General features: G+C 50.1%; 1 protein-coding gene across 1 annotated transcript; it reads left to right on the top strand.

Annotated features, from left to right (window-relative positions):
* Positions 1-47,401: 47,401 nt before the first annotated feature.
* On the top strand, positions 47,402-252,686 carry PREX1 (phosphatidylinositol-3,4,5-trisphosphate dependent Rac exchange factor 1). Its single transcript, XM_033186674.1, has 40 exons — positions 47,402-47,773; positions 128,381-128,452; positions 131,044-131,166; positions 141,404-141,508; positions 150,611-150,712; positions 168,326-168,487; positions 175,937-176,070; positions 184,075-184,193; positions 185,925-186,074; positions 188,212-188,359; positions 196,012-196,112; positions 197,645-197,748; positions 197,996-198,045; positions 201,398-201,473; positions 211,312-211,384; positions 216,806-216,948; positions 218,722-218,814; positions 219,757-219,905; positions 221,572-221,657; positions 223,750-223,886; positions 224,519-224,639; positions 225,652-225,839; positions 226,236-226,397; positions 227,084-227,294; positions 227,714-227,990; positions 231,373-231,579; positions 232,941-233,029; positions 235,109-235,191; positions 235,340-235,430; positions 237,740-237,868; positions 239,815-239,856; positions 240,872-241,092; positions 242,782-242,881; positions 245,069-245,212; positions 245,317-245,431; positions 246,918-246,984; positions 248,081-248,253; positions 249,730-249,832; positions 250,088-250,155; positions 251,775-252,686. Exons 1-40 carry the CDS (start codon positions 47,555-47,557, stop codon positions 251,815-251,817), a joined length of 4,980 nt encoding a protein of 1,659 aa, XP_033042565.1. The 5' UTR covers positions 47,402-47,554; the 3' UTR covers positions 251,818-252,686.
* Positions 252,687-285,601: the final 32,915 nt, after the last annotated feature.

The raw sequence follows: 285,601 nt of genomic DNA, 5'->3' as shown, positions 1-285,601 counted from the left end.
CGCCTACCTTGGCCTCCCAAAGTGCTGGGATTATAGGCGTGAGCCACCATGCCTGGCCACATCCTGCCGTCTTATTAAACTGTTTCAAGAGAGGCTCCTGGTTTCTTTGGCTTGAGGACTTGAGGGTGAGGGTCTTTCCTCCTCTTCATCGTGTCTCCCAAACTCCCGCCACAACACTGGTCGTAGTGAATACTCTCCTAAATCACACGCCACCATCCACCCCCTAGACACACACACACACACGCACACACACCCTCCTTCTCTGTGGTCCCAAAGGATAAATGTAGGAGGCTGATAACAGCTTTCGTGGTGCAACCTCTTGTGCTTTTATAGAGGTAGTTCATTGTAAATCAAAAGAATTTTTGGAAAGTTGTGGGTTCGAATTCTGGTTCAGCTACGTAAGAGGTGGGTGATCTTGGATAAGCATTTTAACCCCAGATTCCTCATTTATACAATGGTGACCCCAAACGCCTAATTGTAGAGTCTATATAATAATTAAATGACTAGGTGCTTATAATTGTCAGGTGCAAATACATGTAGAATGATCTCATTGTATAAAGTAAAAGTTTCTGAGCTGGGCTGGTGGCATGCCTGTAGTCCCAGCTACTCGGGAGGCTAAGATGGGAGGATTGCTTGAGCCCGGGAGGTAGAGGCTGCATGGGCTGTCATTGCCTCACTGTAATCCAGCCTGGGTGATAGAGCAAGACTGTCTTGGCACCAAGGGGGCAAAAAAAGCTTTCTCTGTCTGTGTGTAAACACCTGGGAAAAGTGTTTACCTCTAGGGAGTGGGGGGAAGATGGTGGGATGAGAAGCATGGTGAAGTATTTTCTGCTGTTGTTGTGCTTTTATATTTTCTTGCTTGAATTTTTTTTTTTTTTTTTTTTGAGACAGAGTGTCGCTTTTTTCATCCAGGCTGGAGTGCAGTGGCACGATCTTGGCTCACTGCAACGTCCACCTCCAATGTTCAAGCAATTCTCCTGCCTCAGCCTCCCAAGTAACTGGGATTATATGCACCTGCCACCACGCTGGCTTTTTTTTTTTTTTTTTTTGTATTTTTAGTAGAAACGGGGTTTCACCATGTTGGCCAGGCCAGTCTTGAACTCCTGACCTCAGGTGACCTGCCCGTCTTGGCCTCCCAACGTGCTGGGATTACAGGAGTGAGCCACTGCGCCCAGCCTCTTGCTTGAATTTTTAATAAGACCACAGTCCTGTATTACGTTTGCTGTAGATTAGACTGCCGTAGAGCAAACATTTCCCTTTTCCCCTTCCATTTCCCTGGAATGAACGGACTTCTCCATCTCTTGTCTTTGGTCTTGGCCATGTGACTTGTTTTGGCCACTGAGATAGTAGTGGACATGAACTAAACAAAGCCTTGAAATGTACAGTGGAGCTGAACTTCTCCCTTGTGTGTCTGGCTTTCATGATACTGAGAACATGCTGACTAGCCCACAAGTCCCAAAGGATGAGTGACACATAGGGCAGATCAGAGCCGAGTCCAGTGGGGCCAGAGGCCCTCCTGAGCTCATGAGACCAACAGCATCTCCTCAGAAAATCCACAGATCCATGAGCAAGAAATAAGTGAGAGTTTGTTATGTAGCCGTAGCTGATTGGTACACGGTGTTATTTTGAAAAGAGAAAAAAAATTAAACAGAAAAAAAATAAAATTAGGAAACAGAGTGCCCAGCAAATCGCTGTTGAGTAAATGTTGCTTCCTCTTTCATCCTCTTACCCTCCTAAAAGGGCTGACTCAGGAGCCTCCGGAAACATACTGCTGGGGCTCCATTTGAACAGGTTGTCCTTCCTCATGGTACTTTGTACCCTTTGCTTATTTTGTTATTTATTTATTTATTTATTTATTTTTATTTACTGAGACAGAGTCTCTCTCTGTTGTCCAGGCTGAAGTACAATGACGCGATCTTGGCTCACTGCAACCTCTGCCTCCCAGGTTCAAGTGATTCTCCTGCCTCAGCCTCCTGAATAGTTGGAATTACAGGGCAGGGACCATGCCCAGCTAATTTTTATATTTTTTAGTAGAGACGGGATTTCACCATGTTAGCCAGGCTGGTCTTGAACTCCTGACCTCTAGTGATCCCCCTGCCTCGGCCTCCCCAAGTGCTGAGATTACAGGCATGAGCCACCGATCCCAGCCACTTATTTTGTTCTATCTTGTAAAATACTTAGTTGATCTCAAGCCTGTCTTGCCAACTGGAAGACAATCCCTTCCTTCAAGGAGCATACAATCTAGTTACATGAACATAGCAAATATAGAAAGGAATTGCTTTACATGTGTATTCAACTTACACATATCCAACTCCATGTGCTCCGTGAAAAAAAACCACACCATGGTGTAACGCGTATGGATGATTCTGCCTGCTGCTCTTGTCTCAGTGAAGGTATGTCATGGAGGAGAACAAGTGAGAGAGGCGTCCTGCCTCTTGTCGGCCTTTCACAGCCTGAGTATTTTGGTGAGCTGGACCTGACTCTAATGTTTAAAGGTATATATTTTGTGTCTGCTGTGATTACAAGCACAATTCACAGAAGAGACTGTTATTATCTCCATATTATAGTTAAGAAAACTGAAGCTTAAGAGGGACAAGTAAATTACCCCAAATCATACAGCTTGCAGGAGGTTGAGCCAGGACAGGCTCCAAGTCTGTCTGAATCCTAAGCTTCCTCAAGCACTTGGATGAAAGAACAGAAGTAAATATGATTTTTTTTTTGAGACGGACTCTCGCTCTGTCGCCCAGGCTAGAGTGCAGTGGCACAATCTCGGCTTGTTGCAACCTCTGCCTCCTGGGTTCAAGCGATTATCATGCTTCAGTCTCCTGAGTAGCTGGGATTATAGGCACCCGCCACTGTACCCAGCTAATTTTTGTATTTTTCATAGTAGAGACAGGGTTTTGTCATGTTGCCCAGGCAGGTCTTGAATTCCTGACCTCAAGTGACCTGCCCGCCTTGGCCTCCCAAAGTACTGGGATCACAGGCGTGAGCCACCGTGCCCTGCCTAAATAGGATTTTTATGGTTAGTTGTTACACAACACAAGCTGACATCTGAGAGCAGGGCACCTGTTGGATACAGGGTGGCACCATCCACAGGCACCACCCTCAAGTAAGATTGGAACTTTTTCAACCTTTTGAACTGACAAAGCCTCCACGTGACTTTGCAGAAGCCACAGTTTCTCACTGCCAAAGTTGACGGATCCCAGAAGTTAGTAGTCAGCTGGGAAGTGGATCAGGTGCAGCCATAGAAATCAGACAGTGCAGATTCAAGTGCTGGGTAACTTGAGGCGAGTCACTCAACATTCTGGGCTTTGAAGGGTTGGACTTGGGAAAGCTGGGACCTACTGGCTTGATGTGGCCCACACTGGCATGTTTGTTTGTATTGCACATTATTTTCATTTTGTTTAGTTTTAGTTTTTTTTAAATCAATATTAAGACAATAAGGTGTTTAATTGTGAAAAAAACAGTCCCTCATACATGGCTGTGGGAACGGATCTAGGTACAACCACTATGAGGGACAAGTAGGCAAATTCCTTACGTAATAGAAATCCACATACAGAAATTCTAATTTGGAGAATTTAGTTACAGATACATTTGCATATGTGAAAAATATATATGTAGGAGGTTATTCAGGCAGTATTGTTTATTTTATTCAACTTTTTAATTTTACGTTAAGTTCTGGGATACATGTGCAGAGTGTGCGGGTTTGTTACACAGGTATACGTGTTCCATCGTGGTTTGCTGCACCTATCAACCTGTCATCTAGGTTTTAAGCCCAGCATGCATTAGGTATTTGTCCTAATGCTCTCCCTCCCCTTACCCCACAACTCCCAAAAGGCCCTGGTGTGTGTTGTTCGCCTCCTGTATCCATGTGTTCTCGTTGTTCAGCTCCCACTTATGAGTGAGAACATGCAGTGTTTGGTTTTCTGCCTTAGTTTGCTGTTTTCAGCAAACTAACTAGTTTTCAGTTTTCCTGTGTTAGTTTGCTGAGGATGATGGCTTCTAGCTTCAACCATGTCCCTGCAAAGGACATGATCTCATTCTTTTTTATGGCTGCGTAGTATTCCATGGTGTATATGTGCCACCTTTTCTTTATCCTGTCTATCATTGATGGGCATTTGGGTTGGTTCCATGCCTTTGCTATTGTAAATAGTGCTCAACACTATCAATACCTATGCAGCATTGTTTAAAATGCAACAGTCTAGAAAAACAATCGAAATGGGGGTGGGTTAAATCAAATATGGGTCATCCAACCAGGCAAGGTAGCTCATGCCTGTAATCCCAGCACTTTGGGAAGCTAAAGTAGGAGGACAGCTTGAGCCCAGGAGTTTAAGACTGCATTGAGCCATAATCACACCACTGCACTCCAGCCTGGGCAACAGAGTGAGACACTGTCTAAAAACAAAAAACAAAAAAAAAAACTGCAAAAAAATAGATCATCCGTATGGTGGAATACAATTGTGCAACTGTAAAAATAATGAGGATAGGCCAGGCGCGGTGGCTCAAGCCTGTAATCCCAGCACTTTGGGAGGCCGAGATGGGCGGATCACGAGGTCAGGAGATCGAGACCATCCTGGCTAACACGGTGAAACCCCGTCTCTACTAAAAAATACAAGAAACTAGCCGGGCAAGGTGGCGGGCGCCTGTAGTCCCAGCTACTTGGGAGGCTGAGGCAGGAGAATGGCGTGAACCCAGGAGGCGGAGCTTGCAGTGAGCTGAGATCCGGCCACTGCACTCCAGCCTGGGCGACAGAGCGAGACTCCGTCTCAAAAAAAAAACAAAAAACAAAAAACAATGTGTTTGTTATGCTCTATTTTATGTAAAATGGAATAAAACGCAGAAAAAAAGGTATGTTTATGTTACTATTTGTATAATTATAAACACACTTTATCCACAATAAATCAGTAATTGTGGTTACCTGTGGAGTGGGAAACTGTAGTAGGAGGGAGACATTTTCTGTACCTTTTCAACTGTTTTGAATTTTGAGTATTGAAAAGTTAAGTTTAAAAAATCAGGTTTTTCTTACTTTGGGAGGCTGAGGCGGGTGGATCACTTGAGGTCAGGAGTTTGAGACCAGCCTGACCAACATATTGAAACCCCATCTCTACTAAAAATACACACACACAAAAATTAGCCAGATATGGTGACACACACCTGTAATCCCAGCTACTTTGGATTTGGAGGCTGAGGCAGGACAATCACTTGAACCCGGGAGGCGGAGGTTGCAGTGAGCCAAGATCACATCCATTGCACTCCAGCCTGGGTAACAAGAGTGAAACTCTGTCTCAAAAAAAAAAAAAAAAAAAAATGGAGTGTTTTCATATATAGATGATGTAGCACTCCTGCAGGCAAAAGCAGATCGGAGCTGATTAGTGACTGTCTCCTAGAAGGGGTTTGGGCTTTCCTGTTTGCCATAGTTTCCACCACTCCCTCTTGTCTTCCTGGCCCCAAGAACCAGTGTCTGTTACCATTTATCACTTTGTTCACTGTTGTTTTTCTTAGACAGGAGTATAAGACTTGTTTCAGGAAACTTATGTTCATGTATGTCAAAGGCAGCAGACTTGTTGCATGACGTGTGAATGTACTTAACGCTATTAAACTGTACCCTTCAAACGGGTTAATGAATGGCAGAGTGGCTCACGCCTGCAATCCCAGCACTTTGGGAGGCCAAGGTGGGAGGATCACTTGAGGCAAGGACTTCCAGACCAGCCTGGGCAACATGGTGAGACTCCGTCTGTACAGGAAAAAAAAAAAAAAAAAAAAGGTTAAGATGGTAAATTTTAGGTTATATGTATTGTACACAATTGTTTTTATTTATTTATTTGTTTGTTTGTTTGAAACAGAGTCTCACTCTGTCACCCAGGCAGGAGTGCAGTGGCACAATCTTGGCTTACTGCAACCTCCACCTCCCCGGTCAAGCGATTCTCCTGCCTCAGCCTCTCAAGCGATTCTCCTGCCTCAGCCTCTCAAGTAACTGGGATTACAGGCACACGCCAACACGCCTAGCTAATTTTGTATACAATTATTTTTAAAAAGTGGCAGACTCTACACCTGTGGAGAGATGCAAAGATGGATGGCTCCCTTGACCAACAGAAGTTCTAAAATGGCTTCTCATTTGCCCAGCTTGGCTCAGGTGCCTGGCCTGTGGTCAGTGGAGAGGGAATAGCTGATCTGTGCCTCTTCTAGACATTCCCTGGGGGGCTCTTGAGGGTGTAACTCTGAGGTAGGTGCTTTCAAGGTCTCTCCTGCCTCTATGATTCTGGCCCTGCTTCTGCCCCTAACTTGCTGGGTGGCTTTGGACAAACCATGTCCCCTCTCCAAGCCTCTATTTTCTCACCTGTTATATGAGAAACTTGAAGTGGATTGTCTTGCAGGCTCTTCAGCTCCAAGAGCTTCCCACTTGATTTTTCCTTGAACAATTCCTCTGTTACTGTCTCCAAAGAGAGAATTAAGTAGGCTTGAGCCTGGGCTGGGGAGCAGGAGGCCTCCTTTTCTTGTTGGGGTTTTGTGGGTTGCAGTGGGAGGTTCCCTTTTCTTCCTTACTTTCTTTTTTTAAAATTTCAACCAGAAAGTTATTTTAAACCCTAAGTGGGGAGCTGCTAAAAGTCACACTCCTAGCTCTCATGTGCCCCAACCTCTTATGGAGGAAGAGCAAGTGATTCTTTTTTTTTTTTTTAAGACAGGATCTCCCTGTTTCCCAGGCTGGAGTACAGTGGGGTGATCTTGGCTAACTGCAACCTCCACATCCCAGGCTCAAGTGATCCTCCCACCTTCGCTTCCTGAGTAGCTAGGACCATAGGCATGTGCCACCATACCCAGCTAATTTTGTATTTTGGGGGGTAGAGATGGGTTTTGCCATGTTGCCCAGGCTAGTCTCTAGCGCCCAGACTCAAGCGACCTGCCCACCTCTGCCTTCCAAAGTGCTGGGATTCCAGGTGTGAGCCACTGTGCCTGGCCAAGCAGTTCTTAATTCTTGCTGTTCTCTCTTCTCCCTGTCCCCCGCCCCATGGGAGGGGCAACCCATCCCATTCATCCTCTGCTGAGCTGAGTCAAAAAAACTGAAAAACACTTTGGTGGCCTCTATGACTGCTGTCCTCAGACCAGTACCTCTCCAACTTGCGCCTGCTTGTGGCTCACCTGGACAGCGCGTTAATACAGATTCTGCTCCAGGGGCCCTGGGCTGGGGTCCTGCACTTCTAACCGTCTCCCAGACAATGTCTGGGAGCAGCCAGGCCTTGAGCCACAGGGCCCAGGTTGCTGTTAGCTCAGAAAATCCATCTGGAAAATGGCCTGAAAATCGCTTACCTGTTCTTTCTCATTTTGATTTGGCCCTGCTACCCTATTTTAAATAATATTAAAAAAAAAATTAAAACATGCACAAAGTAAAAAATTAAAAGTTTAGCCAGAGGATCCCTTGAGGCCAGAAGTTTGAGATCAGCTTGGGCAACACAAGGAGAAGACTTTGTCTCTAAAAAAACTTTAATAATTAGCCAGGTAGGGTGGCACACACTTGTAGTCCCAGCTTCTCAGGAGGCTGAGGTGGGAGGATTGCTTGAGCCCCAGAAGTTGGGGCTTTAGTGAGTTACGATCTCACCATTGCACCCCAGAGGGGCAACGGAGTGAGATCCTGTCTCAAAAAAAAAAGTTTAACACTTGGAAAAGGGCGTACACTGAAAAATTGGTCACCCCTTGTCCTATCTCCCAGTCTTCCCAGTGCCCAGATGTAGTGGCCCATTATCCATGTTTTTGTGCCTTCTTCCAGGGAGAGTTTGTGCAGAATGATAATTATTTTACAGCTATTCCTTATTGACCATTTCCTACATCCTATGCACTGAGAAATGCCTCTTGTGTAGATGACTTTATTTAATTTTTCCATCAAGCCCAATTTTACAGTTGAGGAAACTGGAGCACAGAGAGGCTGAATACTTTGACCTTCATTGCACAGCAAGGGAGGGCCAGTACTGGGATGCCAGGTCTCAGGATGCTACACGCTCTTACGGAGGAACTCCCAGTTCAACACCTCTATAGACAGAGCCCCTGCCCACCTCTTTTTGTTTAATTTTGTTACAATCAGGACAGCATATAATGTTCTGGACCTTTCTTTTTCCCCCTTAACAGTTTATCTTGAAGAGGGCTCAATTGCAGTACATGGAGACCCGTCTTCCTTTGAAGAGCTGCTGAAGATTGCAAGCATGGACCTGGTTTCTTTAACCAGGGACCTGTGGGGGGCGGGGGAGGGTAGAAGAAAGGGGTCATTCCAATTCTTTCTACAAATTGATGTCAAGTGTAGCATTGCACATACCTCATTTTACACATGTGTGAAGTTATCTGTAGGATGAACCCCCTAGGCCTGAAACTGCTGGTCAAAGGCTGTGTTTCTTTAAAACTAGGTAGCTGACGACAATTGTTTTCTAAAACTGCTCTGGCAGCTTCCACTCCCCAGGGGTGTATGGGAGTACCTACTTCCTCAGAGACTCCCCAGTACCATTTTATAAGCTTATGGCTTCTTCTGCTGCTGATTAGAATGATCCCATAGGAAGCAGGGTTGGGTAAGACCCCCCACCCCACCTCCTTGCCTGATTGTCAAAAACTTTGCCTGAGGTGTGTGGCTTCTCTCTGCCCAGTGACTCTGTTCCCCTGGTCAGGTCAGCCTGCTCCTCTGAAGAGTAGCATGTGTCATCAGGGATTTCATGGCTTAAAAATAAAGGTGATCTGATTGCACACAGGGTCCTGGCCAGCCATGAGCTCCAAGCCCTTCCCCCTGGTCCCCAGGGACCACAGCTAAGTAACTGGAAGAAGCCACAAAGAACAATGAAGTTTGGCTTCTCAGAACCCTGAAAAACAAGTGTCTGACACAAAGGCGTAAGAAGGTGAAGGTCAGGGTTTTCCTGGGCTCTGTCCCCAACCCTCCATCTGAAATGATCTTCCCATATTTTAGAGCAGTGGTTAAGTGTATAGATGGGAGCGCCACAACCTGGGTTCAAATCTTGCTCCCCTGACTTCAATGAGCGATGTGACCTTAGGTTCATGATTTCATCTCTCTGAAGTGTACGTTTCTTTCTGATCTGCAAAACTGAGATAACAGGCTTACTTCCCAGTGTGTTTGTGAAGACCAAATATCATAAAGTACACAAAGTTTTTCGAACAACGTTTGGCACAAAGAAAGCACACAATAAATATTAGCTGTGATTTCATTACAAACATGATTCATTTATTTACTTGGTTGTTGTCTGCCTGGAATACCAATCCCAGTAACAGACGTCTCTCTTGTTCCCAGTGGTGTCTCCTGTCCCAGCATAGTGCCTGAAGGTAATAGATTCTCTGTAAATATTCACTGGAGGAAGAAGTGAATGCATGAATGAATGAACAAGGGGAACCTATCATTTCCTCTCCCTTAGCCTCAGTTTCTTTCTTTGTGAAATGGGAGATTGAAATTTCATTCTCTGTGTCCTCTTGTATTTTCCTAATCTGCAGTGATCTCATGTCATTGCTTTTTCCAATGGCAAGAAAAATTATGAAAAATGTATAAGCTTTCGTTCATAATTGCCAAAACGTGGAAGCAATCAAGATATCCTTCAACAGACGAATGAAAAAGCAAACTGGTATGTCCAGACAAAGGAATACCATTCATTGATTAGAAAAAAAAGAGCTATCAAGCCATGAAAAGACGTGGAAGAATTTTAAATGCATATTGCTAAGTGAAATAAGACAGTATGGGCTGGGCGCAGTGGCTCACGCCTGTAATCTCGGCACTTTGGGAAGCCAAGGCAGGCAGATCCCCTGAGGTCAGGAGTTCGAGACCAGCCTGGCCAATAAAACCCCGTCTCTACTAAAAATACAAAAATTAGCTGAGCTTGGTGGTGTGCACCTGTAGTCCCAGCTACTCAGGAGGCTGAGGCAGGAGAATGGCTTGAACCCGAGAGGTGGAGGTTGCAGTGAGCCAAGATCATGCCACTGCACCCCAACCTGAGCGACAGAGCGAGACTGTCTCAAAAAAAAAAAAAAAAAAAGACAATATGAAAAGGCTGCACACCATATGGCTCCAACTATATGATATTCTGGGCCGGGCGCGGTGGCTCAAGCCTGTAATCCCAGCACTTTGGGAGGCCGAGACGGGCGGATCACGAGGTCAGGAGATCGAGACCATCCTGGCTAACACGGTGAAACCCCGTCTCTACTAAAAATACAAAAACTAGCCGGGCGAGGTGGCGGGCGCCTGTAGTCCCAGCTACTCGGGAGGCTGAGGCAGGAGAATGGCATAAACTTGGGAGGCGGAGCTTGCAGTGAGCTGAGATCCGGCCACTGCACTCCAGTCCGGTCGACAGAGCGAGACTCCGCCTCAAAAAAAAAAAAAAAAAAAAACTATATGATATTCTGGATAAACCAAAACTATAGAGAAAGTAAACAAAACAAAACAAAAAACAAACAAGAAAACTGTGGTTGCCAGGGGTTTGTGGAGAGCGAGCAGGGAGGGATGAAAAGGTGAAGCACAGGAGAATTTTAGGGAAGTGAAACTGTTCTGCATAATAAGGTAATGGTGGATGCATGTCATACATTTGCCAAGACCTGCACACTACATAACACAGAGTCAACTCTAATATAAACTATGGGCCTTAGTTAATAATAATGTACCCATATCAGCTCATCAATTGTAACAAATGTACTGCACTAATACAAGATGTTAATAATGGGGAAAAGTAGGGGAGGGAGAGAGGGAGTATAAGGGAACTCTCTGTACTTTCCTCTCAATTTTTCTGTAAACCTAAAATGCTCTGAAAAAATAAAGTTTAGCCAAGCACAGTGGCTTACGCCTGTAATCCTAGCACTTTGGGAGGCTGAGGTGGGAGGATTACTTGAGGTCAGCAGTTTGAGATCAGCCCAGGCAACATGGTGAGACCCCATCTCTACAAAGAAAAAATAAAAAATGTGTTGGGTGTGATGGTGTGTGCCTGTAGTCCCAGCTGTTACTCAGGACGCTGAGGTGGGAGGATCATTTGAGCCTAGAAGATTGAGGCTGCAGTGCACTGTGCTCCAGCCTAGGCAACACACTGAGGCCCTGTCTCAAAAAAAATAATAATAACGTTTATTAGTTTATAGATATATTTAGCCTTGGCTTTTAAAGTTTCACTAGTTGGCTTTTCAACCACACACACATACCCCCTATACAGGCAGTGTTGTTTCCAATTTTTCATTCTTTTTTTTTTTTGAGACGGAGTCTCACTCTATCGCCCAGGTTGGAGAGCAGTGGCGCGATCTCAGGAGCCTGCTGCCACGCCCGGCTAATTTTTTGTATTTTTAGTAGTGACGGGGTTTCACCGTGTTAGCCAGGATGGTCTCGATCTCCTGACCTTGTGATCCCCCCACCTCGGCCTCCCAAAGTGCTAAGATTACAGGCGTGAGCCACTGCACCCGAACTTCTTTTTTTTTTTTTTTTTTTTTTTTTTTTTTTTTTTAGTGTATGCTTTGATTTTTAGGAAAAGAGTTCAAGGAATAACAAACTATTTAGACCAGAATGATGACCTTGTACAACTTAGAGATTGAAGCCTGGAGAGAGGAAGTGGCTTGTCCAAGGTCACGTGATGAGAGATGAGAAAGCTAAAGTCTATCTCAGGCCTTCTCACTACCAATGTGCAGGTTCTGCCTCAGTTTTCTTCTCTGTAAAATGGGTTATAATAGTGCCTATCTCCTTGGATTGCTATGAAGATTCAATGAAATAATATGCATGGTGCTTAGAAGAAGGCATGGTACACAGTAAATGCTCAATAAAAGCTATCTTTTATTAGTATCAAATTATGGTGAGGAGTTGGAAGGGATGATAATGTCAGTTCCCGTCTTTCCTGTCTGGGTTGTCATGAAGAATCACAAGGTTTTAATAAGGGCCTTTTTGGTTTTTGCTTTTTTATTTTGTTTTATTTTTTCTTTTGTTGAGACAGAGTCTTGCTCCGTTGCCCAAGCCAGACTGCAGTGGGGCAATCTCGGCTCACTGCAACCTCCACCTCCTGGGTTCAAGCAATTCTACTGCCTCAGCCTCCAGAGTAGCTGGAGCTACAGGAGTGTGCCACCACGCTTGGCTAACTTTTGTATTTTTAGTAGAGACAGGGTTTTGCCATGTTAGTCAGGCTGGTCTCAAACTCCTGACCTCAGGTAATCTGCCTGCCTCAGCCTCTCACAGTGCTGGGATTACAGGCGTGAGCCATCGTGCCCGGCCTGCTTTTTCATTTTCTCTATTTTTCGAGGGGAGGCAAGGGGGACATGATTGTATGGAAGCCCCGCAAGCAGGCCTGGAGACTTCCTTTCCTGCTGGGAATCTCAACAAATTGAGAGGAAGTCATGGTGTGGGGTGCCGGTGGGGTTTACAGAGCCTCTTGTGGGGTCTCTCTATTTGGGAAACTGGTCTGAGGAATCCAGGGTTGGAGTTAAATAAGGAGAGGTCTCAGAGATGGTATGTCCCGTGATTGAAAACCTCAAAATTGTGTTTTAGAAGAAATCTTCACCCACAAAACTCTGACCCAGCCGTCACTGAAGTTTGAGGCCCCTCCACTGTCATTTTGTCCAGGCTTTGCAAACTCAGCCGCCTGCAGAGTCCTGGCAGGGAAGTTTTGCGCCTGTGGCAGGGGGTGGAACTGAGGAGCATTGGCCCCATCCAAGGGGGAACCCCTCCAGACAGTGCATTTCCAGACTATGGTGACCTCGGAAAAACATAGCCCCCAGGTGGCCGGACCTTCTAATGGGATATCTCTCAGCTTTTAAATCTTGTGATGGCCAAACACGTCTGGGGTCAGATATAATTCCTGGACAACCTCCGAAGTCCAACCTCCTCACTTGGAAAGATTGGGGAAACTGAGGTCTGGGGAGGTGGAGTGAACGTTTAGGGTTCCCCAAAGTCAATGTCAGAACTCCAGCTCCATCTCGCTGGACCTCCTTTCACTGTGATGATGTTCTGGGGCTAAAGAGTGTCACTAAAAGTCTGAGATGGCTTGTTTTGGGGTCACAAAGATCTGCTCCAGGCCGTTAACATCTATAAAAGGAGCTGGGTGTGACTGCAATGCTGCTGGAGGCCCAACCAAACCCTTTCCTTCTCATCAGAAAGTGAGATCTCTTTCTGGGCCCCAGGAAGGAGGCAGCGGCATCTTATTTTTTCCTATTAAATTTTTTTTTCCTTTCTTTTGTAGAGACATGGTTTGACTATGTTGACCAGAATGGTTTCAAACTCCTGGCCTCAAGCAATTCCAAAGTGCTGGGATTGCAGGCATGAGCCACTGCTGCACCTGGCCTTGTATCTTTTTTTTTTTTTTGAGACGGAATCTCACTTTGTCGCCCAGGCCAGAGTGCAGTGGTGAGATCTCGGCTCACTGCAACCTCTGCCTCCCAGGTTCAAGCTATTCTCCTGCTTCAGCCTCCCAAGTAGCTGGGACTACAGGCGTGTGCCACCACACCTGGCTAATATTTTGTGTTTTTATTAGAGACGGGGTTTCACCATGTCAGCCAGGATGGTCTCCTTCTCCTGGCCTCATGATCCACCTGCCTCGGCCTCCCAAAGTGCTAGGATTACAGGTGTGGCGCCTGGCCTTTTAAGGAATTTTTAATTGTGGTAAAATATACATAACATAAAATGTAACATCTTAACTGTTTCTGAATGTATGGTTCAGTGGCATTAAGTACATCCACATTGTTGTGCAACCTTCACCACCATCCAGCTCCAGAATTCTTTTCATCTTGCAAAGCTGAACTCCATGCCCATTAAACAACTCCCCATTCTGCCCTCCAGCCCCTGGCAGCTGCCATTTTACCTTCTGTCTCTATGATTTTGACTACTCTAGGGACCTCATCTCAGTGTAATTGTACAGTATTTGTCTTTTGGTGACTGGCTTGTTTCATTAGCATAATATCCTCAAGGTTCACCCATGTTGTAGCATGTATCAGAATATCCTTCATTTTTAAGGCTGAAATCTATTTCGCTGTATGTAGATGCCACACTTGGTTAATCTATTCATCTGTGGTTGGACACTTGCGTTGCTTCCAGCTTTTGGCTATTGTGAATAATGCTGCTATGAACGCTGGTACACAAATATCTGTTCAAGACCTTGGCTTCTTCTTTCTTTTCTTTCTTTTCTTTCCTTCTTTCCTTCTTTCCTTCTTTCCTTCTTTCCTTCTTTCCTTCTTCCTTCCTTCCTTCCTTCCTTCCTTCCTTCCTTCCTTCCTTCCTTCTTTTCTTTCTTTCTTTCTTTCTTTCTTTCTTTCTTTCTGACAGAGTAATGCTGCTACGAACACTGGTACACAATATCTGTCAAGACCTTGCTTCTTTCCTTCCTTCCTTCCTTCCTTCCTTCCTTCCTTCTTTCCTTCTTTCTTTCTTTCTCTTTCTTTTCTCCTCCTCTCTCTCTCTTTCTTTCTTTCTTTCTCTCTCTCTCTTTCTCTCTCTCTTTCTTTCTTTTTGACAGAGTAATGCTGCTATGAACACTGGTACACAAATACCTGGTCAAGACCTTGGCTTCTTTCTTTCCTTCCTTCCTTCCTTCCTTCCTTCCTTCCTTCCTCCCTCCCTCCCTCCGTCTCTCCCTCCTTCCCTCCCTCCTTCTTCCTTCCTTCCTTCCTTCCTTCCTCCCTCCCTCCCTTTCTTTCTTTTTCTTTCTTCTTTCTTTCTTTCTTCTTTCTTTCTTTCTTTCTTTCTTCTTTCTTTCTTTCTTTCTTTCTTTCCTTCTTTCTTTTTTTCTCTCTCTCTCTCTCTCTCTCTCTCTCTCTGTCTCTCTTTCTCTCTTTCTTTCTTTCTTGACAGAGTCTCACTCTGTTGCCCAGGCTGGAGTGCAGTGGCGCGATCTCAGCTCACTGCAACCTCTATCTCCCGGGTTCAAGCCATTCTCCTGCCTCAGCCTCTTGAGTAGCTGGGATTACAAGCGTGCGCCACCATGCCCAGCCAATTTTTTGTATTTTTAGTAGAGACAGGGTTTCACCACATTAGCCAGGCTGGTCTCAAACTCCTGACCTCAGGTGATCCATCCACCTCGGCCTCCCAAAGTGCTGGGATTACAGCCGTGAGCCACCGCTCCCGATCAAGACCTTGCTTTCCATTCTTTTGGTTACACACCCAGAAGTGGAATGACTGGGTCATATGGTAACCCTATTTTTAATTTTTTGAGGAACTGCCGTTCTGTTGTCCACAGCAGCTGTACCATTTTACATTCCCACCAGTAATGCGTACAGGTTTCAATTTTTCCCACATCCTCACCAGCACTTGTTATTGTCTGTGTATTTTTGTTTTGTTTTACTTTTTGATAGTAGTCATCCTGATGGGTGTGAGGTGAGGCAGGAGCTTCCTGATTCGCATCTGGAAGTTCTTCCTCAAGGGTGGCTCCAGAAGAGTCACATGGGAGAATCTTCACGGGGCATTTCGTGGGACTTGACTGAGTTTGTGTTAAAGCAGCCTTGGCAGACAAACTCACTAGTTCTGTTTCTGGTATTGTTACAAGGTAGCCAGCCTGTTAACATTCACAGGAATCACCAAGTTTTCTAAGAACTTTTTAATTTCCATTTGACGTAGATGCATAAATGAATTAAAATTCTAAAGTACTGTCCAAGTGCTGTGGCTCCCACCTGTAATCCTAGCACTTTGGGAGTTTGAGACAGGAGGTTCGCTTGAGGTCAGGAGTTCAAAATCAGCCTGGGCAACATGACAAGACCTTGCTTCTACAAAAAAATAAAAAAATAATTAGCTGGGTAGGGTGGCACAAGCCTGTAGTCCTGGCTACTCAGGAGGCTGAGATGGCAGGATCGATTGAGCCAAAGAGTTGGAGGTTGCAGCGAGCTATGATTCCACCACCCCACTCCAGCCTCGGTGACAAAGCTAGACCCTATCTCTAAAAATAAATAAATAAATAAAATAAAATAGTACAGTGAGTAGCACACAGTAAGTGCTCAATAAAAGTGAATTATTATTGTTAATCTCAGGACTTCAGCTGCCTACAATAAAGAAAGATAACACCAAGGAGGGTGGTCTGATGGTGATTTGATGGTAGAGTTAGAACCTGCAAAGGACCACTAGAGGCTGCCCCTGCTGCCTATTTTCAGCCAGAGTGACCCTGGGATCCTGTCTGTCACCTCTTAACACAGGAGTGAGGCCAGAGGAGACAGCTCAGACCTCTGGGAGCCTGCACCCCAGGACAGAACTGATAAGCTCCTCAGGTTATATCTGGCCTGTGTTCTCTCTGCCTTCCTATCCAGTTTGCAGACTGATTTGCTCCTGAAAGTCCTCTCTGTTCTCTCTTTTCCCCATCCCCAATTTCTGCTGCGGTTGGAGATGGTGGGGGGAGATGCAAATTCATTTGCTGGGGCAAGGCTCCCAGAGAGTGTGACCTGGAGAGGCCGAGGAGAAGATGGGCCTGTGTGTGAGATGAGATTGATGCTGAGTGAGTTTGTGGGAAATAAGGGCTGTGGGAGTCACTTGACAGCCCAAGGCGTACATGACAGAGTCACATGTCCGGAGTATAACCAGGAACTTCCAGGGTTGACAGAGGAAGTCCTGGGACGCATAGAAGGCCAAGGGGAGTTGCAGGCGTGTGAGCCTTGGCTCTGAAGAATGAGATCTGGGTTTTAAGGCCCAGCTTTCCCACCAACCATGGAGGCCTCGACTGGCAGCCACTGCCCTTAGGATTAAATCCACATTTCTTACAGTGGCCGGGAAGGCCTGCAACGTAGCCCCTGATGCTGCCATCAGCCCGTACCCTCCCCAGGTCGGCTCTGCTCTGCTCCAGCCCCACTAGCCTTTCCTTTTTGCTGCTCCAAGGTCAAGCTTGCCCCTGCCACAGGGCCTTTGCATTTGCCACCCCTTGGCCCAGACCCCTCTTTTATCTGGCTCTGCGCATGGCTGCTTGTTTCTCAAGCTACAGGACCCGCTCGTATGTCAACTCCCCCAGGACCGTTCACTGATCACCCCTAAAGTAGTCCTGCCAGTCCTACTTTTGTTTTGTTTTGTTTTGACACAGGGTCTTACTCTGTCACCCAGGCTGGAGTACAGTGGCGAAATCACAGCTCACTGCAACCTCTACCTTCTAGGTTCAAGTGATCCTGCCACCTCAGCCTCCTGAGAAGTTGGGACCACAGGCATGCACCACCACGCTTCGCTAATTTTTGAATTTTTGAATTTTTGTAGAGACGAGGCGAGGGTTTTGCTATGTTGCCCAGGCTGGTCTCAAACTCCTGAGCTCAAGGCTTTTTCTAATTAATTAATTAATTTATTATTATTATTATTATTTTAGACAGGGTCTCACGCTGTCTCCCAGGCTGGAGTGCAGTGGTGTGATCATAGCTCATTGCAGCTTCAAACTCCTGGGCTCAAGTGATTCTCCTGCCATGGCATCTCAAAGGGCTGGGATTACAGGCACGAGCCACTGTGCCCGGCCAAGCTCTCTGGTTTATTTCATCCATAGCTGTTGGTGTCCTCTGAAATTGCCTTTCTCATTATGTTATCTTATACGGTTTATAGTCATTTCTTTCACAGAGAAGGTCAGCTCCTCACCGTGGAGCCTGTATGTCTCAGATGAGGTGTGTTTCACTACTCTGGGCCTCAGTTTCCTCATCTGTGGAAAGGGGCCAAAGAGCCCAATACCTCCTCTGACTCTTATGCACCATGGGCGGCAAGGACCTAAGAAATTTAGGGGTAGGCCGGGCGCGGTGGCTCAAGCCTGTAATCCCAGCACTTTGGGAGGCTGAGACGGGCGGATCACAAGGTCAGGAGATCGAGACCATCCTGGCTAACACAGTGAAACCCTGTCTCTACTAAAAAATACAAAAAACTAGCCGGACGAGGTGGCGGGCGCCTGTAGTCCCAGCTACTCGGGAGGCTGAGGCAGGAGAATGGCGTGAACCTGGGAGGCGGAGTTTGCAGTGAGCTGAGATCCAACCACTGCAGTCCAGCCTGGGGGACAGAGCGAGACTCCGTCTCAAAAAAAAAAAAAAAAAAAAGAAATTTAGGGGTAGGCTGGGCACCATGGCTCATGCCTATAATCTCAGCCCTTGGGGAGGCCAAGGTGGGTGGATCACCTGAGGTTGAGAGTTCCAGACCAGCCTGGCCAACACGGTGAAACCCCATCTCTACCAAAATACCAAAATTAGCCAGGCATGGTGGCGGGTGCCTGCAATCCCAGCTACTCGGGAGGCTGAGACAGGAGAATTGCTTGAACCTGGGAGGTGGGGGTTGCAGTGAACCGAGATCATGCTACTGCATTCCCACCTGGGTGATAAAGCAAGACTCCATCACGAAACAAAACAAAAAAAGAAATTTAGGGGAATGTTTTGAAAACCACAAAGGAGAAGTTGAGAAGTCACTTGCTGAGGGCAAAGAGACCCAACTGTGGGAGAAACTGGCCATGTAACGCATTTAATTTGCTTTGCAAACTGTTGTTCTTCCCAGCCCAACCACCCAGCAGAGTCTCCTCCCCCTCTTGCCCTGGGGAAGTAACAACCTCTTAGGAAGAAAAGAAAAGTGATTTTACTTACTCTCATGTCACCTGGGAATGGGATGGTTCAGTATTTGCTCAGTCTTGGGCCTGATCCTGACCTTGAGGCTCTGGCAGGAACTTGCAAGGTGACCTTGGATGGTTCTCCTGCCCTCTCTAGGCCCTTCTTTTTCCATTCCTTGAAGGAGAGGATGGTAATGTTTGAAGCTTGGGCTCTCTCAGTGCTAGTATTTAGGATAACAGGGACTCACCAGGAGGGAGGAGAAACCCCTTTGTGCTATAGTGCCCCTGGCATGGGCCTCGTTCAGTGCCTCCATTAATAACACTCCTACCGGACCCTGTGCAGCCTCTCAGAGCAATTTCCCATCCATTACCTCCCAGCAGCTCTGGGATGGATGTGGGCCAGCAGGCCGCTGTCCTCACCCTAGTTTGGCAGATAAGAAAAGAGGAGACAGCAAGGCCTTTTCTGCCGCTCTAGACTCATGCCCTACCACTGTCTCCCTTGGTTCTGCCTCAAAACCTCTGCGCCTGCCACTCCGTGTCTCCAGCTGCAATACTCTTTCCCCAGTTACATGCATTTCATTAGCTCTCCTCTCTCATGTCTCCAAGAGGCCTTCTCTGATCACCTTGGTTAAAACAACAGCCGCTCCCTCGGCATTCTCCATCCCTTTATTCTGTTTTATTTTTCTTCATGGCATTTTTTGAAACTTAACATTAGATTATTTATTTATTTATTTATTTATTTATTTAGAGACAGAGTCTCTCACTCTGTCGCCCAGGCTGGAGTGCAGTGGCATGATCTTGGCTCACTGCAACAACCTCCGCCTCCTGGGTTCAAGTGATTCTCCTGCTTCAGCCTCCCGAGTAACTGGGATTACAGGTGCGTGCCACCACAACTGGCTAATTTTGTAGTTTTAGTAGAGATGGGGTTATGCCATGTTGGCCAGGCTGGTCTCGAACTCCTGATCTCAAGTGATCCACCCTCCTCGGCCTCCCAAAGTGCTGGGACTACAGGCGTGAACCACCGTGCCTGGCCTCTTTACTTACTTATTTTCTGTCTCCTCTGCCAGAGTGTCAGCTCCATGAGATGAAGAATGTTGTCTGCTTTGTTCGGTGCTATGTCCCCAGTGCCTAATGGATGACTGGAACAGAGTGTGTGTCCACTAAATAATTGTGGGATTGAATGAGTCTCCCAGGGATGTGGAAATGGAAGTAACCTTCAAAGAGAAATTTCATCTGTCCCCTGCCACCAGGATGGACTTGGTGCCCGGGTGGGTCTCTCTTCTGTGAGCGTCTCTCAGCAGAAATCAAGATTACTAAAACCAAAACCAAAAAATAAAGTGGTTGAAATTATGACCAAGATATACGCATTTTCTTTTCTAGCCCTATCTTGCTTTCTTAGAAGGGTTGACAGAAACAGGAAGAAAAGGCAAGATATGTTGGTTACATGTTACTGATGAATGATATGGACAAACTGCTTAAGAAAGAGATTTTGATTCCTTCTTGCCCAGGATTAGGGGTTTTCTAGCTGTTTTTTTATACCTTGCTCACTAGTACTGGATAATAATCGGTATGATAATCATATTAACAAGGTCTTGTGTGGAGGACGTTAAGTACCTTATTACTAACCCCTAAAACAGCCCTGAGAGGTGGATATGGTTGTGATGATCCTCATTTTAGGGGAGGAAAGTGAGGCTCTAAAATGTGAAGCACAGGAGGGAGTCAATTTCCCCAGGGTCACACAGCCAGGTGCAAACACGGTTGACTGTTTCCATCATTTCACTCACTGCACTGGGCCAAATGACCTCTGGACACCCCCTTCAAGGAATGAAATTCCCTGTAGCTGAGAGGTTAAGAGCGGAGGCTCTGGAATCAGACTGTCTCTGAACCTGGGCTATATGACTGACCTTCATTACCTGTTTTGGGCCTTGGCCTCTTCATCTGGAAAGTGAGGATGATGATGATGGTGATGGTGATACTAGTATCAATGGAGATTCAATGAATTTAATCTTCGAGGTGCTCAGGATAGAGGTTGGCACATGGTAAGTGCTTAGTACATGTGGTTTTTTTAGTTTTTATTTTTTAGAGAGGGTGTCTCACTCTGTTGCCCAGGCTGGAGTGCAGTGGTGTAATCATAGCTCACTACAGTCTCAAACTCCTGGGCTCAAGTGATCCTCCCACCTCAGCCTCCCAAGTAGCAGGGATTATAGGCATGAGCCACAGGTGCCTGGCTAGTTATTTTTAGTATCATTCTTTTGTACACTCTCTGCCCCTCCCTCTGTCAGACACGCACACACATACACACATCCAGTGGACTTCCCAGAGGAAGAATTCTTCCAGACAGGCCAGGCAGCCACTTGAGTTCCGACCTAGAGTCAGGCTTAGATCTCCTCCCCGGAACGGAAATTTCCTACTAAGTGGGGAGTAGTCACCTCTTGTGGTCTTTACTACCCTCCCCCAACCATTACACTCACACCAGCTCCACACACAAGTCATGTGCCTGTCCCTCGGCCTGCGGCCTGCATGTGACTCAGCCCAGCAGCTGGACCCGATGGTGGGAGGAGAGTTGGAGATTAGCACTGCCAGGGGTTGTTCGGAGCAGCTGCCTGGCTGCAAAGGTCAAGGGATTGGGTTTCCACCTTGCAGTGACATCCTGAAAGGTGTGCCCGGGACCCCATGGAGACAAGGCTAGGGGTTGCCCCATCCAGCTCACCCATCCAGGTTCATATTATAATGAGTTTTTTCACGTGTATGCTTGACAGTTTATGAAGTGTTTTCTCACCACCCAAGGTCTGCAGGGCAGCCAGGACTATTTTGATCATCCCCATCGAGGCTGAGTGTCTTGCTTGATATTACTCAGCTGGTGGAGCTGGGATCCAACTGAGGTTTGCAGAGTTTAAGCTCAGCAGGCTTTCAACACACTGTATTGACTGTCCTTAAAGGTGTATGCAAGTGTGTGTGTGCTTGTACATGTGCATGTGTATGGGATGTATGTGTGCATGGTGTACCAAGGCAGAAGGTAACCTACTGATACGGTTTTGCTCTGTGTCCGCACCCAAATCTCACCTTGAATTGTAATCTCCATAATCCCCACATGTCAAGGGCAGGACCAGGTGAAGGTAATTGAATCATGGGGGTGGCTCTCCCCAGGCTATCTCATGATAATGAGTGAGTCTCCTGAAATCTGATGGTTGTATAAGCCTCTGGCATTTCCCCTGCTTGCACTCACTCTCTCTCCTAATGTCCTATGAAGAGGTGCCTTCTGCCATGATTGTAAGTTTCCTGAGGCTTCCTCAGCCACAGAGAACTGTGAGTCAATTAAATCTCTTTTCTTTATAAATTACCCAGTCTCGGGTATTTCTTCATAGCAGCATGAGAATGGAATAATACACCTACCATGTTACCTGCAGCTCAGCTTTTCTGATGGTCTAAATTCATGTCTGAGCATTAGAAGTATGTGGTGAGTCTTTCTATTTATGTATAATTATAGTTTAAAATTTTTGCTTATTTTTAAACAGGTATCATATTCACGTAGTTCAAAATTCAAATGGGTGCAGTAAAATGTCACCCTCCCTTCCCTGTCAGCCATCCACTCAGTTTCCCTTTCCAGTTACTAGTGTCTTCTATCAGGCAATTCTGTACATTTACAAGTGAATATAAACATAGATATCCCCCACGTACCCACTCAGCCAACACTCTTTATATAAGTGGTTACCCACTCCACTCACTGTTCTCCTCCTTGCTTTTTAAATAATATGCCCTGGAGATCATGCCATACCAGTACCTAAAGCACTGCCTTGATACTTTTCAAGGCTGTATGATGCTCCTCCTTTCTGGGATGCACCGTAATTTATTTGGCTAGTCTCCTATTGATGGACAATTGGGTTATTTCCCATACTTGCAATTACATACTATGATACAATGCATCAACTTGTACATACGTCACTGGGCATGTGTGTGGGAGATCTAGGGCCTTGCTACTCAGAATGTTCCAGGACCATCAGCTAGGCATCAAATGGGAGCTTTGTTAGAACTGCAGCATTACAGGCTCTATCCCAGATCTGCTGCATCGAGATCTACATTTTAAAAAGATGACCGGAGGTGTGTATGCCCATTAAAGTTTAAAAAGCACTGGTTTAGAAGACAGATTCCCAGAAATGGAATTGCTAGGTCAAGAGATAGGTGCATTTACAATTTTGACAGGTCCAGCCAAATTGATATCTGCAGATATTGATTCAATATATATTCCCATAATGGATAAGCATTTCAGGAGGATCTTGAAAAAAATTCCACCTCCAGCACCATGACCTATGGGAGAGTAGGTTTTGGTGGGTCTAGGTGGGTCTAGGGATCTGTGTTTTATATATTGCTTGAGTCATTTGATTTCACCAGGTTTTGGAACAACTGACCTAAATATATCCTTAACCTTTGACTGTAGAACCATTTTGGGGGTTCCTGGGTGACATGGTTGTAATGGTCTTTAACTCTCCATCCAGGAGTGGCAAACTCAAATGCCTGAAAGGGGCAGATAGATAGCACCGGTGACTAAAGTGGGCTGGGTTAGGTTTACATTGACATCTAAGTTAAAAAAAAAAAAAAATAGGTGCAGACCCAGCAAAACACATTTGGGCTAAAACTTGGTCCATAGTCTGTGAATTTGTGGCTCATGGAATTCTCGAAAAGTCCTTTTAAATATTTTTGGCAAATAATCCCATACTGCCTGGTGAGGTCTTGGATGTCCTTCCTCCACACACTATTAGAGATCATAGGGACCAAGTTCAAGGCTCTCACAGATGAGAAAACTAGACTCAGAGTGATGAATGGGTGGCCTTCAATATTTAAATATTTAAAATATTTAAATCAATATTTACTGCCAATCAGGCAATGTGCCCCAGGCTGGGGGACTGAAGCCTACAGGGCAAGGTTCAGGTCCTTCAGGAAGGCGGGGATAAATGCATAACAAACAAGCGACAGCCAACCGGCATGCACCACGCCATACTCTGACTTGGTTCTCAGTGCTAAAGGGGCTCGCAGGACCAAGGGACAGTCATAAAGACAGAGGTAGTTTTTGTTCCTCTCAAGTAGAAATGTATTTATTTATTTATTTATTTTTATTTATTTTGAGACGGAGTCTTGCTCTCTCACCCATGCTGGAATGCAATAGCGTGATCTCGTCTCACTGCAACCTCCACCTCCCAGGTTCAAGCAGTTATCCTGCCTCAGCCTCCCACATAGCTGGGATTACAGGCACTTGCCACCATGCCCAGGTAATTTTTGTCTTTTTAGTAGAGATGGGGTTTCACCATGTTGGCCAGGCTGGTCTCGAACTCGTAACCTCAAGAGATCCGCCCACCTCAGCCTCCCAAAGTGCTGGGATTACAGGTGTGAACCAACACGCCCAGCCTCAAGTAGCGATTTAGACCAGGGATCAGCAAATGTTTCCTGTAAAAGGCCAGATAGGGAATTTTTCAGACTTTGCAGGATCCATGGCCTGTCACAACTGTTCCACTTTGCCACTGTAGCAAGAAAGCAGCCACAGACAATAGGTAAACAAAGGGGTGTGGCTGTGTGCCAATAAAACTTTATTTAAGGAAGCTGAAATTTGAATTTCATATAATGTTCATGTGTCACGAAATAGTCTTCTTTTGATTCCCCCCGCCCTAGCCATTTAAAAATGTGAAAACCATTCTTAGCTCACAAGCTGTACAAAAGCAGGCGGGGGGCGGGGGGCCGGATTTTGTCGACCCCTGATTTAGAAGATGAAGAGGAGGTTGCCAGGCAGACAGGGGAAGGGTGCTCCTGGCAGGGAGGTTGGCAGGTGCAGAGGCACGGAGGTGGCGGGCAAGAAAAGATTCAACAGAGACGTCGGGATCAAAATGCCGGGCTCTTGGCTCCCATTCCAGCCCCAGCTCCCCTCCTCTCAGATCCTGTAGTCATGGCTCTTGAAATAAGTTTCCCCTCTTAAACCTGCTCAGAGCTTCTCATCCTTAAAAAATCAAAATATTTTCTCTCTCCTTCAACATACGGTCCAATCTGGCCAGGTTTCTCAGAAGAGCAGTTGGCGGCTCCTGAATGACTCCCTGGCCCCGGCTCAGGCCCTGTCCCTGTCCCCGTCCCTCTGAAGCTGGCTTCTGCCCCAGCGTTTCTCCCAAAGGTCACCAGTGACTTCCCCGCTGCCAAACTGCAGCCGCCTAATCTGGGTCCCCACAGTTACTCCTCTGCTGGAGCTTCCATTACTGTTTACCAGCCCTGGCTTCTGGAAACTCCTTTCTCTCTTGGTTCCTATAAAGCTGCTCCTCCCTGGATTTCCTCCTCTTGGCCCTCCGCTTGCCCCGGGTCACCCTCTACTCTGCAATAAAGGTTCTAGCTCAGTGGATGGGAAAGAACCTACCCGGGCCAGAAAGGTACAGAAAATGACTGAAGGGAGCTGGATGTGTTCCTTAGACGCCAACACCCTTTGGTTGTTGAATAATAACGGTAGATAACACTTAAAGAGTATTTAACAAGTGCCCATTGATGCTCAATAGACTTTTAATTCTCATCACAACCCTTGGAGGTTACTGTTATTATTCCCATCTTTCAGATGGAAAACTGATGCACAGAGAAGTTGAGTAACTTGCCCAAGGTCACACAGCATGACAGTGGTGGTCATGATTTGAACCCAGAACATCTGGCTCCAGAGTGAGCATAACCACCCCACTACAACTGTGATGCTACCTTTCTCCCCACAACCACCCCCACTTGCCAAATCATAAAGATTCTACCCACTTACTATGATTCCCCACCCGACTCCGCCCCTGCCCCCGCCCCAAGTGGACAATGTGTTGACCTCCTTGCAGTATGTGGTGGTAGAAATCCTGACCCTTTGGCTGATTTTACTAAAACCCACAGACAAAGGGATGTAAAAGACATTTTTCACATTCATATCACAGAATATGCTATGCGGCAGTTTACAGAGGGAAATAGAGCTGTTAAGTGCTGATGTGGAAAGTTCTATGAGTTATATTTATAGAGTGAAGCCAGCAAGTTGCAGAACAATACGTCCACTATCCTTTCATTCCACAGATATTGATGCAGCAGCCACCCTATGCTGGACACCGGGAATCTAGCAGTGAACAAAACAAACTCCCTGCCCCAGCTGAGCTAACATCCTAGGCAGGGAATCAAACAACACGGCCTGGGTGGTAAGTACCATGAAGAAATAGATAATGCAAGATTTTTGTAAACAGAGTCACCACAAAACAATACTATATGTATATCCATAGAAGACATCTAGTATTGTTTTGTTTCTGGTATTGTATTTGTTTCTAGTATTGTTTTGTTTATTTCTATGGGGATACATACATACATAATCACACACACACATATATATATATATACATCCATAGAAAACAGAGGAATACTCTCACACGTTAAGGGTGTTTAACTCTACATGGTGGAAATGGAGGTGATTTTCATTTTCTTCTATATGCTCCTCTGGGTTTCCAAGGTTTCAGCAATGCACAAACATTCCTTTTTTTTTTTTTTTGAGACAGAGTCTTCCTCTGTTTCCCAGGCTGGAGTGCAGTGGCACAGTCAATATATCAGGCCAGGCACAGTGGCTCACGCCTGTAATCCCAGCATTTGCGGGAGGCCGAGGTGGGCGGATCACCTGAAATCAGGAGTTCGAGACCAGCCTGACCAATATGGTGAAACCCCGTCTCTACTAAAAATACAAAAATTAGCTGGGCATAGTGGTGTGTGCCTGTAGTCCCAGCTACCCAGGAGGGTGAGGCAGGAGAACTCCTTGAACCCTGGAGGTGGAGGTTGCAGTGAGCCAAGATCCTGCCACTGCACTCCAGCCTGAGCGACAGAGTGAGACTCCAACTCAAAAAAAAAAGTTATATATCTATACATATAAATGCACAAGAAAAGGTCTGCAAAGATCTGTGAAGCAGCATCCCAAACTGCTGATGGTAGTTATTCTGGGGGGGATTGGTGGGTCCCAGGTGGTTATCCAAAGGTATTTTAGCCTTGCAGGAGACTACTCATGTATTACTTGTGTAATTAATAAGTAATAATAGGCCGGGTGTGGTGGCCCACACCTGTAATCCTAGAACTTTGGGAGGCTGAGGTGGGCAGATTGCTTCAGGCCAGGAGTTCAAGACCAGCCTGGGCAACATGGCAAAAATGCCGTCTCTACAAAAAAAATATATATAAATTAGCTGGGCATAGTAGTGTGTGCCTGTGGTCTCAGCTACTCGGGAGGCTGAGGTGGAAGAATCAATTGAACCTGGAAGGTTGAGGGTGCAGTGAGCCACAATTTTGCCACTGCACTCCAGCCTAGATGACAGAACGAGAGCTTGTCTCAAAAAGAAACAAAAAAGAAGAAGAGGAGGAAGAGGAGGAGGAGGAGGAGGAGGAGAAGAAGAAGAAGAAGAAGAAGAAGAAGAAGGAGGAGGAGGAGAGGAGGAGGAGGAGGAGGAGGAGGAGGAGAAGAAGAGGAGTAATGATATCAAGAAATTGGAACCCTCATACAGTACTGGTGGAAATATAAAATGGTACAACCACCTTGGAAAACTGTTGACAATTTCTCATAAAAGTTAATCATATGAGTCAGTTATCCCACTCTTAAGTATTTGCTCAGGAAAAATGAAAACCTACATCCACGCACAGACTTGACTAATATTTATAAGTGGCTCTTTCATAATAGCCCCAAAGTGCAGACAACCCAAAAGATTCTTGCAGGATGAACACATTGTGATTTACCCACACAATGGGACACTACTCAACAATGAAAAAGAACATGCTACTGATACATGGAGAAATCTAAAACCATTATTTATGTTGAGTGAAAGAAACCAGACACAAAAAAGCACATAGCACATGATTCCAATTACCTGGCAGGCAAAACTAATTTATAGAAATCAGAAGGATGGGGGCTGACTGGAAGGGGACCCGAGGGAAATTTCTGGGGTGATGGGAATGTTCTAGATCTCGATTGGAAGGGTGTATACATTGGTGTAGACATTTGTCAAAATGCATTGAGTCATATATTCCAGACATGTGCATTTCACTGCAAGTAAATTTCACCTTAATAATAACATGAAAAAACACCACCAAAGCCTGGAAAGGAATACTCTGATATGTTAAGAGTGTTTTATCTCTACATGGTGGAAACAGAGGCAATTTTCATTTTCTTCTATATGCTCCTCTGGGTTTTCCAAAGTTTCCGTGATGTACACACATTCCTTTAGAGAGCAGAAAAGAGTTTCAAAAACAACACGGCCAATACATTCATAGATAAAGAACATGTATCTCTTTTGTGTGTCTTTTATTTATTATTAGTCATTTGGGGAGGGTTTTTTGGTTTTTTTTTTTTTTTAGAAGAAAAGGAAGAGGGAGGGCAGGGCAAAAAAAGGAATCCTCTCAGTTCTTTCAGAGCACTCTAAAAGGCCCCCTCCTCCATGAAGTATTCCTTGATCTCTCCCTCAAACCTCTGCCTCTGCATAACTCATCTTAACTCCGCTTTGACCCAGAAGGACAGGGTGCTTTCCTATTCTCTGAGAGCCTAGAGCACAGAGCTTTGCACAAGGTGTCTTCTTGGTCTGGGATCCTAGCACTGGCTTCTTAAGAAAGCCCCAAAGCAGGCCCCGGGCCTGGGTAGGTCCCTTACTGGTCATATTTTCCACCCACCGCTGAACCTATCCCAGGCTGATGAGGAACTGAGAGGGTGACCTCCTAGCCCCTGGAGGGTGGGAACACATACTTAGGGGACTCCCAGAGGCTTTGTAGAAACTCCTGCCTCCCCTTGAAAGGTCAAGCAGCCATCTCTGGCCTGTCCTCTCCTACTTTTGGGTTTTCTTCGCCTGGAGTGAGGCACGTGGGTGGGTGGGGGCTGCAGCCGGCTGCAGACAGGAGTGTCCTGCGGGCACACGTTGCTTCTCTCCTGGCCCTCTGGTCCCCGAGGGAGCTCTGTTAACACCCCCAGGCGCCCCATCCATGGGGCTGGGAGACTGTGTTTACTGGGGCCACATTTGGCCGGGAGCAACGGGGCCACTGGCATTGTTTCTGTCTCCAGCAACACAATAGAAGTTTTACTGGGGTCCAGGGAGCGTCTACAAAGTGCTCTCCTTTGACCACCAGGAGCGGCTGCCTGGCTTTAATCTCTGGTGTGGAGTGGGCAGGGCAAGACCAAGGTGGAGACTGTTGTACTGTAGCAGGGTCGGGCTGTTCTCAAGGAAAGGTGGTTGTGTGAGATGAACGAGGTGCCAGACAGCAGGATGGTGAGGGAGGGGACAGCAAGGACATCCCCATCTATTAATGTAAGGTGGGCTGGGAGACCGCCAAGTCAGAAGTTAAGTTCAAAGACCTGCTGGAGAAAGGAGTGAGAATGGACAGAGGATACAGACCACCTGCAAGTTCTTTCCTCTCCACCGTGAAATTATATGCGGAATCCTCCCTTGTACTTCTCCCCTGGGCCAATGCAAGCCTCGCTGCCTGCAGCCCCCTTTCTGGACATGCACCATAGCCTGTAGCTAGTCTCCCTGTTTCCTTTAGGCCAGGCTCTGATTTATTGGCTATGTGACCCTAGGCAAGTTTCTATAATTCTCTGTGCCTCAGTTTCTTCATCAATAAAATGGGAATGATGATGGTGCTGACCTCATGGGGTTGTTGGGAGCACTTAATGAGTTAATAAATATGGAATATGCTTAGAACAATGCCTGGCACACAATATCTACCATCAAAGTTTAACTGTGATCATTTTTATTATGATGGGCCATCATACACCCAATAGCCTGGGAGACCATTTAAAAACCTAAGTCACATGTTACATCCTTGTTTAAATTCCTCCCCTGGCTGCCCAGTGCACTTAGCATAAAATCCACACATCACTTTTGAGACCCCACTGGATCTGCCTGTCTCCACATTACCACCTCACTGGCCTTCTTGTGGCTTCTGGAAAGTTCAAGTTTGGTCCAGCCTTGGGGCCTTTGCACTTGCTATTTCCTCTGCCTAGAAAGCTCTTTTTTTTTTTTTTTTTTTTTTTTTAAACAAGGTCTTGCTCTGTCACCCAGGCTGGAGTGCAGTGGCACAATCATGGCTCATTACAACCTCTGCCTCCTGGGCTCAAGTGATCCTTCCACCTCAGCCTCCAGAGTAGCTGGGACTAAAGGCATGGACCATCACACCTGGCTAATTTTTTGTATTTTGTAGAGACAGTTTTTGTCATGTTGCCCAGGCTGGTCACAAACTCCTGGCCCCAAGCAATCTTCCTGCCTTGGCCTCCCAAATTGCTGAGATTATAGCGTGAGCCACTGTGCCCAACTAGAAAACTCTTCTTATGCTTTGCAGAGTTGGTTTTGGCTGTGCATTTAGATCTCAGCTTATTACCTCCCTATGGGCGCCTCCCCTGATCACCTTATTTAGGTGTGTGCCTCCCTGTATTTCTCTATGAGAACACCCTGTTTATTTCTTAGCTACTGTCAGTTATGTGTTGTTTAATACCTCCCTCTAACCAGAATATAAGCTTCATGAGGGATGGAACTTTGTCTTAGTCATCCCCTATATCTTGCATAATGCCCAGTGTATAGAGGAGCTTAGTAAATGAGAGTTCGTTACATGAATGAATAAAGGAATGGAAAAAAGACTTGAAGATCACTCATGACAGAAATCACATAGATGGCGATGCCCTTTATCTGGTGAATAAAAGTATTTTGGGGAATGTGGCAGATAATTGATTCAAGTTGGGACACATTTTTAAGATGCTTGTAGGACTGCTTGGGAAGATGTCCATTAAACATCCCACGTAGGTCTGGAGTGATGTGAGAAGGAAGGTTATGGCTGGAGTCATGTTTCTGGACGTTTTACCATACAAGTGGTATATCCATCAAGATGACTTTTGCTATAAGTAAATGAAGACTAAACTCAAGGTGGTTTATGCAATGTGTCCTGAGATAGGACAGTCCCAGGGTTGGGTAATTCAGCTTAAGAGCAGCATTGAAGATCCAGGTTCCTTGCATCTTTCCATCTACCATGATGGCACAGTCTCCCCTCATGGGTCCAAGTTGGCTGCCATAGCCCTAGATGTTGTGCTGTCACAACAACATCCACAAGCCAGAAGGGCAGAACAGGTCACTTTCCATTCCTGTATCTTGTTTTGAGAAGGAAGAAGACCTTCCCTGAAGCCTCCAACAGACTTCCATCAAATCTTATTGGTGAGAAATGAGTCACAGGCCTCTTCATGATTGACTGAGTTTCATTATGATTTGCCTGCTGGGGGTGAGGAGGGGTTCATTCTCTCCAGAAGCATATGGTGGCCAAACTTGGGGGTTCGACTGGGAGAAGGGGCAAATATTGCTGGTTTGCAACCAATGGTGTCTTCTATGGGTGTAGAAGATAGAGTCTGAGCACATATCTGCTGCCAGAGAAGGCCAGTAGAAAGTGGCTGTGCAAGGGAATGGGGGGGACAGGGTATCCCAAATATTTCCTGCAAAAAGCATGTTTTAAGAAGGAGAGAAATATCACTGTGCTGAGTGCTACTGAATAATTGAATGTGATAAGGATGGAGACACAGCTACTAGATTTTTTTTTGAGACAGGGTCTTGCTGTGTTGCCCAGGCTGGAGTGCAGTGGTGCAATCACAGTTCACTGCAGCCTCGACCGCCCAGGCTCAAGTGATCCTTCTACCTCAGCCTCTCAAGTAGCTGGGACTAGAGTTGCATGCCACCATGCCTGGCTAACTTTTTTTAAATTAATTTTTTAGATAATATGTTGCCCAGGCTGATCTTGAACTCCTAGTCTCAAGCAATCCTCCTGCCATGGCCTCCCAAAGTGCTGGGATTACAGGTATGAGCCACCATGCCAGGTCACAGTTACTAGATTTGGACATGGCAGTCCAAATTTTTGACCTCAATGAAGGCAGTTTCAGTTAAATTATGGATTTCTCTGAAATCCACACCTGCATCCCCACTCTTGCTGTCCAAACTCCATGCCTCACCATTGCTTGTCCGGATCCTTAGAACAGCTTTCTCACTGATCCCTCAGCTTGGAGAAGACAGGTATGTTGCAAAGCACTTTTCATGCCACACTGGGCAAACTATAATTACTTTAGTCAGCAGCAGGGAGCCAGTGAAGGTGCTTGAGCACAGGGATAAGTAACTTGATCATGTTTGCCCTTTATAGCATTAACCTGGCAGAGTGTGCAGGAGGGAATGTAGACTGGTGAGTCTGGAGGAGCCTCTCTCAATTCTTTGTTATTGCCTAGCCAGCATCTATTTCTCTTCTTGTAGTACTAGGGCTCCAGTTAACCTTTGGGGACCATTCCTCCCTTCCTTTCTAGTAGAAATACATGACTCAGGCCCGGTCATTCAGAGTCATAGTGATTGAACACATAACCCAATCCTGACCAATCAGAGACAGCCTTCTGAGTTAGACTCTTGGGAAAGAAGCAGTCTTTGAGCACCTGGATGGAGCCATGCCCCAAGTTAGATAGGCTTAGATGACCCAATATATTCCCTGTTTTCCCTGAACTGGTCTGAGTTGGATTTCTGTCACTTGCATCTTTAGGATCATTTAGTAATATGGAAACTAAGCAATTTGAGGAATTAGAATTCTAGAAACAGATAATACGAGAGTCAAGGTTGACCTTGGAGTCTCTTCCTGGGAGGATGGTGAGGTATCTTAAGATTAGGCAAGTATGGGAAAAATCCATTAATTCATTTATTCAAAAAATGTTTGCTGATTATCTACATGGTGCCAGGCTCTGTGCTAGCCCCGACCATACCGTAATGAGCAAAGTAGATGAAAAACCCTTGTTTATATTGAGCATATATTATGACTAGTGGCTCGGGAAACATTACCTACCTTTATTCTGTTATTATGATGATCATCATTTTCATCCTCATTTATAGATGCAAACACTGAGGCCCCCAAGAAGTGAAGTCACATAGCCAGTGAGGGGCCAAGTGGAGGTTTGACTTCATCTCTTCATAATTCCCAAATCAACTCTGTCTGATTTGGTGCAAAAAGCATATTTCAAGAAGGAGAGAGAGATCACTATGCTGAGAACTACCGAATAATTGAATATGATAAGTATGGAGACACGGCTACTAGATTTTTATTTTGAGACAGTGTCTTGCTGTGTTGCCCAGGCTGGAGTGCAGTGGCGCAATCACGGTTCACAGCACTGCGCTAGACAGAGAGAACATACCCACGTGGAAATGACTTCACACTCCAGAAAGAAAGCTACAAATTTATCGAAAGGAGTAGAATAGGAAATTTTTTTTTTTTTTTTTTTTTGAGACGGAGTCTTGCTCTGCCACCCAGGCTGGAGTGCAGTGGCTGGATCTCAGCTCACTGCAAGCTCCACCTCCTGGGTTTACACCATTCTCCTGCCTCAGCCTCCCGAGTAGCTGGGACTACAGGCAACCGCCACTCCGCCCGGCTAGTTTTTTGTATTTTTTTTAGTAGAGACGGGGTTTCACCATGTTAGCCAGGATGGTCTCGATCTCCTGACCTCGTGATCTGCCCGTCTCGGCCTCCCAAAGTGCTGGGATTACAGGCTTGAGCCACCGCGCCCGGCCAGAATAGGAATTTTCTACACAAAGGCTGCAGGAATACAGTGCAAGACAGAAATGAGATCAGAAGAGGGTGAGAATTAATTTGCAAATCATAGTGGTTTTAGAACTGCTCCGAGAGCTGGTCTTTGAGATTAATCAAGCTTTTCCGAAAGAAGAGGTGTGGCAGGGTCTTAAAAAATGGAAACGGTATTTGGTAGGAGAATATAGAAGTGTGTGGCCGCCTTAATCACTCTGTGTGCCACATTCTTAATCAGACACTAAATCCATTGTTTTTCTTTCCTTTTTCTTTCTTTCATGCTGACAGGCATGGGGGAAAGAAGTCCTGGTTAGCATGACTTGGCAGCTTTTGCTGTTGCTACTGAAATCATTAGCTCCCTGTCAACAGCACCCAGACCTTGCAGGTCTGCAGGCCAGAGATATACACACAACGATGCATTAAAAAAAATTCTCCAACAGGAGCTGTGACTCACACACATTTCTGCTGGGACAAATAAAAATACTGGGAATGAAAGACGGATTAGTCACTGGAACAGTTTACTGTTAAGAACTGAACCCCCCACTGTTGCCCTTGTTCCTCATTAACTTCTGAAATTAAATGGATGCCCACTAGGGATGTGGGATAAAGCCAGGTAGGGTGGGCGGGGGGTTAGTTGTGAAGAAGGTAGTCTCCTTGCAACAGCTGAAGGACAAAGAATGATATTCTGTACTCCGCTGGTTCTGTGACACAGGTTGTCTACAGCTGACTGCTGTTCTGATTGTTCTCTGCCTGGGTTGTTCATTGAGACTACCTCTGAATTAAGGCCATTCATTCATTCACTCATTCATTTATTCATTCAATAAGTCTATTGCAGGCAAAGTAATGTGTGGGGACCCCTCTGTGTGGATAAGAACAAGAGTTTACCAAGGAACTAAGATGAGGAAACATGGCATAAATGTCTACATAGAGATTTAGAGAAAGGAGATGTTTCATTTTTATCTAGCTCAGGGATTAACAAGTTATGTCTTGTGGGCCATTGTTTTTATAAATAAAGTTTTATTGGAACACAGTCACACCCATTCATTTATATTGTCTTTGGCTGCTTTACCGCTACAACAGCAGAATTGAGAAGTTGAGAGGATACTGTATGACTTGCAAAGCCAAAAATATTTACTATTTGGCTCTTTACAGAAGAAGTTTGCCTTCCCCTGAATCTAGCATATAAAAAGGGATTTACAGGCCTGGCGAGGTGGCTCCCATCTGTAATCCAAGTCCTTGGGGAGGCTGAGGCATGGAAGATCCCTTGAGGCCAGGAGTTTGGGACCAGCCTGGGCAATATAGTGAAATCCCATATCTACAAAAAATAAAATTAGCTGGATGTGGTGGCATGTGCCTGTAGTCCTAGCTACTCAGGAGGCTAAGGCTTGAGCCTAGGAGTTCAAGACCAGTCTGGGCAACACAGTGAGACCTCCCTCTGCACAAATTTTTTTTTTGTTAATCAGCTACTAGCTACTTGGGAGGCTGAGGTGTGAGGATCATTTGAGCACAGGAGTTTGAGGTCTCAGTGAGCCATGATCATGCCACTGCACTCCAGCTTGGGCTACAGTGTGAGACCCTGTCTTTAAATAAATACATACATAAAGGGAGTTGCAATTGTAAGCCACAGAACTTGCTCTAATTTTATTAACAGCTATGGGAGCTCACAGAATCTCAAGGATGCTTAGAAGGCCAGCTTTAAAGGCTGTGCCAAAAACAATGCCCAAAACACTCGGTGGGGTTCACCTAGCAATGAACCCTTGGTAGCCCCATTAAGCCTGCCCACCCCAACCAGCCATGCTGACTCTGGGTAGCTCAATATGAACATCTCTGCTGTCACTGCCCCACAAATCTGAATGTCTCTGCCATTGCTTTAGTCAGGTAAACAAAATATGTACAAACCCCATGGCGCAGGCATTCTATTTCTGTTAGCTAACCTGAAAATGCTGGCTCACAGATGCATATGGAAATGTGTATGAGGAGGTTCATCATGGCATTGCTTCAAGGAGTTTGGACCAACAGTGTCTAGCACTAGGAAATGGATAAATAGAATATGCTTTTTTTTTTTTTTTGATTAAGGTTAATACTTGCCATTGTGGTCAGGCACAGTGGCTCACACCTGTAATCCTAGCACTTTGGGAGACCAAGGCAAGAAGATCACCTGAGCCCAGGAAATTGAGACCAGCATAGGGAACATAAGTGAAACTCTGTCTTTACAAAAAATACAAAAATTAGCCTGATGTGGTGGCAAACACCTGTAGTCTCAGTTACTCGAGAGGCTGAGGTAGGAGGATGGCTTGAGTCCCGGAGGTCAATGCTGCAGTGAGCCATGATTGTGCCACTGTACTCCAGCCTGGGCAACAGAGTGAGACTCTGTCTCAAACACTAACAAATAAAAATAATTGCAATTGTAATAAAAAGGCTTTAAAGCATATAAAGGGTCAAATGTAATGGAAGTTTTATGGCTCATAATAATCCAAGGTGACTGTTAGTGATCAGTAGTCTGGCTCTCCTCCTGGCAGACATTCAGATCCAGACTGAGAGTTGCTCTGCCACCTTCAACCGTGGCTTCCAAGGTCACTGTGGGGGACGTCATCCCTATCAGCTATAAGGGAAAGGAACAAGGAGAGGCAGGTGTGGGAGAAGTTTCATGGGTCAGCACTGGAGGTGATGATGCACATCTCACCTAACAGCATCCATGAGTTAAAACTCAGTTACGGGGCTCTACCCACCTGCAAGAGGCCTGGAAAATGTAGTTCGCAGCCTCGACCAGGTAGCGCAAGCATGCGATGGAACACTGAGCATGAAGTTATATCTATAAAGAGCAATAAGGCACAATCTCAGAAACAGGATATTGAGTGAAAAAGGTAACATAGTATGAGATGCGTAGCTCTGTACCATTTACGTAAACATTTGAAAACACACATAAAACACTACGTCTTTATCTCTGTATATATTTTCTACTATGCCTGTTTGAATACCCATAGATCCAAACAAAGGTATGGCAGATGGATCGAAAGAACAAGCTTTAAATATATCCTAGTGGGTGTCTGTGGAGGAGAGGGAAATGGGAGGAGTAGAAGATGGGTGACAGAGGCAAAAATAAGAAGTGAAAATAAAACAAAACCTAGGCCATAGTCTAATGCAGTTGACGGTCAAATGGCCCAAGGGGTGTGATCAACTGATTCTGTGCATCTGGGGTTCAAATCAAAAGGGGGGAAAAGCAGTGTAGTAAGGAATTAAAGCCATATACATCCATGGCAGAAAATGGGGGAAATGTGAAAAAAGTATAAAGAAAACAAACACTCATAATTCCACTCCCCAGATGTAACTACTCTTGTTATTTTAAAATATATTTCCTTGCTATCTTTTTTTTTTTTGAGACAGAGTCTTGCTCTGTCACTCATGCTGGAGTGCTGTGACGCGATCTTGGCTCACTGCAACCTCCACCTCCTGGTTTCGAGCAATTCTCATGCCTCAGCCTCCCAAGCAGCTGGGATTACAGGCACCTGCCACCACACCCAGCTAATTTTTGTATTTTTAGTAGAGATGGGGTTTCACCATGTTGGCCAGGATGGTTGATGGTTTTGAACTCGACTTCAAGTGATCTGCCAGCCTCCACCTCCCAAAGTTCTGGGATTACAGGCGTGAGGCACTGTGCCTGGCCCCTTGCTGTCATTTTCCTATGAATATGTAATACATGTTGACAATATTGGGATCCAGTCTGCATATAATTTATTTATTTATTGGAGGTACATGTTTAACTATCACATATAATTTATTTTCTACTCTTTTCCTCCCCATTTATCTATCATGAGCATTTGTTTCTATTCCATTAAATATTCTTTGACATCAGACTTTTCAATGACTGAATAATTTTCCAAATTGTGGACATACTATATTTAACTATTTACTTACTTGTGAGAATTTAGGTTCTTTCAAATATAGGGCTATTATAAATGGTGCTCCAATGCACATCTTTGTGCATCAAAGTTTGAATGTGTGATTCTTCTCTGTAGTTTAGATGAACAGAATGGGAATAACTTGGTTAAAGGCTGTGAATGTAGGTGTATATATATATATATATTTATTTATTTATTTATTTTGAGACGGAGTCTTGCTCTGCCACCCAGGCTGGAGTGCAGTGGCCGGATCTCAGCTCACTGCAAGCTCCGCCTCCCGGGTTTACGCCATTCTCCTGCCTCAGCCTCCCGAGTAGCTGGGACTACAGGCGCCTGCCACCTCGCCCGGCTAGTTTTTTGTATTTTTTAGTAGAGACGGGGTTTCACCGTGTTAGCCAGGATGGTCTCGATCTCCTGACCTCGTGATCCACCCGTCTCGGCCTCCCAAAGTGCTGGGATTACAGGCTTGAGCCACCGCGCCCGGCCTATATATTTATTTTTAAGGTTTTTGATGCATCTTTAAATTGGGAAACAGAGAACACATAGGGAAAGGTGCATAAGACATCAGTGTAAAAAACAAATGATTACAGAGTGAATCCCTGTGAAGTCACCATGTAGGTTAAGAAATAGAACGTTTCCAGCCCCGCTCAAGCTTTTGTGTGGCTCATCTGAATCCCAGACCTCTCCCAACCGGAGAGGAAACCGCTGCCTCACTTCTTTTCTTTGTAGCTTTGCCATCCAGTGCTATATTCACACTGCATCCTCTGAACACTGTAGTTCAATACTGCTTGCTTTTGAGCTCTGTATAAATGGAATCATACATACATCATGTATAATACTTTTTTGTATCTGTCTTCGTTGGCTCAATATCAGGTTTCTAAAATTCATCCATGTTATTGCATGGAGTTGTAAGTAGTTCTTTCTCTGCCACCACTCTTTTCTTTGTTTTTTCAATTTTTAAATTTCTTTCTCTCTCTCTGTCATTAAACTTTTATTTTAAGTTCAGCGGTACCTCTGCAGGTTTGTTATATAGGTCAACTTGTGTCACAGGGGTTTGTTGTGCAGACAATTTTATCACCCATATACTAAGCCTAGTACCCAATAGTTAATTTTTCTACTCTTCTCCCTCCTCCCAATCTTCACCTTCAAGTAGGCCCTAGTGTCTGACGTTCCCCTCTTTGTGTCTAAGTGTTCTCATCATTTAGCTCCCATTTATAAGTGAGAACATGAGGTATTTGGTTTTCTCTTCCTGCTTTAGATTGCTAAGGATAACGGCCTACAGCTCCGTTCATGTTCCTGCCAAGGACATGGTCTTGTTATTTTTTATGGCTTCATGGTATTCATGGCAAATATGTGCCACATTGTCTTTATCCAGTATGCCACTGATGGACATTCAGGTTGATTCCATGTCCTTGCTATTGTGAACAGTGCTGCAATGAACATGCATGTGCATGCGTCTTTATGGTAGAATGACTTATATTCCTTTGGGTAGTACCCAGTAATGGCATTGCTGGGTCTAATGGCAGTTCTGTTTTTAGGTCTTTGAGGAATCGCCACACTGCTTCCCACAGTAGTTGAACTAATTTACGCTCTCACCAGCAGTGTACACGCATTCCCTTTTCTTCGCAACCTCACAGCATCTGTGATTTTTTTTGGCTTTTTAGTAACAGTCATTCTGATCAGTATGAGATGATATCTCATCGGCCACTACTTCTCTTTGGGTTTCTCTGAATCTATGTAAGTTTTTTCCTCTGCTTCAGTTTCACATTTCTGAGAGATTAAGGTTAGATGGTAGGAGAAGGAACTCCTTTTCACTTTTTCTAGCATTTTTGGGTCTGTAAGGTCTTTTTATGTCGCTGTGTCCCTCAGAGAGCTGGCAGAGCGAGATTCTCGTTTATTTTTATTTTTTTTTTATTTTTTGAGACAGAGTCTCACTCTGTCGCCCAGGTAGAATGCAGTGGTGCGCTCTCGCTCCGCCTCCTGGGTTCAAGCGATTCTCCTGCCTTAGCCTCCAGAGTAGTTGGAATTACAAGCGTGTGCCACCACGACCTACTAATTTTTGTATTTATAGTAGAGATGGAGTTTCACCACGTTGACCAGGCTGGTCTTGAACTCCTGACCTCAAGTGATCTGCCCGCCTTGGCTTCCCAAAGTGCTGGGATTACAGGCGTGAGCCACTGAGCCCAGCCAGAGTGGGGTTCTTAATGTCCTCATTTAACAAAATAAGAAACCGAGGCTCAGGGCTCTGGAGGAAATGACAGAGCCATGGTCATGCCGCTGCACTCCAGACTTTGCCCTCTGCCTATCTCACAGGGGAACATGAGATCACAGGAGAGTCCATTGCCACGTCTAGTCTTAAAGGAGTCAGGGAACACCTGTGGACAATTGGAACTGGGCTGTCCCTCACCTCTGTTCCAGCCTCCGTTCACTGGCTGCCCCACTCTGAATGCTGGTGTGACCCAGAGCTCTGTCCTTGTCCTGTTCTTCATCCAGGGTGATCATCCAGGGTGATCTCGCCCGATCCCAAGGCTTTAACTATCACTTATATCCTGACAATGGCTACATTTCTATCTCCAGCCTGACCTCTCCCTGGAACCTCAGGATTGTGGATGTGACTGCCCACTCAACCTCTGACCTGGGTATTTAGTTTGACATTGAACATGGCCAAAACCAAACGCTCCATCTTCTCCACCAAAGCAGCCCCACCAACCCCGCCATCTTTCCCATCGTGGTTAATGCCAACTCCAAAAATCGTAGATTATAGGCGTGAGCCACTAATAGAGTAGTCATGTTTAACGCTCTATTTCACCCCTAGTTCATCTGCAAATCCTGCTGGCTCCATCTTTACAGCATATCCAGAATCAACTGTTTCTCTCCATCTCCTCTGGTATCACCCTGGCCCAAGTCATCAATGTCTCTTGCCTGGACTAGTGCAGTATCCTCTTCATAGGTCTTACTGCTTCTGACCTCACCCCCCTGTTCGTTTACTTCCCATAGAGCTGTCAGAGGGATCCTATTAGAACCTAAGTTAGGTCATAGCTCTTCTCTGTTTAGAACCTTCCATGGCTCCCAGTTCATTCAAAGAAGAAGCCAAAGTCCTATGGCCAACTATATGGCTCATACATCTGGTTTTCCTCTCCTTTCTAACTGCATCTCAACTACCCTACCCCCTTGCTGTTCCTTGAACAAGCGGACACACTCCTACCTCCAAGCCTTTGCACTTGCTGTTCCTGCTGCCTGGAACATAGGTGGGGCCCACTCCCTCACTTCTTTCAGTTCTTTGCTAAAATGTCATCTTCTCAGGGAGGCCTTCACCCGCTCCAGGCATGTGCTGGCCCCAGTGCTCCCTGTTGTTTAACCCATTTTGATTTTCTCCGTAACTCTTACCACAATCTGGCAGACTCTGTTTTCAACTTATTGGGGTTCTTTATTTATTGTCTCTTCTGTCCCTAGAACATAAGCAACAGGAGGACACAGAGTTTCTCTTTGTTCACTATTCTAGTCCCAGTACCTAGAACAGTCCCAGGCATTCACCGTGAGGTTTCTCTCAACCTGGAGTCCAAAACATACTGGAGATATTCATTCATTCAACGATTATTTACATGTGCCTGGTGCTGTTTCAGCACAAGGAAACAAGATTCCCACAGCCCACCTGCAACATGTGGGCGGTGGCTTGGCATGACTTGGCAAAGAATCACAGAGCCATCTGGGTGGCAAGATCGGGCCAGTAGGGTGGGAGCAGAAGTGATGTATAAAATTTCCATCTCAGGGCCAGGCAGTGGCTCACGCCTGTAATCCCAGCACTTTGGGAGGGCAAGGCTGGTGGATCACCTAAGGTCAGGAGTTCGAGACCAGCCTGGCCAACATGGTGAAACCCCCATCTCTACTAAAAAGACAAAAATTATCCGGGTGTGGTGGCAGGTGCCTATAATCCAACAGTGCCTGTCACAGAGTGAGCACTCAAAAAATGGGTGTAGTGCCTCACACCTGTAATCCCAGCACTTTGGGAGGCCGAGGTGGGAGGACTGCTTGAGGCCAGGAGTTCAAGACCAGCCTGGCCAACATAATGGGATCCCCATTTCTACAAAAAAATAATAATAAAATTAATCAGTTATGGTGGCGTATTCTTGGGGTCCCAGCTACTTGGGAGGCGGAGATGGGAGGAGTGTTTGAGCTTGGAAGGCTGAGGCTGCAGTGAGCTGTGATTGCACCACTGCACTGTAGCGTGGGTGACAGAGTGAGACCCCGTCTCAAAAAAAAAAAAATAAAGCCCAAGCTTTCTCCCTTCTCAACAAAGCCTCCAGGAATGGAATTTGCCCTGGAAATTTGGAAGGCAGGCAGCGGCTTAAATGGCATTTGGAGAGGGTGTGGCTGTTTGTGTTTCTGCCGGCTACAGAGGAAACCGACAGCTTTCAGTAAAAGTTACCACTGGGGTTGCCAGGTGTCTGGATTTGGACTGGGCAGCTTTATTTTCGAGCCTTCAGTTCTGGGGGAAAAAAAATAACCCAGACATATAAATGTGTGTCCAGTATGTCTGTTGAAACCATCTGGCATTCCTGGCTGCAAAATTTCAAGATATTTCATCCAGGTCGATCTCCGGCCTTGACGAAACTGCAGAATTTACCTTCTATGTACCAATCTCTTTCTGAATGCTTTTCTCAAGTTTTACTCCAATCCAGCCTTCAGGTTATAAACCTTAAGTCTCTGCTCCATTAGGAAAGCAACAGGGTGAAGCCCAGTACCCTTCCGAGGCATTTGCATTTTAAAAGTAGCAAGAAGTGAGGTCAATGCTTATTTGAAAGGATAGGGTCGACCAGGCCCAGGGGCGGTGCTCATGCCTGTAATCCCAGAACTTTGGGAGGCCGAGGCGGGTGGATCATCTGAGATCAGGAATTTGAGACCAGCCTGGCCAACATGGTGAAATCTGGTCTCTACTAAAAACACAAAAATTAGCTGGGTGTGGTGGCAGGCGCCTGTAATCCCAGCTACTTGGGAGGCTGAGGCAGGAGAATCACTTGAACCCAGGAGGCAGAGCTTGCAGTGAGCTGAGATCGTGGCATTGCATTCCAGCCTGGAATTCCAACTCAAAAAAAAGAAAAAGAAAGAAAAGATAGGGTGATCAATGGTCCAAAATGGGATGTTATACATTTTATTATCTTTTAATACAAGAAGTCTAGAGGAAGGGTGGTTCCGTGGTTGGTTAATTCAGGATCTCAATGACATCAAAGATCCAGATTCTTTCCATTTGTCATTCTGCACCTTCAGTTAGTCAGAAGTGTCCTCTCTCAGGGTCTCAAGATGGCTGCCATAGCTCCAGGCATCATGGCTTCATCCACTTACAACAGCAAACACCCGTCCAAGGATCAGACAGCATACCATGCACTTCGGATCTATTAAATATTTTAATCTGCACAACAACTCTGTGAGGTAGAAGCTCTTACTGACCCCATTTTACAGACACAGATATTGAAGCCTAGAGAGGTTAAGTCACTTCACAAAGTGACACAACTAGGAAGCAACAGGACTGGGATTTGAAGCCGAGAAGCTGGTCTCTGGTGCTACAGCAATGTCCAAAGGCTGGAGAAGAAGTCCTGCATGTTGGTGGCAGAGTGGGACTGGAACTGAGGGTCCTAGATGTTTTCCTCTGCTTCCTCAAAGCAGCGTCTCCAATGCCTCCTGGCACAAGTATGATTTGGCAAAGCTGTGGAGCCCTGACTTAATCTGATACCTATGATGCTTGAATCATACCTTGAACCAGAGCCCTCTGGAGAATGTTTCCAGCAGCAAGGCTTCCCTTGGAGATGTTTTGACTTGGGCAGCTGGGGGTAGCTCCACTATTAGGAAGACAATTATATTTTGGTCGGAAGAAGGGAACCCTGGGCCGTGTGTCCAGCGTTGGTTTGGGTTGTCCAGCTGCTCTAATTCCAAGGGTGGAGAGGCCTCCCTCTTCTTCTCAGACAGCTGCTCTTGGTTCTCAGAATGAGGAACAGCCCGGCTCTGGGCTGCTGGTCTGACTTTTGAGAACTCATTTGCATTTGGGAAATGATGGCACCCCCGGACGGTGCAGTAACTCACTTCTCAACTGGCTCATTCAACTTGGGACGGGGAAAAAAACCACTTGTTGTTTTTCCTTGCTTTATCTTAATTAGTTTTCCTTTTAAACAGAGCTTGGGAAGGGGCCTTCAAATCCTCAGCCTGCAGAAGCTGACAGGGGCTTGTCAGGGAATAAGAAACTCTGATGTTTCCAAGCAGCGGAATCTTCTCCCCCGCAACTGTGAAACTTATGCAACAGAAACGAAATGGTATTTCCCACTATTTGCGAAGTACATGGCAACGGAAACTCTAAAATTGTCCCTGCAAAAGAGAATTTCCCTATCATTATCATCACTTTTTTTTTTCTTCCCCCTGAACTGCAAGTTTTTTTTTTCTTCTTCCTCCCCGTTCTTTCTGAGAACGTTACCCAGCTACCAGCTGCTTTAGGCCCTGCCCTGGCATATACGTGGGACAGATGGGCTCCCCACTAGATATCCTGGATGGATGATGGGGAAGAAGGGAGCAGAGGTCAAAGTTGAAATGGGGATAGGAAGAGATCCTCTCCAGCCTGACTGCTTAGTCATGTTTGGTTCAGGGAGTTGTCTGTGCCAGGATTAGCTGGGAGCCAGCCAGGTTTTGAAGAGAGGGAGTCCCCACTGATCCCGCCAAGGCAGAGGCCCCTGGCTGAATCCTGACACCGGGGTAGTGACCTGAGGCAGAGTCCTGGAGGTGCCACCAACCAATGGTGCTTCCCCAGGCCCATCCCTTGCAGGCCTTAAAGAAGCTGAAAGGATCTTGTTTATTCATTGTCCTTTTCTCCCCGCTCTTGACTGGACACACCAGGAGGCCAGGGACCTTATCGTTCTGTTCACTGCTGTAGCCCTGCCTAGAGCATAGGAGGCCCTCAGTATATACTTGTTGAATGAATGAGGGGTGGAACTTGTTGCCTTTATCATCGTCCGTCCCCCTTGCTGAAATAATGCTGTCCCTCTTGCTGGAATAATGCTGGCACCACAAGGGCCTAAATTGTTGGGGTGCTCAGTGCTGCAATCTCAGGACCTTGCCCAATGCCCAGTGTGTAGCAGATGCTTGTGGCCGACACTTTCAGATGCCCACCTGTGCTAGCTCCTCTTCTCTCGACAACAGATCCCCAAGTTGTCCGGGCAGCCTTGTGCCACGGGACGAAGCAGGTCTTTTCTAAGTTGATGGTGACAATCTATGCCCTTGGTCAGGGACTTCTCAAGGGTGACCAATGGTTTCAGTGTTGACCTGCTGGGAGCTTAAGTTTATTCCCCCAAAGAGAGAAGCACAGAGGAGACAGAGTCTTCTTCATACTTGTCTTTCCTGCATTGGAGGTGTGTGAGGAGGCAATGTTGCTGTTTCAGCAGCCACTTTGTGCCTTTGAGGCCCTAAAACTTGGGAGAAAAAGCTACCATGCTGAGGATAGGAGGGTCAAAGGTGCCATGATCCTTGACGGCATCATGAAGTCCTACACCAGCCTCAGGAACCAATTGCCTCTGGACCTCTTGCTAAATAAATAATGTCCTTATGCTTTAAGCCATCAATAGCCCAGTTTTCTTCTCCTTGCAGCCAAATGCATCCTATTAGGTTCAGCACTCAATCCACACATTGTAAAAGACTTTACTTATTGAGCACTTACTGTGTGCTCTAAGCACTCTCCATGTATGCACTCAGGAACCTTGCTATGACTTTATGATGTAGGTACTGGTATTATTCTTAGTTCACAGATGAGGAAAGCAAGGCACAGAAAGCTTAGTATGTTACTAAAAGCTCTATCATCTTTTAGTGTCATAATCACCACTGGGGATGGCGATGGAAGGGGAAAAAGATCCCAGTAGAATCTGAGGAAGCAATGAAGTATAAAACATTGGGGTGGGCCAGGGATGGGACTGATCCACAATGTGGAAATGTTTTTTGGCAGTGTGGGCCAATTCTTGGGTGAAGTGTGGGATTTGTGTGTGAACTTGAGGCTAACCTTCCTTGGTCATGGGCTGAGAAGGGAACTAACATTTGTTGAGCACCCACTGTGTGCCAGCTTATCTGTGTCAGGTACTTCACATGAATGGTTCTCAACAAGGGGCAATTCTGTCCCCAGGGATATCTGGCAATGTCTGGAGACACTGTTTCTGTTTGTTCATTTTTGAGGCAAGCGTTATTCTGTTGTCCAGGTTGGAGTGCAGTGGTGCGATCAGAGCTCACGTGCAGCCTCCACCTCCTGGGCTCAAGCAAGCTTCCCACCTCAGCCACCCCAGTAGCTGGTACTACAGGTGTGCGCCACCATGCCCAGCTAATTTAAAAAAATTTTTTGTAGAGACAGGGTCTTGCTATGTTGCCCAGGCTGGTCTTGAACTTCTGGGATCAAACAATCCTCCCACTTGGGCTTCCTAAAATGCTGGGATTAGAGGCCTGAGCCACTGTGCCCAGCCTGGAGACATTTTCTGTTCTCAGATTGGGGAGGGAGAGGTACTGGCATCTAGTGGGCAGGGATGCTGCTAAACGTCCTGAAATGCACAGGACACGCGCCTCCCCCAACAAAGAGTTATCTGACTCCAAATGTCAATAGTCCTAAGGTTGAGAAAGTCTGTATTGCATAGATTTTGCTCTCACAAAGACTCCTCTTTTACAGATTAGACAACTGAAATGACGTGTCTTGGCCAAGGTTACCCTGCCAGTTGGATTTGGACCGGGATACAAATGCAAGCCCGCTTCATTCCATGGTCCATTATGTTCCCACTATGTTCTCCCCTCGTGGTAGACAGAATTAATTTAAAGATGAGGAAACAGAGGCTGAGAGAGGTACTGTGACCAGTTTAAGGTCACAAAGCAGAGCTACTCCAGAGGCCTTTATTAGGAATAAAAATATAAATAAAAAACCAGCTACCTTTGGAGACAAATGACTCTACTACCCAAGTGTGACAGGCTCACCTACCTCATGTCCTTTACTCCTTGCCCAGGGGAACTTCACTCAGCCCAAGGCCCAGATCAAATGCTACCTTGCCCATGATCCCAAAGAAAGAAGTCAGAGAGGGCAGAAGCCACCTCATTCTCTCCCTGTGTCCTTAGGCACTTACAGTATTGAGAGGCCAATATCCTAGGCTTTTGGAACAGCGATAAATAAGCAATAATGTTTCTGTCCATAAAATGACTATAGAAGCTGATACTGTGTGAATCACTTCCTGCAGAGACAATACAATCTCTGCTCCGGAAGGTTGATTAGGAATTGTATGGGCCATTCGAGAGCGGGGCCAGGCCTAGAGGGCCGTTCACACATGCAATAATATTAAGAACAAACATTTACAGAGAACTTTCCAGGTGTTGGCCGTGTGCTAAGTACTTCCCATGGAACCCCAGGAAGGACCTTGGAGCTAGGTACCATGATCATTCCCATTATACTGATGAAAACACTGAGAATCTTGAGGCAAGGAAACCAGCCTAAGGCCACCCGGCCAGCAAGTGGGGAGCTAGGATTTGAACCTGAGCAGCTGACTCTAGGCCCCAGAGCTTCCTCCCTTCTCCATACCTCCCGATAAGGCGGGTGAGGACATTTGCCAAGCGGTTTGATGATGATCCACATCACCCAGAGCAACCTGACAAGAAGCTGGGTTTCCCAAGGCCTTATCCCAGAGGGTGGGTGGATGGAAGTGGGAGCAGGCAGGGTACCTGCCACTTGATCAATAACTCGAGAGCAGGTAATAATTTCTTCTGGGAAAGGTGGAAAGGGCAGGGTCGGGGGCAAAGAAGTTCAGAAAGAAAAGGAAGGAGGGAAAGAGATGGGAAAGGGAACGGAAAAGAGAAAAGCGAGAGCGAGCGCGCGCCACGCATATTCCTTCCCAAGGTCGTGGCAGCGCCGAGGGCACCGCGAGGGCCCGGCGCTCCCGGGAAGGGCCTTCACTGCCCAGGCAGCGGCCGCCCCTCTCTTCCCGGGGCCGCGGGGGCGCGCGTGGCGGGGCTGGCTTGCCCCCGAGCGGCTCCGCCGCGAGCTTTCCCAGCCCGGTGTTTACTCCGAGCGGCGGCCGGACCTGCAAGCGGGAGCCTGCGCGCGGCGGGTGTCGCGTGTGCCGGGTGGGAGTGGCGTAGCCCGCGGTGGCGGCGGGCTGGGGGGCGCCACGCGTCCGGGTGCGGAGTTGGTGAGCTTGGCTCGGCGTGCGCGCGACCTGGGACTCCCGGCTCCGCGGGGCCCTTCCGGAGGTTCCCGCCCGACTCCGGAGCTTGCGACGGAGGCGCCAAGCGCTGCGCCGCGTCCCCAGGGGCCCCGTGCACGCGCAGAGCGCCTCTGCGGCCGAGCGCGGCGTGGCACTTGGCAGACGCTCCCTGGCGCGGGGGCGGGGGGCCCGCCGTCTGGGAGCCCCGAGGGCCGCCTCCTCCCGCCCCTCGCCCGGCCCCCGCGCGCTGCCTCCGCCCCCGGCCCAGCCCCCGGCCCCCACTCCCGCCCGCCTCTCCGGGAGCCCGGCCCGCCGCTGAGCCCGGCCCGCCGGCGCGCCCCGTCCGGGATGGGGCGCCTGGACGCCTGAGTTGCCGCTCGGCGCGACCTCCGCGCGGGGAAAGGAGCCGGCGCCGCGCGGCCGCGCAAGAATGGAGGCGCCCAGCGGCAGCGAGCCCGGCGGCGACGGGGCCGGGGACTGCGCCCACCCGGACCCCCGGACCCCTGGCGCCGCGGCGCCCAGCTCCGGCCCCGGCCCGTGCTCTGCCGCCCGGGAGTCGGAGCGCCAGCTGCGCCTCCGCCTCTGCGTCCTCAACGAGATTTTGGGCACCGAGAGGGACTACGTGGGCACCTTGCGCTTCTTGCAGTCGGTTAGTATCGCCCGGGAGCGCGGGGACAGCTTTCCCTCCAGCCGCTCGTCCCGCTGCGTTCCCCACAACCTGTGGCCGTGGTCCCCGTGGGTGGAGAGAGTCGCCTCGGGAGCGCCCCGCGGGGCGCGCGGAAAGCGAGGGGGATCCAAGCTCCTCCAGAGCTGTCCCGTCGCCTCCTTCCCTGGGCGGCGCACGGTCCTGCTCCGACCGGGGCTCTCCCGCACCCCACTTCCCCGCGGCGCGCGCTGCTCTTTTGTCTTTTCTTCCCCCTCCTCGCCTTTCAAATCGTTTTAAAATTAGTTACATCCGCGATGCAGGGGCTTGGGGACCCCGGCGCCGGGAGCTCGCGCTCCTGCGTCTTTTTCCCAGGAATAACTTCGCGCCCGGTGCACCACTCGTCTAGGACAGACCGTAGGAGCCCCAGAGCCCAGCGTCCCTGCGCGTTGGTGGAGTAGGATAAAACCTGAAGTTCAGAGGAGGGACGGGGATTGACAGAACCCCAGGGTAGAACCCACCATGCACAGGTTTTTGCTGGAGTTCGGGGAGAGTGAGTTTCGAACTCACGACTCGGCAGTCCAGGCTCCCTAACTGCATCCACCCCCCAACTCCCCACCTCCAAGTGCAAAACCACGACCTCAGACTTTGTAAAATAACAACCGAGCACTTACTATTTGCCAGGCACCTTAAATGTGTCATTAATTAGCAGGTTTAACCTTCACAGGCGTCCTATGAAGTAGGGACGAATATTTCCCCTATTTTTAATTAAAAAAATTTTTTTTTTGAGACGGAGTCTCCCTCAGTCCCCCAGGCCGGAGTGCAGTGGCGCAATCTCGGTTCACTGCAATCTCCTCCTCCTCCCAGGTTCAAGCAATTCTTGTGCCTCAGCTTCCGAGTAGCTGGGATTACAGGCACGCGCCAGCTACCACGGCCGGCTAATTTTTGTATTTTTAGCAGAGAGGGGGTTTCACCATGTTGGCCATGCTGGTGTCGGACGCCTGGCCTCAAGTGATCCGCCGACCTCGGCCCCCAAAGTGCTGGGATTACAGGCGTGAGCTACTGGGCCCTGCCTCCTTCCGTTTTTAGGATTGGGAACGTTTAGCTCCAGAGAGGCCGAGTAGCTTGCCTGGGATCGCACAGCTGATTAAGTGGTAGTACTGGGCTTTGAACTAGGACGATCCCAGCTAGTGTTTTAAACCCCTATTCTATGCTGCATTTTGCTTTTGCTTTTTTTTCTGTGAGAGGGAGGAAGGGGCCACTTCCCTACTCTCCTAGGAAGTGAGAAAAGTGGCCCGGGGGTGGAGGGGGTGGGACAGGGCAGGGCCTTGGATGGAAGTTAGGAGACTATAAAAGCTTTAATCTCCGTGCCTCCTGCTGGGTCCTCATTTACTCCCCTTCTCTGCTCTAGGAAGCCTTTTAATCCTGGTTCAGGAAGGGCTGGTGTGGGGGTGGCTCTTTCAAAGACCCTAGAGCCCGGCTCTGTAGCTTCCAGTCTTTGGGAGAAAGAGGGAGACTCTGGAGTCCTCTGGGGCTCCCCATGGCTTAGGGGTGCAGCGGAGGCTGTGTGAGATCAGAGTTCCAACTCAGGGAGAAGAGAGCCCTAGACTAGAGCCCTTCTGCCTGTGAAAGGAGATGTACTGGGGGAAGGGGGGTGTGGGAGAGGGGCTTGTGCAGAAGCATTGAAAACCATTTGGCCGAAGGACGCTTCTAGAAAGGGCTGTAAGAATAAGGCAAGATGGGCTTTCTTTTCCAAACCTTCTTCTCTCATAGTTTCGGGGGGTGGGGCGGGGTGAAGAATTTGTTCAGTTAGAAGCTGGCAGTTTCTGAATTAAACGTGTAGATAACCCTGGTGTCTATGAGCAATGTCAAATTCTAGGGAACTCCTGACTTCTCTTTCTGAGCCACTCCCTGCTCCTCTGCTTGGAAGAGAAACAGGAAATACAAACCAATTTTTATATTAATGGGAAAGAAAATATACCTCCCCCCCCACCACGCCCCGCACTAGCTGGTTTGTTTCATTTTAGAACAGATCTAGATTGTGTTTGAGTTAACTGTGGTTTTAAATCGTCCACGTGTAGAGTCGGAGGAAGCTGGAATAATGGAAATTGATTGGAGCCAGCCGTTCTTATTATTCAAGAAACAGGAAAAAAAAAGATTTCTCTGCTTTCACATGATCTCTTTGACACTTTATATTTGCTGACTTCATCACATTTTTCTTTTTGTATCTGATGTGTTAGTTCTGAGATGAATTGATTCTGACTTGGATGTGTGTCTTGGACCAGTCATGCTGCCTGTCCTGACCTCAGTTTCCACACCTGTGAAACAAGGAGGGGGAATCCGGACTTCCTTTCTGCCTTGTCCTTCTGTGTGTCCCCAAGCTGGTGCCAGAAACAGACAGATTGTGTAACCTGACCAGCCATACGTTGTTTGTGAGCCACCAGGAGTCCTTTCTCATCTTGGCCCGTCAGGAATGGCCCCTAAACATCCCAAGGCATTTTCGTTTTCAAAACTAACCTGGGGCTTAGAGCTTCTGGAACTGCTAATTACCAAGGCTTTCCATGGCTACAAGGCTGGCAGCCTCAGGTTGTGATTCTCTTCTGTCTTCCCACTCTCTCTTCTCAGCCTTTATATTTGCTGAGGGATTTTCTCCGCTGTCTCCTGGCTTGGAAGAATGCACGGTAATCCCTCCCTGCTTTTATTTCCATGTGGTTAGAGGCAGGCCTTAAAGGACCACCCTGGCCTCCGTGTGCCCCTGGTGTGAAGGCCCCATCAGCCCATGGAAACCGTGGAAACTAACCCCCGTGATAGGGGCCATGTGTGACTTCTGTCCTCAAGGAGAGGACAGTGTAGTGGAGGGTGGCCAAATGGGTGTTTTTAAAAAAACAATCCAAGTACAAGGCTCTGGAGCCAGACTGTTTGAGGTTAAGTCCTTGGACTTGTGACCTTGGGCAAACACCTTAACCTGTTTGAGCCTTATTTGTAAAAAGAGGGATGGTAATAGGTCCTATTTTATAGGTTTTTTAAAGAAGATAAATGAGTTATAGAAATTGATGTAAAGCACTTAGAACAGTGTCTGGCAGTAGGGTATATAAATATTTGTTATTATTGTTGTTATAGGAAAATTAAATAGTACAGATAATTAGGGTTATGGAACTTCAGCATCCAGAGAGCAGAGGTGATCAGGGAGGGCTTCCTGGAGGAAGTGAGGTCTGAGTTAAGTCAGCACTGAGAGGAGGATGGGAGCTCTGGGTGAGTTTCCGTTTGACCCACTAAACTCCGGCCACAGGAACCAGTGGTTTTGTTTGGTTCCAGGCCGAGGGCTTTGTGGTTCCTCCAGAATCTCTCCATCTTTCCCCATCTCCTTCAGGAACTGGGTTGCACTCCCTCCCTCCTCTCCAGGGGGTCCTCTGAGTTTGGTGTTTTGTGTGTGTTTATTAAAGAATCTTGAAGCGGCAAGGACAGCCCTTTCATAGAGATGCTGGATCAGTCTTGGGGGAAACAGTGCCGGGGTTTTGACTCAGAACCTTGGCTCGAATGGTTTCGAAGCCCTGGCTATGTGGGGGTCCTCCCCGTGTGCTTTGGGCAACGTTAGTCATGATGACAACAATGACAGTCATTGCTGTGCAGGAACCACTTTGATTCATCACTTGCCATTCTAAGCACTTTGCGTGTGTCAGCTCATTTCATTTTCTCTACGAAGGGGATGCTGTTTTTATCCCCATTGAGAGGTGAGGAAACCGAGGCAAAGTAAATCTAAGTGAGCTGCCCTGGGTTAGGTGGACACCATTGCCAGGATTTGATCCTAGGCTGCCTGCCCCAGAACTCATGTGCCCAGCCACTTCATAGACTGCCTTTGGCTCATCCAAGAAGGGCTTGGCACATGATTTATTAAGGTGGCAGAACAGGGATTTGAACCCAGGTCTGTGTGATGTTTCACCTCTGCCTGCGCTTCCTCCTGTTATTACCCCTCTGTGACTCCCGTTCTTTTCTCCACTGAATGGGCAGAACTGTGGACGGATAGAAATGGCAGGCTGCCTAGTTCTTGCTCTGGGCTTCGGGGCTGTTCATGGCATGAGGGTTGAGTGAAGCTCTGGAGTCAGGCTGCTGATGTTCAAATGCAGGCTTTCCCCCACTGGGACTGTAGGTGACCTTGGGCTGATCACTGACTTGCTCTGTGTCTCAGTTTCCTCATCTGTCCAGCGGGCACAGTGTAGCACCTGCGTCACAAGGATGTGGTGAAGCTTGGATGAGCCTGAGGTCAAAGCTGTTAGAACAGTGCCAGGCGCACTGGGTGTTTGGAATGCTGTGCGGGTATTTTGGGGGATATGCAGCTCTTTGAAGCTCAAAGGACCCCCCATTCCCCTAGAAGAGGCTGAGTAGGCCTTGGGCCCACCTGCCAAGGGGAGGCACCTCAGGGGCAGGTGCCAGTCACTTCCATGATGGGTGTGTCAGCTGGGCAGTGGTCAGAAGAGAAGAGAGGGCCTGGGTGGGTGGGCAGAGGCCTGTGGGTGGGAGTCAGTCAGCAGCTCCTCAAAGGTCTCCCCGTGGCTGAGGACAGAGGGCTATAGAGACATAGAGGGCCTGCCCGGAACCGACTGGGATGGGGTCTCTGAGGAACAGGGATTGTGGGCAGAAAGCTCCCAGAACGCTTTCTGTGGTTCCGCTTTTTGGAGGGAGGAGACCAAAGTTTTTCTTCTCATTGGAGCTCCGCTTGCCAAACAAGAAACTGTGGTTTTTTGTTGTCACTATTTTTTTCTGTTTTAAAAGACTCTGTACTCCTAGCCTCACACTAGGGAGAAATGCCATGGCTGGTGGGGGTGGAGGCAGGTCTTTGATTCCACAGTCATTGAGGCAGAGGGATCTCCCCAGTGACTTGGGGGGATTTCCACGTGGTCTTCATATGAAAAGTAGGATGCTGAGAGGTATATGTAACACAGTTCTTTTGGAAAATAAACAATAACCATAATATATACATGTGTGTTGTATGTATAAGGTGACAGCAGGTTGGAGAAAAGGATGGAAGGATACGTATCTTAGGGAGAAAGGCAACCAGGAAGATAAGGAAGTAAAATCCTGTTTATAATACCCTTTTCATATAAAATTATACATATGTATGTGAATATATTTTTTAAGAAGCTGACAGGAAGAATTGTATTTTCAACATGGTTTTTAGATTAATGCAATAGTAATAGTGGTAACAATTTGCTAATATTTGTATACTTGCAAGCCCTGCTCATAGTTCCTTACGCATTAACTCAAAAGTTGCAGGTATTCTTACGCTTCCTGTTTTACAAATGAAACAGAGACACAGAGAGGCCGAGTCAGTTTCCCAGGGTCACACAGCCTGACAGAGCTGGCAGTTGGACCCAGGTAATGAGGCTGCCTGGCCCACATTCTTCACCACTATCCTAAATTGTGCCAACATGAGGCTGTGTTCATGAGCAAAGTTACCGGCCCTGTGAGACCTCCGGGCTGCCCAGGTGGGCAAGAATTAAGTCAAAAAGTCCACCTTATTTCAGTTTTCAGATGCCAGAGAGCCTGGGACAGGCCACCTTGTGTTGGACTCATCATCGTCAGGAAGTCAGTGAAAATCTTTTGATGATAAAAACCTGAGTGTCGGCCGGGCGCGGTGGCTCAAGCCTGTAATCCCAGCACTTTGGGAGGCCGAGACGGGCGGATCACGAGGTCAGGAGATCGAGACCATCCTGGCTAACACAGTGAAACCCCGTCTCTACTAAAAAATACAAAAAACTAGCCGGGCGAGGTGGCGGGCATCTGTAGTCCCAGCTACTCGGGAGGCTGAGGCAGGAGAATGGCGTGAACCCGGGAGGCGGAGCTTGCAGTGAGCTGAGATCCGGCCACTGCACTCCAGCCCCGGCGACAGAGCAAGACTCCGTCTCAAAAAAAAAAAAAAAACCTGAGTGTCAGCAGGATTTAGATGGGTGACATTTTTTTTTTAATGTATGGCAGACAGAGAGCTCTGTACAGGTAAAACCATGAAGATATGAGACTGCTTTTCTCTGTGTGCAGGTATGTATGGAGCATCTGCTGTATATCCTGGGCAGTGTTCTGGGCCACGAGAATGAAGTCATCAACAGGTCCTTGTCCTTATAAGAAGGACAACCCCATGGGGATTCTGTGACTCATTCTTCAGACGAGCCTTCTGGAAGCCTGCCTACTTTTATTCTGGTGTTTGCCCTGGTAGCAATTTAACTGTCCCTTTTAAGAAGAGGTGAATGGGGTTGGTGTCTCTGGCTTTTGAGACTTCAGGGCACCCCCTTCTTGGAGAGAAAGATACTCCTTTATCAGTTCAGAGAGCTGAAGACCTGTTGGGCTTGGGGCCACTCCCTTTGACAAAGAAACCCACATCCTATTTGCTTCACAGCCACTCTCCCTTAAAGGTTTTGCAAGAGTTAAGTGTTTGAAGCAGGTCATGCCTGGCTGCAGGAGAACCTGACCTCTCAGATTTTTGGGGCGTCTTTTCTTTTCTTCCAGCAGACGCAGGCGTGCTGGCTGGAATACTGGAGGGAGGTGGGCGACAGGGCGGGCTGCCCCTCAAACCGGTGTGCTGTGTCCCACAGCATCATTCCCCAGACATGGGGCCAGGTCAGAGCTGATTCCTGCCCTGCATTTCGGAGATCTTGAACAGAAGCCAGGTGGGTCATTGGGTCTGAATCTCCTTGTTTTGCAGGTGACACGAGTTGCATCCCCGGAGGGGAGGTGACCTCCAGTTTAGGGCAGTAGCCACTCAGTTTGTTAGAGTTCCATCCCCAGAGACCTGGGAAGAGAGCTTGGTGGCCCACATCCTTTTCAGGGGTTTGTGTTTTAGCCAGGATCAAAAATCCCTCTTTTTTTTTTTTTTGATGGAGTCTTGTACTGTTGCCCAGACTGGAGTGCAGTGGCGTGATCTTGGCTCACTTCAGCCTCTGCCTCCCGGGTTCAAGCTGTTCTCTTGCCTCATCCTCCCGAGTAGCTGGGACTACAGGCACGTGCCACCACGCCCGGCTAATTTTTGTATTTTTTAGTAGAGACAGGATTTCACCATGTTGGCCAGGCTGGTATCGAACTCCTGACCTCAAGTGTTCTGCCCGCCTTGGCCTCCCAAAGTGCTGGGATTATGGGCATGAGCCACTGTGCCTGGCCAGAAGTCCCCCTTGAAGAGGCTTCACAGGGGTCATTTGTGGCCCTAGCAGTTGGTCTGGAGTAAATCCCACTAGTCTCTAAGCCTTCAGCACTATTGACATACGGGGCTGGATCATTCTTTGCTGTGGAGGGGGGCGGGGGCGCTGTCCTGTGCATTGTAATGATGCTTAGCAGCATCCTTGGCCTCTACGTACCAGATGCCAGTAGGACCCCTCTTCCCCAGCTATGACAACCACAGATGTCTCCAGATATTCCAAGTATCCATTAGAGGTGGTTGGGCGTGAAGAATAGCCTCCAGTTGAGAACCACGGGGCTAAAAGCTCCTTTGACTACCACCTCTGCTCTCAGACTGTATAGGGGCATTAGCCTGCCTGCGTGGAAATACGTGAGATGTGTTTACGTAAGTAGCATAATACGGTTTGCCCTTTTCACCCAGCAGAGTGTCTGGGAGGCTCCCTCTCTTGTGGTTCATGGTTTAGAGCACAGACTCTCGAGCCACCTGGCCTGGGTTCAGTTCCTGGCTCTTCCCCTGTGTGACCTTGGGGATGTTGCTTTGCCTCTCTGAGCCCCGGTTTCCCCATCTGCAAAATGGGGATGACCCCAGACCTCCTAGGGTTACTCTAGGGAGCGAGTGCAGTGATTGTGTGTGGGCTCACCCTCCTCCCGGAGGAAGTCCCAAGGAAGAAGCAGAGCCCTCCAGCCTCCCAGCCCTATGTGGATTTTTAAGCTTATTTTTATTTTCTTGGCTCCTTGAGGACCAGAAGGGTCTGTCTGCTCTTCTTTTGTCTTGTGGTTGGACACTCAATCTGTGTTTACCCGCCTGGTTCCTTCCCCAGGGTGCAACTGACAGACGATCCCTTGATTTTGGGCCAGGGGAGGCGAGGCTATTTCAGGCTGGTGGAACTGGGGCCGCTGAAAGCTGGTGCAGGCAGGTGGCCATCGGCCGTCAGGACCCAGGGTCTTGTGCTTCCCCGCTTGCTGGGAAGGTGGGTGGCTTCTGTAAGGAGCATCTCTCAGGAAGAGTGAGGCCAGGGTTGGGGTGTGGGCAGTTGATGCTTTCATCCACTAATCGACTTATTCATTCAATAAATGGCTACTCAGCACCCACTGTGTGCTAGGCACTGTGCTAGGTGCTGGCATGTGGCTGGAACAAGACAAAGTCTCTGCCCTCAGGGAATCTGCAGACATCGCAAAAAGAAATCCCTTGAGAAAAGTACCAGAGTTGTCATAATAAGGACACCCACTGAGGCCTTGCTGTGTTCCAGGTACTGTGCCACATGCTTTTTGAGCCCTTGCAACAACTCCCTGAGGTCAGTTTTGCAGATGGGGAAACTAAAGCTGGGAGAGGTTGAGTAACTTGCTCAAGTCCACACAGCTGGGGAGTGGATGCAGACAGAAGGAAATAAAATGAGGTTATGTTTGTGACAGGGATGGTTGCATCTACTTTAGACGGGATGGACAAGGAAGGCTTTTCTAGGGAGATGACATTTGACCAAGTCCTGAAGGAAGAGAAAGAGTCCCTGGTGGAAAGAGTGGAGAAAAGTATGTTCCAGGCAGCAGAGGCAGCAGATGCAAAGGCCCTGAGGCAGGACTGTGCCAGGCTTGTTTGAGGAACAGTAAGAGGCCAGGGTGGCTGGAGGGAAGAGTAGGGGAGATGAGATTGGCATGTTACAGGGTCCAGGTTACATGGGCCTCAGTTGCATGGTGAGCAGTTTGGGTTTTATTCCTGGTGGTGTGAGGAGCCACCAGACTGCTTTCAGTTGGATATGGCATAGGTCATTTGGTGACGTGGAAACCAAGACTGTACAATGGTCTTACTAAGGTCTCAGAGGGGAATGGGTGTACCTTCCCCTCCCACAGCAGATCCCCTGCCTGCTTCCAGGCTGTTCTGTGACTTACGACTGGTTCTGTCCTCTCTTTGGATGTCAGCTTTCCTGTGGCTACTGTGTCACCAAGTAACCAGGGCAGGCTTCCTGGAGGAGGCCAGTGCAGCCAACCACACCCAGAGAGGAGTTTGCGCTCCCATCTGTGGCCAGAATGTGGATGAGATGTGAAGGCAGCTGCCTCTAGGCTGGGAGGGCTGTTGATGCGAGATGAACCTCTGCTTCCTGAGACAGAGGAAGGTGCCCCTTGTTTTCTGTTCAGGAAACTCATTTGCATAATTAAAAACTGTTTGGCGGGATCGGTACTCCACCCTCTGGGCATAGGCATCATAACAGCACTTCATCATCTGTTAGCTCTCACCTCTGCCCTGTGGGGGAGGGATTTTTCAGGCCCACTTCTTGGGTGAGGAAAACAGCTGCATAGAGGGGAAGTGGCGTACCTGAGGACACGCAGCCGGGAATGGCCAGGACCATTGCAGTTGACTGTTTTGATCTCTCCCTGGCCTCCCACATTCTGTTCTCCTTACGCAGTCAGAGGGATCCAGTGAGACCCTAATCAGTTACATCTCACTCAGAGTAAAAGTAGCCCTTAGTCTGGCCTGGAATGTCGCACAAGACCTGCCTCTCTTGGCTCTCCCAGCTCTTCTTTCATTACTCCTTTTTCCCCCATACAGTTTCAAAAACAGATATGATTCACACATCATAAACCTCACCCTTTCAAAGTGTACAGTTCAGTGGTTGTGAGTATATTCACCAAGTTGCGCAGTCATCCCCACTATCCAATCCCAGAATCTTCTGGGTAGCTCTTACCCCCACATCCACTTCCTCCAAGCGCATTTGCCTTTTCTCAAATGCACCAAGCATGCACCTGCCTCAGGGCCCTCGCACCTGTGCTATCTGGAATGTGCTCCCCTCCACCCCCCAGTGTCCCTGTGGCTCGACCCTCCCCCTCCTTCAGGCCTTTGCTGAAAATCCTGTTCTTGACGGGGACTTTTCTGACACCGCACATCCCCACCTCACCATTTCTTCCTTTTCTTGCATTGCTTTTTTCCTGCTAGCTAACACACTAGATATTTTACTTATTTATTGCTTATCGTCTGCCTCCCTCACCAGCGTGTCATGTCATGGGCATGCCAAGAGGATAGAGAGTTTGATCTCCAGCACCAACAACAATGCCTGCCACATAGTAGATGCTCATTAAATATTTTTTGAATGAAAAAATTGCTTCTATATGTGCCTGTGTTTTGTTACATGATGTGATTGTTTTGAATTATTTAACTGCTAAGCATTTTTGTGCAGACTTCTGGGGACTAAGATGGCCTGGTGTCTTTTGACCATGTGGGTATGTGTGAGCTGGAGGATTTGGCACAGGAGAATTTTTTACTGTGTGGTATTGTGCTCAAGTGCCAGGGGCCTAGCCAGATTGTCTGGGTCTGAATCTTATCTCTGCCCCTCAGCAGCTGTGTGACCCTGGGCAAGAAACTTTCCCTCTCTGAACCTTGATTTCCTCATCTATAAAATATATTGAAACACTTGGCTCACTGCCTGGCACCTGAGTAGGCCCCAGTAATTAGTAGAGGTTATTTTTAAGCATTCTGTTTTAGAATCTTAGTATTTCCCTACTTTTTGCACAGGGACAGTTATAGCATCTCATCTTGAGCACACTGTCTGAGATCCTTCCTGGGACTTGAAATAAGTAACTGAATTTATTTTGACCAAGTGGTCCCTTGCCCTGGACATTGGTCTCTGCACTCTGAAGGCAGTTGGGAGTAACTGGGATGGCTGTAAGTTGGAGCTAGAAGATGCTGTTCACTCTCTTCTCCAAACAACCCATCCGAAGATTGAAAAAACAGATTCGTGTCTCAAAAACACACGACGCCACCTTCCATTGCCCTGCTGTGAAATCCCTCCATGAAGCTGAAAGGGCACAGAACATACTGCTCCCCACTTTCTGGGTGAGGCTGTTACACATCCTGTGTCGTTTACAGCCTTGCAGTTTTGCAGATGAGGAAACTGAGGCCCAGAGAGGGTGAGGTCACTTGCCTGGGATCACACAGAGATGGCATATTAGTTATCTGTTGCTTCCGAACAAGTTACCACACATTTAGTGGCTTAAAATAACGCCAGAAGTCTGGGTGCAGTGTAACTGGGTTTTCTGCTCAAGGTCTCATGAGGCTGCCATCAGGGTGTTGACCCTGGCTGTGATCTCATCTGATGCTTGGAGGGAGCGGGGGTGGGGGCATGGGAGGGATCTGCATGGGGTTGTTGGCAGAATTTAGTTCCATGTGTTATGGAGCCGGGGTCACCATTTTTTTCAGGGTATTGGCTGGTTATCACCCTCACTTCCTAGAGGTGCCCTTGAGTCTTAGGGGTGTGATCCTCCCACAGCATAGCCACATCATGGCCAGCAGGTGAATCACTTGCTTTGAATCTCTTCCTTTAGGAAGGGCCTAGAAGTGTGCTTGTGCTCTACTCCCTGCTGTATCCCCCACAGGCGTCTTTTAAGGCTTTACCTGATTAGGTCAGGCCCACTCAGTCAGCTGATTTTGGACCCTAATTATATCTGCAAAATCCCTTCGCCTCTTCCTTTACCAAACAGTCAACACTAACAGTCCCACTTACATGAAATGGGAAAGGATCCTCCAGGGCGCGGACACAGGGGACAGTAATCCTGGGGCCATCTCAGGGTTCCACACACCAGTGATGGTCAGGGGTGGGTTTGAACTCAGGATTGTTCTACTCCAAAGCCCATATTCGTGACCACTGTGCTTTACTTTATTGACTCCTTCTCTGGCCCTGCCCAGAGTGACCCCTGAGTAAGGTGAACTGATTGGCTGTTGGCCTCATTCTGGCTCATTCTGAGTGAGGCAGGGCAGGTGGGCTGTATTATGGGGTATGGTTTCCTCTTTGGTAAGACCTGGTCTCTCCAACACAATACACAGACCCCCACCATCTCTCTTTTTTCTTTTTCTTGTTTTCTTTTTTTTGAGACAGAGTCTTACTCTTGCCAAGGCTGGAGTGCAATGGTACAATCTTGGCTCACTGCAACCTCCACCTCCCAGGTTCAAGCCATTCTCCTGCCTCAGCCTCCCGAGTAGCTGGGATTACAGGCGCATGCCAATATGTCTGGCTAATTTCTGTAATTTTAGTAGAGACAGTGTTTTGCCACATTGGCCAGGCTGGTCTCAAACCCCTGACCTCAGGTGATTTTGTCCGCTCGACCGACTCCCAAAGTGCTGAGATTACAGGCATGAGCCACTGTGCCTGGCCACCCCAGCATCTCTTGAAATGATTTGCCAATTGGGTTGTTGAGGTTGAAGCCAGAGCATCTACCCCAGCCTGGTACCCCCTTTACCTAGGAGTGTGGGCTTAGACCTGGCCATGAGACAGATGCCTAACTGCTTTCTCCCAGGGGACTTTTGCGCCAGATGTTGTGTGTGCTGTTTACTCTGAGGGTGGGGTGGGGAGTGAGGAAGCCATCTGATTGCATTGATCTCCACATTTTAGGGCTTTTCCAGATAACTCATTGTTTAGTGATTTCCAATTTAATTCTCTTGTGCTCAGAGAATATAATCTGTGGGTTTTCAATCCTTTGAAATTGATTGAGACTTGGTTTATGACCCAGCAGGTAGTCTACCTTAGGGACCATTTCATGCACATTTGAAAAGAATGTGTCTTCTGCTATTTTGGGGTGCAGTGTTCTACACATGTCATTTGGATCAAGGTGGTTGGTAGTGTTGTTGGGATCTGTGTATCCTTACTGATGCTTGGTCTCCTTGTTCTGGTAGTTATTGAGAGAAGGCTCTGGAAGTCTCCATCTGTGACTGTAGATTTATGTTTTTCTCCTTTGAGTTCTGTCAGTTATTACTTTTTGCATTTTAAAGTTCTGTTGCTGGAAATACGTGTTTATGGTTATGTCTTCCTGACGAATTGACCCGTTTATCATTATGAAATATTCCTTTTTATATCTGATAAGGCTCCTTGTCTTAAAGTCTATTTTGTCTGATATTGCTATAGCCATGTCACCTTTCTTCTGCTTACCGTTTTCCGTTTTTTTCCTTTCTGCCTCTGTCTTTATATTCCAAGTGCATCTCTTACAGGCATCATATAGTTCAGTCTTGCTTTTCTAAATCCATTCTGACAGTCCCAGCCTTTTAATTAGACGGTTTAGCTTATGTATATTTAATGTAATTACTGACAGGGTTGGGTTTAGCTCCAACACCCTGCCATTTCATTCTGGTTTGTTTGCTGGGGACATGAACAAGCACAAGGAGTCCTCTTCCTCCCCCATCCTCGCTCTGCTGGAGGTGGAACATGGAGGTTCATCGAATCCCAGCTCCTTATGATGGCTTAGAAGGTATCATGTGATCCAACTTCGGTTCACTGTGTAGACCTTGTCTCCCTGCCTAGTTCGTTCTGTCCTGCCCCGACCAGATTTTTTTCTGCTCTTGCACTATGTTCAGCTGGTTCTAGCCTCTAAGACTTTTTCTTTGCTGTTCCTATTACCTGGAGCTCTTGGAACCCTGATTTGTACCAAGGGCCCCCCTTTCTCTTTCAGCTCTCAGCTCAAGTGCCACCTCCTCAGAGAGCCTTCTAGTCCCTTTCTCTACACCACTGCACTGATTTTCTTCTTGACCCATCACTGCCTGGAATTATCTTGTTGATTTATTTGTTTAGTATCTCTCTCCCATTAGAATATAAGTCGCATGGGGTCACAGCCCTTTTCTGCTGTGTTCATGGCCAAGTCCCTGACGATTTTAATGGGGACTTTGTTAGCGTTTGTGGAAGAAATGAATGCATGAGCAAAAGGGGCTGAATGGGGCCCACTCTGTGGCAGAGGCCTTCCTGGCCATGACTCTGTCTTGGGAGCGTGAACCCCCGTGTGGGGGCAGCCGCAGCCTGGGCTCCTTGGCCTGCTGCCCTTACCACACCGGGGAGGGCAGAGGGATTGGAAAGTTTTATTTGCCACGTCAGGGAGCTCTGGGTGGTCTCAGGCACCAGCCAGTGGCCCACCAGGATGTTGATTGGGTGGTTTTAAAGATTTATTTCCCCTTGAACACAAAGGTAGTAAATACAGTGGAGGTGTGAGTGTCAAAAGCACATTCTCTTATGTCTGTTCAGCTACAGGCGCTCTTATGAAACTCAGTATGGTGAAATGATATTTTGTGTATATACCTGGCTGCATATATTATTCATTTCTGCATACCTATGGTGCTCTAGGCACAAAACCAAACATGTTGTATTTCTGGGCAATTTAATACTTTTTTTGGAGTTAAATTTTTGGTAACTTTTTATTTGATCACTCCCCCTCTCCCTTTCCTTTCTTTTCCCCCTCCCCCTCATGTACACATGCATTATTATTATTTTGATCCATTTGAGAGTCATTGCAGACAGGATGCCCCTACAGACTTTAGCATGCATCACTTAGGAAGACAGACATTCTCTTGTGTAACAACAGTGCCTTGAACAAAATCAGGGAAGTCAACGTTTATACTAAATGATACAATGCACAGTCTATATTCAGATTTCACCAGTTTCTCCCCAAGTGTTCCCTCTCCCCATCTCCTCACCCATCCCCACCACCAGTCCAGGATCTAGTCCTGGATCACGCATTGTATTTGGCAGTCCAGCTCTGGTGATTTCGATTGTCCTTGGTAGAAAGTCTCCACTGAGATGTGCTCATGCTTGTCCCAGATCCAAGCTCTGTGACCAGCTCTGTGACCTCGGGAAGCTGATTCTTGGACATCGGTTTCTTCAGCTATAAAATGGGGAAATCTCTGTTCCTACCTCATAGACTTGTTCCCTTGTTCCAACACATTGTATTAAGCACCTACTGTGTACCTGGCCCAGATGCTGGGATACAGCAGGATGCAGGGCAGGCCGACATCTGGGCCCTTGGGGGTGGAGTAGAGTAGGTGAGTGCTGGGTGCGGAGCCAGCTCCCTGGGACGCCTGCCACGTCTGGCTGTGTTCGTAGTTACTGCGCTCATTTTAGAAAATTTGGGAAATAAAGATGAGTAAAAAGATCTTACCCTTCCAAATAACTGTTTCACCTTTGGGTGTATTTCCTCTTTGTTCCTTGCATTTGGTTTGAGCCTGGTACACGACAGCAGATACTGCTTGTGCGTACTTCCTCGTGTCACTGCTAAACGCTCTCCATCAGCAAGCCTTTGATGGCTTCGGAATGAAATGTGGGGGCTGTGTGATGGCCACTGTCCAGTTCAAATCCTGACTGCCTACCTGCTGTGTGGTGAGTGGCCAGCTGCTCCATCTGTGTGTGCCTCAGTTTCTTCATCTCCTAAAATAGTGCTCCCATCTTAGATTGATGGGGAAATTAGGTGAATTAGGACCTGCAAAGCTATCAGAACAATGCGAGGTACATATTAAGCATTCCATATGTATTAGCTATACTTATAAGAATGATTATACTAATACATAATTTAATAATAGCATTCTAGTAAAATTATCATTACTTACCCATTCCTCTTGTATTGGGGCATTTAGGTAGTTTGCAGTTTTTCACAATGACAGTCCATGTGCATCTTTGTTGATTGCTGCTGGTTCTTGGGTCAGTTTAGTAACTGAGGGCTGAAGAAACCTGGGTTTAGGACCCTTTGGTCCTTTCTAGCCCAAAGAAATTATTGGCACTAGAATCCTGGAAACAGGCTGTTAGAGCTGGAAGACACTGAGACATCATCTCATCCAATCATCTCACTTTTTAGAAAGGGGACATTGAGGCACAGAGCCGTTCAGTCACTTGGCCTGGGGTTCCCAAGTGAGTTTGTGGTTGAGATGGAACTGAAGCCCAGGTTTTCTGACCCCTATCCCATGATAGTCTGCTTTTATCCAACAGCTGAGACTCCTTGGGGGACAGGGAGGGAGGTTTAAGTTGTATCCAAATGAGTTGGATGAATCTTTTGTCCCAGGGGATTCCCTTGTCTCTGGGAAACTTCGCTTTCAGATTCTTTGACTTCAGTGATCAGTAGTGTGAGGGGTGTGTGTGTGTATCCAGGTCTGGTCGGTAGTGTGATAGACACGTGTGTGTGTGTGTGTGTGTGTATCCGGCTCTGGTCAGAAGTCATTGATTGCACCCTTGCTGTGGGCCAGGCCTTGTACAAGCTACTGAGGCCACAGATGTGATGAAAGCAGAACCCGTCACTTTACTTACGATCAGAACCACTGGTTCAAAACCCAGGGGTCCTAAGGCCAGGTTAGGCCCATACGTGGATTTTGTCAGCCTGCACAGGATTGTTTTAAAATTTTTTGTTTAGGGTGGGTACAGTGGCTCAGGTCTGTAATCCCAGCACTTTGGGAAGCCAAGGTGGGTGGATCACCTGAGGTCAGGAGTTCGTGACCAGCCTGGCAAACACGGTGAAATCCCATGTTTGATAAAAGACTAAAAATTGTTATTTAGCTGCCAACAATGAAAAATGAAGACATTTCATACAAAAATCTATTATTTCTGGCTTCTTAGTAATCAGAAGATGTGTCACTTGCACTTTTCCAGGCAACGTTTGGTTTGGCTGGACCTGAAGAGCAGCTGCCCCTTCTGCAGGGCAGGGCACAGGGCTTCAGTCTTCATTTAGCCACAGTCTCCACCCCTCCACAACATGTTCCTAACACTGAGACCAAACATTGGTTGCCATTTATTATGGCACTTGCCCTATTGGTTTTCAATTTTTTTCTTTTTCTTTTTTTTTGAGGAGTCTGGCTCTGTTGTCCAGGCTGGAGTGCAGTGGTGCGATCTTGGCTCACTGCAGCCTCCGGCCTCCTGGGTTCAAGTGATTCTCCTCCCTCAGCCTCCTGAGTAACTGGGACTACAGGTGTGCACCAGTACGCCTGGCTAATTTTTGTATTTTTAGTAGAGACGGCGTTTTGCCATGTTGGCTGGGCTGGTCGCAAACTCTTGACCTCAGGTGATCCATCCACTTTGGCCTCCCAAAGTGCTGGGATTACAAGAGTGAACACCACCGCCCCTGCCTTTTTTTTTTTTTTTTTTTAATTGAGGTGAGATCTTGCCTTGCTGCCTAGGCTGGAGTGCAGTGGTGTGATCATAGCTCACTACAGTCTCCAACCCCTGGGCTCACGTGACCTTCCCACCTCAGCCTCCTGAGTAGCTGTAACTACAATTGTGTGTCACCATGCCCAGCTAATTTAAAAAAAGGTTTTGTTTAGAGATGGGGTCTCACTATGTTGCCCAGGCTGGTCTCGAACTCCTGGGCTTAAGTGATCCTCCTGCCTGAACCCCCCAAAGTATTGGAATTATAGGCATGAGCCACTGTGCTAGGCCTGGTTTTTAATTTTTTTTAATTGTAGAGTTAAGAGGACAGAGGAATATTTCTTCTAACTCTTGCATATATCAGATGGAAAACTGAAAGACCAAGAGAATTACATGTTTTAAGGTGAGTGGAGGGTAGCAGGTTTCTCTTTGGAAGAGAGGAGTATTCCTGTGTGTTTATTAGACAAAGACACTCTCTTCTGTTAAAAGGATACAATAGTCATTGCTTTTACTAAGGAGACACACATAGCATCCCCTGTCGCCTGCCCAGCTCCTATAGGGGTTTTAAGTTGGAGACTTGTTTTACAGTTTGTGGGTGGTCCTTCTTGTTCTTTGAGATGAAAAGGGGAGAAGGTGGGTCTCTCTTAGAGGGTGTGATTCTGTTACCCAGACTTCCACTTCCTGTGGCCTGTGGACAATGGCTCCCTTCTCTTTTCTGCAACATCAGCTATTAAACAGGAGGTTCCCACATGGTCCGTCCTACTTCCTGCACTCATGCCCCTTTGGGAGACCCTGGGAGGAAGTAGTGGGTTCCTCCAGGGGCGTTAGAGGGTCCCTGCCTGGGCCTCTTCTTGGGTTGCAGGACCCTGATACCATCCCGCTCAGGCTTGGTGTCTTCCGGCTGTTGGACAGCCTGTTGGTGGCCTCTCCCCTGGCCTCGTTTGTCCCTCGTCTTGAAGATTTTGAAATAACAAGAACAATAATAAAGACAATGGCGTTGCTGCCGCTGCTGAGATCGGCAAGAGCCGGCTGGTTGTCAGGATCCTTTGGTTGCAAGTGACAGAAAACCCATCTCAAACCACCTTCAGTAAGAATGGGAATTTCTCTCTGTTTTCCTGGGGTGGCTGCCTCCTGGGTGAGGGACCTAGCTCTGCCACATGGTAGTCAGGGGAGGAGTGCTTCCCAGAAGGAAGCCCCCAGAGTGTTGGGGCCAGAAGACAGGGAGGGATGCCGCCAGGTGGGAGCATCTCTTCTCCCCTCTGCTGGTGCGTCGATCCCAGATTGGAAGGCTTTGCCTTCCCCCAAGTCTTGGGCTCCCTCCCAGGGGAGCCCTGTTGGCCCATGGCCTGCTTGCAGTGGCTCTTGGCCTTTCCACGTCTGACCTCAGAATCCTTGCTCCTATCCTACCTACCTCCTTGGGAGGCCTTCCTTGACTATTCTGGCTCTCCCTGTGGATGTCATTATAACACTGGTGCCCACATGTGTGAGGAACTGTGCCCAGTGGACACTTTCCAAGCACCATAGCCCCCCAGGAACCTGGTGGGGAAGGTGTTCCTGCATTGCCTGTTCATTGTGTCGGTGCGGAAATAGAGGCTCCGAAAGGTTCCCTGACCTGCCCAGAGTCACACAGCATCCTTCTCTCTTATTGAAGACTCAGCTGTGTGCATTCTGTCTTCTCTGAATCCAGGCTCTGCCTCTTCTAGGGGTGTCACATCAGGAAAAGGACTTTGCCTCTGTCTTTATGGGGAGAGAATTCCAAGCATGGGAAATAGCAAGTGCCCTGAGGCAGGAGCCTGTTTCAGGATGCACAGGGAGGCCGGAGTGGCCAGGGGCAGAGCAATAGGAGATCAAGTCAGAGAGGTGGCAGTAGGAGTAGGGAGGCTGGTGGGCAGATCGCACAGGGTCTTGAGGGCCATTATAAGGGCTTTGCTTTCTATGCTGAGTGAGGTGGTCGCCCTTGGAGCGTTTCAGCAGAGGAGGGGCAGATCTGACTCAGTTTTCGCAGGATCCCTCTGGCTACTTGTGGGGAGTAGATGACAGGAGATGGGGTGGAGGCTGAGGACGAGGCCGCCACAGCAGCCTGGGCAGGAGAGCCTGTTCTGCAGGTGGCTAGATGGCAGTCTGCCGCCCCTGCTTTGTGCTCCTGTGCTGCTCACGAGCTGTGTGACCTCGAGTCCTGGCTGCTTTTCTTGGAGCCTCTGTTTTCTCATCTGCACAGTGGTGTTAACGATGTGACCTCGCTGATGGGGCTGTGGGGATGAACTGTGTGAGCTGATAACTGTAAAGTGCTCCCGGAGCGCCTGGCACAGCCCAAGCTCTCAGCAAATGTTTACGGAGTGTGCCAGTGAGGGGATGGCAGGGAATTTGGGGCCGCTCCAGCTCTGCCCACGGTGCCTGTGCCTGAGGTCAGCCCTGGAGCAGGAAGCACCCCGTTGTTCCCCAACTCTGCCCTCCCCATCCCCACACACAGAGCTTTGAATGAACAGGATCCAGAATGTTCCAGCAACAGTGCCCCCTCCCCTTTCCTACTGACAAAGCCATCTTTGTTACGCCCGGGTGTGAAATCCGTTTCAGAAATGAGGATGGTGCAGGCTCAGGGGTTGGCTTGCAAGGATGGGGAGGAGCTTGGGAAGAAGGTGTCCCCATCTTGCTCAGGGCCCCCTAGGTGGACAGCCTGCTCCCCCACACCCCTCTAGCCTCATTTGGGTCCAGAATGCCCTGGAATTGGCAGTGTTTTTTGGAACCGTGTGGAGCTGCATTTCTGCTGAGAAACCATGTCAGTCAACATCACCTTCCATCCCTTACCATCGTCACACGTACACAAGAGGCATAATGCCCAGCGCTGGCATGGCTGCAGGCAAGCGAGCAGTCCCAGAGGACGCTGGTGGGAATGTTCATGATGGCTGCCTTGGGGGAAAAATACGTTGGCAATGTCTTTAGAAATAAAAACCCACGATACCCTTTGATTCAGTTCCTTTAGGAACTTCTCCTATAGAAACAAGAAAAAAAAAGTAGGTAAAGATGTTAGTTACAAAGATATTTATTCCAGTTTTGTTTCTAATAGCAAAATAAATTGGCAACCCTGTGAGTGGCGATTAACAGAGGAAAGTCTCACTAGGATGGTTGTTGAGCCACATGTTGGGGTATCGGACAGCTGTTGGAGAGAATGAGGTTGGTCTCTATGGATGTGAGGGGCTGTACGTGCTGTACCTTTAAGAAAGGCTAAGTTGATGAGTAAAATGTAGAGCGGGACCCCAATTTTGTAGGGAAAGAAACACAAAAAAGGCTCTGTCAGTGGGTATTTATGAGCTTGGAGAAAGATACTGCAGGATGCACACCAGATGTTAGCCTTGGTAGCCTCAGGCTGAGAATGGGGAGGAGTGTAGAGAAAGATTTTTCACTTTATCTTGGTATACTTTTTTTGCATTGCTTCACGAGTTCTAATTAACACACTATTTTTTGAATTAATATAGACTAACAATAATTTAAAAAAGACAGTTCCCTGCCAGTTGTCTTTTCCCTCGTGTCAGCATGTCTCACTTTCATCTTCAGCCATGCTCTGTTGAGATGTTGCCTTGTTTAAGAGGCCTTCCCTGACTGTTCCATGAATGAATGGATATTGAATTCCTTTGAGCTGTCCCTATACCTCCTCTGAGAAGCCATTCCTGCTACTGTCATGCATCTCTGACTTCCTTTCCCCCAGCCCCAGCCCTCCATACTGGCACTGAGCCTGCTCTACCTTCTGCTTGCTGTTAGAGCTGCTTGGGGGCCACCTTGACCTTGGTATCCCTGATGCTGAGCCCAGTGCCTGGCACACAGTCAGTGCTCATTAAATGCTTGTTGCTTCCTTGTCAGGGAACTTACCAATCTGAAAGCCCAAAGTCTGAGAGGCCCTGGTATATTACCTTTTAGTCCCGGCTCCTCCTCTTATTGGGAGTGTGATCTGGGGCAAGTCATTTAACATGTTTGAACCTTAGTTTTGCCCTCAATAAAGTGGGAGTAATAGTAATCCCTTCCTTCTAGGATCATTGTACATCTGAAATGAAATTGTACATCCATGGTGTGCAAAAGACGTTTCATTTGGTACCTGGCACATAATAAATGTTTAATTAATGTTAGCTGTTATTAATAATAATGAACCAAGCCTGGAGTTTAGAACACACAAACAAAAACGACCATTTAGAGACACCTACTGTGGGCCAGACTTGTATGTAATATTGGGTCACATAAACCCTCCCGTAGGCCTTTGAGAATCAGGATAGCAGGTGTCTGAGCAAATCGTGAAACCAGGTCCCTTAAGTTCAAATCCAGGCCCTAGATTTGATGAACGGACAAAGATTTTTGTCCTCCTGGAGCTGACGTTCTGGTGGGCGTAGAACAGTGGTTCTCAAACAAGGGCAGTTTGCCCCTCCCCCAAAGGGGACATATGGCAATGTCTCGAGATATTTTTGATTGTCACAACTGGGGCGGAAGAATGTCTGGACTCTTACCTGCTACTGTCATGTAGGGAGAAATCCTGGTCTAGAGCAGTGTCTGACACATCCTGAGAGTTCAGCGCATGTTCACTGCTTTGACGACAGTGATGATGAAAGTGTTTCTGTATTTGCCACCTGTGTTGCAGGTGAGGACATCGAAGCTTGGAGAGGCGTCACAGCTGGTTTTAAGTCTCGTTGTCAGTTGGCACTGGAGCTGGGATTTGAACCTGGGTCTTGATCCCTGAGGCTGAGCCCTGTGGCCGAGGTGGGAGAAGGATGCCCCCATCCCTGGTGTCTCTCTCAAGAGTTGGTGGCTGCTGGAGGGCACAGAGGGGTGAGGTGGGATTCTGGGCTTGGGACTGGCCTGTAAGTCCAGGAAGAAGGGAGTCCCCGGTGCTGAGGGGACCCTGGAGACTCAGCCCTGTGTGTGGTGCTGGCTGCCCCTCTTGGCTCCCTAGCTCGCTGCCAGCTCTTGTTGTCTGCCAGTCACTGCAACACTTTGGGCCAAGACATGTTCTCAGCCCCTCCCCATGTGTGAGGTCTTTGGCAGCCGCAGAAGGCAAGGTGGAGGGGCGTCTCTCTGTTTCTGCTCCTGAAGAGCTGCACTTGGCAGAGAGCACATGGTGTCTGCAGCCTGGCCCTGGCCGGGTGGCTCAGCCAGCTGAGTTAGCCTGGATCACCTTGCACCCGCCTGCTCTTCTCTGACTGCGCCTCAGTTTCTTATCTGGGTGACGGGGTGGGGTGAGGAATGCTCATTCCTGCCCTACGTACCTCTTTGGAGCAGGCTAGACGGTGGATGTGAAACTCCATTGTCCACAGCAAGCTGTTCTAGAACAAGGAACTGATGTTCTGTTGCTGTTCATCACCCTTTCTTCTCCCCGGCGCATAGCTAGGAGGCTGGTGGGCACTGGCAGCCCAGTGGTAAGGAGATGGGGACCATTTCTTCCCTCTCTTTCTCTGTCACTTCATTGTCATTCTGTGGTTGAGCTCATCTTGCTCAATCATTTAAAATGCCCTCTCTTTTTTTTTTTTTTTTTGAGACGGAGTCTCGCTCTGTCGCCCAGGCTGGAGTGCGGTGGCCGGATCTCAGCTCACTGCAAGCTCTGCCTCCGGGGTTCACGCCATTCTCCTGCCTCAGCCTCCCGAGTAGCTGGGACTACAGGCGCCCGCCACCTCGCCCGGCTAGTTTTTTTTTTGTATTTTTTAGTAGAGACGGGGTTTCACCGTGTTAGCCAGGATGGTCTCGATCTCCTGACCTCGTGATCTGCCCGTCTCGGCCTCCCAAAGTGCTGGGATTACAGGCTTGAGCTACCGCGCCCGGCCTAAAATGCCCTCTCTTTAACAACATTTCTCACATTTATATTCCTTGCCCTGACCTCTATCCTGACCTCTAGATCATGGCCTGACATCTCCATGAGGGCATTCAGCAGGCATCACAAACTTGCTGTCTCCTCCCCGCCACTCCTCTTGCAGCCCCCTCCTTCCAGTCACTCTGGCACCTCCTTGGACCATCTCGACGCCACTCTTCCTCTTACATCCCACATCCAACCCATCAGGAAATCCTGTCCGCTCCAACTTGGACAAGCAGCCAGGATCTGGCCACTTCTCACCTCCCATGGGTAGCCCTGGGTCTCAGCCACCATGGCCTTCTGCTGGGACTCTTGCAGTCGCCTCCTCCCTGGTCCCATGCTTCCACCCTTGCCCCGATGGTTGGTTCTCCACACGTACCCTACATAAGTCAGGTCACATTCCTCCTATCGGAGCCCCCAGTGGCTCCCACCTCACTCAGAGGAAATCCCAAGGCCCTGTAGTCTGCAGTCTTCTGACTCCATCGTCAAATAAGCCCGGCAGACTCTTGCCTCAGGGCCTTTGCACATGCTGTCCTGTTGGTCGGGCACATTCTCCAGGTATTCATGTGCTCATGACCTCTTCAGGTCTCTGGCCTCTCCCTCTCAGCCTAGCCTTCCCTGGCCTTCCATTGAAAGTTACCCTTCCTCCCATGCTCCCCCTTTCTCTGCCTCTTCTCCATGGCACTTGTATTTGATTCACTCCTCTGCTTATTGCCTGTTCTTCCCTTTCTAGAATTTAAGCTCCCAGAGGGCAGGGGATTTTGTCTCTCTTGTTCCCTGTTGTGTCCCAACACCTAGAACAGTGCCTGGCACATAATGGGTGCCCTGTAGATATTTGTGGAGTGAAAGAAGGATGAGCTATCCAGTCATTGTTGCATATTCCCTGAAGATTATATTATATCCCAGGCTTTCTTCTGGGCATCAGAAATGCGGGTGACTCAAACAATGGTGTGTCCTCAAGGGCTCCAGTGCAGGGGAGAAAATGGGCACATAAGTGAAACATTATAGGGTGATAGGTGCTGTGACAGATGTATCACTCAGGACTGTTTGGGTTGTAAGTGACAGAAACCCTAACTTGAAGAGTCTGAAACAAACAGACAAACAAAAAAAGACTTTCTGGGCTTACTTGACTCCGGAGTAATGGCCTCAGGCACAGTTGGATCCAGGTGCTCCCTGGCCTGACCCTGAGGTCATGGACCCACCCATGAACCGAGTATCACCCATGGAGAGGGCCCCAGAGCTCTGATTGCCCACACCTGGGTCACAGGTTCGTCAGTGTAGGTGGGGTGAGATGCCGGCTACTCCACAACCACATGTACCCAGAGCAGGACTCAGAGCGTGACTTCCCGGAGATCAGACCTCGGGAAGCCGCAGAAGGGGTGATGCTGTGTGGATCACAAGCTGTTTTTGGGGTGTGGACCTGTGTGTTGCAGGTGGTGGGGAGGTGGAATTGGGGAGCTGCCGGTCTTGGTGACAGGTGGCCCTCCCTCTCCCTATACACATCTCTTTTGCCCCCTTACCCCACTCCTTGAAATTACTCCTGGCTCTCTCTCTGTTCCCCTTCCCTTTATCACAGAGGGGCTCCAGATGGCGTGGCTCTCGGGGAGTCTGCCACGCAAATCTGTTGGGTTCGTCTCCCCGTTCTCCCTCCCCTACCCGCATATGCTGGCTCTGAGCTTCTTGGATCCTATTTTGGGTCTGAAGGAGGAAGGATGCTTGGGATCCCTGGATGGGCCTCGATGGTCTGGCCTGTGCTGCTGGGAAGCCACGTTTTGCATGAGATTGGCCTCGTGGGCCTGCCATGAGCCTTTTGGTTCCCAGGGATGCCCTGAACCAGCCATGCCTGCTATTACCTACTTATCTGGGGGTTTGAACCAGGATATCGCAAATCTGACTATACCTCTGAACTACCCGTGGATCTAGTTCCAATGCAGATTTTGGATCAGCAGGTCTGGAGTGGGGCCTGAGATGCTGCGTTTCTAAGCAAGCTCCCAGGAGATGAGATGCTGATGCCGTTGGTCCAGGGAGCACGCTGGGTGGTGGGGGTCTAAGGCACCTTCTCAGGAAAGCCCCCCTTGGCTTGCCCACTCCTCACTCCCCAGCTTGGGCCAGAGGCCCTGTTACAAGCTCGCAAAATGGCCTGGCTTCTCTCAGAGCCCTTGTTGCAAAGGGAATGTGGGATTCCCACACCGTGGTCAGACATGCTTAGAGCTCCAGGAATCTTGTTTTCTGCTGTCTTCATGCTGTCAGCAGATACTGACTAAGGTCCTACTGTGTGCCAGATGTGGGGGAAACAGCAGTGATCAAAACAGACACAATCCCTGCTGTCATATCTCTGACGTTTGGGTCGGGGGAGATGAATGATGAACAAATAACAAATGAGAAAAATCTTGCAAGTGACAGGTACTACGCAGACAGTAACGCAGAGATATGAATTAGAGTTGGGGGGTGTTTTTTATCTGATGATCAGGGAAGGCCTGCCTGTCTGATGAGGTGGCCTTTGAGCTGGGATGTGGATGCTGAGAAGACAGCCATGGGAATTAAGGCAGGAAGAGTAGCCTGTGCAAAGGCCCCGAGGCAGGGATAAGCTTGGCCAGTTTCAGGATCATCAAGGAGGCTGGTGTGTCTGGGTAGAGTGAGTGAGGGGCGAATGGGTGGGAGAAGAGGTCTGAGCACCATGTAGGGGCTGCCTTGGGCAGGGTCTTGGAGGCCACGGCAAGAGGTCGGGCTTTTATTGTAAGAGATAGAGAAGCTGCAGGAGCTTAGGCCAGTGACAGTGAATGACCTACCTTTTACAAGAACCCCTCTGGCTACTGTGAAGAAAGTAGATGGGTTTGCCGGGGGCGTGGGGGTGGGCTTAGTTTGTTTTCTGCTGCTTATAACAGAACACCTGAAGTTGGGTAATTTACAAAGAAAAAAGATTGATTTAGCTCACAGTTGCATAGGCTGGGAAGTTCAAGGGCATGGCCGTGGTGTCTGATGAGGGCCTTCCCGCTGCATCATGGCACGCCAGAGAAGGTCAAGGAGAAAGCAGACATGAGTGAAGAGACAAAACCCGAGAGGCATCCCGGCCTTTTAACAACCCACTCTCGGGGAACTAATCCAGACTTCCCAGAGTGAGAGCTCACTACTGTGAGGACGGCACCAGCCCATTCATGAGGGGTCCGCCTCCATGACTCAGACACCTCCCACTCGACCCCGTCTCTCAACACCCCCTCACTGGGAACCAGATTTCAACATGAGTTTTGGTGGGGACAAATAAGCCATAGCTAAACCATAGCAGGGAACAAAGATAAGTGGGGAGACTAGTGAGGAGGTGACTGCAACAGCCCTGGGGAGAGACGCGGGTGGCCTGGCCCAGGGTGGTGGTGGGAGGAGAGGAGTGGCTGGATGCAGGATGCAGGCTGGTTTCTCAACAAAAAGCCTGTTTCCACGGAGGTGAAACTGTGCCTTGGCCCTTACCTACTGAAGGATGGTGCTCTGGCCAGAAGGGACTCCATTACAGGATGGTTTTGGGAGGCTCCTTGGGTGTCTCCGCGTGGTAGGGCTGGGCTTGCTTCAAGATGACTTAGGGCAGGCAGGTGTGTGGGTGTCAGGCCTGGTGTGGTCTCATTTTTTCAGCAAGAGGGAGAGCCCGGCTGGCCAACTTCTCAGAATTAGACCTTCAAGTGTCGCCGATGCCTGAGGCATGGAGAGTTGCGGAAAGAGAAGATGTTCCTTGGTGCTTACCCAGCTTCCTTGGTTTCCACAAAAGACCATGTTGCATAGATGCTAATGCCAGCGTGAATACTGCTGCTAGTAGCTGGTTTTTCATATAAGCTAGACCATGTCTTAAGCTCTTCAGTTGCACAGTGGAAGGATTCTTTTTTTTTTTTTTTTTTTTGAGACGGAGTCTTGCTCTGCCGCCCAGGCTGGAGTACAGTGGCCGGATCTCAGCTCACTGCAAGCTCCGCCTCCCGGGTTCACGCCATTCTCCTGCCTCAGCCTCCCGAGTAGCTGGGACTATAGGCGCCCGCCACCTCGCCCGGCTAGTTTTTTTTATTTTTTATTTTTTAGTAGAGACGGAGTTTCACCGGGTTAGCCAGGATGGTCTCGATCTCCTGACCTCGTGATCTGCCCATCTCGGCCTCCCAAAGTGCTGGGATTACAGGCTTGAGCCACCGCGCCCGGCCAGGGTTCTTAGTATCCCCATTTTATCCTGGTGACAGGCAGGAACTGTCCAAAGATTACCCAGCTAGTAGCTGGCAGATTTTAAGCTAACATATTTTTAGAAACCCGTAATTATTTGCCTCCACAGGCTGAGTGCAGTGGCCCACACCTGTGATCCCTGCACTTTGGGAGGCCGAGGCGGGAGGATTGCTTGAGGTTAAGAGTTCAAGACCAGCCTGGGCAACACAGTGAGATCCTGTCACTACAAAAAAAAAAATTAGATATTTGCATCCAGAGTGGTTTGATCATGCGTCATGTATGTTAAAGGCATCGGTCTCATTATAAAGGCCCATGTTCAGTATGTACCGTGGTTCTTGGGGCCTTGTTTTAGCCCTGCCCGAGAGCCTCAGAACATGGACAGCTGGCTGCTCTTGCCATCTGAGAGGCTGTGCTCCCTTTTACGCTGTGTAGGTAAGTTCTGCAGCTTACGAGGAAACTGGTCCTCAGTTTCCTCGTCTGTGACATGAGGGAGGGAAAGAGGGAACAAAAACTCCTACCTCACAGGACCACTGTGTGGTGAGGCTTTGGGGTTTGCATGGAGCCGGGCACACATTGTAAGTGCTCAGGGATTGTTGCCCCCTGTCACTGTTACTATTATCATCTTTATTCTCACTAATAAGTCAAGTGGTAAATAGAGTGACCAAGTGCCCCAGTTTGCCTAGGACTGTCCTGGTTTTAAAACTAAAAGTCCCACATCTCAGGAAACCCCTCAGACTTCAGTAAACTGGGGCTGTTGGTTGTCCTGCTGATAACGGGCTTATCAATAAATCCAGGCCCTTAATGTCAGCTCAGCCTGCGTTTGAATTAGCGCTGCCACTTCCCAGTGGTGTGACCATGAGCAGGCTACTTAGGCTCTCTGTGCCTCAGTTTCCCACTTGTAAAACATGGGGTAATTATAGTACCTACCTTAAAGGTTGTTGTGAAGTTTGAATGAGTATAAAGTTTGCTGAAATAGCTTTATTCAAATTGTCCAGAGTCCCACATGGACGGGAGAGAAGCTTAGACTCTCCCCTCGGGCTCTCCCCTCCCCCACAGCTGGCCCACAAGTCAGGCTGGCTCCATCCTCTACCACATCAAAGCTCCCCAGGCCCCCCTTTATGGCAGGGGTCTGCTGGCCCCTGGCTCGGAGGCAGATTACAGTGAGATCCTATCTGGATGGGTGGAGATGCCCAGCTGGGGAGAGGCGCTGGTGGCCACTGATAAGCCCGGCCCTTGTGCCCACAGCCCCTGCCCCCTCACCCAGGAGAACACTGCTCTCTTCTTGGGTTTCAGCCCAGCTGGCCCCTCTCTGGCCCTGTTGTGGGGGGACAGAAGCCTGCTTGCCTGCAGGACAACCTCTCTGTCTCCCATTTTCTACCTATCTAAAATGGGGCTGGAAAACCCTCACCCATGGGGTGCACAGGAGGCCGAGGGCCCTCCAGTCTTGGGCTGTATTATTAACAAAATGCATGTAGGATAAGACTGGGGTCCCGGAGGGTGGCTTTTGAAATATTTAACTTTGAACCAGCTAACGCTTTTAGCACATGCAATCTCCAGGGTGATAGACGGTACTGCTCGGGGTAGGGCCACAGGGTTTATAGGAGTCGCTCTTCATTTTAGGATGCTACTGACAGTGTGCTTGGGTGGACACAGGCTCAGAGTGACAGCGTGCTTGGGTGGACACAAGCTCAGAGGGACGGCGTGCTTGAGTGGACACAGGCTCAGAGGGACGGCATGCTTGAGTGGACACAGGCTCAGAGTGACAGCGTGCTTGGGTGGACACAGGCTCAGAGGGACATCTTGAACGTTTTCCTCTTCCAGGCCTGTCTGTGTGTCCTTGTGGTGGGCAGCGGGGATCTCACTTGGGGACTGTGAGGGGCTTCCATGCAGCAAGCCCCTGCCACCCTCAACCAAGTATACAGGAGAGTCTTGAGAATTAAATGAAAGAAAACATGTGGGCACTCAAGAAATGATAGCTGTTATATTTTAAATTAAAATGCTATTTATTCAGGGCCAGGTGGGGTGGCTTATGCCTGTAATTTCAGTGCTCTGGGAGGCTGAGGTGGGTGGATCACTTGATCAGGAGTTCAAGACCAGCCTGGCCAACATGGTGAAACTCCATCTTTACTAAAACTGTAAAAATTAGCTGTGGGTGGTGGCGCATGCCTGTAATCTCAGCTACTCAGGAGAATTGCTTGAACTCGGGAGGTAGAGGTTTCAGTGAGCCGAGATCTCGCCATTGCACTCCAGCCTGGGTGACAGAGCAAGACTCTGTTTCAAAAAAAAAGGTTATTTAATTCATATTTACAGATTTAAGTCAGGGTCTTGCACGGATCTGAAGCGATTCCAATTTAATCCCAACAGGAGGGTCAGATATACAGTTCCTTATAAATTAGCAGATGACTGTAACACCAGGAGATGAATTTTACTGAGCACCTGCTGCATGCCAAAGCTCCTCCAAGTGTGCTCCAGGGACTTGGCAGTATCACCGTGGGAGCTTGGGCTCACCCCACATCCACTGCAGCAGAATCTGCTTTTGACAAGGCCCCCAGGTGATTGACAGGTACACTTCAGTTTGCAAGTGCACAGGCTGGGAGGTGGGAAAGGACTTGGCAGAGTTTAAGTGCAGCGGGGAGGCTGGTGTGGAGGGAGGGAAGGCTGTGGGGTAAGGAGGGTAATGGGACACAGCATGCAGGGCCTTGCAGGAAGAGGTGAGGAGCAGGGACTTCCTCCTGGTGTGGCAGGGTGCCGGGGAGGGCTTTAAGCAGGGCAGAAGAGTGGTCTGATGGATGCTTTAAAGGGACCCCCAGGTGCAGGTATGGAGGCTGGACCATAGGAGGAGCAAGATTGGTTAGGTGGCTGCCTCAGTGTCCAGTGAGGGATGGTGGTGGCTTGAACCAGGAGGTGGATGGAGATAGAGCTGGGTTGGACTTGAATTGGTAGTGGAGGAATGTGGGTGATGAGGTTTTTCAGTGGAGGAGGGGAAACTAGACCTTGACCCATATAACCTGGAAGGCTTCCTGGAGGAGGTGGAGACTTTCAGGATAGATGCAGCAGACTTGAGGACATTCCAGAGGTAGGCACCCCATGGGCAAGGGCAAAAGTGAGTTCATGCGAAAGGCGGGAGATTGACTTATGTGACTTCTTCCCAACCCTTCAAGGTTACAGATGAGCTCAGCGTCATCCCTGGAATTGCAAAGTTAGAGAAGAGATTAAGGGTCAAAGGCTTTGGGCACCCCCTTGAATGGGGACAAGAAGGCAGCTTAGGGAAAGTCACAGAATCCAGGCTGAGGGGTTTTTAGGGTCTGAGCACTGGCTCTGTCAGGACTGCAGGCCTGTCATCGACTCTCCCGGGCCTCAGTGTTCTCAGGCATCCGTGGGGTTACAGCAGGGTGCAAAGTGGGTGTGCCGCTGGCCTGGAAAGTCGGAACAGAGCTGCCATTGCAGGCCTGGCACCCTGTGCCAGGGCCACGAGCAGCTTGCTTTGCCAGACTGTGCTTTCTGGGTGAGAACAGGGTTGTTTGAGGAAGGCGACAAGCGGGGACCGAGCGGGGTGTCGTTCTCTTTCTCTCTGGGGAAGATCATTGAGAAAGAGTGGGCACACAGAGGGGCAGTGAACAGAGACAGCGCTGTGGGCCTCTTTTTTGGGGGGGATGGGGTGGGGAGAGAGAGCTAGGTCAGCTGTATGAGCCACTTAATACCCATGAACTTGCAATTAAATGCGGAAGTGAGAGACAAGAGGGGTGGTCAAAGGGGATATTGTTCCCAGCTCCTGAGGGGAGGGGGCTAGAGCCCTGGGGAAATGGCCAGCCTCCAACATGAATGGGCTTCAGTGTCCTGGGGGGGTTTGGGGGGAGCAGGGGGCCGGCATTTGGCCCTTTGTCCTGCTCTGCTGGACTCAACCACAAAGGCCAGCCTGATTCCCATTTGGCTTTTTTCTGGGGAAGAAGTTGAGAGAGGGGCTGGACCCTAGCTTGGCCACCTCTTGGGGACCCAGGCAAAGAGCTCCCTCTGGGAAAGGGGGATGATATCATTTAAAGAATTTCTGGAAATGCTTTCCACCATGATCAGTCCTTTTTCTTCCATTGAAAATTTTAAATTGTAATTATTTTAGGTATATCTTGTATGCAAAATGTACGATACACCAAGTATACGACTTGGTGAGCTTATAATAAGATATATCTGAGTAACTGGCACTCAGACCAGATATTGCCAGCACCCTAGAGGGTGTCTTCTCCCAGTCAGTATGCCAAAAAGTCACCACTGTTCTGATTTCTGTCTGCGAAGATTAGTTTTGCCTGTTTTTGAACTTTATGTAAAATGGAATTATATAGTATATGATCTTTTGTGTCTTTTAAATTAATTTAAAATGTTACAACTATGCATGTGTATATAACTATATATGTGTATGTAACTATGTATAACTATGTATATATAACTAGGCATATACATAAACTGTTTTATATACATTTTATATCACGTCTGTTATATATACCATATATGACATATGATACCTATAACTGGATATGTATATACTGTATATGTGTGTCTGTGCATGTATAGATATATAAATACATAAACGTGTAATCATTTTCGTGGTTCAAATTAAAAAGCATACAGTGATGTAGAATGAAATGTCGGCCTCCAGGTTACCTCTCCAGAGGCAGCCACTGGCCCTGGTTTCCTACAGGCCCCTTCAGATAGTCTGGGTGTACCCCTTTTGTTGTAGTGGGGCCCACTGTGCACATGTTTCTGCATTTTGCTTTGTACCTATATCATGGCGGTTGTTCCATGATAGTACATGGAATTGCCTCATTTCAAAAATGATAGCTGCATAGAGTTCTGTTGAATGGAGGTACTGTTGTTTGTTTTTTTTTTTTTTAAATAAATTAGTCCTCTGTTGATGGACACTGAGGTTGTGCCCATCTTTTGTCATTACAAATCGTGGTGGGACAGACTCAGGCCACCTCATACCTGTAAATTTATTTATTTCTGGGAATGGAATTTCTGGGTTAAAGAGTGTATATGTTTGTAATTTTTCGTTAATGTTTCATAACATGACAAATACAAATGCATTCTTCTTGTAGAAAATTAAAGCGTTGTGGATGAGGTAACCTACCCCTTGGTGTTCCTGGTTGCCTCCAGCCCCAGTTGCTCTTGTTACTAGGCTGGTATACAGCTTTCCAGATCTTTCCCTGTGTGTTGCTCATGTCGTTGCCATACATCGATGTGAACCGGCAGCAATGACATAGCTCGCTTTCGAGCGTGTGCTTTTGTTTTGGTAAAAGATGCAGAGCAGAGGCCGCTGGAGCAAGTGGTTACATCTGTAGGCTTGGGGCTGAGCCCCTGGGTTTGAATTCTAGGTCCTTGAGGGTCAAAGTAGGATCACCTAGCATTCTGAGCTGGCTTTGCTCCTGGAATGTGCACGTCTGGATAATCTTGTTATGTTGTTTTACATAGTTTCAGGCCCTTCTTTCTCACTTCTGCCTACCATTTTGCAGGGCGATTCTGCTGGGGTTTATGCATTCATTCCCTTCTTGCTGGGCATCTCGGTGGTTCCTGCCTTTTTCTTTTTCTTCTGGATTTCTCAGCCTCAGCTCTAGTGACATTTGGGACTTTTTTGTGGGGGACCATCCTATCCTGTGCATTGTAGGATGTTTAGGAGCGTCCCTGGCTCTACCCACCAGCCCAAAACACCCTCCTCCTCAGTTGTGGCAAGCAAAAATGTCTCCAGACAATGCCATATGTCCTCAGGGGTGGGGGGTGGGAAAGCAAAATTGCCCTCATTTGAAAGTCACTGGTCTGTACTAAGCAGTGCTGCAGGGAGCATCCTTCTCTGAGCCTCTCTGTATGTGGGCAGGGTCACCATCGTTGTATTCCACAGATAAGGACATGGAGGCTTGGAAAGGTTGAGTCATTTGCCTTGGGTCACACAGCAAATATGTGGCAGAACCAGCATCCCAGCTCACACTTCTTCCCATTTGTTGAGTACCCACCAACTGCCAGGTACAGTTCTAGGCTGAGCTGAGTGTTTAGTGGGAGATGGAACAGACTCGAGCCCCTGTCCTTATGGATCTAACCCTCTCTGGTAAGGGGCAGACAGTAAGCCAGTCGTCAAATACATACATGACACATCAGGTGTCATGTTAGTGGGTGAGGAAAAGGACACAAGAGAATTACATTAACAGTGTCACCTGACATTGTTACATTTTGCGGTATGTACAATACCTGACATTGTTACATTTGGCGATATGTTATATTTGCGATATTATCAAATGTAATGTCACCATTTTGCGATAATAGTTGACACGTGAGGGTTTCAGTACATTGGGAACTGTACTAAAGAGTTGCACTTGATCAACTTATAGACTAGTCACAAAAGCTTCTGTGAGATACTGCAGGGGCTCGCTTCTGTGCCTCAGTTTCTTCATCTGTAAAACAGCTTCCCCACAGGACTGGTGTCTGGCACCCAGCAAGCGCTCGATAAATGTTAAATAGCACTGCTGTCTCCCCAGCATCCACGGCTCAGTCCCCGGGGACTGTAGGCAGCCGGGGCCCCTCTTGGGGACCCTGTCCCTGGGCCTCTCATCAGCCCCTCTCTTTGTCTCCGTGGCCATGGCAACCTGGCTCGGTGCTTGGCACTTCCCGGCCCAGCCCCCAGCCTGACCAGCCGGCTTCCTCCTCTGCGGAGGCTGCCCTGGCAGGCTCCGGCCTGGCTGAGCAGCCACCCTTCCATCCACTGATGGGGGCTCCTGGGCAGTGCTGGGGCTGCCCTGCAGTGTGGGAAGGACCTCTAGCAAAGGCCCCTGCTGGGCCTCCTCTCTGCCTCCTGGCCTCTTTCCTTCTGGAGTGGAGAGAGAGCTCTTGTTTTTATTGTCCTGGTTAGCTCTCTCTTCCCGGCTCTGCCTCCAGCTTCCTTTGGGACTCTCCGTCTGCCCTTCCCTCTCTCTGTTTTTCTGTCTCGGTCTCATTCTCTGTGCTCCTCTCTTCCTCTGTTTCTCCCTCTCACTGTCTGCCTTCTGATACTTCATGCACAGGCTGGTTCCTGCATCTGAGAATGAGGTGCAGGGCACCTTGAGGTCCCTTCCATGCTCAGAGACAAGGCCTTGGTTTAGAGGGGCTCGTTTGCAGCTCCCGGTAGCTCAGTGAGAGCCTGCTGCTCCAAGTTATGGGGGTGTTCATAAGGGTTCCTCCCACTCTGTGAGGTGGGGGTCCTCTTGTCCCATGGGGGCTCCTAGTGAGTGAGGGGATCCTTTAGCCTGGTGATATCATCTTCTGCCTGGTGAGTAAGGGGTCCTCCTGACCAGACACTTGGGAGGAGATGGGCTACTGAATCCCTTGCTCTGACATCTGAGCCAGCCGTGTGAAGGGCTTGGGCCTAGAAAACCCAGAATGGTTTCTTCCCATTCCCCTGGGAGTGGACCACTGTGAGTCGTTAAAATCATCATTTATTAATGGCCAGAACTGACCCTATACGTATGAATAAGTAATGCTTCCATGTAATGCTCCAGACTTGTAGGGTCCTTGGGGACCTGAGAGGATCTAGATTAAGAAAAAAGCCATTCCTGTCTGGCCTTTGCCTCGGGCTCAGAGAGAGTAAATGATTTGCCCCGATAAGGACTGCAATTCCAGATCCCTATGGCTGTGACCAGTAAAGCAGCCAGGTGCAAGAAAAATCACTTAACCCTCTCCCCCTGCTTTTGTCTCTCTACATAGACATGGATATAGAAGAACATCTCTTTACCCTTAATCTCTCTGTGCCTTGGTTTTCTCATCTGTAAAATGGGGATGACAAGTATACCTATCTCATAGGTGTTTCTCTTTTTAATTTTTTAATCGAGGTATAATTCACATGTCATAGATAATTCCCCAAAAGTGTCCACTCCAGTAGCTTTTAGTATATTCACAAGGTTGTGTAACTGTCACTATCTTCTAATTTCAGAACGTTTTAGTCATGCCTGAAAAACAACCCAAACCCACTTGTAGTCACTCCCCATTATTCCACTCCCTCAACCCCTGGAACCATTAGTCTATTTATTTATTTATTTATTTATTTGGAGACAGTGTCTTGCTCTGTTACTCAGGATGGAGTGCAGTGGCACATTAGCAGCTCACTGTATCCTCTGCCTCCTGGTTCAAGCAATTCTCGCCCCTCAGCCTTCCAAGTAGCTGAAACTCCAGGTGCATACTACCATGCCTGGCTAATTTTTGTATTTTTAGTAGATACGGAGTTTTGCCATGTTGGCCAGGCTGGCCTTGAACTCCTGACCTCAAGGGATCCACCCACCTTGGCCTGTCAAAGTGCTGGGATTACAGGCGTGAGCTACCATGCCCGGCCCACTAATGTACTTGCTATCTCTATGATTTGGACATTTCATATAAATGGAATCATACTATATATATATATTTTGTATCTGGCTTCTTCCACTTAGCATGACGTTTTCAGGGCTTATCCACATTGTAGCGTGTATCAGAATTTCATTCCTTTTTTATGGCTCTATCATATTCCATTATATGGATATACCACATTTTGTTTATCCATTCATTAGCTGGTGGACATTTGGGTTTCGACTGTTTGGCTACTATGAATAATACTGCTATGCACATATTATTGTGTACAAGTTTTTGTATGGAGGTAGGTTTTTATTTCTCCTGGGCATTTACCTAGCAATGGTCTCACAGGTTTCTTGGGAAGATTGAGTGAGATCATGAGGTACAACTCTCAGAACACAGCCTGGCACAGTGCGGGCGCTAGATGTGTGTTAGCTCTTGTTTTTTTGAGATGGAGTTTCGCTTTTGTTGCCCAGGCTGGAGTACAATGGTGCGATCTCGGCTCACAGCAACCTCTGCCTCCTGGGTTCAGGCGATTCTCCTGCCTCAGCCTCCTGAGTAGCTGGGATTACAGGCATGCGCCACCACGCCTGGCTAATTTTGTATATTTAGTAGAGACTGGGTTTCTCCATATTGGTCAGGCTGGTCTTGAACTCCCAACCTCAGGTGATCCACCCACCTTGGCCTCCCAAAGTGCTAGGATTACAGGCACGAGCCACTGCGCCCAGACTTAGCTCTTAGTTTTACAAAACGATGTCTCGAGCCCTGGGCCTTGGATGCTGGGGAGACAGCAGTGCTATTTAACATTTATTGAGTGCTTGCTGGGTGCCAGACACCAGTCCTGTGGGGAAGCTGTTTTATAGATGAAGAAACTGAGGCACAGAAGTGAGCCCCTGCAGTGAGTCCCCTGACCCCAGTGCCTTCTGGAGCATATGTCCCATGTCAAGCTAGCAGCCGCCTCTCAGCCCCAGGCAGCAGTCCCTGTGCGGGAACTTGAGCCCTGTATTGCCAGATCTCTTGACTTCTTAAAGACATTTTCCAACAGCCGGAAATGTGGAGTTTTCTGTATGAAATCACTCGATTTTTAAAAGTTGGCAACTCAATCACATTTTTAACAAACACTTCATGGGCCAAACCAAACATGACTGTGGGCCAAACCTGTGGGTTGCCAGTTTGCATCCTCTGCCCCCGGGTTGACTTGTTGCTGGTGGCGAGGGCTTTGCTGGACACTGAACTTGATTTCAGACATTTCTGAACCTTGGGCACCCCTCTTCCCTGGGGAGTTCTGGCTCATGTTCATTTCAGTCATGCTGAAACCTGACCCATCATTGGGACAGTGGGCTTGTTGAGGACCCCCATGGCAGCTGGTCATCTTGGTATTCCTCCCTGTCACCCCCCAGGGTCATAAAATGTGACTTGCTCAGGTTGGGTGCTTACTCTGTAGTCCTTGACTTTACCCCTCACCAACAGTATGACCTTGGGGCAGATGAGCTCTGTGCCTTGGTTTCCCCAGCTATGAAACAGGGGTGATAATAACACCTCCTCTGGGTTTGATGCAGCACTTAGGACAGCGTCCAGCACATGGTAGGAGCTCAGTAATGTCAGCCACCGTTATTATTACACACAAATGCACAGATGTGCAGACACGGCAATTGCCAGGCTCTGCCATCTGGCAGCAACAGCGCTAAGGTAACAATTTATTTCTGTGTGCTTTGTCTCTCTGTGTTTACTGAAGGGAGTGGTATTAATGTGTGTGTGTGCATGAATCTGAACAGTTCCAAGCCAGCTAGCTGGGTTGCTGTTTTCTGCATGCATACCTCCCTTCATAGAGTGTATGCATTATTCGTGCACATGTGCACACTCTCACCCTCTCACACATTCCCAGGAATAAATACACGTTGGAGTTCTCGGGTGGTGACAGCAGCCACCTGAGCAGCCAGTAATGTTTCAACTGACTGGGGAGGGTGGGAGCTGATGGGGACAGGGTGGGTAGAGGTAGCAGATGTTCTGGAGAATCTGGGTGGTTGCTGCTGGGGATGTTGGGATGTGGCAGGGAAAGTGTTGAGTGCACTGAGGGCTGGGCTGTGGGACTTGGGTGCAACCCACAGCTTGTGGCTGTGGCTGTGGGGAAAGGTGCTGGGATTCGACTTTCACTGTCTTGGCATTCAGTGTTGGGGTGGACAGAACAGCCAGGCTTCCTCTAGGGCGTGCCTAACGGGCCGCTGATCCTTCCTCTGCCTCCCTTCACCTTCCCTTTCTTCTCTTCAGCATATTGCAGGCTCTAATTTAGGCAGAAACTCCTCAGAGTCTAAGAAAAGCTGAAGCATGCAGAATGAGCACAATAGAATTTAGCTATCTTGAGAGGCAGCCTGGACCATTGCATTTATCTTTTTTTTCCCCCACTCACGTTGAAGACTTTTTTCCCCCTGTTAAACTTCTTAAATTGCCTTGCAGCCCTCCACCCTCTTTTTTCCTTAGAGCCTATGGAGAGTGGAGCCTTTTGTTCCTCTGTTTCCTCTCTTCCATTCCTACTTTCAGGGGAGGCTCGTGGAACTTGAGGTTGCTTCTGAAATAGAAAGGTGGTTAGACTGGGTCAGCCCTAGAATGGATTTAACAAACTTACTCATCGTACTGTTAGCTGACACTTATCAAGCACTTAGGATGCATCTGGCGGTGTCCTGAGCGTTCTGCATACATTAACTCACTTATTTCTTCTGGCTGCCTTGATGGAGGTGTTCCTATTGTCCCATTTTGCAGTCCAGGAGACTGGGGCCCAGAGAGGTTTTGTCACAAGCCCAGGGTTCCTCAGCAAGGAAAGGCTGAGCCAAGTCATGAACCAGCAGTCTGACTTCAAGACCCACACACTTAACTACAGCACTCTACTGCTTCTTTGCTAATGAGTTCATTCAGCATATTTGTTGAGCACCTGCTACACGCCAGGCCCATTTTCCTCCTTCTTTCCTCCCCTTCTTCACTTCATTCTTTTTCTCCCTTCTTCTTTCCTCCTTATCCATCTGACCATCTACCCACCCATCCATCTACCTACCCACCCATCCGTCCATCCATCTATCCATCCATGTGTTCGTCCGTCCGTCTGTCCATCTGTTCGTCTGTCCATCCGTCCATCCGTCCAGTGTTTCCTGCAATATACTCATTTCAGTATCAGTCTTATGATTTGTGTCATATTCAAATGCCAGTCACAACATTGTCTATTTAATATTTTTACTCAATCTGAACCTCCTCCCTTTTTAAAAACTTTATAGTCTCAGCTTAATAATGTTCATGTATCATATCAAATCATGGATTTGATATGATAGCCATAGTTACTCATACCAACATAAAAATACTCATTTCAGGTGGCTGTGTGGGAGCTGGCTAATAGCCTGGCCCTGCCACAGACAAGCTGTGTGACTCTGGGCAGGTGACTCCGCTCCCTTATCTGTAGCATGGGGAGACTAATGATACCCACTGCTAAGGGTGTTGTATTAAATGAGATACCATATGAACATGCTTAGAGCAAGCCCACTGGCCCATCCTGAGCTCTCAGGAAGCCCTGACTGTTTATGTTATTATTACCATCATTATTATTCAGAAAAGCTCTGTGGTGAGGAGCAGAGTCAGGGCCTGAGGCTCTGCAGGTTGTCCTGTGATGAAGGTGGATGGAGATGTTGAGGAAGCAGATGGTAGATCGCACTGTGAGGTTGGGTGAAGCTGGGAACCTTCCATGACATTGGAGGAACTTGTTCCATTCTGAATTGGTGGTTATTTGTAAGGGGTAGACGTGGCTGAACTTAGAAGGTTCTAGCTAAAATCAGGGTTTTATTTAATCCTTGCATGGTGGGCTCCCTGTGTGAGTGAGTGTCTTAGTCTGTCTTCTGCTGCTCATAGCAGAATACCTGAAACTGGGTAATTTATAAAGAAAAGAAACTTTCTTCTTACAGTTATGGAAGCTGAGAAGTCCCAGGTGGAGGGGCCACGTCAGGTGAGAACGTTCTTGGGGGTTCTAAAGAGACTCGAGGCAGTTTAGGGAATCACGTGGCAGGGGGGCTGAGCATGCTAACGTGCCAGCTCAGGTTTCTCTTCCTCTTCTTATAAAGCCACCAGTTCCACTCCCGTGATACCCCATTCATCCATTAGCCCATTAATCCATGAATGCATTAATTCATTCATGAGGGCAGAGCCCCTTATGATCCAGTCACCTCTTACAGGCCCCACCTCTGAATCTTGCCACAGTGGGTATTTGTTTCCAACATGTGAAATGTGGAAACCTCTTCAAACTATAGCAGTGACTGAAAACCCAAACCAGTCAGACTCATATAAGAGAAGAAGTATAATAGCCCATGAAGCTAGACCTTCAGCTTCAGGTAGAGTTTGATCTAGGGGCTCCATGTACAAAGAATTGGCTTCATCCTGTGCTCTGTGTGCCTCAGGTGGGGGATGAGCAACACCTTTCAAGCAGCATCAGGGTGCTTTACTGTCAAATGAAGGAGTAGAAGCTGGTGGTCAAAGAGCTGAAGCCTGCCATCATCGTCAGGGCCAGAGCTTCTTGGAAAGAGGGGAGCTTCCTGTTTGAGGGTGGTAGGTGGGCATTTGGGTCCAAGCTCTGTGTTCTGCCACTGAGATTTCTGAAGGACATTTGAGGGCTGCTTTCATGACTCATCGTTGAATGAATTCACTTCACCCAGGTTACATCATATCTCCAAACATCTGCCTCTATCCTGCAGAAGGCTCGAGGACACTGCCCGCCTGTTCCCTCGGTGGCGGGGCTTTCTTAGCAGCAAAATGCTCCCGGCTTACGGAAAACTTCCCACAGGCCTTTTAAATCCATCAAGTGAATTACAAGTTCAATTTGGGTTCGCACACATTCTCTCATGGTTCCCCGCTCTATGGCTAGATGTGGCTGATTCCTGGGTGTGTTCATCTCAAAGCCTCTGCCATCTGCAAGTGAAGTTTAGCCCCCACGTCGGCAGTTTTCCTGCCTTGCCTTTGCTTGTGTATATGTGACTTCCCTAATTTTGAGGTTTCTTAAAAACAAAGAAAATAAAACAAACCACAGCCATATTTCCCTCCTCCAGCATCTGGTGGCCACTTGTAATTTGTAATGTTTGGGGGAAAAAAAGTGTTTTGATCATTTTTCAAAATTAGACTTAAAAAAATGTATTATTGGGTGTTCCTGTGTTAAAAGTTTGTTTTTTGTTTTTAGAACATTTTGCAACCAGACTTCTTTAGGGGTTTCCTTAGACCTTCTCCTGTTCTCCAGGTCTGCTTATAAAATTCCTTGCAAAAATTTTTTTTTGTTTTGTTTTTTGTTTTATGGTTGCTTTTTTTTTTTTTTAATGTAAGGGGGACCCTCAAGTCTTCCCCCTTACATAAATCCATAATGTGGGGAGCAGCGAAAGAAAATGAGCTCGAGAGTGCTCAGGCCTCTGAAACGTTCTCTCGTGGACCCTGGCTGGCCAGGGGCTGTTTGCTGCCAGTGGGCGTTCGCTGTTGCTTCAAACACTTGTAACGTGTGATGTTTTGGAATTAGCCTTTTTTCTTTCTTTCTTTCATTCTTTCTTTTTTTTTTGTTTATAAAGGGCCTTTATGATGTCTTTGAACAGAAATCACTAGACAGAGCCAGCTTTTACATGATTATGAGATTTATGTATTCATAGGTGCTGTGTCGTCCTGGGATCGGGCGAAGCAGACACGAGTGTCAGGGTCTGTTTCTAGGGCTAGAAGGAAGAATCCTCCCCAGGCCTTCTCAGGGAGGGCCAGGGCTGAGGGGCGGTGGGCACTGGCACCTGTCACCATGGTGAGGAAGGAGGGTGTCAGGAATGGCCTTCCAGCCTGCTTCTCGCAGCCTTTGCTGGACATTTCTGGCCACCAGTGAGGGCGAGAGAATGTGTCCCCAGAGGGTCATCAGCATCTTATTCTCAAGGGGGCTCCTGAGAGATTCTTGGAGTGTGTCGTGGTGGTGGAGGAGGGGGTGGCTGGGAGGGTCAGGAGTCGCATCCCTGTGACCTCTTGTCCTTCCCACGCCTCTTGCTCTTTTCCTCCCCTCCACCTCTCCCTTTCCTCTCCTCCCCATCCTCTTTTCCTTTCTCTTTTCTCTTTTCTTTTCTTTTTTCTTTTCTTTTCCTTAGAGACAGAGTCTCACTTTGTGACCCAGGCTGGAGTGCAGTGGCATGATCTTGGCTCACTGCAACCTCTGCCTCCGGGATTCAAGCGATTTTCCCACCTCACCCTCCTGAGTAGCTGGGATTACAGGTGCCTGCCACCACACCCAGCTAATTTTTGTATTTTCAGTAGAGGTGGAGTTTTGCCATGTTGGCCAGGCTAGTCTCGCACTCCTGACCTCAGGTGATCCACCTGCCTCGGCCTCCCAAAGTGCTGGGATTATAGGTGTGAACCACCCTGCCTGGCCCCCACCCTCCCTTTTCTACCCTATCCCATTTCGCCTGCACTTTCTTTCTCTCCTGCTCTCCCTCTCTCCCCATCCGCTTCCCGAGTCTCCTTGTTGGTCATGTCTTGGGCCCAGCTGCTAGGGTCTCTGTCGGATGGGTCCCCAAGGGGTAGGTTTGCCTAGCCCTTTAGAAAGTCTGAAACCTCCATGCCCTGAAAGGAGGCAAATAGATTTGTTGCTCATTTGTCCTCTGAGGGGGTCCAGCTGCTTACCACTCCCCCCGCCCCCAGCACGGCACCAGGACCCTCCCAGGGAGTTTTGTTCAGGCCTAGATTCCAGGTTCAACTTCGCCTCCCCGACTCACCCCCTTTCTCTGCCCAGAGCCATCCTGGTCCCCTGGCCGCTCCTCAGATGCTCGGGTCCAGCCCAGCCCCATTCTCTTCCTGCTGTGATCCATGAGCCCGCTCAGGCCTCACTGTCTTCATGGACCCCTCCATGGCCTTTCCTGACACCCCTGCCGGAAGGCACCGGCCTGTCTATCCCAGCTCTTTCTGCCCTGTGGCTTTGCCTACTGGTGTGTTGTCTGTCTGCCTTTGCTAGAGGTAAGCTCTGTCTTCCTGTGCCCTCCGTCTCCACCACCTGCCCAATGACGGGGCTCGTCAGTGTTTGTGGAATGACATTGGTGCCCTTTTTTTTTTTCCTGCTGATGCCTTGGATCAGAACCCTCTGAGTGCACAGGCTTTCTGAGGGAAGGCAGAGGGGCTGCTGGCACCAGTGGAGGTGGTGACATCTTGAAAGTTGGAGGTAAAAGCCCAAAGAGACTGGCCAGCTGAAGCAGGTACTTCTGTGGGGTGAGAGGAGGTATCCCCGGAGTCCAAACATCAGCAGTGAGGCCTGAGTTCAACCCTGCCTGGTCGTTCTGCTATCTGGTGCCAGGCTTTGTGGACGAGTTTGGGGAGCCTTGGGTGGTCACAGTGGCTGGAACCAAGCCTCGGCACCACCAGGGGGTCCCACCCAAAGCCAGTTTCTTGGGCAGAGTGGACAGCAGTGGAGGCACCAGTGGCGCTCAGCATCTCTGCAGCTTTGATGAGTGGGCCCTAAAGGTGGCCTCTGGGCTGGTGTTGGCCCCCACCCATCACAGTTGTGGGGGCAGGGAAGCCACTGCTGGTAACCCTCCTGCAGGCTTGTCAGAGGAGACCCCAAGCAGGAAGTAGGCTGACAGGCAGGTCAATACTTTAAAAAAATACGCTTAATCAAAGTAGAAATTATATGTGGCTGGGTGCGGTGGCTCACGCCTGTAATCCCAGCACTTTGGGAGGCTGAGGCAGGCAAATCACCTGAAGTCAGGAGTTCCAGAGCAGCCTGGCCAACATGGTGAAACCCCGTCTCTACTAAAAATACAGAAATCTTAAAGTATAATAATAAAAAAATAAAAAAAATACAGAAATTAGGTGGGCATGGTGGCAGGTGCCTGTAATCCCAGCTACTCGGGAGGCTGAGGGAGGAGAATCGTTTGAACCTGGGAGATGGAGGCTGCAGTGAGCTGTGATCATGCTGTTGCACTCCAGCCTAGGCAACAAGAGTGAAACTCCGTCTCAAAAAAAAAAACCAGAGAAAAATAGAAATGATATCTAGAAAAACCTACCTGTTTTAAGTATATACCTCGATGAGATTGTACAAGAGCAGGTCTGCTGGCTACACACGGGGAGCTGTGGCCGCTTCTGCCCAGCCAGTGGGGTAGGAAGGAGCTGCTGTGGGCTCAGGTGGGGTCAGGAGGACCCAGGACATTTCATTCCCAAGGTTTCATGCCCAGTCGCCCACTTGCCTTTCTCTTCTGGTGGGTTCCCAGTTCCTGTGGGCAGGTCAGCTTCTTGCCCCCTAGAAGAGGGGCTTCTTTAGGGAAGAGGGGGGGTCCTTTCGGTCCAGCAATGTGCAGATCAGGATGGCCTCACTGTCACAGAATAATTGTCACCAAAACGAGGCCTGCTGCTGAGAACTCATTGAAAATGGGCCCTAAAGTAGCAATATTGAGAATGTGGGGTGGCGGGGGTAGAGGCTACATGAAGCCTTCACTTTGAAGAAGAAAACCACAATTCTAAAAATAGGTGGAATTTTATCCTGTCAGTAATTGTATTTAGAATGTAATAACAACATTGTATGAATTCTTAGAATCAACAAGGAGGGAACCAAGTGTTGTTTTTTACTGTTGGGGGTATGTGTAATTTTTCTGATAAAATTAAATGATTACATGGTGCCACATCATTCATGTAAGGTTTCATTTTATAGCATGACGATAAAGAGTCATTTTGCAAAACCTCTGGAGCCTGTTTTTGGACTTCTTGTGCACTCTCTGATGGTCAGAGAAGTTCCTCTGGAACTTCTTATGTGGTCTTCCTGGGCTTTCTTCACTCTCATTGTGAGCCAGTGACTCCTGGGTCTTCATTTGTTTACAGCTTTGCCTGGCACCCAGCTGTGGTTCTCCAGCATCACTTTCACCGATGTCATAAAACCCTGCATCTTTTGCAGGATTTGCACTTTCCCTTTGCAACTGATTAGCTTTCCGTTCACCTTGTGTTATGACTGTGGTATGTTTAGGAGCGTGAGATCCATAAAGACATGGAGGGGTCATTAGCAGGTGAGCTGTTTGAGCAGGAATGACTTTAGAAGTGGCCGGCTCATTTGGGGTATTTTGAAGACAATGGCTTTTCTTCCTTGGGGTACTTGGGTAACAGGTAGCGGTGAGGTGGATACTGAAGAAGCATTTTAGGATGTGTCTTTGTTCTGGGAGACGTTGCTGAGTAGTCGAGACCAATCTCACTCCTGAGACGGGATGATTGAGACACGGTGCCAGAGTGCTGTGGGCTCTCAGTTTTCCTCCCGTGCCTCTGCTTAGTTCCTTTGTTATTTCTCCTCTGCCTCCTGGGTTCCGATGGTTTGGGGGTGCCAGCCCCCACCTGTGGCCCTCTTCTCTTCCTGGTGATATCACTTGTGTCCTTTGTACCATCCCCAACTCTGGGTTGCACCCGGGTATGGCCACTGTCTCTTTGCCATTGTTACTTGGATCTAAAATAACACCTGAAACCACACATGTGCTGAACCTAATTCCTCATCTTGCCCCTGTAACTGGTTCCTCCCTATCTCTCCCATCTCAGCTAATGGCACCTCTGTTCTTCCACTTACTCGGGCCAAAAACTTTGGAGTCACTCTCCATCCTCTGTTTCTGTCTCACCATCCCATCCAGTGGCCGGTCTCATTGTTCTGCCTTCCAAGCCTCTAATCCTCACTACCCTCTCTGCCACCACCCCATCTAACAGACCTTTCCTCTTTCACACACTTCACAAATGGTATTTTCTTTAATCTTCATTCAACCACATCAGGCTTGTATCCTCCTTTTTCATTTCACAAATGAGGATGTTGAAGTTCGGAGAGGTGAAGTCTCTTGCCCAGGATCACACAGCTGGTGAGTGGCAGTGCTGTGTAAACCCAGGCCATCTGGTTCCAGAGGCTGTGCTCTTAACCAGCACTCCGGTTTAAGGCCTTCCCCTCTTTTGCTTGGCCTGTTGCTGTAGCCCCATCACCTCCTACAGTCCTTTTTGTCCACAGCAACCAGAGGGATCTTGCTAACCCCACCTTAGACTATGACACTGGCCTGCTCACCTCTTCTCCTTTGTGATGCCCCTCCTGGGGCTCCTCATCACACTGCAGTGAGAGCGAGAATCCTTTATTGAGCCTGCTGCTCCACGGACCCTCTAAACACGACCCGGCCTCTAGGCTCTTGCCTGTGCTGTTTCCTCTACCTGGAAAGTCCTTTCCCCAGATCTGCCTATGGCTTGGTCTCCTCATCATGCTTTCAGTTCTGTGCTCAAATTTTCCCTTCTCAGAAGACCTTCCCTGGCCAGATATTATTTTAAGCCAGATCATCCCAAGCCTACCCTCTGCATTTAATGAGACTTCGTCACCTCTTTAACAGGATATGTTCATAGAAATGGATATATAGGTGTATTAGTCCATTTTCACACTGCTGGTAAAGACATACTCGAGACTGGGGAATTTATGAAGGTAAAGAGGTTTAATGGACTCACAGTTTCACGTGGCTGGGAAGGCCTCACAATCATGGTGGAAGGCAAAAAGCATGTCTTAGGCGGGCAAGAGACAATGAGAACCAAGGAAAGGGGTTTCCCTTTATGAAACCGTCAGATCTTGTAAGACTTATTCAATACCACGAGAACAGTATGGGGGAAACTGCCCCCATGATTTAATTATCTCCCACTGGGTCCCTCCCACAACACATGGGAATTATGAGAGCTACAATTCAAGATGAGATTTGGGTGGGGAAGCCAAACCATGTCAGTGAGCCAGCCTGACTTTCTCCTTTCCTAACTGTTGACTGAGTCACCTATGAGGACCCTGAGACTCAGCAGGAGAAGGGCTTGCCAGACATCTGTGGCCAGGTAAGGCACAGGTGGTCCCAGAGTCCAAATCTCCTGAGCATTGGCCCGCTTGATTTTTGTGTAGTACGAATTCATCACCATCTATATAATAGGGTAAGTCATTTCCTCAATTGTAACATGTTGCTGTGGTTTGAATGTGTCCCCCAAGATTCAATGGTTGGAAACTTAATCCCTCATGCAACAGTTTTGGGAGGTAGGGCCTAATAGGAGGCCACTGGGTCATGAGGGCATGCAAATTCATAGCAAATTCACAGCCAGACATTCTCATCTGAGCTTCGTAATAGTCCCTGGAGGTGGACCCCTACCCTGTTTTCACAAGAGAAAAGGGGAGTCCCTTACCCAGGATTCCGCAGTGAGTTTGTGGCAGGGCCTGGGTTCAAACCAGGCTGTGTGTTTTTCTCGCTGTAGACTCTTGGTGTGGCCATGAAAAACAGATTAGGGGATGAGACACGGGTATCTGACTTGGGGACTCTTCTCTGCACCAAGTTCAAAGTTCTTCTTGAGTCTCCTTTGGGGAGGAGTGGGGTGTCAGCTGTAGACCAGGGGCTGCATACTTGTGTCCCGTGAGTCACATTCCTCGTGGAGCTGTGCATTGTCTGGCCAGTAGGTGATTTGGTTTGGTCAGCACAGGGCTTTAAGAAACTTTTTACTTTGAAATAATTGTAGACTTACAGAAAACTTGCAAATATAGTACAGAGTTCCTGTGCATCCTTCACCCAGCTTCCCCTTAGGTTGACATTTTATATTGCTGTAGTATAATTACCTAAGTACGAAGTACTTCTTTGTAGTAGAAAAAACTTAATCTTGATACAGTACTATTAAATAAACTATAAAATTCAGTAGAATGTTGTTAGTTTCCCTACAAATGTTCTTTTTGTTTTCAGGATCTAACCTAGGGCACCATGTTGCATTTAGTTAGACAGCATGGTTCCTGGGTCTCCTGTAATCTGTGAGAGTTCCCCAGTCTTTCTTTGCCTTTCATGATCTTGACACTTTTTTGAAGAGTCCTGGTCGGGTATTTTGTAGACTGTCTGCACTTTGGACTTGAGCTTATGCGTGATTAGGAGGGGTACCCCAGGAGCGATGTGTGCCTCCCTGTGCGTTTTAATCAGAGAGCATGTGATGTTGATATGTTCCAGGGGAGGTGTTAACGCTTGGTTAAGATGGTGAAAGCCGGGATACTCCATGGTAAGGTTACTGATTTTCCTTTGTAATTACTAGACATTTTGGGGGAGATTCTTTGAGACTATGGAAATACCCTGTTTTTGTTTGAACCTTTGCCCACTAGTTTTAGCATCTGCTGGTGGGTCTGGCCTCTGGTAGCTCTTACTGTGGCCTTCCAGTCGTGGCTTTCTATTTCCTTCACTCCTCCTACTTTTATTAACTAAAATCCTTGTGTAAAAATAAGTCTCTCTTATTCATTCCATTATTTTTATTATCATAAACCAGTATTGTCATTATTTATTTTGTTGTTCAAGTTGTCTCAACCTTGGCCATTAGGAGTTCTTTCTGGTTGACCCCATGCTCTTTTGACATGCCTCTTTTTTTTTTTTTTTTTTTAACTTCTTTCTCTTTTTATGAACATTTTAAAAAATTATTTTGTAGAGATGGTAGAGATGGGTCTCACTGTGTTGCCCCGGCTGGTCTTGAACTGTTGGTCTCAAGCAGTCTTCCTGCTTTGACCTCCCAAAGTGCTGGGATTGTAGGTGTGAGCCACTGCACCTGATCTCTTTTATGCATTTCTTTACTAGTTGAAATCTTACCACAAGATATTCTGGCTCATCTTGTATCTTCCCTGCCCCAGCCCTGAAATCAACCAGTTCTTTAAGGACTGCTAGCTCTTTTAATTGGAGAATGGTATTTAGAAACCAAATCTGGGCACTAGTTACGCTCATTGTTACTGGATGCCGTGGTATCCAGGAATAGATGTATAGATACTTATACACATCTATGTTTATTTCTGTATCTTTCTATCTGCACATATATTTAAAAAACCCAGTGTCCATACTGATACCCAGTGTGAAATTTTTCAAAGATTTAATTTGTCTTTTGAAGCTTACATAGAGGAAAAATGACTTTTTTGGGGTTCAGAGTTTTATGAATTTTAACACATATGTAGAGGTATATACTTACCACTACAATCTGGATAGAGAAGACTTCCATGACCCCAAAAACACTCTCGTGCCTCCTCTTAGCAGTCACACCCTCCCCCATCGTTACCCCTGACAACCACTCACCCGTTTTTTTGTCCCTATATTTTTGCCTTTTATGAAACATACACATTCCATATACATGGAATCATGCTGTACGCAGCCTTTTGAGACTGGCTTCTTTCAGTCAACATAAAGCCTTTGAGATTCATCTGCATTACTGTGTGTATCAACAGTTCATTCCTTTTCATTACCGAGTAGTACTCCATTGTTTGGATGTACCACAATTTGTTTATCCATTGACATGTTGAATTGCTTGTTTCCAGTTTTTGGTGATTTTGAATAGAGCTGCTGTAAATATTTATGTATGGTTTTTTGTGTGAACATAAGTTTTCGTTTCTCTAGGGTAAACACCCAGGAGCAGGGTTGTTGGGCCATATGGTAAATAGATACCGACTTTATGGGAAGCTGCCCAAAAACTTTGTGGGGAGTTTTCCACAGATGCTACACTAATTTGCTTTCCCCACAGCAGTATAGGAGAGATTCTGTGGTTCCGCATCCTCATCAGCACTTGGTATTGTCAGGTTTTTCAAAAGCCATTTAAGTAGAAGCATAGAGGTATCCCTTTGTTGTTTTAACTTACATTCTCCTAATCGCTAATGATGCCGCGTGTCTTTTCATGTGCATATTTACGATTTATGTACTTCTTGGGTGAAGAAAATGTTCAAGTTTTTTAATCCATTAAAAATTTTGGTTTGTTTCCTTTGTTAATTTAGGGTTGTATTCTGAATATAAATCCTTTGTCAGACATGTCATTTGTAAATGTTTTCTCCCCATCCGTAGCTTGTCTTTTCATTCTCATGACAGTGTATTTTGCATAGCAAAAGTTTTCATTTTTGGTCTAATTAATCCCTTTTCTTCTTTTACGGATCTTGCTTTTTTTAATGTGACATCTAAGAACTCTGCCTAATCTCAGGTCACAAGGATTTTCTCCTGTTTTCTTCTAAAGTTTTATGTTTTGAATTTAGATCTGTGATCCATTTTGAGTTAACTTTTGTGTAAAGTGTGTAGTTTAGGTTGAGGTTCATTAATTTGCATATTGTGTGTGGTTGTTCCAGGATCGTTTGTTTAAAAGACTATCCTTTCTCTCTGGAATTGCCTTTGCATCCTTGTTAAAAGTGAAATGGCCATGCTTGTGTGGGTCAATTCCTGTACTATCTTTTCTGTTCCATTGATCCGTGTGTCTCCCCTTTCACCAGTACTATATCATCATAATTGTTGTAACTGTATAACAATTTTTTTTTTTTTGAGATGGAGTCTTGCTCTGTCACCCAGGCTGGAGTGCAGTGGCACCATCTCGGCTCACTGCAACCTCTACGTCCCGGGTTCAAGCGATTGTCCCACCTCAGCCTCTGGAGTAGCTGGGATTACAGGCGTGTGCTGTCATCCATGGTTAATTCTTTTTTTTAAATTTTTTGTTTTTAGTAGAGACGGGATTTCACCATGTTGGCCAGGTTGATTTTGAACTCCTGACCTCAAGTGATCTGCCCACCTTGACCTCCCAAAGTGCTGGGATTACAGGCATGAACCACTGTGCCTGGCCCTAATAATTCTCAAAACTGGATAATGTGAATCCTCCAACACTGTTCTTTTACAGAATTATTTTGGCTATTCTAGTTTCTTAGCCTTACCGTGAACATATTAGAATTAACTAGCACAGGGTTTTAAAAGTAGGAAATTTTTTTGCAAAAGTATGGCTTTCCAATTTCTCTAGGGAAACAGAGATCTGGCTGTACTTTTGCCTGGCGACATTTGATTGGAGCACAGTCACAGCTTACCCTTTAGATGGATGTCTGCTCTCCAGTTTGCCACAGTCCCCACCCCTCCCTTTTGTACTACTCCTGGCCCGCTTCAGTCACTCACTTTCCTTGAATGGCTTCTGTTGACATTGGTATTTGTAGCTCCTGGTGTAGACGTCTTGGGCACCTCTGGCTGTGGGATCTGAAATACTGATAATCCTGATGATGCTGCTGCTGCTGCTGCTGATAGCAACTCCAGTTCCAGTCAGAGCTGTGTTTTTGGCATTGATCTTCGTCTTTGATTGGCAGCCTCTCTGCAGGTCTTTGTCACTACCGACTACTGCTGTCATTATACCCATTTTACAGATGTGGACGCAGAGTCTCAGAGAGGTACAATTGCTGACCCCAGGCCATACAGCTTGGCTTTGCTGTGACCCTTAAGTCTTGTGGTCTTTATATCAGAGTCCATTATGTGTGGTTGTGGCTACCTTGAGACTTGAACCTCTTGAGGGCAACAGCATTTCATGTTCTTACCTCCCTGCCTGACTACTCCAGCTGTCAAGTTTTGTTCTCAGATATTTGTGATGTGACATTAGGAAGCCTTGGATTCCCCTGGAGGCCCTATCTGTAGGCACTTCTGGGCGGTGGGCATGGGATCAGCATCGACCGCAATGGTCAGTTCTGAGGGCTGCTGGGGTTCAACAGCCTTCCGTTGACTGTCTGGGTTTGGGATTCGAGCGAAAGCCTTCACGCCCTCAAGAGAATGGTGGTGTGTGGCCGGGGGCTCCTGGGCCTCATGCTGGAGGCTGGAGAGTTAGAGAATTGGGGGCATGACCAGCTCATGTTGTTCACACCTGGGCTGGTGATTGTGCTGGTGTGGTGTGGTGTTCTAGCATCAGAAAGCCTGTATTTGGGCTGCACTTCCCCCCTCCCCAGTGTGCCTTTGTGGGCCCCTTACCTCACTTCCTCATTGCTCATAAAAGTTAGCTCACTTCCCAGTTGCTAAATAGTTGCCAATAAACATTAGCAACTATTATTATTTATATTGATGAGTAGAAATACTTGTTGACTGGACCAAGGGGTGGGAGAAGCCCCTCGGGCCCTTCCCACATCACAGGGTGATGGAGTGGTTACGAGGCCGGAGCGGAGGTCGGTCTCTGGCTCTGACACTCGCTGTGTGTGATGCTTTACCTGTGAGTGTACCTCAGTTTTCTCATCTGTAAAATGGGATTAACAGTGATACCACTGACTCTAGGAGGAATACATAGCACAGAACCTGGCACAGGGTAGCTGCTTCCTGAATGCCTGCTGTTCTGATTTTTTGTGTTTAACGCTGAATCCTCACGTGTGCCCGCATGGTAGGCATTGGTCTCCCTTCCGGAGAGAAGATTGAGTGGCCATGGGAGCAAATCCCTCAGTGACTGGACGCTAAGTAGTTTCCAGGCAGAGAGCAAAGCAGAGGCCTGTAGCCCTACAAGCAGTGTTCTGGAATTCAGGGTCCTGCTGGGTTTTCTGAGGGCCTATGAGTCATGTGCTTTAGAAAGGGGCCTGAGAAACTCTGTCCCCAGCCCCGCCCCTGTGGACTCCCCCTCTGAAGTGATGCCTGGCCTCCAGGCTCCAACGGCTGGTTGCCAAGGAGTCCAGCTGTCATCCCCTCCCACAGCTGCTAGGCAGGCATCTGGTTGCCAGGTGCCACCTCCTCGGACACCTTGGCTCTCAGAGTGCCTGTCTCAGCTGTCTGAGGGGGGCTGGGTCTGTGGGGGACGTTGGACTTTAGAACCTGGGAGGCTCATAGGGTGTAGGGGCCAGAGCAGCCCTGAGGTTGTGGTGCAGGATGACCCAGACTCCAGCTTCACTCTTTTAGCCATGTTCCTCATTAGACGCCCCTGCAGGAGGCTGGGCAGGACTTGTGTCCACATTTTATAGAGGGGGAAAATAAGCTTCAGGGGGTGAGCGGAGGGTCTGGCTGGGCCTTGGAGTCCTCTACCGTCCAGGGGAAAGGGCCCTGTGCTCACCTCCATTGGTGAGGATGTGATGCTTGTCTCTTCCCCCTGCTTGTCAGATGTGAGAGCCCTCCTTCCTCAGGGCCTTGCTTGCTGCGCCCACAACAGAACCCTGTCTCTTTACCTGCACCTCTGGCCCCCGCCTACCTTCTTGCCCAGATTTCCAAAACCCCCTGTATTAGTCCATTTTCACACTGCTAATAAAGACATACCTGACGCCGGGCAATTTACAAAAGAGGTTTAATGGACTTACAGTTCCACGTGGCTGGAGAGGCCTCACAATCATGGTGGAAGGCAAGCAGGAGCAAGTCACATTTTACATGGATGGCAGTAGGCAAAGAGAGAGCTTGTGCAGGGAAACTCCACCTTATAAAGCCATCTGATCTCGTGAGACTTATTCACTATCACGAGAACAGCATGGGAAAGACCTGCCCCATTTAATTACCTCCCATCGCATCCCTCCCACAACATGTGAGAACTCAAGATAAGATTTGGGTGGGGACACAGCCAAACCATATCACCCCCTGCCTGGGTCCCCTTTCCCAGTCCTTACTCTCACCTGTTTACTCTGCTTCAGCCACGGTAGTCTCCTTGTCCCTGTGCACCAAGCAGGCCCCTACTGCCAGGCCTTTGTACCTGTTGCCCCACTGCCCATGCTGTGCTCTCCCTTGGTAACCCATGGCTCACCCCCTTACCTCATCTGGGTCTCATCTGGACGTCTTATCAGGGAGGCTTTTCCTGGCCACCACATTTAAAATAGCACCCGTCTCCTCATTTCTGTCTCCCTTTCCTGCTTGATTTCCTCGTAAGGCTTCCGCAGTCTATTCTGGTGAATCTCCCTGGTTCCAGCCCCCACCCCTGTAGAATATCAGCTCCATAAGGGCAGGAACTTCGTCTCTTTTGTTGATGCTCGTCCCCAGGGCCTACAGCAGTGCCTGTCCTTCAGGATGTGCTACATGCATCAGTTGCTGAGAGAACGAATGAGTGCCTGGTGTGGTCAGGGATGCAGGAGCAGTGTGTGTGGCGGTGGAAACCGTGTAAGCAAGGGTGTGGTTCAGGTGCCTGTCTCCCCAAAGCTGAGGCCAGAAGCAGGTTTCTGTCTCCCACTGGCCAGTCCCCACTTCTCTTTTCAGAGGGTAGTTGCCCCTTCCACCCCACAGAGCCATTTAACGCTGAATCCAGCCTAGCTCTGTGGAAAAACACCTTGCCCCATGGCAGGCTGAGGCTGTGCGTTTCCATGGAGTTCCTGTTTTGACCTGATGGAAAATCTCTGTGAGCCACCGTGTGCCTGGCCAGGGCACCAGAGGGGCTGGAGACTCGCCTGGACCCGTGACCTCAGCCAGTGGTTTCAGCCCTGCGGGTCCAGCCACTCCCTGCCCTGTCTCCTTCCAGCTTCCCTGACAAAGCAGCTTCTCACTGAGGCTGGAAGGAGGTGCCCAGGTTGGGGGAAGAGAGGTGGGCATCATTATCTGGGTTTCCAGAGCCTGACACATCCTGAGAACATGGCAGAATCACCCTCTTTTATGGATGTAGAAACTGAGGCAGGGAGTGGTGAAGGCACCAACTTCAGGCCATGCAACAAGAAAAGGGTAAGTCTAGAATTTGAACCTAGCTGTTTCTGACCCCAGAGCTCTGAACCCCAGAAACTACACTGCCTTCATTCTTGGGCTCTGTCCCCACTGGATGTGAAGTGGGAGGTGAAGTGATGAGGAAAGTGGAAGACCCACAGAGGTAGCAGCTTTCAACCCCTCCCTCGTGTGTCCCCAGCTCCTCAGCCTTCAGGCCTCCACTCTGGTGTCCTCCTCCAGGCAGCCTTCCCTGAATGCCTCCACCTGGGTCACCCCGCCCAGCACTCAGCACGATTGTAGTTGAATCCACATTGTGCAAGGATTTGCTGACGAACGGTCTGTCTCCTTCACCAGACTGCCTTGCGTGAGGGCAGACTTAAAATGTTCCAGATTGAACTCTCTACCCCGCCCCCCAAACCACAGTCTTCCTGTCTCAATAAAAGTGGCCTTCATCCTTGCCAGTGACACAGGCCAGAAACCAGGGAGTCGGCCTCGACTTCCCTCTCTCTCATCCCCCACATCCCACCTCTCAGCAAATCCTGTGGGCTCTGTCTTGGAATACCTCTGGATTCTGACCACAGCTCACCACCACCCTGGTCAAGTCCTTCATCACCTCCCTCCTGGATGATTGCAGGAGCCTCCTCCTGAGCTCCCCACTGCAGTCTGTTGTTGACACACAGCCAGATGGCCCTTTAAGAACAGGTCAGATCCTGTCCCTCCCCTGCTCATTGTGGCCCATGAGGCACTGCACGTTCTGGCTCCTGGTTAAGTCTCTCACCTCATTTCTTCCTGCTCTCGCCTCACCCCCTCTCTGCTTTCCTTGCTGTTCTTTGAACACACCGGGCTCACTTCTGCCTCAGTTCCTCTGCAGGTGGTATTCCCGCTGTCTGGGACAATCTCCCCTAGATAGCCACATGTCCCCCCCACTTCATGTCAGTCTCAGCTCATCTGCTTCTCAGTAAGTACCTGCTGAATGAATGAATGAGGGCCCAGAGATTCTGTCCCAAGACAGTTCCTTGCTGCTCTGTGTGGTGCATTGCTGGTACATCACATGCTTAGCGGCGATCAGGAAAGGGGCTAGTGTGGGGCATTTGGAGGCCAGAGGTGCCTCTGGTGGATGTGATAGCTAGATGCCAGGATGAGAAGCTTGAACTTAATAATTGGTATGGACATTTCTTTTTCATTCCTTTTTTGAGACCAAGTCTCACTCTGTCACCAAGGCTGGAGTGCAGTGGTGTGATCTGGGCTCACTACAACCTTTGCCTCCAGGATTCAAGCAATTCTTCTGCCTCAGCCTCCCGAGTAGCTGAGATTACAGGCACCTGCCACCTCGCACAGATAATTTTTGTATTTTTAGTAGAGACGAGGTTTTGCCATGTTGGCGAGGCCAGTCTCGAACTCCTGACCTCAGGTGATTTGCCCGCCTTGGCCTCCTAAAGTGCTGGGATTACAGGCATGAGCTGCTGCACCTGGCCAGTTATGGACATTTCTTGAGCACCTACTGTGTGCTGGGCCTTGTGCTGGTAAGCACTTTACAGGTCCTCTCTTACTTAAATCTTTTTAGTAGCTCTTGATGTGGATCCTGTTTTGCCCATTTTACAGATGAGTAAAACTGAGGTCAGCGAAGGTAGTGACCTGCCCAGGGATATGTAGTCCCTGAATACATTTGTTTTGATTTATCCAGACAACTTCACTGTCAGCCTTGGCATTCAGCCATGTGGCCATCCTGGCTGGATGGCAGTGGACAGAGCGAGCCCTAGCCCAGCCTGCGCTGCCCCTTCCTCCTTCCTCTGCCCTCAGTTTCAGGGCAGTGAATTTCCTCAGCAGACATGAAGCGTTTTGTGTACTGTCGCCTTTTGTCCCGCTGAGCTGCCGACTTCCTTTTCAGCTTGATGTGGTGGGAAGTTCCGCAAAGAGAAAAAGGGAACTGCTGGGTCTGTGTCCTGTGATTGGTGGCTGGGGCAGTATTTGGGGCATTGGGGTGCTATCCTCCTATGGCACTGCTTGGGCTGTGGCATCTCTTCTGCAGGCATGGCCATGGACACGTCTCACCCAGTGTCACAGGGACAAGGGCCGGCCTGATCTACCAGAAACAGGGCTGCCACGGGCTGTGCACCTGCGCCTTCTTTGGGGCATGGGCACCCTGCTGGGCCATACCTGTGCCACCCAAGAAACCTGGCTCAGCTTTCTGGAACCCCAGTTTTGCTCAGTGACGTGGCTGGACACATCATTTTAATTTTTTTAGTTTTTATTTATTTTATTTATTTATTTTGTGACAGAATCTCGCTCTGTCAACCAGGCTGGAGTGCAGTGGCTTGATCTCAGCTCACTGCAACCTCCGCCTCCCAGGATTGAGTGATTCTCTTGCCTCAACTTCCCGAGTAGCTGGGACTACAGATGCGTGCCACTACACCTAGCTAATTTTTGTATTTTTGGTAGAGATGGGATTTCACCATGTTGGCCAGGCTGGTCTTGAACTCCTGAACTCAGGTGATCCGCCCACCTCAGCCTCCCAAAGTGCTGGGATTACAGATGTGAGCCACCGCACCCAGCCCTAGACACATCATTTTTAGAGGAAAATCAAATGCAAGTAATAATACTAGCAGAATGCGTGTGCTGAATGCTTCCTCTAAGCTAGTGCGTGGCGTCACACCCTGCCCACAGGGCTGTGCTGAGGATTTATGGGTTTCTGTTGAGAAAGCACTTGGAACAGTGTCCAGCATGAAGCATGAAGGAATTCTTAATTCGTCAGCTGGGCCTCGGGTTCCTCCTCTGCATGGTAATGGGGCTGCACGGCTGATAAGGCTTGAACTTGTTGCTTTTTTAAATTTTGAGGTGGAGTTTTGCTCTTGTCGCCCAGGCTGGAGTGTGATGGCACAATCTCGGCTCACTGTAACTTCTGCCTCTGGGTTCAAGCCATTCACCTGCCTCGGCCTCCCAAAGTGTTGGGATTACAGGCGTGAGCCATCACGCCCGGCTAGAACTTGTTGCCTTTGGCATCATTTTAGAGCAATAAATTGGTGCAAACCCTCTGGCAAAACACTTAGCAGAGACAACAAGAGACTTCCCAACAGTGATTCCCCTGGAATTGCAGGGGATCCCACTGCTGAAAAAAATCCTAAGCGTAGCGGGGAAAAATCCCAGATACTTTTATGTACCAGGTTACTCCTTGAAACAGCACTGTGAGTACTCAAAACCGGCAACAACCTAAAGGTCGGGTAGGGAAATGGTTAGGGACATGAACCACACCCATTTCCTTAGCCACTGTGGACCACTGGAAAGGTGACATGCAAAATTGTGTGCAACGTGTAATGACAGCCATGCCTAAAAGCTGCAGGAGACACCATGGAAGGTGACAAGTCGAAATATCGACACTGGGCGCTGTCGGAATGTGTGATTTCCACTTTTCTTCCTGTGATTTTATTAATTTTCCTGATGAAAGGCATCTGTATGTACTGAAACCAGAAAACTCAACCAGCACCTTCTAAACCTGGTGCCCCATTGCAGGCGCCTGGGGAAGCATGTTAACAATGCAAATGCCCAGGCTCCTCCCTGTCCCACTGCATTGGAGCCTCTCAGTCTTCAGGGCCCAGGAATCAGCCTTTCTACTGAGTGCCCCAGGTGATTCCGACGCCTGCTGTAGCCTGAGAGGTCATGGATTAAGGGATGCCAGGGGGTTGCCTTATAACTCCAAAGGTTTGCAAATCTGAGTCTCCAGTTTCCCTTCCTTTCTCACTTCTGCATGGCCAGATCTTTTTTTTTTTTTTTGAGATGGAGTCTCACTTTGTCACCCAGGCTGGAATGCAGTGGAGCAATCTTGGCTCACTGCAACCTCTGCATCCCAGGTTTAAGTGATTCTCCTGGCTCACCCTCCCGAGTAGCTGGGATTACAGGCATGCACCACCATGTCCGTCTAATTTTTGTAGTTTTAGTGGAGACGGGGTTTTGCCATGTTGGCCAGGCTGGTCTCAAACTCATGACCTCAGGTAATCCACCCGCCTCAGCCTTCCAAAGTGCTGGGATTATAGATGTGAGCCACCATGCCCGGCTGGCCAGATCTTGCCTGTTTTGTCAAGGTCATGCTCAGGGTCCTCCCTGACCTCCTTTGAGCTGCTTTCCTTGACCCGCTGCCCATTCTCGGGTTCGTGTACTTCCTGGAGCTCTTCAGGGTTATCTGGGAACTTTGGAAAAAATGCAGATTTCCTGACTTTTCCAGACCTCTTGAGTCAGACTAACACTTCCTGGTACACCTCTTGGGCAAAACATGTTTTTTGAAAAGCTCGACAGGTAATTCTTATGCCTGCTTCCTGGGCGTTGGACCCACTGACCTAGAGATGGCTCCCACCTGGCTTTTAAAACCAGATTTCTCATTGTGCTTTTTAATTGGTAAAGATAGCACACGTTCTTAGCAGACAGTTGAAATCCTGAAGAAAATTGTAGAAAGTCCATTCCGTAGTAAACCTCACGTTTACCTCTTTGGGCTTACAAGTGATTTGTGGAGCACCTGCTGTGTACCGGGTGTCCAGGCCGCAGCAGTGCACAGTACAGACAAAAGCCCTCCCCCTCACCGTGTGTGCAGTGAAGACAGACAATGAAGGTGTCAGCCAAGGAAAATTCGTAGTGTTCTCAGGTGATAAGTGCTATGGAAAAACATGAAGCAAAATTAGAGGGGTGGGCTACTGAGAAGATGTGGCAGTTTTCAATGGTGTGGGCAGGGCAGACTTCACTGAGGAGCTGACGTTTGAGCAGAGACCTGAAGAAGCAGAGTGAATGAACCGTGTGGTTACCTGGTGACAGGCGTTCCAGGAAGAGGGGACAACCAGTGCAAAGGTCCTGTGGCAAGAACATATGTCATGTGTTTCTGCACCTTCAAGGGTGCCAGTGTGGGAGGAGTTGAGGGAGAAGGGAGTTGGGTAGGAGGTGAGGTCACAGAGTGTGAGCTCATTCTGACAGCGCAGGCTCTGTTGGAGGGTTTTAAGCAGAAAGGCAACATGCAAAGGCTCTTTGAAGTATGAGGCCGGCCCCATGCCTGGTGGGTGCTGGGGCTCCTAGAGATGCCTCATTGATGACTGCAGAGCAGATGTTTGTGGATGTCCCTGTGCCTGTGGTAGGCGGGGGACACCTGTCACACACCCGGAGAGGATCCCCTCAGGATTTGAGGCATGTCTCATTCAATGGGGGAGCCCCCGCCTCCCCTCCCCCGCACCACCACTCCCGGCCTCCTTGCTCTTTGATTCAGAACCTGAGAGCAGACACAGGCTTCCTGTTGCCGAATCTTCTCAGAAGCAGGGTTGGGAGGCAGCGAGGGTGTGTATGTGGAGGGTGGCTCGTCTCTTTGGCAGCGGACCTCACAGAAGCCAGGGCTTTATGGATGTACGGTTGTAGAAGGAATGGGGATGGGGTCTGCCTTTGCCTGAAGCCAGAATGATGTATTGACCCTCAGGGCTTGAGCCGGAACAACCCATGCGTGGACAGTGGACAAACCAGGGTGGACGGTGACAATCTCCTTTTAAACCCTTTGCTGAAGAAAAATGGGAATAGTTTCTGTTGCAGTAGAGTTACAAACAGTGAAGTGTACAAGCTTAAGTGCACAGCTCCGTTAGTGATTACCTGTGCATCACCACCAGGTGAAGATCTGGAACATCCTTTTTTTTTTTTTGAAATGGAGTCTCACTCTTTTGCCGAGGCTGGAGTGCGGTGGCACTATCTTGGCTCACTGCAAGCTCCGCCTCCCAGGTTCATGCCATTCTCCTGCCCCAGCCTCCTGAATAACTGGGACTACAGGCGCCCGCCACCACACCCGGCTAATTTTTTGTATTTTTAGTAGAGACGGGGTTTCACCGTGTTAGCCAGGGTGGTCTCGATCTTCTGACCTCATGATCCGCCCACCTCGGCCTCCCAAAGTGCTGGGATTACAGACGTGAGCCACCGCGCCCGGCCTGTCTAGAACATTCTTTGCTTCCAGAGTCACCTTGAGCCCCTTGCCAGTCATTATCCAGCCTTGAGTGATGACTTTTTTTTTTTTTTTTGAGACTGAGTCTCACTTTGTCACCCAGGCTGGAGTGCAGTGGCACGATCTCAGCTCACTGCAACCTCTGTCTCCTGGGTTCAAGCCATTCTCCTGCCTCAGCCTCCTGAGTAGCGACCACACCTGGCTAATTTTTGTATTTTTAGCAGAGACAGGGTTTCATCATGTTGGCCAGGCTGGTCTCGAACTCCTGAGCTCAAGTGATCGCCCACCTCGGCCTCTGAAAGTGCTGGTATTACAGGCGTGAGCCACCACGCCTGGCCGAGTGAGGACTTTTCTGACCTCTGTCATCAAAGAAGGGTCTTGCCAGTCTTGGGACTTTGTAGATGTGGAATCCCACAGGTTGCTACACCCTTTTGTGTCTGACTTCTTTCCCTTGGACTATGTTTTTGACATGCGTCCAGTTTGCTGTGTGTGTTAGCAATTTTCTTTTGATTGTGGAATCATGTTCTGTTGTGTGAAGACGCCACCATTTGTTCATCCATTCTCCGGTTGATGGACATTGGTGATTTTTAAAATTTGAGTTTTTATTGTGTGCCATTCTCTGTGCTAAGCACTTTATGTTTTGTGTAATGTTTCCTTGAATCCTCAAAAGAACCCTGAGAGATAGAGGCTCTTATCCTGTGTTACAGATGTAGAAATGGAAGCTTGGAGGCTTATGGAACTCCCTCTCCTTTCCCCTCTTAACCAGTATTCATTCAGCATCTTGTGTCTACCTCAACGCATGCTGTGGATTCAGCAGGAACCAAGCAGCCAGAGATCCCCGCCCTCATGGAGCTGGCAGTGCACAGAGAGGAGGACTCTAAATTAGTGAAATGCACAAAAGAACTCTTTGTGTTACCTACGTTACAGGGAATTAAAACAGATTGTTGAGGTAGTGGGTGACTTGGGAGTGACTTGCAGCTTGGTGGAGGCCGCTTCAGCCAGGATGGTCAGGGGAGGCTCTCCATGGAAGTGATATTTGAGCATCCTGTGCGGTGACGATGAGGGACGGGGGACAGCACGTGCAAAGTACCTGAGATAGGAAAGAGCCTGGGGTGACCTAGGAAGGGCAGATTGGGCAGTGGGGCTGCAGTGGAATGAGACACATGACTCTGGGGAAATGTCGGGAAAGTACAGTGTGGTCGGTATGTTGGAGGGGGTTCTTTTATCTCGATGCACTGACAGATTAGAACCCCATCAGTGATGGTAACATAAGTGTTGGCATTTCACTCTGGTGCGACTCTGAAGTTGGGGTTCGTTATCTGTTTCCTCCTCTGAGTTAGGTGGAAACTGAGGTTCAGAGGCCCGCGTTCCCTCCCCCGCTGACAGATGGGGACTTGAACCAGCTCTGTGTGACACCAGAACCTCCACCTTCCAGCTCTCAGCCATCCCCTCTTTGGGGCCCGCATTTGAGGGGGCTTCTCCTTGCGTCTCTGCTCCCATCATCTCCCCTCCCTCCTTGGGGGCTCTGTCCCATAGTCAGGTCCCCCAGGGAAGGAGCCACGGAAAGACTCCCTTGCAGAATCCCTGGTGGCCTGTCTGTGGTGTGGCTGACTGTCACTGGTCTGGCTGGAAGGCAGGGCGTCGAGGTGGTTAGAATGTGTGGGCCTGACCCCCTAGCCCCAGAGCTGGGGAGCCCTTTGAGATCCTCTCATCTGACCAGTGTGTTCCCTGTTTCACGGAAGAGGGAACAGAGTGTGGGAGCAGCTTCCTCAGGGTCCCACAGAGTCTGTGGCAGGGCTACATTTGGCAACCAGGTCAGCAGGTCCTGAGTGGTGGGCACTGTGCAGATGGGGAAACTGAGGCCCAGAGAGGCGGACTCAGTCATCCGAAATCATCCAGCTAGTGTGTAGCATTTCATGGATTACTCCTTACGGTAATCCAGGAAGCTGGCAGTGTTATTACACAGTGTCTGTTTTACAGGTGAGGAACTTGCCCCAGAGAAAGGGGTCTCCCTCCGTCTACCCATCCATCCAGTCACTCTCCAGAAATGAGCATATATGAAAGAAGATGGAAACTGGGACTAAGTGGGGCCTCTGAGGGGTCTCAGGCTGGTGGGCAAGCCTGCTGTTAATTGAATCATCACATGGTTAGTTACAGCCATGGTGGCACTAAGTATGGGAGCCTATGCATGGGTTTCCTGGGCCCTGACTGACCTTGGACCTCACTGGGGAGGGCAGGGAATGTGAGACTTGAAGCACTTGGCAGGAGGGAGATGAGTATTGCAGGTGGAGGGAGCACCTGTGCCGAGGCCTAGGGGCAGGAGCAAGCTGGATGTGTTTGGGGAACAGCTGAGGAGCCTGGAGGCTGGGCTGGCTGCAGCACAGCTTGGTGGGGGCTGAGGTCAGGTCCTGCAGAGCCCTTCTGGAGGGGGTTCTCGGAGAAGTGGGAAGCGGCTGATGGGCTGGGCAGGGCAGTGGGTGACCACATTTGCATTTTGTGATGATCCCTTGGTGTCACTCCACCCAGGGATGCCTAAGTGATCTAGGCCAGGGGTCCCCAGCCGTTTTGGCACCAGGGACTGGTTTCAAGGAAGACATTTTTTTTCCACGGACCTAGGGTTGGGGAAGGGATGATTTCAGGATGATTCAAGCTCATTACATTTATTGTGTTACTTTGTTTCTATGATTATTACATTGTAACATATAATGAAATAATTATTCAACTCACTAGGATGTAGAACCAGTGGGAACCCTGAGCTTGTTTTCCTGCAACTAGACAGTCCCATCTGGGGGTGATGGGAAACAGTGACAGATCATCAGGCATTAGATTCTCATAAGGAGGGCGCAACCTAGATCCCTGGCCTGAGTAGTTTGCAGTAGGGTTTGTGCTTCTATGAGAATCTGATGCTGCTGCTGATGTGACAGGAGGCGGAGCTCAGGTGGTCATGCGGGCAATGGGGAGTGGCTGTAAATACAGATGAAGCTTTGCTTCTTGCTGGCTGCTCACGTCCTGCTGTGCGGCCCAGTTCCTAACAGCCCACTGCCCAGGGGTTGGGAACCCTGATCTAGGCCTCCCAACTCCTGGTCTTCCCACGAGGCTACGCTCTTCTCCTTCCCCTAATTCAATTCTCCCAATTTTTGAACTGAAGAAGCAGTATAGTCCCGTGGGAAAGAGACTTGGCTCTGAAGCCCCTGGGGCCTGCACTTAGATCTGGCTCCGTCCTCCTTCTCTGCATGACTTTGAGCAAATAACTCTGTTCCTTGACTGTGAAATGGGGATGTAGGAGTCGCTTCCTCCTATATGTGTGGTATTGGCATGCAGTAAGCACTTAATATGTGTTGTGGCTGGTTGTCGTGTCCACGCTCCATTGGAAATACAGGCATTATCTAGTTCTGACAACTTAGTATCCCAAGGTTTCCCTTCTCTGATCTTTCTAAATGGCTTCTTGCTTTCTAAACTCAGGAACTGAATAGATCTGAATAGTGAAAGATACTTGATGTTGCTGTAATTATTATAGTAATTACTGTTATTAGACCATTTGTCCTTAATGAATATTTGTTTGTAGAGACTTGTGGGTGGGGAAAGAAGGCATTTTGCAGCTTACTAAACATATGCCAATGTATGAAATGTATAGCTAGACTTTATGATAACATCTGTTTTGTAGTAATCATAATAACAGAATATTAGAATTGTGCTTGGCCATGATTAATGGAGATACGACAGGTTTGCTTTTTTTTCGTGTACATGTTTCAAGCTAGCAGTCCTATTAGTTTCTTGTGACTTCTGTAATAAATCGCCACATATTTGGTGGCTTTAAACAGCACAGATTTATTATCTTACACTTCTGGAGGTCAGAAGTCTGAACTGGGTCTTACGGGGCTGAAATCAAGGTGCCAGCAGGGCTGTGCTCCTTCTGGAGGATCTGGGGAGAATCCGTTTCCTTGCCTTTTCTGGCTTCCAGAGTCCCCTGCATTCGTTGACTTGTGGCCTCGTCCATCTCCCAGCCAGCAGCATAGCATCTTCCAGTCTTCCTGTGACTCCTGACACTCACTCTCCTACTTCCCACTTTTTCTATTTTTTTTTGAGACAGAGTCTCACTCTGTCTCCCAGGTTGGAGTACAGTGGCGCTCTCTCGGCTCCCTGCAACCTCTGCTTCCCGTATTCAAGCAATTTTCGTGCCTCACCCTTCCATGAGCTGGGACCACAGGTGTGCACCACCACGTCTGGCTAATTTTAAAATTTTTACTAGAGATGGGGTTTTGCTTTGTTGGCCAGGCTGGTCTCAAAATCCTGACCTCAAGTGATCCACCCACCTCGGCCTCCCAAAGTGCTGGGATTACAGGTTTGAGCCACTGCACCCAGCCCCTCTTTTCCTTTTAAGGATCCTTGTGATTATGTTGGGTCCACCTCAGTAGCCCAGGATAATCCCCCCCATTCCAAGATCCCTACCTTAATCACGTCTGTGGAGTCCCTTTTGCCATGGAAGGTGATGTATTCACAGGTTCCGTGGATTGGGATGTAGACATCTTTGAGGGATTATTGTTCGGCCCACCACAGTGGTCAAGGGCTGTTGGGGCCTCTCTGAGAGTCCTTTGATGTCTGCAAGCTCTGGGTCCCTTCTGTCATGCAAGTTCTCCTTCCTTTCACGTGGGACCAGAAGGCCTGGCACTGTATTGGGCCCCAGGGACAGAGGTTTCTTCCCTTGTGGAGCTTGGGGGTCACAACTTCAATGATGTGGCTCCATCACTAGTGGGAAGTGAGTGGGTGGTCAGCGAAGCTGAGATGGCAAAAGAGGGTCAGAGTGGATGTGGCAGAAAGTCAGAGCCTGGACTCTGATGGCCTCGAGGTCAGAGGCCAACTTTGTCTGCTTAGCTACATGCTCTGAGGCTGCCGCGTCAGCCACTGAGCGCCTCCGACTCCTTTTTTGTAAAATGGAGATGAGATTGTCTAGGATGAGGCAATTGTGGGAAGCATTGGGTACGTAGTTGACACGCCCTAAACTGAAGTCCCTAAGCTGCAGCCAAGCAGCAAGTGTCTGTACTCCTAAGACTGGCCCTTCTGTTGCCAGAATTCCCTCCCTGGGGCCCGAGCAGGCGCTGGGAAAAATCAATGGGAGGAAACCTCCATGGCTGCACTTCCCTCCCCCAGGCCCAGGCCCTGAATGCCACTATTTTTACATTCTCTCACTTTTGTGCATTGTTTCCTGACTCTGCAAATACAATCCTTCACCAGCTAAGGGGGGGACTGCTCACCCTCCAGCCCCAGGAACAATTGTTTGGGAAGATGGAAACAAAATAGTTGGACTGAGGAAAAAACAAAACCTCTTGAAAGTCATTGTCTTCAGATGTCAAGTGTCAGCCCCACAGAGAGGAGACCGCATTCCACTCATTGTCCTGCTGCAGACAGGCCCAGGGACCCCAGGACGTCCAGCTACCCCGCCCTGCATCCTGGGGCCCCGAGTGACTTGGTTCTCTTTGTCCAGGACATTCCGGCGGGAAATGCCACCCAAAGCAGGGCCTGTTCCCAGCCACCACTGTCTCCGTCACTTGAGGCTTTTCCTTCCAGCCACACGCCCTTGCAGGCCCCAGATGGGCGAGGGCTGGTGCTGAGGATAAGGGCTACGGTTCGTACAGTGCTTCCTAGTGTCCTTTATCCTAACCCATCAAATTCTCACCATGCTTCTGTGATGCAGGTATCTATCTTTTTTTCTTCTTTTGGTGTAATAGTGTGAGGTATAATTCAGGTACCACTATACAGTTTACCCATTTGAAGTTGAATGGTTTTAGGTATATTCATGGAGTTGTACCACCATCTAATTTTAGGACCATTTCATCACCTCAGAAAGAACCTTTATATCGACTGGCCACGATGGCTCACGCCTGTAATCCCAGCACTGTGGGAGGCCAAGGCAGGTGCATCACCTGAGTCAGGAGTTCGAGACCAGCCTGGCGAACATAGTGAAACCCTTTCTCTACTAAAAATACAAAGATTAGCCAGGTGTGGAGGCAAGTGCCTGTAATCCCAGCTACTTGGGAGGTTGAGGCAGAAGAATCGCTTGAACCCAGGAGGCAGAGGTTGCAGTGAGCTGAGATTGTGCCACTGCACTCCAGCCTGGGTGACAGAGCGAGACTTGGTCTCAAAAAAAAAGAAAAAGAAAAATAGAAAGAAACTTCATACTATTAGCAGTCAGGTACCATTTTTATATCCCTGTTTCATAGAGAAGGAAGCTGAGGCACAGAGAGGCTGCTTAGGGCCACACTGCCAGCAAATGTCCAAACCAGGATTTGAACCCAGAATACTTGGCTCTGTCTAGAGTCCATTTTCTTAGCTTTGCTGTAATGCAGTGGTTCTTAACCAAGGATGATTTTGCCTCTAGGGGACATGGGCAATGTCTGGAGACATTTTTGATTGTCACAACTGAGGAGAGGAGGGTTGTTATTTGTATCTAGAGGGTAGAAGGCAGGGAAGCTGCTGAGTGTCTTATAATACACAGGACATCCCTCACAGCAAAGAACTATCCGCTTAACTGTCAGGATACCAAGGTTGAGAATCTCTGCTGGAATCCCACTCTGATGAGCCCATTCTTCAGGAAAAAAATCAACACCTGAGGAGCCCAAAGGAGTAGGGAGAAGTTGGGGTTTGAATGGGAAGGATTTTAGACCGTTTCTGACAACAGTGAAGGGAGATAAATTCTGAATGGTGTGGAGAAGACTCAGCAGGAAAAAAGATCTGCACTCCATTAGTGATGTCTGCCCTGGAAGAGGGTAAAGGTGAAGCAGCAGGTTTCAGGTTTGCCTTACCTGTGTCTAGGACAGAGGTCTCATAGTCGGGTGCTCACAGGATGCAGCAGCGGGCTGGGTGGTGGGAAATTGAGGAGCACTTGTCCTGGGAGCACTTGTCCTGGCTGTGTCTCTGCTCTACAGCACCTGCAGCCCTGTGGGCATTTGAGACCCGTGTGTCAGTTTTTTCAAAAGAAGCAGGGAATTTGGATTTTAATGGGAAATCTGATATTCAAACTTAGGCCCAAGTTTCTCAAACCCCTCTGCAGGCCAAATGAACGATGCCTGTGAGTTACCAGTTTGAGACCCATGAGGTAGCCCTATCATGTAGAAGAGGCTCTGCATAAATCTCTGTTGAAGGAAGGATGGGTTGTTGGTGAACTCAGGGAAGATTGTAGGCCAGGCCCCAGCCCCTCGATAGGGGCTGCAGGAAGAAAAGCGTTGGGTTCCTCTCAGTGTCCCCCACTGCCTTCCCCCACTGTTGCATCAGACTTCTTCGTGACAGGTTATTGCAACTTGTTTTTTACATCAACTTCCTCCCCCAATGTGGTGGGGAATGGGGCGTGGTGGGGTGAGAAGTGGGCACCTTTTACCAGGGCCTAGAAGCTGGGCAGGGGTGGGAGTAGTCTACTCTAGATGATTGATTGACTAATTAATTAAACACATCATTTTCGAGGGTTTGCTGTGTGCTGGATCCGATCCTAGGCTCTGGGACACCACAGTGACCTAGACAGACAGACATCCTTGCCTTCCTGGAGGTGAGATTCAGGTGGGCTAGATGGATAATAGACTGATAATGAACACACATAATGTCCGCGGTGACACGTGCTGTGAGGAAAGCAGAGCAGGGTTAGACATTTTCGATAAGATTGTCTTGGAAAGACTGAATGTGCCTCGGGGGCTTTGTCCTGGCTGTTGACCCTGCCCATGATGCTGTGTCCTCAGATACACGCAATGCTGTTTGCTGCCTGTGTCTGCTCAAATGCCATCTTCTCAGAACGGCTTTCTCTGAACATCTCCTTGAAATAGCTTTCCCACCCTATCCTTCTCTGTTTTCTTATCCTGCTTTATGTTTCTCTGTAGCAATCATTCCTACCTGCCATTTTATTTTAAAGTCAGTGTATAGTCTGTCTCTGCCACTGCTTTGTGAAGATATGGAGTTAGTCTGATTCGTTCATTCACTGATGTGTCATTGGCTGTTAGCACAGTGCCTGGCACATAATAGGTGTGCAGTAAGTATTTGCTGACTAAATAGGTGAATGTAAGAATGCATAAGCCCTTCCGTGGCACGGTCATGGCTTTTATCTGTGTCTCCAGCACCCAGCTGGGTGCCTGGTGCATGGCAGGCCCTGGTTAACACTTGCTGGGATGGTTGGTACTCGGAGAGGGCTTGTGCACCTAGAATATCGTCGTAAGCAACTTCCTGCCCCCTTTCCTAGTCCAGCCTCTGTCTCCTGGCTAAGCCTCTCTGTCACTTTTTCCAGGAAGCCTTTGTAGTTACGAAGTGTTCACCTGCATCATTTCACTTAAACCTCAACAACTACTCCTCCCCCGGTTTTTGTTTGGTCCAGGAAATTGACTCAGAAGTGCGGTGACTTGCTGAGGTCATGTGGTTGGCAGTCAGCAAAGAAGATGGGGCAGGGCGGAGGGGTGCGCTGGTGGTAATGAGGATGTGGGGGGCTCTGCAATTTATAAAGCCTTCCCCTTCTCACCTCAGGAGACTCGGAAGCAGTCAGTCTATAATAATAGAACTGTTTGCAGGATGGAAAAAACTAACAACAATAAGTAAAAATAGTGTGGGATAAACGTGAGTGTGCTTGGTGCATGTACAAGGCCTGCAGTTGTGGTTGATTGCAATCCAGGTTTCCTTAGGAAGCACCGTGGGTTCTGTCTGCCTACACCAGAGCTTGGACTCCCTGCAGACACTCTAGAAACTCAAGATGGGGAGATCATAATAGCCAATGCTTTTTTTTTTTTTTTTTGGAGGCAGGGCCTCACTTTGTCATTCAGGCTGAAGTACAGTGGCGCGATCTCGGCTCACTGCAACGTCTGCCTCTTGGGCTGAAGTGATCCTCTCACCTCAGCCTCCCAAGTAGCTTGCACTACAGCTGCGGGCCACCACACCTGGCTATTTTTAAATTTTATTTTATTTTTTATTTTTAGTAGAGAAGGGATTTTGCCATGTTGGTTGATTGTTTGAACTCCTGGGGTCAAGCAGTCAGCCTGCTTCGGCCTGCCACAGTGTTAGGATTACAGGTGTGAGCAACCATGCCTGGCCAATAGTAGCGAATGTTTTTGAGCACCTACCATGCACCAGAGACCATTCAGGTGCTGGTTATGTGTGTTAGCTTCTGTAATTCTCATTGTAATCCTGTGTTCTCATTTTGTCTCCTGTTATAGAGGAGGAAACGGAGGCAGAGAGAATAAATAATTTACTTCAGGTCTTACAGCTTGTAAGCAGCAGAGCTGGGATTTGAGCCCACTTAAATGCTTTGCCTGTAGTATTTCTTTTTTTCTTTCTTTCTTTCTTTTTTTTTTTGTTGAGATGGAGTCTTGCTCTGTCGCCCAGGCTGGAGTGCAGTGGCGCGATTTCAGCGCACTGCAACCTCTGCCTCCCAGATTCAAATGATTCTCCTGTCTCAGCCTCCTGAGTAAGTGGGATTACAGATGTGAGCTACCATGCCTGGCAAATTTTTGTATTTTTAGTGGAGACAGGGTTTCACTATGTTGGTCAAGCTGGTCGTGAACTCCTGACCTCAGGTGATCCACCCATCTCAGCCTCCCAAAGTGCTGGGATTATCACTGCGCCTGGCCTGCCTGCATTATTTCATATCAGCCTCACAGTAGTCCATGAGGTCAGCAGTTTTATGGTCCCCATCCATGTTATAGATGAGGCCCGGAGAGATGGAGTCAGTTGTCTAGGTCACAGAGCAGTAGGTGGCAGGGGCAGGATTTGAACCAGGTGGCTGGTTCTATCCTTTGAGTCTCGTCCACTCTTACATTCTGCTTGCTTAGGAGATAACAGTGCCCTTCTAGCAAGGAGAAGGGAGAGTTTCTAAGGGCAGGGAAGTCTTCTGAGAGTTAGGGCGTGGGAGGAGGAGGTGGAATGCTGGCCATGTCTTTGGCCTCTGCAGGGGAGCGTGTGCGGGTTCCCCGCAGATACAGCCTGGATTTAGGTGGGCTAAATGGATAATAGACTGATAATGCACACACATAATGTCCATGGTGACAGGTGCTGTGAGGAAAACAGAGCAGGGATAGACGTTTTCAATAGGATTGTCTTGGAGAGACTGAATGTGCCTCTGGGCCTTTGCCCCAGCTGTTGACCCTGCCCATGATGCCGTATCCTCAGATACACGCAATGCTGTTTGCTCCCTGTGTCTGCTCCACCTGAAGCCTGTCTCCGTGTCTGACCAGGGACTGCCTGTGGTTCCACAGCCACCTCCGCTGACCTTCAGCCCTGTACATGTAGAGATTTTTCCCCATCAGCTCAGAAGTATTTTGGTGTTTTCACAGGCAGCGAGGTCGTCCTGGTGTGTATTAGGAAAACATCTGCTGGAGTGCCTGGCCTGTATGGCTGCGGTGCTGCAAAGCCCTGCTTTTCACCCCCCGTGCTCGAGGGGCCCTATACCCTCTTTCTTTTTAAGGCTGCATTGCGACACCTCAACCACTCTAGGACACACCAGATGGACGCTCCACTGCCAGCACCTGTGCTCCTCTGCCTGATGGCTTTGTCTGCTCTGAGCTGCTCTTTCAGGGAAGATGGGGAGTGCCAGGATCACCCTCACTGCCCTTAAACCAGTGACAGACAGGACCGGTGTACAGACTCCCCAGCCTCCTTAATCTCTGAGGGTGGCTCTGAGGTGTGCATTTGACACAGTCTGTCTGGGGCCTCATGGTGGTAACTTGGTTGGTCTCGTACCCTTCGTGGTCTGCCTCCCTTTCTTGGTTCCACCTCCCTGCTGGTGTTTCCAGGGACCACCTCCCACCTCCCACAGAAACTACTTGTACTCCACTTCTTGCCTCAGGGTCTGCTGCATCTGGTGAACCACCCCAAGGCTCCCATCATGGTAGACCTGCTAAGATGTACCCACAGCATATACTCCCTGCATTCTCTGTGCACATAACCACGGGCAGAGTTGATTGGTAATTTTGTAGACATTTAAATCAAGATTTATTCATTTTGACAATACAGTTTTCATTTTGTATTTGGAGCCAGTGCACATATTTTTAAAGGCCTCCAACATTTCTGTAGGTCCAAGGAATGTGCCCAGGGGAGGGGCCTGGTCTGAGCTGGTCCAGGGGCTACATGGAATTAAAAGTGCCCACCCCTTCACTGGACATTTACTGAGGACTTATGGGGCACCTTCTGTGATCCTGGCTGGATCTTGGGAGCTGGGGGCTCCCACCGTGGGGCAGAGGCAACAAGCGGTTTACAAGCAGTGTCAAATGTAATCCTCGTGTCAGCAACTTGCAAGGTGAGGCTCCATGACACAGATTTTATAGATGAGGCAACTGAGGTGCGAGGCTGGGCTGACTCCAGAGCCTGTCATGTGATTCATGCCTTGTTTTCCTCTTTCCTAAAAAGGGAATGCAGTAACGTACCTCATGGTGTTGTTATGCAGGACAAACAAGCTGACCATCAGTCACCTGCTGAACCCGTTGTTACTGAGCATCTGCTCTGTGTCCAGCACGGTTCTAGGCCCAGTGGGTGGATACTGCCCAAACAGGCCACCACCCTCCTGGGACTGACATTGTAGGGGACAGAGGAACAATAAGTGAAGAAACAGCTCAATGCAGGTGGAGGGCAGTGCTGTGGGGATGGAGGAGGATGAGATAGAGCATGCAGGGGAATGGGTGTCTCTTTCAAATGGGGCAGTGGGGGAGGGCCTCAGAAGAACTGGCATTTGATTCTAGAGGGGAATTGATATGGTTTGGCTATGTCCCCACCCAAATCTCATCTTGAATTGTAGCTCCCATAATTCCCATGTGTCATGGGAGGGACCTGGTGGGAGGTAATTGAATCATGGGGGCGGGTCTTTCCCATGCCGTTCTCGTGATAGTGAATAAGTCTCACGAGATCTGATGGTTTTATAAAGGGGAGTTCCACTCCAGAAACTCTCTTGCCTGCTGCCATATAAGACATTACTTCTCATTTGCCTTCTGCCATGATCGTGAGGCCTCCTCAGCCATGTGGAACTGTGAGTCAATTAAACCTCTTTATAAATTACCCAGTCTCTGGTATATCTTTATTAGCAGTGTGAGAACAGACTAATACAGGAATTAATTGAGGTCAGGGCCCTGCAGATATCTGGAGAAAGAGTCTTCCAGGCAAAGGGAACAGCAAGTGCAAAGGCCCTGGGGTGGTTGGTGCCTTGGTGTGTTCCCAGGGGGTCTCAGTTGTAGGTTCTTTGTATGCTTTCAGGAAGACATTAGCCTGTTAAAGATACAATTCAAAGCAATATGTTTGTGCTATGGACTATATAATGACACAAATTATTGATACATATATGCACTTTGTAAATGTGCCATGGGAGTAAAGGAGTAGTAAGTCTGACTTGTTTTTTTTTTTTTTTTTTAAAAAAGCTGTCTCTTCCCAGTCCTCTCAGAGTCCGTGACTGAATGAGTCAGTGGTGGAATCCTTCAAGAGGATGTTTCAAATCCAAAATTTGGGCCTTTTGGGAAAGCCTCAGTTGGTTCTGAGTCAATGGCTCTCAGCTCCTGGCACGGACCTGATGAAGGAATGCTAGGTGGGAACAGAGTGGAGAGGGTTTTAATCTCAGCCTGGGCAATGGTGTGGGCTCTGGGTGGTGGACATTCTTGTGTTCTGGCCTAGGCTGTGGAAGCTCCAGGCCAGCTTGTGGGGGTCCCCAGGTTTCCAGAGTTGACACAGAGAAGGAGGGCTGGTCAGCAGCTCAGAGGCTCTTCTGCAAAAGGAAAACCTTTCTGTCTCATATTTGCCTGGCCCCTGCTCTGTTCCCCACTGGCGGGCACTGCCTTCACTGCACAGGGATACACATGCCCAAGGAGGAGAAGGGAGAAGCCAGGGGCCCTGATGATTGGGGTGGGCGATGGGGTGGGTGATGGGGTGGGCAAGAGAGAGCCTGGTGTGTTTAGTACCCCTCCCTCCAGAAAAATAAAAACATGCATTTATGTTAAAAATGACGTTTGCTTAAAAAGTAGCATGTTCATTGTAGAAATCTGGAAAGGGAAATAAATGAAGAAAGAAGAACAGGGAAATTCTTTAGAATTCCCCTCTGTCAGTTAGAATTAGGTTCAGTGGCTCATGATAAAACCCAAATAACAGTGTCTTGAATGTGATGAAAGTTTATTTCCTTCTTCTGTAATTGTAGGCGACCCAGGGCGGATATGTTGGCTGCACCATCACTAGGAACATAAATGCCTACTGAATGCTGCTCTGTCTTCCCCAACATGTGGCTTCTACCTCATGGTACAAGATATCTGCTTCACTTCCAGGCATCGCATTTGTGATCCAGTCAGTAGGAAGAGGAAATAGCAGACTAGATTCCCTACCCCTTCCTCCCCCAACCCACAAGGATACTTCCAAGATGTCGTACATAATACGCCATGTATGCCGTACTGGCCTGAACTTAGTTGTGTGGCCACACCTAGCTGCAAGGGATGCTGGGACATACAGTCCTTATTTTTAAATCAGGAGTTCTGGTTTCTAAAGGAAAAAGAGAGAACGATATTAGGAGACAGCTAGTAATTTTGGCTACATTCCTACATAGTTTAGGGTGTTTCCTTCCATACTTCATTTTTCTATGCCTAGGGAGAGAGAATTTATTTAACCAAAGATGAGATTATATTTTACGTACTTGTCTGTAACTTGATTTTTTTTCCTAGTTAAGGATACATCAATAGCCCTTTTCCATCTTATTAAATAGACTTCTGCAAACTATTTTTAGCGTGATCATTCCTTGTTGAGCTGGATGGTAATTTATTTAACTAAACCCCCAGTGATGGAATTATAAATCAGATGTTGAAGCTAAAGCTTCATGACACGTATGAGATTTATTTTTCCCTGTAGGATAAATGCCCAGAACTTGGATGGATGGAGCATAGGATTTGGGCATTTGAAGGGGTCATTGGGCAATTGGGGAGCTCCCCAGACTCTGGGCTGTGTGGGGCGGCTTGCAGCAGGCTGTGTAAGCCCCTTCTGCTGTTACTATAGCAATTTTATTATCATCACTCAGATTCCAAGGCCCTTGCCGTTCCATGACACTTCGCTTCTGACTCCCCGCCACCCAGATCATGTTGGGGATGGGGTCCTCAGGGCACCCCCTTTTCTTTGTCTTTGCTGTGTTCTGAAGCTCCCTCCCACCTCCCCACAAATCATGACTTCCCTTTGCTCCCAGCCCATCCCCTGGCCCTCTCAAGTTTCACCATATGTCTGGTGAGGTCACCCCAGCCAAGGCAGAGGTGTCCTTGGGGGCAGTCGGGCCCTCTCCCCAAGCAGATCAGGTTGCCAGCATCAGTCTCAGGGAGTGACTTCAAGGCCTCTTTCTGTCCTTTTTATCTCCAGGGAGAGATGTATCCTCCCCAGGCAATAGCAGCCATGGGTTCCAGGCAGATGGTAGCTCCCCAGGGGCACCCCTAAGGGCAGCTGCTACCTGTTTTAAAGGCTGATGTGGTTCACTGTCCACAGTCACTCACCGATGGTGTGTGATTGGGTGTGTTGGGGACACGTTACCAGTTCAGACTGTCTGGGTTCAAGGCCCAGCTCGTTCACTTACCAGCTGTGTGGCTTTAGATAAGATCTTCACTGTGCTGGGCCTCAGGCTCCTCTGTGGAATGGACATCATGATAACAATGCCTGCCTCCTGGAGTTTGAGGATTAAAACACCTAGAGCAGCACCTGCACATAAGGCCCAAAGGTGTAGATAGTGAGTTAAAAAAGGTGTTCTTCTTCTAGTGGCCTCTCCCAGCTCAGTATCAGTTTACTTTGTGGAGCCTGTTCTCAGTTTCTCCCCGTCTCTCCCATCCTTCCTCCACCGACCAGTCTCTCTTGAGCACCGGCTGTGTGCCAGCCTCTGTTCTAGGCACTGCGTAGACGGCCAAGGAAACTGTCTTCTGCCCTGAGGGAGCTGATACTTTAGTGAGGGTGACGATGCTGAATGATCAAACCTATCCATACTTAATTGATAAGAGCACAGCCAATAGCGGTGACGTCTGTGAAGGGTAACAGGGTTCAGGTGGCTATGTAGTGGGTGAGATCCTCTCTTATATGGGTCCAGAGAGGAGGGACCTCCCCTGCCATTTGAATGTCTTGGGAAAAGCTCTGTAGGTAAAGAACAGCACGTGCCAAGGCCTGGATGGTGGGGTCCTGGTATGTTCAAGAAATGAAAAGGAGACCAGTGTGCCTGCGGCTGAGCCAGTGGGGTGAGAAGAGCCCACATTAGACAGTCTTTGGGCTGTGGAAGAGGTTGAATTTTTTCTAGGTTTTAATCAGAGCCTCTTGTAAGGCAAGGATTTCTTGACCTTGGCACAGTTGTTTGCGGTCAGCTGTGTCTTTGTGGGGCTGCCCTGTGCACTGGAGGGTGTTTAGCAGCATCCCTGGCCTCTACATACTAGATGCCAGGAGCACCCCGTCCTCAGTTGTGACAACCCAAAATGTCTCTAGACATTGGCACATGTCTTCTAGGGGGCAAAATCACCCCAAAGTCGAGAACCACTGGGCTCAGGCTAGGTGGGACCGGGGTGGGACTAGCCTGGCATTGGGAGACCTGGTTCTAATCTGGGTTTTGTCACCAATTTGCTGTTTGACCTCAGACCAGTGTCTCATACTCTTGGTTTCTCCATCAAGTGGGAGCTTGTTGGAGATGGCAAACTCATAATCCTTCTAACCCTCTCCCTGCCACATCCATGGCAGACATCACTAATCAATCATGATGTGGCTTCCTGCTAAGTCTAGAGCTCTGGGGACCATGGAGACACTCAGGCTGGGAGCCGAGTAAACAGCCCCTCTGGTCCTTCTCTTATGCCCCAGAAGACCTGGGTATATACTTAGAGGAACTTGAACGCCTGGGCTCGAGGAAACCTGTGCATCACCTAGAGGAACTTACCCCAGTTGACTACAGCTGAAGGAACTTACACCTGAGCGCCACTGTTTACAGTAAGGATGGTTGAAACAAGTGTCTGCAGCATGGTAGTGATTACCTTATGCTGTAATTTTGACTAGTAAGCAATGAAGTGAACAACTTGAGGTCTGTCTTATTGTGGATTCTCCAAAGAACACGTCCCGAGACTATTTCAAGGGCAAGTAGCGTACTTGGGAGGTCACCCAGGAGGCATCAGTAGGAGAGTGGGGGAGTGAGGCAGGGAGGAGAAGGCAGCCAAGAAGGGTGTGTCATCAAGTGGGTTCCCATGGGGGCTGCCGGAGCTGAATCCCATCAAGGCACTCGGGGAGATAGTGTCCATCGAGTGCCTCAGTTTCCTCATCTTTCTTTTCATGCCAGGTCCTGCTGGCCGTCACTGAGGGCTGCTCCCAGGCAGTCTTACTTCTTCAGCACTTCCGGCCTGCCCTGTGCATGAGAGCGGGGCCTTCAGGCCCAGAGATGCGGGCACTGGCAGCTGGATGTGGTGTGCGGTAAGGGTAGGGTCTGGATGGCAGATGCTGCCCGGTGTACATATCAACATGGGTAAATGTGGAAGATGTGATGTTGAGTGAGAAAATCAAGTTGCAGAAAGCACGCTACTTATAAAAATGTTGTGAACATGCAAAACAGTTTTCTCTCTTGCTTATAGATGCACACGGGCTTGGTAAGTGGGCAGAGGCATGTGTGGGAATGAGGAGCACCAGCTCCAAGTAGCTTGCAGGGAGGGAAGGTGCCCAGTGGCTCACCTCTCTCTGTAACGATTCTTTTCTGCCTTTTCTGTTTAATACATTGAGGTTTGATATTTGCATGGTACTGTGGGTAAACTGAACTAATCTCAAGTGCATACTGCTGGGGCTTTGCATATGCAGCGACCTGTGTCACCACTGCTCAGATCAAGATATAGAATGTTTCCAGCACCCCCGAGAGCCTCGTCATCCCCTTTCCAGTCTGTGCCTCCCCCAGACTTGTTGAATTTCTTTTTGCAAATGGTTTCAAGCAAATTTGGTGTAGTGTTAAGATTTGCCAAAGCTGCGTAGTGATGAGTTTGTGGGTGTTTGTTGTTTCTCTCGATTCTTTTCTGTATCCTTGACGTACTTCATCATCATATTCATAAAATGAAGAGGAGGACTTGGGCAGATGTGAGGACAAGTAGTCCAGGCACGGGCAAAGCTTCTGAGGCTGGAGGAGTTTCTCAGGCAGCCCTGGAAATCCTGAGAACAGTATTGTGTCTAAGGGAGGCTTCGGAGATGAGAGCTGCTTTTGACCTGAGTGTTTCAAAGCTGTCAAGCCTTGGACAAAGGAAGAGTCACGCTGGAGAGTCCCTTTCACCATTCCTGCCAGTGCAGGGGACACCGGTGCTGCCTGGAAAAGCCAGTCGTGCCTTGGGCGGCAGGAGGGCTGGGCCCAGAGCCCCTGCTGCCCATTCTTTCCGGGTCACGAGCTGCCCATTGTGGCCTTCACACCGGCTTGTTTGCAGTTCCTCAGTGGGTGGCCCGAGCCTCCCATTGTTGCAGCACAATGGCGGTGGCAGAGCTCGTGTGAAGAAACCAGGACAGGAAGCCCCAATCTAGGCCAGCAGAGTGTGGCACTCCCAGCTTCCTGCCCTCCCTGGCTGTGCTGGGCGAGGCTGTCTTTGTCTCCCTCTAGTCTGGGGAGGCTGGAGACTTGACTTCCTGTCAGTATCCTAGGCCCTGTTAAAACATCCTCTAGGAACCCCGTCCCTATCCCCCCCACCCATTGTCATTTAACAAACAAGATCTGCAGACTTCCAAGGAGCCTGAGTCCAGGTCTCTGCCATGTGTCAGGTACTGTGCCAGGCACATTCCATACCTTCCTTTGATTTTCAGGCACCTGCTGTTTGCTGAGCACTACATTTGGACCTTCAGGGAGCTTCCATTTACTTTATCCCATGACATTCTAAAAGGTGCTGTATTCCTATGATCTCTACTGGCAAGAGTAAATGAAGACTCAGAGAGGCTAGTGCACTTCCCTGAAGTCACACAGCAGGAAGGACCCGTGGTTGAAACTCAGACTCACCAGTTTCCAAACCTGGCCTCTGTTGTTGGATTGGGGGTTATGGTTTCATCCCAGCCATGATCCCTGCTTGTCCTGGCCATTCCCTTAGGATCTTGTATAGATTGCTTACCCTCAGTTTCCTCATCTGTCAAATGAGCTCTTAACGCAAGATGGGAAGATAGGAGTTGGCATTAAGAAGAGGAGGGCCTCTTGGTGGAGATGACGTTTGAACTAAGGCCAGATGGATAAGGAGGCTGCTCAGGGCAGAACGGGGGAGAACATCTTGCCAGCAGGAACAGCATATGCAAAGGTCGTGAGGCAGGAGTGTATTTGGCAGGTGGATAGAATCTAGAATGACAGTGTGGCTGAAGATTATTTATATTGAATTATGTGGGAGGATGAAGTACTAGAAGATGAGATCAGAGAGGTTAACAAGGACAAGGTCATGGGGACCATGGAAGGATTTGGATTTTAAGTGCAGTGGGAAGCCATGGAGATTTTAAAGGCGTGGATTAACTGATCTCTTGTACATATTTAAAGGGATCTCCCTGGCTGTGTGTGTAGAGGACAGACTTTTGGGAGGGTGAAGGGGACCAGGAGGGAAATGGCTGTGTTAGTCCAGGCAGGAGATGATGATGGCTTGGACTGGCGGGGGTGGCTGTAGAGATGGGGACCAGTGGTTGTAGTGTTCAGGTAAAGCTGGTAACATTTGATGTACTGGAAATGGAATGTCAGAGGAGAGGGACTAAGGACTGCTGGTGGGTTTTGGCTAGAGCCCTTGAAAGGCAGAGGTGCCATTAATCGAGTGGGGAAGAGCTCGGTATGAATTTGGGGAAGGTCAGGAATTAAGTGTTGGACAGGCTGAGTTTGGACATCCCGGTGGAGACATTGAATCAGCAGCTGGAGATAAGAGTCTGGGGTTTCAGGGGAGAAGTCCAGGCTGGGGATATAAACATGGGGGTCATCAAAAAAAGGGGATTTAACCCATTTATGCCAGAGGTTGCAATTTTTTTTTAAATAAAAAATCAGACCTTGGCAATGACCTTGAAGAGTAGGATATAAATAACTCCCACAAGCTTAGTGTTCCAGTAATGGAACTCTAGGCATAGATGGGTTAAATCCCCAAGACTGACTGAGATGGCTCTGCACTCTGTGTGGACAGAGACAAAGCTGCCTTCCTATGTCTTGCCTTTTTCTGTGACTCGCCTTGCGGACTGTCATTGCGCCCCCTCCCAAGAGGCTTGAGTCTGGGCAGGTGTCTGGGCTCCTGGGGGCAGGCATGGACGTGTTGTGTCTCTGGGTGATGGAAAGGATCTGACAGCCATGTGCGGAGGGCCACCCTCCTCTCTGCTTACCTGCCCCGCTTCCCCTGACCCCAGCACTATCTTGGGCTGTCCCTGCCATCTCTCAGAGATCTCCCCAGACAAGCGTGGTAGGATGAGACAGGCTCTCGCAGCCCCTGTCTTAATCAGCCTGCACCTGGGTTCTGTGACAGGAAGACCAGGTGCTCACCTGGACCAGCCCCTCTGGGGACTCCCAAGCTCTCATCTGTCTTGGCAGGGTAGGTGACTGATAGGCCCCACAGCTCCCCATGGCCCTGCGGCTGTACCAGCACCATGAATTCCTTTTCCCAGGGGTCTCCATGTGGCTGCTTCCAGGTTAGGCTACAGCCAGATCCCACATCCTGGAGTTGGGGCAAACCAGGCGGAGGTGGCTGTGGGTACTGGGCCTTGGTCTCCCTTAGGTGCTGACTCTGCTGTCTCTCCTTCCCCCAACATTGATCGCTGTGACTCTCTCAGCCCATCCGTGTGACCCCTTGACAGCTCTTCTTTCTGCCATTTTTCCACCCACACCACCTGGTACCAGGCCACCGTCATCTCTTGTTGGCACCACTGCACCCTACTGCCCTGGTCTCCCCACTTTTACACGCAACCCCTGAAATCCAGTTCCTTGCAATAACAGAGAGCTCTTTCACCAACACTTCAAAACTGGGAGATTTCTCTTTTTAAAAAAATTCTAATTTCTGGCTTCATTAAAAACAAACAACAACAACAACAAAAAACACCCAAATCTGAACCTCTGGTGGTCCCGGGCCTGCGGCCTCCCCACGTGGCCCCACGTGAATGGTGCACCCTCAACTCCTGCAGCCCCTGTCGCTTCTGCCCTGATATAGTCACACTCATCTGCTGCGTCTCACGGAGGAGAGACGTGATTTGTCTGTTCCAAGCTCCTGAAAGGGTGGTAGAAGGACTGTGGTCCATTCAAACAGTAGATTCCTGGCTCTTCGTGAGATGATCTGGAGGGATCTCTGAGCTATATTAAGTAGAAAATCCAGGTGCAGGTCATCCAGTGTATGTTGCTATTTTTTGGTGTGTAGAGAAGTTAAAAAAAAAAAAAAAAAAGGAATAGATGTGTGTGTGTGTGTGTGTGTGTGTGTGTGTGTTTGTTTTTGCACAGATTTTTTGGAAGGATACCAAAGAAACTAGTAGCTGGGGTTCCTATAGGGGTTGGAGAGGTACTCGATGGTTTGGGCCTGGGGTAAGGAGAGAGACTTTCTTTGTTTTTGCCATTTTATATTTTTGACTTTTGAACCATGTGACTGTGTTATTAATTCAGAAGTTAAATTGTAAAGCAAAGTAACAAAAATTGAAAAGAGAAATGAATTAGAGTCTGAGAGGTACCCATGGGTGAGGAAGCAGGTGTATATCTCTTGGGGCCAAAGGTTCCTCGAGGGCAGGGGCTTTGAGATTTTCTCTGCTGTTTCTTCAGGGCCCAGCGCAGGGCCTGGTGTCATAGGTGCACAGTGTACACCCCTGGTTTCAGTGTGGGAGCGAGGGCTGTTCCAGTGTGTTTAAGGTGTAAGCAGAGCACGTTTTTCTTCATCCCCTGCCTGTGTCCCTGGACCCATGGTACCTCCCAGATCCTAGTTGGCATTTGAACTTGAGAGCCTTCTGTAGGGCCTTCCATGGGAGAGCTGGAGACGCAGACACTCACCTCTCTCTGCTTCTCTCCTCCAGGCATTCCTGCATCGCATCCGGCAGAACGTGGCTGACTCAGTGGAGAAGGGCCTCACGGAGGAGAATGTCAAGGTGTGGATGCTCGGACTGGCCCCTTTTCTAGAGCATCTGTGTTGCTCTATGCCTTGCTCTTCCCATGCTCAGAGAGTGTGCATGCTGGCAGAGGCGTGTCACCCGCTGACTGCTGGCTACCAGCTTTGCCCTGCCCCAGCTTACTCCCTGTAGCCCCTGGAGGCCTCTTGTCCTGTGAGCAAGCTGTGCTTGGTGGACATCAGCAGGAATCAGCCCTGGGCCCCACTTTCCAGCCCAAGACTTCCCCTCTGTGCTCAGTGTGACCCGCCCCCCGTCTTCCGGGCTCCTCGTGTCGGGCCCTCAGGCTTGGAGCCAGTGGAAAATCCTCTCCCAAGTGCCCCCGGGAGCCTGGCACCTCCAGTCCCTCTTCTGGCAGCCCCGGCCCCCGCTCCCGCCCTGGGCATCCAGTGTCCAGGCAGGGCTGATGAGTAATTGGGTCCAGTTTGGCCTTGGCCCTGGCTCTGGGGAGTTTGAGGAGGAGATCAATAGGCCTTCTGTGTGCATGGCTCGGCTCCAGCCTGGCTCTCCAGGCCTGGCTTTTTGTGTGACCTCACTCTCTGAGCTGCCTTTCAGGCTTCGGGGCTCTAAGGGTCCTGGTGTCCAAGGTGCCCAGTATTTGCAGTACACAAAGGACTCGGTCATAGAAGACATTCCCCCCAAACGCCCTGGTTAATCTGGACGGTGGCCTTGCATGTTGACAATGCTACACCGAATTATTTGCATAAGAAAACTGAGTCTTAGAGATGTCAAGGACTTGCTCAAGGTCTCTGCATGGCTCGTCCTGGGGGTAGGGGGTGTGTGTTCATGCAGTGGGATCCTAGGATCTAAACTCTATGCCTGCATTCATTTGTTCACTCATTCATTCGGCAAATATGACTGAGCACCTACTGTTGACTCCACTTATTTATTATACTATTTATTATAGTTAAAAATTATTCATTATAATTGTAAACTGCGAGTTAGTACAGTTTTTTTTTTTTTTTAATGAGGTCGAAGTGTCGTACAGTAAAGGGTGCAAATCCTTAGTGCTGAATGCAGTGTGTGTCTCCATACACATGCACCAGTGTAACCGTGACCCAAATGAAGGCAGAGAGCATTTCCCAGCCCCAGCTACCCACTCTGGGCCCCCTCAGTCAGTCCTCCCTCCCTAAAGGTAATCCCTGGTTCCTAGTACCATGGATTGATTTTGCCTGTTCTTGAAATTTATGTTAAAGTGAGCTCTTTCGAGTCCCTGCCTGCCTGTGGGATTTGCCCATGATGTTGTGTGTAGCTGTGGTTCCCTCTTTTTCCTTGCTGTATGGTGTTCATTGTATGAATGCAACACAATGTACTTATCCATTCTCCTGGGGATGGATATTTGAGTTATTTCCAGTTTTTGGCTGTTACAACTATTCTTAAAAAAAAAAAAAAAAAAAAATACGATCATGAGGGCTGGGCGAGGTGGCTCACACCTGTAATCCTAGCACTTTGGGAGGCCAAGGCGGGCAGATTGCCTGAGCTCAGGAGTTCAAAACCAGCCTGGGCAACACGGTAAAACCCTGTCTCTACTAAAATACAAAAAAAGTTAGCAAGGCATGGCGGCATGCATCTGTATTCCCAGCTACTCGGGAGGCTGAGGCAGGAGAATTGCTTGAACCCTGGAGGTGGAGGTTGCAGTGAGCCGAGTTCGCGCCACTGCACTTCACACTCCATCCTGGGTGACAGAGCGAGATTCCGTCTCTAAAAAAGAAAATAATAATTAAAAAAATACAATCGTATTGTATTTTTAAATAATTGCTCATTGCGGGGGCTGTCCTGTACATTGCAGGAAGGATTAATAGTATCCCTGGCCTCTGTCTATGAAACACCCCCTTTCCTCTCAATTTGTGACAACCAAAAATGTCCCTTGACAATTGCCGCATATCCCATGTGTGTGTGGCGGGGGTGGTGGGTAAAATTGCCCCTAGTTGGGAACAACTGATCAGAAGGTTAAATTCTAAAATGTAGGATTGCTGGGTCAAATTGTACTAGTGTTTTACACTTTTAGGTTGATGTGGGGAAACAGGGAATCTCATATATTGTTTGTGAGAGTTTAGGCAGCGTATTTCTAACCTCCTTCCTTATTGTGTTTTCTTCTACCACGTCGTTTTAATGGGTGCATGGAAATATACTCGTAATTTCAACATCCCTCCTGTGGGCTGGACACAGCAGTTGTGTCTGACTGTGATGAATGTCTGCATACTAAATGTGGAACTGCTTGCAAGACTTTGACCTTGGGAATATTATTTTATCTGAGCCTTACTTCTTCATCTGTAAATTGGGGATAATAATAGTTTCTATCTCATGGATTTACAGTGGGGATTAGATTCCATGAATGCATGTAAAGTTCTTAACACAGAATTAGTCACTAATCCCGATGATAGTAAATAAATGTTGGCAATATTTCTGTGATTACAATGATTTCTATTAGTGGTAAACCAGTTCCGGTGGTTGAGAGTTCTTCTTTGACTACAGTGTCACCTGCACCGAGGTTTGTATTTTTTTATTGCTTGGCTTTGCTCTCCCTCCGAGCCTTGATTCACGCTGTCCTCTGGCCTGTCTTTTCCTCACAGATCCTGTTCTCGAACATTGAAGACATCCTGGAAGTTCATAAAGATTTCTTAGCCGCCTTGGAGTATTGTTTACACCCGGAACCACAGTCTCAGCATGAACTTGGGAACGTTTTCTTAAAATTCGTGAGTACCATGCCACTGCCCCTGGTGGACTCTAGCTTTTGAGAAGTGGGCTTCTCCCTGGGTCCCTGCCCCAGCCCCTTTCACCAGCTTCCTCTGTAGGTCTGTCTGGGAGATGGGGTAGCAAGTTGGGCAGGTGGGCCCAGTCTGCATCCCCGGAACTATGGGAGGTGGGTCAGGCCCAGCAGACTGTGGGCATTTTCAGTGACTCTCCTTTCCCTCAGTTTCACATAGAGGGTAGGCCCTCACTGAATGCATGTGTCCTGGAGTCCTGTGACCTCCTGGCCTGGCGGGGCCCCTCTGCCACGGTGACCATCAGAGGTAGCTAGTGGCCAAGACTTGGCATCAGACAGACCTGGGTTTGAGCAGCTCAGGTACCCACTGGCCAGTAAGGGTGTCTGATCCTTGGGTACCCCATTGGGCTGTTGTTCAGAGAGGCTGACGCTTGTTGCAGTAGCCTCTCTCTTCCTGCAGGATTACTAACGCATTTGGAATTGTGGGTGGTAGGCTGGAAGAAGGAAGGCAACTGCTTTTCCATAGCCTCTTTTTCTGTACTACCTGGGACCCCCCTCACAGATAGAAGAACTAGCCTCATGGGCACGAGATGTGAGCCAAACTCCTTTGCCTCTCTGAGCCTCTATTTCCTCCTGTGATTGCGAAGTAGGGATAGTTCCGCCTACCTCCCAGGGCTGATGGCAAGACTCAGAGGTAAAGCAATAGGATAGAGAGCCTAGAGCAGGGCTTCTCAGCTGGGGCGATTCTGGCCCCCAGGGGACATTGGACAATGTCCAGACACATTTTTGGTTGTCCCAGCTCTGGGGTGCTACTGGTTTCTAGTAGGTAGAGGCCAGGGATGCCACCAAACATCCTATAATGCACAGGACAGCCCCTACAACAGAGAATCATCTGACCTCAAATATCCATGGTGCCGAGGTGGAGAAACTTTGGTGTATCAGCACTCGGTCACTGTTCAGACTGTCATCACCATCATGATCATGATCATCATCACTAACTCACTTCTCCAGGGGATCACATCTGAGTGACCAGAGCCTAAGATGATGGAGTTGTGTGACTCTGCCCTCAGAGGGCAGTGGGGGGCAAGTCTCATGTGCGATCAGGCGTGCAGAGTACCCCAGGATGCAGTCATTCAGCCAAGGGCCAGCCACTCTCTATGTGAAAGTGAGGGCAAGGAGAGCTTCTGGCCAGGCTGCTGAGCGACTCATGAACTGTGGTCCTCTCAGCAAGTTGACTGAACTTGTCTGTGCCTCAGTTTCCTTTTAACCTTAAATGGGGTATAAATCCGTGACATTGTGAGGATTAAGCGAGATAATACAAGGAGCCTGCTCGGTGCAGCACCTGGCACAGTAAGTGCTCAGTAAAGGTTGACGTTATCTTCCTGTTCACATAGCAGATGCTCCTCCATCTTTGGAACTGGACAAATAAGAGCACAGTGGGGCGCAGGTGGGCTGGGTGCTAGCGAGGGCATTGGGCAGAGGAGGGACGCGGTCCACTTTGGGTTGCAGGGACCCTTTGGCTGCTGTGAGGGGGAGCAGGTGTGGAGGGAGAGCCGGAAGCAAGGAGACATCTAAGAGGTTACCCTGCCAAGTGAGGTGACAGTGCCTTGGACCAGCATGGTAGCAGTGGAGGTGGTGAGAAGGGGCAGGTGGCCACAGTGGTTCAGTAAAGGTGTTTGAATAGGAAAATGAAAAGAATGGGAGGGACAGTCTTCCCTTCGGGTTCAGAGGAGACAGGAAGTGCTTTTTTCTCTGGAGCCAACAGCCAACGTTCAAATCCCTGTTCTACTGCTCGCCAGCCCAGTGACCTTGGGCAAGTCCTTTCACCTCTCAGGGCCTCAGTCTCCAACTCTGTAAAGTGGGGGTAATGACAATACCTGCTGCAGGGGGCTGTCATGAGGATGAATGACCTGACTCAGCACCGAGCTAATGCCGCATGTCAGCTGTGGGTGTTATTCCGGCCTGCTTCCTGGAAGGGATGGCCTTGGGGCTGGCTGTGACGTGATGATCTGAGCTTGGGCAGGATTGTCTGTACTTAGCAAAAGTGGGAGAAAGGATCCTCAAGGTGCACTATCCAGTTTGCCAAAAGCCCCGGCCCTCCTCAGGCCTTTTGGCTTCTCTGCCTGAGTCCCAGAGGCTGTGGGGAAGTGGGTTTAACTCGCTTGTCAGAGAGGAGGCCTGGACCTTGAAGACACAGTGGGGCTATTCTCACCTCTCTCTGTAGGATTCCTGACTTGCTCAGAGATACAGCAGAGGGCTGGGGAGCCAGGGGTGGGAAGTGCGGTGTGCATGAAGCAACCTCTTTTCCATGTCCTCTCTTCTGCTACCTGGGACCCTCCTCATGTAGCCTCATCAAACTAGGTACCTGGTGAAGGCCGCACTTGCCATCAGAGTCATGACATGTGGAGGGTGGACATTTAGGCCTTTGTGGGAGGATGTTCTGGGCTGGGTTCTTGCTGGCGTCCTCCCTGGGCCTGGGAGATCAAGCATTCTAGAGCCCAGCTGCCCGACTTTGCATCCTAGCTCTGCTACTTCCTTGCTCTGTGATCCTGGGAGAATGACCTTACCTCTCTGTGCCTCAGTTTTCTCATCTGTAAAGTGGGTATCACAAAACTCACCTTCTAGGGCGGTTGAGAGAATGAATGACGTTGGTAGAGCCTGGCACATAATAAGTGCCCAGGAATTGTTTCTCACTTGGGTTATGTGCACATCTGTTCATGTGATCCAGTGCTTTCTGGAACTTCCCAGTCTTCTCTGGAGTGTGACTTTGTGTAGGGTCCCCAGGCCTGGGATCACTGGACCCCATTCCAGGTGATTTATCATGAGCCCCCCTGCACCTTAGCGGGACTCCTGTCCTTCCAGCCTCACAAAGCTGCGATGATGCCCAGGTGCAAGGATGCATGTAGGAGGCTTTGACAGAGATGAAGTATTTTGGAGATTGGTTCTTCCCTGAGCCACCAGAGAGACCTGCTGGAAACATCAGTCAGGTCTCTTCAGCCCCCGTCCCGGCACCCTCCAAAGGTTCCTGCGTCATTGGAATAAAATCCCCACACTCCGCCATGCCCTGTCCGTTCCTTGGAACTCATTCCCCTGGCTCCAGCCACACAGGTCTCCTCGCTGTTCCAGAACAGGGAGCCCATTCCTGCCCCAGGCCACTTCCTCTGCTGGACCAGTTCCCTCAGACATCCCTGCAGCTCTCTCCCTCCTTGCCTTGAAAAAGCTTTTCAGAAATGCCGTCTTCTCCGCGAAGGCCTCCATGCCCTCCTGTTTAAGTTGCTGCACTCCTGTCCTTCCCTGCCCCTCCCCTGCTCTTGTCATTCTCAACAGAATGGTCCGCATCGCCCTTTGACACATCGGATCTTTTGCTCCTTTTTGCTTATTGTCTGCTCTCCCTAGAATGTAAACAACACGAGGACAGGGACTCTGTCATGCTCGCTGTTCTGTCTGCATCAGAAAGATTCCAGCCCCTTAGCCGGGCATGGTGATGTGTGCCTGTGGTTCTAGGTACTTGGGAGGCTGAGGTGGGAGGATTACTTGAGCCCAAGAGGTTGAGACTGCAGTGAGCTGAGATCATGCCACTGCACTCCAGCCTGGGTGACAGGGTAAGACATTGTCTGAAAACAAAACAAAACAAAACAAAACAAAACAAAACAAATCCAGCCCTGAGCTCACTTGTCCTCTGGACATGCGAGCAAACTGAGAGAAAGGTTAAGCTCAAGGTCACAACTGTGCCAGCCGCAGAAGTGGGCTTTCGACCTTCCTAAGGGCTAAGCCAGGGTTCCTCAGTTCATTAGCTTACGTGCTAAGTTTGGAATTTCAGCTATATCTGAGTATCCTTTGTAGTATTATTTGTTTAATGCTTTAAAAAATTGATTCACTTAACACAACTTCAATAAACTTACTTAAAAAGAGAAGTTTGCATCATCATTGAAAATAGAAAATGAGTGCTGTAAATAGAAGGTAATTGTCAAAATAAATGCGGTAGAAACCAAACGGTGTTACCGCATTCTATCTAGAAACTCTTAACTGCTCGAGCCTCTCAGCCTGAGGCTGGTTACATCACACCAGCTAAGACCCTCCTTGAGCTAACCGGACCTATTGAAAAAGGAGCCAGCGTTCTCAGTGTGTGATCCAGTGTTTTTAATTTAAAATCATCTTTTTAATTAAAAATTAAAATCATCACGCCTCTTCCTGCCTGCTCACGGAGGACAGGCTGAGTCAGTCTGTCTCAGGAGTTTTAAAGGCCGCCCCTCTGTATGTTGGGTTTCTGGAAGCTGGCGATTTGCACACAGGTGGCCTCTTGGAAGCAGCTAAAGGAGAGGTTGTGGAGACTCCACCCCAGCTGCTGATAGTCCCATCTGGAAAGAACTCTGGAACTAGGATAGCTCTTCAGATTATGCACAATTGTAGCAAGTGGGCAAGGCCTTTGCACCCTCATTGCCTGGTGGGCTGTCCTCAGGAGTGGGTGTACCACTGCAGACAGGCAGCCCTCTTAGGCTGAAGGCAACTCCAGGGAAGGGCCTTAGCTGAGGGTCATTGTCAGCCCCCACTCCCAGCACCTGGGGTAAGGGGCATCTCTCTCTCTCCGTGACAGGCATTTGAGGAGTGCACCATGGCATCCACTGCAACCCCAAAGGAAAAGCAGGTCTCAATTTTTCCTTTCCACTCTCCTTCCCAGGCTTGTTTACTCCATTTACTCCCTGCCTGGAAACATTTTCCCATGGCCATGGCAGCATCTGGGCTGGTGAGATGCTAATTGGGAACAGAGCTCTGCAGACAGGCTCTCCAGGAGAGGAAGGGGCCCTGGCCCACAGTCCAGCCCACTAGTGCCACCTGACTGAACAGATGGAGGAAGAGTCCCTAACCCCTGTTCCCCAAAACCCAACCAGTAACTACTGAGTTTATCATAAACTAGCACTGAGTGGACATTTTCTTTGCACTAGGTCCTATTCTCTGTGCCTTACAGATATGCATTCATTAAAACTTCACAACAGTCTTTAAAGGTGGTTACTATTATTGTACCCATTTTACAGATGAGGAAACCAAGGCCCAGAGAGATTAAGTTATAAAGCAAACTTACCGAGCTAGGAAGCATCAGAGCCAGGATTTGAGCTGACACATTCAGGCTGTAGAGTCTGTGTTTTTCACTGTCTTATGTGATAAGGTCTCCTGAAATACATACTAAGCATCTCCTGTGTGCCAGGCACTGCACTAGACCCTGGGGATGCTGTACTAAATAAGACAGACTTGCTCCCTGCTGCCACACTGCTCGTAGGTGGGTGAAACAGAGGGTAATTTAACTGGTTAGGTCATTTCAGATGCCAGTGCAGACTGTGAAGAACATAAAATGCAGATGTGGTGAAGAGTGACTCTGCCTGAGGTTGCTTTCAATCAGGAGGTCAGGGCCAGGGCTGCCACATTTAGCAAATGAAAACAAAGTACACCCAGGGAAATTGGAATTTCAGGTAAACATCAAGTAATTTTTTTAGTGGAAGCATATCTTATGGAATATTTGAGACATACTAAAAAAAAAACATGTATCTGAAATGAACATTCACCTGGGTGTCCTGGGTTTTATTTTGTATCTGGCAACCCAAGGGTGGGATGGCCTTTCTGAGGTAGTGAAATGGGATGATTTTGGGGAGGGTGATCTGGACTGAGGGGAGAAAGGGCAGAAGCCCTGAGCTAGGAGCAAGCTTAGCTCATTTGAGAGAAGAAGGGAGACCAGTGTGACCAGAGCAGAGTGAGTGATGGAGAGAGTTTGAGGGTGTCATAGTGGGGGCAGGACAGATCCTGTAGGGCTTTGCGTGCCAAGGTAAGGACCATAGATCTTATTCTGAGGCAGTGGAAGCCACTGCAGGTTTTAAGCACAGGAGTAGTGTGGTCTGATTTATGTTTTAACCCCCTCTCTCTGCAGCTGTGTGGATGGGTAAATAAGTTGAGGAGACTGTTGAAAAATTGAGACCTGACTCTCACTTCTCTTCTCCCCGCTGGAGGATATGTTTGCATGGGCCAGCTCCTTCCCTCTTCTGGGTCTCAGTCTTGCTGGCTGTGAAATGAGTGGTTTGGAGCTGATGGTCCCTGTGGAACCACTGTCACTTGGGTATCGTGGACAGCAGCTGCCACCTCTCACAATCCTTGAGCCCTTCCTGGGGGTGAGCTCCCCTCCCCTGGCTGTCTCCAGCTGGCAGCTGTCCCCTTCTCCCCCTTCTCACCCCAAACCCACAGCCACATGTTGCGCACCCACTACATCTGTGTATGCACAACTATTTGTCCGTTTCTTCCTGGCAAAGCAATCAGAGCCCCATGTGGGGCCCCTAGGAGGAAATGGAACACTTGGACTCTGAGCTGTCAAGAGCAGCGTTTCCATATTTGCAGAGTCTCAGGCCTGAGATGCAGCTGGGGTCAGGCTGGATGAAAGGACACGGGTGTGATTGAACTGGGCACGGTGCTGCAGAGGGGATGTTGTCCTTTGCTAAATTTAACTTCTCCAAGCCTCAAGCCCTGGGCCCCTGCCCTTCCCACAGGCTGAAGGAGAGGAAAACACTGCAGACTGTGTTGTAGAGGGGGCTCAGGGGATGAGGAATGACAAACCGGTGGTGAGCTTGTTAGTTACTACCTCTCCCGCACCTGTGGCAGACATCGCCAGTCAATCACAGCATTCTGCCTCTGGGCTTCCTGTGGGACCCCAGAATCCTCCTCACTAGTGTTCAGTGACTGGGGTTGGCATGTGGGAAGAAACCAATTTGTCCCTGCTTTCTGGCCCAATCCCTTGCCTTCATCTCTGTGGAGATGGACAGAGAGTCCCTGTCACCTCACTAAGATTTGGGTCTATGTATTTCATTTTCTCCCTTTCAGAGTGTGCACATATCAAAACTGTCTTTGCTGTACGTGACAGAAACCAGTTCAGATAGGCTTAAACAAATCAAGGACTTTACTGATGCATGTCAGTGAAATTGTTCAGGAGTGTAGGTCAGCTTCAGACATAGCTAGATCCAGGACTCCGTATGATGATTTCAGGACCAGGTCTTTCTCTGATCTCAGGCTCTGCTTTTATCTGTGCGGTGCTGATTTCACTCTTGGAGAATGGGAGAGGCTTATGGGGTGCGTGCCTCACATGGTGGCAGGGGTTCAATAGCAGCTCAAAGAGAGTTTCTCTTCCCAGTGATTCTAGCACGAGTCCTTGCGGACTCTCGCGGCCCAGCTTGGGTCACATGGCCACTGTTATTAGGACGGGGAACTCTGATTGGTTTTGCCTGGGTCATGTGCTCACTTGTGGTTCCTGGGGTGGGGTGGAACCAGCTTGGGAAGAAGCACGGAGCTGGTCTGAGGGGCCTTTGGCCTCTCTCGGTTCCTCCTTCTGTTTTCTTGCTTTCATTCATCAAATAGTCATGATACCTGCTCTCTGCCAGTGGCTGCTGACCCCATTGACATCACAGCAGTGACCTCAACAGATGCAAACACTGTCCCCATGGAGCTGACAGTCCCAGGAGATTCAGGGGAGAAGGACAGTGCACAAATGAGAAGTAAAACATCCTGGGGTCAGGGACCATCATAATTCCCAAAATCTGCCTGGGACCCTCCCAAGGCTTTCCCTAAACCCACAAGTCTATCTGCTACCACCTTCCTCCTGACTCTGCCTGTCTTTTTTTTTTTTTTTTTTTTTTTGCCATCAAAACCTTCCCACCTACCGCCCTACCCTGTCACAGACCAGTTCAGTGAAAAAGATAATGAATTTTCTGAAACAATCATGCTGGTGATAATAACAACAACATTAATAAGCAATAATGATACCAGTTAATATTTAGTGAACACTGACTATGCACCGTTGCAAGCACTGTAATATAAATTCACCTGCCAATCCCCACAACACCATTATGGTAATGATATCATTGTTGTCCGTACTTTATAGATGAGAATGCAGAGGCCAAGAAATGTTACTTGTCTTGACCAAGAGCTAGTGACCAGGAGACTTGGGCCATGAACCTAGATGGTCTGGCTGCAGAACTTCTCCTTGGCACTTACAAGGTTGATGCTGATAGTGGTTGGTGAGAGTGGTCATGGGGGCTTTTAACGTCGGCGCAGGTCTCTGCAGGAGCAGGTTTCCAGACAGGCCAGTTCCTGTCACCTTCAACAAAATAGTTGTTCGCTTCCTCTTCCTCTTCCCTGCAGCCTGCATCGCCACAGTCTGCAGCTGAAACCCTGATTCCAGATGTGTCCAGCAGACCCTACTCACAGGTTTTACCTATGGCTGGGTGATCCTCTGCAGCCCAGATGCCTCCTCACCCAGCCCTTTTGGCCTTGATGGCCCCTTAGGCTCATTTGAGACAAATGGAAGTAGAAAAAGGTCTGCTTGGGCAGTGTTGGGGGTGCTGGGGGTCCCCTCTTCTCCTTCCTTGCCTTGTGTTTGTGTGTGTCTTTGTGTGTGTGTGTTGGCATCTCAGTGGACTGCAGATACTTGATGAGTGAATTGTGCTTTGTGACTCAGTGCATGTGTCCGTGTGCATGCTGACGTCGGTGGTGGTGTTTGGAGCCTGTAGCTTGCGTGCTGTGATGCTTGAGATCATTGGGTGGTTTCTTGGAGTATGCATCAAGATTGTTTGTCTTGTGGTATGTGTGTGTATATGGGGGTGCACTGTGGGTCATTGTAACATGATTTGTCTGATATTTTCCCCCATTGATCCATGTTTGTTGAGTATGTTTATGTTTGTAGTAATACTTGTAGAGTACTTTGAAGTATTGTATGGTGCTTATTGTGTGCCAGACACCGTTCTACTCATTTCACATATATTATTTAATCCTCCAGCAGCATAAGTGTTGAAGGTCAGTTATGATGTCCGTTTTGCAGATGAGGAAACCAAGGCCTAGGGAGGTAAAGCACTTGCCCAAGGTTACCCTCTACTTAGGGAACATGGAACTGGGTTTCTGGAGTCACTCTGTGCCCTTCAGTATTCTGATGCAGTACCCTTGGGATGCAGCTTAGTCCAGATTTGTGGCTTGAGATTTGTACCCTGGGTATTTGCCTTCCACTCCCATCCCTACCCAGTGCCATGACCTTGAGCTGATGTTGTCACTGGGGTTAAGGGAGTTTGAGTCCTGGTTCTGCCACTGCACTAGCGGCGAGACCCTGGGGAAGCGACTTTTCCTTGGTTTTTTCATGGCTATGTGGGTTTCTTACAGTAGTTGCCATGTAAGGCTGTCGTGGGGAATGAGTAAGTTAACCCCCATTCCAGGAGAGCAGCATGCAGCTTGTACTGTGTGCTGGGCAGTCTGTGCTACGTGCTGGGTGTGCATTTTGTGGTAGCCATCAGTACTGACCTGGGCACTTTGTGGCTCGGAGTGTCTGCTCAGACGATGTACAGGGAGCCCCCAGAGTGAGCTGGAGTGGGCTGGGGATGCCCGTTCATTCTAAACCCATCCTCCCTTCTCTTTGGTTTCCTATTTCCTGCAGCCTCCCATCGGAAGGCCATCTGGGGGCTTGTTTAGAAACAAGATGAGCTGCTTGCTGTGTGGACCCACCTCTTCCTTCCTTAGCTTGTTCGGGTCTCCTGCACACTCCCACCCCTAGCCCAGGGTTGAGGCCTTGCAACCCTTCCTCCTCCAGTGACCTCACCCACGGCATTCTTGCTTAGGGTTTGGCGGGTTCCGTGAACCATTTGGAACCAAGAATGCTCAGTTGAGAGCTTCCTGCTAAGAAGGCTCCTGTCTCTTCCAATTCCGGAAACCCTGACTGATGGTTCTGGAACTGGTGACCCACAGGTGACCTTTAGGCTGGAAAGAGTCCATCTTTGGGCTCAGGGGTGTCTGGAGGTCAACAGAGCTAGCCCCCAGCCATAACAAGTCTGACTTAAGGACTTTTATTAATTCTACCTTACAGATGAGGAAACTGAGGCACTGGGAAGTCAGGTAACCTGCCCAGGTTCACAGGAAATACAGAGCCATGGTGCAAGCCCAGGCCACTCTTCTTGAGTCTATGCTCTTGACCCCCAAGCCACACTGCTTCCCAAAAGGTTATTCAGGCTCCTGGGTGCAGACCTGGGGCAAGAGTGGAGACTGGGAAGCTGGTAGTGAGTGAAGCCGCTTTACCCGAGATTCCTCTTGCTGTAGCCTCTCCTGGGTCAGGGGAGCCCTTTCCCACTACCCTGCCAGCCCAGCGGTAGGCACATGTCAGGGAACCTACCTTCTACCATGACCTGCCTCCCACAGGCTCTGTCCTTGTCTTGCAGAAGGACAAATTCTGCGTGTACGAGGAGTATTGCAGCAATCATGAGAAAGCGCTGAGGCTGCTGGTGGAGCTGAACAAGATCCCCACCGTGCGCGCCTTCCTTTTGGTAAGTTGACCCGTCAGCCCTGGTGCTCCGTTGCACTCGGCCTCAGCCTTGGGCATCTGGGCACAAGGGGACTTCATGCTGCCCCATGGTGCCAAATCCCTTCCTTGGCTGGGATGATCTCCTGCCTAAAGCAGGGATCGCCAAGCCTTTTCCATAAAGGGCCAGCTGGGGAATATTTTTGGCTCTGCATACCATACAGTTCCTGTCACCACGACTCAGCCCATGCTGTTGTAGCATGAAAACAGCCATAGAGAATGTGTAGAGGAGTGGGTGTGGCTGTGTGGCAATAAAACTTTATTTACAGAAACAAGCAGAGGGCTGTATTAGGGTTGACTTTGCCCATTCCTGGTCTAAAGTACGGGTTCTAATAAAAATGGCAGCAAGAGTAGTAATTATTAATACTATTGTCATTATTACGATGATTGTTATTAGGATTACTAGTATTTTTAGGATTATTTAATTATAAGTGAAAGAAAATCCAATTAAAACTGGCTTAAGCGGCCAGGTGCGGTGGCTCACGCCTGTAATCCCAGCACTTTGGGAGGCCGAGGTGGGTGGATCACTTGAGACCAGGAGTTCAAGACCAGCCTGGCCAACGTGGTGAAACCCTGTCTCTGCTAACAGTACAAAAAAAATTAGCTGGACATGGTGGCACATGCCTCTAGTCCCAGCTGTTCAGGAGGCTGAAGCAGGAGAATTGCTTGAACCTGAGAGGCAGAGATTGCAGTGAGCTGAGATTGTACCACTGTAGTCCAGCCTGGGAGACAGAGCGAGATTTTGTCTCAAAAAAACAAAAAACAAAACCTCAAAAACTGGCTGAAGCAAAACAACAAACACCACCACCACCACAAACTGAGGGATTCACTTTTCTGGGACGTTTAAGACCTGAGAGGGCTACAGACATGGCAGAGTCTGGGTGTTCAAATGATGTCATCAGGAATGTGTGTCGCTTGACTCTCCTTTTCTCTGCTATGGCTTCATTCCAAGGCAGGCTCTCCCCAAGTGGTAACAGGGTGGTCCCCAGCAGCTCCAGGCTTATACCTTTGATAGCTGAGCAGCTCCAGGATAGCTGAGAGAACTTCCCTTTCCCTATAGTAACAGCAAAAATCCTAGGTCTGATGCTCATTGGCTAAAAACCTCATCCCTGAACCAATTGCTGTAGACAGAGTAATTGGTGGTGGTGTTCTGATTGGTCACTTCTGGAGATGGAGGATGGGGTCAGGTCTATCCATACAGTAGAGCCTAAGGGTAGAGTGGATCCCTAAAGCAGTTGGTTTGCATTTGTGGGAATGCAGGTAAGTTGGGAATGGATGTTGGTCAGGAAAAACTGTAGACATCCATGATGGTGTTTCCCTACACTTGTAGAGAGCCTCGCTTATGTATAAAACGGATTCTTATTTGTGACCTCCTTTGAGCCTTTCAAACCACTATCTGTTGCATATGAGGCAAGATAAACATTTGTCTGCTTTGTAGACATCTCAAAGGACAGTGGTTTGAACAAGGTGGACTCTTACTTCTCCCTCTTGTTAACAGTGTGGGTGCAGACTGTCTGGGGCTGGTATAGTGGCTCCAGTGTCAGGGGCTAAGGCCCTAGGGTATGGTGCTCATTGACCTGGTCTCAGATGACCTTTGACTACATCCCAATTCCAGGTGGTGGGGTGGAGGGAGGGCGGGAAGGAGAGCATACCCTTCTCATTTTCAGGGCGCCACAGGAAGCTGCACACATCTCCTCCCCTCACGTCCCATCGGCCAGCACTCGGCCACATGGCCACCCCTAGATCCAAGGAAGGCTGGGAAATATAGGCTTTATTTTGGGCAGCCGTGTGCCCAGCTAGAAATGTGATTGCTGTGGAAGAAGAATACATTAGGGGACACTGCATAGCCTTTGTCACAGGTGATTTTGATGACTTCACAATATTAAGTGACTTTCTAGGGGTCCATCCTAGAAAAGTGGTTGAGCTTATCGTGGGTTTCAGTCCCAGTCTTTCATCTCTGAATCCCTTCTCATTTGGTCACAGGCATCTCTTCCCCCATAGCGTTTGTTCTCCCAACAGCACACACCGAATTCAGCACATAAAAGTAGAACAATTCGCTAACATAACATACAGAGTGTGAACCACATTCCTACAGTGCTAAACTATAAAATACTATTCCTAATTGCGCTTCTCCTTCACGCACAGTCTCCAACAAAGTGTTTCCAGAATTTCGATTCCAAATGTATGTTTCCTTCACAAGTGAGTTCATGTTGCTTGGCCCAGCTCCAGTGAACATCTGAGGAAGGGCAAATTGGCGGACTGATTTACTGATTTCCATCTTTCTCTCAAGTGAATTAAGCTTTCAGCACTGTTGCTTTTCATAGCCGGTATCTACGTCTTCACATTTCTGTGTTTGCACTTATATTCATAAAATAGTCTGGGCAGAATGCAAAGACGAAGTCACGTTAGTGCAAACCCCACATGGACAGAAATGGCCATGTCTGCAGTGACCTGTCGACTTGCAGGCAGCACTACCCTGCGACAGTCCCTGCTGCCCAGGCTCTGGGCTCCCTGGCTGAGGGTCCCACCCTCTGAGGGTATTCCCTCAGGTTCAGCTGGGTCTTGGGAAGCAGAAATATGTGGGAAGGGTGTGGGAAGGGAAGGGGAGGGCTGAATTTTCTGTCTCTTTCTTCCTTGCCCTGCCCTGCCCTGCCCTGCTCTCCCCTTCCCTTCCCTTCCTTCTTTCCTTTTCTTCCTTTCTTTCCCCCTCCCTCCCTCCCTCCCTCTCTCAAGCAGTCTTTCTGGTGGGTCACACTGCCCTGTTCCTAGCAGCAGCTGGGTGGGCCGGGCTGGGCAGGGGAGGATGCGTGGGGTGCCAGCACATGTGCCATCTGTCTCCCTCCTTGCTGGCGTCTCCCAGCTTTTGGCCACCTGCAGAAGAGCTGTCTTGAGTCTGTTATGGGACATTAAGGCTTTGGGAACAGACAGAATCTGGTTTTCCATCCACGTTGTGCTGGGCACCAGCTGAGTGATGGAGACTGGTGGAGCAGTGGCTTTATTTTTCTCTGCCTCAGTTTTCTTGTGTGTAAAATGGGGATGATTTATTCATTTACTCATCCAACAACTTCTTACTAAGCACTTATCATGTGGTAGGGATCATTCTAAGGCCTAAAGATCCGACAGTGAACAAAGCAAGAAAAGTCCCTGTTCTCATAGAGTGGCTATTCTAGTTGGGGGAACTTCAATGATAATGTGATGTCAAATTCTCTGGAGGATGTAAAATAAGGGTGACAGGATGTTTTGAGGGAGTTAGGGTGGTGGCTGCTGTTTTAGATTGGTCTTTGGGAAAACTGCATCTTACGTAACATGTAAGCAGAGATGTGGATGAAGTGAAGGAGAGAGAGAGAGGCAGGGGCTATGTAGCATTTCAGAGAGATAGATGACCTGCATGTGCAAAGGCCCTGAGGTAGGATTGTGTTTGAGGAATTGCAAGAAAGCCAAGGGAGACCAGAATGAAGGTCATAAGAGAAAAAGCAGGAGGAGATGAGGTCAGAGAGATTGAAAGAAGCCAGATGATGAAGGAGCATCTAGTCAATGGAAAGAGTCTGACATTTTTTGTTTTGTTTTGTTTTGGTTTTGTTTTGTTTTGTTTTGTTTTGTTTTGTTTTTTTTGAGACGGAGTCTCGCTCTGTTGCCTGGGCTGGAGTGCAGTGGCCGGATCTCAGCTCACTGCAAGCTCCGCCTCCCGGGTTCCCGCCATTCTCCTGCCTCAGCCTCCCGAGTAGCTGGGACTACAGGCGCCCGCTACCTTGCCCGGCTAGTTTTTTGTATTTTTTTAGTAGAGACGAGGTTTCACCGTGTTAGCCAGGCTGGTCTCGATCTCCTGACCTCGTGATCCACCCGTCTCGGCCTCCCAATGTGCTGGGATTACAGGCTTGAGCCACCGCGCCCGGCCCTGTTTTTGTTTTTTGAGATAGGATCTCGCTGCATCACCCAGGCTGGAGTGCAATGGCACCATCATGGCCCACTGCAGCCTCAACATCCTAGCCTCAAGCCATCCTCCCATCTTAGCTTCCTGAGAAGCTGGGACTCTAGTGTGCACCACTATGCCCAGCTAATTTTTAAAATTTTTTTTGTGGAGTTGGGGTCTTGCTATGTTATCCAGGCTGGTGTTGAACTCCTGGGCTAAAGTGATCCTCCTGCTTTGGCTTCCCCAAAGTGCTGGGAGTACACTCCCAGGTGTGAGTCACTCTGCCCAGTCCAAGTATGAGATTTTAAAAAAGCTTTTTAATTAAAGTGTAGCATCCATGCAGTAAGTGCACCTCCAGGGTGATGAATGCTTACATATGTCTATAGCGTGGAACCACCAAGATCGAAGAACATTCCCATCACTCCAGAAGGTTCCCTCTTGCCCCTTTCCAGTCATGGCCCCCAGACCTCCAGAATCCCTCTGCTAGTTTCTCTTACCAAAGCTTAGTTTTGCCTGTTCTAACATCATCTGTGAACGGCATCATTCAGGATACAGTGTGTGTGGCCGCTTTTGTGCAGCGTGATGTCTGTGGGATCGCTCTGTGGGATCCCTTCATGTTGGAGCTCATGGCATTGCCTTAGAGAATGTTCCGTTTTATTCTCAGTGGGTTGGGAAGCCGTGGGAGGGTTTTGAGCAGAGGCATGACTGGAGCTAATTTGCATGGTGAAAGGCCCCCCCGTCAGTATCTGGGTAGAAGTGCAGGTCCAGGCCGGGCGCGGTGGCTCAAGCCTGTAAACCCAGCACTTTGGGAGGCCGAGACGGGCGGATCACGAGGTCAGGAGATCGAGACCAGCCTGGCTAACACTGTGAAACCCCGTCTCTACTAAAAAATACAAAAAAAAAAACTAGCGGACGAGGTGGCGGGCGCCTGTAGTCCCAGCTACTCGGGAGGCTGAGGCAGGAGAATGGCGTGAACCCAGGAGGCGGAGCTTGCAGTGAGCTGAGATCCGGCCACTGCACTGCAGCCCCGGCGACAGAGTGAGACTCCATCTCAAAAAAAAAAAAAAAAAAAAAAAAAAGAAGTACAGGTCCAGGGAGGGGCTTGTTTGCATTTCCTAGGGGACCGGGACAATTGCCACAGATGGGGTTGCTTAAAACAACAAAATTCATTCTCTCTCAGTTTTGGAGGCCAGAAGTCTGAAATCAAGGTGTCGGTGGGTGCTCCCTCCTGGGGCTCCAGGGAAGGATCCTGTCTAGCGGCTGCCAGTGCTCCTTGGCTTGTGGCAGCATCGCTCCAGTCTCTGCCTCTGTCTTCACATGGCCGCCTCTTGTGTCTTTCTCCCCTCATAAGGACATGAATCATTGGATTTAGGGTTCCCCTCTAATCCAGCATCACCTTATTTTAACTAATTACCATACATCTGTAAAGACCCAATTTCCAAATAAGGTTGCATTCTGAGGTTTTGTGGGGGCCTGGCATTTTGGGGAACACCATTCAACCGACTGCAGGGCTACTGCAATGTCCGGGCAGGAAGTGATGGTATCTGAGAACAGTGTGGTCATGGTGGGAGAGGTGGTTGGATTCACATAGAGCTTGAAGGCCTGAGCTGACACAATTTGCCTGATCATTGACTTTGGATATAAATGAACGAAAGGAATCAAATATGACTTTAGAGTTTTGTGCCCGAGCAACTGGAAGAATGGAGTTGCATTTTCCCAAGAGGGTGCAGGCTAGGGTAGGACAGGGAAATAAACGTTCCCTTTTGGATGTGTGAGGTTTAAGATACCTGCAGTACATCCAGGCGGGGCGTTGGGTGGGCAGCAGAGACTCTAGTCTGGATTTTAGGGGCGGGAGAGATAAACCTGAGTGTTTTCAATATAAGGAAAGATGGTGTTTAAAGCCAAGTCAGGCCAGGCACGGTGGCTCACACCTGTAATCCTAGCACTTTGGGAGGCCGAGGCAGGCAGATCACCTGAGGTCAGGAGTTCAAGACCAGCCTGGACAACATGGTGAAACCCTGTTTCTACTAAAAATACAAAAATTCGCTGGGTGTGGTGGTGTGCACCTGTAATCCTACTCAGGAAACTGAGGCAGGAGAATTGTTTGAACCTAGGAGGCGGAGGTTGCAGTGAGCTGAGATTGTACCACTGCATTCCAGCCTAGGCGACAGAATGAGATTCTGTCCAGGAAAAGAAAGAAAAAAAGCTGAGTCAGGGTGGGATCAGCCGGGGGGCAGCATGGACAGAAAGGAGGACTCAGGACAGTCCAGGAACGTGCTGCCATTAGGAGGTTGGGAAGACCATGAGGTTGACGCCTCACCTGAATCACTTCTGTGAATTTTGGGCATTTAAGGACTTCTCAGAAGTTCTTCCCATAGTGCCTGAAATGTAATGAGAAGAGTGAATGCTAGCTCTGTGTGTGTTTGCCTGTTTTTTTTGGTTTTTTGTTTTTTGTTTTTTTTAAAGAAAATAAAGTGAAACAACAATCTAGAATGTTTGCGGAGAAGTGTCATTGGTGGCTGTGAAAATCCTGTGAAAACTCCTTGATCCTGGACCCTTCTCTCGCCAAGCCCTGGGGGCTTCTAGAAAGCACTTCCCCACCCCCAGGCACCCTGCACTCTGCCCAGAGCTGACATCACCAGGGCAGCTTGTGGCAAGTGCTGGCTCCTAGGACAAAGGCCTGAGTGTGAGCAGCGCGGGGCCCGGCATCTCCCAGCTGCCACAGCCTCAATCCCCCATCTGTGCCGGGGGTAAACACGGGTGGGGGCCATTCAGCTCAGCTAGAGCTGGGACCTGGGGTCCCCAGAATTCTGCTTCTCCAGGCAGAGCCTATTGTGATCCCTAAGAGGCAGTGGAGGGAGCTCTGAGACTTGGGCCAGCTCTTTGTGCCATGGTTTCCCCGTGTGTGGTAGGGGACAGTGGTCCATGCTTATTTCCTTAGGCTTTTGGCATGAACTTTGTGTGTATGTGAAGCACGAGGCACAGTGCCTGGCACATGGTGGGCACACGGTATGGGTTCTTACGGGCTTATTTTCACTTGAATATAAGCAGGGAATTTGTTTCGTTGGGCAGCCCCCCCGTGCTTGGAACTGTGCACAGCACACAATGTGTGTTTGTTAAATGAATGAATAAATGATAGGATGGGGATCCCTTTTCCCAAGAGTCTGGATTCATTTCATTTCCAGTTTGCCAGGGTGGTGTCGAGGAGGAATGGCTGGATGTGCTGGTGGGTTGTTCCTTCATTAGTTAGTTGGTTAGTTCATTCACTTACACATCATGGGCACATAGTGAGCCCGAGGGACCCAGGACTGTGAGGGGCATGGCAGGGAAACACCGCAGAACTCATGGTTCCTGCCAAACAAAAACAGATTCTTCAGTTGGAGCAACAGTGCCTGTAATGTGATTGAGAGCCCCGTGGAACAAATGGCCACCTATGGAGGCTCCAGGAGGAAGAAGTCTTGGGAATTGAGGGCAGGTTGGGTGGCTGGGCTGGCCTTGGTGCATGGGTGGGCTTGGGGTAAGGGCACACGGGCATCATGGTTTCAATCCCAGATTCTGTATCAACCCGCCTGGCTCTAGGTCCCAGTTCTGTGACTCACTTTTCTAGGGTCCTCTCACACCCCAGGGGTCTAAGCTGTGAGATGAGAATAATCATAGTTTTCAGTTCATAGGGTGGTTGGTGGTCAGGAGCCTTAGAGGCCTGCTGGAAACATGATTAGCTCTTGGTCAGTGTTCGTGATGGATGATGGTAGTATTATTATTTTTATTATTATTGGGGAAGAGAACACATTCCAGACAAGAGACATGGAATGAGCCGAGAGAGGCAAGGGGGCTGCAGGGCAGAAGTATTGACGTGGACGACACTGAATTGATTCATGCGGGCAGGAGCTTGTGGGTTAGTGTGGGAGTTAGGGTAACGGTATTCCATTCCTAAGAGAGCTGCACTTTTTAACTCTGCAAGCCAGAATAGAGGTATGCATATGACAGAATCACGTACACTCCTCCCAGGTAAAGAACTAGAACATTTTCAGTAACAGTTGAAGATTCCCAGTTCACTTTCCAACCCGAAACTCTCCCTCCACAGAGGGAACCCCCACTGGAATTGGGTGCATTCCTTTAACACGCATGTCTTTATATTTGACCTCATACATGCTTTCCATAAACAGCACCTAGTTTTATGTTCCATGTCTTTAAAAGATTTATTTATTTATTTATTTATTTTTTTGAGACGGAGTGTCGCTCTGTGGCCCAGGCTGGAGTGCAGTGGCCGGATCTCAGCTCACTGCAACCTCCGTCTCCTGGGTTCACGCCATTCTCCTGCCTCAGCCTCCCGAGTAGCTGGGACTACAAGCACCTGCCACCTCGCCCGGCTAGTTTTTTTTTTTTTGTATTTTTTAGTAGAGACGGGGTTTCACTGTGTTAGCCAGGATGGTCTCCATCTCCTGACCTTGTGATCCACCCATTTCGGCCTCCCAAAGTGCTGGGATTACAGGCTTGAGCCACCGCGCCCGGCAAAAGATTCCTATAAATGGTTTCATATTGTACATATCCTTCTTTGTTTTGCACAAGAGTATATTTTTGGGGTTCGCCCGTGTTGCTACTTGTGGCCCTGGTTATCTCATTTTCACTGCTATATAGCTAGCTACCATTGTATAAATCTGCGCAAACAGACTGAAACAAAAATACAGATATTTCCATTCTCCGGTGATGGATATTTAGGTTGCGTCCCATTTTTTACTGTTGTAAACAAGGCTTTTTGAGTCTCCTGTTGTGTATATGTGAAAGCTTCTCTAGAAAAGGAATGGGTGAATTTTTCTGCAAAAGGCCAGATAGTCAGTATTTTCGGTTTCTCCGCTATACAGCCTTTTTTTTCAACAACTCAGCTCTGCCTTTGTAGCTTGTAGGGGGCCACAGACAATGTGGTGGATGTGGCTGTGTTTCTAATAAAACTTTACCAAAATGGGGAGTAGGCAAGATTTGGCCCACTAGGCTTTGTGTTGCTTGTAGATGATACACGTTTTCACTTATCCTAGGGGGTGCTAAATTGCTTCCCAAGTGATTGTAGCTGTGCTCTGAGAGCGTTTCCCATGGTTGAGGGTGGCCATGTCCCTGTGCTGTCCTTGGTGGGTTTCATGAAGGTCTCCTGTCCCTTTGCAGAGCTGCATGCTTCTGGGAGGCCGGAAGACTACGGACATCCCTTTGGAAGGCTACCTGTTGTCTCCCATCCAGAGGATCTGCAAGTACCCGCTCCTTCTTAAGGTGAGACTTTCCCATATTTGAAGTGACAGAAAACGCGTTGACTTCAGCATAACATAAAATTTGTTAGTTCAAGTATCTGAGAAGTCTAGTAGCAGTATCAGCTTTGGGCTGGGCTGGATTTAAACCAGGACCTTGCCTCTTTCTCTCTTGTTCACTCTGCTTTCCACCGTTCAGGCTTATTTTCAGTATGGCAGCAGGTAGGTGGCTGTGGTTCTCCTGGCCTCACATCCTCTCAAGTTTAAGGTCAGTGGGAAAGAGTGAACCTCTCTACTAAGAGCTGAGAAAAGTCCTGAGATTCGTTCTGTCTTTGGCCATCTGCGGCCAGGGGAGGGTCATATGCCAAATGGTTTGGGCCCAGTCATGTGCTTTGACCTGGACCAATCACATGAAACCTTTGCACGTACCATTTATCATCCTCCAGTCAGCTTAGACCCGTGCTTTACCCCTGAACCAATCACCTGTGCTTTACCCCTGAACCAATCACTATTGCTGTGCTCTGATTAGCTGAGACGTGGTCCCACACTCCACTCTGATCCAATGACAGTGAGCAGGGCAGTGTTGTATTCTGATTGGCTGAAACCTGGATCAGGTGCTGCACTCTTGAACCAATCATTCTGAGCAAGAGAATTCTAATTGGTTCAGACTTGGGTCATGTGCTCCAACCTTGAACCAATTACTGGGTCCCACAGGCCATGAGTGAGGACAGGTGAACCCCACCTGCCCAACCTCTGAGCTGTTTGTGGAAGGCAGGGTGAGGGCAGGCGTAGGCATTGACTGGGCAAATGCAGCCATCCATACACTTGCTGTTTCCTTCCCTGCCACCAGCCCTGGCTTCGTCTTGGCTCGGCAAAGCAGGGAAGGTTTGCTGCTTGTGTGGGAATGGAGAAGTCTTGATTCTAGACTTCATGCTGGCTGCTGGACAGTTCCTGAGCCCGGGGAATGGCTCTTCCACCCTCCTCTGTTCTCAGCCCGGAGTTTCAGCCCTTGGAAATGGCTGAACAAAATGGCTGTTGGCTGGAGCCTGTCCTGGCTCTGTCCTGAAGGCAGCTGTGTCCCGGGCTCCCCGGGGGATTAATTTGGCTGGTGGGGCCTCATTCACACACCTGCTCACAGGGGCCTGTGTACTTTTGCTCCATGAACTGGAAGCAAAAGGGGAGGGGAAGAGTATCAGGGCATTCTTCATCTTGGTTTTCTGCTGGAGAAAGTAGGTGATGCTGGAGCCTCTGAGCTGGTCCAGACCCTGGGGCCATCAGCTCTGCCCACGAACACACACCTTTGCCGTGCACAGCCACGGGGGTGGACCAGACGCAGCTCTCCCATGCCTCCTTTGGTCTGCTCCTGCTGTTGATCTCTCCAGCAAACTCGAAAGGAACTTCAGCACTTGTTCTTGCCATGGCTTTGATCCCTAAATAGGTCTTGGAAATGCTGTAGCTCAGGTCTTCACCTGGGTGTGGAAGAAGCTTCGGGTGAAACTTGTAAACTGGTAGCCTGTGGACCAAATCGGTCCTGCAGATGTGCTTCCTGTGATCTGTGTGGTGTGTCTTTCAAACTCGGATTAGCTGCCAGCATTAAGAGACAGTGTACTGTAGTGGTTAGAGACAGGGTTGACAAAACTGTGGCCTATGGGCCAAATACAGCCCATGGCCTGTTTTTGTATAGCCTGTGAGCTAAGAATGGTGTTTACTCTTTTTTAAAAAGGGTTGTTCAAACAAACAAGCAAAACCCCAGAAGAATATGTAGCAGAGAGTGGATGTGGCCAGCAGAGCCTACAATATTTACCATCTGGCCCTTTACAGCAAAAATGTGCTGACCCCTGGGTGAGAGCCAGGCGTTGTAGCCATAAGCAGTCTGGGTTTGGATTTCTCTGTCATTTACGAGTGTGTGACCTTGGGCAAGTCACTATCCTTCCCTGTGCCTCAGTTTCTCACTGAAACATAGGGTTTGTGTTAATGGTACTTATGGGGTTGTTATGACAAGTAAGCATGGACTTAGTTCTAACAGCAACTCAGCAAGGTAGGCACTGTGATTAGCCCCCTTTTGGAGATGGGGCAACTGAGGCACAGAGGAAGGAAGTGGCCTGTCCAAGGCCACATAGTAGGTAAGCAGTAGAATCATGATTAGAACCCGGGCGTTCTGATTCCAGAGGGCCACCCCTACCCATATGGCTCTACTGCCTGTTGAGAGCATTTTGGGAAGTTAAACTGCCAGAGTGCTGGAGTATCAGCGATGCTGCCCTCTCAGTTCCCTAAATGGGGTCTAAGGTCGGTGGCCCTGTGTTTTGAGACTGGTCTCCTTCTTCTCTGGGTTTCAAAACCTTGAACATCTGACCCATGAGAAGAACCAGCAGCCATAGCCAAGAGCCCGAACTGAGGTTTGGTTTCTGGATCTTGCGAAAGTCTGGGTTCCAGCAGGCACTTGGAGCTGCAGCTTCCGTGACATATTTTAACACACGGTGTGGCTGGACCTGTGTGTACTGTGGACTCTAAGCTCAATGTGAGGCCCGGGCATTTCTGAGGCCTGTTCCCATCTCCCCAGGCGCCAGAGTTTGGTCTGGTGGGATTCCTGGGCTCTGGATTCCCGGGAGAACAGAGAGAGAGCAGGGGCAGAACCGCCCGGCGACCCGTGGAGGAAATGGCCCGCAGGAAATGGCGATGGGGTGGCCGCGGTTCGCTGTCCTGGCCAGATGGCTGTTTACACTGCCCACTTGCGTTTCGTGGGGGCACGCCTTGTTTCCTTGGTCTCTAGCTGTGTTTATCAAGTAGGAGATTGCAGGGTGGGGGGTGCTGTTTAGGAGAGAACAAGCAAGGCCTTAGACTCCCATTGGGGCCATGCCTTGCTCCCTGCCTGACAGAACTGCTCAGTGTGCCTGGCCTTTGGCACCAGAGCGGGAATATTTGCATCAGCAAACACCCGGGGCTGAGGGGAGTGCTGTCCCCCGGCCTCCGGAGTTCCTCCTTTCTGTCACATTTTCCAGTGGATTTTCAAAGATGATCCCATGAACTTGAAGCAGCTGAGCTCAACCCCCCAGCCCACCCCCTCTGGCTTCTCCAGATTCCGATGCCCTTGCAGGGGTCCCCGTGGCCCTCTGAGCCCCCTTGTTTGAGCTGAACTCCCACTTGGGGTGGGCACACAAGGTTGAGGAGCCTGGGTAGGAAGAGGGAAGAGGCGAGAATAAAAGCCTTTTTGGGAACAGCCCCCAAAAGCTGAACTTGAACATTGCCTAAGAATAGCCGGAACATTCTATCTCGACTCTTCAGCCCAGGCGCGGGATAGACAGTTGGCATTTCAGGCTTTGTTGACTTTTCCATTCACGTTGCCAGGGAAATGATTCAGGTTTGGGGTGATGCCCCTGGTGCACAGCTGGCAGGTGCCTGGTGGGGGCCCCGACTGTCACTGATCCTCTTAGTTATTTTCTGGTGATGCACACATCTGTGTTGCTGCTCGCTCTTCACAGCTGTGAACAAGACAGACCCGGGCCCTGCTCCTTGGAGCTTCCAGCCTTGGGCTGGGCCCTGCAGGGACTTGGAGTGTGTGGCAGGGGCAGGGGCCATCCTGGGGCCGACTGCAGGGGACACATCCTGTCTCAGGGGGCAGCTGCCACCTTTGCCCCCAGCTCTCTGGCCACTTGATCTTGGTCTCCTCTACTGCTTCCTCATCTCTGGGGCCTCTGAGGAGAGATGGGCCCCAGGCTTACTCCTTAGGCCGTTTACCCATCTAGACTTGCTCCTGTGGTGGCCTTATCCACTCTGTGGCCTTTTTAAAAAAAAGTATACTCAAGGGTTGTGCAACTATTACCACAATAATTTTAGAACATTTCCGTCACCCCTAAAAGAAACCCCAGACCTATAAACGCTCACTGCTCATCCGCCCCTCCTCCGGCCCCTGCTGACCACTCATCTACTTTCTGCCTCTGTCAGTTCTTCGCCTATTCTGGATATTTCCTCCAAGTGGAATCACACAGTGCTGCTCTTTCGTGCCTGGCTGGCTTCGCTTAGACTCATGTCCTTAAGGCTCAGCCACATTGGAGTGTGTCGGTGCCTCCTTCCTTTTTGTGGCTGAATCATCTTCCGTTGTGTGGCTGGACCACGTTGTGTTTATCCACTCATTAGCTGATGGACATTTGGGTCGTTTCCACTTTCTGGCTATTGTGAGTCACGCTGCTCTGAAGGTTCCTGTATAGGATTTGTGTGGACATTCCCATGGCCTTAAAGTCCATCTGCATGTGGATGACTTCAGCCTGGACCTCTCCCCTAGACCCTGGACTTGTCTTCCTGCCCGTTGAGTTTCTGCATTTGAGTGTCTGGCAGGCATCTCTTGTCGAGCATACTCATGCCTTTCCCCAGACCACCTCCCCACCAACCCCTCCGTCCCCAGCTCAGCAGACATTCCCTCTGTCCTTCTGGTTGCTCAGGCCAAACCTTGGGATTACGTTTGGTGTCCCTCTTTCCCCGCCCCTATGTCTCGCCATGAGGAGGTCCTGTTGGCTCTGCTCTCAGACTTTGTCCAGAGTCCAGCTGCTTCCGAACGCCTTCAGTCCCTGCGTGCTGGGCCACTGCCACAGCCACAGCCCCAACCGGCCTCCCTGCCTCTTCTTGTCCTCTGCAGGCTACTCCCAGCTCAGCAGCTAAACCGAAGTCAGTTCATATCACTCCTCCCCAGACGATCCTCCCAGGGCTCTCTGCTCACTCCAAATAAGGTCCAAGTTCTTTGCCATTGCCCAGACGATCCTCCCAGGGCTCTCTGCTCACTCCAAATAAGGTCCAAGTTCTTTGCCATTGCCGTCTGCAAGGTCCTACGCGATCTCACCCATGATCCTCTCTGACCGTCTCTGCTCAGCCAGGCTTACTTCCTGAAGCTCTGTGAACACAACAAGCAGGTTTCTGCCTAAGGGCCTTTGCACTTGCCCTTTCTTCTGCCAGGACATTTTACCCCATGTCTCCTGAGACTCGTCCCTCATCTTTGTCAGGCTTCTGCTGCTCCAGTGCCTCCCGCCCGAGCCCTTTCCTGGCCACCTCTGCGATAGAGGAGCTGCCTCTGCCATTCTCTGTCCCCTTCACCTTGCTTTTATCTTTCTTCATAGCTGGCTCACATTCTGTCCTGGGACGCTTGGTGTCCTGATTGATTTTGTGACGTCAGCTCCTCAAAGGCAGGGATTTGGGCCTGTATCCCCAGTGCCTGGAATGGTGCCTGCACAGGGTAGATACCCCTGGTCACTTAGTGAATGTGTGGAAAGGCCACCCCTGTCTTCTTGCCAACTATTTCTGAATCCAGAAATTGGGACTTTTATGGTGAAAGTTACTTATGTCCAAGTATCAGCTTGATTCAGAACTTGTTAAACATTGTGGGCCCCAACAGGGCACATCCTGGGACCTGTCTGTTCAGAACAGCTGCTCTCGTGGGGTTGCGTCCAGGGATGTTTTCTGCAGAGTAGCTGCTTGGGGTAAAGCCTTGGGTCTGGTGCACAGCCGCTGGTGTCTCCTGCACCTCCCATGTCTGTCTGTGGGGGATGCAGCTGTCACCCAAGTGCAGCGCACTGTCATTTGGCTGCTACCTCTGTCTGCTTGGCTGGGAGGAAAGTGGCCGATACTGAGGTCAGCACTCCTGGGATGGACTGAGTGAGGTCCATTGCCAGGGAGGTGTTGACCTCAATTCTCAGTGAAGGGGGACAGCTGGGAGTGACATGTTTCCCAGAGCGTGGACATGTGCTACTCATAGCTTTCCAGAAAATTTTAGGTGACACCAGAGCAAACTTTATGTGGGATGGGTAGAGGGGGGCGGGGAGAAGCCAACATTAAAAAACAGTGACTCACACAGTAGAATACTACTCTCTTAGCAAATGCCTTTCCATCTTCCTCGTGTCCTCCAAGAGAGAGCCACAGTTGATGCTGCAGTGTTTAGGGTTTTTGAAGCCATTCATTCATTCACCACCTATTTATTGAGCAACTATTATGTGTCAGGCACTGCTTGAGGTGCTAGGGGTACAAAGTGAACAAAACCAACTTGAACCCCTGTCCCCTTGGAACGGACATTCTTCTTGGGGGAGATGGTGGCAAATGAGTAAGAAATGTGTATGCTTGTTTAGATGGAATATTTGGATGCTGCGGGAAAAATAAATAACAGGTTCAGAAGATCAGTAAGGACCAGGAGTCACGCAGGGGGTTGCAGGTTTAGATAATGTGGTCGGGGAAGGCTGGACTGAGAAGGAAACATTTGAGCAAAGACCTGAAAGAGGTGAGGGAGGAAGTCAAGCAGGTACCTCGGGGAAAATTGTTCCAGAGGGAATAGCCAGTTCAGAGGCCTTGGGGCAGGACTGTTCCTGGTGTGTCTGGGGAACAGTGAGGAGGCCAGGGTGACTGGAGAGGAGAGGATAGGGAGAGAGTGAGGGAGGAAGGTTAGAGAGGTAATGGAGCCAGGTCAGGGCCTTTGTGAGGTCTTTATTTGCCATCTGGGTAAGGTGGGAGCCATGGGAAGGTTCTGAGCAGGGAGGAACAGGATCTGCCTTAGTTCTATCAGGGTCCCTTTGGCTGGGTGTGGAGGATGGACCGTGGGGTGGTCAGGGTGGAGTCAGGGAGACCAGGAAGTACTTGGCTTCAGTGGTTCGGGTAGGAGATGTCTGGACCTGGTGGTGGCAGTGGAGGTGGGTGCATTTCATGAGAGTTGCCTTTTCACATCCTTTGCCAGTTTGCTATTGGACAGTTGTCCTTTTGATTTCCCAGAGTCCTTCTGTTATTCTGGATACTTTGGGTTATCTCTTTGGAGTTTTTGTCTGACTGATGTTACACAGCGAGTTCCTCATCTGCTGGGGATTGGGCATTGTCACTGTCTTGCTGAGAAAGTACAGGAAGTCAGAGATCTCTTCACTGCAGCCCCCTCTACCCTGACCCCATCCTTCCCCAACCACAGTGCCCACCCCTTCATCCTGTCTCTCGGGCCAAGCACCAACACCTCGCCCACAGCTGCTCCAGAGACGCAACCTGTGTCAGCCTGTGCTCAGGCTCTTTCCTGTGTGGTGAGCACTAACCTCGGGACACCCCTTGTTGGGGAGTTGGTAGTGGGGGGGTCCTGCCATCACCTCTTCCTTTCAAAGCCATGCTCAGATGCCCCATCTTCGAAGGAGCCTTCCCAGATCACCTTTTGTGGGGTCCAGCCTGGATTCTACTTTCTCCTACACTGTGTGTGGTTAAGAATGAATACAGAAATCCAAGTCTACCTCTTCTTAGCTGTGTGACCAAGGGCAAGTTGCTGAACCTCTCTGTGTCTCTATTTTCCCATCTGTAAAATGGGCATGGTAGTTACCTCCCAGGCTTGCTGTGAAGATCAGATGAGACAATGCATGAGAAAACTCATGAAAGCATTTTGCATATTACTGAGTAAATGGTCATGCTTGTTAAATGTTGGTGACTCAAATATTGTAATGGTTTTTGTGCTTTTCAATCTTAGCTCCTGACCTTATTAGCATTGCCTGTTTGAAATCTGACTTAAACTCTGTATGCCTCAGTTTTCTCCTGTGAAGTACTGCCTTAGTTACTGGTTATTATAAAGATGAAATGAAAAATGTCTGTAAAATGCTGAGATGTGCTTAATATTAGCTACTTTTATTGTTTCAGCGTCTTTTTTTCCAATATTAATATAGCTACGTTAAGTTTCTTTTGACTAGTGTTTTCCTGAAATATCTTGTTTCTCCTTTTGTGGTTGACCTATCTGAATCCTTAGGCTTCAGGTGCTTTTTTTGTTAACTCCATAGAGTTCAATTTAAAATCTGATCTAATAATATCTTCTAACGGGAGCATTTAGTCCACTTATATTTATTGTGTTTATTAATTTATTTGAACTTGGTCCTGCCATCCTTCTTTTTGATTTCTGTGTATCCTCTTTTTTTGATGCTTTTGCCTCTTTCCATGTTTTATTTTGGATTGTTTTAGTTTTGGGGGGCTTAGTTGCTCTTTTTCCTTTATTTCTTTTATTTTTATTTATTTTTGCTTCCACTAAGTTGGAATTTATAGCTATCATCACCACTACCACCACCACCATTACCATCACCATCAATCACCACCATCTCTTACCATTTTACCCTTTTCTCTAGAGAAATGCCTGTATAGAACCTGGAAGTGGGAACAAGAGGTATAGAACTTTATGGTGAGCCATGCTAGGGCCTCTTTGAAAGGCTGGATATAGAGCTCCTGAATGTCAGAGCCTGGAGGGTCAGTAGAGACCTACCAACCTAGGCTCACCAACACAGATACCTGCAGGGCAGGTGCAGGAAGCGAGTGAGTAGCTTGGTTGTAACTTAGCGAGGTGGGTGGGAACTGTGGCAGACTACAGGGCACTCGTCCCTTCTAAGGAGCAGCCACCGCTCACCCCAGCCAACTGTTACGGTATGGTGGAAACACAAGCCCAGGGTGGCCAGAGCTTCTGCTTTGTTGACAGAGGCTGGCGATAACATTTAGCTTAGTTTCATCACTACCTTGCATAGCCAGGAGGCATAGACACAGAAAGGGGAGGCAGCTTGTCCAAGATCACACAGCACATCCTCATCAAAGCCAGAACAGGAACTTCCTGATAGAAGCCCTCTTCCCACTCTACTCACCTTTCCTCTGAGTAGAAGAAAGGAGTTTTTAAAACCCACAAACATTATTTCCTTTCTCCTGCTAATTCCTAATTGGTGGGACTACAGTTTTCCTAGACATGCAGCAGAGGCTGAAATTGTTAAAATTGGAAATACATTTACATGAAATCTGCATATGATTTGCATGCATGGAGGGTGTTTGTGGTTTTTTTTGCAATGCTGGGCAGCTCTTCACTTCTGGGTTCTCTTGGACTTTTTTGGACAGATGTTTTTCGCTTCTTGTTTTCTTTTCCTTTTTTTTTTTTTTAAGTGGTGGTGGGTATCCTTAGCACCTCTTCATTTGCATTCTCCTGTCACCCTGGGTATGGCCGCAGGGGACTTCAGCACTGTGGGTACAGGAGCAAGCCAGGCTTCCTGAGCTTAGATGGCAGAGCCTTGGGCAGGCCTGTGTGACTGGAGGCGAGTCACTGAGTGCAGGATCAGCCCCTTCCTGGAGCTGGCTGAGGTGTCCCCAGAAAGTGGATGTTGTTCTCCTTGACCCAGACTCCGTTGGTGACACCACCTCCCTGCCTCCATGAGATGCCTTTTTCGGTTTGTGGAGAGGACAGTATGGCTTTCCAACCCCCACCAACCCCAACTCACAGGGAATAGTGCGTATTGTTACATCTTCCAGTGACAGTCGCAGCTTTGTTTTCACACCGTGGGTTTATGGATTCATTTTCTGACAATTTTGCTTGCCAGTGACTGAAAATCTACTGTATTGTTTTTATGAACTTATTAATTAAACTTGCGTTTTAAAAAAGAGTAGAAAACAGAAAAGACTGAGGGTAGGTCTGACTTCAGGCACAGCTGTATCCAGGGCTCAGGCGATACTGTCCTGGCTCCATTTCTCCATATCCTGCTGTGTTTCCCTCAGTGCCAGCCTTGTGCTCAGGAAGCTGGTTTCTCACAGTGGCATCGTTGGTCACCAGCAGCCTCAGGCCTGTGTGTGACCAGCATGCCCACCCAGGAAGAGGAGAGCATGCGTTTCCCAGCATTTGCATAGGAAGTCCCAGCCTGAGGCCCACTAGCTCAGCGTGGATCCCACACCCTCCTTGTGTGGCTGGGAGAATGGAAGGTCAGGCTTTAGTCACAGATCCGCACTGGGAGCTGGCTGGGGTGGCCTCTCCTGGACTCCATGGCCCGAGAGAGGAGCAGGTGGAAGCAGTAGGCCTCTGCAGCTCGTCCTCCTCTCTCCTTGCCACCTCCTCTTCCTCTGAGCCCTTTGTTCTTCTCCCAGTCCTCTCCTGGGCCTTGGGCGAGGCTGAGTGATCTGGGCCTTGGGCGAGGCTGAGTGAGCCAGTAGGAGCTGGCCTTAGCCACGCTTGTTTGTTGCCCTGGAATTTGAGGCCCTGCGCCTCAGGCTGCCTCTTATGGCCATCTTGGGGGCTGAGTACACAGTTTTGGGGACATGAAGGGGCTGCTCAGAGCGGACACCTTTGGACGTCCTTTGAGTAAATGTGATTGCAGGGGCGAGAGGGAGGTGAGGCACCTCGCGGAAGCCCAGGCTTCTCTGCGCCGACATCCTCTCTTCTAGGAAGCCTTTGCCTGGGGCCTCACTCGCGAAACCACATAGGGCTCGAGGGGCGGATGCTGGGGAAGGCCACTCAGCCTGGCTCCTGGAGGGGTTAGTGCTGCTGGTTCACAGGGTAGCCCTGGCACACCTCGCCCTTCCCCACTCTCAGTTTTTCTGAAGGGTCCCCAGGACCTGCCCTGCTCAGACATTTTGTATTTTAAGAGTCTGATTTGGGGGTGTTCATTTCCAGCTATTACTATTTCTAGAGGGGCCTGTAGATGTGGTTGGCATCTGCCAAGTCCCACTTTCGGTCTCTGTGGCCTTGGGCAAGAGGCTTTCAACCTCTCTGTGCCCTAGTTTCCTCATATATAGAGTTGGATGATAATGGTACCTACCTCACTGGGATGATTCGAGGATGAAATGACTTAATACACTTAAATTTCGAGCAGTGCTTGGTGCACAGTAAGTACTCGGTAGATGCTGGCTATTAGGACTATTGCCATGACTTCTGTTTTCACTATTACTCCTTCTATACAGAAATCATAAGAAATAGTCACTATTACCACAGACATAACGATCATGACGATGATAAAATATTGTGTCCTTACTGGGTACCAAGATTTTTACATTCATCACTCCACTGGATCTTTACATTAGCCTTCGGGGGTGTGTCTTAGCCTCTTTCACGGATGTACACACTTGGCTTTAGAGAGGTGAGGTCACTTGTGCAAGGCCTCCCAGCTGAGATGTGGTGGAGGCGAAGTGGAGACCACGCCTCCCTTTTCCCAGCACCCATTCTCTTGACCACAGGGCTTTCCAATTTCATGATCTGATACTGGGTTTGAGCTAGAATAAAGCATTAGTGGGCTTGAATCTATCACTGATACCTCTATTGATGAGGAACTTACTACCTTACAAGGTAGCCCCCTCTCTTGTGAGAAAGCTCCAAGTGGCGTAAGAATGGATTAATCCAAACAGTGGTCTCTTGCATGGGTCCCGTAGGACTCCTTGAGGTCTTACAGATCCACTGGGCCTCTTCATCATGTAGTTCTCCCAAGATGCTTAGCGAGCAAGCAAGCATCTCTTGGGTTCCTTCCAGAAATACTCTTCTCTGGGCCAAGTCCTGGAAGTTCACGTATCTGTTCCACTTTGGATATGGATTCCAGGGTTTTCAGTACCATAGTATGTCTCTTTTGAACGTGACTCTATTCTAATTTATTAGGACAGTCTGTTCAGTTCTGAATTGGGCAGGAGCCTCCTCACCTCCCTCCTTTCACATGTTAGACCTTTGTTAGTATCGCTCAAGCTCTCGTTAGCTTTGAAGATACCCACATTTTATGCCTGTCTGAGACTAACTGGGACACCTTTGAGATTCCATATCTGTGCACTCTCTCTGAGACTGTGAAGCAGTAGCAACGTTTTCAAATAAGAGATGGAAAAACTAGCCCACGCCAACTTACACAACATATATATGTAAAATGTAAATAGGCTCACATAAATGAAAAGCCATGGATAGATGGCTTCAGGTATGGCTGGATCATGGTGTCACAAGGGAATTGCCCAACTGCTTTCCTAAGCTGCTGCACCATTTTATATTTTTACCAGCAATGTAGGAGGGCTCTGTTTTTTTCATATCCCCACCGACAGTTGTTATTCATGTTTTGGATTATAGCTGTTCCAGTAGATGTGAAGTGGTATCTCAGTTTGGTTTGTTTTTGCATTTTCCCAAATGATGTTGAACATCTTTTCGTCTGCTTACTGGACATTTGTATATCTTCTTTGGAGAAATGTCTGTTCAAGTCCCATGCCTGTTTTTTACTTGTATTATTCATCTTTTTGTTGTTAAGTTGTAAGGGTTCTTTGTATATTCTGGGTACAAGTTCCTTATCAGATGTGTAATTGATACTGTTTTCCTGCATTGTGCAGATTGTCTTTTCCCTTCCTTTTTAATTTTATTTATTTTTTGGCTTTCACATTGGGATAGTATCATTTGAAGTACAAAAGTTTTAAATTGTGATGAAATTCACTTTATATTTTTTTAAGTTGTTTGTGCATTTGGTCACATATAAGAGCACTTTGCCTAACCTGTGGTCACAAGGAGTTTACCCCTATGTTTTCTCTGACGGTTTTATAGTTTCAGTTCTTACATTTAGGTCTGTGATCCATTTTTAGTCCATTTTTATGTGTGGCGTGAGGAAGGGGCCAGCCTAATTTTGTTGCACATGGATATTCAGTTGCATCATTTGTTGAAAAGACAGTTCTTTCGTCCATTTAATTGCCTTGGCGTCCTTGTGGAAAATTAACTGATCATAAATATAAGGATTTATTTCTGGACTCTTAATTTTTTTTGATATGCATTGATTTTTACTTTTGATTTTCTTTTTTTTTTTTTTTTTTTAAGTTCTGGGCCACATGTGCAGGATGTGCAGGTTTGTTACATAGGTCTACATGTGCCGTGGTGGTTTGTTGCATCTATCAACCTCCCCCCCACTTTTTTTTTATTTAAAGAGATAATAGAGACAGGTTTATTCTGTCTCTCAGGCTGGAGTGCAGTGGCCCAATTATAACTCACTGTAACCTGGAACTCCTGGGCCCAAGTGATCCTCCCACCTCATCCTCCCAAAAGCTGGAACTACAGGTGCACATCACTGTGTCTGGCTAAGTTTTTAAAATTTTTTGGTAGAGATGGTGTCTTTCTGTGTTGCCCAGGCTGGTCTTGAACTGCTGGCCACCGGCTACAATTCTTTTCCATTGATCTCTAGACCTATCTTTGTACAGTACTATGTTACCTCTTTTTTTTTTTTTTTTTTTTTTTTTATGATGGAGTCTCACTGTATTGCCCAGGCTGGAGTGCAGGGGCATGATCTTGGCTCACTGCAACCTCTGCCTCCCGGGTTCAACCGATTCTCCTGCCTCAGCCTCCCAAGTAGCTGAGATTACAGATGTGCACCACCATGCCTGGCTAATTTTTATATTTTTAGTAGAGACGGGGTTTCACCGTGCCGGCCAGGCTGGTCTCGAATTCCTGATCTCTTGATCCGCCCGCCTGGGCCTCCCAAAGTGCTGAGATTACAGGTATGAGCCACCATGCTTGGCTGTTACTTCTTCAGATCTTGAGAAGGAGTGTGCCGGGAGAGGAAACAGCAAGTCCAAAGGCCTGGAGGCAGGAATGGGCCCTCATTTTTTGAAGCACAACAGAGTGGAGCCAACACACCCCTGTGAACCAAGACACCAAAGCTAACACTTCCCCTGCGGGTTTGGTCCAGCCTTGGGCCTGGCCAGGCCTTGCTTGGTTTCAATTCCCTACCCCTACCACTGACCTAGAGCAAGAATAGAGATAGAGGCAGCCAGATAGAAAAGGGAAGCAGCCTTTTTTTCACTTTACTAACTACTGGGTGTTGGCAGCCCCACGGGGAACCACTGGAGGAGAATCACTGAGATTCCAACATCCAGGGTTTGGGAGGAGCAGATGTGGCGGCAGTGCCCGTCAGAGGGGTGCCGTGGGCCCGTCAGGTGTTAGTTTCAAGAATAAAAGTGGTGAGGGCTTCCTGCTTGTCGGGGGAGGTGGGAAGTGGCCCAGGGCCTCAGGCTGGAGAATCACAGAATAGTGATTCAGAAATGTGAGCTTTGGGGCTGGACCGTGTAAGCCGCTTAGCTGTCCATGGCCTTGGGCAGGAGACCTTGCCTCTGTGTGAGCCTCAGCTTCCTCATCTGGGGATAGTAGAAGCACCTGCCTGCTAGGGCCATTGGGAGGCAAAGTAATTTCACTGATGGCCAAGCTAAACAGAGCCAGCAGAAGGAAGAACGCGGTTTCGTGGTGAATTTATCCCAAGTGCCACAACACAGTGGGGTCTTTTGTACTAGGATATGTTTTAGCTGCAGTGGCAGAGCTCCGAAACAACAGTGGCTTAAACAACGTCTAAGCTTCTTTTTGTCAAGGCAGTCCAGGGCAGTATGGTGGCTCCATGCTGACAGCACCAAGTTCTGCCAACCCTGAGGAGTGGCGCTCACCACCGGGGTTTCAGGTGCTCACACAATGCCCACATTCCAGCCAAGGAAGAGGAAAGGAGAAGGGAAACTGCACCTGGCACTTCTGCTCACAGTCCATCCACGAGAACCTAGTGTCCAGGCGGACTGGGCGTGTGGCCTTTATTCCAGGTGCCCTCATGCTCAGCTAAGAATCAGTTCTGTTGCTTTTAACAAAGGACCAGCAAACTTTTCCATTAAAGGACCAGCTAGTAAATATTTTAGGCCTTGGGGTCCATACAGTCTGTCATTGTAGTGTAAAAGCAACCACTGACAATATGTCCATGAATGAGGATGCTGGGTTCCGATAAAACTTTTTTTTACAAAAACAGGTGATGGGCTGGACTGGGTCCTCAGGCAGTCATTTGACCCCTGCTTTGGATGAAAGGGATGATGGGTAGAACCTGGGGCGGGGGTCTCATTAACTGGCAGCCTCTGTTCCTGCCCACCGGGAGCTGACTGGCCACATTCATTCCCTGGCCTTGGCTGGCCTCACAGAGGTCCAGATGCCAAAAACCACTTCAGGGAACCTGGGTCTGGGGTAGCTTTGCTGAATCGAATGGAATTACTGAATACGGTCATTAGATCACAGTCTTGTATTGTAACTTTGTGGACATGCCTACAAGCAGGCTGACGACTCCAGGAGGGCTTAGGGGAGTGTCTGTCATCATCTATGCACAACAGAGAGCCCACATGGGGCCAGGTACACTGGAGCCTGGCTGAGTGGATACATGTGTGCACGGAGTGAATGAGGCACAGAGCTTCTGTGCCACCCTCTGCTCTTGCCTGGAAGTTGGCAGTAGCCATAACTGGTCTTCCCACTTTATATTCACTGCACATTCCATCCCATGCATCTTCCTGTCAGCAGCCAGGGAGGTCTTTTAAAGGGTGAGAGGATGGTGTCAGGTCTCTGCTCATACCCCCATCACCTCCCCATGCTCTTGGGAGGAAACCCAAACACCCCACTGTGGCCTAACATTATCTTGCCTTGGCATGCTTGTCTGAATCCATGGTCCATCCCTCTCTCTCGCTCGCTCCACTGCAGCTCCGCTGGCCTCCCTGCTGCTTCTCACTGCCTCAGGGCCTTTGCACATGCTCTTCTCCTTCCTGGAGTGCTGTTCCTGCAGATGCGGTGTGGCCTGTGGCCTCACCTCATTCAACCTTTGCTCGCAAGCCTTCTCTCCAGAGAGACCTTTTCAGACCATGGCACTTGCCTCATTCATTGTCCCTTTAATTCCTATAAATTATATATTTATTTGAGAGGAAAGTATTCATACTTCACTGTCTAAAAAGTTGTAAATAGCATGGGAATTTAGAGCACAAACTCTGGAGTTAGACTGGGTGGGCTCAGATGTGCTGTGTGACCTTGAACAAACAGCCTGACCTCTCTGTGCCTCAGGTCTTGGATCTGTCAAACAAGAAGAATAACGGTGCCTACCTACTAGGGTTGATGTGAGGATCAAACGAGGTTGACAGGTGCATGAGGGCTCACTGAATATTAGCTGTTGTTACTGTTGGTAGTAGTAATAGTCATTACCTTGTTGACTGGTCCGCTCTTGACCATGAGCTCCCAGTGGACCGCCTTGTTCTCTCCCCAGCCTCCATGGCTCAGGCTCGCACCAGTTGCTCAGCCAGTATTTGCTGAGTGAAGAATGAGTCGAAACACACTCCGCATTAGCAGAGCTGGCCCTGGGTGCCCTGCCTGCTTTCGTGTTGCTTCCTCCTGAAGCCTTCTGGGCTTGCTTCTCTGATTGATCACCAGCGTTTCCAGCGTATGGCGCTGCTATCTGGGCCTCTCTCAAGCCCCCAGGGAAGTGCCTTTCCAGCCTCATTGCTGGGGCCTCCAGAGGAAGAGCAGGGCTCCATCTCCCTTGTTTTGCATTCTTTGGGCACGTTGCCTGGGTGCATGGCAAGAGCTCAGCAAAGTCCCAGGGGCCTGATGATGCCGACCAGCTGGGCCTTGGGAATCTTAGGACCTGGTCTTCAGAAAAGAGGACATTTGTTTTCAGGCAGGGCAGAAAAGAAGCGAATGGAGAAGGGATGTGTTTGGAGTTTGTTTTCTCCAGGGAGTGCTCAGAACAACACCCTTTTGTGGCAAATTGCTGTTCACAGTTACAGCTAGCCTGTTGTCATGCGGCAAGGAGAATGCTAATGGCTCGCATATATTGAGTGCTTACTATATACATACTTGATACTTTTCCTATAGTGCCTCATTTATCCCTTACCACAACCATGAGAAGTACCAGACAGCCTAGGTTCAAATCCCAGTTCCTCCTTGTACTTCTTTGAGGCCTAAGGCTTTCTTTCTGTGCCTCAAAACGGAAGCTACCTTAAAAATGTAGAGCAAAGGCTCAGTAGACATTAATTGCTGCCTTCGTCATCACCATCATCCTCATCATCATCATGGGTTTGCAGATGATGAAGCCGAGGCCGAGGATGGAGAGAGGACTGGCCCAAGGTCACCCAGACAGTGAGGGGCAGGGTCAGCCCTTGAACCTACGTTTGTGCTCATAACTACGATGCAAGAGTGTCACATCTGTGGGGACATTATCTAGATCATCAAGGGAGCAGAGAGAGAGGGCGTAGGAGAGAGACTGGAGCTGTTAGGCGTGTTTCTGGGTCAGATGATTAAAGAAACTTCTCTCTGCCAGCACAGTTCGGGATGAAAGGCTGGCAGGGGCGGTTGGGTGATTTGGGTAATTTGGCCTGAAAAATCTTCCCTGATATCTCAAGTCCCAGCTAATCCCTTCCTCCTCAGTTCCTCTCCCATCACACTTAGTGGCTGGAATCTTCCATTAAGGCTGGCCTGGCCTTTGCAATGTCCCAGCCTGTGTCTGAGTTGGGAGTGAGCTGGCAGTGGGAAATGGTGGGGGCAGGAGGCTTCTCATGGATTAAGAGCCACTTTACATGCTCAGTCCCATAGCCTTGTGAAGGTGGGGTATTTTTTATACCCATCTTACAGATAAGAAAACCGGGCCTGGGGAGAGGCAGTGTTGGGGCCACCTCTGTGACTGTGGATCTCTGTTTTTCTCTCTCTCATTTACTCCACTCCAGACACACTGCCTGCTTTCTGTTCCTCATTACATACCAGACGTGTGCGCGCCCTGGACTGTTTGGACCACGGTGCCCCCTGCCCGTCAGGTTCTCCCCTCAGGTGTTTGCAGGGCTCTCTCTCTTGCTGTATCCAGGGTCTCTGCTCAAACATCCCTCCAGAGAGGGGCCTCCCCTGACCTCCCTGTGAAACAATGCTTCCCTCTCTGTCATTCTGATTTGTCTTGTCTTTCTTGTGTTTACCACTGCTTGACATTGGATTCTATACCTGAGTTTTCGTTGGCTCATCTCCTTTGCTAGAATGTAATGTCCACCAGGCAAGGAGTTTTTTTCTGTTTTCTTGGGTTCAGCTCTGGCCTGGGTCTCCTCTGGACTGATGTCTTGCTTTCTTCTCCCCACCTCTATTCTACCCCAGGAGCTGGCCAAGAGGACTCCCGGCAAGCACCCAGACCACCCCGCGGTCCAGAGTGCCCTGCAGGCCATGAAGACCGTTTGCTCCAACATCAATGAGACCAAGCGGCAGATGGAGAAGCTGGAAGCCCTGGAGCAGCTGCAGTCCCACATCGAAGGCTGGGAGGTGTGTACAGGACAGGAGGGGCCCTCCTGGGCTGCAGGGGGCCAGGAGGTACACAGCTGCAGGCATGAACTGAGGCCCGGGCACCTAGTTCAGTCTGCAGTGTATTTTGTTTGGCCTACGGAGTGTTTGCAAAAGATTGCTTAATTATTTTTCAATTAAATCCAAATAAAAAATCACATTTCAAGTTTCTCTTAAAAACTTGGTGACATTGGGCCCCTATATCTCATGGAAATAGTCACTTTAGCCTCTAGTTTCCTTCAGTCCCCACCATCCCCTGTTATCTCCCCACCCCTTCTGTTTCATGCATTACCTGGTATGTGGAGGCCTTTGAACTATTGATGTCAACGTCAAGGGTAGTGTTTTAGCATCCACTCCAGGACAGAATTCTGGCTTTGACACTCGTTTGCGGGGTGACTTTAGGCAAATGTCATCACTTCTCTGAACTTCAGTATCCTCATCTGTACCTGGTACATAGTAGGTACTCAATAAGTGGTAGCTGTTGGTATTACTATCATGATTATTAGGGGATAGGGTTCTTGAGATCATTGGATTTAAGTCCTCATGCCTTCCTTAGATTATTATAGGTTTCCTGTGAATCCGTAGAAGGAAATGGAAAAATATAAATAAATGAAAAAATCTGTATCAGAGTAAATACAGCTGGAATGGGAGATTAAGAGGGAAGATGAAAGGCTCTCGGGCAGGGATTGTTACGTGAATCATACGCCTTAGGCCCTTTGGATTTTCTGGCCTTTGGAGGCACTTACCATATTTGGGATTTCTAGTTATTTTCTCTGTGCTGGGGAATCCTAAATGTGAGGCTGTATTGCTGTGAGGTTATGGGTTTGGCTGCAGAGAGGAGAGGGGCTGCGTTCAGGGAGGGGTGGGTATTGTGGATCCGCCAATCCACTTGCCATGTCCCCCGCTCTCCTTCTGCTGGGCCTTCCTGCCCAGCCGAGGCTGGAGAGTGAAGAGCTCTATTTCCCAGCTTCAGTTTGGGATATGATTTGGGGTCTGGCCAAGACCAGATCCAGCTGCTTGAGATTTGGAAGGTGGAAGTGGGGCGGAGGCCACCCCTGTGCTATTTTTGCAGCAAAGCATAGCCATGGTTGTGTCTGGCTTTCTGTGGTAACATTAGGAGAGGGCCCGGGCGCCAGCTTCCTGCATGTCGGATGCATGGCCTAGGCATTCCTTTTTTACTGTTGGTGGGACAGCAGCCATGGGACGGCTTTGCAGTTGACAGTTGAAGCCACAACTACTGAATCCTCGATGCCACCTGGGCCGCCTTTTCCTGGAGCCTGAGCTTGGTCAGGTGATGTTCTGATGTTCCTTTCCCACCTGGGGCAGGGCAGCTTGGTCAGGTGATGTTCTGATTTTCCTTTCCCACCTGGGGCAGGGCAGCTTGGTCAGGTGATGTTCTGATTTTCCTTTCCCACCTGGGGCAGGGCAGCTTGGACAGGTGATGTTCTGATTTTCCTTTCCCATCTGGGGCAGGGGAGCCCCTGGTGGGTCAGTTCTGCAGTGAGGTTGGTTTCCTGGGACCCTTGGCCTGGATTCCTGGCTCCTCTAGCCCCTTCAGTGAGTAAGTAAAGCCCCTCCTTCCTTTTTGCTTAAAAGTACACGGCTTGGTTTCTGTTTCCTGCATCTGAAAGTTGCCTGATCCTCAGGTGCGTCAGTTAGGATGCATCCTCTAAGACTCTCATCTCAGCCTCATGATGTCAGAGCTCTGATTTGGTCTCTGGTGATCCTCTTCTTCCCCTCATGCTTCCATGAAGGCGGCAGCTCCAGGCACCATGTTTTCAAAACCAGAGGAGACAGGGGCATGGCCAGGGTAGTTAGTGGGGAGCTCTCTTCCCTGGTGGAGGAAAGCCTTTTCTAGAAGCCCCATGCAGGTGTCCCCTTTCATTACATTGGCCAGAAATGGGTCACATGGCCACTTTGAACCTCAAGAGCAAACAGAGGTGACTAATTTAAACATCTGTCTATTTGGGCTTTGAGTTTCCTGGAAGCCAACGTGAAAAGAGCAACACACATAAGTTACCTAATATTGTCCGAAAAGGAAGAAGCAAAGCAGTTCTTCTGGGAGACAGAGTTTCCTGGCACTCGGTTGGAAAAGACATTTCTCACATGGGCCCTGGAGGAGAGGGTATTGAGCAAGCTCTTCGGCAGCTGCACCAGAAGTGATTTCCAGATGCCTTTTTTTTGCCTGGTAAGGGCCTAGGGAAATGGGAACCAAGGGTCTCTAAAACCCTTTGTGACCCTGAACATGTACAGTTTGAGAACTCAGTGGCCCTCAGTGGCCGGGGTTTCTGGATGCAATAGGAAGTAAAGTGACCTAAAATAAGAATTGCTGGCTGTTATTTAGCACCTGTTATGAGCTTCCAACCCTACAAGGGAGGTGCTGTTATCCCCATTTTACAGATGAGGCGGCTGAGGCACGGGAACTGGGTTTTGAGGCCCAGCCCTGTAACTTACAGACTGCCCTGCCTCAGGTCAGTTTGTCTTGCCTGGTGGGCCTTATTTTCTCCTATTTGTTTAATTTTAGTGATAATATCTCTGAAGTTATGTTTTGGTTTCATTTGGAAGATAAAGTGAGATATGGAATATGAATGTCCTTTGAAAAACGTGAAATTGTTTTCTATGAAGTAGAAAGGTTTTTAAAATACAGTTTGTTCCTCAAGGTGACTTGTGAAAATAATACATTCTAGCTAGACAAATTAATGTCTAATAGTGGAGCTGCTTCCATACTATCTGTTAGTTGTTACAGTCTCTGAGGACAGCATGACTTAGGGGGCAGTTCATGTTAATGACAGTGATTGCACGTCTTTATTTCAGATATTCTTCTTGGTTATTTCCCATCTTTCTCTGTGACCTCTTACTGATCTGATCCTGTGGCTGTCATCTTTCTCTTGAAATATGTCTGACAAGGGGCTTGTTTTTGGAGCAAGGGGAGTCTTGTCTTGGCCACTTTCTTGCTGTTTGCTTGAGGTTGCATCATTCATGAGTTCGATCTCCCATATGTGTGTTTTTTACCCCCTGATCGTTTGTGAGCCACTGTGTGTTGTGAGACTGGTTTAGTTAAAACCAGATAAGTTAATCTGTGAATCCATTTTGCTGAGCACAAGGAAATGGCAGTGTCACAAAACCTTGCAAGTGAGTGAATGAGACAACCGCCTCTCTGGGGAGAGAGTTCTTTGCCTCAGTTTCCCCATCTGCGAAGTCAGGATCATGGGAGTACCCCCGTCATGGGTCACTTGAGGACGGGGGAGTTGATGCTTACAGAGTCCTCAGCAGTGCCTGGCTCGGAGAAAACGCCCAATACATGTCAGGAGGAGCCCTGGCAGCAAAGCGGGATCTCTTTATTTATTTGTTTTAGATGGAAAAAGCATCCAAGAACTTTGACTAGAACGTGTGCCCAGTGTGGGCTGCACCTCCTCAGAGGCACACTGCAGACACAGCCCCATGGACTTCCGTGTGAAGCTCACAGTGACAAAAAGGAAATGTGTGCTCTTAATAAGAAAGAAACAGTCCTGGTGCAGTGGCTCACACCTGTAATCCCAGCACTGTGGGAGGCCGAGACGGGTGGATGACCTGAGGCCAGGAGTTTGAGACCAGCCTGGCCAACACGGCGAAACCCCATCTCTACTAAACATAGAAAAATTAGCCAGGTGTGGTGGAGCGGTGCCTGTTAATTCCAGTTTCTTGGGAGACTGAGGCTGGAGAATCGCTTCAACCCAGGAGGCGGAGGTTGCAGTGAGCTGAGATGGTGCCACTGCACTCCAGCCTGGTCAGCAGAGTGAGACTCCATCCAAAAAAAAAAGAAAGAGAGGGAGGGAGGCAGGCAGGCGGGCACTCTACTTTCTGGCTCTGGATCCGGTTTAGGAGATGATCAACTGTTCACTCACCCACAAGGGGAGAGAAGGAAACAGGAGTGAGGAAACAAAATCACTACAAAGCTCTCGTAGTTTTTTCCTACCCTCCCTGGGGTGCTTTGGGCTCCCAGTGGGACAGGGTCTCTCCCCTTGGGGACTCCTGCTCTAGACTAACGATTGCAAAGAAAACTCTTCAGGTTGTCCTCAAAGAGCGGCCTGAGTTAGGGGTGAGCGGATGGGGGAGTGGAGGCTGCTTTTCTGGGTTCAAGTTCCACCTCACGGCCTTACCACCTATGTGACCATGAACGAGACACTTTACCATGCTGTGCCTCAGTTTCCTCATCTATAAAATGAGAATTGTCCTGAGGATTAGCTGAGTTTGTGCAAGATATTTAGAACAGTGCATGGCCTGTGGCCACCCCTATGCATGTATTGGCTTCGCGTGTTTAAGGTTTTGTCATCTCCATCTCTGTCATGGTTGAGTGTGCATGTCTGGAAAGAAGGAGGTCTTGAATCCTGACTGGTCCACATCTCTTGGTGCTTAGCCTCTTCCCTGTGCATCCAACCCCTAGCACCACCCTTGACCTGGATTCAAAGATTTCAGGGAGATTGAGAGTGCGGCTGGGCTTCTCAGCAGGGCTGGGGTGGAGGGGGTATCCCCCTGTAGTGTGCTTGGCATTTCAGCTGCAGTTGGCCGGGTGGTGATTGGCCAAGGCTGTAGAGGCAGCTTCCCAGGCTGGGCACACTTCCTCTTCTAGGTCCCCCGAGATGGCCTTGGCAGCAGGGTTCAGGTCTAGGGCTGTGTGACCTTGGGGTTTGGCAGCTGGGCCGGGTACCAGATTCTTCTTCAACTGCCCCTTTGGAGCCTAGAAGGGTTGGTGGGTGGGCATGAGGGAGCCAAGGCAAAAGGAAGGAGAGGCACTTGGGCTCCAGGGACTGCCGAACCGATGTCTGCTGTGTGCTGCCCATGGGCCATGATGAAGCTCCAGGGAGTCCCTGTCACCCTGTTTGCGAGGATGCCTGGGGTCCCAGGGACTCTTCCTCATGACAGCCCTGAGTCTTGGTGCAGCAGGCTGCTGCCTCACTGGAAACCTGAGATCTGTCTGTGGGCATGCAATCATCGATGCTCACCTGGCCTCTAGCCAGGCCGAAGGCCATGATGTGTGATAATGCGTGCAGGCTCCTGTCCCGGCTGCACAGCTCTTCACTACAAGGAAGCTGCTTTCCCAGTCTCCAGAGGGGTCTCTGGCACTGTTGAGTGAATGGGTTTGTTGCACCCAACTGGACCATGGGCACAGAGCAGACCAGCTCTAACACCAGCGAGAGTCCCTTGTAGGCCGTTAGCAGACAGCCTGGCTTCTCAGCTGCCAGAACCAGTTCCCCTTACTGGATCTCTGAAAGAATTGAGTCAGCAGGTCCCAGTGGGGTAGGAACTCCATGTTGGTTCTGCGTGTTCAGTGTTTGGGGAAGGAGATTCTGTGAATAATTATCCCTCTCTCCCCAAATTCATTTCCAGGCAGGGACAACATCACTTCTTGTTTCTTTCTTCAGTGTAACCTGCCGGTCTGTCACATGAAACTCCCTTAAAACACTGCTTTTGCATAATATTCCTTGGGCCTAAATGTCCGTGGCACCCTGTGGTCTGTGCTTTATTGTATTAATTCAAGTCCGCGGTTGACTGCTGTAGGGAAGCGGCGCAGCGGCCTCAGGGAGGTGGCTCATTAGCATTGCAACGCAGTTCTCATTAGCAGCGCAGAGGCGGACAGCCGGGCTAGGGTGGGCAGCTCTGCTCTGCCAGGACCCAGTTTCCCTCCAGCTCCTTACCCCACCATCTGCTGCAGTGTATCCCACCACCCCAGCCTGTGGAAAGAGGAAGGGGAGGGAAGCCATTTTCTTTCAAGGATGTGCCCTGGCAGTGAGGCACATTGGTGATAGCTTAGTCATGTGACCACACCTGGCACAAGGGGGACTGGGAGATGTAGTCTGTGGCTGGGCAGCCAAGTACCAGGCAAGACTCCTTTCCCCAAAACGACAGAAGAGGGACGTGGATTGAGGGGCTGCCTCATTTGGCATTCGGTGCCCACCAAGGTCTCTTTTCTTCTCTCTTTGGGATCTCTCTGCTCTTACCTGGGTCCTCTCGGCTTCAGGGAGACCTGTGTGATCCCAGGCTCTGAAGATCCCTCCCAGCCAGGACCTTCCCATCCCTGCCCTCAGCCTCTTTATCTGTTCTTTTTTTTTTTTTTAAAGATAAGAGTTCCGCTCTGTCACCCAGGCTGGAGTGCAATGGCGTGATCTCGGCTCACTGCAACCTCTGCCTCCCAGATTCAAGCGATTCTCTGCCTCACCCTCCTGAGTAGCTGGGATTACGGGCACCCGCCATCATGCCCGGCTAATTTTTGTATTTTTGTAGAGATGGGGTTTCACCATGTTGGCCAGGCTGGTCTTGAACTCCTGACCTCAGGTAATCCTCCTGCCTCAGCCTCCCAAAGGATTACAGGCATGAGCCACCACGCCCAGCCAGCCTCTTTATCTTAATTTTTGTCTTCCAAGGTCTGCTGGCTCCTCCCTGATGCCTTTCCCAGCCACTCTGCCCGGATGCTCACTGATGTTCAGTGAACTTCATGCTTCATGCTTTGTCACCCCATCCCCTGCCGCTCAGCATAGGTGACCAGGTTTGGGCTTGACATGTACATCTTTAGCTTAGCTAGGTGGAATGCCCACAGGATCCTGCCCCTGATGTTTTACACATTGCATTTGTTGAGCACCTACTGTGTGCCAGAGAATGTTGTGGGTGCTGGGCATACACAGGGCACGTAGTTGATTCGGGCCCTGTCCTTACAGAAGGGGCATTCAGATGAGAGATATCTAGTAACAAGTCAAGACATAAATAAATAGTGGGGAAGGAATAGGTGAAAAAAAAAAAACAACCCACAATAAAAACTGAATGAGGCCAGGCGTGGTAGCTCACGTCTGTAATCCCTGCACTTTGGGAGGTTGAGGCGGTTGGATCACTTGAGGTCAGGAGTTCAAGACCAGCCTGACCAACATGGTGAAACCCTGTCTCTACTAAAAAAATACAAAATTAGCTGAGCATGGTGGTGCCTGCCTGTAATCCCAGCTACTCGGGAGGCTGAGGCAGGAAGAATCCTTTGAACCCAAGAGGCGGAGGTTGCAGTGAGCCGAGATCGCGCCATTGCATTCCAGCCTGGGCAACAAGGGCGAAACTCCACTTCAAAAAAAAAAAAAACCCGAAAAACAAAAACTGAACCAAAACATACCCAGATGCTGACTAGGACCTACTATTAGCTGTATGAGCTGGGTGAGTCATTCCTTCCTGAGCCCCAGGTTCCTCTCCTGTAAAAGGGACATGCAGTCACATCAGTGTGCCCTCCCCAGGATTTTCCTGGCGTGCTCAGCAGATGGAAGCCACTAATCACATCGTACTGATTTTCTGTCCATTGACAGGCTTGCTGGTGGAGTTCTTGGCGTGCGGCAGGTGGTAGTAGGAGGTTCTGTCTCTGGGAAAGGAAGGGGATGTTCCTGGGTAGGCCCATTCACTGCGTCCTCATTGCTCTCCCAGGGTTCCAACCTCACCGACATCTGCACTCAGCTCCTCCTGCAAGGGACTTTGTTAAAGATCTCGGCGGGCAACATCCAGGAAAGGGCCTTCTTCCTCTTCGACAACCTCCTCGTCTACTGCAAGCGGAAATCCAGGTGAGTGGCCAGGACACTGGGATGGGGTCTGTCTAGCCTGCTACCTTCTCCAGGTGATGCCCTGGGCTTGTCACTCCCCTCTCTGGGCCTCCCTTTCCTGTGAGGTGAGGGATTTGTTCTAAATCAGTGTTGTCTAATAGAAATACAATGTGAACCACATGTTATGTTAAATGTTCTAGTAGCCTTTAAAAAATGTAACAAGTCAAGACATAAATAAAAAAGTAAAACAATAAAAAAAAAGTAAAAAAAATTTACTTTTTTACCTTTAGAAAAGTAAAAAGAAACAGGTAAAATGAATTTAAATAATATATTTTATTTAACCTAATAGATCCCCAAATATTAGAATATTATATTCAATTATAATTATACATGTAATTATTATTTAAAAATTATTAAAGAGGTATTTTGTGTGGTGGGTTTTCTTTTTTACACTAAGTCCTCAAAATCTGGTGTGTATGTCATACTCACAAAACACCTGAATTTGTCCTGGGCATGTTTGAAGTGCTCAGTAGCTGCCTGTGGCTCTTGGCTACCATATTGGATAGTGTAGGTCTAGATGCTTGTAGAAACTGGGAGGTTCTTTGTGACACCAGCATCCTGTAATTCTAAGATCTAAAAGTTGAGGGTTCCAGAGGAGTGAAGCTCTTTCACTGTTCAGTTTTTGGAGGGTCGGGATAGTTTCTTCAGCTTCTTTGTGTCTCTCACTGGTGCTTCTTGCAATCTGTAGAGTCTAGGAGTAAGTGGATGGATGACTGAGTAGGTAGACAGAGGCAGGTGTATGTGTGATGGGAAGTGTGGTGACGGGTTGTGTGGGCACACGGGATGAGGCACAGATGGCTGGAGGTTTGGGAGGTGAATGGATGGTAGATAGAAGGAGGCAGGGAGGGAAGGAAGGAATGTGGATGGATGTTGGAATTGACGTGTGGGTGAGTGAATGAATGTTTGAATGCTTGGAGGTTTAGGAGACAGCTGGATGGAAGAATAGATGGAAAGCTGGGGGCATGTGTGGATGTTTAGGCAGAGAAATGGATATGAAGATTGGCAGATATGTGTCTAGATGAATGGTAGATTGGGGTCTTCTGGTATGGTGTATTGAGTGAATGGGTAGATGGATGGATGGATAGGTGGTTATATAATTGGGAAGGTGGGTGGGTGACAGAGGTTTGGAGATTAGTGGATGGATGGCCAGTTGGTTGACATGTTGGTGGATGGGTAAGTGTTTGGTTGATAGTTGCCGAGGTGGTTGGGCTCTGGAAGGGAAAGTGGGACAGTTGGATTACTGAGTGGGTAGATGGGTGAATGATTGGAGAGAGGGGAAATTAGGAGGTAGATGTGGGGGGTGGATGCCTGTAGTAGTTGGTGGGAACTGATGGTTGGATGTGTGAGTGGATGGGTGGGTGGATCGGCGCAGAGAGATTCCTGACTTTAAGTTTTCATGTTCAGCAGTTATAGGATGGTCTCAGCTGACCCCTGCAGCACTTTTCAAAATCTCTTTGCTGTTACTTTGTGTTAGGGACAAAATAGTGATGTTCCAGAGGCTTCTTAACTCCTCTGTCTAGCAAAGACTAGAGCTGAGGCCTGAGGTCCAGGCCCTAAGCCCTACCTTCAGCATTTCCTATAACTTGCTTTGTGGTCCAGGCCATCCCACTGATCATCTCTGAGCCTCAGTTTCCTTGTCTGTCTGTGCTGGCCTCCTAGGGTGTAGTGAGAAACCTTACCACTGGATGAATAATGGATGCTCCATAGCCATGTGTGGGCTTCCCACTGTCCTCCTCTTCCCGTGGGCCTCTCTGAGCCTTCATTTTCTCTTCTGTAAAGTGGGGACGATCAGACCCTCCTTGTAGTAGAGTTTGGTTAAGAGCTAGGTCCCCCATTGGATCCCTGTTTAGCCACCTTTGCAGCTCTATGACTTTGCCTCTCTCTGTGCCTCAGTTTCCTCTTTTGTAACACAGAGTCAATGATCATATGTACCTCTTAGGACCGTTGAAGATCAGATATGTGAGTGTGCCTGGCATATAGTGGGTGCACAGCATAGTAGCTGCCAGCACCATTGTTGTTAACTTGGCTCTGGTGTGGTCACACAGGTACAGCTCCTGGTGCACAGGAGGCTCTGAAACCACAGGGCCTTCCACATTGCCCTTTCCCCCCTGTTCTGGGCTTGGCCCTCCCTGTGAGGGCCTGGGCCTCCTGCTTCTGCTCTCTCCCAGTGGTTGGCTCAGCATGGCCCTTTCTCATTTGCTCCTTCATTCCCGCCCATTCCTTGAGGTCTGTCTGTCTCACATCCTGCTGTCTGCTCATGAACGCCCCCTTCTCCTCTTTCCCTGCCTCCTTTCTGGTCTCTCTGGGGCTGTCCTCAGAGTCCTCCTTGGGTAGTTTCAGGGCTGCTGCCAATGTCCGCCCTGAGCCCTGCCCCGCCACTCTGCCCCGAGCAGTCTGGAGCAGGCACTTTTCCCAGAACACTGGGGTTTGGAAAACAGAACGTCCCTTTAGGCCTCTGTGACCTGCTCCCAACTTTTAGCTGAGTTTACTCAGCCTTTGGCTTCCGGGTGCAGGCTTTGCCTCCTCTGAGGCAGTCTCACCTGTGCAGGGTCAGCAGCTGATTCTGATAGTACCGGATTCCAAGTGGGCTCCCTAGGGCCTTCCTTGTGGGCGCCCCGAACCTTTCAAGGCCATTCCCCACCTCACTTCCACAAGCGAGCTGGGCCAGCTGCAGGGAAAGGGCACATCTGTCTCTTGAGAGAAGCTGGCAGGCGGCCAGCATTCCTGCTTTTGGATGGAGAGCCAAAGGGCTGAGCTCCGAGAGGCCCAGGAGGTTGGGCAATGGTGAGTGGATCTCCCGGCCTGAGTCCGATGTGGGTGCAGGCAATGCCTGGAGTGGCTTGGTGACTGTTGACTGTGTTTGTCTTTGTGTGGGTCATGCAGGGCACCACCCATCCAGGACATGGGTCGGGGAGGTCTCTGACTCACAGTGCTTCTGGGCGAATTCAAAAGCAGAGGCTCCTTGGGTATTTGAAGTGGAAAACGGGAAGGAGTGTTTTAAAAACCCACCTCCCATCCTCCAGAAGGGGAAACCAAGACCCAGAAGAGCAGTCTCATGCATCTCAACCCCCTGCTTAGCATCTTAGAGGCAGCAGTAGTGTGTCGCCATTAAGAACACAGAGGGCCGGGTGGAGTGGCTCATGCCTGTAATCCCAGCACTTTGGGAGACCGAGGCAGGCGGATCACAAGGTCAGAAGATCGAGGCCATCCAGGCTAACACGGTGAAACCCCGTCTCTACTGAAAATACAAAGAAATTAGCCGGGTGTGGTGGCATGCACTTGTGATCCCCGCTACTCGGGCGGCTGAGGCAGGAGAATCGCTTGAATCCGGGAGGTGGAGGTTGCAGTGAGCTGAGATGGCGCCACTGCACTCCAGCCTGGGAGACAGAGCGAGACTCCGTCTCAAAAAAAAAAAAAAAAAAAAAAAAGGAAAAGAAAAAAGAACGTAGGGGCTGTGCTTACTATCTGTATGACCTGGAGCAAATTATGTCAGCTCTGTGCACCTCTGTTTTCCTACCTGTTATATGGGGATAAAAGTAGTCCTCATTTCATGGGGTTGTTTTTACAGAGTAAAACATGTAAAGGGTAGACATGTAACGTGGTTAGAATAAGGCCTGGTACGTGGTCAAGTGGAAGAAATAGAAATATGTATCTTTATTTGGGTGTCTCACACGTAGCTCACACTTCAGTTGTGTCTGAAAAGGGCTCTTCTTTTTTATCTTACTTCTGCCCCTTGGATCTTCCTCATTACCAGTAAATGGTACCAAAATTTGTATTAAGTCAAGGTTCTCCAGAGCAACAAACCCAAAAGGGTGTGTGTGTGTGTGTGTGTGTGTGTGTAAAGAGATTTAAATAAACAATTGACTCATGTGATTATGGAGGCTGACAGGTCCCAAGTTCTGTCGTCCGCAAGCTGAAGACAAGCCAGTAGTGTCATTCTGATCCTAGGATTGCCAGGCTCAGGACCCAGGAAGAGCTGATATCTGCTTGAGTCTGGAGGCAGGAGAAGAAATTTGCCCAGGAGCTGAAGCCAGAATCTTCTTGATTTTGAGCTATCCTTATCCCCATACCTACTTCATCAGCAAGTCCTTTCCATCCTGTCATCAAACTTTGTCCAGAACCTCAGTGCACTTCCAATAAATACTCTAGGAGGGGGTTTGTGTACGTGTGTATGTAGGTATGTGTGTGTGTGTGTATGATCAGCGGACTGTAAAATTTACAGGAAAATCCAGAGACAGAAATAGCGAAGACAATTATGAAGAAGGTCAAAGCTAGGGGACTGTTATTACCAGATTCCAAGCCCTGCTGTAAGGTCATAGTAATTAAGACAGCGTGGTATTGGTATGAAAACAGACATGTAGAGTAATGGAATCAAATAATGAGTTAGAAATAGACCCATATGTAAGCAGTCATTTGAATTTCAACAAAAGCACTAATGCAGTACAATAAATGGTGCTTGGTCAGTTTGATATCCAGTGGGGGAAAAAGTGATTCTTGACCCTTACCTCATACCAAACACAAAAATCAACTTCAGCTGGATCATAGATTTAAATGTAAACGGTAGAACAATAAGGCTTCTAGAAGAAAGCAAAGGAGAATATCTTCATGATCTAGGGGTAAGCAGATGTCTTAAATAGGACAAAGAGTATAGTTGTGAAGGAGAATTAAATTCATTAGACTATGTTAAAATTAAGAATTTCATTAAAAAATACTGTGAGGAGAGTGAAAAGACAAGCCACAGACTGGGAAAAGGTTTTTATAGTCTGTATAATGGCTAGAGTGTTCACATCCAGAATATACAAAGAGGCCCTGTAGCCAGATTTGGCCCTGTGCCCATTTTTGTCAATAAAGTTTTATTGGAACACAGCTATACCCATTTGTTTATATACAGTCTTAGCTGCTTTGATGCCATAAGAACAGAGTTGAGTAGTTGTAACAGAGACCATATGGCCCACAAAACTGAAAATGTGTACTATTTGGCCCTTTTCAGAAAAAACAATTGCCAACCTCTACTTTAAATAATTAAGAAAATTCAACAATAAATGACAAGGGACAGTCATTTCACAGAAGAAGGCACCAGATCACTAATAAACATACAGTGGTGTTTGAGGTTATTTACTTATCAGGGAACTACAGATGAAATGTTAATGAGCTACTACTGTATATGTACCATAATGGCCAAAATGAGAAATCAAATACCAGTTATAGAGGATATGGGACAACTGGAATGTTCCTACACTGTTAGGCGTGGGAAAATCGGTACAACTATTTTGGAAAACAGCTTGGCAGTATCTCCTAAAGCTAATCATGCACATTCCTTATCACTCAGTAATTCAGCTCCTCAGGTATCTAGCCCAAAGAAATGCGCACACATGTCTCTGTCAGGCACGTGCAGGAATCTCACAGCAGCACCACACTGGAAAGAAGCCCAATGTGTGGCCATGTCACTCCACCCGGCAGCACCGGTAACCCTCACAGCCGTGAGGCTGAGTGAAGGAAGCTGAACACAAACGTACACACTTGTGATTCCATTTCTGTAAAGTTCAAAAACAGGCGAAGCAAATCTATGGGGTTAGACATCAGGACAGTGGTTGCCCTTGTCAGGGGAAGAGGACAGTGATGGGGAAGGGGCATAAGGGGGTGCTTATGGGGAGCTAAACATGTTGATACAGGTGTGTTCCCTTGCAAAAATTAATTGAGCCGTATGAATGCTTCTTTGGGCATTTTTTTTTCTGTGTGGATTTTATACTTTAATACCAAGTTTACAAAAATATGTGTATGCACATATGTATGTATATGTTTATAGGTATGTGTATACACACACAAACACACACATACACACCCTCATCCTTTCTCATCTTGATGATTGCAGTGGTCTCCTCTCTGGTTCTAGTCCCTTCTCCATCGGCAGACACAGGGAGTCTCTTGAAACAAGTCCATCCCATTCCGCCTGTGGTCCAACCTTCCGTGGCTCCCATCTCACACACACAGCAGAATCCCACATCTTCACCCCTCACAACTTAGTTTTCAGAGAGTTAAGTCTCTTCCACATTCCCGAATCCTCAGCCTACCCACTTAGAGTAACAAGTACACATCAGCCAAGTCGGTGTGGGAATACCCCCACTGGCTCTTGGTGAGCATACAGCCCACCTGCTGGAGCAGAGGCCTGTGCACACCACCAAGTGGCCATTGAGCTCTGGGAGTTCATTTTCTGCCATATCTTCACCAGAGCGTTTAGCGCCTTTGATCTAACATATGGTTTACCTTACTTAGGGACTGTCTCTGTGTCCCGCCTCCAACCCTATATTAGAAGTTGAGTTCCCATAGACGTTTTGTTCAGCCATGCAGCCCCAGTACCTAAAACAGTGCCTGGCACATTCTCCACGTGGCTTGTTGGATACACAGATAAGTGACTCCCCATGGCTCCTGGCTTAGTATCCTCCTCATAGGAAGCTCTGGCCAGATGTTTGTTGAGTGACTGTTTTAGTCCCTTAGGCTGCTATAACAAAATACCAGAAACTGGAGGTTTTAAACAGCAGAAATTCGGGCTGAGCGTGGTGGCTCATACCTGTAATCCCAACAGTTTGGGAGGCCGAGGCGGGTGGATCACTTGAGGTCAGGAGTTTGAGACCAGCCTGGCCAACGTGGTGAAACCCTGTCTCTACTAAAAATACAAAAATTAGCCGAGTGTGGTGGCACATGCCTGTAGTCCCACCTACTCGGGAGGCTGAGGCAGGAGAATCATTTGAACCTGGGAGGCGGAGGCTGCAGTGAGCTGAGATCACACTACTGCACTGCAGCCTGGACGTCAGAGCGAGGCTCCATCTCAAAAAAAAAAAAAAATAAAATAAAATAAAATAAGGCCGGCATGGTGACTCACACCTGTAATCCCAGCACTTTGGGAGGCCGAGGTGGGTGGATCATGAGGTCAGGAGATGGATGGAGACCATCCTGGCTAACACAGTGAAACCCTGTCTCTACTAAAGATACAAAAAATTATCTGGGCATGGTGAGACATGCCTGTAGTCCCAGCTACTTGGGAGGCTGAGGCAGGAGAATCACTTGAAGCCAGGAGGCGGAGGTTGCAGTGAGCTAAGATCATGCCAGCGCACTCCAGCCAGGGCGACAGAGCGAGACTCCATCTTAAAAATAATAAAAAATAAATAAAATGAAATAAAGTAAAAACAGAAATGTATTTTGTACAGTTCTAGAGGCTGTGAAGTCCAAGATTAAAGGTGCTGGTAGACTTGGTGCTGGCGAGGGCCTGCTTTCTGCTTCATAGATGGTGCCTTCTTGCTGTGTCCTCCCGTGGCAGAAGGGGCGAGCAAGCTCTCTGAGGCCTCTTTTATAAGGCCTAATCTCATTCATGAGGTCCTTTTCCCCCTGACCTCTTCATCTCTCAAAGGCTCTGCCTCCTAATACCGTTACCTTGGGGGTTAGGATATAACTTATGAATTTTGGAGGGACACCAACATTTAGACTGTAGGAATGGGTCAATGATAGAATTCACTTGAGTGAATGATTGAACTATGTGAAGGTGGATGATGGATAGATGGATGGATGGATGGATGAATGGACCACCAATTCCAAACCTCCTTCCATTCTGGTCCTATTTCAGGAAGTTCCTGTCTTTGAGAAACTTAATGGGCCTGTCCCCATTTTCTAGCCAAGAAGATTGGGTTTCTGTTACCTCCTGTTGGTCTCCCATGTCTCCTCTTGGCTGAAAAGTAGCTCTGTGGGGTCAGGAAGGCTATTAGCCTGTTTTCCAGATGGGGAAGCTGTGGCTGGAAGAGAAGTGACTTGTTCAGGTTACCCCAGCACCAGCCAAACCGCTCCTGAACCCTGCCTGGGGCTCCTCTCTGTCCCCTGGTCTCCCCTCAGTGTTTTGTTCCCCTTTGTGCTATTGAAAACAGTTGCATCTGGGAGGTGATGTGCAGAGAACACTGACTTCTCACTGTCTTTCAGGGTCACCGGGAGCAAGAAGTCCACTAAGAGGACCAAATCCATCAATGGCTCCCTCTACATCTTCAGGGGTCGAATCAACACTGAAGTCATGGAGGTGGAGAACGTGGAAGATGGGACAGGTAGCCCCTCCCCCAGCCCTGCCTGAGCCCTCCCTGCTCCCTCACACTCTCTCTGTTTCATTTAAATATACCTTTTCTTTTATCATGAGATGTAACCTACTTAATAGAAAAGTGCCCAGAGCACAGATGCATGAAGCAAACATCTGGGTGGTTAGCATTCAAGTTAAGAAATAAAACACTGCACCCCAAATCCTTTCTCCTTGCAATGCCTTCTTCCCCCTAAAAGTAACCACTGTCTGAATTTTGTGATGATCATTTTCTTGCTTTTTAAAAACATTTTTATCTCCTAAGCATTTATGACTAAACATTTTAATTAAAATTTCTGTTTTTGAACCTTATATAAGTGGTTATATGATTACATGAGTTTAAGTGGCTTTACATATATGTGATTATATATACGTGTATATATATACAACCCACCTGGTCATATAATGGTCATGACCATTTTACTTAAATGGTCATAAAATATGGTGGCTGGGTGTGGTGGCTCACGCCTGTAATCCTGGCACTTTGAGAGGTTGAGGTGGGCAGACTGCTTGAGCCCAGGAATTTGAGACCAGCCTGGGCAACATGGAGAAAACCTGTTTCTACAAAAAATACAAAAACTAGCTGGACATGGTGGCGTACAACTGTGGTCCCAGCTACTGGGGAGGCTGAGGTGGGAGGATTGTCTGAGCCCAGGAGGTCGAGGCTGCAGTGAGCCATGATTTCACCACTGCACTCCAGCCTGGGCGACAGAGCGACACCTTGTCTCCCTGCCCCCAAAATATGATCTACATTTTTTTTTTTTTTTTATACTTTAAGTTCTAGGGTACATGTGCATGACGTTTATATCATGTATAACTCCCCAATGCAATCCCTCCCTCCTCCCCCCTCCCCATGATAGGCCCCAGTGTGTGATGTTCCCCTTCCCGAGTCCAAGTGAATATGATCTACATTTTTTAAACGAACTGTTTCTTTCACTCAACACCACGTTGGTGGGGTTCATCCATGTCTCTGCATGTAGCTGTTTGCAGCCTGTTGGTTTCCGTTGCTGCAGAGTGTTCCATCACGTGAATGTTCCACGCTTCATCCATTCTTTGGGTGATGGACATTTGGCCTGTTTCCACTGCTCACGGTCATGCACAGTGATGCTGTGAGGGCTCATGTGAGCATCTCCTAGTATGTGTGCTTTTGAGCTTGTCCACAGCAGGGGTTCTTGCTTGGTTTTGAGCCACAAGCCCCTTTGGCAGTCTCATGAAGCCTGTGGAGCCCTCCTCAGATTCAGGCTTTCGCTTCCCTAGATCATGCCAGCCTGTTTGAGAGGTTTTCCAGGTCCCATCCCAGCCAGCATTGGGTAGGGGTCCCATGTTTAACTTGGCTTGTCAGTCTGGCACTAAGGTTTTAAGTAACCCCAGTGCCCGAGTGAGATGGGAGGAGCCCAGGAAGCATTTTGGGGCTCCAGGCAAGTGTCTCCCCATGAGTCACTGCTGTGTTTGTGCCTAGATGCAAAGTCTTAAAATGAAGTCCCCTGTCATTGAGTGGTTGAGAGGGGTCTTTGTTTGCATAGGGTCTTCCTTGTCCACTGGACAAGGATAAGAAGTGAGTGAGTGAAGGGCTGGAAGTCCAGCTCCCCATCCTGTTGCAGGCGAGGGCCCTGCCCTGTGCTGGGATGGAAAGGCTTGGTAATGGGGAGTGTTGAGGGTCACGTGGCTGAGTGTCTGCGGCACCTTTGCCTCCTGCCCCCACCAGCGGATTACCACAGCAATGGCTATACCGTCACCAACGGCTGGAAGATCCACAACACGGCCAAGAACAAGTGGTTTGTCTGCATGGCCAAGACGGCGGAAGAGAAGCAGAAGTGGCTGGACGCCATCATCCGCGAGCGGGAGCAGCGCGAGAGTGAGTGGCGGCTTTGGGGGCTCGCCTGGGATCCCTGAGCTATGCGTGGCTTCTTCTGAGTGGGGGCTGTGTCTAGGGAAGAGGCATAGGGTCCTTTTAGGGAGGATCAGAGCTGCAAGAAGCAGGTATTTGAAGGGACATGGAGCTCTGGGACTGTTCCAACTTGGTGGTGCCTCAGAGATTGCCCATTAGACAAATGGGGAAACTGAGGCCCAATAGAAGGGTCTTGCTGAAGGTCTTCACCCTTAAGGATTAGGACTCAAGATGCTCCCCTTTCCTGCACATAGCCCTATGCCCTGCACCTGAGGTTTTCTTTGACATTCACTGAATTTAATTCTAGGAGGAGGGTCCATTGGAGCTGCCTGTTAACCTCAGTCAGGAGTCCCTCTGGGCACAGGCACCCCTAAAGCAGTTCATATGAGGAAGTGCAGGGGCTGGATATAATTGGAGGGTGGGCTTGGGGGTGGGCATGCAACAACTGTGTGGAGGCACCGGGCTGTTTTGTGCAGAGACCACCAGGCTGGGAAAAGGAGGCTTTGGTGTGTTTTGGGACAAATTACTCCAGCTTCCCAGACCTCAGTGATCTCATCTGATAAATGGAGATCCAAGTTCCTGCTGTAGAGGGTTGTAATGCTGCTACAAGAGGTCTTGGATTTGAGCACATTTCAAAATCTGACACATAACCCTAAAAAACCTCCCCACCTCCCAGTTTTACTGAGGAGGAAACTGGGCCTCATTTGCCTCCAGATGTATATCCTGCTTCCTTGAAACTGCCACTTGGAGGTGTCGCAGACGCTCACACTTGCTGTGTCTAAATCACAGCTCTTCATTTCCCCAGGCCTTCCACCCCAAACCTGCTCTTCCCCTTGACTTCTGTGTATCGGTCAGTGGCTCCTCCCTTCGCCCCACAGTTCCGAGTCAGACTGTTCGTATCATCCCTGGTCTCCCCTGCAACACCTGCTCCTCAAATTCAATAGATCAAGTCCCTTTAACTCTGCCTTTCGCATATATGTCATACCCATCCGCTTCTCCTCTCCTCTCCCTACTTCCACCCAAGACAAGCCACCACCCTCTCTCAGGAATATGGGCTCAGTGGGGCCAAATCCATGGATTATTTGTCTAGAGAAGCTAGACATCTAAATTTTTAGGTGACATTTTCTGATCCTAAATGTTGTATCAACACTTATTAAAATGATATTAGGCCAGATAAACCACTGAACTGGGGGCCTGGTTTGGCAGGGTTGTGACCTCTGAAATTGATCAGGGCTGAGTGTGTGGTCAGGACTGGGATAGGGTTCAGGAATGTGGCCTAGGTGAGGCCGATCAGTATCTTTGTGGTCTTTGTTGGGCACATGGGATCATGGGTGGGGTTGTGGCCCAAGTGGGTCTTGGTGGTTAGAATTGGGTGTTGTCCACATCCTGAACTCAGGACTGGGTTCACAGTGGTCACGAGCACGAATCTGGAACCAACTTCCTGGATCTAAATTCTGGTTTCACCACTTCCAATTGGGCAACCTTGGGCAGAGAACTGAACTTCTCTGGACCTCAGTTTCTTCATCTGTAAAATGGGGATAATATTATTATGGGTTTCTCATGAGGAGTACTGTCACGTAGTAGGTGCTATAAAAGCATTTGCTGTTGTCAAAATTAGATGGGAGTCAAAATAGAAAAATGTGGGCAGAGATTAGGGTCAGGTCCTGTGAGTGTTGGCTAGAAGAATGACCAGACTTTTATCACTGGGCTGGAATGAAGATACTGACAAGTTTTCTGATAACCTGTGAATCTGGAAACCCACCCTCGGGTTGGGGAAGCAACATAGGAAAGTGATTAAGAACATAGCTGTAGAGCTTGATTCCTGGGTTGAAGGCATGACCCCCTATTATCCCAGGACTTAACCTCTGTGGGTCTCAGCTTTGCTGTCTGTAAAATGGTGTTTTTGAGGTGTCATTGGCAGGTGTCTAGGGCAGTGACAGTCGGTGCCCTCTAGCTGCCGCTGGCGTGGTGGTGGTGGGGGGCAGGTGGGGAGCCAGGTGGCAGGCCAGCTTTCAGGAGCTGTGGGCCTGCCCCTTGTCTCCCCCCGACCCCTCCCTGCCCTGGGTCTGGTGCTCTCTCCAGTGCTGACCGTGCCCCTGTGCAGGCCTGAAGCTGGGCATGGAGCGTGACGCCTACGTCATGATTGCCGAGAAGGGGGAGAAGCTGTACCACATGATGATGAACAAGAAGGTGAACCTCATCAAGGACCGCCGGAGAAAGCTGAGCACTGTCCCCAAGTGCTTTCTTGGCAAGTGAGTGGCCTCACCCTGAACTCCCTGGGTCCCTGGGATGGAGGTGGGGCAGATCATCCCCATCCATCCACGCAGCCTGGCCCTGCCCAGGGGCCATTCTGGCCAGAGCCACAAAAGGACCTGAATCCTCATGGAGCAGCCCTCAGAGGTCAAGAAGGCTAGTGGGGTCCCTAAATCAGGTCTTTCAACCCACCACCAGACATAAGTTTTCCACGGTGACCTGGTACACCCATTCATGTAATATATATATGATTGAAGCTGAGGTTTCACAGAGCTTACTGTGCTTGATCTCACTCTGAGAATATCTGTTTCTATTCTGTTCTATTCCTTCTGTTCTATTCAAGTTGCTTCTTCATTCATTTCAAAATTAATGCTGGCAAGACCCATGACATTGTTTCACAAAGCACTAATGGTTTGAAAAATGCTGCTGTAGCACTTGGGAAAAGAGAAGCCACTCTAGGTATTTCAAGCAGGGAGGTATTGAACACAGGTAATTGCTTACAAAGGTGTTTTAAGGACTGGAAGAATAAAGGTAGGCACCCCCACCCCATTTTGTTTTGGCTGGGGCTGCCATAACAAAGTCACACAAAACTGTGTGGCTTAAACAACAGAAATGTATTGCTTCACAGTTCTGGAGGCTGGGAGTCCCAGGTCAGGGTGTCGGCAGGGAGGGTGTCTCGTAAGGCCTCTCTTCCTGAGTTACATGTGAGGGGCAAGGGAAGCTTCTATAACTTCAGTGCTCAGAGCCTCCACTTTCTCTGTTTGGGAAATACAGCCCCATTTTATAACTGGGGTTCAAAGGGGTCAGAACACAGGTGTGACAGGCTGGCTCTTACACTCAGGTCACCTGAGGGTGAGGGCTGGGGCATGGGAGAGGCAGAAGAAATCCAGTCCTTGTAAAATGACCAGGCTGTTTTGAGGCCCTACAACGTACTAGACACTCCGGAAAGGACAGTGCCAAGGACTTGCAACCTCATGAAACTTGTGGTGCAGCTGGGGAGAGAAGTTTGCCGGCAATGCGGGAACTTTATTTAGAATATAAGGACTTAAACTGCCTCCACTTCCTAAAGCCTTTGCAGAGGCCTAGGGTAAAAGCTGCCGTTTTATCACAGTGTCGTGGACCAGGTGAGAGGTTGCATGGGCCATGCTTGAGCCGGGATGGTCATTGTGGACGCGGGGAGCAGTGGCTGTGTTCTGGATAACTTGGAAGGCAACAGCATTTGCTGATGGGGTGGAAGAATAAAGGGAGTTCAGGACTGCGAGGCACTGGAAAGCTGGAGTTGCTCCTTTGAGAAGGGGAAGAAGACGGCGGGAGAAGCAGGCTGCAGGGGGCAGTGGGAAGCCCACCAGTGCAGTTGTGGACAGGTTACGGTCAGACTGATAGACACCCAGGTGGAGATGTGGGCTTGTTGGTTGGGTGCAAAATCTTGACTTGGGGAGAAAGGTCTGCACTGGGGACCTACACATGGGATATGGCGTTAAATGGTCTTTAAAGCCACGAGATGGCCTGAACTGCGCAAGGGAACCTGAAGGGAGAGAAGAGGCAGGCCTGGGCCCTGGGGCCTGATGATGGCATTGGAAGGAGGAGGGGGCAGAGACCCCTGAGTGGAGCTGCTGGCGAGAAGGTGGTGCTCCTCCAGAAGATAGGGGGAGGAAGAGGCGGGGAGGCAGGAGCAGGTCCCTGGGAAGGAGCAGGAGCCCGGTGGAGATTGAAATGCTGATAGACATTCAGGGTGCAGTATGGATGTTGTGCAGGCCATGGAGGCCGAGTGTGGACTTGGGGACAGCTGGCACTCATGGCCTGAGGTTTGTGGTGGAGGGGCAGCAGGTGGGAGGGTTCAGACCTGCAGGGTGCCTTGGACTCAGTGCCCTGTTGCCCTCAAGGATCAGGAATTCCAGCTCTGAGCTTCCACGGAGAGGAGAGTTTGGGCCCTGGAGTCCTGCTGGCTGGGCCAGGCGGGGCGGGACGGGGCAGCCTGGCTGGCCTTTTCAGCCAACTCCTAATCCCACAGGAAAGGAGGTTTTTCTCTCAGGAGGGGCCTGCTTCCGGGCCCCCTGGGGCTGGAGAACCTTCCTATCTGCTGCCAAACTGCCCAGTCCGGACCGATGAGACAGCTTGTCTGTGATCAGAACTTCGAGGAGTGTTCTGCCTCCTCAGGAAGGATTAGAGAGATTTCTTTTACTGCCCATTTGAAATGGAGCCAGGATTGCAGCTTGTTTTGTAACTGCAGGTCTGAAAGGGCCAGCCTTTCTGCAGGAGATTGTTCTGATAAACGCTTCTTCCTGCACGGCTTTGCTGTACACACAGCCCTAGGGTTTGTGATCCTGCTACCCCCGCCAGGGTTCCACTACTGAGTCTTCTTGTCCAAGATGCCCCCCTGGTCCTCCGGGGTGGAAGGACTTGGTAGCCACCGAGATAATGATCAAGCCCTTTGCTGCATGTACTGGCGTTCGGCCCTGTCTTTTAATCCCCACACAACACCGTGAAACAGGCACTGCCGTTATCCCCATTTTAAAAGTGAGGAAACTGAGGCACGGAGAGGGGAAGGGTTCTGTACAAGATCACAAAGCCACACTGGTGCTGTCTCCCACTGTACTCTGCCTCGTCTATTCATTTTTATTTCTACTCAGCACATTTTATTTTTCCCTAGCAGTTCCTCTCTCTACATCTGTCTCCACCATTAGGGAACTGCATGAATATAAAAAGTGTCGGATTTATCTTTTGGTTTTTAGAGACAGGGTCTCGCTCTGTTGCTCAGGCTGGAGTACAGTGGTGTGATCATAACTCACTGAAGCCTCAGACTCCTGGGCTCAAGCGATCTTCCTGCCTCCTGAGTAGCTGAGACTACAGGTGCGTGCCACTGCGCCAGGCTTCTAGAGCAATTTTTTATTATTTTTTGTACAGATGGGGATCTTGCTTTGTTGCCCAGGCTGGTCTCAAACTCCTGGCTTCAAGCAATCCTCTCGCCTTGGCTTCCCAAGGTGCTGGGATTACAGGCCTGAACCACTGCACCCGGCCTAATTTGTCTTTATCACCCTCAAGGGTTGGGCTTTGAGTTAGATTTGGACTCAAGTTTTGGTTTGCTCCCTTTCTAGTTGTGTGACATTGGGCAAGTTTCTTAACCTCTCTGAGCCTCGGTGAATGATCAGTTAAAGGGAGATAATAAAACGTGCCTCTGAGGACTGTCAGAGGATGCAGTGAGAGAACACACGTGACTTGTGCAGCACAGTGCTGGCGAAACACGTGGGAATTGTACGGGCTGTGCATGATGAGTGTATGAAGGAGGGGCCTCTTTCTGCCCCGCTCAGAGAAAAAACTCTTAGATGCCACATTTAAAAAGCAAGGAATAAAATCTGTGTATTAATGTGGAGGGTGTCCTTCGGGGAGCACTGTGCCCTCTGGCATCCTCACATTAGCAGGGGAGACAAAACAGATTCACTCATTCATTGGTCACTCAGTGTTACCGGGTCCCCGCTTTGTGCCAATTGGGAATAGGACAGATGAAGTCCCTGCCCTCATAGAGGTAAGCATCCAGTGGGGGAAATCAGACAACAGAAAAGGAAACAGAAAGAAGGGAATTTCAGCCACTTGCTGAATGCGCTAAGGAAATACTTAGGGTGAAGTCAGGACAAGAGGAAATGGGGCTAGTTCAGCAGGGTGGGCAGTCAGGACCTCTCAGGGGAAGTGACATTTAACCACGATCTGAAAGACAAGCAAGAGCCAGCCATGAGAGGGTGTAGGGAACGACATTCCTGGCTTAGGAAGCAGTAGGTGCAAAAGCCCTGAGACTGGGGTAAGCTGTGAGTGACGGCAGAACAGCAGGAGGCCATTGTGGCTGGAAGGGAGTGGTCAGGGGGCAGGAGATGTGGCCCCAGCAGTTAAAGGGGGTCACCTCAGGCAGGGCCTTGGCAAGCAGCTCACATTTCCGTCTTGGTGCTCTGGGAAGCCACTGGAGGAGTCTCGGTAGTGGAGTGAGTTGAGGATGTCACTCGTCACCCTGGCCCAGATTGAGGGTGCTGGTGGAGCTGTCGGAGCTCAGGGTGACCAGGTGTGGCGAGGCGTGTCTGGCAGGGGCCATCAGGAAAAGCTTCTTGGAAAAAGAAGGCCTTGGGTTTCACCCTTGGCATAGATTAGATGCCGTTCGGTTATGGATGTCTGCCAGAGGGAAGGCTCCAAGGTGGAAGGGGCCTTGGTGTCTTGGTCACCTGTCCGCACAGGTGCAGGGTGTTAGCATGCACGAGAGGGTCGGTAAGGATTTGTCCAACATTGTCATCTCCAGGAGGCATCCCTGAGCTGTGGAGTCACAGGGATGGGTATTCCAGTGAGTACCCCCCAGTCCCTCCCCTCTTGGAGCCCACGGCCCATCGAGGGATCAGGCAAAGAAAAGGGGATTCTTGTGCTGGGTCATAAGTGGTACCTTGGGCCTGAGCTCAGGCAGCTTTCTTAGGAAGACTGCAGAGACATTTCACTGTGTATTCCCTGTGCCTTGCCCTGGCTGTGGCCCATGGTAGGCTAAGTAGATGTTTACTGGGTGAATGATTCTAGGAGGTGGGAAGGAAGGAGGGATGAAAGCTGACATACCCTAACTCTCAACTCACCCCGCCATCCCTGACTCTCAAACTCCCCATCAAGCTAGATTGCCTTCTCCCTGTGTCTCCAGCTCTCCTCACACTGTCCCGAGCTGCGTCTTTCTGGGAGCTTGGACCTAGCTGCCCTTTGCACCCCAGCGCCCCTCCCCACTGGCAGATCGCTGGTTTCCTGACCTTACCTCTCAGGGCCTCTCTGCGCACTGATCCCTCTGCCCAGAACACTCCCCTGTACCCCAGAGGTGGCTAGCGGTGCCCCACCGACCTAATAAAGTTAGCAGACATGTATTCCTCAGCCCATGTAGTGCTTTCAGAAAATGTTGGACTCAATATGAACATTTAATGATGGGGAGATTTCATAGGAAATGCTGGATTTCCTCACTCTCCTGAGAAACTGTTAGATGTGTTCATCTTCTAACATAATGGGCCACGATGGGCTACACTGAAGGGTAACTGCCAGCTTTAGACACAGCAGGTGCTGGCTGGTTCCGCACAGTCTCCTCTTGGCCTGTTTTGCTTGTTGACAAGTTTGAGACCCCTGCCCTAGAGATGAATTTGATTGGGTTTTTGCATACTGCCTCCCAGCTCAGGATTGCATATGACTAGAAATTTTGCCTGCTAAATCCAGAAGGTGACTGAGCGAGCCGCTTGCCAGGTGAGCCTTGATGAGCCCAGAGAGATACAAGGACCTGCCCAGCTTTGCCCACCTCCTTGATCCACCAGAAGGTGGCAAGACCCAGTTTGGGCAGAAACATAGGGCAGAGTTGCTGTCCTCTGGGCTGTCTTCTTCTGTCCCAGCAGCTGCTGTGGGATACTTCCTGGCCCCTAACCCTGGCTACAGAGTTGCTCATCAGTGCCAGACGTGGCCCCCAATTAGACAGCTGGTGGGCCACCGGACGCCGGGTCTCCAGCTTCCGAGAGTGGGCACTCAAACCTCTGTTCCCCTCCTTCAGCTGCTGGCAACATTCTCCCTGTCCCTGAGTTCCAAGACTTTGAGAATGGAACTGGGGGTGGTGGACAGGACCCAGAACAATCCCCTCCCCACCCAGGGCCCCTGTCCCACAAAGCAGATGCATTTCTTCTGCACCCCACTCTGCCTCCAGCCAGGGCATTCTGAATGCTCCAGCACACACTGCTACCTACACACCGAGGCAGGTCTTTGCTCTGCCAAATGCTAGGAAGCTAAAAATAGCCCTGCCCCCCTCTGGCCCTGTAATTGGAGGCAGGACAGCTGGTTTCGATAAGCAGGGTGCTCAGGCCCTGGCCAGCTGCCACCTGCTTTCATTGAACACAGATTGCCTCGGCGGAAACAGTCCCATTCCAGGCTCTCCCTTTTCCCGCTGAGTTTTTAAGTGGGTTGAGCTCTGGGCTGAGCCTGAGAAGCACCCGCAAGAACTAGGACCTGGGGCCCCGGCTGAGCCTCTCCCCGCCGGGCAGTCATGTGGGAATTGGAAAAGCTGCCTATTTTCCTCTGGCCTGGGAGCACTTCTGTCTCCCCGAGACCTTCCTGCTGACCTCAGAACATTGCTTTCTTTTTCTTTTTTTTTTGAGACGGAGTGTTGCTCTGTCGCCCAGGCTGGCGTGCAGTGGCTCAATCTCAGCTCACTGCAAGCTCCGCCTCCTGAGTTCACGCCATTCTCCTGCCTCAGCCTCCCGAGTAGCTGGGACTACAGGTGCCCGCCACCACGCCTGGCTAATTTTTGTGTTTTTAGTAGAGATGGGGTTTCACCTTGTTAGCCAGGATGGTCTCGATCTCCTGACCTCGTGATCTGCCCGCCTCGGCCTCCCAAAGTGCTGGGATTACAGGCGTGAACCACCGCGCCTGGCCCAGAACATTCCTTTCTGTTGGATGGTTCGTTCCTTCATTTGTTCCATAAATGATCATTGAGTCCCGCTCTGCACCAGGCCCTCTGGTAGGTGCTGGGATAGTGCCGTGAATAAGACAGAGAAAACGTTCTGTTCATGTCATTACATTCTGGTTGGGGGAGATGAAATAAATCTGTAAACAAGACCACTTCAGACAGTGAAAAGTGTGAAAAAGGAAGCAACACAGAGATGTGATGGGTGGGATAGGGGTCGGGGACCGTTTTAAATGAGGTAGTCAGAGAAGGCTTCTCTGAGGAGGTGATGTTTGTGCTGAGACCTGAAGGATGAGAAGGAACAGTTGCATGAAGAGCTGAGGAAGGGCGTTTCCAGGCAGAAGGAACAGCAAGTGCAACAGCCCCGAGGCAGGGAGGAGTCTGGTATTTTTGAATAAGAGAAAGATGATAGGTGTGGCTAAGGTGTAACTAGTGAGAGGTATTGGGGGTGAGATCAGTCAGGGTGGGAGTGGGTCATGCTAGGCCTTATTTATGTCCATGTGGGAAGATTTGGAATTTTTTTCTGAATAATGAGCCTGTGGGAGGCTTTTGAATATGGAAATGACATGGTTTCATCACTGTTAGCTCTCCTGACTCCCCACCATCATCCTTCTGCCCCCCCATTATTTCTTCCTGCATATTTGTCCATTCCCTCTGTTCATCTGTCCAGCCACCACCGCATCCAGCCATCTGTGATCCATCCCTGACCCATCCACCCATCTGCTCACTCTCTTCTTCATCCACCCCATATCAAGTCATCTGTCTGTTCAATCATCCACTTACCCACTTACCTACCTGCCCATGTGCTGGCTGTCTGTCTGGCCGGACATCCATCCACCTATCCATCCATCCAGTAATCCGTCTGTCTAGTCACTCATTCACCAACCTGCCTGCCCAGCCTCCCTCCCTCCCTCCCTCCCTCCCTCCCATCCATCCATCCATCCATCCATCCATCCATGCATCCATCTATCCAGTGAGCCTGACGCAGACCTGGAATCTGGTCACCCTCTTCTCTCTGCTATTGGTAATAAGAGAAGCATGAAGCCTCAGTACAACCCCAAGGGCTATAGACTCCTAAGTTCGGCTTCCCTGTGGGAAGGTCTAGCTGTCATTCCCAGGGGTGGATGTGGCCAGGCCAGCTTAGTGCTTGTCCCTGTGATCCCAGCATTGGGAAATCCTCTCAACCACATATTGTGTTCCTGGCAGTGAGTTCGTTGCCTGGCTCCTAGAAATTGGCGAAATCAGCAAGACGGAAGAAGGAATCAACTTGGGCCAAGCCCTATTGGAGAATGGCATCATCCACCATGGTGAGTGGAGGACTGGGCCCAGCTGGGCTAAGGTAAGGGGTAGGAACAGGTCAGACCCCAACTGTGCCACGTTTCCAGTAACTCAGGCGGCTCCTACCCTTTCGTGCAGCCACCTTGTTTTCTGGGCACAGTGTGGCCCGCAGGAACGTGGATGCCCTTGTAAAATTGCCTCTTAGGCACCAGCAAATCAGGGACACCTCAAAAAGCTGGGGACAGGGGAGTAGAATCTTTTATCCTTTCAAGAAATGTCAAGAACCCTTTGGTTAACTTTTAGTTATTCAGCAAGTATTTATTGAGTGCCTATAATGTGGCAGGCACTGTTCACACCACAGAATGGGAGGAGGACGTGCCTGTCGTCATGGAGCCGACCTTGTAGTTGGAGGGGACGATAAGATCTTTACAAAGCAAGATAGTAAAACATGATAGGTGCTAGGGAAGGAGGGTAAAGAGTGTGGTGTTGGGGTTCACATTTGAATAGGGGAGATGGGGAAGGCCTCACTGAGAAGGTGACATTGGAACCAGGACCTGAGCCACCAGTGAGGGAGGGACCCAGGTGAGCAGCATGGTTCCAGGCAGAGGGAACAGCCAGTGCAAAGTCCTCAGGCAGAGTCTAAGTGGGTTGTGCAGGGAATAGCACGGAGGGAGTGTGGCTGCCTCAGAGTGAGGAGGGGGCATGGTAGGAGACGAGGTCGGAGGGCACAGGACTGATGGGAGAGTCCAGGAGGCGAGAGCAGATCCTATAGAAAATTGTAGGGTCTTTGGCTTTTACTCTGAGTGAGCTGTGAAGCTGTTGCTGACCTCTGCATAGAGGAAAGTCCTGCTTGGATGAACATGTTAACAGAATTCCTCTGGCTGCCCTGTGGAGACTGTTGGGACCAAGGGTGACAGCAGGGAGCCCAGCAAAGAGGCTGCTGTGATAGTGCAGGTGGGAGGCGAAGGCGGTTCGGGCCAGTGTAGGAGTGAGGTGATTGGTATCTTGAGGGTTAGGGCTTTATAGGCATTGCTAATGTATCTGAAGCATCAAGGATGACTTTGTGGGATAGAGATGGCTCCGTAAATCTCAGCAGTGTGGTCTCAGGCCCCAGCATGCTTGTCCCCACCCATCCATGGGTGATCTAGATCCAAGGACATGCTCAGCCAGAGGGGTCCCAGTGCAGGCTGGATCAGGGGCATTTCTGGGTCCCTCAACCCTGCAGATGCCCCACCCCAAGCTGTGAGTCTCAGCAGGGCCCTGCACGTAGCAGGAGGATGGCGTATCCTCATGTGCAAAATGGGGAAGCCATAGCACCCACCTCGTGGGGTTTCAGTGAAACTGCCCAGCATAAAGCCTGGCCAGCAGTGATGGCTGAGGCTGGCGGGTGTGGCTGGGAGGGGCCGAGGGTGCGTGGCTGGCAGTGAAGGCTGATGCTGGTAGGCATGGCCGGGAGGGGCCGAGGGGGCGTGGCCGATAGTGTGAAGGCTGATACTGGTGGGCGTGGCCAGGAGGGGCCGAGGGGGCGTGCCCAGCCTCACAGGTCCTCCTTTCTCTCCAGTTTCCGACAAGCACCAGTTCAAGAATGAACAGGTGATGTATCGTTTCCGCTACGACGATGGCACCTACAAGGCCCGAAGTGAGCTGGAGGATATCATGTCCAAGGTAGGGGCCCTCCGCCCCCATGACCCTGACTCAGCTGGCCTCGTTTACCTCCACCCCGAGTTCGCCTCGGAGCAGAACTGTGCCCCTTGGCTTGTTTGCCTCCTCCACTGCCCCCACCTCACCCCTGCCCTCATCACCCTGCCCTGCCCCGTCCTGGTCCTGGAAGCCATCTCTCCCATCAGCCTGGATTTGGAGGCTCGTGAAGGATGTGGCCTGATCCCAGAATTCCTCCCCTTTTTTCTTTCAGGGTGTGAGGCTTTACTGCCGTCTTCACAGCCTCTACACCCCGGTGATCAAGTAAGTTACTCTTTCCAAGCTCCACTTTCACCTCTACCTCTTCTCAGCTGTGTGGCCTTGGGCCGGCAACTTAACCTCTCAGAACCGCAGTCTCCTCCATTAAATGGGGCTTGCAATGGCACCTATCCTTTAGGTTTGTCGTTAGGATTAAGTGAATTAAATTATGGGAAGCACTGCAGTGCAGTGATGCAGGGTGTCAGTTCTGGAGCCAGACAGACTGAACTTGAACCTGCTTCCTAGTTAGCAGCTGTGTGACCTTGGGCAGAGTTACTTAACCTCTCTGTGCCTCAACTGTTTCCTCTGTGAAATGGGGATAATAATGGGCTCCACCTCAGGGCCTTTGTGCCTGCTGTTCCCTCTGCTCAGGATGCTTTTCCTCTGCATACCTTCATGTTGGTTCCCTCACTTCCTTCAAATGCCTGCATATCACAGGGGTCTTCTCTGCCCACCTTCATAAAGTGTCACCAACCTGGTACTTTATGTCCTCTGTATTAGTCTGTTTTCATGCTCCTGATAAAGACATACCCAAGACTGGGTAATTTATAAAGAAAAAGAGGTTTAATGGATTCACAGTCCCACGTGGCTGGGGAGGCCTCTCAATCATGGAGGTATGTGAAAGGCATGTCTTCCATGGCAGGCAAAAGGAAAATGACAGCCTAGTGAAAGGGGTTTCCTCTTATGAAACCATCAGATCTTGTGAGACTCACTCAGTACCACAGGAACAGTATGGGGGACCTGCTCCCACGATTCAGTTGTTTCCCACTGGGTCCCTCCCACAATATATGGGAATTATGAGAGCTACAATTCAAGATGAGATTTGGGTGGGGACACAGTCAAACCATATCAGCTCCCTTTCTTCACTTTAATTTTCTTCTTCTTCTTTCTTCTTCCTTCTTTCTTCTTCTTCTTTCTTCTTTCTTCTTTCTTCTTTCTTTTCCTTCCTTCCTTCCTTCCTTCCTTCCTTCCTTCCTTCCTTCCTTCCTTCTTCTTTCTTCTTTCTTCTTCTTTTTTTTTTTTTGACAGGATCTTGCTCCCCAGGCTGGAATGCAGTGGTGCAATCACAGCTCACTGCAGCCTCAACCTCCGGGCTCAGGCAGTCCTCCCACCTGAGCCTCCCAGGTAGCTGGGACTACAGGCATGCACCACCATGCCTAGCTAATTTTTTTTTTTTTGGAGACAGAGCCTTGTTCTGTCCCCCAAGTTGGAGTGCAGTGGTGCAGTCTTGGCTCACTGCAACCTCCACCTCCCGGGTTCAAGCAGTTCTCATGCCTCAGCTGCCTGAGTGGCTGGGATTATAGGTGCCTGCCACCAGGCCTGGCTAATTTTTGTATTTTTAGTAGAGATGGGGTTTTGCCATGTTGACCAGGCTAGTCTCGAACTCCTGACTTGAAGTGATCCGCCTGCCTTGGCCTCCCAAAGTGCTGAAACTACAGGCGTGAACCACTGCACCTGACCTTTATATGTATATAAATATATTTATATATGTATTTATATTATATATATAAATATATATATACGTATATATATATAAATATATATACGTATATATATATATATATATATTTATATATGTATTTATATTATATATATATAATACGTATATATATATTTATATATATATATATATTTTTGAGATGGAGTCTTGCTCTGTTGCCCAAGCTGCAGTGCAGTGGCACGATCTTGGCTCACTGCAAACTCTGCCTCCTGAATTCAAGCGATTCTCCTGCCTCAGCCTCCCAACTAGCTGGGATTACAGGCGTGCACCACCATGCCTGGGTAATTTCCTTATTGTTAGTAGAGATGGGGTTTTACCATGTTGACCAGGCTGGTCTTGAACTCCTGATCTCAAGTGATCTGCCTGCCTCAGCCTGCCAGAGTGCTGGGATTACAGGTGTGAGCCCCCGTGCCTGGCCTAATTAATTGAAATTTAAATTAAAATGGCTACCTATTGGAGAGTGGAGGTCTAGGGACTCAGTAAAAGCTTGTCAGTGAATATTGAAAGATGATTAACTTCTTTTGCTTCTGTTTCTGCATCTGTTAAGTGGACATAAGAATAGCTGTCACCTCTTGGGTTGTTGTGAGGATTAAATTCACGGAAGGTGCTTTGAATGGCTCCTGGCATTGTATAATGAACGCCAGTGATTGGTTATTCTCTACCACAAAGCTCACAGTTGTGGATGAAGGGAGAGAGGGTGACCTGATTCTTATCCCAGCGGCAGATTTTTCTGTTCCTCTGACCTGATAGCTCTTATCACCTCTCAGAAGAGTGGAGAGGAAGGACCATTTCCTGGCATTTGCTGGCCCCGTGGGAGGTCAGGCCCAGGGAACCACTTTCATCTGCCATCCTGCCTCCGCCCTCCCGGGCTCCTCTGCTGCTGCTCTTATGCAAGTCCCAGAAGGCAGGTGGGGCTCCTCTGCCAGCCTCAAAGAAAGGAGCAGCTGGGGAAGGTAGCAGACACCCACCAACTGCACTTGGGGCCTGTCAGATCCGCCCCCCCCCCAAATCCTAAAACCTGAGAGAAATCCTCCAACAAGACTTTATCAGCCTTGACATGGACTGGCCACAGAAGCTCATTTTTGTCGGCTTCAGAGGCTGAGAAGTTGTTGCAGTTTGGCTGCAAGGGTAGTGGAACCCATGGGACCCAGGCTAGGCAGGGATTCAGATGCTGTCACAGGCCAGGGCAGTTACCTCAGGAAAGAACCGTGAAACTCACAGGCTTCTGCGCTGCTCGGCCCTGACAGACCACACCAGCCCCTTGCGGGGGCTTTCCATGTCGGTTTGGTTTAAACACATCAATGCCAACCACAGAACAAAAGGAAAAAAGGAAAGGAAAGAATGGAGGGTCTCCCCTGCCACTCTGTGAGAGTCAACATGGCTCCCCAGCCTCGGCGCCGCTGGTGTCTTACCCAGGATAAGTCTCTGTTGGGGGCTGTCCTGGCTTTGTAGGGTCTTCAGCAGCATCCCCGGCCGCTACACACGGGATGCCAGCAGCACCCCTGCCCAAGCCCCTGCAGTCATGACAGCCAAAAATGTCTCCAGACATACCCTGAGGGCAAAATCACCCCCAGCTGAGATCGCCTGGGCTAGAGACAGAAAGTTTCCAGAGCCCTGGAGCTGCTGCCTCCTGCCTCCCACTCTGTAGGTGGAAGGAGGCCTGGTTTGGAACAGCCCTGCCCTCGGTCACACTGCAAGTGACGTGTGAAGTCTGGGCTGAGACTCGGACCCCTGCCCAGTGCCTAGAGAATCTGGAGATCCTTGATTCGTGGGCACGTCCAGCAGGGAAGTCAGGACCACCCCCACCTCTGTCCTCCCCGCCCTGCCCTGCTCACTGTGCGCTCACCTTCTCCACAGAGACCGTGATTACCACCTGAAGACCTACAAGTCGGTACTTCCCGGGAGCAAGCTGGTGGACTGGCTGCTGGCTCAGGTGAGGGCCTCCTCAGGGGTGTGCGACCAGTGTTCTGCTTTGTCTGTCAGTGTGGGGCTTTTTGTTTTGTTTAAACATTTTCTATTACTGCTTTTAATTGTGGCAAACTGCACAGAACATAAAATTTACCATCTTGATCTTTTTTTTTTTCTTGAGATAGTCTTGCTCTGGCACCCAGGCTGGAGTGCAGTAGTGCAGTCTTAGCTCACTGCAACCTCTGCCTCTCAGGTTCAAGCAGTTCTCCTGCCTCAGCCTCCCAAGTAGCTGATATTACAGGTGCACGCCACCACACTCAGCTAATGTTGGTATTTTTAGAGAGACGGGGTTTCACCACGTTGGCCAGGCTGGTCTCAAACTCCTGACCTCGTGATCTGCCCGCCTCGGTCTCCCAAAGTGCTGGGATTACAGGCATGAGCCACCGTGACTGGCCATCTTGATCGTTTTTAAGTGGATAGTTCATTGGCATTAAATTCATTGATAACGTTGTGCAAGCGTCACCACCACCCATCCACGGAGCTCTTTTAATCTTCCCACACTGAAGTTCTGTTCCCATTCTACTCCCTACTCCCCCTCCTCCAGTCCTGATGAGTACCATTCTACTTTCTGTCTCTATGAACTTGACTACTCTGGTTACCTCATATCAGTGGAATTGTACAGTATTTGTCCTTTTGTGCCTGGCTCATTTTACTTAGCATTCATCCTAAAGGCTCATCCATGTTGTAGTGTATGTTGGAATCTCCTTCCTTTTTAAGGTTGAATAATATTCCATTGATTGTATGTTAGTCCATTTGTGCTGCTATAACAAAATACCTGAGACTGGGTAATTTATAAAGAACAGAAACTTACTTCTCACAGTTCGGGAGGTTGGCAGTTCCAGACCAAGGTGCCGGCAGGTTTGGTGTCTGTCAGAGGCTGCCGTCTGCTTCCAGGATGCTGCCTTGTTGCTGTATCCTCCCGTGGGGAAAGGGATGGGAGGGGCAGACTCCCTGCCTCACACCCATTTCTAAGGGATGCCTAATGCCCTCCTGACTCAGTCCCCTCCTGATGGCCGTACCTCTCAATACGGTTGCATTGGGTATCACGTTTCAACATGAATTTTGGAAGGGACAAAAAACATTCAAACCGTAGCTGTGTGTCTGTACCACATTTTGTTTATCCATTCATCCCTCAGTAGACCCAGGAGTTGCTTCCACGCTAGGGCTTTCTTTCAGTTTTAAAACTGGGATGGTCTTGGGCAAACTAGGCCAAGATAGGTATATCCTGGTACCAAACTGGAGCCTCTGTTTGGAGTTGGCCAGGTTATTCCTTTCAAAAAAGTTCCCAGTGGGTAGGGGCTGACCAGAAGCTTAGAAAATCTATGCGTCAGTTTTGGTGCAATATCCCAAAGGTGTTTGCTCTGTTCAGGTGCCGCATACAGGCCTGTTGCCTGTCTCTTCTCCTTTATTGCTCAGGATCATGGATGCTTACCTGGATAAGGCCCCAGCAGGCATTGTGCGTTATCCTGTTGGGTCCTCTAACCTACTTGCAGATGGGGAACTGGGCCCAGAGAGGCAGAGTGCCTGGTCCAAGGGTGCACAGCTTCATAGTGGCGAAGCTGGGACTCATCCACTGTGCCTCGGTTCTGTGAATTTTTCAGGGAGTCCTCAAGAATGTCCATTTGTGGTCTGTAAAAAGAACACATTGGCTCCCAAAGATGAGAAGAAACCTGTGAAATAAAAATGGATAAATGTTTAAACATCTACAGAGTGCAGCTTTATGTTGGCCTCAATTGTTAAGTTAAGCATTCGTAAAAACTTCATTTGAAAACAATTTGCTGACTGGATTTTCTCGTGTTGCACAAATTCCCGATGTGTCTGATAAATCACAGCCAATTTTTAAAGTGAATGTTTTTCGGCACCAAATAACTTCAGAAGAAAGTTGAGAAACATCCTTGAAAATAAGTTGTCTAGCCCAAAGAGTATATCAAATGTGAAATATGGGTGCATTTTAATATGTTTGCTATGATACGGGACCCTGTGTCCTGAGAGGTCTTGAAATATCTGGATTTGAATTCCAATTTGCATGTCTGTGAAGCACAGACCTGCTAACCATTGTACTGCACTGCCCAGCCCTCCTGAGAATCACATGCAGTCAGCCCAGCTCATGCTTTTATAGCCAGACAGATGTGGGTTCAAATCCTAGCCCCGCTACTTCTAGCTCAGTGACCTTGGACGAGTTGCTCAGCCTCTCTGGGCCTCAGTTGTAGAATGAAGCTAAAACCAGTATCTTCCCCTTTAGATTGTTTTGAGGTTTCGATGAGATAATTGTGTAAGTGCTTAGAATGGTGCCTGACACAGAGTAATTGCTCAATAAATGTAACTATTACTATGATTCCTCATCTCTTTCACAAAAGATTCAAGGTGGCCCACGATTACATGCAATATAGAAGACTAAAGAAATTGTGCAAGGATTTGGGGACCACCAGACCAGTAAGACCAGGAAACAAGCAGAGGTGGAGGGTTTGGCAATCTGCACAGAGTCCCGCCTTCTGAATGGGTTGCAAACAGGTGACAGGGGTGCCATGTGGGAGCTTCTTTCATGGTTTAGGGGTTTCAGTCAGAGCCCAGAGGAGCCTGGGTTCCAGGGCTCTCAGAGCTGCTCACTTCTCACTGCTGTGGATGTCTCTGAGGCCTCTTATTTCTCAAGCTCCTTCGATGCCCAGAGCTGCCTGTTGGTGTCAAAGCACAGGGGAGGCATTGCTCCCAGGGGTGAATCCCATGCCTAACTCAGGGCGGGTGGGCTCACAGAGACAACAGGACGTTGGGTCTGAGAGGTATTTGGAGATGGAAGAGATGGGCTGCACTGCTATGGGAATGGTTGGGAATCAAGGATGAGCCCTGGGATTTGGGTGCAGTAGGCCGATGGAGATACTGTTTCTGGAGATGGGAAGATGGGCAAGAGTGTGTGGGGAAAATGACTTTCTCCTTGGGCACCTGAGATGCCATGGGGATTTCCATCGGATGGGCGGGGAAGAGGGTGGGCTTTATATATACACACACCCAGACCTCAGGCGGCCCCCACTGCAGAGTCCGCTCCTGTCAGCTCTTGGGTGATACTTGAAACAGGTTAGAAGAGAGTGTAGGGAAATTAGACAAGAAAGCTCATTAGCTAACTTTTTTTTTTTTTAATTATTTTTGAACACCTGCCATGTATCGGGGCTGTTTTTGGTTCTAGAGACACAGCAGGGAACAGGACAGACAGAAGCTCCTGTTCTCCCAGATCCTACATTCTCGTGAGGATAGGAGAGACACTTAATAAATAAGAATAAGTGGAATACTTGACATGCCTGCTGGTGCTAGGTGCGGTGTGGTGGAGGGGACGGTATGGGAGCGGGGGCAGGGGATCGCCCCTCACATGGGCGGGGTGGTGCAGTTTACACAGAAGGTCAGGGACGGCCGTACTGAGCGGGGACATTTGAGCAGAGGGCTAATAAGGGAGGTGAGGAGCGAGCCCGGGCCACATCTGGGGAGCAGCAGCTCAGAAGCTCTGAGGCAGAGCGAACCGGGTATGTCTGGGGAGCAGAGAGAGGGCCAGGGTGACCGAATGGAGTGAGAGGGGAGAGGAGTGGTGAGGAAGCCACGTGGGCAGACCATACCAGGCCGTGTCCACCCCTGGAAGGGTCTGGACCCCTGCAGGGCTCTGAGCACAGGAGCAGTGCATGTGGCTTCAGTTCATACAGACCCCCCGGCTCTGTGTGGAGACTTTAGGGATGAGGCTGGCAGCAGGGAGGGCAGGAGGAGGCAATGCTAGAATTTCAGGCAGGGGAGGATGCTGGCTGAGAACAGGGTGGTGGGGGTGGCGGGAGAAGTGGTCAGATTCTGGATGTTTCGAAGGTGGACCTAATGGGTTGCTCATGGGTGAGTAGGGCGTGGGAGGTGAGAGACAGAAAGGAGCGGAGAATGACTCCAAAGCCTTTGGCTTGAGCTGCTGTTGACTGAGCTGGGAGGCTGTGAAAGAGGCAGGTATGCGGGAGGCTCAGGCCTTTACCCTGGAACACTCCAGCATTTAGAGACTGGAGGAGGAGGAACCAGTAAAAGCCACTTCCAGTGTTGGCGGCTGGTGCTGGGCATGCCGGGGGCTTTCTCGTGGCCTGTGCTGGCTGAGGAGTTGTGGGCTTGGCCAAAGGCCCCTCGGAGTAGCCTGCCTCACTGTCACTCTGTTCTGAGCCCCCCAACCCCAGGCACCCGCATCTTGTTGCTAGTGGAGGCAGGGAGAGGATGTGGATCAAAGGCTGTAGCCGACCATGGAATGTGTCCATCCACTTCAGCAGCCTGTCTGTGGCTTGGCCTGGTGTGGGGACACAGGATGGGTAACTGGAGCCCACGCAGGAGGATGACTTCCAGGAGATGGTTGGAAAGGCAGCTCACCTTCGGCTTGGGTCAGGGAAAGGGGAGGAGGGTGTGCCTGCGTGGGTCTCTTTGAGCGGGAGAGATCTGTGACAAGGATGTGACCTTGGAGCATGGTGACAGCCTGTCTTGACTTCAGGAGGCACCCCTCACCTTGTACCTTAGCAGGAAAGCAGGAAGAACACATAATTGTGTACGGCAGGAGGGTATTTTTGCTTTGGACACGTCTTCATTTCTAACTCTAGGTTTTTCTACCCCTTAAAAATAAAATGTTGATTTAATCCCTGCTGAATCAGTTACACATGCGTTTGACTGCACATAACGGGAAATCTGACTTATTAATAAGATATTCTTCTCTCACATAATTCATTGTCTGGAGTTCGTGGTCCTAGAGCTCAACAATGCTGTCTGTGCCCAGGCATCTCCTGCCTTTTTCTTCTGCTATCCTTGTATTTTCTCATGAGTTGCCTCACAGTCACAGGTGGCAGCCATGGCTCCAGACATCACATCTGCACAGAACTATGGCCAAAGGCCGTCCTGTTGGAGAACATTTATTCTTTCTGTGTATTAGGGAGGAAACTTCCTACAGTCCTCCCTTCCCCTGCATGGTCTTTTCCTTAGGTCTCATTGGCCAGGTGGGTCTGACATACACCCCCTAAACCAGCCACTGGGGAAGAGAACCAGGATTGCTGATAGTGGCTTAGAATTCCTTGGGATTCATTTCTTGTGACTTCAGGAGGGGGCTTGCTAGGCATTATTCAGACAATCAGAGTTCTTTAAACTCTGAGGATGAGTTGGGCATTGGCCCTCGAAGAGACAACTTGCACTCTCTTATCAGCTCCGGATCGGTTTGGTGCATTATCTTCTTTAATCCTCAGAACAACTTGAGACAAATGCGGTTGTTCCCATTTTACTGATGAGGAAACTGAGGCTTGGGTTATGGAACTTGCCCCAGGGCACACAGCCATCAGGATCCTCTGTGTGTATGTGTGTGGCAGGGGTTGTCCTGATGCCTTCATATTCAGTAACAATCATAATGCTCTGTATTAATGATCTCTGATTGAGTCTGAGCAGAGACCACCTCTCAGGGGTGTCAGAGGCCTAGGAGAATCAAGGGCAAATCTGAGAATGAAATAAAAATATGGGTGAGGAAAGGAAGCTCAGAGAGCCTTAAGCGATTGCCCGAGAACATGGCCAGGGCAGAGCAGGGCTTTGAACCGGGGGAAGCCAGCTCTGGAGTTCGTTCTCTTTGCCTCTCCACTGGGTGATTTCTGGGTCTGTGTCACTTGGCTTCAGGACGCCCCAGGCTGTGACTGTCACATGCAAGACAGGGGGTCAGAGTGGGAGAGAGCAGAGGCGGGCCAAGGAGCCAGGTGTGGGGCGGGCACAGATTTGCAAGCTTCCGTGCTGGCTCTGCAGAAATGCGCCTGGAACGCCCGCCACGTGGACTTCTACGACCAGGCAGATGGCAGGTACTGATGGCAGCAGGGTTCTCAGCAGGGGCAGGGGCAGAGAGGGGTCAGGGTAGGAGAGGCGGGGGTCAGGCTGGCAGCTTGAGGTACTGGGAGAAGAGACGCAGGAGAAATGGGAATAGGAAACTTGGCTGCAACCCTAGACAACTAACCTCCCCTGTCAGCCTCGGTTCCCCTCTCCATGGCATGGTGGTGGGGAGTGTCCAGCTTTGAGCGGCCTCCACTGTTACTGTGTAAGCTTGAGCAACTGCCAAGTCTGTCTGTGCCTCTGTTTCCTCCTCTGTTGAGTGGAGTTAATAAGAGTGATTGTCTCCAGGTCAACCGTACAGTCTGAGTGAAATCTCGCAGCCTCTTGCACGTGGTAGGTCAGTGAGAGGCATCCTTGGGCATCTTTATGGGGTCTTGGAATTCATGGGTAAAGAGGCTGTCAGGGGTCCTGTATAACTCACACCTCTCTCCCCCATTACTCTGTCTCTCCGCCCCACTTTGCCTCCTCCATCTTCATTCCTCAGTGGTTCTCTCCAGTGAAAAAATAACTCATCAGGAACAGCTAACATTTATCAAATGCTGCCTGTGTGCCAGGCTTTGGGCCGAGGGTCTTGCACAGAGCGTCTCATTCAATCCTCACGAGAACTCGGTGGGATGGAGACACTCTCCCCACCACTTTAGAGAGGTAGAGGCCGAGACAGGGAGGTGAGTTCAGAATCAGTTTCCAAACTAGGTCCTCTCTTCTCCCTTCTTTCTGTCCCTCCTCCCTTCTCCCATCAATCCCTTTTCTTCCCTTCCTTCCACTTTTTGTGACCCACCAAGTACTAGACTTTGGGTTTTGATGTGGGATGATGATGTGAACATGGCAGGCGGTGTCCCTGCCCGCATGGAGCTTACACCCGGTGGACAACAGACCTTAAGCAAAATGTATACATGAGTGAGGTAATTTCAGACTGCGACAGGGTGGCACAGATGCCTTGCCTGAGTGCGTGTGACCGGTGAACGTTTATTGAGAGGACGGGTGGAGGAAGATTTGGGGCGCTACTTTCGGGTAGTTAAGAATGGCACTCTCTGAGGAAGTGGCACGGCCCTGAGACCTGCAAAGCCGGGACAGGGCATTCCAGGTGTGCAGGAAAGGATGAGTGCAAAGGCCTTGAGGTGTGCAGAGGGCACCTGAGGGCGGGTTGGCAGGTGGGGGTGTCAAGGCAGGGAGGCATGGCGGGGGAGGTTGCAGGGGTCTTGTGTACGGCGGCTTCCTCTGGGAGGGGAGAAATTGCATCCTTCCGAGAGGGCTGCAGGGAGGTGGCCGGGCTTCCTGTTCAGGTGACACTTCCAGGCCTTCTGTATCTCTGTTGACCTGAGAGTCCCTACTGGCCTTGCTTTAGGAACTCCAAGACCCTGTGGGGAGGCTGGGACTGTGAGCGCCTCAGAAGGCCAGGTGGCTCCAGCTGCCTGCCGGGCCTCCCATCTGCAGAGCAAGGCCTGCCTCTCCGCGCCGGCCCCTCACAGCGGGGGGCAGCTGCCCTGGATATGGCCTGTCATAGCCACCTCCCGTGGCAGGGTTCCGAACCACTGGCTTGGGGTCCTGTGGGAGAAATGTGTCTTAATGGAGTCAGCCAGGGCAGGCAGTGTGGTGAAATGCCAGGGCCAGAGGCTCTGCCCAGGGCCGAGTCCTGCTACCTCTGAATAGCACCCCTGTCTCCTCTGGTTGGAAAATCCCCTCTGGCTGTGGACGGGAGGGGACAGGCGGCCTCTCAGGACTCCTCATTCTGGGAGGTGTTTCAGTGACAAGAGGTGGTGCCTGTGGCTGTCGCTTTGGAGTTGAAGCTCATCGACCTGGCTGCGAGCTCCTACACGATCTGGCCCCTGCTGACCACTCCTTTGTTCAATCAGCAGACAGCTATTGAGCAGGGACTCTAGGTCTGCCCCGTTCCCAGCACTTAGGATTGAGATTGAGTGGGGGCACAGCGGTGCTGGCTCCTGGCCCTCATGGGCCTGACTCAGCTTGTCCTCCCCTGGGCCGGCCATGCTGCCCTCTGGTTTTTCTGCGCTCCAAACTTCTGCCCATTTCCAGACCTTTGCCCCTACTGTTTCCTCTGCTTGACAATCCCTCCCACCATCACATGCGTGTGCACATGCACACACACACGTGTCACACACTTGGCCTGGATGTGTTGAGAGTATTTGGTTTGCAAGCAACAGAAACAGGCCCTGGCTAATTGATGGGGGAATAAAAAAGATGACTCACTGAAGCGGGGGTGGGGCACTCACAAAGTCAGGGCAGGCCTAGGAGGCCTTAGGAAGAACTGGCACCCGGAAGTGCTGAGAAGCTAGCACGTGGGGACTCTGTCCAGCACACCGCTGCGGGGGACAGTCAGCGCTGCTGTTCCTTGTCCTTGGGGTCCTCCACTGAATTGTCATGTTCCCGGGGCAGGGAGCCTCCCGTTGGCCTCAGCCTGACCTAGGAGGGCTGCAAACCTTGATCGACTACCCCACCAAGATGATATCCCACCTGGGAGAGTTGGCCCCAAAGGCCAAACCCGCAGGGCCCAGCACATGGGCCGTGCCTGTTCATTCTTCACGTTTCAGGTTGGATGTCACTTCCTTGGGGAAGTCCTGAGATGAGTCAGATTGCCTTGGTTCAGATTGAATCAGTTTGGAATATTTTCATTTGCCAGGATAACAAACCCAACTGAACAGTGACTTACACAGACGCCATCTATCAAGAAGCATGGAGCTAGGTGGTTCCAGGGCTGGTGTATGGGCTCAGTAGCAGACAGAAGAACCTTCCGTTCTTCACCTCACCATCCTCAGCATCTCGGCAATGTCACTATCTTGCTTATCAGGGAGCCACTGCAGCCCCCAGCATCACTTCCTCATATGACTTTATCCCAGGCAGGGAGGGGTGGTGCTGCTTTTCCCTTTTACCTGGAGAGTGGGGGAAGGTGTTTTTCAGAAGCCCCTGGTAGTCTTCCTCAGTTGTCTTTTTAACTGGTGCTTGGTCAGTTAGCAATTGAACTTGATTTCTAGTATTAGAGACACAATTATGGAGGCTGAGCCTAATTAGGGTTTGTGTTTCTGTGGCATGAGAGAAGTCCAGTGGTAGGTAGTTTGAGCTGCCAGAGTGTCTCCTGATATCTTTGGGGACTACACTCTCTGTGTCTTTCTGCTCTGCCTTCCTTAGTGAGTTTCCAGCCACCAGGGCACCTTGTAGTCTAAAGTGACTGCAAGAATTCCAGCCATCACATCTTTGTTCCAGGCAGGAGGAAGAGAAAGAAAGGGCCAGGGACAAGGGGTTTTGCCAGAGCATCCCACCGGTGATTTCTGCTTATAGCTCATTGGCCACCTGTAGCTGCAAGGGAGGTTGGAGATGGATGAGGGCCTCCCATTCTCAGGGAGTAATGGGAAAGGTGTTGCTAGGCAACCAACATTGTCTGCCACTTAAAATCTCCATGTTTTCTTTGCGGTGTTGATCACAGTACAATAAAATAGTCTTGTTTGGAGTTAATAATAATCACAAACGGGGCCAGATGTGCTGGCTCATGCCTGTAATCCCAGCACTTTGGGAGGCCAAGGCGGGCGGATCACGAGGTCAGGAGATCAAAACCATTCTGGCTAACACGGTGAAACCCCATCTCTACTAAAAAATACAAAAAATTAGCCAGGTGTGGTGGCGGGTGCCTGTAGTCCCAGCTACTTGGGAGGCTGAGGCAGGAGAATGGCATGAACCCGGGAGGCGGAGCTTGCAGTGAGCCGAGATTGCACCACTGCACTCCAGCCTGGGTGACAGAGTGAGACTCTGTCTCAAAAATAATAATAATAAAAAATAATAATAATCACAAACATGTTTTGGGGTTACTGCAGTAAACAAAGCAGACAAACCCTGGCCCTCATGGAGCCTACTTTCTTGGGTGGTTGTGGGCTTCTTGCTGGCCATGCGTGGCCTCTCAGATGCTGCCCACCTGACACCCTCCCCTTCTTGTTCCATTCCAGGGAGACTGCCAGACTCGGGAGGAAGCAGTGGCGCTCGGCGTGGGTCTGTGCAACAATGGCTTCATGCACCACGGTAACCGCCACCACCTGCAGCCCAGCCCTTGGGACCTTGTTCCCTGGAGCTGATGGTTTGGGGGAGTATGGGAGGACTGAAGCCAGGTCTGTGGCTCTCTAGACCCCCGGGGGTTTGGGGTGGCTCACGAATCCCACCTCCCTCCCCTTTCCGTTCTGAACCGATTGAGAAATGGTTTCTGGTGTCCACTGGGAACCAAAATGGCTGGAAGGACATGGGCTAGATTTGAAGTCCAATCCATGGGTTTCCTGTGCCCTTCTTCCTGGGCGGGATGTGGCCTTCCAGGGTAGACAGTGAGGTCAGATGAGGCAGGCCTGGCCCGAAGGCCTCCGTGGGGAAGAAGGAGCTGTGCCCTGTGGGACAGTGGGCAGGTGGGTTGTGACTGAGAGGCAGGAAGCCCTTCCTGGGATGTCTGCCTCTTTCCCCAGCCTCCTCCCTCAGATGAGTGGCTTTTTTTTTCACTGGGAGAGTGGCAGGTATTGGGGAGTGGGTTCTGAGATGTTCCTGAAGCAGGAAGGTGGCAAGAAGGAGGACGAAGTGGCTCCATGGACACCGGTTTAAATTTCAACAAAAGTTAGTGTTCTGTGTGCCTGGGCTCTTTCTAGACACTTAACATGTATTTATTAGTTTAATACTTTACAGCAACCCTTTGATACGGGTATTAACATCATCCCCATTTTATAGATGAGGAGATAGAAGCTCAGATAGTTAAGAAACTTTCTCAAGGTTGCATGGCAAGTAGAAGTCAGGATTAGAACCCAAGCTATCTGGAACCAGGATTAGAACTCAGGCTATCTGGAGCCGGGATTAGAACCCAGGTCGTCTGGCTTTACAGGCTACACACTCAACTGCTGTGCTATGTAGCATCTCCCCTTGAGGGCCCTGGGGGAGCCCTGAGTCTCCTGTCCTTTCAGCAGGATAGGTAAACCTTTAACCCCTGCCAAGGTGCCATTTTCCTGTTTCTAGAACATTCCTCAGAGCCTTTGCACTTGCAGTTTCTCTTGCCAGGGTGCCCTGCCTGCCTCATCCCTGCAGGTGACTCAGTGTTTCTGCTCAGTCAGCTTCTCCCCTGTGAGGGCCTCCCCACAGCCCTGGCTAAAATAGCTCCTCCCCGTCATCACTCTGCTCCTAGCTCAGATTCTCTCTCTCTCTGTCTTTTTTTTTTTTAAGACGGAGTCTCGCTCTGTCACCTGGGCTGGAGTGCAGTGGCGCGCTCTCGGCTCACTGCAAGCTCTGTCTCCCAGGTTCACGCCATTCTCCTGCCTCAGCCTCCCAAGATGCTGGGACTACAGGCGCCCGCCATCACGCCTGGCTAATTTTTTGTATTTTTTAGTAGAGATGGGCTTTCACCATGTTAGCCAGGATGGTCTCGATCTCCTGACCTCGTGATCTGCCTGCCTCAGCCTCCCAAAGTGCTGGGATTACAGATGTGAGCCACCGCGCCCGGCCGGATTCTCTTTTTTTTTAAGGGGCTGTTCTCTCCCTGTTAGGCGGATCCCATCCCTCCTTTCTGTCTTTGTTCATTCTGACATCACGTGTGGTGTCTTTGGTGTTCCAGGCACTATGCCAGGCTCAGGGAGCAGAGTGATGACCAGGACAGATAACAGTTCTGTATGTCTGTGTGTGTGTGTGTGTGTACGCATGTGCATGTGGTATGTGCAGGGGAAGGAAACAGGGATGCCAGCAAGGAGGTGGTCATGATAGTCCAGGGGAAGGAGGATATGGCTGGGACTTGGTGGTTGCAAGGGGTTAGAAGTGGTCAGATTCAGAAAACCCTGAGCCACAGGAAGGCCCTTTGGCCATTTCTCCTTTCTGATGTTGGCTTTTTTAGTTCTAACTCAGAGATCTGCAAACTCTGTCACAGCTGTTTAACTGTAACTCTGCTTTTGTAGCACAAAAGCAGCTACAGACAGTATGTAAGCAAATGGGCGTGGTTCTGTGCCAATAAAACTTTATTTAGAAAAGCAGGTGGTGAGCCATAGTTTGTTTTCTGAGACGAAGTCTCAAAGTCTCTCCCTTTTGTCACCCAGGCTGGAGTGCAATGGCACGATCTCAGCTCACCACAACCTCCGTCTCCTGGGTTCAAGTGATTCTCCTGCCTCAGCCTCCTGAGTAGCTAGGATTACAGGCATGGGCCACCACACCCAGCCAGGCCATAGTTTTTTGAGCCCTGGTTGGCCTGCTGGATTTGCGGTTCCCTTGGCAGAGTGAGCCATGTGCTGGAGAGCTGAGAGGCCTTTGGGTCTATCCCCTGCCTTGTGGCCAGCAGGTCCCCGACTCAGCTGACTCCCAGTCGACCCATGTGTCTCTCTGGGCCTCGGTTTCTCCAGTTTTCCATTGGAGGCCTTGCATTCCCCTCCTCTGCACTCAGCATGCCCAGTGTTCTGTGGGAATAGGACTCACTCTTTAGCTTCCAGTTTCCCCAGCTGAGGTGGGCAGGGCAGGGCCAGTGTGGACGGCCAAGGGCATTTTCATGCATCTACCTCATCTCACCAAAGTCCTTCATTCCCAGAAGCTGCTCTGTTTCCCTCGGGGCCCTCTGACAGCCCCAAGCCTCCCTCCAGTCAGTTGGGCACAACCTCTCATTTGTGGGTGAAGGTAATTAGGGGTCCTCCCCAGCTGCTATTCCGGGAAGGCTGCTGGCTGTGGACATTCTGCTGGGTGGTGACTCCCAGGCAGTCCTGATGTCCTCAAGGCCTCTGAGGGAGAGAAATTGCAGGGCGTGACCCTGCTCCTCTGTTCCCTGCCACGAACTCAAAAATAGGCTAAAATAGGAAAGGACCAATTCCAGGATTGTGCCTTCAGCAAAATACAGGGTGAGGTGCAGGATGGGCGACAGGGAGGGGCCTCTGTGGCACCTTTTGAGGCACCTCAAACTGGGGCTGAACTGAGCCCACAGACCCTAAGGTATTCCCTCCTTAGGGCTGGCCTGGGGTCTGGCCCTCTTGCTTTAGGCACATATGGGGAAACTGAGGCTTGCCATTTAATCCCCACAGCCACCCCAGCATGTTGGTCCTGTTGTTACTCTTGTAGACGAGGAAACTGAGGCTTGGAGAGGCTAAAGGTCATGAAGACAGGAAGGGGCTGAGCAGGGATTTGAACCCAGATCTGAGAGTATCCTATAAAGCCGGACCAGCAGCCTTGAGGGAAAGGTATTGAGGTCGGTAGCTCACTTGGCTGAGCTCGTGGACTTGAGGGATTCCACGCTGTTTTCCACAAATATTTTGGTCAATATGCAACATTGCAATTCTTCCTCCCACTCCTGGAATCTTCTAACTTAATGTTTATAGTGGAGTCGAAGCCAGCGGCCCCCTAGGGCCTGGCTCCCCAGCTCTGGGGAAAGTGGCAATTTGTGTGTCTGTTTTCTTAAAAAGGTAACAGGGGTGGCCTGAGAAAGGGGCTTACAAACAGGTAGAGTTCCAGGTGAAGTGTCCCGGAGAACTAAGGAGAAAGAAAGAAACGCCCCCGGCTGCTTTCCACTGAGTCACCACATCCAGAAAAAGCCTCTGTCTTCAGGGATAAGGGGGATGTCTCATGGCTAAGGCAGCTGGTTTCCCTTGTTTCAGGCACCCACTGGCCTCCGACAGCTGCCTTTACCTCTCCGAGCCTTGATTTCCACCTTTGTGCACTGTTTATACTCAGCCCTGCCTCATCTAACAGGCCTGGCTGGGCAGTGTGGGAAGAGGAGGAGAGGAAGGAGGCTCGATGAGGACCCCTCTGCTGCCTGCTGCCTGCTGGCTCTGTGACCTAGGGGTCTTAGTCTTAGTCTCCCCGTCTATGAAAGGGGCACAGCAATTCTTTCCTTGTCCAAGGAGTGGATGAACTTAGCATGTCTCCCCAGTGTGCCTGGCACTGGGAGGCGCCTAGTTAAGTTGTAAGTTACAGAGATCAGATCACCAATTGGTTGATACTGGTAATTTTTATTCATTTTCCTGGCTTGTCCTAGAAAGGCGTCTGTGTGTGTGTGTGTGTATACACATAATATATATATAATATATATTATATACATGCTATATATTATACACATATAAAAAATATATATGTATCTTTTTTTGAGATGGAGTTTCGCTCTTGTTGCCCATGCTGGAGTGCAATGGTGTGATCTCACCTCACTGCAACCTCCACCTCCCGGGTTCAAGCAGTTCTCCTGCCTCACCCTCCCAAGTAGCTGGGATTACAGGCATGTGCCACCACGCCCAGCTAATTTTGTATTTTTAGTAGAGACAGGGTTTCCCCATGTTGGTCAGGCTGGTCTTAGACTCCCGACCTAGGGTGATCTGCCCGCCTCAGCCTCTCAAAGTGCTGGGATTACAGGTGGAGCCACCGTGCCTGGCCAGGGTCAGTATATTTTTGTATGTAAAGGGCCACTTAGTAACAATTTAGGCTTTGTGGGCCATACAGCTTCTGTCACAAGCATTCAGCTTTGTCCTTGTGGCTCAAAAGCAGTCACAGATAATAGAAGTACAAATACAAATCACTGTAGCTGTGTGCCAATAAAACTTTATTCATAAGACCAGATAGTGGAGCAGATTTGGCCTGTGGGGACTGAGTTTGCTAACTTTTGGTCTAAAGTGTCTTAGCATCATTTCATTCTGAGAGGTCTGAATGCCTTTTCACAAATTGCTGCTCATTGGAGTTTGCTTATGTTAACTAACTGTTCATATCCTTTGCCCATTTATCTGTGAGCTTCTGAGCCTTTTCTGGTTGACTTGTTAGAGGTTTTATATATTCTAGATATTTATTCCTGTTGGTTTTGGACACTATAGTTATCTTCACATCTACCATCTACCTATGGAGTTGTTATCAAATGGAGGTCCTTAATTTTAGTCTAATACAAGAGGGTCTTATACACAGACTCCTTTTCTTCTCTAGGACAAAGATGTCATCCTATTTTTAGTTTTGTTAGCGTCAGTTTTACTGTTCATACGTAGGTTTTTAATCCATTAGCAGTTTATTGTTGTATATGGTGTGAGGTAGGGATTCAATTCCCCCCTCCCCCCCGCAAGTCAGTTTTCCATGCATCATCTGCAGAATACCCTGTGATCATGTATCATCATCATAGACTAAGTTCCTGCAAACAGTTAGTCCTCTTATGTGATTTCTATTCCCTTCCACTGGTTATTGATCTGTTTCTACTGCAGTTCCACACTGTGTTTGTTACTATGGCTTTGTAACATATTAATATCTTTTTATAGCAGGTGAGGCAAGTTCAGGCTTTTCAAGAGAAGTCAGAAAGCCAGATCACTTTGTGAAATATCCTAATATGTTAGTGTTGGCATTTGATTCCATTTTAATAGAATATTGTTTGCCAAACCAAATGTGTCCATGGCCTAGTTCCAGCCTGTGCCTGCCAGTTGGCAAGCATGGCTGAAACTTTCCCATGTGAATCTGACCACTGAGTGCACATCTGTGGATCTGCAGTGCTGGAGAAGAGCGAGTTCAGGGATGAGTCCCAGTACTTCCGCTTCCATGCTGACGAGGAGATGGAGGGGACCAGCAGCAAGAACAAACAGCTTCGCAATGACTTCAAGCTGGTGGAGAACATTCTGGCCAAGCGCCTGCTGGTAGGAGCACAGCTGAGCTGCTGTCCCTTCCTTGCCTGAGCCCCCTGCAGGCATGGGAGCTGGGTGACCTTCTGGCTATGCACAGAGAAGGGGGCTCAGCTTGGAGTACCAGAATAGGTGGATTCTAGGTGTTAGGGGGCAACTCTGCAAAGAGGCCAGGCTGTATCACTGGCTGAGACTACCCTCCTAACAAAAGAGATTGGGCTTTCAGGTCTCCCTTCCTGTTCCCTTGCCTCTCCTGTCCCCTCCCCGTACATTGTATAGAGAGGTTGGCCTCCTGAAGCAATTCATCCCGCATACCCCACGGCAGCCCCCATCTTAACACTTGGCCTGCAGCAGGCAGTCAAGACAGACGCTTAGAGAAGTCAGGTCTCTGGCTACCGCCAGGATTGGAGCTGAAGCCTGACTCATATGAAGATGGCTCCATTAACTTCTATCCCGTAGTACTGCAGGGACTGCTGTTCCCTCTGATTTCATTCCTCTCACTGTAAAGTCCCCCAGTGCTTCCCGTCACACTTAGGATACAATTCAACCTCTCACTCCCCTCCCCTCCCCTTCCCTCTTTCCTCTTTCCCTTCCTGCTTCCTTCCTCTCTCTTCTTTTCTCTTTTCTTTTCTTCTTTCTCTCTGTCTCTCTTGCGCCTTTCCTTCCTTCCTTCCTTCCTTCCTTCCTTCCTTCCTTCCTTCCTTCCTCCTTCCTTCCTTCCTTCCTTCCTTCCTTCCTTCCTTCCTCCTCCCTCCCTCCCTTCCTTCCTCCCTCCTTCCCCCCCTCCCCTCCCCTCCACTTTCTTTCTCCCCTCGCCTCCCCTCCATTCCCCTCTCTCCCCTCCCTTCCTCTCTCTCCCCTCCCCTCTCTCCTCTCTCCTCTCCTCCACCTCCCCAGTAGCTAGGACAATAGGCCTGCGCCACCACACCCAGCTAATTTTTGTATTTTTTATAAAGACAGGGTTTTGCTATGTTGCCCAGTCTGGTCTTGAACTCCTAGGATCAAGTGATCAACCTATCTTGGCCTCCCAAAGTGCTGGGATTACAAGCATGAGCCATTGTGGCTGACCTCCTGGTCTCTTTTCTTACTCTCCAGTGCCTTGGGGCCTCCCTCAGGACTTTTGTATGTGTTGTGCCTGCTGCCTGGAGCATGTTCCTGCACTCTTAATGAAGTTTGTTTTTCATTTCTTTTAGGCCTCAGCTCCGGTAGCACCTCCTCTGCCTGCTTGCCGTGCCCTATCCCATTAAGTGCTTTAATTCCAACTATGTATACTCCCTGCATCACATCCTATGTTTCTTTGTTTATTCGTTTATAGTCTGCCTCCCCGACTAAGCAGGGCTGAGCCTGTTTGTCTTGTTCTAAATGGTGTCTCCAGCACCCATGAGAACTGCCTGGCTCGTGTGGTGGGCAGCATCTCAGTCAATCTCTGTTGACAGAATGAGTGCCTTTCCCTGTATCCCCCCGACTGGGGAACCCCCAGACCTGTTTCCAGCATGCGTGCCAGCCTGCCCTCGGGTGGGACCGCTGTTCCCTGAATTCCCTAACTCCACATTCTTGGTGGCTGGACACCTTTGGATCTGTGTGATTCGTTAAGCCAGTGGCAGGCACAGAGTGAGCACCAGCTCTGTGCCAGGTGCTGTTTGCATTTTGCTCTGTCTCACCCGGCCTGGATCCAGCTGCTTCCCTACTAGACCTGGGACGAGGTCATGGTCCTGTGGGGGCCGTGGTGGGGCTGGCTGCAGGCCCACCTCGCTCCCCAACTGGGTTCCTTTTGTCCTGGGCCTCCAGATCCTGCCCCAGGAGGAGGACTATGGCTTCGACATCGAGGAGAAGAACAAAGCTGTGGTGGTGAAGACCGTCCAGAGGGGCTCGCTGGCCGAGGTGAGGCCCTCGGGGGAGCTGGCAGGGAATGTGTGCAGGTGGCAGGGCGGAGTGTCTGTCTTCACCGTCCTTGAGGCAGCCAAGCCCAGGAGATTCTAGAATGATCGCTGGCTCCTCTTCTCTTACTGCCCACGTGGATAAACTGAGTCCATTACCCACTGTCTGCAGTGGCTGCGGGAGCTGGGAGTGAGTGCAGAGGCCCAGGGCCCTGGTGTGTTCCACCGCTGCCCTCTGCTGGACGCTGTGGGGAGGTACAGCCAAAAAGCAGGTTTCTCAGTTTTCTGCAACAAGTCACAGAGGCTTGAATAAGATAAACCTGTTGCTGTCCCATGCAAAGCCCTAGAGGAGGATAGGTTAGGAGAGTGAGGGTGTGGCTGACCAAGGATTCAGCCCTGGGGCCTTCCAGCTTCTCCTGGGGCGTGTGGAGGTGGGTGGGGGAGATGCACCTGCCATGCTGGCTGGAGCCCAGCTTGCCCCTTTGGCAATTAGGAATGCTTTGGGCTGCAAGTAGCCACATACCCATGGCTGGAGCGGCTGAGCTGACCTTGCCAGTGATGTCAGCGGTTAGAAGGAGGTGGTTGTGAATCTTGGTTCAGGTCAGCATGTCTTCATCTTTCTTGGCCAGGCCCTCACAGACACAAGGTGGCCACCCTGGTGTGACCCTCGTGTCCCCACACAACAGGGTCAGGCCCCAGCAGAGTTTCCCCTCAGGAGGAACACCTTTCCCAGCTGCCCTCCCGTGAGCTTCCCTTTGTGGCTCGTGAGGCAGAACCAGGTGCCTTGTGCCCTTCAACTGCTTACCATAGACAGCACACAGTCACCCAGTCCTGCCAGATCCCTTGGGCCAGCACCTTTCTGCCGAACACATTTGAGCTTCCTTGATGAGGAGGGAAGGAGCTTAGTGATCGGTGTGCACGTCTGTCCCCTGCCACCCCTGCCCAGATGGCCGGCCTGCAGGTGGGGAGGAAGATCTACTCCATCAATGAGGACCTGGTGTTCCTGCGGCCCTTTTCGGAGGTGGAGTCCATCCTCAACCAGTCCTTCTGCTCCCGCCGCCCTCTGCGCCTCCTAGTGGCCACCAAGGCCAAAGAGTGAGTATCCTGGGGCAGGGTGTCCAGCAGCCCTGCCTCTCAGGCTGAGTGGTGGCCGAGGGCTGGGGGTGGCATGAACTGTCCTGGTCCCCCATGGCTGGGACCCATTGCTGGAGGCACATGACACAAGCTGAACCTTCATTCATTCGGCAGATGTTTATAGAGTGCTACTCTGCTGGTGGCAGTTTGGGCCCTGGGAATCCAGCCATGTGGAGATGCATGTAGTTCCTGCCATTCATAGATCTCAGATCTAGCTGCGGGAGGGGACAGGAGACAGACGATGTGCAGATAGAGAAGTAAGACACACGCTGAGCCTGTGCTGGTGAGCGTGGCGCAGATAAGTTTCTATAAACCCGGAAAGGGGCCAGAGTGTGCAGAGGGATGTTCGTCAGGGAGACATCACTGCGAGTTGAGGTGAAGACCCGAAGCAGATCATGGAGGAGCCAAGGGGATTTCTGGATGAACAGGGCTCCAGGCAGGGGAAGCAGCCAGGGCAGAGGCCCTGAAGTGGCACTGTGTCTGGCACATTGGAGGAGCAGAAGGAAACTGATAGGGTTGGAGCAGTGAGTGAGTGAGAGGGAGGGCTAGGCAGTGAGGTCTGTGGGGCAATGGGGTCCAGGCCCTGGAGGCTCCTGGCAAGTACCCATGGGGAGTCATTTGAAGCTTCTGATCGAAGTCCTGTGGCTGCAAGTGGAGCTCAGATTGTCAGCGGCAAAGGTGGCACTAGGGGGAGCTGAGGAGGTGGTGGCTCAGCAGAATGCACCAGCAGGGGCAGGAGGAGCAGAGCCATGCTAGGGGTAGGTACCGGGAAGCAAAGCATTTTCTCTTTGAAAAATTATGCGTCTGTTTTTTCACTTCTCCCTTTTATTTAAGACAGATCTTCTCTTGTCAGGAGGCGTGGAAAGTTTTAAATACAATTATTTGAGTAAAAAGGCGAGCTGCCTTAGGGAAAGTGTAGTTGATAGATGGGTTGGTATGTGGAAGTGGCAGAAAGCACCAAGGTGGACTGTGTCTGCTTAAAGCTGTGGAAACACCTGGGTTTGAGAGCAGGCTCCCAGCTCGGCTTTATCTGCAGGGGGAATGGGAGGGACGATTGTGCAGCACAGGGTTGGAGACATGCCCTAGACGGGGATGTGGGCAGGGCACTGATGCTCCAGGAGCAGTGACACCCACTGCCCTCCCTGGTAGGTGCTGCCTCTCTGCTTTGGGGATTGATCCACAGAATGGCCCAGTCCTGCCTTCCTAGGGGACTTGCGTGGGTGTTTTTCTAGGGTCGACACCGAGATGTACCACCAGGTCATTTCACACCGTCCCACCTGCGAATCTTTAGCTATTGACTGGCTGGAGTGGTGGTCTCACCTCTAAGGGCCTTAGGACAGGAGAACAATGGAGAAGGTGTGGGAGGGTGGTCTGGAGTTTCTGTGCGAGGACAGAAGCTCCAAGGGCAGGCCAGTGGGTTGTGCTTAATCAAGGATCCTGGTCAATCTGCCTGATTGACATTTCTTTCCATATTTGGGAGCTGGAAAGCCTGTGTTGCTACTACTATTTTGGGCTGAATTTTCCCAGTGTTTCCAAGGCAGACACTCTCTGGGTCGGCCCCGGGATTATTGGGAGCAATGCCGGTTTTCCTCATGGCCTTTTTCCCTGCCTCTTCTACCTGGTGCAGGATCATCAAAATCCCCGACCAGCCGGACACACTGTGCTTCCAGATTCATGGAGCTGCCCCGCCGTATGTCTATGCCGTGGGGAGAGGTGAGTGGGAGCCTAGGGAGAGAAGGGAAAGGTGCAGGAGATGGTCGGTCTATCTGTGTGGCAGGAGTTCAGAGCCTTCTGAACTCTAGGCTTCTGCCAGAAAATGTACCATCAGCACTTATTTTCTTTGCCTGATGCCAAGACTTGCAAACACAAATGTCTCCTGGGGTCACGTAGGCTCCAGGTGGGTAGCGATCCCAGTGGAAGACAGTGGGGACTGGTGGGGACTATGGCAAGGCGAAAAATACATGTTCACTTTGGAAGGAGCAGTGGCTCTTCAGCTGGAGCTCCTTATTGCCAGACTGGAATGGGAGCCCACTCTCACCAGACCTGATTTTCTAAGAGAAGCCAGAAATGCAAATCTGGCGGCTCTGCCTCAATACTTCTGTGGCCAGATCCAGCCCAAAGGCCAGCAGTTCAAGACCTCTGCTTTCTGCATTGCCTATTCCTTGTGTGCTATTAAAGGTGTCACTATGTCTTGGAGATGGAAGCAAGTAGGTCTATGATACTGGGCCCTCAGACTTTTCTGCATCTGAGAGCCTCCTTTTTTTTTTTTGAGACGGAGTCTCGCTCTCGCCCGGGCTGGAGTGCAGTGGCCAGATCTCAGCTCACTGCAAGCTCTGCCTCCCGGGTTTACGCCATTCTCCTGCCTCAGCCTCTGGAGTAGCTGGGACTACAGGCGCCCGCCACCTCGCCCGGCTAGGTTTTTGTATTTTTTAGTAGAGATGGGGTTTCACCGTGTTAGCCAGGATGGTCTCGATCTCCTGACCTCGTGATCCGCCCGTCTCGGCCTCCCAAAGTGCTGGGATTACAGGCTTGAGCCACCGCGCCCGGCCATGCCTCCCTTTTTAAAGTTTAAACATACATTGTTCACTTGTGTGGTCATAGTTGTGCGTTTACTAGGTATTCATTAAGAAAATGCGTACCATGACAGAAGGCTACTGAGAATTTGATAATATTTTAAAGTAGGTTTTCATTTTGTCCTTAAAGCAGTGATTCTCACCTTGGGGCACCTTAGCCTCCTCTCCAGAGGACATTGGCCCTGTCTGGAGACATTTTTGTTTGTCGTAACTGGGGAGGGGTGTTTCTGGCAGTTAGTGGGTAGACCAGGGATCCTGCTAAATATGCTGCAGTGCACAGGACAGCTCCAGAGAGTCACACAGAATTATCTCACCCAAAATATCAGCAGTGCCTTGGTGAGAAATCCTGCTTCAAAACATCTGCAGAGATATTGATAATAGGTAGTAATAAGTGTTCATAGGCAAAGAAGGTGAAAAGAATAAAACAGGTGCTATTTCTTGAGCACTCACTGAGTGCCAGGCATGATGCTGAACGCTGCATGTATTAACTCATGGAATCTCCCCAGGACCCTCTGAGTAGGGATTATGAGCGTTCCCATTTCACAGATGAGAAAGCCGAGCTCCAGAGAGTGAAGGTAGTTGCTGAAGGTTCCAGGGTCGGTCTATGGCAGAGCCAGGGTTTGAAGCCATGCGAGTCCCCAGGGGCTGTACTTGGCACCACCACACCATTCGGGCCCCATGTCTGGTATTGCCCCATGTCTGGGCAAAGCTTGGCATTTGTTTGCATTTCTAGACCTTTCACATGAACTAGAAAAACCCCTGGGTTCAAGACCTACGGTTTGGGGATTGTGGAATAGCTGAAAAACCTTGCCCTTGGAGTGCGGTAGGCCTAGTTTGAATCCTGGCTTCTGTTCATTCGACCGAGAGAGCCATGGCTTTGCCTCTCTCAGCCCGTCACCCTATCTGCCAAATGGGGCCGATCCTGGCTCAGTAGCACAAGGCGGCTGCAGGACTTTAAAGGAGATGAGGCTCTAGAGTGAAACGGACCCAAATCGGATCCCATTTGCCTTGCTGCGTGACCTTGGGCCAGCTACTACTTCTCTGAACCTCAGTTTTTTCTTCTGTAAAATGGGAATGTCAGTCCATTCTTTGCACTGGAATGGGTCAGAGGGCAACTCTGGGGTGGGAGGGCTGGAGGTGAAGTCTTTGAGTGTGTCTTGCGGGGGAACAGTGTTCAGCGGGCTGCTTGTCCTTGCCTGGCATCCAGCCTCACGCTCTGCTGTTCCCCTTAGGCTCCGAGGCCATGGCTGCAGGGCTCTGTGCTGGTCAGTGCATTCTGAAGGTCAATGGCAGCAACGTGATGAACGATGGTGCCCCTGAGGTCCTGGATCACTTCCAGGCATTCCGGAGTCGGCGCGAAGAGGCCCTGGTGAGTTGACCAGCAGCTGGGGCCATCAGGGAAGTCCGGCTGGGTTGGGGTAGGTGGCTGAGGCCTGTCCTCTCTTCTCTGGAGAAAACCTGCATGTGCCACTGGTTGTGAGTTGGGTGGGGCTGCTGACCCAACAGGGCGGAGCTGGGCCTGAACTCTGTGCTCCTGCTGCCTCCTTAAACCAGAGGAGCTATGCTGTGATACCTGGGGTCTCAGTTTTCACAGCTGTGAAATGGGTGTGACCACACCCTCTCTCCTCACCACATAGGCATGTTGGGCACGTAATCAAGCGGATGGTGAAAGTGGATACTCCGTTTGGTTGGGGGTCAGGGTTCTGGTGGAGGGCGAGATTCCTGCACTGGTTCATTCACTGGCTCACTCAGTATGTGTGTTTTGGGCACCTGACCCTGGGGACACAGGAGAGACAATAAGTCTGCACCCATGGCCCTGCTTCACGTTGTCACATCCCCTGGCCTCTGTAGGGAGCATAGACTGTGAGGTGAGGGCTGAGTGTGACTGGTGGTCAGTGAGTTTCCAGAGCTCTGGAACCCAGGGGCAGTTTGCACCTCGGCCCCATCCCCTCCTCCCTACCTGCTGGCACCATGGCTGTCCCTTACTCTGGCTTCTGGCAGGGCCTGTACCAGTGGATATACCACACCCATGAGGATGCCCAGGAAGCACGAGCCAGCCAGGAGGCCACCAGTGAGGACCCCAGTGGCGAGCAGGCCCAGGAGGAAGACCAGCCTGACTCAGGTAACAGACGTGACATGGTGTGACAGGAGCTTCCAGAGGGACTGAGACTCCAGAGGGGTTGGGTCCTCTCCTGTGTCCTCTCACCTCCTCTCCTCCAGCCAGTCCACCTCCATGCCAGCAGGTTTGTTTGTTTTTTCTTTTTGGAGACAGGGTCTGGCTCTGTCACCCAGGCTGGAGCGTAGTGGTGTGACCACAGCTCACTGCAGCCCCGACCGCCCAGGTTCCAGTGATCCTCCCACCTCAGCCTCCCGAGTAGCTGGGATCACAGGCGTGCCCCATCACACTTGGCTAATTTTTTAATTTTTGGAAGTTTTTTTAGAGGTGAGATCTCCCTACGTTGCCCAGGCTGGTCTCTAACTCCTGCGCTAAAGCGATCTTCTTGCCTTGGCCTCGCAAAAATGCTGGGATTACAGGTGTGCACCACTGTGCACAGTCGCGATGCCCGCGATGTTATGTCAGTTTCTGATGGTTGCTATAGCAAAGTGTCACAGACCCAGCAGCTTAAACAACACACAGTTACTACTTACAATTTTGGAGGTCAGAAGTCTGAGTCCCACTGGGCTGAAATCAAGGTGTCCACAGGGCTGCGGTCCTCCTTGGGGTTCTCGGGGAGAATCCGTTTCCTTGCCCGTTTCAGCTGCCTGGACCAAGCCCTCATTATTTCTTACCAAGACGGTGGCAGTGGCCTGCTCACGGCTCTGCCTGTCCTGACTTACTTTCCTCCCAGGGGCTATTCCCCCAGATGAGAAGAGAACCTTCCGATGGCTCCCTCCATCTTCAGGGCCAGGCCTTCGATGGCTTGTGTGATCTTGTCCAGACTGGCTCTCCAACACCTTCCATCACTTCCCCACTCTCCTCTCTGCTCCGGCTGCTCTGGCTGAATGTACTCCTGCCTCAGGGCCTTTGTACTTGCTGTTGCCACTGCCTGGAAGGCTTCCTCCAGAATCCTCCTTGCCTTGCCTTCCTCCCTCCCTCTGATGTCTGCTCAGATGTCACCTCTTTTGGCTTCCAGCCTTCCCACTGCTGTCCCTGGGTCCCCGGCTGAGCCTGTGTGAGGACAGCCCCATGGTCAGCCTGACTGTGGACAACGTGCACCTGGAACACGGCGTGGTGTATGAGTACGTGAGCACAGCAGGCGTCAGGTGCCACGTGCTGGAGAAGATCGTGGAGCCCCGCGGCTGCTTCGGCCTCACTGCCAAGGTCTCCTTGGGCACTGCCTGGCCCTGCCCTACCCTCGGGGATTGAAGCCAGTGTCTCTTATCAGGGGGTTGGAAGAAGGAGTTGGGTGAGACACCTGAATCCCATTTCCTCAGGCTTAGCCTGGAGCCCTGAATTCTGGTCCTTGTCCTACCACTAGGTAGCGTGGGACTGTGGAGAGTGGCTTGTCCCTTTAGCCTCAGTTTACTCCTGTGCAATAAGGGCCAGCAGCAGACCTGACTTCCTGGGGGGTATTACGAGTGGTACAGGAGTCACTGCGGGTGACCAGACCTGACTTCCTGGGGGGTATTATGTGTAGTACAGGAGTCACTGCGGGTGAACCGCTTAAGATCTGCCCAGCACCCGGGGAGTGCTCAGTAGCTGTTGACATTTCTGCAGATCCTCGAGGCCTTTGCTGCCGATGACAGTGTCTTCGTGGAGAACTGCGGGCGGCTCATGGCCCTGAGCAGCGCCATTGTGACCATGCCCCACTTTGAGTTCCGCAACATCTGCGACACCAAGCTGGAGAGCATCGGCCAGAGGATTGCCTGCTACCAGGAGGTGCTTGCCTGCTCCCTCCGGGGTCTCTACCACGGGTCCCAGACATAGCATCTCAGCCTGGGATATATGGGTTGTAAATGTCAAAGCCCATCCCAACTCAACTGAAACAAACAGGAGAACGTATGGTGTGTATTACTGAAAAGGACGGAGGTGAACTTACCGCATCATAGCAGCGTGGCCTCTCTGCATCTCCTGACTTCGTTTTCCTTTGTGTTGGGTTCACTCTCAGCCAGGCCCTTCTCTTGTGGTGGGGACACGTTGGCCCTTGATAGCTCTAGCCTTAGTGAGCCCAGGAAAAAATTAACTCGGAGGGAGCCCTGTTGGCTTGGCTTAGGTCATGTGCCTCATCCGGTTCCAGTTGCCATAGGGATGGAGAGGCACGTTGACCCTGAACCTCATGAACTGAGGGTGGGGCAGAGACAGTGCTTCAAGGATGGCTCAGGGGCAGCCAAAATGGAGCCATGCATGAGGTGGGCACCCAGAGGCCTTGGGTTCCTCCAGGCTTTCCCTGCAGTCTGGAGCCATGAAACACGGTCCAGGGGTTCCCCTTCTCATTTGGAGCTACTGGCATTTTGTCCCACTGTGGGGCGTCTGGCCTAGGCCAGGATAAAGTGGGTACTGGGTGTGGGCCATTATTTCCAGATCCTGCCCTGTGACTCACAACTTTACGGCCTCCACTCTCTCAGTTTGCAGCCCAGCTGAAGAGCAGGGTCAGCCCACCCTTCAAACAAGCCCCTCTGGAGCCCCACCCGCTGTGTGGCCTGGACTTCTGCCCCACCAATTGCCACATCAACCTCATGGAAGTGTCCTACCCAAAGACCACCCCCTCAGTGGGCAGGTCCTTCAGCATCCGCTTTGGACGCAAACCCTCCCTCATCGGCCTTGACCCGGAGCAAGGTACCTGCGTGTGTCTATTAGAAACTGGGTTCAGATGTTGCACTCCAGATACTTAAACAGAAACTTGTCTGGAGGTCAGCTGTCCGGGGCTGGAATGGTGGCTCCATGGTCATCAGGGATGACCTTCTGTGTGGGGCAGCATCTCTAGATGTGGCTTTATGCCTCGTGGATGATGATGTCTGCTGGGATACCAGCCATCATGTCTGCATTGCAGGCAGCAAGAAGATCACAGTAGTTAAGAGCATATTAGCACCAGCCTGGAACGTTCTTCTTGAAGTAACCAAATGGATTAAGAGTATTTAAAAGGGAAATTTTTCTCCTTCATTGGGATCCTTGAAATGGGTTTGTATTGTTCTGCCCAGAGGCCCCGTGGATGCTGGTGGCTGTTTTCCAGTGAGCTCTCCCTTCCTCCACTGTAGGCCACCTGAACCCCATGTCCTACACCCAGCACTGCATCACCACCATGGCTGCCCCCTCCTGGAAGTGCTTGCCTGCTGAAGAGGGTGATCCCCAAGGCCAGAGTCTCCACGATGGCAGCTTCGGGCCAGCCAGTGGGACCCTTGGCCAGGAAGACCGGGGCCTGAGCTTCCTGCTCAAGCAAGAGGACCGTGAGATCCAGGATGCCTACCTGCAGCTCTTCACCAAGCTAGATGTAGCCCTGAAGGAGATGAAGCAGTATGTCACCCAGATCAACAGGTGAGCGCTGGCCGGGGGTGTCCGGAGTACGTGGGGCAGGTGTTCTCAGTCCTGGCCTTATTGACACGTGGGTAGCATCATCCTTGTAGTGGGTGGTGGGAGGGGGACTGCTGTCCTGGACATTATGTAGACTATTTAGCAGTATCTTTGTCATCTATCCACTAGATGCCAGTGGCACCTCTCCCCCGATTGTGACAACCAAAAATGTCTTCAGACATTGCCAAATACCCTCTGCGGGGAAAATCATCCCGACTGAGAACCACGGTTCTAATGAAATACCATGGATATAGGCAGCACTCATCAGCGAGGCTAAAACTGTCTGCTGAAAGATTCTGGGGGGAACTTTATAATTTTAACATCACAGAAAGTGAGGACAGGCCGTCCGTTTGTTGCAATACACCAGGACACACACACAGCCCCGCCCACGAGGCTCTTGCCCGCAGATACGGAGCTGTCATCTCATGGAGGCTCGAGGTCTCCCTACTCAGCTCTAGGATGTGGTGCAGAGGGTGGTTCATTGGCACCTTGGGGAGGCATCTGGCCTAATCTGGAGGGTGGGTGATTCTATGTGGCAAATGACCTGGCTTCTTCAACGAATGATGGGGAAACAGGTGTGGGGAAGAGGAACTGTTAGAGATGAAAGAGACTCAAGAGACGGACCCGCCAGATGCAGCGTCTGAACCTGCTTAGGGATCTGTTTCTAGCTCGTCCACGTGAGGAGGCATTTTGAGACAATCAGCGATGTTTGTCCACAGACTGGGTGCTCGATGGTATTGAGGACTCCTCCATTCTCTTAGGCACAGTCGAGCAGTGTGGTCCTGTGTAAAACAGTGTCTCTCATCCTTGACCCTGGTGCCATTTGGGGCTGGATTACTCCTGGCTGGGGAGCTGTCCTGGGCGTTGGAGGATGTTCAGCAGCATCTGGGGTCTCTACCTACGAGATACTGGTAGCAAAATTCCTCTTCAGTTGAGACAAGTAGCGGTGTCTTTGGACATAGCTAAAGGTTTCCTAGGGGGCAAAATTGCCCCCAGTTGAGAACCACGTGTTTAAAAGGAAGTCTGTATGTATTAGAGACATCCATGGAAGTAGGTATGGGGGAATTACATGCTATCTTGGACTTGTTTTAAATACTCCAGTGAGCTGGGCATGGTGGCTCATGCCTGTAATTTCAGCACTTTGGGAAGCTGAGTTGGAAGGACTGCGTGAGCCCAGGAGTTTGAGACCAGCCTGGGCAACGTAATGAAACCCTATCTCTATTAAAAAAAGAATTCGAAAATTAGCCAGGTGTGGTGGCATACACCTGTTGTCCCAGCTCCTCAGGGTACTGAGGCAGGATGACTCGAGCCCAGGAGATCGAGGCTGTAGTGATCCATGATTGCGCCAGTGCACTCCAGCCTGGGTGAAAGAGTGAGACCTTGTCTCAAAACAAAACAAAACAAAACAAAATGCTCCAGGGAAATAAAAAGTGATGGGGATAATGGAGGAAACAAGGTGGACCCTGAGTGGCTGTTGTTGAAGCTGCCTGTTGGATAGCTGGGTTCATCATATACTCTCTACTTCTGTGTATGATGGAAATGTTCCATGATAAGGGGAAAAAAGAATGTAGGCTCTGGAGCCAGGAGGCCTGGGTTCAAATCCTGGCCCTGCTGCTTATCCATTGTGCAAACGTAGGCAAGTCACTTAACCTCTCTGAGCCTTGGTTTCCTCGTTTGTCAAGTGAGGCTAATCATGCTACTGACTTTGTGGAGACATGGTGGGATTACATCCAGCCAGGACTTACTGATCACTGCTCACTTAGAAGGCATGAGACACTGTTATTTTTTTTTTGTTTTTTGTTTTTTTTTTTTGAGATGTTGTCTTGCTCTGTCACCAGGCTGGAGTACAGTGGTGCGATCTCGGCTCACTGCAACCTCTGTCTCCCGGGTTCAAGCGATTCTCCTGCCTCAGCCTCCTGAGTAGCTGGGACTACAGGCATTCACCACCACCCCCAGCTAGTTGTTCTATTTTTAGTAGAGATGGGGTTTCCCCATGTTGGCCAGGATGGTCTCGATCTCTTGACCTCGTGATCTACCCGCCTCGGCCTCCTGAAGTGCTGGGATTACAGATGTGAGCCACCACGACCAGCAGAGACACTGTTCTGAGTACTTTATCCAACTGTCACCCAGGCTAGAGTGTGATGGTGTGATCATATCTCACCACAGCCTCGAACTCCTGGGCTCAAGTGATCCTCCTGCCTCAACCTCCGAAGTAACTAGGACTACAAGCACATGCCACCATGCCTGGCTAATTTTTGTATTTCTTACAGAGAGGCGGTCTCACAGCTGGTATTGAAGTCTTGGGCTAAAGAGACCTTCCTGCCTTAGCCTCCCAAAGTGTTGGGATTACAGGCGTGAGCCACTGGGCCTAGCCTGTTTACACGTTTTAGCTTCCTTAATTGTCACCGAAGCCTAAGATATAGATGCTGATATGATCCCATTTTACATTTGAGGGAACTGAGTCTCCAAGAGTTTAAGTAATTTGCTTTAGGTCTCTAAGCTAGGAAATGGCAATATTGGGATTTGAATCTGGGGGTTTAGCTAACTTCAAAACCTGTGCTCTTAACCATCACACCCTACGGTGGGGATTGATGAACTATGGCCCAGGGCCCAGTCTAGACTTAAGTTTGTGCTTTTCTTTTCTTTTCTTTTCCTTTTCTTCTCTTCTTTTCTTTTCTTTTCTTCTTTTCTTTTCTTTTCTTTTCCTTTTTTTTTTTTTTTTTGAGATGGAGTCTTGCTCTGTCTCCCAGCCTGGAATCCTGTGGTGCAATCTTGGCTAACTGGAACCTCTGCTTCCTGGGTTCAAGTGATTCTCCTACCTCAGCCTCCCGAGTTGCTGGGATTACAGGCACCCACCACCACACCCAGCTAATTTTTGTTTTTTAGTAGAGACGGCGTTTCGCCATGTTGACCAGACTGGTCTTAAACTCCTGACCTCAGGTGATCAGCCCGCCTCGGCCTCCCAAAGTGCTGGGATTACAGGCGTGAGCCACCGCGCCCAGCCAGTTGTTTTCATTTTTAAACAAGGTGTCATTGGAACACAGCCATGCCCGTTTGCTTCCACACTGTCCAGGTCTGTCCCACTGCAACAGCAGGTTGAGTGGTTGTCATGAGACCGTACAGCCTATCGAGCTGGAAGGATTTGCTCCCAGGGTCTCTACAGCAAAAGCTTCCTGGCTCACGTTCTGGGAGAGCCTTGTGTAGCTTGACTGTGAAAGAACTTGCACGTCTCCCACCTGCAACAGGAGGGCCAGTGCTCACACCTGCAGCTGCTGGTGGGATTTTCAGGAAAGTGACACAAAGGGCCATGCCTGTATCTTTGACTTCAAGGTCTTTGCTCCCGTAGGCTGCTGTCCACCATCACAGAGCCCACCTCCGGTGGGTCCTGCGATGCGTCCTTGGCTGAGGAGGCCTCCTCCCTGCCCCTGGTCAGTGAAGAGAGCGAGATGGACAGGAGTGACCATGGGGGCATCAAGAAAGTGTGCTTCAAGGTGGCTGAGGAGGACCAGGAGGACTCAGGCCACGACACCATGAGTTACCGCGACTCCTACAGGTGGGTGTCGCTGTCGGGGGGCTGGGGTTAGATGGGGATGGCCGCAGAGAGGTGAGGCCACGGATCATGGCAACGTCAGTGGACACTTCCCAGGGTGCAGTGGGCTCAGGGTGCTGTTGCTCATAGCGTGGTTCTGGGGGATTTTCTGAGCCCCCTGAGCCCCCAAAACCCATTTAGGCTCCCCAGTCACAAAGCTGACATTTTAGGATCTGCCCTCCATGGACCCATCTGTTCTGCCTCGGTGTCACCCCACACATGCTGACACGATGTTGTCAGGCTCAAGGGCAAGATTCCGTGGTGTGTTTGAAAACTCAGTGTAAGACATGTGGTTTCTGAAACAAACACTATTTATGTTTATTTGGTCCAAGGAGGAAGAGCGCAGGTCTTTCCCCTCCTAACCTGAGAAGATCTGAATTTTCTACTGGTTAATTATAACAAGATCAGTGAGGTCCTAATTAGTGGGTTAAATAGACTAAAACTCAGATTCCTATAGGAAGCCATATAATGGGTCAGTTTAATTCCTTCCTACAGATAAACAGACACTGTGGTCCCAGTGAATTTGCCTACAAATGTGACCTCACATTTGCCCACGGTGGTTACAGTGGAATCTTAGAAGGGTGCTTTAGTGAGCAAAAATCAGAACTGATACAGTTTGAGAAGACAGACCTTCCCCCCAGTTCTCCCAGTGTGAATGTTCTTTCGGTCGTCAAGGGATCTGCCTGACCCCCCATTTCTGGCTCGCCTGGTGTCTGTAGAACGAGATGCTCTGGCTGCTGTGGCATTGTGTGTCCTCAGAGCCTCATGTCCGTAGTCTCAGATTTCGCCGTCTCTCTGGGATTTCATTCTTACATTTTTGGGTTCTCCAGTTTTTCCTTTAATTTTCAAAAAGGTGAAGGAAAAAATATCAGGATCGTGAGTTTTAATCTCCCACACCTTCCGAGTTCCTGGGCCGTAGCAAATCCGATCCAGTCCGTGTCCTCATGAGGTTTCCAGCCAGGCTGGGGGCTGGGGAGACGGAAGACAGAGCCGTGTGGAATAGGCAGGTGTCTCAGGGCAAGGCTGTCCCTTGGGGACACTGGACAGAGTGACACCTCAGTGAAAAGGATTCACCATCCTCCTCCTATTTCTGTGTTTCTGTGCTAGAGCCTAGAAACGTTTCCCAGCCCTCAGGCAAGGAAAACCACCAGGCCGGCCTTCCCTGCCTTTGGGCCCCGGGACCGGTGCTCGATGCCCCCTCTGGGCTGTATGCCCACCCGAGGGCCCAGGGATTTTGTCTACACTGTAGGAAGTGGGTTTCGGGTGCCAGGATCAGATGGCCTGAACTCAGGGTGACTCAGCCCCTTCTCTGGGCTTCTTTGCAGCGAGTGTAACAGCAATCGGGACTCGGTCCTGTCCTACACCAGCGTAAGAAGTAACAGCTCCTACCTGGGCAGCGACGAGATGGGGTCTGGTGAGTGGAGCGGCAGCGGCCCGTGCTCAGGGAGAGAGGTTCCTCCCCATGAGATTTAGTTTTAGTTTATTTTATTATACTTTCCCCTGCGTTATGTTGTTTTGTATGCGTGGTCCTGTACTTGACTTCCTTCCATTCACTCATTCAGCAAGTATTTCTTGAGCCCGTAATATGTGCCAGGCACTGGGAATGCGACAGTGAATGAAACAAACATCTCAGCCCTGTTGGAGCTGACGTTCTCCGTGAATGTCGTGGAGATGGAGCAAATAGAGGCATGCGTGGTGCAATTCTGTATGCTTCATGTGTGATGAGTGTTGTGATGAGTGAGCTGACAACTAAACAGGGTGACTTCATGGTTTATGTAAAAATGATACGTGTGCAAACCAAAAATCCAAACGACACGGAGCAGTTCAAAGAAGTACCTAAGCCCGGGCGTGGTGGCTCACGCCTGTAATCCCAGCGCTTTGGGAGGCCGAGGCTGGTGGATCATTTGAGGTCAGGAGTTTGAGACCAGCCTGGCCAACATGGTGAAACCCCGCCTCTACTAAAAATATAAAAATTGGCCGGGCGTGGTGGCTCAAGCCTGTAATCCCAGCACTTTGGGAGGCCGAGGCTGGTGGATCATTTGAGGTCAGGAGTTTGAGACCAGCCTGGCCAACATGGTGAACACTGTCTCTACTAAAAATACAAAAATTAATTGGGTGTGGTGGTGCACGCCTGTAATGCCAGCTACTCAGGAGGCTGAGGCAGGAGAATCACTTGAACCTGGGAGAGGGAGGTTGCAGTGGGCTGAGATCGCGCCACTGCTCTCCAGCCTAGGTGGCAGAGTGAGACTCCATTTCAAGAAACAAGCAAACAAAGAAACAACAAAAAGAAGTCCATAAAAATGAATGAGAGTCTCATCATCTCCCCCGGAAATGACCCTCGCCAGCATTTGGAGCTCATTGGTGGGGCCTGTGAATGCGTGGATGGACAGGTGGGTGGATGGATGGACAGACAGACATAGACAATATTTTATAAATTAGATCATACTGTACTTACAACTTTTTTTAAAATTTTTATTTTTTTGAGACAGAGTCTCACTCTGTTGCCAGGCTGGAGTGCAAGGGCACAATCTCAGCTCACTGCAACCTCCGCCTCCCACGTTCAAGCGATTCTCCTGCCTCAGCCTCCTGAGTAGCTGGGACTGCAGGTGCCTGCCACCACATTCAGATAATTTTTATATTTTTAGTAGAGATGGGGGTTTCACCATATTGGCCAGGATGGTCTCGATCTCTTGACCTTGTGATCCACCTGCCCCGGCCTCCCAAATTGCTGGGATTAAAGGCATTACTGAAAGCCTGAAATTGCTTTTTATTTTAGTCTTGTTTACTTCAGACTTCAAAGCAGTTCATTTTGCAAGTTGGGTTGTGTATCCACATGGTGCATAATTCAGAAGGCCCCAGAGGGTGCACGGTGACAAGTCTCCCCCAAAACCCTTGGTTCTCAGGCTGTCACTGCTGTTCCCACTGTCACTATAGTCTTGCGTGTCCTTTCAGAGATAGTCTGTGCGTAACAATTTAATTTTAATTATACTTCAATGAACAGAAGAAAAAGAAGCTCAAGTACAATGGAAGAAATTGCTGAACTTTAGATACGTATTTCATCACCTAAGACAGTCAGCTGCACAAACTGGCCCCAAGAGCCTCTAGGAAGGAGTTGGGTGTGACAGCTGATGTAACTGAACCAACTGAGCAAGGAATCAGGATACGCGGCATCCAGCTCCTTCTGTCTGTCCCTCAGTCCCTCCTTGGCAGAATGGAAACAGTGCTTTACAGTCAGTGCTTTACAAAAAGCAGTGCTTTACAATCTTGTCATGCGTTAGTTAGTGCCTGTTGTCCATTTTGCAGATGAAGAAACTGAGGCTCAGAGAGGTCAGGCGATTTTCCCGGTGGCTCACAGCCAGGACCTAGTCTTCAGACTCCAGATCCCCTGTGGGTTTGGAGTTCTGTAGCTGTATCCCCTTCTTGGGAAAGTGCTGGGGATGGTGTGAGGTGGGGCAGAAATGACTGATGGCTGTTACTTCTACCTCCCGCCAAGGAGATGAACTGCCCTGTGACATGCGAATCCCATCTGACAAGCAGGACAAGCTTCATGGCTGCCTGGAGCACCTCTTTAACCAGGTAGGAACTTTGCCCCACTCCTGGTGCAACTTTGGGTTCCTCCTGTCACACCTGGGGAGGGCCCGTGACCCGGGGGCTGTGGGTCCCAGACATCTGCAGTGTGTAGGGCCATGGGGCCCAAACCAACCCGGGGCTTCTTGCCACCCAGGTGGACTCCATCAATGCTCTCCTCAAGGGACCAGTCATGAGCCGGGCTTTTGAAGAAACCAGGCATTTCCCCATGAACCACAGCTTACAAGGTGAGGGGATAGCCAGCATCCACGGAGACAGCCTGCGATGGGGAAGGGTGTTAGACGGGGGTGGGGGGGGCGGGGGATGCCTGGGCTCATGCTCAGCTCTGCCCCTCTACTGCTAAACGACTGTGGGGATCATCCAGGGGACAGTGATTTTAGCCCTTGGGGCACATCCAGCCCGTGGCCTGTTTTTGTAGACTCTGAGCCAAGAATGGTTCTTTTCCTTTTTCTTTTGGTTTTCTTTCCTTTCCTTTCCTTTCCTTTCCGTTCCGTTCCCTTCCTTTCCGTCTTGCTTTTTGGAGAAAGGGTCTCACTCTGTCACTAAGGCTGGAGTGCAATAGTGTGATCACAGCTCACTGCAGCGTTGACCTCCCAGGCTCAAGTTTTCCTCACAACTCAGCCTCCTATCCTAAGTAGCTGGGACTACAGGTGCACACCACTTCTCCTGGCTAATTTTTTATTTTTTATTATTTTATTTTATTTATTTATTTTTGTAGAGGCATGGTTTTGCCCTGTAGCCAAGGCTGGTTTTGAACGCCTGGTATCAAGTGATCCTGCTGCCTTGGCCTCCCAAAGTGCTGGGATTCCAGGCGTGAGCCACTGTGCCCAGTCTTCCTTCATGTCTTTTAAACCATACTCATTTTTTTCTTATTATTGATGTCACTTTTCAAAAAGTATTGCTCTTAATTTTGAAAGGACCTTATTGAACAACTTATGTATGAAAAGCCAGTATAATATGCCAAAAATTTGTGATAAACCATAATGATAAATTAAATGCGAACAACAGCAACAAAATATCGTTACACTGCAGTTAGGCACTGTTGCCTGCCAAGGGCTCCTTGTTCTTCATTTAAGAGAGGGATTTGTGAATTAAAGAAGTATTAAGGGCTTACCAGCACCAAATTGAGACTTTCTTCTTGAAATGATTGAGAGAAAAGGATTGAAATTTCGTATGTTCTCCCACTTACCTTTCCTCCCATTTACCCACCTACCCACCCTACTCATCCACCCAACGTACTATCCATCCATCCAGCCATCTACCCTCCCACCATCGATCCATCCATCCATCCATCCATCCATCCCTCCACCCACACACCCATCCATCCATCCACTCATCCATTTATCATCTAGCTATCCATCCATCCATTCACCCACTCATCCACCCATCCACCCATTGATCCATCCATCCATCCACCCACCCATCCACCCAGCTACCCATTCACCATCTGTCCATCCATCCACCCACCCACCCACCCATCCGCCCAACTACCCATTCACCATCTGTCCATCCATCCACCCACCCACCCATCCAACCATCCACCCACCACCCATCCATCCACCCACCTATCCATCCATCCATCCATCCGCTTATCTGTCCATCCATCCATCCTTCCCTCCTTCCATCCATGTGCCCACTCTTTTACCCTTCTACCCACTCACCCATCTGCCTGTCTATTCATGCTTCTGTACATCCAGTAAATAATTTCTCAGAACCAGCTTGTGCCAGGCCTTGTACTGGGCACTGGAGATCCTGAGATGAATTTGATACTGCCCTGACCTCAAGGAGCTCCCAGTGAGATTGTAGGAGATAGAAATGCAGATGGGCACCCTTTCTTGCCACCAAGAAAGGGTGGGAAGTGGTGAGGACTTGGGGCTCCCCAGCTCAGCTGCACGTTCTGCTGTCTCAGGATCAGTTTTCAGGGATGGACCTCAGAAAGCAGAAACAGCAAACCTGCAAATATCTCCGAAACTGGGACCTTGCAGGAGGCAGGAGGAAAGAGGCCTTTGTCTTTTGCAGGGGCCTTTGTCTTCCTGGCGTCTGAATGGTGGGGCCAGAGGCAAGTCCCAGTGCTATAACTGCCCAGTTGTGTGACTTAAGGCATGTCACTTTCCCACTCTGTATGTGGGCTTCCTCCTCTGTGTAGGGAAAGGGTTAGAACTCATGTGCCATCTCAATTGGTTGTGGCTGTGAGGAGGTAGTTCCTGAGAATCCTTCTGTGGCTACAACATCCAGGTTTAGACGAAAGGAAAGCCATGATTGATTTGTGAGGTCTGCAATGGATTGGAGGTAGCTGTGGGGGAGTCCTGGTCTCAGAGAGCAGGAAGGAGTGCTGAGATTGATGAGTGATGTCTGCCATGGGTGTGGTACCATGACATAGTAGCACACTTACCCTCTGTGGACCAGATAATGCCCAGCTCCCTTGATCTAGGATTATGAGCTCTGGGATCTGTGATGGGACATAGGCCTTTGTGCCACCATTCTCCAAAGCTACCTCCGTCCCTTCCCTGGCCCTCATGCCACTTTCCTGCCCCAGAGTTTAAACAGAAAGAAGAGTGTACAATCCGTGGCCGGAGCCTGATCCAGATCAGCATCCAGGAGGACCCCTGGAACCTCCCCAACTCCATCAAGACTCTGGTGGACAACATTCAGAGATACGTGGAAGGTCGGTGGGCAGGGAGGGTGCATCATAGTGGGGAGGGGGCCGTGGCCTTTGGTGTGGAACGAGAGAATCAAGAATGGATCCAGCTCTGCAACCCCTGTTTCTCCATGCCCAGGGAGAGGACAAGAGAAGTGATGCCCTCTGTCAGCTGAGTGTCCTGCCCTGGGCAGGACATGACTTGAGCCCAGGAGTTTGACACCAGCCTGGGCAACATAGACCCTGTCTCTACCAAAACAAAAAACAGAAACAAAACCAAACTAAACAAAGCTCTGATTTTGGAGGCTGAAAAGGCTGAACCTGGTCTCTCTCAGCTTCCAAAACAGTGGATGTGTGTGTTCCTGTTATTGTCAGGGTAGGAGGGACACAGGCTGGCAGCCCACTGACCGGATTCAGGCCCACAGATGGGTTTTGATGCTGCAGCAGCAAAAACTGTGACTCTGCTGCCAGCTTGACAGAGCCTCTCACATAAAAACTTGGATTTCCGGCTACTCTTGAATAACCAGAAGATCTGGTGATTCCAGGCCCAGTCTCCCATCCTACCTTGGTGGAGAGGAGTGGCGGCCGCTCTCTGTACGTGGGGCCAAGGTGCTTTCCAGTGCACCCCAGTCTCCACCTCTCCCTGTGGCTTGGCGTCTGCTCCACGCATCTTATGTCACCTGCCTGGCCCTTGCTGGCTTTTGTGTCTGAGACTCCTGGGTTAGAAGGATGCGGACGAGGGATATGTTTGACCAGGACAGTGGGAGATTAGAGGACTCTGGGCTGTTCCCCCGGGGAACAGCAGCCTCGAGTTGGAGTCTCTGCGACTTCTGATCTGTCCTGTTCTCCAAAAGTGTAACTGGTGAAGAGCGTCGACTCTGGGTCCAGACCACCAGGGCTTGAATCCCAGCTCACCCACTTACTGGCTGTGCGATCATGGCGAGTTCCTTGAAGCCTCTGGCCTTAGCTCCTTCCTGTGTCAAATGTGCCCACAGCGCCACCTCCCACCCATGTGGTCGGGAGGATGAAGTGAGTCAGCACAGGTCATGGTGCTCCGTGCCCTGGCTGCCTGGCGTGGTGAGTCCTGGCCTGGCTGCCTGGCGTGGTGAGTCCTGACAAGCACGCACCACCGCAGCTGCTCTCGTTCTTACCCTGCCCAGCCCTGAGTCCTGCAGCCCTCCCTGGAAAGAAGGCACCCCAAGAAACCAAATCCAAAGCCCTTCCACATCTTTCTAAGCCCTTTCTGGGCCAAGGAGCATCTTTTGAAGAAAAGAGACCAGGATGTTCAGCCTGGAAGAAATGAACTTTCTTTTGCAGGACAGACCGTCCCATGTAGGATGAGAATATGTATGTGAGGCTATTAGGAGCGTGTGTCTGTGTCTTGTGTGTGCACTTGTGTGTCTGTTGTTTGTGTGTCTGTGTGGATGCATGTGTACCTGTGTGTGTACATATGTATGTGAGTCTGCATGTGAGTGCACGTGTGTGGTGTGCACTTGGGTGTCTGCTGTGTGTGCTTGTGTGGGTGCATGTGTGCCTATGTGTGCATAGGTGAGTCTGTGTATGAGTATATGTGTCTCTGTGTGTGGCATGCACTCGGCTGTGTGTTGATGTGTGAGTGTATGTCTGGATACGTGTGTACGTAGGTTGTACATGTGAGTGTGCCCATACTTATGTGAACAAGCTGTGGGGCAGGGGCCATGGCCCAGGGGTTAAAGGGGCTGGTTCCGCCTGTGTCCGCAGCTTGCATGTGCAGATGGGCCTTATGGTTGGGGTTCCACTGCCCGAGGTCAGGGGTTCCTGGAGTTCACCTAACAGTCTATAAAACCTCCTTGAGCACAGCCTTGGGTGCCAGGACTTTGCTATGAAGGGTCAGAGCACCTTGGGAGGTGCCATGGGGAGGGGCTGAGTCCTGCCCTCACCTCTTGCTGCCCCATCCCAACCTGTCCCTGTTTCTCTCTCCCTTCTCCTTCCAGATGGGAAGAACCAGCTGCTCCTGGCCTTGCTGAAGTGCACAGGTGAGGGCTTTAAAGGTGTGTGTGGGGCACATGCCTGGCCTCTTCCACCGCTCAAAGCTCACCATCCATGCCCTCAGGGCCTGGACTCGGGGAGGCAACGCTTTGGCCTGGAGCCCCTCCAAGATCTACTTGAAACTTACTTCTTCCTCATGTGTCCAAGGGACAAGTCTCAGGGCACTGGAGCCAGGAGCCCTGTCCTGTGGCACTGCCCAGGCCTGGGTAGATGTTGACAGGGCTCTGGGATAGAGGACAATGTTAGGGAGGCCTGTGCCAGTAGAGCCTTCAGCCCCAGCCTGGGGGCTTCCACCCAGCGGAGAGTGGGGAAGAGGAAGCGGGAGGAGGTAGTGGGAGAATCTTGGAGACCTTCTCTATCCCTCTCTTCTTTCCAGAAATTCTCAGCCAAGGGGGTGCTACTGTAGGATCTGGGTCAAATGTGGTCACTGAAAACTCACTGGCCAGAAGCTGGCCAGGGAAATAATTCCTTCCAGAAGATTGGGACGCTGAGAGAGCAATTGCTTGAAACTGGCCAGTTCCTCAAACCATGGCAAGGCCAGGGACAGGGGTAAGGGCAGAGCTAGGGGGAGGAAGAGAGCGTAGTTCTCCAGTGTAGAGAAAATGCTAAATTGCATTTCTGAACACGTGGAGCTTGGCAGAAGAGCTTGGCACCTTTGGCATTCTACTGGCCAAGGCCAAGGAATCCCATAATGAGAGGAGAAATGGCTGAGGGTGCGGGTCTTGGGAAATCACAAGGTGTTTCTTTGCTTGGTTGGTTTTCAAAGCAGGCAGATGAGTCACTGAGAGAACAGTTTTGGCCAATGGGCTTGCGTTTTGGAGAACTTATTGTTGCGGAATTGGCTTTTGGTGGCTGGGATGTCCACCAAAAATAATTTCTGACCTATTGTTCGCCCTTTGCTGGGGGTTCCATGAGGGGTCCTGGACCCAGGGCTTTGGGGTGTGGGCCTCCTGGTGGTGTGGGAGCACCCCTCCAGCGAGGCCCCCTGCCCTCTGCCCGCAGACACAGAGCTGCAGCTGCGCAGAGACGCGATCTTCTGCCAGGCCCTGGTGGCCGCCGTGTGCACCTTCTCCGAGCAGCTGCTGGCGGCCCTGGGCTACCGCTACAACAACAACGGCGAGTACGAGGAGAGCAGCCGAGACGCCAGCCGCAAGTGGCTGGAGCAGGTGGCGGCCACGGGCGTCCTGCTGCACTGCCAGTCCCTGCTCTCGCCGGCCGCAGTGGTGAGTGGGGCGGCAGGGCGGCCCCACTGGCCCACCTGCTGGTGCCCGCCCAGGCAGGGGCAAGGGAGTGCCTGCCCACTCACTCAGGCTCCCCAGATCTTGTCATTCCCGCAGCTGCGATTTGTTGGGCACCTGTGTGCTGTTTTATGGGCACTGAAGGTGCAGCAGTGAACAAAACAGAGTCCCTGTACCAGGGATCTTCTCTCCCAGTGGGAGGGAAGGAGGCACACAGAGGTAATAGAATCCATGCTACATACGAGCAGGTGTCAGCCCAGGGCAGTTTCACCACTAGGGGACACTTGGCAATGTCTGGAGACGTTTTTGGTTGTGACAGCTGAGGGCCTGAGGTGGGAGTGGGGTGGTAGAAGCCAGAGATGCTCCTGCACATCCAGCCAGGCCCCCGAGAGTCACCCGTGCCTCTGAGGCTGGCTCCTGGAGCCCCTGCCACTGGCTAGTGGGGAGGCCTGGCCTTGGAGCATCCTCTGCCGGCTGCTGCTGCACGAGGTGCCTGCCTGGTGGGAGATTGGCTGTCACTTGATTCCCAGAATGCACAAGCTGGGGCCCAGGGAGGAAGCAGGGAACACTCAGCCCTCCCCTTCCTCTTCTCACATGGGGACGCTGGGCCCAGTTCCCTCATTCTCCAAACACTACGATGTGCCAGGCCCTGAGCTGGCCCTGGGGGCCTGAAGCTGACTTTCTAGTTGGGGGAAGCAGCTTGAGAAGAAGAAAGGGTGGAGGAGGGAAGGGAGGTGGAGAGAAGGGGAGCTCTGCAGGAAGCGTGGTGGGTGCTGTCCCCTAGATTAGGTGGTTTCAGAGACAGGCTATGTAAGGCGGTGATGCTTGAGCTGAGACCTCAGCCATCCAGGCAGACAGTGTGAGGAGGATTGTGCAGGGCAAAGAGACCAGTGTGTACCAAGGCCCCAAAGAGCGGGCGGTGTGGCCAGAGGGGAGCAGCAGGGGGCTGGGCAGATGGGGGGACCTGATCTGTAGGGCCTGAGACTTTATTCTGGAAGCAGAGGAGCTGTTCAGAGGCTTTCAGCTGGGTGAGTGATATAATTTGGGTTAAGTTTTCAAAACAGGACATGTAGGATGTATTGTTTGTGAGCAGAGAGTGGCAAAAGGGAAACCTGGTGTCATCTTGGTGAGAGACGGTGGACCCTTGAACCCAGGTGGTGGCCGGGAAGCTGGAGGGAGGTGGGTGGGTCTGGAGGAGGTTTTAGTGGCGACCCATCAGACTTGGTGATGGACCAGGCCCAGGGTGAGCAGGAGAGAAACTGAGAAGTCAAAGGTTTGGATCTTGGATGACTGAGTGAATGCTGCTGTTATTTGCTGACATGGGACTGACTGGGGGAGGTTGAGGAAGGAATTGGGGATTTTTATTTGAGTGTGTTAGGTTTGAGAAGGTTAAGTGTAGAAGCCTGGTTGGTGGTCCAGGCAGGAGAGGCAGTGACTTTCCTAGGAGCACTCAGCGAATGAAGGCAGAGATGGGTTCTGTGACCCTTGAAGGTGCAGGACAAGCCACAGAGCACACCATGATTTCACATCCACTCTGGAGAGTCACGCTCAGGACCTGGCACCCAGGGGGCCCACAGTCTGGAGTGCCAATTAGAGTTGAATTCAGCATCTTGATAGGAAACCCTGAGGCAGGATTGGCATCTGAGACTCCTCCGCGCTGTCTTCTTCCTGCAGAAGGAGGAACGGACCATGCTGGAGGACATCTGGGTGACCCTGTCAGAGCTGGACAATGTCACCTTCTCCTTTAAGCAGCTGGATGAGAACTATGTGGCCAGTGAGTGATTTCTGCCACCCCTCCACTGTGAGAGTTGGGGTCCTGGGGTGAAAGGGACAGCTCTCTGGGGTCACAGTGTCCTTCCCCTGCCTCGGGGCCAGCTGCCCAAGGTGAGCTCAGTACTCAGTGCTGTCAAATCTCATGCCTCCAACATGAGTGTGAGAGCTGAACTTTGGGGCACACATGGAAAAAGAGGGGTTTCTTTTTGTATGAACCCAGCTATCTCCAACAGCTCTTAAAAGAGAATGACACTACTGGTCAATTCTTAATAAAATTCTTCCCTAGAGATGTGAAGACTTGTTAAGATTTTTAAAGGGCTTAACTAAGTACAGTAATTAAGTTCCATCCTCCCTTCCTCCTTTGCTCTTGTCCTCTCCTCTCCTTCCTCCACCCTGTCTCCCCTTTCTCTTTCTTTCTCTCCTTCTCTCTGTTTGTATTTTCCACTCATCCTTCCACCTGCCCACCCATTTATTTATCCATCCATCCATGCATCCATCCACCCGTCCATCCGTCCGTCCATCCGTCCATCCATGCATGCATGCATCAATCCATCCACCCATGCATCCATCCAACCATCCATCCATCCATCCAGCCATGCATCCATGCATCCATCCATCCACGAATCCGTCCATCCATGCATCTATCCGTCCATCCATGAATCCATCCATCCATGCATCCATCCATCCATCCATCCATGCGTTCATGCATCCATCCGTCCTTCCATGCATCCATGCATCTATCCATGCATCCATTCATCCACTGATCCATCCAAATATCCATCCATCCATCCAATCATCATCCATCCATCCATCCATCCATCCATCCATCCATGCATGCATGCATGCATCTATTCATCCATCGATCCATCCAAACAAACATCTGTCTATCCAACTAACCATCATCCATCCATCCATTTACATGTCCATAATTATGAGCACATCATATGTGTCAGGCTGCATCTGGGGCCATGTAACACGATCGTCATTCTTGCCCTCCTGGAGCTCATAGTCTAGCCCAGTGCATCTCAGCCCTGCTTGCACTCTGGAATCATCGGGGGAGCTTTGCAACAATCCCAGTGCCCTGGGCCCTAGCAATTCTGATCAGTTCGTGGGGCGGGGCCTGGATGCTGGATAGCCTGGATGTGCAGCCAGGGCTAGGAACTGCTGGGCTTGCTTCTGAGACCAGGGGTTCTCAGAGCACGGCTCCTGGACCAGTTGATAGAAAGGCAGATTCTCCAGCCCAGCCAGAACTATGGCCTCAGAAACTCTGGAGGGGGAGCCCAGAGGCCTGTGTGCTGAAAGCCCTCCAGGGGCTTCTGAGGCGTGTGGGTTTAATCAGGAACCAGGCACTGGATTAGTGTTTCTCAGTTTTTTCATTTCATTAAATTTCATTTAATTTCATAAAAAACCTTTTTAGTCAATTTTTCCTAATTGCTGCACCCCCATGAAATTTTAATACTGTGGATCTATCTTATGTCTGTTTATCTGTGCACCTGGTGCTTATTATACATTAAAAGAGGGAAGTGTTTTCACCTCCTTGGGGACAGTGTCTGTCCTGCTGAAAATGCACGGACTAGAGTCTAGAGGAAGGGCAGGTTCTCTTTGAGTAGCAACTGGAATTGATTGGCGGCAGCTGCTTGTCTCCAGGCTGAGATTGGCTCGGGCAGAGCTTTGATCGATGAGTGATGTCTGCCATGGGTGCAGAATGGGGTCTGGGTACCATATTTTGCCCTCCCTGCCCTAGGTGCTTCCTTCTGGCTGTGAATCAGATGCATGCCCCGTTTGAGGGCAGCTTTTCCCAGGCAGGGGCCCTGGGCTACCGTGTGAGGGTACAAGGAGCACTGGGGAAGCTGTGACCCCAAATGCTGTGGACCCCCTAGCTAGGCAGAGTCCACATCAGGTTCAAGAATTAAGCAGCGGAACTAGGAGCTGATGAACAGGCAAAAGGGAGGTGTCAGCTGCAGTTCTTTGGAGAGTGAGAGGGAAGGGCTGTTGGAGGCTGTCCCTAGAGGGCAGGAGGGCAGGGAGGTCTGAGGCTACCCCTGTAGAGTCGGGATTCCAGGGAGGTCCCAGGGTGCCCCCCTGGACCTGAGGGCAGAGAAGTGCTAGCTGTTCTGGAGAGGTGTGCCAGGGCTTCCCTTGGCCTGGGCCTCGGTGGTGAGTCACCCTGCCCCGTGTCCTCCCGCAGACACCAATGTCTTCTACCACATTGAGGGCAGCCGGCAGGCGCTGAAGGTCGTCTTCTACCTCGACAGCTACCACTTCTCCAAGCTGCCCTCCCGCCTGGAGGGTGGGGCCAGCCTGAGGCTGCACACGGCACTATTCACGAAAGGTGAGCTTCAGGCCTGGGGCAGGGAGGACCACGGGGGCTGGGCCAAGGCCACTAAGCACACCAGCTCCCAACCGCCTGCCCACCCGCCACATCTCCCCTCCCAGCGCTGGAGAACGTGGAGGGGCTGCCTTCTCCAGGCAGCCAGGCCGCGGAGGATTTGCAGCAGGAGATCAACGCGCAGTCCCTGGAGAAAGTTCAGCAGTATTACCGCAAACTCAGGTATCTGCCTGGGGTCCCTGTTGGGAGCAGGAGTCAGGAAACCTCCACATGGAGTGGGCGTTAGCATGGAGGTGCCAGACGGACCCCCAGCATGGGCAGCGGGCCACACACCCTTTCTTGAGCGCCTGCTGTGCGACAGGACTCTTGGCCTGCATGAGATTCTCATGGCAATAGGCCATGGATCCCACTTTACAGAGGAGGCGAGGGAGGCCAAGAAAGCGTACACACTTGCCCAAGGCCACACAGCCAGGCAGTGGCTGAGTTTTGAACTGGGGTCTATTTGGTTCCAAAGGGGGTCCTTCCTACTGAGAGGAGCCGGCTTCATTCTGCAGAGGGTGGGAGCTAGGACAGGGGACCTTGGGACTCTTGGGCCTGTGAGTAATTAGTGCGGCTTGCAGGGTCTTGGCTGCTCAGAAGAGAACCCCAAGGGAGAAGGGGTGAGAGCAGGGACCAGGTGGCACCAGGAGGAAGGCACAGGTTCTGGGAGACAGCTTCTAAGTTCTGCAGCTCCTACTCCCGTCACCCTCCCCCATGGCCCTTCCTGTGTGTGTCACACCACCTCCCTCGGTGACAGAGGCAGGCCGAGAATTAAGAGCCCAGGGAGACAAGTATGGGTCTGGGCTTCATCATTTGGATGTGGGAAAATGAGGCTTCACTCATTTGCTCAGAGAAAGCATCCAGCCCAGTTACTGAAAACTGGCATCTGCTTGTTTGATCAGGGCTGTCACCAGTCTGTTCTGCGCCATCTGTGGAATATTCTGAGTCCTGCCTGTGTGATGCTTTATTCATCACTTCATTCAGCACATGTTGAGGCCTCCTGTGGGCCAGGCACTGTTCTGGGTGCTTGTTTGGGAATCTGCAGTGAGCAAAAAACAAAGTCCTGTTCTTCATGGAGCTCATATTCTAGAGCAAGGGTTGTCTGAATCTGGCCCACCTTGCCTCCCTGTTTTGTAAATCAAGTTTTATTAGCACACAGCTGCATTCCCTCATTTTCGCATCTTCTGTGGCTGCTTTCGTGCTGCAATGGCAGAGTTGAGCGGCTGGATCGAGACTCTCTTGTTCACAAAGCCTAAAATATTTACCGTTGGGCTCTTCACAGAAGAAGTTCGCAGACCCCTGTTCTGGTGGGGGAAACGAACGATAAACCAGTAAGCCCAGAGCCATGAGGCGCCAAGTGGTGAGAAATACTCAGAAGAGAGAAAAAGCAGGACCAGGGCCTGAGGAGCAGAGGGCTGGGGGCTGCTGTGGACGGGCAGGCAGGGAGGGGTGGTATTGGAGGAGTGCGCCTAGGAGGCCCCTGTTTCCCCCCGGCTGTTGTAGGAACAGGTGCCTGTGGGTGAGCACAGCCTACAGGTGCTCTCAGGGGTTTCCTTCTGAGGGTCGGCAGAGGGCGGAGTCACAGTGGCTGCAGGAGTTGGGACCCGGGTAGGGGCAGGAGGATGGTGGGTGTGGTGGCCCCCGCCTCATCCCCATCTTTCTCTTACAGGGCATTTTACCTGGAGCGGTCTAATCTGCCCACGGATGCCAGCACCACGGCAGTAAAGATAGACCAGGTATGTCCACCTGCCCTCCTTCCGCTGCAGGGAGCTTGGGCAGGGTGGGGTGCTCAGGAGTCAGGATTCAGCCGACAGGCTCAGGGTTGTGCCCCAGCAGATTCTAGCCCAGAAGCCCTTGAGACCCTGCAGTCTCTCCTCCTCCAGGAAGTCTTCCACGATAGCTTCCTCGTCATTCCCCGACTTCCTGGGATGATTTATTTTTGCTGGCACCCGCCCATCTCTGCCACTCCAGTCTCCCTTATTAACCACGGCATTTCTCTGAGGCTGGAGCCTGGACCTTATGACAGATGTAACCTGTATGGCATTCTTTTCATTTTGTGTGTTTCAAATTTGCTGTCAACCTTTAGAAATCAAAAGATTTCCCATAAAAACGGAGGCTTCCAGCTTTTCTGGAGGAATGGGAAGATCTGGCTGTTGGGGACCATGTTGCCATATGTCCCTGTTGGCCCAAGCCCGGTGCAGCTGCCTCTGAGGGGCTTTGTTAGTTCGGCTCCTTGGGCTCCTTGCCTCTGACCCTCAGCGCATGTCTTTTGGTCTTGCGGTTTTCTAGGTTCAGGCAGGCCTCGAATGTGCTGATGATTTTGGGGTGCTGCCTTGGGGCTGTGAGCTGGGGGCTCTGGGAGGAGGGTGGGCACAGCCATTTGGGACTTAACACTCTGGCTGGTGGAACATCCCCACATGTCCCCACAGCACAACTCATTAGTGAACCGTCACTTGCACGTGGGAGTCAGGGAATGCTGGGGCAGAAGGGAAGGCTCTTCCTGGAGAGGGGGCACTTGTGTTGGTCTTGACAGGCTGGGAGAGGGCACTTGCTTCAGGTTTTGCTGGGGACACACCTGGGCAACTGAGAGCGTGTCCTGAAATAGATGGTGAACACCGACTGCCAGCTTGCAGTGCAGTGGGGAGCCACAGAGGGTTCTTGAGCAGAGGTTATAGAAGATTGAATTGCATTGTCATCCCCAGAGGGGGAGCTGGGAGGCAGCTGCAGGAACAGCTGGATTAGAAGGAGACGGTGGGGGAGGAGGGCCGGATGGGGGCTGAGGGGCTGTGGGGACCTCCTCCAACTCCCCTGGCATGTGTGGTGCCCCCACAGCTCATCCGCCCCATCAATGCCCTGGACGAGCTCTGCCGCCTCATGAAGTCCTTTGTCCACCCGAAGCCTGGTGCCGCTGGGAGCGTGGGCGCCGGCCTCATCCCCATCTCCTCAGAGCTCTGCTACCGCCTGGGGGCCTGCCAGATGGTCATGTGTGGCACGGGCATGCAGAGGTGAGCTGCTGCCCGCTGAGTCGGGGTGTGGGGAGGGGCTGGCCCAGCTTCTGGTCAGTTTGGGGGCCTGTGGCAAGGAGGCAGGAAGGCTGGGTTCCAATCCTGGTTCTGCCATTGCCTGTGGAGCCCTGACAAGGCCTTGGCTCTGTCTACGTCTCAGTTTGTCTGTCTGTGAAATGGGATGGCAGCAGCAGGTGGTCCTAGCAGGGCCGTGGAGCCACCTGCTGCTCTAACGCCGTGGTGAATGTGCATGAGAGCTGTGCCCTGTGGTCCCGCCGGAAGCCTTGTTCAATATTAACAATAGCAATGGCCTGACTGGAGGCTCCCCTACCTCCTACCTCCTACCTCTGTTCTTTGTCCCCACTGCTCATCCCAGGGAGGAAGAGGTCACCTTCTCCAGAGTCCTTCCTGACCTCCCGTTACAAACTGTGCCTGCTCCCCACTCAGTGCCCTCCCAACCCTCTCTTCCTCTGCAGCCCTCACCCCCTGCAGACAGCACCCTTCATTGGTGTATTCATTTCCTCCCTGGGTCCCTCAGGGCAGGGCCGGGTCTGGGAGGGCAGGGGCCCCTTTTGTTCTCTGCTGTTCCCCAGGGCCTAGAGCAGTGCCTGGCCTGAGGCAGATGCTCAAGAAACATTTGCTGAATAACTGTTTCTTGGGGCCTGTGCTCCCTGCCTCCTAGGTCGTTGATGTTCCGTGCAGATTAACTCCTTCCCATCTTTCTCTACCAGTGCGGTAGCAGGGCCTATTTTAGGGGATCTCACCTAGGAGCAGTTTTACCCCCGGGGAACATTTGGCAACCTCTGGACACAGTTTTGGTTGTCACAACTTGGAGGAGGGAGGAGCTCCTGGCCTCTAGTGGGTGGAGGCCAGGATGCTGCTCAGCTTCCTGTGGTTCCCAGGACAGCCCCTCCAGCTGGGCCAGGGTCCTCTGTGCACCACCGTGCTCCCTATTTCATAGTTATCTTATAGGGAAACTGAGGTTAACTTACCTACCCAGGGTCATGGAGGAGTTACGTGGAGGGACAGGATTGGAATCCCAGAGGTCTTGCTACAGAATCCACTTTCTAGAACTGTTGAGAAACGCAGAGAGGTGTGAATCAATGTGTCCGTCTCAGACCCCACTGAGCTGGCAAGTCGTGAGGGTTCCAGGGAGTCCCCCATTCACTCAGCAGATATTTACAAAGTTCTCCTCTGAGCGAGGCGCTGGGAAAGTCACAGGGAACTCAACAGGGCTTTTGTAGACGGGGAAGCACCAGAGCACCTGCGAGTGAGGGTGGCCGCTGCCTGGAGGAGGAGGAGCAAGCGGGGAGGGACAGCAGGAGGAGGTGCTGCCGTGATGGTCAGGACTGGGTCTGGGAGGCCTTGGAGGGACAGGAAGTTGCCCCAGCTCTCCCCCACTGTCCTCTGACTCCCGCTGTCCTCCCCCTACCACTGTCCCCCCACTCCCCTGCTGTCCTCCTTCCCCCACTGCAGGAGCACCCTGAGCGTGTCCCTGGAGCAGGCGGCCATCTTGGCACGGAGCCATGGGCTGCTGCCCAAGTGCATCATGCAGGCCACGGACATCATGCGGAAGCAGGTGAGACCACTTGGCCACAGGGTCCCCCAGCACCCTGGACTGAGGGCATGGCATGCTTGCAGCCAGGGTGGGATGAGGGGCTATCTTGGGACTGTAGCCACCTGCCCCAGACCTGAGCCTTCTCTGAATCTGGAGGGGAGCAAGGATTTTAGCTTCTGAGTCCTTGGGCTTCTGGGCCCCAGCCCGACCCCGCAGTGTGCTTCCTCAAGTGCCCTGAACCTGCAGAGGCCCCGGCCTGATGGTTCCTTCTTCCAGGGCCCGAGGGTGGAGATCCTGGCCAAAAACCTGCGAGTCAAGGACCAGATGCCCCAGGGTGCTCCGCGGTGAGTGGCTGCCTCGTCTGCCCCTTCATGTCCCCTCCCAGCTGGCCAGGACCAGGACCTGGGTTTGGCATCATGTTCCTGGCCTAACCCCTAATGCTCAGATGGGGCTTCCCCTCTCATTTATGGGGAACCTCTTTGAGGAGCAATAGACGCAACTACGTCACCTCCTGAAGGAGCTCCTGCTTCCACTGGGAAGATGAGCAAGGCCCCCAGGTGTGCCATGGGCGGTGGCTCTGTGCCATCCTCCCACCTCACTACCACTGTGCCCTCAGCCCCATGCCCCGTCAGCCCTGAGCCCCCACCCCGTGCCCTCCACCCTATGTCCTATGCCCTGTGCCCCTCACCCTGTGCCCCCTACCCTGAGTCCCTGACCCCTGAGCAGCTTTAACCTGGGGTGGAGTTAAGAATGCTGTGATTTTAGCTGATCCAACCTAAGCTAACTTTTTAGTCATTTACAGAAATGCGAACTGAACAGCAGCCTGGGCCCGGGCCTTCGGTGCCTGATTTGCAGGAATGCGCTCTGTTCCTGCCGTCTTTGGCACTGGGAGTGCTGTTTCCTCCTGTCCTCCCATCCTGCTCTCTCTTGACGTGGTTTTCAGTCTTCCTCTTGGTGCCACGTGCAGGCCCTTTAGGATCATGAAGTCGTTTCCGTCTGATCCTCTCTCTGTCTCCACAGCCCTAGTTTGCTGTCGTCATCTGCCCACAAGTTTTAAATAACTCTTGTTTTGAAATAATGTGACTCCCAAGAAGTTGTAAAAATAGTCCACAGTTCCATGGACCCTTCAGGCAGCTTCCCCCAGCAGCAAAGTCTTACGTAACTACAGAGTGCCGGCAACACCTGCTGCCAGTGGTGACGAGTCACTGCAATGCTGTGGCGCTGGGGGCTCCACACACACCTTCTTTATGTCTCACGAGTGGCACGTGATCCCTTTCAATACCTTCACGGCCTTTGCTCTGTGCCAGGCACTGTCCAATCGCTTCCTCTCTGTGGACTCATTAATCCAAACAGCTGCCCTGTGAGCCAAGTCCGGCTGTCATCCCCACTTGGCAAGTGGGGATGCTGAGGCACAGAGAGGTTAAGTATCTTGTCTGACATCACACAGCTAGTAAATGGCAAAGCTGGGATTCTGAACCCAGGCAGTCCCGGCCTGGAGCCCGAACTCTTACCACATGAGACCACATGTGCAGCATTGCGGTCTGCTTGCCTGAACACCACGCAGCCTCCTGTCTGGTCCCCCGGCTCCAGAACCATCTCTGCATACAGAGGTTCCCAGGATAGATCAAGTGAAACAGCGTAAGGGGTAGAGTGCTGTGGCCAGCTGGCCGCCAGTAGTGTGGAATGTGCGCCCCACCCCCACGTAGCTGAACGCACAGGTGCACATGTAGACACGTCTTCATTTGTAAATGCCAGTCTCTGAGTGGGCAGAGACTGCCTGTGGGGAGGGGCCTGGCAGCCGGCAGAAGGCGTGGGCGATAGAGATATTTTTCTCTGCATCTTTTATACACCTGTGAGTTTGTGTTTCTGGGCATGAATTACATATCCAAGTAAAAATGGAAATAATACAAATAGGTCCTGGCCCACCCCGGCCTCTCCTCATTCTCTTTGCCTCCATCCCCAGCCTCTACCGCCTCTGCCAGCCGCCGGTGGACGGGGACCTCTGAACGCCCAAATGCCCCACGCCGGGCCATGGCCTCTGGAGCTGGGATTTGGGAGGACACAGTAGGGCAGCGCCGGCCTTCTCCAGAGATGGCCCAAGGCTTCCGTGGCTGCCCGTTCCGGGACCTGCCCAGCGTCCTTCACCAGCTCCTTCCAGGACAAGCCTGGCCACCCTCTCTGTGACGACGAGCTGGCTGATTGGCCCTGGGCCGGCCCATTCTCCACGTGCCTGCCGGAAGCTGGAGGGGTGCTGGAGACTCATATAGCTGATGGGAGCAGCTGGTGCCTGGGCTTCTGCTCCTGCGTCCCCAGAACCCAAGGGAACGTCATGCAGGCCACATGGGCCCCCTGGCTCCCTCGGGATGGTTCCACTTGCACTTTTGCAACCCTGGTTTCCTTCACAGTCCACATTCCAGGTGACCACACGTGTCTCCTCCTCCTCATCTTAGCTTCCAGGTGCACCCTAACCCTGTACTAACCTGCTTGGTGGACTTGGAAAAGACTTGGCTCTGTCGGGAAAGGAGAGACGGGGCCTCCATCACGCCTGTTACCAGAGGATCCCCGAGAGCCACACCAGCTCTGGACATCATCGCCCCTGGAACTGGGGCCACCAGCCCTGGGCACGAGATTTGCTCTGACTTTATTTATATGGCGTGAAATCTCTGGTTTATTTTGGGATTCTTTTTGTTGTTGGTGTTGTCAAGATTTGTTTTTTCTAAAGTTGTGTGATTATATATTTGACATTTTAAATTTCAAAGAAAAGTATATTGTCTTAACAGGGGACCAAGAGAAGGTAGTATTGATAACTGTTCCCACCTCTACTAAAAAAAGAGCAAAAACGAAAAACTAAATTATTGAAAAATTTTAAAATGTCAGTGTTTCCTGTTTGTTAATATTAGGGTTGTAAGGTGTTGTTTTTAGGTATGGACTGTGATTCCTTCCCCCACCCTCCGTTCTCCAGCGGTTTCCCGGTGTTCACTCGCTCTCTTTGAGTGACAGGCTACAAGAGCCTGAGAGGTGGCCGGCCAGGGTTGGAACCGGAGGGGTCTGAGTCCCACCTGAGGTGCCATGTCATACAGGTAGAGGGCCGCTGGGAAACACCGGGCAGTGGCTTCTGTGATTTATTTTCTTGATGTTAACTTCTCAGAGCAGGGCAATTGGGACATCACCAGCCAGAGCGCAAGAAGCCACCCTGCCCACCAGGGAGGAGGGACCCACATGGGGCCCCCTTGGCAGTTTGTTCCCCCAGGTTCCATATGCCTTCAGGGAAAGGTCACAGCTGGGGAGGAAGGGAGGGGACACCTGTCCCCCCTGGCAGGTGGTGAGATCAGGTGAGGGCTCCCTGCTGCCCCCAGGCCAGGGAGCCTGAAGCCCTCGGCATCGGCATCCGAGCCTCCTGCCCTCCAGGGCGCGCTTCCCCCTCTTGCTGCAGCATACAGGACGGCAGGCAGTGACCTTGTCACTGTACTTGTATCAGAGACAAAGGAGGACCAGCTTTGGCCCTGCTGCGGGAAACGGGGGAGGGCCCAGGGCCAGCGCATTGTGCACTGGTTTACTTTAAAATGTACAGATTCTTCTCGTTTAATTCATGATAGATTTTTTATTATTATTAAAAGTCAGTTTATAATACAATGAACGAGGCTGTGATCTGCTTCATCTGCGGTGGGTGGCATGGGGCGGGTGCGTCTAGGGTCACTGGGGGATGAGCTCGTGCTTTGAAAGCCTCACGGAGCACAGTGCTGATCTCTGTCTCAGGGGCCTTGAACCAGCGACCCCGAAGTCAGTGATGTTTTCACTCTGTGCCTCAGTTTCCGCCTTGATAATGGGGCAACACAGCTTCTCTTGTGGGGTGATTGCTGAGGACTACCCGAGGTTGCACAGATTGCCTGAGACCCAGGTATACAGGAAAATAACAGGCCTTATCTGATATTTCAGCTTTTTTTTCCCCCCCTGGATTCTGAGCTCCCATTTCATCGTGAAGGTAGGAAAAACTATTTTCCCAGGAATTCCACACCCCTCCTGGGTGGCTTACGTAGGCTGAGGGGACAGTGTGGGTCCACGGGGTGCCATAGAATCCTCCTCGCTCCAACCTGCAAGGCCCGTTGAATCCGGACAGGAGTGGAGTTGAAAATCCCCACAACATGGTTGTGCTGGGCCGCCAGTCAGCCAGAACTTAACGCTGGCCACGAACAGGCCGAGTGAGCAGACATGAAATGCACCAATGAGAACAGAGAGTCTGCGTGCACACCTGGGCCTGGTGGCTGCATCCCAGGCTGTCAGCAGATTCTCCACCTGCCTGGGCCCAGGTGATCTTCATGAAGCTGCCTGGGTTTGTTTGCCCAGCCAGAGAAACCTCATTCCCTGGCCTGCAGACCTGTTCTGCTGTGCCTGCCCTGTGCCCCCTCCTTCTTCTTTCCCCCCTTGTCGTCCTTTTTTTTGTTTGTTTTTGTTTTTGTTTTTTGAGACAGGGTCTTGCTCTGTCACCTGGTAGGCTAGAGGGCAGTGGCGCAATCATGACTCACTTCAGCTTCGATCTCCAAGGCTCTATTGATCTCCCACCTCAGCATCCCAAGTAGATGGGACTACAAAACACATGCCACCAAGCCTGGCTAATTTTTAAAATTTTTATAGAGACCGGGTTTCAGTATGCTGCTTAGCAAGTAGCTGGGACTACAGGCACACGCCACCATGCCTGGCTAATTTTTAAAATTTGTTACAGAGACCGGGTTTCAGTATGTCACCTACCGCCTCTTCTTTATTCCATCTTTCCCCGATTTCCAACACGTTGGAAAATGCTGAAATTGATGGCAGTTTCCTTTGGGTCATGGCCACCCTTGGAATCCCCTGAACCATGGTGCTGCACCCAGCCCTGCCACTTCACACTTGAGCTCCTTCTCTTTCAGTCTCTTTTCCTTCCAAACTAACCTGTCCCAGATTCCATCCTCTGAAGGCCCAGATTGGATCCCTCCCAGAGAGAGATCCTCGCATCTCTGTTACAGGCTTCAGAGGACTCGATACTGTGACAGGCAAGAGCAAAACTCCTGGTGGGGTTTCAGGCAGTCATGGGTTGATGATTTAGAATTATCTGAGGCCAGTGTTTGGATCCAGGGAAAATCACTCCGAGGGAAGACCTGTTACCTCAATCTATATTTGAGGTCAACAGGGAGGATTTGATGTCTTTCTTCAGGCTGACACGTTTCTAGGAAGCATCAATTTCAGCCTCTCCACCCTGAGGGCCAGCAGAGGGAACATACATTCTTCTGGCAGCCGTAGGCAGAGGCGGCTTGGTTTCCAGCCGGCTCTCTGTGGCCTTCAGCAAGCTGCATACTTCACAGGCTCAGAGCTGTGCCTACAGAGCTGGGAGGGAGAGCCGGGGCCAGCTCCCTCTCCGGGCTGTGTTTCTCCAAGTAAAAAACTAAGCATGAAGGGCCTCTCAGAGCAAGGGGACATTTTTGCAGGAGACAAGAGGTTTCAAACTGATGGTTCCGGGCTGAAACTTGGAACTAGATGTGGGTTTTTGTTTTTCCTTCTTTCCTGAAAAGGTGTTTTTAAGAATAGTTTTGAATTATATTTATGAACCAGCAAATTTCGTCTCCGAATTCTGATTTTTAGTTTGTTTCAAAAATCAGAAACTCTGAGCTGGGTGTGGCGGTGCACACGTGTGCTCCCAACTACTTGGAGGCAGAGGCAGGAGGATCGCTTGAGACCAGGATTTCAAGCTGTCCTGCTCTTTGATCACACCTGTGAATGGCCGCTGCATTCTGGCCTGGGCAATGTAGTGTGGTCCTACCTCTTAAAAAAAAAAAAAGATTAAGGAGGCCGGGCATGGTGGTACATGCCTGTAATCCCAGCACTTTGGAAGGCCCAGGTGGGCGGATCACGAGGTCAGGAGATGGAGACCATCCTGGCTAACACGGTGAAACCCCCTCTCTACTAAAAACACAAAAAAATTAACCGGGCATGGTGGCGGGTGCCTGTAGTCCCAGCAGCTCCAGAGGCTGAGGCAGGAGAATGGCTTGAACCTGGGAGGTGGAGCTTGCAGTGAGCCGTGATCGTGCCACTGCACTCCAGCCTGGGGGACAGAGCAAGACTCCGTCTCAAAAAAAAAAAAAAAAAAAAAGATTAAAGAAAAATCAGAAACTCCGGTCACTCTGGTCCACATTCCCACCCAGCTACATGTCAGATGGAGCTGAAGAGCGGCTGTCTTCCTGAGGACGGTACCAGCTCTCCAGTTCCCTGGAGCCCATGTGGCCCCGAGCACTCATTTATCTGGCCTGCTCACTCTGACCTGACCTTCAGATCCTCAGCTCTGGAGTTGCCATGGTGATGTCAGCTCGGGGAGGACCTGGTGACCTGGAGTCACTGTGCCGAAAAACGGAGAGTGAAGGGGCAGGCGCAGCCACGCACTGGCGTCTCTTGGAGGCTCTCCTTCCCCACTCTTCCAGGATGAGGGCAGGGCCCAGGTGCCTGAATTCCTCTGAGCCTCAGTTTCTTCATCTGTCAAATGGTGCTGACCCAGACATGGCCCCTTGGTGTGGATTGCATCAGAGGCCACCCAGGAAGTGGAAGGTACGATGGGATGTGTTGGCCACTTTATGATTTTATCTAAATGTAACTGTTGATGTATTTCTTGTCCTCCTTCCCCACTGGTAAGAGCAGGAACCACACCCCTCCCATCCTCTAGCCCAGGGCCAGGCAGTGGTGAATCACGGCTAAATATTAACAGAAGAAAGCAGGGTCAGCACAGTGATCACAGCGGGTGGGCGCAAGCCGCACCCCTCTGTGGCCAAGCGGGCCCCTCTAACCTCTGTGTCTGCCACCTGGGTTCATTCATTGGGGAGCTGGACTAGGACCTTTGAAGTCAGACACCCTTGCCTGCTCCTGAATCTGTCAACACCTGATACTTGCTGAGTGGCCATATCTGAGATTGTCTCTGCCTTTCTGGGAGCCTCAGCTTCCTTCTTTGAGAAATGAAGAGTTTACACCCACCTGGCTGCCTTGCGGGGGTACCAGGAGTCTCCTCCAGGGCCCCAAAGTGTAACTTCCCGGGATACGTGTAGTGCCCTGTCTGTCCAGCAGGTGGTGCTGGGGACCGCGTAGTGCCCAGAGGCTGCGTTTCCCCGGGCTCCAGCCCTCGGACCGAAGGCTGCCTCCTGAGTGCAGGTATTTGGGACAGAGCCAGCCTGGAGGCGGGGCCTGGAACCTGGATAATGGGCACTGGCCCTATCCCTCTCCTGGACTGGACTGGGCTTGCCATGAATATTTTCTCTTTTTCTCTCTCTCTTTTTAAAAACTATTCTTTATTTCTCTCTTTCTTACTTTCATCCCCCTCATTTTCTTTCTCAGTTTTTTTCTCTTAGTATTTGTCTTTGTCTCATAACATGTCTGTGAGCTTGACTCGATTTTTCAATTCTTTCCTTTTTAGGGGCTTTCCCTTCTCTCTTTTCTTTTTTCCGTTCTGTCTTCTAATTGAAGGAGAAGGATGTGAAAGGCCCTTATATACTGTGAAGTGGGGTGCTTACGAAGCTTGTGACCAGAAACCCTGTCACTGGTGCACCCGTGTGGAAGCGACGGCCACCAGGTGGCGCTGTGGGCCAGGCCGTCCCGACCCCGCCTTGAGGGCCTCCTGGGAGGCTCCCACTGTAAGCCTGGAGCTCTGGGTTTGCAGACAGGGGAGGCTGAAAGCCAGGCCTGAAGCCGCCTCCCTCTGGGCACTGGTGGCGTCCCCTGGAGGGTCGGAGTAGGGCAGGGGTGGTCAGGAGAGGGATGCAGGGCCCAAATTAGCATCTCCTGACATGCTGTGTGACCTCGAGGAGGTTCCTTGCCCCTCCACGCACCTCAGTTTCCCCACTTACAATGAGGGCATGCAACTGAATTCCTCCAAAGGGACTTCTTTGGAGGAATGATGTCCTTCAAGACATCTGATGTCCTTCAAGACCAGCAGCGGTGTTCAGAATCACATGCACTGAACCCTTAGGGTCTCCTGGGCCCTTTGCTGGGTGGCTTGCAGGCATCGTCTCATGCAATTCTCTTGCAAACCCCTCAAGGTAGGTGCTAAAGGTGCCTCCTTACAGAGGAGGAAATGGGCTCAGATAGTAGAAGTGACTTACTCAGGGTCACACAGCTGGCAGTCAAGCAGCTCAGGAATACCAGCCGTGGATGCAGTTCCAGGTCTGAAGTAGCAACGTGACCCTTGGCAGGTGGGACATAGAGCAGCCCCAGGATCATGGGGACCCGCTGCCCTGAGACCCCATGGGAGAATCTGGCTTCAGTCCCAGAACCTGGAAGAAGTGGGAGCAGGAGAGGAGAGGGGTGGAAGAGGTCCAGAGAAAGGACCACAGGCTCCAATGGGAAAGCAGAAAGGTGCTTTGTTGCCTTCTTGCCACAGGAGCTACCCCAGGACCTTTGCACGTGCTGTTCCCACAACACTCTTCCCCCATACGGTTTCTTGCCTTACTCCTTCATTTTACTTGGGTCTACTCAGTGTCACCATGTCACTCATTTATTCCTGTTACCCTCTCTCTCCCTTACTCTATTTTATTTTTCTTTAAACATTTTTACATTAAAAAAGAGTTTTCGTTTCCATAAGCTCCAGGAATGATTTTACTTTTTCTTTGTAGCATTTCCCACTGCCCGGAAGGGTGCCTCATCTGTTTCTTGTCCATTGTCTTTACCCTGCAGTACCAGTGAGGCTCCATCAGGGCAGGGGTTTGTGTCCATCTCGTTTATTAGTGACTGCCCCCAGTATCAGAATACAGTGAGAAGGGCCCTGTCATGACAGGGCAGCTTCCTGGGTCCCCGGGTCCCCAGTCATCCCTGTAGACATGGAGGCTACAGGCACTGGAAGGGGACTGGTGACCTCAATGCTGACAGCCGCCCTGGTTCTGGGCTGCACCCACTGCGTGTCTGGAGCAGCACGCCTGTTGCAGCAGCTGTGCCGTGAGCACCTTCAGTGTGCCCAGAACGCCAGCCATGAGCTGTGAGCACCTGCCGTGTGCCCTGAACACCTGCCTGTGTGGTGAGCACCTGCCATGTTCCGGGAGCACCTGCTCTGTATGGGAGCAGCTGCTGTGTGTGGTGAACACCTGCTGTGTGCCGGGAGCACCTATCGTGTGCTGGGAGCACCTGCTGTGTGTGGGAGCACCTGCAGTGTACAGGAACACCTGCTGTGTGTGCTGACATCTGCTGTGTGTGGTGACACCTGCTGTGTGTGGTGAGCCCCTGCTGTGTGCTGGGAGGGCCTATTGTGTGCTGGGAGCACCTACTGTGTGCCATGAGCACCTGCTGTGTGCCAGGTGCTGCGCTGGGCGTGTTAGTATGTTGCTCAGTCAGCATTTGTTGAGGTTCTCATTCTCTGTAGAATTTAGCGATCAGAACCTCATCACGTCTTAAAGTTCCTGATATTTGCATAGGTGCTCTATCAGTACTTGTTGCCTTCAGTGGGAAGAATCAATGAATGAATGAGCAAGTGGCTGCGGCAAGCAGGATGGCTCAGCCCCGCCGGAGAGAATTCCAGTGATTCACCTTTACCCATGCCCGTGGCAACTTCAAGAGAAAGACACAGCTATTTGTGCCATTTTACAGATGAGGAAACAGAGGCTGAGTTAAGTGACTGATACGGTTTTGCTGTGTTCCCGCCCAAAAGGGAGACCAGGTGGAGGTAATTGAATCATGGCGGCCGTTCCCCTATGTTGTTCTCGTGATAGGGAGGGAGTTCTCGCGAGATCTGATGGTTTTATAAGTGTGTGGTAGTTTCTGGGGACGTTCATTCGCTTTCCGGTCACCGTGTGAGGAAGGCGGTCTGCTTCCTTGTTGCCTTCTGCCGTGATTGTGGGTTTCCTGAGGCCTCCCCAGCTATGCAGAACTGTGAGTCAATTAAACCTCTTTTTTTTATACGTATTTTTATAAACTACCGCGTGTTGGGCAGTTGTTTGTAGAGTGTGAAAACGCACGAATACAATGACCTGCTTGAAATCATGGCGCCTTCGGGCTGGTAGCCTTGAGGTTTGAACCCAGCTCACCTGATTGCAGCGGCCCGGTAGTTTCAACGCCACAGTGGCCTGCTGGGTGAGCCTTGGGTACTGGGCGGAACAGCGGCGTGGAGGTTCTGGCCTTTTCAATCCTCCCCCCACACCTGCCTCCTTCACTCACTGCCTGCCAGCCTCCAGGGCCGCTGTTCTGCTCCTCCGCCCTCTGTGCTCGTGCCCTGCTCCCATCTCAGGATCTCTGCACTTGCACCTGCCGTTTACTCTGCCTGGAACCCTCTTCCTGCCCCGCGATGTCCGGTCATTTCATTCAGGTCACGGTTGGAATGCCGCCTCCTCCAAGAGGCCTTCCTGATAGGGTGAAGATGGCGTCACTGTTGACTCTCTAACACCGCATGCTCTTTCCTTCTGCCGTGGCACAGATCCCAGTTTGTATCTGGTTTACTTTCCTGTTTGTTAACTCATGTAGGGCTGATCTACTCCGGTCAGGCTGCAGGCTCTGTGAGGGCAGGGGCCGGACCTGACTGTTCACAGCTGTGTCCCCAACTCCTAGCGCAGCAGCTGGAACACAGGAGGTGCTCAGTCAATCCTTGGTGACTTTAGCGAACTGAATCAGCAAATGCGTGGCCGAGGCAGAAGAATCCTGATCATGAAGCAGCTCACCTTTGTGTGAGGTGTTCATGTTGATGGAATCTTCAAGTTTTGGAAAGTCCGTGATCCTGTCTCTCTGCTTTCCCTGGGTGGAACAGACCTGACCCTGACTCAGCCTCCCTGGAAGCCTTTCTGCTCTATTTGTTTCCATTACTGGTGACGGAAAGCTGAGCCGCCACCCTCCTCGGAGCCTCACACCCCTTACAGGAAGTCAGGATGGAGCTGAATTGTCCCCAAGAGAATGTTCTTCCATTGGGCTGGGTCTGAGTCACTGGAGGCTGGGTCTGATTGGGAAGGAGGGGGCAGGCCAATGGGGGCTGAGGACACCCACCCTGTCCAGAATGTGTCCCCACCCAGTGTCCTGCTGGTAGGAGGTCTGCAGAAACCCAAACACAATTCTGGGGATTCTAGGTCTGGTCCAGCAGGCCATATGGGCCCACTGGCATCACATAACACATATTTACGAAAGGCCTACTCTGTGCCAGGCCCTGTTCTAGACACAGAGTCATACATGCGAAGTCTGCGTGGAGCTTAAGATCTGCTGGAAGGAGGCAGGCAAAGAAGCCAATAAACATATGGGTGTGTAATATGTCAGATGGTATAAGAGCCAATCAGGAAAATCCAGCAGGTGAGAGGATGGGGACAGACACACGAGCTATTTTAATCAGTGTTACAGAAGGCCTTTCTGGGAAAGACCCTTGACTGGACCTAAGGTGGAGGGATCCACGGAGATGCCTGGTTCCAGGCAAAAGACCCAGCAGGTGCAAAGACCCCGAGGTGGGATCTTGCCTGGTAAGTTGGCAGAGGAGTGAGGGGGGCAGGGAGGGGATATCGGAGGGGATGGGGACAAGGGCACAGAGGCGATGGGTGCACCGTGGATTTTATGTCCAGAAGCCATTTGTGGTTCTGAGCAAAGGACAAGCAACTTTCGCATCTGTGAACTGCAGCCACCATCGCCCCTGCCTACCAGACCCGCCATTCAACTGCTTTCAAAAATAAGCTGGAAGCACTCTCCAGAGGCAAAGTGGAATTGCAAACGTTTTATTTCTATCATATGTTGTGCTTTTCCTCTTGTCTTTTATGAAATGTGTAGCATTATGATGACATATAATTATATTTCTGTCTGTTCTCCGCAGCAGCCTTTCTGATGAACTCCAAAGTAGGAGCTTCAAGGTGCTTTGGAGAAAAATCAAGTGACTGATGGGGGGAATTTCAGGCACTTGAACTGGTCTGTGTGTGGGAGGGGAAGAGAAATTCTGCTGGAATCCTGGGGTTACAACTGTGTGGCACCAATAGTCTGGGAAGGAGGTGGACCTCGGTCTTAGAGGCAATAACGAGTGACACTGTGCTAAGCATTTGATGTGCCTGGTCCACAGCTTTCCAACGACTCCCTGGGGCATCGTCCCTGTTGCAGGGATTGGCAAAGCCAGGCGTGCCACTCACGTTCCCTGGGTCTCATGTTGCCAAGGCTGTGGCCACACGGGGTAGGGGTCCCCTCGCCACTGCCTGGGCCTCTTCCTGCTGCCTGATGCCCCATTCTTCCTGGGTAGCCACCTGCCCAACTCAGGACATGAGCAAGGGAGAGAGGGCTGACCTCTTGGGTGTGCGCACAGGCAGCTGTACTCATAAGGGCCCCGGGCTTGGCTTAAGGTTCTGCTGTTGTCATCTTGAAATTCCTAATAATTTTTGACAAGGGCCTCCACAAATTATGAATGTTCTTGGGTGGTGATGGAAGCCAGTCGTGTGATCCTGCCCCTCTGCCTGTGGTTGGTGATGCTGACGCACTTCTGACCAATGAGGTGCAAGGGATGTGCTTGGGGGATTCTGGGAAAAAGCTTTCTCTGTAAAGAGAGGGGGCTCATGAGGAGCATGTTTTCTCCCCGAGCCTCATCCCCTCCTGTCCTGGGCGTTGTCACCTGACCCCCCTCCCCACCTCCCCTGCTAGCACCCCAGTCCAAACACAGCATCCTGTGCTTGTTTGCCTGGAATATTCTGGTCTTCTCCTCCCTGGTCTCATGCAGCCTGAGGGTCCTGCTTAAATCCAAGTCAGGCCATGTCCCTCCTCTGCTCGGAGCCCTCCAGGGACTTTCCATCTCACACTGAGTCGAAGGCCAAACCCCATCATGCCCCACAGGACCCCACTGACCCTTGCCCCTCCACTCCCCCTCCTCTGTGTCTCTCCCCTCCACTCACTGTCCCAGCCACTCTGGCCTCCTCGCGGGCCCTCAGCCTGCCTGGGCGGCTCTGTCTCAGGCCTCTGCATGAACTGCTCCCTGTAGAGGGAATGATCTACCCCAGAAGCCCCCACGGATCCCTCCATCCCCCAGGTCTCTGTTCCTAAGTCTGCATCTCCACGAGGCCTTCCCTGACACCTGTGTCTAAAATGCAACCCTCCCCATGCCCTGGGCCCCCACCTCTTCCCGGTTTAGTTTCTGATACGCTGCCTGGTGCACTGAGCTATATGGTTTGCTGTTCCTCTTGCCCAACCAGAACAGCAGCTCTACAGCAGCTTTGTCTCCCTCATGGGCCCCCACTTGGGGCCTGGGGCAGTGCTGGGCACCTGGTTGTCCCCAAATAAATAATGACTGCATAAGTGATTGCATAGACATGGAGGCCATGACAACATGTGACCATGAGGGATGCCTTGGTGACCACATGGCTTTTCTGGGGAAGAGCCAGAGGAGCCTGGACAGTGGGGTCACGGTGACTCTGTGGAGCCCCTGCCCGGCCATGGCCCTCCTGCCTCCAGAGTTCTCCTAAGGGGCTAAGGAAATGCCTCCATTGCCAGTACCTTCACCGGCTGCACCTCCCATTATTGTAACCAAAGTTTGCTCATGAATACAGTGGCTGGATTTGAGCCCAGGCCGTGTGGCTCTAGACTCTGAGCCCAGGGCTCTGTCTGGGGTGTGGCCCAGGGGCAGGTCCTTGGGTGTGTGCCGGTGGCTTGACTCTGCTCCTCTCCCTGGGTCACGACAGCGGCCCTGTGCTGTTCTGTTTTCTCATCCAGAAGTCCTGAGGGTCTCAGCAGAGGGGCCCGGGATCCAAGTCCATCCACTCCCAGGGTGGGTCCCTAGCCAGCCTCTGCCCAGAATGTGGGGTGGGCGGTGCCCTGTCCTCCTGCTTCCTGCAATGTTTCCCTTCTAGCACTTTCCAGGCCCCAGTTCCGCATGCGGGGCTGCCTGAGCACCCTCACCCTGCAGTGGGCCCTGCTGCCCTGGCTTCCACCTCTAGATCCTTTCTGCTATGTCCCCTCCAATCTGAGCCAACCCACCCTGTGCCCCTCCCAGTGACTCCGCTGCCCGCTGAACACGTGCGTCGTCCCGCCATGGGGCTGATGGATAACGGGAGATGCCCTCAGGTCCTGATTTGTGCTTCGCCAGAGCCCTCCTAGAGCTGCAGGTGACGATGAGTGCTTTCCAGACACTGGCAGGGCTGAGATGAGCTGCTCCAGGGACAGGAGGGTCATAGACGAAAGCTAGAGGGGGGCCAGCCCTGTGGGGCACACAGACTTGCATTTCTCTTTGCTGGCTTTTGGCCCAAACAACTCTTTGGAAAAGAGCACAGGAATGGCCCCAGTAGGTGGGACCTGTTTTCATGGTGCGTGGCCGACCTTGGAGGACAGTGGACCCAGGGCTGCTGGGCATCAGAGGAGGGAAGGGGCCCTGGGTGTGGGATGCAGGGCTGCCCTCCATCCCTCACACCCCCTGCTGTCAGGAGGAGGGCAGGGGGTCCTGGGGCACTGAGACTGGGGGTACATGAGGGCTGTCACATGTGTGTCCTAGTCAAGTCTGATCCATGTCCTGTTTGTAGAGTCTTGGCCATAAAAAGAGACTAGGAACACCCTGCCTCACCCTCACCCTCGCACCCTCCCCTGCTCCATCTGGGTCTCTCTGGATTGCAGGGGCTCAGAAGGTCTGACCCTACCTGATGGTGGACGCTCAGAATGTCTGAGCCAGAAAGGGTATCAATGCAAGTCTAGGGTCAGGTGCTATGACTCACACCTATAATCCCAGCACTTTGGGAAGCTGAGGCCGGAGGATTGCTTGAGCGCAGGAATTTGAGACCAGCCTAGGGAACATAGTGAGACCCTGTCTCTATAAAAAGTACAGAAAAAAATTAGCCTGGTGGGGTGGTGGTGCAAGCCTGTGGTTCCAGGTTGAGGTGGGAGAATCACCTGAGCCTAGGGAGGTCCAGGCCTCAGCCATGATCAAGCCACTCTTCCACTCCAGCCTGGGTGACAGAGTGAGACCCTGACTCAGAAAAGGAAAGCCTTGCCTTCCTCCTCCTGATTGACAGGCGAGGCAGATCCCAGTGCCCCATATGGACTGTGGGGACACTGATGCTTGGTGCTGATTGAGCCCCTACTGTGTGTCGCAGGCTGTGCACATCAGCTCACTGAATCCTCACAAGAGCCCTAGGGGGGCGCTGTTGTTGCGGCCACCCTCCTGTTGTGGAGTTGAAGGAGCTGAAGGGGGACGGCGCTCCCCGAGGGGCACACAGTGAAGGAGCCCCCAAGCCGGAATTTTTCCTATCCCAGGTCCTCGGTCCACCCACAGCTCCACCGGCTGCTGGCAGAGGCAGGTCACCAAGGAAAGACCCAGGGGGCTTCCCTTTTGGGGTTCCTGGTGTATTAAAAGTGAAGGAATACCAAGACAGGGCTGTGGAAACCACGGGCTGGCTGAAATGTTGAAGGAACAAATGAACTCTTTATCGTGGTGCTGTTCAGAAAGTAAGAACTATGTTGACTTTGTAAAAGTCCATTCATTCCAGGTCCATCTGGGCGTGAGGATGGGAAGGAGGGGACTGTGAAGATGGGAATTAGGGCTTGTGGGTCAGTGCCAGAGCCTTGTGGCCGGACTCCCTGGGTCCAGATTTCTGGGTTTGGATTCCCGGGCAAGTCACTGGACTCTTCTGTGTCTCAGTTTCCCCATCTGCAGCATGGGCTCCTAACAGCGTGTTCCTGGTGTGGGGATTGAAGGGGCAGGCAGAGCCTTTGATCAGTGCCACGCTGTGGGTGACTGCCCGGTCCTCACAGCCCTCATTTCTCTGAGACGCTAGGTGCAGCCTCATTTGAAGGTGACTCCCACATTCAGGAATCCAGGCCTTCTGGGCAAGTGAGGCCCAGGGCCCATGTTAGGCGCAGGCACTGGGGACCAGCTGCATCCATTCAGTTTACAGAGAGGTGTGTTCACCTGCGTCTCCACTGCCCCGCTCCAGGGAGACCCGGCACGGAGGCTGCTCCCGGAGTAACTGGGGATTTCATATGAAGAGCTAATTAGGCAGAATCAGTAGGGTTTACTCAAAAGAGGAGACCATTCCAGACAAGCTGGGAGATGAGAGGATGAAACCTGTGGCTGCGTGTGGGGAGGGGAAGGGTTCTGCCAATTCCACAGAACCTCTGCCCACGGGCGTCCCCTCCCCTCCAGCCGCCAGAACTGCAGGATTAAATTCTATGCTGGGTTCTGACCCCAAACGGGGGCTCTGAGGGCTGGATGTGGCAGAGGGCACAGAGCCTACAGCTGCTGAGCCACTGCTCCCTGCACACTTGCCGCAGCCCTCAGTGTCACCACCAATGCCCCACAGTGGCTTCGGCCTGATCCCAGAATGAGGAGCCAGGTGGGCTTCGGTTCAGATTCCAGCTCTGCCACTTGCTGGCTCTGTGTTCTTGGATGTGACCACTCTGAGTCTCAATTTTCTCACCTGTCAAAGGGGAGTAAATGAAAGTACCTCCCTTCCAGGGTTTTGGTGGGGCTTGGAGCAATCAACTGGTTCAACTGCTTAGTAAATGCCTGCTGCATTGTGAATGCACAGTGAGTGCCAACTGTTGTTATTATTTCCTCCCCTCTTAACTGGAGAGTAAACACACACATAGTCATCATATAGATTATGCCTTGTATGGCCAGGCGCGGTGGCTCACACCTGTAATCCCAGCACCTTGGGAGGCCGAGGTAGGTGGATCACTTGAGGTGAGGCATTCGAGACCAGCCTGGCCAACATGGTGAAACCCCATCTCTACTAAAAATATAAAAATTAGCCGGCAGTGGTGGCACACACCTGTAATCCCAGTTACTTGGGTGGCAGAAGCATGAGAATTGCTTAAACCCGAGAGGCGGAGGTTGCAATGAGCTGAGATCGTGCCACTGTGCTCCAGCCTGGCAAGACTCCATCTTAAAAAACAAAAAAACTCCCACAAACCGGGCACAGAATCCCGGACCCAGGATCTGTCCCAAGAGCAGAGGTGTTCACAGAGCCTGGGTGGAGGAATGTTCCTTAGTCCTGTTGCTTTTGAGTGAATTCTTGAGTGTCTATCCTGCACACCAGGAAGTGGCACTGGGGCACAGAACATTCCAGGGCACACAGTCCGGTCTGGCCCTGGGTTACTGGGTCCTCTGCCTCATCTGACAGTGCCCTCCTGAGTTTCCAGTCTCCCATAGAGTAAGGATTCGGGGTTTCTCTTTGGCCTCTTTCGATCCTGCTGCCTGCTCTTCATGCCGTCACCCTTCCCTCGTGCCAGGCTCCCCGGGCACAAGGGGCCACACTCACAGGCCCACGCTGCAGTGAGCAGGGCCTGTCCCATTGTGGGCCTTCCCAGCCCTGATACCCACACCCACAAGACAGTCCTGTGCCGTGCAGCTTGTACCTTGTACCTTGGACCCCAGCCCAGACAGCATGTCCCAGCCCAGACAGCATGTCCCAGCCCGGACAGCATGTCCCAGCCCGGACAGCATGTCCTCTAAGCTCCATTCACAGCTCACACCTTGTCCATGACCCCCTAGTCTCAGCCGCTGGACTGAGACAGCCTCCTATGGGGCCTCCCCAATCTGTGCCTGCCTCCGTGATCCATTCTTTCAGCCACCAGAGTGAGCATTATAAAGTGCAACAGAGATGATGCCAGTCTCTCATCTACAATCTTCAGTGACTTCTCATTGCTCTTGAAATAAAATCCAAGATCCTATGTGATCTGGTCCCTGCCTTCGCCTCATACCTCCCTTCCCTGCTCTCTTTGCACCAAGCACATGCCCACCTCAGGGCCTTTGCACTTGCTGGGCCTAACATGCTCTCCCTCCAGATCTTATCATGGCTGGCTTCTTCATCCTCTGGGTCTTAGCTCACATGTCTCCTCCACTAGGGGACCCTCACTGACCACCCAGACTAAGGGAGTCCCTGTCTCCTGCGGAGTCACACTTGATTCCATCAGGCGGTACCAGTTCCTCCTTGGGGTTTATCAAATCTACGATTATCTTGCTCATGGTTTTGACTGTGCTTTCCCACTAGAAGGCCAACTCCATGAGGGCAGGAACCATGGAGAGTAGGAGGCTGTGGCTCCAGGACATAGCCCAGTGTCCAGCACATAGGATGTGCCTCCTAAATATTCACTGAGTGAATGAGTAAATGAAAGCTCACCCTGGCACTATGAATGGACTCAGCTCAGAACTCACCCGTCTCATGTCTTATTTCTTTCAAAGCCTGCCATATCTGAGAACTAATGAAGAATTTATTTGTGCTAATGAATATGTATTAGTTCTTTTAAGATGAGATATGCATATTTTAGTAGGAAATGCTGAGAGTCACAGTTCTTCAATCCAGGGACGCCACCCCAAGAATGAGAATGTAAAATGGTGATGAGGGTGGGGTGGATATTTAGGGGATGGAGCCCCAAAGAGGCATCAGATCACAGAATAGCAAAGGCTTCCTGGGTGCAGTGGGGGAGAGGAGGACCACTACCCTGGGGCAACACAGGGCCTGGCACTGGGCAAATCACTTCCCCTCCTCCTTGGCCTCAGTGCTCCCGTCTGTACATGGGGATCATAATCCACACCTCACGGGGAGTGAGGTTCCAATGATAAGATGGTTAGTCTGGCGCTTTGTACATTTCAAAGGTTTTGCTCATCAAGAGAAGGGATTATGGTAATAAGCAAAAAGACTCGACCCATCACAGGGGACGCTTTTGGCTTCAAGCAGCAGAGAATTCCACAATAAGTATCCTATTGTCCTTACATCATAGGGACAATATCTTATGTCTCCATGAATCAAGAAATCCAGTGGACTTCCAAGCATTTCTGGTTTGGCTGGTGCAGAGGTGGGAATCACCAGGGACCCCAATTCTTCTCAGCTTCCCACTGTGCTGTCCACATTGGCCTGACCCTCAGGCTTGCAGTCTGAAGCTTGTAGGATTGCTCCACAGCTCCAGGTGGTCCCACCCTCACGCAAGAGGTGAAAACAAAAGAAAGAATCCTAGTACCTCTTTATCAGAGCCTGGAACCCTTTCCCAGAAGCCCCCAGCAGATTGGATCGCCTGTTACTTTGGAAAAAATTGCATCCCAAGTACATTGTTAGGCCTGGTGCTGGCAGAGGAAGTGGAATTATTATGGCTTGGACAGGGCTTTCTCACCAGAGAGGTACAGCCCCGAGGGTGTATGGAAGTGGGGGCGTGGCTTGACTCAATGACTGGTGACATTGCTGGCATTCAGCTGGGTGAGGCTGAGAATGTGGGATGCCTCCAAGGTGCAGGACAGTCCACGTAAGACAGACCGTCCTGTTTCCCACACAAATTTCAGATCCTCTCTTGTCGCTCTTGTGTGAAGAGCCATTTAATCATCTTAGCCTAGAACCTATATCAACTTGATATCAAAACAAGATATTTGTGTAAGATTTTACTCTATACTGAATATAATGTTTATATTCAAGCGTCTTTATTTTTCTGCCCTTCTGTTGTAGCGTGACTCCTGATCTTCTCTTCCACCCAGACTTCTTCCGCAGATGCTGGCTAGGATCTAACTATTGGTTATATCTCTGTGTGTGCCTGTGTCCGCGTCTATTCATTTGCCTATTGAAATATGATGTAATTTATTACAAATTATTATTTTATTAAAAATTATTGTGATTTTATTTCTTTTTATAGTCCACTTAGGGCATTGTAATGAGTTTTTAAGTAGGTGTGTGATGTTATAGGTTAATTATTTATGACTTTCATTTCAGGGCAGTAAAGAGGTCATTAAGCACAATTCTTCTTTGGAAGAGGCCATGGGTCTGACAAAGTTGAGAACTACTGGCTTGGATCTATCAAGATTCATGTCCAGGGGCTGGGGGAGAGCCTGTGTTCTGCAACTCGTGGTTCCCAGGTGCTTGGAGCACACGGGGGTTGAGTCAGGATGGAGGGTGAGGAAAGACTCTCAGGTTGGCACCAGTGATGTTGACCGTATTACCCATGCTCAGGCCTCAGCCAGTCATCTATGCTGTCACTGAGTTATAGAGGGTGCCTGGGAAGGAGCTGCCTCCCTGGAGAGGATGAGGGTAGCAAGAGGGCCATTGAGGCAAGGCTGGGTTTGCATTCAGCCCTGAGATCTGACAGCGGGAACCCACCACACTCACGGGCGGCTAGCTGTTGGTCACTAGAATGGCATCAGTTTATGAGTGGAAGAGGATTTTCTGGTGGGAAAGTAAGATCAGTTTCTCTCTTTGAGTGCAACCCAAAGAAGGAAGGTGAGGTGTGACCAGCGCCCAGCTGACACAGGTGACTCTGGAAAAGCCCTCTGGAGGCAAAATACTCACATTCATTAATTCAGCCGACGTTTACTGAGCACCTATTAGGTACAAGGGATCATGTTTCCAGATGTGGAGACTTGGGGGGATCAGACCCCAGCCTGGTCTGTAGGGGCTTCCCACTGAGCCAGAGAAGGAGCTTCTTAGGAGATAGACAGGTGTTCTGTTAAATGAGGCTTAACTGGGGGGAAAGACTGAATTTTGGAAGTTACTTTATTATAAATCAAAAAACAGAATTTCAAACATTTGCCCTTGTCCTTAAAATGTTTTCTATTTATTCATCTAAAAAGTATCTATTATAAACCTACTAAGTACCTGCCTTCATAGTGGGCATTAAAACCACATTTTTTTTTTTTTTTTTTTTAAATAAAGGAAAAGAAACGAAGTAGAAGCAGCATCCTTGCCATGTCTCCTTACGAGGTCACTGGAAGGCTGCCTTGAAAGGAGCTACCCAGACTCCACCTTTGCTACTACTAATGCAGGGTCAGATGTCAGCCTATTCCAGGGGGACCAGCACAAAGTCCCCGCTAAGAGGAAATAGCATATACCCCAAAACATTGGAAAGATCTTGCTAATTTACATTGGCAGAAACCTGCAGAACATGTGTATGAATAGATGATAAGAGTGTTAAAGAGGTCGGCATATAACACTGCCTCGTGGTAAAGGTATTGACGTGGGTACACTTACTAGGAATTCTGAATTTCATGGTAAGTTCGTGAGGCTGGAAGTGGCTCTGATTACTTGGTTGATAACTATACTTGGTCTCAGTGGCAGCCCTCATTTAATAAGAGTGGGATATGAGAATGTTCATTGCACAATGTAAGGGAAACTATTCAAAGGCTTAGGGAGACAGGAATGTTGGAGTGGCTTTACCATGAATGACATGCACCGTCACTCCCCCAGCCCATTACATGCCCTCACAGGGACTGACAGACGCTCTATTCACTTAGGCATCAAGAAATCTGCTAAGGGGGGAACGCCTGCATCCTTAAAAATCTCCGTGGTGGCTGCTCTGAATGGGCCAGGCAGGGCAGTGGAGATGCTGGGGGAGACGCCATATGGGAGATATCAGTGAGGATGAGGACATGTGACAGCATTTATCCCCTGAAGACAAGATGGGCATACTTACCATGTTTTCCAGAAGAAAAGAAGTAGTAATTACAATGTTTTGACTATCACGGAATCTTTAGCAACGGCTTATTCATTATGATGTCCTTAGACATGAAATAGATGGGCAATGTATCAAAACGTTATTTGATCTACCTACATAATAGAAAAACTCCAGATCTGGTGGCCACAAACTGGCACTATGGAGTCATGGCCTCTTGCCTGATCTCTTTGTAGAAGTCAAGTAGTAAGTGGAATTTTGACCCAACTTCAAATCACAGTGGACCCCATAGGCCTGCAGACACACTCTATAGCTGTTTTCCAGGTTTCTTGGCAATGGGAAAGGCTCACAGAGTAAAATCTATTCTAGTAGTAAGACCCAAGTGGAATCCCTAGATAATTTCTCTCCTAGCCAGGATAGCATTTTTAGGTGCATTGCAGAGATGAGTGCCATCCTCAAAGACTTGAAAGATGCAGAGGTGGTAAACACAATGGTTTCCCATTTAATTTTCCTGTTTGGCCATGTAGAGGCAGATGGTTCTTGGAGAATGGCTGTGGATTACTATAAACCTAATCAGGTGGTGAAGTGAATTACAGCCCCTATTCTAGACTTGCTATCTTTGCTTAAGCAAATCAACAAAACCTCTGATACCTCAAATGCAGCTATTGACCTGGCAGATACTTTATTTTTTCTAAATTGGTTTGTAAGAACTATAAGAAGCAGTCTGCTTTTACCTATGAGAGCCAACAGTACACATTCACAGCCTTGCCTCCGGGCTATGCTAACTTCTTCTGCTTTTGGCCACAGTATAGTCTTTGCAGACTCTTGATGATCTTTTCGTAGTGTAAAACATCGCACTGGTCTGCTACATTAATGACACTCTGCTCTTTGAACCTGATGAACAAAAAGTAGCAAGTACATTAAAGACTTACTCAGTAAGACTGATGTGAATCATAATTGTGATTCTGATTTCTGCGTAAGGGTCCAGTCAGGGGATTTTATTGTTGTTATCATAATCCACACCTCACTGGGAATGAGGTTCCAATGATAAGATGGTTGGTCTGGCGCTTTGTAAATTTCATACTGTAGTCGGCCGGGCGTAGTGGCTCACACCTGTAATCCCAGCACTTTGTCTGAGGTGGGCGGATCATGAGGTCAGGAGATGGAGACCATCCTGGCTAACATGGAGAAACCCCGTCTCTACTAAAAAAATACAAAAAATTAGCTGGGTGTGATGGTGGGCACCTGTAGTCCCAGCTACTGAGAAGGCTGAGGCAGGAGAATGGCGTGAACCCGGGAGGCGGAGCTTGCAGTTAGCCGAGATCACACCGCTGCACTCCAACATGGGCGACAAAGCAAGACTCCATCTCAAAAAAAAAAAAAAAAAAAACTCATACTATGGTTTCTAAACCATACGAGTTATTTTAACAACAAAAATTGTGTGTGTGTGTGTGTGTATAAATGTTAACTAGGTATTGAAGAATTGAAATGCAAACAGAACACTAAGGCAGGGTGAGCTGTTTTTATAAACAAAGTTTTATTGGAACACAGCCGTGCGCATTTGTCTATGTATTGTTTATGACTACAAGAGCAGAGGTGCATAGTTGCAACAAAGATCATATGGCTTACAAGACTCAGTGTCACAAGGCAACAAAGGTGCATAGCCAGGCTTCAAAGCCAGCTCTCTCTCACTCTGTTCTTGCTACAACCCTGAGCATCCTGCCTTCCTGCCTTGCCTTTCAGGGGTCTTTCTTTAGGCCAACTTACCCCCAGATCAGGATGGGCCAGCCCCAACCCCAGCCCCAGACAGCCCAAGAGTTTGCCCGAGACAGAAATCTGCTCTCCTCTTCATTTAGGACAGTTGATCACACACAGGATATAACTCTGACAATATATTTGTGATCAGCAGCCTTATATATTTTTTTTCTAAGAGGCAAATTTATGGGATGTCCATGCTTGGTTGGGGGGGGGGGTGTTCATTATTTCCTGATAGTTTATAGTATCAAGGCTCCTTTATTTGCCCCAATAAATCTAATGTATATGGACTGGCAGATCAAACAGTGCATTTCCTGGCCTGGGAGGCTGGGAATCACACGGTGCTTTAGGAAACTTGGGGAGATTAAGGTTTTGCATAATGCAAGTCAGGAGGAGAAGGTGTTTGCTCTGCCTCGCTGTGGATGCAATTAGAGCAGTGAACACCAGGAGAAATTGATTTGCCTGGGACAGAGAAAGGTCAGGTTGGTATGGGAAAGAGCACACTTACTGGCAACACAGGGGCCCAGGACATGGTTAGCAAAGCACCCAGTGACTGTTTGATTTGCAGCTTTAAAGCATTTAAGGATGAATAAAACACTGAATTAATTTTCAAAGATCCATTGTCCAATGGCGTAAGTCTGAGCCTCTGGGAGGGAACAAAAGTCAAGATTGTGCCTGTGATACCCCTGCTTTGGGCCCTGGGTTTTGAATCCCTTATGCTCCCTGGAATTTACTCCCACCAACTTTCTGCCTCTCTTAATTCCATTTTCCCTACTCAAGTCCCCTCTTACAGGAAGTCCTCTCTGCTTACCCGAGTCACATTCTGCTGAGAAAACAGAATAAGCAAATAATCAAATAAATAAGGTAATTTCGGAGAGTGATCAGGAGGCATGAGAGAGAGACGTGGAAGAGAAGGTGTCTGGGAAATGCAGTCACCACTGGGCTCCAGGCCCATGATGCAGGCAGAATCCTCTTAGGTAACTCTTGTCTTCCCCCAATCCCATTTTGCAGATGAGAAAATGGAGGTTCCTTAGGGTCAGGGATCCTGGTTTCTGCTTTTTGGCCTCTCCCCATTGATTCTGGAAATTTAGGACAGTGAATTTAACTCCTTTTTTTTATGAGGACAGCACGAGGCTCTGGGGAGGTTCTGAGATAGGAAGCATCCTACGGCGTCTCCTACCAGGAGGGCCATGGCAGACCCTGGGCCTGTGCTGCTGCACATTGAGGAACAGCTGGATTCTGGGAGTGGAGAATTCCCAGCTTGCAAGGGAACTCCCTAACCCTGACCCCCGGATGCCATCACTCTGGGGGCGAATGGCTTGAGGGCTCTCTGGGGCCCTGAGACCAGGCCTCCTCTCCTGGCCCAAACAGGCTGGTGGGGATGCAAAAGGCTGTGGTGCCTGCTCTGGATTGGCTGGAGCCAGCCCAATTCAGGGGCCAGGGCAGTGTGGGGAGGGCCTGGCTGCAGAGGCAGAGCAGGGTTGTGTCTGGGCTCTGCCATTCTGGCCCTGACCTCAGGCCCAGAGGAGGCTCCGGGCAGCTGGTCTCTCCTCTGCAGGGGCCTCCTGGACTCCGGCTCCCACCCTCGCTGCCTGGGTTCCACGCTCTGCACAGCTTTAGGGACTTTTGTGGGATGCAGATCTGACTGCACCCCTCCTGCTCAGAACCTCCCATGGCTCCCACTACACTCAGAGAGAGCCCAGGCCTGAGCCGACCCCAGTGACTGTGCTCTCTAAGCCAGGCTGTGCCAGGCACTCACATGAAAAGCTGCATTCATCCTTCAGCAACATTTTTGTTTGTTTGTTTGTTTTTTGTTTGAGACAGTGTCTTGCTGTGTCGCCCAGGCTGGAGTGCAGTGGTGCAATCTCGGCTGACTGCAACCTCCACCTCGTGGGCTCTAGTGATTCTCCTGCCTCATCCTCCCAAGTAGCTGGGATTACAGGTGCTCAACAAAACACCCAGCAACTTTTTGTATTTTTAGTAGAGATGAGGTTTCATCATCCTGGCCAAAAAGCCAGGCTGGTCTCAAACTCCTGGCCTCAAGTGATCCACCTGCTTTGGCTTCCCAAAGTGCTGGGATTACAGGCGTGAGCCACCATGCCTGGCCCTCCAACAACCTCTGAGCGGGCTATTGCTATCCCCTCCTTTCTGAGTGGGGAAACCCTGTCAGCATTTGCTGAATGAATGAAGGAAGGAATAAATGAAGAAGCAGTTGGGTGAACACTAGTCCACTTCTCTTCCTGGAGACCCTGGGCCTTGTTAGGTGCAGAGGAGGGGCGGGGATCTGGGTGTCACTTTAAAATAAAGGGACTGCTTGTGCTCACCAGGCTGCAGGACATTCAGAGGCTGTGCTAGCTGTTCCCATCCTGTGGTCGCAGAGCGCTGGGGGAGAGGAGATAACAGGTGTGATTTCTGTGCAGAGGATAGACAGGGCTCCAGGGACAGAGGATGCAGGAGTGACAGGTGCCATCAGAGGCCATTTGACCAGCGGCTGCTCCAGCCACCTGATGTGGACATGGCCTTGCGTCCACACTGCCCAGTGCGCCTGGCTTTGTGGACATCTGCCTGGCTGTCTCTCCCATTTTCATGTGAAAGGCAGGTGGGGCAGGACATGGGGACTGGGGGCTGCCATCTGCTCCCGGGGGCTGCACTGTGCTGACAGCCATGTGTCCCCGTGACAGGGGCTGCAGGGACAGGCCAGGCAGAGGTCAAGGAGAAGGAGGAAGCAACAGAAGGCGGCTCTCAGGGCTGGTCACGCAGAGGGTGGATTCTGATGGACAGGGCTGCTGTGGGCAGCGGGCACCATCTATGTTCATCCCTGCTCAGGCAGCTCTGGGCTCCCCCAGCCCAGGCGGGCCCCCTTCTCACCCATGGCCCGGCTGTGGCCGGCAGCAGGCACTCACCCCTTCTCAGCTGCTTAGCCGTGGAGCCAGGGAGCTGACCCAGCTCCTCTGTCCCCAAAGTCTGTGGCCACCAGGCCACCCTTCCCCAAACCCTTGATGGCCAGGGCCTGTGGATGGTCCCCAGGCTGCACTTGGTCAGTGGCCAAGAGGCTGCACTTCTAGGAGCCTCCTCTGTCCCTCACCCGCCCCGGTCTAGACAGCCTGGACACTCTAGCCAGAGGCAGCCCAGAGGGTGCAGGAGGGGCTCTCCAGGGAGAGAGCAGGAGGGGACACTGCTGTGACCCTGTAGCTGCAGACATGTGTCTCCACAAAGGGAAGAGGCAGCCGTCCACTGTCGCTTTCTGCAGTGACACTGTTCCCTGGCCCAGGCTCTCTGCTGGATTCCAGAAGTGCCTGGGACAGCTCGCTTCCGCCTTCACTGCAGACCCCTCTCTGCAGCCCATCTGGGGCGATGTGGCCTCTGCTGTCCAAGACTCACTTTGAGGGGATCCTTTTCCTTGTTTTAATGGAAACTTGGGATCCTCCCTTTGAGCGCTTTTAGGGGCTGGGCAGGAGGTGGCTATCGGGGGGCAGTGCGGGGGCTTCTTGTGCTGCCTGTGTGCAGCAGAGACCATGGCTTCATCGGTGGGATTTGTCTGGTGACTGGGCAGGGGGTTCGCCTGGACACGTGCTTCCGGCCTTCAGATGTGACAAGGAGAGGACTATTTGCAGGGGTCCTGTGTGCTGGGGATGGAGCAGGAAATGCCAGGCAGCACCATTTTTCTTCCTCCCCACCCACCCGTGCTCACTCAGAGGGAGTGTACAGATACTCTGTTTGTAATTAAAAAGTAATTTAATTATCTGCTGAAATGAGGTTTCAGAATTAATATTGAAATGAATTCTAGCTGTGCTGTACGATGTCTTTTCTCCCTGCTCATTAGAACATTGGGAGGGGTGAGGAGAGAAGGCCCCAGGAGGAGGAGCATCCTTCCCAGGCGGCTGTCACGGGCCCCCCGGTGAGCTCTCATGGCAGACACAGCCCAGGACACCCAGACCCAGAGTGACCAAGAGCCCTGGCAAGATGCGGAGGAGCAGTTAAAACTCATCAAGAGCCTGATTTCAGGTTGAAACTGGGCTCTGCTATGCAGTAGGTGTGTGGCCTTGGGGAAGTTACTGAACTCCTCTGAGCCTCCCGTGGAAAATAAGGATGATGGTGCCCCTCACAGGGAGGATTTGGTGTCATCCTTCTGGTCATGACCCAGATGTTGCTTCTCAGTGAGGTCATCCTTGGTCACCCCATTTCAAGTCCAGACCCGGCCCCTGCCACTTCCGTCCCCTCTGTCCCTCTGTCCTCTTCCTGGCTCCTGTCACCATCAAACTCTCTCTTCCCTGTCTCACCAGGGCCCTTGTCACTCTGGGTCTGGGGTGTCCTGGACTGTGTCTGCCATGACAGCTCGCCGGGACCTGTGACAGCTGCCTAGGAAGGAAGCCCCTTCCTCTCGGGGCCTTCTCTCCTCACCCCTCCCAATTGAGGTGATAGGGGCCAGGTAAACAACTTCCACCATGGAACTTTAAAGTCTTTGAAGGAATTTTGGTTTGTTTTGCTCATTGCTTTACTCATAGAACCCATAGTAGCTACTGGCACAGAGCAGGTGTTCAGCAAAGGCCTGTTTGGGTGAAATAATAAATGAATGAATGGGTGGTGAATGAATGAAGGCACAAGACACAGAGCCCTGGGAGCAGTGACTTTGCGATAAGGTTCCCTCAGTGTCCCAAGGCCAGTGCTGCCGTCAGCCCGTGCCTCCCTCTCCAGGCCTTTTCTTTCCATCTATTTCCCCAACACTCATTCGTGAGCCCCTGTAAGTTCCCAGTGCCATATCCAAGCAGCCTGAGAACGTAGCAGTAGAAAAAAATGCCACAAATTTCTGCCTTCCTGGAGTTGATATTTCAAGACAGGAGACAGACATTGAGGAATTGAATGGTTAAATATAAACTATAATGTCAGATTGGGGTAAGTCTTAGGAAGAAACAATGGAGGGGGGTATGGATGGACTGAGAGTCTCAGGTGTTGGGTCAACAAGGGAGGTCCCAGGGGACCGCTGCAGAAGGAGGCCTGAGACCTGGAGGAGGTGAGGGAGCCCGGAAGAACTAGGTGGGGACAGTGGACTCCAGCACAGGGAACAGCAAGGCCAAGCCTGGGTGAGTGTGGCCTGGAGAGTTTAGGAGGCTGCAAATGGGGGATCAGGCAGTGGGGAGTGACCCCGCCCCATGTGTCTGCAGCCTCAGCAGCAGGAGGTCCATGACACACGAGTTACTGCACCTGGGCCTGTGGTCCTTAAAGTGGGGACGGTGCCCTGGGGAGACACTGGGAAGAAGAAGAGGCACTGTGAGCTGAGGGCTGGGTGCAGGATGGGTACGGAGTCGCCATCAGCAGGATGCCATTGGGGGTCCATGGCAAGAGCAGGGCTAGAATTGAGGCCAGAGCCCTACAGGGCCTCCAGGTATTTGTAAGTCAGGGAGACTAAAAAGGCTGGTCCTGTTCATTGCCTGTAATAAAGGGTGGAAAATAAGAATGCCTACGTTAGGGCCAAGATGATGGCAGAGCACAGCCCTGGGTCCTGACTTGCCCTGGGGTCTTCTGTGTGTGCCCTGAAGCCTGCCCTCCTGCCTCCTGCGGAAGCCCCCGGGATGCTCTGCCCCACCCTGGGAGGACGGGCTCCTGGAACCGAGGATCACTGAGTCGTGGAGGAACCTGGGCAGCTCAAGGCCCCCATCGACCAATGGGCTGATCAATACTTTGTCAGCTGAAGCTTCCTGGAAGGCCAGAAGTGGGCTTTTAGAACTAAGGCTGTGACTGGCTTCCTGGATGTCCTGGCTGTTGGGTGGACATAGGCCTCCTCAAGTGACTCTGACAAGAGCCTCATCAATCATAGCAGGTGGGTGCCAGGATCTGCAGCAGGCAAATGAGGGCAGGACCACAGGGCATAGCCACAGGGCACATGCCCAGGGCAGGTATTTACACAGTGAGCACCCACGGGGCGTTGCTGGTGTCTGTCCTGAGTTACTGAGTGTTGGGTGTATTGAACATGCCCGGCCCTTGCACACGCCCATGGGCTGCATTTGAGTCTGGGATTCCAGTTGTGACTCCTGCGGTGGGCCCTCCATAAATAGCTGTGGATTTGGTGGTGGAAGCTGAGCCTGGGGAGGCCAGTCTGGGTGCACCATGGACCCTCACAGCTGCTACAGGGGCGGATCTCCCAGGGCCGCCAAGTATTTCCCTTCCCTTGTCTCCTCCTCTGTCTCATTCCACCCCTCCTCCTCCCTCCTCCTCTGATCAGGCACAACTGACACTTGAGGAGGTCTGGGGATTATGGAATCTGGGCAGACACATGCTGGGGGCTGAGGAATTACCCAGCAGCTGTTGGGCCCCAGACTGGGGGGTCAGGGGGAGGGGGCAGGAGTCTGTTCCAGCTCCCAGTGCCAGGGAAGGATGCAACCTCCTGACCCCCTACCTGGCAGAGGCCACGCAGAGGCAGTTTATGTCCACCCCTGGGTGCTGGGGATGCAGGGAGGGAACGGGCCCTGTTCCCTCCCTCAGGGACATCCCAGGCCTGCAACTATGAGCATTAGTCAGACTATGGACTGAGTCTGGTCTTCATACTCAGGTGAGCGGGAAACTCATCATCCCCGTCCCCCATGCCCGATTTGACTTTCTTATTCTAAGCCACCTTCCACTGGAGGTGTGGGAGTTTTATAGTTTTGCGTTGTACATTTAGATCTATGATACATTTGAGTTAATTTTTGCACCAGGTGTGAGACATAGGTTGAGGTTCAGTTTTGTTTTTGTTTTTCGCATATAGATGACCAGTCGTTCAAACACCATTTGTTGAGTATACTACCTGTTCTCCATTGATATACTTTTTTTGCTCCTTTGTTAAAAGTCAGCTGCCCATATTTGTGTAGGTTTGTTTCTGGGCTCTTTGTTCTGTGTGTGAATTCCTTCATCAATACCACAGTCTTGATACTATAGCTTTACAGTTCAAGTAGGGTAGTGATGCTTCTGACATTATCATTCTTTTTGTATTCTAGTTTCCTTGTTTTTGCGTGTACCTTTTACAATAAGTTGGTATGTATAAAAATTCCTGCTGGCATTTTTATTAACATTGCACTAAATCTGAAGATCAGCTTGGGGAGAACTGACATCTTGAGTACTTTTGTCCTCCATCTTTACTACTACAGTCCATGGACATGATATGTATTTCCATTTATTTAGGTCTTCCTGGATTTCTTTCATCAATATTTTGTAGTTTAATGCATACAAATCCTGTACATGTTTGTTAAATTTATACTTAAGTTTTTCATTTTTGGGAATCTTTTGTAAGTGGTATTAATTTTTTCTAATTATACGTGACTATTGTACAGAAATATGATTGATTTTTCTTTGTTGACCTTGCTAATCTCACTATTAGTTCTAGTGGTTCTAGGAGGAGTTTGTTTTGTTTTTGTTTTTGAGATTTGCTGGAATTATCTATATAGACAAGTATGTCAAATACAAATAGGGACAGTTTTATTTCTTCCTTTCCAATATGTTTGCCTTCACATTGAACATTTTTCTGCCAATATTTTTTTAAAAAACAGGTTATTTCACATAAAAGACTCTGGCTTCTCTAAAAACAGAAAAGTAAGCTCCACAGGGTCTGCCTTCCCTCATACAACTGCTTGGCAGAGCTGGGGGGCGGCCACCCTTATACATATAGGGCTCTTCTGCAGCCCCACTAGCCCGTCGACCCACTTAGGGCACTTGCCCACCCCTTTAGAAATCTGCGCTTATAACTCCTGCATTGGCAGTCGGGTCCTGAGGGTGGCAGAGTGCCTGCCCTTCACCTCACTCCCCTGGTGCAGGATCTATGAGGTGTTTTACATGTGCCTCAAGTGGTACTGAAGTAGTAGAGATTGGCAGGAAGGACCATCAGTCAACCACAAGGAGCACCTCCGTGGCAGCCACTTGTGCTGACACTCATGATCCAGGCTGAAGAATGGATGTCCCAGCAAGTACTGGCTCTGGGAGGTGGTGCCTGATGACCATGTTGGTCCCTGCTGTCACCTGGTACCACGTAAAGACTCAGAAAAGGGAAAGTATCAATCCCAAGTTGTCTAAGATTACATTTCCACCGCCTGTACCGAATATTGACTCAAATAGAAATAATAAGATCTGTCACTGCAGGCATCGATCTAAGCACTTTTATGGGAAAGTGTTTTTAATCTTCTCAGCCACACTAAGAAAAGATTCTGTTATCCCCACAACATGGATGAGGAAACTGAGGCACAGCATGCTCAATGGAGGCATAGTGTGTTCCAGTAAACTTGGCCAAGGTCACACTGCTGGGAGGAAGTGGATGCAAACCAGGCATTCTAGATCCAGAATCTGTGCTCAACCAGCTTGCTCTAATGCTGCCAAGATTAAGTGAAGTTTTAGAAAATAATGAAAGGTGCATTTCCCCCAACTTGAGCGGTGGACTGAGATGGGCCTCATCTGGTCTCTAAATAGGACCCGTCTGCACCAGCTGCTTTCTTGACGTCTCTGAGGATGAACGCACTGGAATGAGGCCGTTGGGTGGTCACACCTCACAGCAGAACAGTGAATGCAGGCGGGTGACAAATGCAGACTGGCACACGTGTGATGGTGTGGTGGCGGTGACCTCACACCACAAGAGCATGGCAGTGGATGGGCCACAAGGCAAACAGTCTTCCCTCAATGTCAACAGTTAATGCTGTCCTTAAAAATTTAGCGCGTCTTAAAATCACGGGGAGAGGATACAAGGAAAAGCCATTGTGGTGACAGCACAGCATAGGGTTCAAGAGGGTGGACTGCTGAGTGCAACTGTTTCAGATCAAATCCCCACTTTGCCACTTCATTGCTGTGTGGCTTTGGGTAAGTTACTAACCTCTCTGCCATTCACTTGCCTCATCAGTAACCTGGGTTTTTTTGTTTGTTTGTTTTGTTTTTGGGGGACAGAGTCTTGCTCTGTCGCCCAGGCTGGAGTGCAGTGGCACAATCTCAGCCGACTGCAACCTGCACCTCCTGGGTTCAAGCGATTCTCCTGCCTCAGCCTCAAAGGTGGGTGATCAAACTCGCACCGACTGCTGGGGCTGTGGAGATTGAATGAGTTCAGGCATCTCAAGCGCCCAGGCCCCAGCTGCCCACAGTGAACGCATCGATAAGCAGCAGCTGCATGTGTGTTAGTGCTATTGTTCCTCAGCACTCGCTACCTCACCCAAGCCCCCACGAACTTCAGATGCCACTTCAGGTCTTCCTCTTCCAGGAGGCCCTCCCTGACCATCACAGGCTATGAGCACGTCACATAAACATGCTTCTGATCAGTGCCCAGATCTCCCCAAGTCAGCATGTCAGGTGTGCATCTTCACAACCATAACAATCACAATGGTGACACTAGTGATGATGACCACACGGATGGTTATTGAGTCCTGAAAACAGGCCAGGAGTTGCATTTCATTCTCCGAGCCACTTTGTTTAATTGACCAAGGGCAGATGTGGACTCAGTTGTCATTCCTGCACCTACCAGGCCTCTTGGCAGGAGGGGAGAACCAGGACGCACATTGCAAGCACCTGCCGTGTACCAGGCACTTTCATACATGTCGACTCCCTTAAGCCCCCCTAATCTGCATTACCATTACCCCCATTCCACAGACCAGGAAACCACGGCTGGGAGGGTGAGGTGACCGGCCTGGGGTCACACAGCCAGTGAATGACAGAGGGTATCACGCACTCAGGTGTGTTTGGTGCCAAATACCAGGCTCTGCACAGATGTCCATGAGGCGTTTACTCCAGGTGTGAGTGGGAAGAAGATTCTGCAAGGCTGCTGCCCTGGGTGGGCTGTTGGCACAGAGAACAGGGCAACAGTTGGAGGCAGACATCTGGGATCCCTTCCCTGCCCTCCGATAAGCTCCCCTGGACACATTCCACATCAGGACCCTGGGTCCTCTGGGAGGACATCTGCTCACCTCTGGGAGGGGAGGGGAGCTGATGAGAATGGAGGACCCCTCCCTGCAGTGCCTGGATCCTCATCCCAGCTCCTCATGTCACAGATGGTGGAATCCCAGCACCTTGAGGATGTGGGTGAGAAGTGCATGGAGCCCTCATCTCTCTGCTCACCTCCACGGCTCACCTCTAGGCTCCCCCCGGCTGAGTGTTGGAATTAATGCTGACCTGTGGCATGCCAGGTATTTTCTTGTATTATTTTTTGATCTTTTGGCTGCAAGTGGCAGAATCCAAATCAAGGACTGCAACAAAACCAAGAACAAAGACACAGCAATGCCTGGTTTGCTGTTGCACATTCACAAGGTGGCTTCAGGCACTGCTGCATCCAGGGGATCTTACAGTGTCACTAGGGTGCCTCCTCTCCGTCTCTCAGCCCTGCTTCCCTCTGTGTCAGCGGAGTTCTCAGACTGGCCCTTCAGGTAGTGGCAAGGTGGGTCCCCAGCGGCCAGGCTTCCATCCTCCAACTTAGCACCCTGAGCAGAAACTCGGCTGTTTTCCAGTGAGTCTGGCACAGTCTTGGGGTGACATTCATTGGCCCAGACAGAGTCTATGGATGTTACTGGCCAGAGCCCGGTCACGTGACACCCCTGTGCAGAGAAGGGGCTTGAACCGTCTGGACTGAGAGTGGGAAGGAGTTTGCACTGTGACCCCTGGGTGGGTGTCAGGGTGCAGGCTGCGCTATCTGTGGCCACAGCAGCAATGCTGGGTCCCCAGGGATCAGCCCTGCCAGGGATCCTGGGTTCAGCTGCCTGCATAGCCCCCACACCTGTCTCTGTCCTTGCAGAAGTTCCAGAGCCCCTGACGACCCTTTAATCCATTCCTTTCTCTGCTCAAACCAGCTGGAGTGGAGCCTCTGGTTGCAAGAGGAGCGCTGATGCTCTTATGGTAAAGCCTCATTTTACAGATGGGGAGGCTGCGCCCCAGGGAGGGGAAGTGACTCCCAGCATCACAGGTCCCATGAGTGGTGGAGACAGGATTTGAACTGGGGACTCAAGACAGCTGTGCCTGCTCCACTCCAGGCTGATGTGGTCTCCTTTCTGCAGGGCCAGGGCCAGACCCTCAGCAAGGCTGCTGGGGGGTCTTGGGGACAGAGCCACTGCCCTGGCTGGTGTGGCCTTGCAGGAGGAACGGGCCAGCCTGCTGTCCTTCCTGGGTAGGCCGAGTCTTGCTCTGTCCCGTCCAGTTTTAATAGCCTGAGGCAGAGGGGAGGCAAGGTGAACTCTAATGAGCCATTGATTTCTCAGCGGGAAGCCGGCTCTGGCCCCAGCACGTTTCTTCCTAATGGATGGGAAGAAAACATGAGGACAGTGGTGCCCTGGCGCGGGGGCCCCCTCGGGCATCTGGCTCATTCCCACTGTCTGCCCTTCTGAGGCCCGAGATGGACTTTTCGGGAGGTGGCCCAGGGTGAGAGAGGCTGTTTGTCTGGTTCCAGCTCTCACCCCCACCATCCAGCAGGACCTGGATCCCCTCATTTGCTCAGACGTTCAGGCTGCTTCTGTCCAGGGATGGGGCCGTCACTCTGCTGTTCAAGGCAGACCTGAGAGCCACCTGGAGTCCCTCAGTGTGGCTTTTCCACTCTGACCCAAGGCAGGCCGCCTCTGCACACCTGCCCTGTCCACACTGAGGCAGAGCCCCTGTCACTTCTCCCTGGGTCACCGCAGATGCCTCCACCCGGGGCCTCTGCAGTTTACTGTCCCCATGGCAATGACAGGGCTCTTTAAACCTACAAATTGGGCCTTATCTCTCTGCCTGCTACCCGTCATGGCTCCCCACCTGACTCAGAATGAATGCCAGCGCCCCAGCCTTGGCCCCAGCCTGTGCCACATGACTGCCCTTTGTCCTCCGGGTCCTCTCCCCACCTCCCCCTGCTCTGTGACCTGCAGGCTGACTGGGTGGTGCACACCACAAGGCTCCCTTGCTTCTGGCTCTGGATGTGTCCCCCAGTGGGGAGTCCCAGTGGGAGGTCAGCAGGGTAGTGTTGGGGTTCACCTGGCTCCTTCCTTTCAGGGTCTCCTGGGGCTGGCTGCTCCCTGGCCCCCTTGCTATCCTCCACTACAGGATGGTCTTTCCTGCCCCAGGGCCTTTGCACTGCTGCTCCCTCTGCTTGGACTGCTCCTTACCCTGCCCCTCCAGTATTCAGTACACAGTGCAGCCACGGGCTGTGTGAGGCAGCCTGGGGGAGGGAGGGGCAGGTCATGCAAGAGAAACAGGAGCTTCCCTCGGGTTACGTGGACCTGGGGCAGAATGGACTTTGGTGGCATCTGGAGCTTAGCGCCTGGAGCTCGGAGAAGGGGACTGAGCTGGAAACAGATGCCTGGTGGTACCTGGGCCGATGGGTTTTCTTCAATATCACCTCCTCAGGGACACCCTCTACAACCCTCCTGTCTGTCGTGGGTGCACCCTGTTCTCCCCATCGATCCCTAAAGTGCCACACTGTTTATTTTCCTTATCATACAAATATCATGATGGTATTATCTTACTTGGTTATTCATGTACTTGGGTTTTGTCCATCTCTTCCAATAGACTAAATTTCATGAAGTCAGTGACCTTGACTGCCATGTTACCATGCTGAATCACAAATGTGTGACACAGTTGCAGACACACAGTAGGTGCTCAGGAAATACTAGCTGAGTAAATAAGTGAATTAGGGAATACATACGTGAGCATGAACATGCACAATTACACTTACACCCGTACCTTCTGTTCATATACATATATTTATTTCCATAGAATCCATGGCCCATATGCATTTATTATTAATGCATTTTCTCAGCAGGATTTCTTGAGTGGATGCTTAATAACTGA

This window comes from Trachypithecus francoisi, unplaced genomic scaffold (assembly GCF_009764315.1).
Source record: "Trachypithecus francoisi isolate TF-2019V2 unplaced genomic scaffold, Tfra_2.0 Lachesis_group21, whole genome shotgun sequence".
Classification (NCBI taxonomy): Eukaryota; Metazoa; Chordata; class Mammalia; order Primates; family Cercopithecidae; genus Trachypithecus; species Trachypithecus francoisi.
Note: the sequence above shows the minus strand (reverse complement) of the source record. Positions and strands in the feature narration are given on the sequence as shown.

What these genes read in the sequence shown, in the direction of transcription:
- PREX1 (XM_033186674.1), top strand. Translation starts at nt 47,555, where the DNA reads ATGGAGGCGCCCAGCGGCAGCGAGCCCGGCGGCGACGGGGCCGGGGAC. An exon ending in CGAGCGGGAGCAGCGCGAGA is followed by an intron (nt 186,075 to 188,211) that starts GTGAGTGGCGGC and finishes GCCCCTGTGCAG; the next exon opens with GCCTGAAGCTGGGCATGGAG. An exon ending in AGTTACCGCGACTCCTACAG is followed by an intron (nt 231,580 to 232,940) that starts GTGGGTGTCGCT and finishes GCTTCTTTGCAG; the next exon opens with CGAGTGTAACAGCAATCGGG.